General features: G+C 44.0%; 3 protein-coding genes and 1 long non-coding RNA gene across 14 annotated transcripts; 2 read left to right on the top strand and 2 right to left on the bottom strand.

The window, feature by feature from the left end:
* The first annotated feature begins 7,896 nt into the window (after positions 1-7,896).
* Positions 7,897-13,089, top strand: PRND (prion like protein doppel). Its single transcript, XM_010972733.3, has 2 exons — positions 7,897-7,975; positions 9,882-13,089. Exon 2 carries the CDS (start codon positions 9,893-9,895, stop codon positions 10,427-10,429), a length of 537 nt encoding a protein of 178 aa, XP_010971035.2. The 5' UTR covers positions 7,897-7,975; positions 9,882-9,892; the 3' UTR covers positions 10,430-13,089.
* A 10,698-nt stretch (positions 13,090-23,787) lies between these two features.
* On the bottom strand, positions 23,788-62,912 carry RASSF2 (Ras association domain family member 2). 3 transcript variants are annotated; one of them, XM_074346965.1, is made up of 11 exons: positions 62,717-62,912; positions 41,929-42,016; positions 39,837-39,912; positions 37,708-37,859; positions 34,724-34,812; positions 32,867-33,027; positions 31,937-32,038; positions 30,744-30,795; positions 30,136-30,257; positions 28,797-28,894; positions 23,788-27,750 (listed from the first exon to the last, which is right to left on the bottom strand). In XM_074346965.1, the coding sequence occupies exons 2-11, from the start codon at positions 41,985-41,987 to the stop codon at positions 27,681-27,683; spliced, it is 981 nt and encodes a 326-aa protein (XP_074203066.1). In that variant the 5' UTR covers positions 41,988-42,016; positions 62,717-62,912; the 3' UTR covers positions 23,788-27,680. The 3 variants fall into 3 exon arrangements, with proteins under 3 accessions (XP_074203066.1, XP_010971034.1, XP_045364484.1); XM_010972732.3 differs by lacking the exon at positions 62,717-62,912 and adding an exon at positions 54,927-55,144; XM_045508528.2 differs by lacking the exon at positions 62,717-62,912 and adding an exon at positions 49,745-49,881.
* LOC141574024 (uncharacterized) lies at positions 57,405-66,261 on the top strand. The gene is made up of 3 exons (XR_012500547.1): positions 57,405-61,901; positions 63,913-64,018; positions 64,819-66,261. It is a non-coding gene; the product is annotated as an uncharacterized LOC141574024 (long non-coding RNA).
* Positions 66,262-72,508: 6,247 nt separating this feature from the next.
* SLC23A2 (solute carrier family 23 member 2) lies at positions 72,509-184,520 on the bottom strand. 9 transcript variants are annotated; one of them, XM_074346959.1, is made up of 18 exons: positions 184,368-184,518; positions 165,886-166,013; positions 148,442-148,507; positions 139,098-139,359; positions 123,825-123,923; positions 116,631-116,747; positions 114,574-114,731; positions 100,327-100,415; positions 99,227-99,297; positions 98,077-98,258; positions 93,145-93,265; positions 92,473-92,629; positions 89,035-89,182; positions 87,772-87,877; positions 82,228-82,357; positions 81,432-81,569; positions 78,790-78,885; positions 72,509-77,175 (listed from the first exon to the last, which is right to left on the bottom strand). In XM_074346959.1, the coding sequence occupies exons 4-18, from the start codon at positions 139,203-139,205 to the stop codon at positions 76,943-76,945; spliced, it is 1,953 nt and encodes a 650-aa protein (XP_074203060.1). In that variant the 5' UTR covers positions 139,206-139,359; positions 148,442-148,507; positions 165,886-166,013; positions 184,368-184,518; the 3' UTR covers positions 72,509-76,942. The 9 variants fall into 9 exon arrangements, with proteins under 9 accessions (XP_074203060.1, XP_074203062.1, XP_074203057.1 ...); XM_074346961.1 differs by having other exon boundaries at positions 165,886-166,009; XM_074346956.1 differs by lacking the exon at positions 148,442-148,507.
* Between the last annotated feature and the right edge of the window lie 34,466 nt (positions 184,521-218,986).

Below are 218,986 nucleotides of genomic sequence, written 5' to 3'. Positions count from 1 at the left end.
TCCCTGTCTTACTCACCTTGACCTGCTTACCCTTTTCAGGGGCCTTGCTGTATTGTTGAAGAACCAGATGTCCCACCTGAATAACTCATGTGATGTTTTGGCTTTCCTTCCATTGGCTCTCCTTCTGTTTAATTTTCCCTCCCAAGTTTATACCTGGTCCTCCTTCCCTGTGTGTCATCTCACACCTACATGCACTTCCACTTGAGGTCGGGAGATCAGAGAAGACGGAAGAGGGGCACTGGTTCATGTCCAGTTGGAAAATTCTACTAAATATGGCAGCTAAAGTGAAGGGGCAAGAGGACCCGGTCAACCCTTGAAATCAAGGGTGGATGTGGACTGTGATCTGCTAGTAGAGACATATCTGTGCTGGATGGATTCTTCCCCTGGCAGCGACCATCATCCAGGCTTAGAAAGGAGAATGCATTGTTCCGTGTTAGCCCTTCCTCTGGACCACAAAGCTGAGTTAGATGGAAAAATCTGCAGGGCAGAAAAAGTTGTAAGAGAAATCCATCAGGACACCAAAGATGTCAACTGTCCCCCTCGACATCTTCCTCCCGACAGCCCTCTCTCTGGCAATCCTGTCCTCCACTGGGGCACCCGAAATAGAACACTACCCCCTGCCCATCCTCACTTCCCTCCAAAAATTAGTCTCGTCATCTTCCTTCCAGGCAGTTATCTGCAGGCTTCCACCACGATGATCACCACTTCCTCTACACTCTGTAACCCTTGCCTGGTACCAACCATCACACACACTGAGCCAAGCGGCTGTTTCATGGATTGCAAATGTTAACAACCATAGCTTACTACCTTCTTTTCCCCAAGCCTAATTTAAAACGGTATATCAAACACATCTCTTATTGCCCCCAACAGACACTCCTACGATGCCTCTGTTCCATTTCTCATGCTGTTCCCTCCACCTGGAATGTCTCCTTTGCCCCCTCTCCACCTGGCCAAGTCCCTATGTATATATATATAATACATCAAAACCCAGCTGAAATATCCATCCCTGCCAGACTTCTTGGCGCATTTGATGAAGCCTCATGGACCCTACTCAGAATAATGATTTTAAATGCATAAAACGCAGAGGTCACACAGGAAACCAATTATGCTGAAATAGTGATCAAAACATGTTTATACTGATTAAATGTCAATATCTAAACACTCACTAAATGAGACCTACTGGTGGGCCTAATGACTTCGCAGCTATGAGTGTAAGGGATGTTTTGACATCTGCTACACGTGGATTTAGGGTGATTGTCTTGCCCCGGTTTGCCCCATAGTTCCTGTTTTGGCCCTGAAAATTCCATGTCCTGGGAGCCCGCTCAACCCCTGGCAAACTGGGACAGTTGGTCACCTTACCTGTCATGTGACCCGAAAACATCAGTGATTCTGGTGGGTCATGGTCACTGGTACGGCTAAGGCTACTGCGTCTGCTGCCTGCGTTCTTCATGGAGGAAAGGCTGCATTTCAGGCATAGATTAGTAGAAACAAAACTGTGATGGTTTTTCCTATCCAACTTCATGTATCTCCCAAATTCTATCTGTGGACAGCCCCCTTCCTGGTTAAAGACCTCTGCAACCAGCAGGACAAAGTTAGGCCTAATCTCCCCTAGTCTTTATACTTTGCTTTCAGCTCTACTATAACTTACCAAACTATGGTCACTGTTTATTTAAACAACACAACGAAACTTCTCCATTGAGCACCTTTCCTTCTCAATGGTGGGGAGAATTAAAAGAAGTCTCCTGTACGGCGGGGCCGTCTTGCAGCAGGTGCACAGAGGCCTCTTACACAGATGCAGCTAAGTTGGTTGAACAGCTTTGGCAAACTGCTTGGCACCTTCTACGAAAGCTGAACAGACACCTATCCGATGACCCAGCCTCTTCAACCCTGAGCATTTGCCCAACAGGAATGAGAGCTCTGTTCACCAAGCGATGTAGATAAGAATTTTCAAAGCAACTGCATGCATGATAGCTCCAAGTGAGGGTCAACCCAAATATTCATCAAGAGGTGAAGCAGTAAATAAATGTGGTCTACTTACACAACAATACATCACTCAAGAATGAGAATTGAAAAATAACACCTCTGGGCAACAACATTGATGAATCTCACAAACATACTGATGAGCAAAAAAGCCAGCTCCCCAAGAGCACATATTGCATGATTCCGTTTGTATAAAATACAAAAGCAGGTGAGACTAAAGCTTGGGCATTAGAAGCCAGGATAGTGGGTACCCTTTGGGTGGGTGGGTGGGTGGGGGTGGGCTTAAGGGTTCGGAATATCCTGCTGGTTACATAAGGTTGTTCAGTTTGTGAAAGTTTATTGAATCGTGCACTTACGGAAGGTACACTTTTCTGTACGTATGTTATACTTCAATAAAAGCATTTCTTGAGAACGCTTTGGGTCCCCCATTCTCATCTGCTGGCGGGCGGATCTTGTCCCTACAGTCATCAATACCAGGAAGTGACCTCTCCCTGCATTTTTCCAGTTTGATTGGCTCTGCAGCTTGACCATTACTTTTCCCACCGCGTTGACCTGTCCTGATGGAGCTCCACTCTTTCTCCGGGCCGAAGCCCATCACCGAGCCTGCCTCTGGCACCTCCCTCTTCTGCCTTTGCTAATTGTCTTCATGGCAGTAAGAGCTTCCTTAGCATTTCTGGCAGGCCAGTAATTAACATGCTAACACATGCCTGTCTGCTCGAAGCAGCGTTTAGACCTTAGCTTACTTTCCTTTAAAATATTTTGGGTGAAAGATTGGTATTCAATTCTGTGATTCCAACAGTGCCAAGTAAAGTTTTTTTAATAGATTTTTTGGGATAGTTTATCTATTTATATGATTCTTTTTCTTTTCTTTTTTGGTTGGAGGGAGGTAATTAATTATGTATTTATTTTTAATGGAGGTACTGGGGATTGAACCCAGGACCTTGTGCATGCTAAGCATGTGCCCTACTCCTGAGCTATAAACCCTAGGGAGGCGGGGAGGGGGCGATACCTCCTGCACAGATGTGAAAACTGATTCTCAGTGTGACCTTTTATGGTCCCAGTGATGCCATTTGTTTTCTGAGACAAAGGGCTGCTTACATGACAGAGAAGGCTGAGCTCTCCCCTAACACATAATAACTGAAGTCACTCAAGGCAGCAAACGGCAGGGTGGGAATGAGAACCCAGGCCTCGGGGTCACACTGTCTCCCTTTACAGCATCCCCAGGGCCTCCCCTGAGAATGAAGGCCACTGGGGATAATGAAGGGGTCACTGCCTTGACGCAATACACGATTCCTCTCACCTGTTCCAGGTAACCTCAGCCTGAGGAAGGTCTTTCTCCTTTAGGTCATTTGCCTGCATATTATGGAGTGAAGACAAACCACAGATCAAACTATCAGGTTAATTATGATTTTTTAAAAAATCAGAGACACAAGAAAAGTGACGGGAGGCTGAATGAGGAATTTCAACATGGTGTCCGCGGCTGGCATCCTCCACACTTCTTAGGTCGAAGGTGCGGCACTCTCCCAGTCCAGTCCTTATGGGATCAACTTTAAAACACAGCCTTCCTGCTGCTACCCCTGCTCCAAATGTTCAGTGGTTCTCTATTTTCTCACTTCTGAACATCCTGTTCTACCAGCATCTGGTGATGCCCAAGATAAGCAACTGCCTTCAGTGGTCCCTGCTGTGCCGTGACGGAATCCCTCATCTCTCAAACCTCGCTCACTTCCCTCCCACTCCCCACCCACTGCTCCCACCTCCCTGCCCCGAATCAACCCTCCACAGCCCAGCTCCAAATACCAGCTTCGGCCTGAGCAGGGAAGGGCAGACTGCAGAGGAAATGACTATCTGATTAGTGCAGACTTTGCTCTCCAAGTCTCTTGCCCCATGGGCTCACGCTGCATTTCTAGACAACAGAGTTTTAACTGCTACCATGACAGGCCTTCAGGCTGCCCTTGATTTTCTTTTTTTTAAAACTAATTGTAAGACAGTTGCATTTCACCTTGTAAAATTTCCTCTTGCTGCCTTTATATATCCTGACCTGCTGTGATTTGGAGTGTTGAGCCCACCCTCTGGCACACAGCCCACATTGGCAGGTTTTTTTTGGGGGGGGGTGAGTGGGGAGGAAGAGGTAATTTAGGTTTATTTATTTATTTTAATGGCGGTACTGGGGACTGAACCCAGGACCTTGTGCGTGCTAGGCACTCACTCTACCACTGAGCTATACCCTCCCCATCTTGGCAGCATTGATCCACGTGCCACTCTGACAGCAGTGTCCTCAACCAGGTCACTGATAACGAAGGGATAGAGGCAATCTAGACGCATCTAGATTCCAGCCACTGTGCTAGCTGTGGGGCAGAGAGGTGTAGATGAAACATAGTCCTTCACCTTCCGTGAGCTCCACTGAACATGTGAACAACACTGGGAAGCCCCCAGCTGACTGCTTGGCTATGTACCAAGTGTAATGAGAACCCACATGAAGACTCCCGACTGTGGTTGGGAAGAGTGAGCGAGCTATAGAGGAAGGTGGTGGTTAAGATTCACACGAAGCAATAATCAAAATTCTAAGAATATAAAAGCTTACTGTAGGCATATTCTATGACCCAGCAAGTCTACCCATCAGAGCGTACATCCCAAAGAAGTGATCACGCGTCCACCAAAAGGGCATGTGCCAGGATGTTCATAGCAGCTCTTCATGCTGGAAACCACCCAAATGCCCACCAACAGGGGAATGGAGAACTCTCACCATGAATGAACAACCTACAACTGCACGCCTTGTGGGTGAATCTCACAGATGTAATCTGAGCAAAACAGATGCAAAAGATTGTGTTTTATATAATTCTATTTGTACAAAGTACAAATACAAGCAAAATTAATCTATGATGTCAGGAGCCAGGACAGTGGTCAGTATAGGGGAGGAGCAGGGACCCAATGGGGAGACAGGAGGCTTTGGGCTTTGTCATGTTCAACTTCTCATCTGAGTGCAGGTTACATGGGTGCTTTCAGCTTGTAAAAATACATAATGCTGTACGCTTAGGATATGTTCCGTTTTCTGTATGTATAGTAAACTTCAATAAAAAGACACAATTGAGTCTGGCTGTTTAGACAACTACACAGCTATCTAATCAGGATTATTTGCCAAAACACACTTCAATTCTTTCACTGCCTTTAGTCCAGGAGCTGCTTTAGCTGCCTTATCCGTCTCCACGCTCTCCCTTCCTTGGCACAACATAATCCAAGCATGTAACAGACACGATAAATCTTCAAGAGGCCAAGATGTGGTGGATGACCTTCCTAAACACACGAACCTTTCTGGACACAGTTATTTTGCATGTCATCTTCTATCTTATCACTTCATTTATTTCCAGATGTTTTCCAAAATGTCCAAGGTCTAATCAAATGAGGAATTGATATAATAATGATCCACTTGTGCATGCTAAAACTCAGTCTTTCCCTGCTGCTTTTTTTTTCAATCCACATAATTTTCTATTATTCATGTTGAAGAGAAATCTGTCATAGTCCTTTGCATCATGGGACACCCAGCCCTGTGCAATGTCTCACTCTGCCAGTTTTCTCAAAGATGATCTACAATAAATTATTTTCCTAATATAATTGGCAATGTCAGGAGGCACAGTCCCCTCAGCCCTGGTCTCTCAGCTCATTGGAAGAAATGAATGCTCTCTTACTAATTCCTTGGCTATTTGTTCATCTTTATAGTTTGGGGCCGGGTGTCAGGTAGATGCAGAGTAGTTCTGCACTCTGTGCATCCAGCTAACAGTTTTCTTGCATCATTTGCAGTTCCCAGATCTCCTCCCATCTACTCGAACAATTTCACAGCCTTCCACACTCCTCTGTGCCTCTGAGAACAGCCCTTTGTTCGCTGACAAGAGGAATCTGCAACCTCATCAGCTCTAAACCAACCTCCCACCACCCTCTGGGCAAAGAAAAGGAGGATGGAGAGGGCCTGGATGAGCCTGGAGGTGACTGTACCAGATTAGTGAAGACAGTACACAGAGTTCAGAACAGGGCAGCCTCCTGGCTGGGTGACCTTGGGCCGATCTGGGTCCCATGACCTTACAGTGTGAAGGAGCCGGACTAAAGAATTCTGAGTCCTTTCCAGCTCTAAATATCTCAAACCCTGATTATTACCCTAAGCATCTACTATGTTGAACAAAATGGTACTAACGTGTCTCTGGGTAGCAAAATGTTGAGTCTTTTTCTTCCTCTCTTCTGCATTTTGCAAATATAGTTTATACTAAGTTTAAAATACAGTTTGTAATACTTATATATAAGTAGAAAATAGTTTATACTAAGTTTGCACTACTAATAGTGTGTGTGTTCACAAAACAAAAATGTCTATGATTCTAGGAAGAAAAAGTTTTTTTAAGAGAGGAAAATTGAGTAAATTTAAAAAGTAAAGGCAGAAGAGAAAGAAAGACCCCACGTGAGGGTCGAAAATCCGCCTAGAGCAGAGAAAGCCCTGCAGGGACAGAGTTCTCAATTTGGGGTTTCCCACCACAAGGGTGAAAAGTCTTTGTAAACTCTTCTGGCGCCATCTGCTGGTCATCCCAGCAGCAACTTCTCAATGTGATTCAGAAAAGGGCTTTAAAGCCAATCTGGAGAACACTGATAGGGTCATGTTCAAGGTAAAGGTTACATTCTATTTACAGGTAAATCTCGCTCCAGTGTCACCTCCAGAATTCACTAGGGATTTGGCGTTGCAGTAATGATTGTAACAGGGACACCTGAGAAATTTCCTTCTGTACGTTCACCCGATAACTGCACGCAAGTCCCTTGTGCCAAGAGGAACAGACCCTCCAGGACTCCACCTCCCCAGGCCTGGGTACCCAGAGAACTCTGAGGAAACCCACTCTCATCCCCCACAGGGGTTGGTTTGATCTTCATCTGTCTCTGTCCCCTGGGTTTCCATGAATCTTCAACTCACTGGCCTTTAAAACAATCCAATGGTTCAAGCTTTCCCACATGTCCCAGCAACCCAAAGTGCTTTCAAGTCTTCTTATTTGTCTTCCACCCAACATTAGCCCTGCTTTCCCATGGAAGCTGCCCCATGGAAACACAATCTTTCACTCCTTGTGGGTCTGGACTGTGGGTCACGTGGTTCCGCTGATTTCACAACCCTTCCCACCGAGGATGCCCGGCAAAGGTCCCTTTGCTTCTGAAACTGGTCTTTAGGTGCAGGACAGTATGCATATCCCGCAAGACTTGTTTGAAGCACGCTCTTCTAGATATTGAAGGAAAAGCATTTTCCTCCTAACACTTCTCATTTCACTCTAAAAGGCACCTCTCCAGATATCAGTCTTAAAAATAGCCTTAACCAGACTCCTTGGAAGATGCAGCCACTTGTCTGTACAGCTGTGATGCTGTGATAGAATAAGAAATATATATTTGAACTTCATCCCCTGTTCCTGGCACAGAGCTGCTAAAACCTTATAACTTCCTGAGTGACAGGCATGAGGGGGGCATCTTTTGTGGTACTATTTGGTTTGTCCCCAGTTCCTGGCATGGGATTCAAAGAGCTTCCAGGTTGGTGAATTCATCCACATTCAGGGAAAGTGGGGCACCTCAAACTCCATGGGAATTCTTGTACTTAGAATCCTTCTCGATGCACCCTATGCACCTCTTCATCTGGCTGTTCATTTGTATCCTTTAAATTATCCATCATCATAAACCACAAATAGTAAGTCTAAAATATTTTTGATAAGGAAGCAAAATAAATAAAAGTTACCCCTCCAGTCTTTCTGGACACGGTGTTTATTAGCAAAGAATAATATGAGGGTCCATCCTTCTCAAGGCAAAGAAGCCCTCGGGAGCCCCTGATTGGTCCTGCCAGGGAGGGAAGGGCTCCCATATTTGGAAAGCAGCAGGAATGCACCTCCCCCCGCAGCTCCTACATAGCTGGGCGGGCCCAGGAGTGTGTGCAGGAGGACAGTGCGCCCGTGGCTCTAGAGGCAAACGGCACTCCCAGAGCAATCCCAAGGTACGTTGTGGGGCAGAGTGTGCTTGTGGATTCTTTGGCCAGAATTTCTCATTTCTAATCAGACTGCAAACCAGGCAGTGATTTCTTTACTCCTACCTCCTGAGATGGGTCCCAAGTCAGGGGACACTTGTGAGAATGCTCAAACATCACTAGTGTTGCTGTCTGTGTTTTGGTGCTACAATAAAATGCTATTTTCGAGTTGGCTGGTTGGGATTTTCTTTTGCTTTTAAGCTCTTGCCTGTGAAGACTAATTTCTTTCTCCAGATCTCTATGCTTTTATTTTTTCAATTTGATACACCTGTAATTTATACTATTGCTTTTATTTAAGATTTCTCCTACCAAGGAGTATGGGCTGGTGACATGGGGTGTGGTCTGTGTTTAGAAGATTAAGGGATGTTTGCTTCCCGCTTGGATCTCTTTGGAGAAACTTGTCTGAGCTCACTGTGACAGACGGGCAGTGAGGGCTGTGATGCTGGAAGCCTGGATACTCAGGCTGCTGCCTGGTATGCTCATGTCCACCCTGGGACAGTGACTAGGTAGTGCCAGCAAGTAAGGAGAGGTCAGCAAAGGCCTCTTTGCAGGAGCCCAGAGGAGCCTGGATGTGCACTTAGGTTGCACGTTGCCTTTTTTTTTCTATGTAAGAACCAGTGTCACGCTAGAGTTGAACATTTTAACATTAACATTTTAACACAGTGATTTTACTGATCACTTTCAGGAAGACTGCAGGGAGGATGTGTTAGGATCCAAGTAAGCTAACTTTCTGTTTTGTTTTAGTCATTTTTTCCCTCTCCTTTTTTTGGGGGGTGGGTGTCATTAGATTTATTTACTTATTCTAATTTATTTAGTCATTTGTCAATGGAGGTACTGGGGATTGAACTCAGGACCTCATGCATGCTAAGCACACACTGTACCACTGAGCTATACCCTTCCCCTTAAGCAAATTAAGTTTTCAAACTCCTTCAGCTCTGCACTGGTGGACTCCGTAAATCTTCATCCAGGAGACAGCCTAAGCAAGCCATAGTGACCCTTCCTGTGCCCCTGATCTGCATGGACAAAGGTCCAGGTGCCGGAGGGCCCTGAACAGCAGACCTTGGGAGGTGGATTTCCACAATAGCTATTGTCGTTCCAGGAACCAGATGTGACAAACTACTCGGGAGGACTGGGGAGGGGAGATTTCCTGGGGTCAGCAGCAGCCTTTCAGATGCCCTGGAATCGCCTTGGGTGCTTCCCCATGCCCTCCTGTCCTCCCTGCCACCTCATTTCCTCTAAAATTCCTCCCAAGCCCTGCTATTCACTCAGCGTAGGGGTCCTCGGGGCCACCCACCATGCCCTATGAGTCAGAGGACGCTCTCCAGCAGCCCAGAAGGGTGGTGGGCACACGGGAACAGCATTCAGACAGACCTGGGTTTGAATCTGCCACCCAGTGCTGTGTGGCCCAGGGCAAAATACTTAACGTCTCTGAATCCCAGTACAACTTTTATAAGATGAGGATAATAATGCACCTACCCCACGTGAGGATTAAGTTAGGCTATGTCAGCAGCTGGGACGTGGGAAATGGGATAAGAAGCCAGCTGGGGGCGGGTTACACTGTCCCAGGGGTGAGACTAGAGAGGTGATAGCCATAAGCATTCAAATTGCCTGTCCCAGCTTCTTCTCTGTCTGAGAGAAAACTTAAGATCACCATCCCGAATGGATATAATTCCAGGCAGAAGCAAGAAACTTGGTATTGACTTAACTCTGTGCAGCCTAAGCCTGGGGAAACAATTCTGCTTCAGGAAAACGTGAACTGCGCGAGGATGCGACTCCTCACTTCCAATGTCCCCCTCGGGGGAAGGGGCGGGGGAGACTGGGACCACCCCACCTCCCATCCCCGGTGACTTAACCGCCCCGGCCTTCGCTGTTGCAGATTCTGACACGATGAGGAAGCATCTGGGTGGATGCTGGTTGGCCCTCGCCTGCGTCCTGCTCCTCAGCCTGCTCTCCGCCGTCAAGGCGCGAGGCATCAAGCACAGGATCAGGTGGAACCGGAGGCCCCTGCCAAGCGCCTCGCAGGCCACCGAGGCCTACACGGCGGAGCTGCGCCCCGGCGCCTTCATCAAGCAGGGCCGGAAGCTGGATATCGACTTCGGAGCAGAGGGCAACAGGTACTATGAGGCCAATTACTGGCAGTTCCCCGATGGGGTGCATTACGATGGCTGCTCGGGGGCCAACGTCACCAGGGAGAAGTTTGTCGCCAGCTGCATCAACGCCACCCAGGCGGCCAACCAGGAGGAGCTGTCCCGCGAGAAACAGGACAACAGGCTTTACCAGCGGGTCCTGTGGCGGCTGATCAGGGAGCTCTGCTCCATCAAGCGCTGCGATTTGGGGTCGGAAAGGGGAGCAGGACTTCGGGTCACTGTGGACCAGCCCATGATGCTCTGCCTGCTGGTTTTCACTTGGTTTGTTGTGAAGTAAGCTGGCAAGCAGGCTGACACGCCACCAGCGAGTTACCCTGGTTCCTGTCCCCCAGCCCCAAAACCCCACGTGTTCTGAAGGTACCAAAGAGCAGTGATTCTTCAGCGCTTCAAACAGCACTCACCAGCATTCACTCACTTGGGTACTTGGTTGTCCTGGATAAATATGCAGGCATCAAGTTCCCCTCCAGGCTCTGCCTGAGGGTGGCTTGTTCATCACCCCCATTCTCGGCTCCTGGTGGAGTGCCTGGCACCGTATTATGCAATAAATGTTTGGTAAGGAGATAAAAGAATGTACCAGGGACCTGCCAAGCACTTCACGACACTTCCCAACAACTCTTAGAGGTAGGTGTTACTCCCATTGTATAGATGAAGAAACTGAGGCTCCAAGAGGTAAAGTAGGAAAGCAGGTAGAAAGTGACAGAGCCGTAGTTCGACCCTGGCTTGCCTAACCCCAGACTTCCTGCTCTAGACAGTCCTCCTCTGGGGAGTATGAAGACTGATGCTGATGGCCATGTATTTGATAGCTTGTTACATGGAAGTTAAGTATTTAATTCATTTAACTAAACTAAGATATAATAAAGGAATTAAGCTAAACCAGAAATAAAAGCTAGACATAGTCCCCTAATTCCTTGTAAGGAAGTACTGCCAAGCAGATGACCCAGGGGACAAGATCTGTAGTGGGGTGTGCCTATGGCACAAAGATTGCTTTTCACAAGAAGTATAAATATTTGCTGTTCCCATCCCTGAAACAGTCCATGTATTTAAGAAACTATTTCTAAATGCCATGTTGGCTTTCTAATGTTCCCCCAACCCTGTGCTCATATTTTTAGATACACGCATATGAGCATCTTTAAATAGACTCCCTTACACAGGTACTCCACACGACCTCTAACCGTTCCCTCACTGCCACTTTGGCAGGGGGTCATCATTTCTGTGAGTCCCTTATCGCTTCAAAAAAATAATTCCCCAAAAGAAAGATTAAAAGGAAACTATGACTTTAGGGAGATCGGAGAGGTCCTGCATGCCGCAATCAAGTGCAGATACACCTCTTACTATTTATTATTTGTTAAACTATATATGTTACAAAATATGAATACAGTTTAAACAAAAAATAATGAAGCTAATGCTCTAAGATGCCTGCACAGGCCCTCTGAGGGTACGCTCAGAGACCCCACCAAGAATTGTGGAACCATATTTGGAGATGAAAGCTGCTGAATATCAATAGTCTGTAAGAGGGGGAAAAATGTACGTTGTCAGACGATTTATCAGAAGCATTTTAAAACGTGAGCTTTGATAATGGTACCTCTTGTTCTGAGTCTCCGCTACTCTCAGTGTTCTTCTCAAGGATACATTTGAAAGGTTTGAACACAGAAAGCGGGTGGAGGACGCGGGGGTGGGTGGAGCCGGGGGGAGCCGCCTTCTCTGCCCGGACTCAGCACAGGAGGAACACCTCACCCCTGTGGTTTCGCACTGTTCTCTTCCACAGTCCTGGTAAATTCTAGATCAGAGACCAGGACTAAAGTGCAGAACACATACAGCTCATTTCTTCCAAGTCAAGCTTTTTAAACATGATAGCAAAATCAATAAAGACAGAAAAGAACACGTACTTATAGGCTGATGTCGACGTTTCAAGTCCCAGCTCTCCTGAGCTTCCTTACAAGGGCGCACACAGCCACACAAGCAAAACGACTTCATTTCTTATGTGAAAACACTCAGGCCATGATGCAGTACGTTTTCTATCATTGCTGTCTTTTCTCATTTCATTAATAGTTTCAGAAATTAGATTCAATTGGGCGTGTTAGTGAATGGGGACATAGTGATTCAAATGCAAAAGTGATTTAGGAAGCTTTTAATTGAATCTGTATGTGCCTGAACATTCTTGCTTATGTTTGTGAATTACGAGATCAAGTCACGGTGTCACGAGTCTGGTTTTTCAATGTAGCCGAGGGTTGTCAAGTGCCTACTATGTTCAAGACCTTGTGAGAGGTTTCTGAATTATTCTTGACAGAGTCGTTTTAAATGGGAATAATCTCATCAACCATTGATTTCTTGTCCCTTCTGAGCACTCAGTTTTTTAAATGGAAGTTTATTGTAAAAGTGACATTAAAATTACAACAGACAGCTGAAGCAAAACATTGCCCACAATCCCAGCATCTGATTAAGTCGGTGTTCTATAACCTCCTGTTCCTTACCATTTCCATATATAAATGTACATATTTGCAGTGATAATGTAAATGAGCTTTTATAATCTAAATTTTGGCTCAACTTCTCTGCTCTTTTCATTTTACTATGATTTGGGGTTCTTACCTCCCCTTCTGCTTTCCCCAACCACCCTCCTCCCTGCCTGAGACATAGCCACACTTTCATTGTGCTCAGATAGATAAGGGAGAGCTTTTAGTTTGATTACTCCTTTAAAAAATACCATAACCATATACCTCACTTTTATTCCTCTGCAATTTGCCTCTCTAACTTAACACGGCATCGTGACCCTCTCCCCAGTGCAACCACTAGCTAGTTAGCTAACTTGTCCTTTTCGAATGCTGCATAATACGCCATATCATGAAATAGACCTTGACTGATGTAATCATTTGTTGATGGACCTTCAGGTTGTCTCCAGCTTTTTGCCACTGCAAACAATAAACATCCTTGTACATACAACCTTGCAATCCGTTACTATTATTGCCGTGGAGCAGATTTAAACGTGCAGAATTTCTGGAACAAAGTTGTATGCAACTTAAAATTTTTCTACGCGTGACTAGAGTATGTCCCTACATAGCTGGAGCAATTCGCTTTCCCACCCGCAGCATGCAGCGCTGACTTGTAGGACTTTCTGTGTCATTCAGGTAAGAGTGACTGCCTTTTCTACAAAAGGTGCTTAAACACCTTCTCTACTTTACAGATGACACTCCAAAAGCTTCCCCCAAATTTCTGACCATAAGGACCATTTGAAAATCCTAAAACTGTTAGCAATTTCCCTCCTGGACCTGATACTTGGCCCAAAACATCCGGATGAGAAGCCTGGAAAGCAGGCGGGGTGTGTGCAGGCTTCCAGCTCAGAGGATGGGTTTGCACAACTCCACACTCCGCAACAGTCAGGGCAGGCGTGGCGTGATGTTTGGTCTTGGCCTTTTTATTAATTTTTAGAAAAATAAGAAATGCAAGTATGTGCTTTCCAGCAACCGTGCTCTCTAGGTCATACAAGTCCAGAGGAGCAGGAATCGAGCACACGGTTTACGTAGCCCACACTGTTCCTCCCCTCTGAGCTGTCTGGACAGACAATCAGCGTCTCCCTGAAGCCCCTCCCACCCAAGCTGGCTTAGGATGTGACTGGCAAAATTCGGATACCCAACCCTCTGGTCTTAACGAGGTGTGTCCCAGGTAGTGGCCATGGGTTTGTCTTGAGCTGCCCACTCTCTGTGCCTCAAGACTTCTGATAACAGGTAACTGACTTTACTTTGCACCTTTGGTTTGGCCGCATCTTCTGTCTTTACCTTTTCTTCATGTCCTGTATGTGGCTGGCGAGGGATGCCCAAGATGCCCACGTGTTGCTGTGTGGCAGATTCTGGAGTCTGCCAGAGTCTCAGCTTAAATGCTGACAGTGGGGCCATGTGCCCACATGCAGGCAGTGACAAGTGAGCAGACCTGGCAGGCGAGTAATCAAGAAGACATCGGATGTGGCATCATGACAAGTTTCAGTCTCCCCAATGGAAAGCCCAGACCCTGCTCGGGGAGGTGCAGACGTCTGAGAAGCCCAGCTCAGGCCAGCCGCTGCGTGTCCCCTCTTTCTGCCCGAGCGCCATGCGTTCAGACCCAGCACAGGGCTCATTCTTCTCTCATCGTCGCTGCTGGTAGGAGACCCAGCTTCATTTGGGCATGCAGCTTCCCTGGTGGAAAAGAACGGAGCCAAACTCCCTTTCTACTGGGAACAACAGACCCCTGCAAAATGGGAATAAAGTGCTATGTCTGTGAGACGTGGCTAAACCCATTCCGGACCTTGGAAAGTCTGCTCCAGAAAAACACTCAGCTGTCTCTCTTGGCAAACGGGAGCCTTTACCTGGGCCCATGGAAGTCCTCAGACTGAAATAGGTCCCATGAACTTCCAAAAGGACCCCCCTGGCAGCTGCACCCAGCCCAGAGCTGACCCCTTAGAAAAGTTTATCTTCCAACACCTAAGTGTCACTGCTTCTCCAAGATGGTTCCCTCTAGCTGGTCTGAATTTCTTATCTCCATTCATCCACCCTGCCACCAGTCTTCCCTTGGAATTCCCAAATACTTGTGGGAAAACATTGCCTTTTAAACAATACGGATTGTTTTAACTCCAATAGGCTTGGCTTTACATTGAAGAAGGAAATTGACAAAAGGCCAGAAAGGAACTCAAGGAAGCTGGAAACAGGTCAGGGCCAGAGGACCCAACACAGCTGGTCTCCCTGCATAGAGGGAGGTGGGCGAGGGTGGGAGGTTCAAGGATGGGGGGGGGGGGGCAGTGGCTGGGAGCAGATCATTGCCAACTAAAAATTGTCACTTGCCATCTGCCTCTATGAGGATGAAGTCACTTGCCACTGCAGCCACTGAGCTTCAAGACACCCTGAGAGGAGTTCAGGATGGAGAGCAGGAATGAGGAACCCTGTGCTCTGGGGGGAAATGACAGAACAGGCCTTCAGACAATATAGTTAGATATTTTCAGGAGAAGATTTTATGAGCCCAAATCCTTGTATCTTCTCTTATCTAGAAAAGTACTAAAATCATGAATGGAGATGTCTGCTCCTCGTGACTAGCGGCAACCTTCTGCCAAAATGTGTGCTTGACTGCACGTACCCCCTTCACCAAAATCACATATATACTGACTTCCCCCAACATCTGTGGAGCAGTTCCTCAGCTACATGAGACACTGTCTCCCAGGCTGTAGTCCCCATTTCACCTCAAATAAAACTTAACTCGCAGCTCTCACTTTGTTGGATACCACCTAATTTGAATCGACTTTTTGTTTTGGTTTTTGGGGGGGGGGGGTAATTAGGTCCATTTATTTAATTATTATTATTATTATTATTTTAATGGAAGTACTAAGGATTGAACCCAGGTCTTCATGCATGCTGAGCATGCACCCTACCATTTGAGCTATACCCTCCCCCTCAAATCAATTTTTGCTCAAATAAACTAAAAATGTTTAACATGCCTCAGTTTATCTTTTAACAATTGTCAACTGAAAAAGATGCACAATCTAGCAGATGGAAAGGAGCTGCAAAGATCTGTGCAAAATGGAAGACTTATAGACAGAAAGGAGTGATCAAAGAAAGTTACCAGCAAAAAGTGGATTGCTTGTGGCAAGGTCACCTTCCTTTAGGGGGTGTCTGTCAGGCAGATATCTCACTAGTGCTGACCAGATAACTCCAGATGGACTGGTTTAAGATTCCACACCTAGGAGAGGTTGAAACTGTAAGTTAGGTATTAAGTCTTAATTTGGTGACACAGGCTTAGCACAAGTGACTCCATTTTGGGCCTGTTGCCTCTTTTGTATCAATATATTTGGTCATTCAGACGACCAGAATGTATTTCTCATATATATTTGGTCTTCATCCATGGTTCCTGGTTCACAGCTCCCCAAACCGTTGGAATTTCTTACTCAATAAGAAAAGTAGGAGCATCTTTTGTTACAATATTTAGTCTCTTGTCCTCACTTTCTGAAATCACCTTAGAGCCATAGCAGTGAAAGGAGAGTCTCGTTATTCATAACAAGTCCCTTTCAGCTACTACTGGGTTTATCTTAATGAGGTAACTTAGAAAGCACCTAAGGATGGAGGCTGGTTGCCAGGGGAACCAACCTTGAATTGAGGGTTGGAACTTTCACTCCCACCCCTTGATTTCTTGGGAGGGGAGAGAGGCTGGAGGTTGAATCAATTACCAATGGCCAATGACTCAGCCAATCTTCTCTATGCAATGAATCCTCCATAAAATCCCCAAAGGATGGGTTTGGAGCTTCCCAGTTGGTGAACATGTGGAGATTTAGGGAGAGTGATGCACTCAGAGAGGGCATGGAAGCTCCATACCCTTTCCTATCCCTTGCCTTCTCTTCCATCTGGCTGTTCTCGAGTCATATCCTTTTGTAGTAAACTGGTAATCTCGTAAGTAATATGTATCTCTGAGTTCTGTGGGCTACTTAGGTAAATTAATCAAGTCCAAGCAGCGGGTTGTTGGAACCTCAGATCTATTGCTGGTCAGTCAGAAGCACAGGTGACACCCTGGACTTGAGATTGGTTTCTGAAGTGGGAGTGGGGAGCAGGCAGTCTTGTAAGACTGAGCCCTATGAGATGGGTCTTATGTTATCCCCATTAAACAGATGGAGAAGTGGAGGTGGGGCAGAGAGTAATCCAGGGCTCATAATAGCAGGATGAGGATTTGAACAAGCGCAGTCTGGCTCAGAAAGCATCAAAACACACGAGGGATGTGGCAAAAGCTTTGTGTCTCAAACACTGAGGCCAGGGAATTCGTGACCAGAAGCCTCTCCAGTGTGTGAGCTTCTCATAAGCCCCCAAGGTGCCCCTTCCCCTTTATGCCGCGTGATGCGGGGCTGACACACTAACCAAGTACGGGCACAAAGGTCACAGTGTCACTGTTTAAAAAAATTTTTTTAATTAAAATTTTCAATTAAAGTGGGGGTTTGTAGTCTAGTCTTTTCCTGACCCTACTTTGGAAAACCGTTGCTCGCGAGAGGTGGGGGAGTGGGCGTAGGACAGCGTCGGGACCACCAGAGGGCGCCAGACGTGAACGACCCTGAACTAGAACTTCCGCAGAGTTCGCTTTTCGCATTATCATTAGCCATCATATTCACCCAGTTTGAGAAACTGGCTCGTCTTTTTTAGCCCCAAATCCTTCTCAGAGCTGGAGTCTGGGATGAGGAGCCAGGGTGGTCAGCTAATACCCGGATGGGGCAATGACCGTGAAATCTTCATGGAGTCACAGAGCCAGTAGGTACCACCAGGGGGCGTCGCCCTCCTCCTCTGCCTCCACCTTTACCACCTCCTGGAGATAGGGGTAGGGTTTTTGTTTGTTTGTTTGTTTGTTTTGCCAGGGGCGGGGGGTGGGTAATTAGGTTTATTTATTTAGTTTAGTTTGGAGGTACGAAGGATTGAACCCAGGACCTTGTGCATGCTATGCACTCTAACCACTGAGCTATATCCTCCCCCGGAGATAGGTTTTTAAAGACCTTCTTTAATGATTTGGGGGAAAGTATCTGTCAGGACATTCTGCCTGAACAAACTCTAGTTCCCACACTCATGCATCATCCGAACTTCTGAGGTTAACAAGAATGACTTGGCTTTTGAACTACTTTTGATCACCCTAACCTTGACTCTCCTAGGTGGCCTCTCAGGCTGGGCCGGTGGGGTTTGTGGAAGTGACCAGGCAGAGCATGAAGCAGAGGAAGCATGAAGCAGAGGAAAGAGCTGTGACAAGTTCATTCCCACAGAGGCCCAGAGACTGAGAGTGTTACTTACCCAAGCTCTACCTGCATATTGACTCCCTTTCCACTAAGGAGAGGGCGATGCCAAAGCCCATAGGCTCCCTTGGGTGAGTCTGCAGTATTAGACATCAGGGCTATGTACTCAGACAAATAGAAAAGAGCATTCGTTAATTCAGCGCAACAGAGAAGGATGCCTTGAACATGAGGAATACAGCAGTGAAGGAGACGGAGGAGATCTGTTTTTCTGGGAGCTTCATTTTAGAGGGGGGAGACAGACAGCCAACCAATCAGCAAGACACTGTCCTACAGAGCTGAGTGGAGTTGCTGAGACAAGGCAGTATGATAACAGGGTTAGAAGGAAGGGCTGTATCTTAATTGAGGCATCGCTGCATGTATATTTACATTTGTCATAACTCCTGAAGCTGTGCATTTGAGATAGGTGCATTTCACAGACATGTAGATTTTACCTTGATAAAAAACTTCTGGAGGAACCCAAACCCAGACACTACTGTATATCATCTAGTGATGACATTAAAAACATGTGTTTAAGGCCCTTCATATACTTCAACCTGAGCCAAATGGCCCTACTGGTCCTGACAGAAGCTCCAAATGGGTAGGAGGTAGAGCTTAGCTCTGGACAGGTCAAGATCTAGACCTGAACCCGGACAGGTCAGAGCTGACCCAAGCCATTGGTTTGAAGGTGCTAGAATGTGTAGCCAGTCTGGAAAGAGTAACTGGTATGAAAAGGACCAGATGGGCCTCTGGGCAGCCACGTAGCCAGATGCCTACAAGACCTTCCTTGCAGAGAAGAGGCACTCCCCTGATCAGACCTCAGGAGAGAATGTTCTGCTGCCACCCCAGCTTCCAGGGCCCTGAGGCATCCAGGTGCCTAGCTGAGGGGGAAGGATTGTACCCTACTGGATAAGGGCCTGCACTTCACCCCCCACTGCTGAAATGGTGGGGATGTGGGTGCAACGATGGTGGCAATGGAATGAATTGTAACTTTACCCAGCGAAGAGGTGAGTCCTCTTCTGCCCTGGGGTAATCAGTAAGGTGTCTGCTCCATTGCCTGTTAGGGTTTAGGACTGCTGAGTCTGAGTCATTAATGTCAAGTTCATTAAAGTTGTTAGCATTAATGTCATTGAGACAGAGAAAGTAGGGCACATTAGATCTAGGCTTCACTGAAACTATTTAAGGTTAATTTAGGTTGGGGATAATTTTGGACCAGTTAGAATTGTTTAGGGAATCTGGAATTTAAGTGTATTTAGGATTTCTTGGATCTTTTATGGCCGTTTGGGCTAAAGGAGTTTAGAGTCATTTAAAGCAAATTTGAATTTTTGAGATGCTTTAGAAAGGTGTAAATTTTAAGATCTCAGAGTCAATGGTGGCCCTTGGGGTCCTTTAGAGGTGTTTGAGTTAATTTAGGGTCACCTGGGATAACTTGGGGATTTTTAAGCATCATTTAAGAAAGCTGAGAATATTCAGTGTTGTTTAGGATTTAGGGTTTAGTTTTGTTTAAGATCTTTGAAGGCATTTTAAAATATAGAGTAGTTTTAGTTCTCTTAGGATCCTTTGGGGCCATGGAGGCTTCTGTGGCTGCTAGCCAGCCTTGCTGTTCAAAGTGTGATGTGTGGATCAGTACCATCGAGAGTTTGATGGTGACGCAGGGTCTCAAGCCCCATCCCAGATCTACAGAATCAACATCTTAACAAGACTCCCCCAAGAATCTCTTTGCTAGGATGGTGCAGGGCTATTTCAGACCATTTCCAGTCCTTAGAGCTTTAGGATTGTTAGACACATTAGCCATTAAAATAATTGGATTTTTTAAAGACCTTAGAATTAGGATCATTTTCTTCATTTAGGATATTTTATGTATTGAGTTAGGATCATTTAGGAGTCAAAATATTGAAGATGTGTTAGAGATTTCCATGGTTTAGCTTCTACTTAGATTACTTAGTGGTTTTTAAGGATGTTTCGTATCGTTTGGCATTATTTAAAGTCACTGAAGATCATTTAGGGCTTAAAGTCGTTTTAATTAATTTATGCCTCTTCAGGGTCTTTAAATTGTTTGAAGTCTTAGGCCATTTCAGGGAGTTCAGGATCACAAAGGGTTTACAGTCATTTGCAGTAGTTTATGGCCCATTTGCTGTGATTTGTGGCCATTCAATAGTTTGGGATGATCTAAAGTCATTTTAGGGGGGTTATAGGGATTACAATTGTTAAAAGAATTTGGGTCAAGACCTTGAGGTTGTTAGCCTTGGTGGTCTTGGTGTTTTGAGGTCTTTGTGTTTAGGGTACACCTGGATATTCATTTATTCATTGCACAAGCTCTTGCTGCCTTTAAAATCTTCTCTTTATCTTCAATTTTTGCCATTTTAATTATGTCTTGATGTAGGTCTGGTTGGATTCATCTCGTTTGGAACCCTCTGTGCTTCCTGTACCTTGATATCTGTTTCCTTCTTTAGGTTTGGGAAGTTTTCAGTCACAATTTTTTCAAATAAGTTTTCAATCACTGTTTCTCTTTCTTCTTCTGGGACCCCTATTGTGCATAGATTGGCAAGCTTTGTATTATCCCATAGGTCCCTTACATTGCTTTTATTTACTGATTTTTTTCATTTGGTTTTCTGTCTGATGTTCTGATTGGGTGATTTCCATTATTCTATCTTCTAAATCACTTATTTGTTCTTCTGCATTGTTTAGTCTGCTATTTATTGCCTTTAGCTTGTCTTTCAACTCAGCAATTGAATTTTCTGATTTTAATTGGCTCCACTTTATAGTTTCTAGTTCCTTTCTACATGATCTGCATTTCTATCAACAGTATCTCTTAATTCCTTCTGTGCTCTTATCATCTCCTTTTAGAACTCTGGTAGACCCTGGAGGTCTATTTTATTGTTTGTTCTTTCAGGGGATTTCTCTTGTTCTTTTCATTGGGAGTGGTTCCTCTGCTTCTCCATTTTACTTATTCTCTAGCTCTATGAATTTAGGAGTAACAGTTATCTAATGTGGTCTTGAGGGGCTGGTTTTATTTGGGAGCATCCCTGTCTAATATTTTTGTTTCAAGGGCTGTTTTTAATAATTCAAAAGTCCACAAACAGTAAAACCTGGAGAGGGTGTGGAGAAAAGGAACCCTCCTACACTGTTGGTGGGGATGTAATTTGGTGTAACCATTATGGAAAACAGTATTGAAATTCCTTAAAAAATGAAATATAAGCTTATGATCCAGAAATCCCACTCCTGGCCATATACCTGGCTGAAACCTAACTTAAAAAGATACATGCACCCCAGTGTTCACAGCAGCACTATTTACAATAGCCAAGACACGGAAGCAACCTAAATGTCCATAGGTAGATGACTGGATAGAGAAGTTGTGGAATATACATAAAATGGAAAACTACTCAGCCATAAAAAAGAATAAAATAATGCCATTTGCAGCAACATGGATGGACATGGAGACTGTCATTCTATGTGAGGTAAGCCAGAAAGAGAAAGAAAAATACCAAATGAAAGCATTTATGTGTAGAATCTAAAAAAGTGAGACAAATAAACTTATTTACAAAACAGAAACAGACTCACAGACATAGAAAACAAACTTATGGTTACCAGGGGGAAAAGGGAAGGTGGAGGGATAAGCTGGGAGTTTGGTATTTTCAGATACTAACTACTATATAGAAAATAGATAAACGAGGACCTACTGTATAGCATAAGGAACTATTTTCAATACCTTGTAACTGCCTGTAGTAAAAAAAATATGAAAAGGAAATATATATTTTATATATATACAACTGAATCACTATGTTGTATAGCAAAAATTAATGCAACATTATAAATCTATTATACTTCTATAAAAAAAAAAAGTAAATGTGAAAGAAAAGATCTGCCAGAGTTCAGTAGGTAGTCTGTGAGAATTGTTCCACATGTAGATGTATTTTTCATGTATTTGTAGGAGGAAGTGAATTTAGCATCCTTCTATTCTGCCATCTGCAAGCCCCTCCCAACTTACAGCTTTTCTTAAAAATTTCACATATTGAAATTGTGATAAGCTGCTTTTTGGCCAATACATAGAGTGACCATATTTATCACCCACACTGGGAATTTTTAGAGCAAAAGGGTGGTATTGATAATTACACTAGAGCAACAGACATAATAAATTAGAATTGTCCTGAGCAAGCCAAGACATACAGCACCTACCAATGAGCCCATAGTTTTAAAACATCTAAAGTTAACTTAGGTATTTATACAGCATATATTTATAGCTTATTATTTATATGAAGTTAATTTACATACTTACATAATTATATGCTTAACAAATAATTTTTATTTTGCTTGGTTTTAAAATGAAAAGAGCAATGTCAGTTTTATCCTAGTTCAGTTTTCAGGAGATTTGTTTGCATCTAAACATTCCAACAAAAACTTACTTCAATGAATCAAAACTTCACAGTATAGTATTGTGCTCACAGCAAACTCCACTCAGTAATAGCTCCATTACCTAAAACAGATACCACCAAATTATTTCAGAAAATCTGTTTTCATAAAGTAAACAAAAACTTCCAACTCCTTTGGCAGAAGGCTATTAGTATTTGCTGGGTGACTTTAAGGCACTCTCAACTTACATAAAGCTTACTGCCTGATTTGGGGTCTTGGTAGGACCCCAAACAGACCATTTATCTTTTGTTTTTTGTTGCCTAATGCACATATTGTACAGTACAAAAACCCACTGTCTTCGAGTGTTCACTGTCTGCTCATCTGTTCCACTCAGTTAATTTAGCAGCTAAAGAGCTACTACTTAGAGTGAAATCTAAATGTAGGAAATCAAAACCATGCTTGAAGGGAACAGTGATTTATCCAAATTTTTTCTCCCTCTTTAAATATATGTGAGCACTGTTTGGCAGCATTGCTGAAAAAAAAACCTCGTCTTGGTTGCTACATTTATCTAGAAACCAAATTATGTTGGTCACTCTTTAAACTCCAGGGACAGATGTCCTAGAAAGACAACAGTCAATCACATATTTAAATGCTATGAACCAACTATATAACTTCCCTGTGTTAGAGTTCTCCAGAAGAACAGAACCAATCAGATGGATATATATAGAGAGAAAGTGATTTACTTTAAGGAATTGGCTCACGCAATTGTGGGAGCTGGCAAGTCCAAAATCTGCAGGCTAGGCTGGCAATCTGGAGACCCAGAGAAGAGCCAGTGTTATAACTGAAGTCCAAAGGCAGACTGGCAGCAGAATTCCCTCTCCCTCAGGGGAGTCAGTGTTTTTCTGTTAAGGCCTTCAACTGATTGGACGAGGCCCACCCACATTATGGAGGATAATCTGCTTTACTGAAAGTCTATTGATTTAAATGTTAATCTCATCTAAAAGCACCATCGCAGTAACACCTATACTAGTGTTTGACCAAATATCTGGGTACCATGACCTAGCCAATATAAAATTAATAATCATACTTTCCATGCACCATAGGGTGGAACTTAGGCCCTAGTCTGAAGGTTTTAGGCTTGGCATCCCCTGGGGGCTGTCTCCAATAGAGGCAACCCCAGGTCCCCAAACCCTGACAGAGGCTTGGCCTTTTTACAGATGAGAAAACCAAATCCTAGAAGAAGGAGGTCATTGAATTGGGCCCAACAAGCCAAGGATAGTCAGGACAAAAATCCAGCCTCACTGAACAGCTGCCCCCAGCTGTTAATATAATTCTTGGCTCCACCAGGGCCTGAATGCAAGATTTATAGGGGATGTTCTCATTTCACTCCCTGTCTGGAACATTAGAACCAAGTCTGAGCCCATTCAAACCATAAACTCTGAGGGAAGAAAATCAACATGTCTCCTTCACATTTCCACCCTTAACCCTCCCATAACACAGCACACACACACACACACACAGACCCATCCACGGGGGACTTCTCTTTGAAAAGTGCTTTATTCAACAAGATCTAAGTCAGGTGCTTTAAAACATATCAAAATGTTACAGAAATTCACAGCTCCCTATTGAGGACTTGTCAAGTTACATTAAGATACCTAAACACATCAGCTTACAAATTCAGAACCAAACATGGAACCAGGTCATGTACCATTGCTTGAAAGGCAAGTGATGAGTAAGAAAAAAGAGAAAAAAAACTTCACAGAGCTAAAACAAGGCGGGAAACGCTTAAGAAACACTAGCAGTAAACCACCAGAAACCATCAGCCTGGGAAACAGGTGTGCGATCTGCCAGGAAATTCCACAGGTAAACTGAGGCTTTCCCTTCACAGTCTGTCCATGTCTGGTGCTTGGGTAAAACACAGAAAGCGCTGTAACCTCCAGGGACAGGGTAAATATTGTCAATTGTGTCTGAAGGAAGGGGTGCCACATTTGGTTCTATTTTTATCTCTCTAGGAGATCATCTCTCATCTCATCTGCCTCCAACAGGAAGACTTCGTGTGAGACAATTTAAGTAGAGACTTGACAGTGTGCACTGCCTCAGGGTGCTCAAGATTTCCTCTCTCTCCTCCTTCAGTCCTCACATCAGGATGTGGTCACTATGAGACACTGGAATTCCTTTGTTCATATAGAAATTTCTCTCTTGGGTATTTATCTGTGGTACCATGTTCTCCATGCTACAGAGCTTTGAAATAGTTTGGTTTTTTGTTTATTTGTTTGAAAGAGAGCTTCTCTTTTCTTACGGGAGCTTCCTGCCCTTCTGTGGTCCATTTCTCCTTCCATCCTCCTCACACCAAAACAGTAACAGCCCAACACTGAAGAAAAGAATTCTTGCCAAGACATTTTTGTGCTGCGGGAGAACGGGTTTTTGTTTTGTCATTACTGCCCAAAGTCTTATCTGCAAAGAATATAAACGTCTTTATCTGGAGATCTCTGGAGAGAGTATTGTTTTTGTTCTGGTAGAGGAGACAAGCATGAAAACATTTCTCCTTGAAGTCTCAGAACAAAACCTCAACCTCAGGGCTCAGCCACTGTCACCGGGATGGGTGGCTAATCTGAGATCCTCTTGCTTCAACCTCAACTCAAAGTCCACAAGACTGGAGACCAGTGTGCACATTCCTCACCAGTTTGCAAAGGCAAGCCTATTGTTTGTGCTTTTCAGTTGCTCCCCAAGGTAACCACTCCCCCCCTCAACAATTTAACTCATCACCTTCCCACTAATGCAATGACCAAGAATGTGACCTTGTGCTTAATTTCATCACCTGGGGGACCAGACACCCTTCCCAACCAGATGAACTTAGGTTTTTCCTTCATTTGATCAGCTTGTAACATAAGCCCCTGGAAAAAGAAAGCCAGATGTGGCCATGCTGCTTTTCACAAGTGAGGAAGAAACCTACAAACTGGCCTTTTGTTCATCGCACGATTTCAGGTTCATTGCACGCAATTACATAAACCCATACAAAATCAGTCCAGGAGTTCAAAGCTGCAAGGCCATGTGATACCAGTGAGAAAATCTGGCTCCACATCACAGCGGAGTGTCTCTATTTCAGCTGCTGCTCTTTCAAAGCACCTTTCCAAAATCCCTGATTGGGTTATTTGTATGTGAGAAAAGATCTCTAGACAGGGCGAGCCAAAATGGAAAAGCGCGGCCTGCATTAGGTGGAATGTATTGTGTAAGATATGATTTCCCCTCAGTCCCAGTCCCCCATCTTTAAAGAGCCAAGTCTACCTCAATATCACTTTCTCAGGAAGCCATCAGGCAGGCCCGACGTTCTGCAGCGTTTCGTATTGAACACTCTCACAGTGCTAGTGCAAATTAAAGAGAACTTTGATAACCCAAAACAGCTGTCCAATAAGTTAGTCATTAGTAACTTGCTTTGTGGAAACTTTTCTCCCTAGCCACCCAAGGAGGATTATTGGGGCCAAAAAAGGGCTTTGAACATTCAAAATTAAAATAACCAGAAGAAACGTTTTCCGAGCCATTTCGCAAATGCAAAACTCAGGAAGTATGTTTGCATTCACAAAACTGCTCTTTCCTATCTCTAACAAAGAAAGCCTCTCCCCGGGCCCCCGGTTTTTTTGGGGGTTTTTTTCTGTGCTTTTTGCAGAAGCCCACTGAAGTGTATGATTGAGACCAGGGCCCTGCAGATTCCTGGCCATGCCCACAGGTTGGTAGAGCTCCCCACAGTGGAAGTAAGCTTGCTAAGGGACCCCTGGCAAAATGCCAGGCACAGCTGGGAGCCATGTAGAGGCCATGGAAGCCACAGGGGCAGGTAGGGGGCAAGGGTGCCTCAGGCGGCACCAGCTCTGCTGCAGAGGCCCGCCTTCCCCGCAGGCCCAGATCAGTGACTCTTCTTTCCTCAGCCACCCAGCATTCCAAACCTTCTTTGGAGAGGAAGTGGAGAAGACAGGGGGAGCTCCCCTGTCCCAGCAAGGCTCAGACACCTGCTGTTAGGAGCTCCTGGTCCTGCTGGGTTGACCTCCACAGCCAGGCACGCTGCTCAAGCATCTGTCCATCCTTCTTCAAATGGCATCAGCTTCCCTGGAGCTGGGCCACTGGCAATCTTCCAGTGGGGGCCACCAGGGAGTGCCTTTTCCTGCCCTTCCCCCTCCACTGGGGTCTGCTCTAAAGATCACCCAGGCGGCTGCTCAGAGGAGCTGAGAGAGAAGCTCCATCCGCACTACATGCTTTCACAGGGCAGCCCAGAGGGCACCCCTGAGCCCCACACTTGGCCAGCAGCAGGATGAGCCTTCACTCTTGGAGTCCATCTCCATACACACGTGAGGGCGACATGCAAGAATCCAGTGGTTGCAAAGTATAAAGCCTCGACTTCAAACACAAGGCCTCAACTCCAAGCGCATGAAGACCCCTTGATGATGTGAAAATGGGCTGGGCTTACAGGCACCTGTTGTTTCTGCAAGGAGCCTCCACATTTCACTACGTAGGGAGACCCCTCAGCCACACACGGCCAGGCCCTGGCCTCGCTAGCCTGTCAGCGCCACCTTCAAACCAGTGAGGCCTGTTTCATAAGACACTTCTTTCAACTCAAGGAGGTGCCAAAGAGTGGGGGTCAGCAGCTTGCTGAGAGAAACGTCAGGCTGCCCTCCTGTCCCTAGAGGTGGCCCAGGAGGCAAGAACGGAGATAAAATCCGTTCTTTCCTGGCACCTACATAGATCATCACATAGGTCTTTGTTATTTAAAACAATCAAAGTTTCCAGTGTAAAAACTTGCGGGCTTATTGCATCTACCCCACTGATGGTTTATCTTCTTCTTTCTACCAGACCTGCCCCGAGGGTCTGGTGCGTTAGTTGGTTAATTTGCAGATCCTTCAAGGCATACAGGGAGAATCTATGAATGTATAAATACCCTAAATGGTGAGATTGCTAAACCCCCTGCCCCTTCTAACATAGGCAGACTTGTGTGGCTGCTCCCTGGTACTTGAGGGGAGAAATCTTTTCTTCAACCTAAAACCTCTCCGATCGGTGACTCCTCTGATTTTCCTGCCCACGGGCGCCACGTCTGCCAGCCCCACACACAGCACTTGTGCTGGTTGCTTGGAATTTAATTGCATGTGAATATATCAGATAGGCATGCGAATGTGCGTGTACACACACGTGTACACACACACACACACACACACACAGACACACACATTTCGGGTTCTCCTTGTAACAAAAATCGGAAGTCCTTTTGAGTGAGGAATCAGGATGGGGAGTTGTTTGCCGGCTTCTCCTTCCTCCTCCAGGCAGCAGATGGCGAGTTGGGAGCCGGAAAGCTTTGCATGTAAACGTTTCCATGGAAGGCACGCAGCTTCCTGTGGGTCTTCTCAGGTCAACGGCCCCAACAGTGCCTGGCTCCCCTCCTTCCTGTGGCTCAGATTGTGGCTGGGGTCTCGGCTATCTCCTCCAGCCTCTGCCGAATCATTAGCCGGAGCACGGTGTACCTGGGGACAGAACGGCTGCAGCGGAGAGCGGAAAGCAACACATCCCTCCTCGTGACTCTCCCTGTCACTTACCGAGGGGGCTCACTCCAAACTAGATTATTTTACTATGATTAGAAAGTCTGGCAAAGAAGAATGAGAAGGTGAAGTGACAGCAGTAGTAAGGATTCCTCTAGTCGACTGCTTACCATGCTCAAGGCACCTCACGTGCAGCGTCATGTCATCCTCCCCTAGGCTCAATCATACGAAATTGCCACGGTTTTTACCATTTTGGGGGAAGCCTACAAACATGGCAGTTTCACATGGCTCAACTTAATATCAGCCCCTGCATTTTGCCTAAGAGGCCATCACAGCTACCAGGCGTGGAAGCCCATGGCTTGTTGGTGAGTGTGGCTTTCCCACCCCTTCCCTGAATTAATGGCAATTCGGATACTGGAGCAGGGCGCTGTTATGCAGGGCTAGAGTGCATCTGAACTGCACAGCAAGAGCTATTTCTAAAGTTCGGCACATTGTAAGTGTTCAGTAAGTGACAACTGTGGTCATCCTTGTTATTAGCATCAGCACAGCAGATGTAGCCTCGGCTTTATTCTCTAGCAGCAAAAATCAATCAATTGTTCTGCCACATCTGTGAAACGCCATCTACTTTATGACTAAACATGGCCAAAAAAAAAGAATCATAAAATCCTCCCCAGAGATATATTTTACTACTGGACTTTTCAACTCAAATGCAATTTCCAGAAGAGAAATGTCCCAAAGGGAGGAAGGATGCGAGCAAGGGGGGTTAGAGGCAGGCTGCTCTGATGACAACCTTCCTGAAATCCCTGAAATATTTTTATGTTCCACATCGAAATGAGAAGTTGAATGAGAAGCAGAAAGGCCAAAACACTGACGTTTCATGTCCCCACCTGAGATCTGCAGTTGTGAATGGGATGCCGCCTTGAGCCAGGTCCGTGACACCCAGGCCCAGGCAGCAGCAAGGCACAGCCCCTGAGACGCTCCTCGCACTGAGGCCTCCAGAGAAACCCAACCAGCCCAGGGGCTCTGCTCACTTGCGCATCAGCTTCTTTACTTCCCGATCTTCTTCTTCTTGGAGCTTCTGGATGAAGCTTTTAAGGACAGGCATCTCAAACTTTATATACTGAGCCACCTGAGGAGGAAAAAATAAGTCTGGGGTGTGTGACCCCTCCCAGCCTTATTCCGGTTTCTTGTGGCATCTCTCTCGTGTAAAGTACAAAGCCTGGGGACATCTACTTCTGCACTAACCCAGGATTTCCTTAAAGGTAGGATCCAAGCCTCATTCTTCTCACGGCTGGTACAGAGTCTGTGATGAAGATCGCCTCATTTACACAATACATATCCCATAACATCTCATATTTCATCTTGTGTATCCAATCCATGAGAGATGATGTCAAACACAGAAAAGCATTTTCTCTTGATTCGGGCTTGCAGAGAAGACCTGAACCCACAATATTCAATAAACCTCTCTGTTTTTTCCTATGAAAATTTAAAGAACTGGAATGATGATTTGTGCCTCAAGTCTCAAACAGGCATCCAAATGTGAACTTCCTCCCGCAAGGCTCTAAGTGGGGGAGTGGCTCCCAGATGAGATGACATTAAACTCTCACTCTTCCTCCCTCACCAGAACCCTCACCCTGTTCTATCAACTCTCCTTCATGGGAGAAGCACATTTCTCTATCCTGTTAATTCTGGGTGAGGCTATATGGCTTGCTTTGGCTAATGAAATGTGTGTGTGGATGTGTGGTTATACATCAAATCCAAGTGAAGGTTTCAAATGAGCTTACCTGGTTTCTTGCATCCAGCCATCTGCCCTGAGAAGCATACCCCAGGCAGCCACTGCCCCTTAACCCTAGGTCTCTGAATAAGACATGCAGTGTAGGCCTGAACTCAACCCACAACCTAGAGCAGAACCACTGCTACCAGCCTGCAGAATTCTGAGCAAGAAAGTAAATGTTTGCCATTGTAAGTAACTAAAACTTGGGAATGTTTGTTACTGTAGCAAAAGCTGACTAATACATACAATAAGGTAAAAATCACTACTAACTTCTTAAAGTTGCTTAGAAAAGGTTTGCAGAAACTTCTCAGCTCTCTTACCCCAGAAAGACTCAAGAAATGTATTCTTTCTATGGAGATCATTTTGTGCCTGAGCATTCTTCCAATAACTGCCACAAGGCACACCCTCAACCTAGCCTCTGCATTTGTTCTCCTGTCCCCACAGTCATTACCACTTCAAGAAAACCTGGTATTGAAGAATGGCAACAAAATGGGGCCTGGTCCTTGGCCAAAAAGCCAGGCTATACCTCAGTTGCAGGTAACCCAACCAAATCCCCACCCTCCTGGGACAGACCACCTGACTGAAAGGGGACTCACGTCATAGGTGACCTCCTCCACCTGGTCCTTCTCCATTAGGAACACTTTGGAGACCTGCTCACATGGGCCCTGGAGGATTCGGGCGATCAAGGGGTAATCCGTGTTCTTCAGCTTCTGTTTCTCTGGAACCACACACAACCAGGAGCAGCCCTGAGTTTGGCCTGAGGCCCTTCTCACCATAAGTAGTTATCAGCTCAGGGGCCCAAATGGACCAGGCACCTTAGGAGATGCGGTCAAACAAGTCAGGAGGCTGATTTGTAAATAAACAATTTAACAGGTATTGTTCAAAGCAACTGCTACCGCTCCCCTACCCCTGAGCAGTATTTCCATGTCTCAAACCCACTGGAAGTCCCTGCATAGGAGGAACTGGTTTCCTCTGTCCCTTGACAAAATCCAGTACTTTCTTTAATAGGCAGTTAGGTTTTAGGGTTTCTTTCCTGACCACATATGGCATTCCCCAGTGGACTCATTCAGCAAGCCCACCAGTCTCAAAAGCAAACAACAAGTTTCCAAAACCCAAACAGCAAGCAAATGAAGCAGAGATTTTTTTTAACTTACTATTTTGAGTTAATTAAACGTTTTAAGTACACTGTGTTCTTTAGACTTACCACCGCTGGTATGGACCACGTACAAAGCAAACTCCTCCGCCGAGTTCTCAATCTGAATCAGGAAAGAGCAAAAGACACTTGCTGAAAGTGTGTATTTACACATCCTAACTTTGCGCCATTTCTTTTTCTTTAACTCTGCAAAGCTAAATAAATGATAGGCTCTTTTGAGGGGAGGGCTATTTATTTACAGCTCTTAGAAGTGATGAGAAGATGGGGCAGGCAGGTAACTTCATCAGTAATGACAGGTGCTAAGAGCTAACATTGAGTGCAACGTGCCAGGCACGGTTCTACACACTCTACGTTTTGACTCATCAAATACTCAGGACAACCCAGGACCAGGGTCCCGTCCACCTCGTTTAGAGCTGAGGAAGCAGAAGCATAGGAAGCTTAAGTCACTTGCCCAACTCACCCAACCAACAGGTAATGGGTGGAGATTCGAACCCAGCGCCGATGCCCTACCACTGAAACACTGGCTTCTATTAAAAATAAGAATATCTGTTTCCAAAAGACTTAGAAGGGGGTTGTGGAAAACATACAGAGTAACAGGACTTTAAAAACACTCACGCACTGGGGGAGGATATAGCTAAGTGGTAGTGCACATGCTTAGTTAGCATGCACGAGGTCCTGGGTTTGATTCCCAGTACATCCATTAAAAAAAAAATTAATAAAAATAAACCTAACTGCCCCCTCACCAAATGCAAAAGAAAAAAAAAAAAAAAAAAGAAGAAGACACTCATGCAATATAATTTTCATGTCTATTGAAGGCTCATTTTTTAAGTAGGTTCCCCAACTGTGTCCCCAAAGTCAGTCTGTACGTGGAGCCCAGAACCAGTCATCAAGCCCTGGGTCCTTCTCTAGTGGCCCAGGAAGCACCTGAGGGCTGGTGCGTCTCCGACTTCAGTGGCACCAGAATCCCTGTAAGCCGTGTTGAGCGAGTGCCCTGGCCTCGCCTCCAAGTTTCTGCTTCAGCAGGTCTGATTTCGGGGAGGTGGGGGCGCGTGGAGAGGCGCTGAGAACCTGCTTCTCTAACAAGCTCCCAGGCGATGTTGACGTCATGAGGTCTAAAGACCTAAACCCTCTCGCCACGTGCTCCCCTCACCACACACTCTCCGTAGCTCCCCCCACCTCTGCACCTCTGGGGGCTCCAAGGTGCACATGCCACTGTCTGAGGCCAACCAGCAGGGGAAACTTGCCTTGAATTTGTTGAGCAGCAACTTCAGGACCTGAGGCGTGGTCATGGTGCTGTTGATGCGGACATTGGTGACGGAGCCATAGGCTGGCGTGAACACCGACGTCTGTCAACAGAGGGGCCGAGCTCAGAGTGGGTGTGGGATGAGGACGGGGCACTAAAACCCTGGTTCCTGGCCCTGCTACCTTGGGTAAAGGAACAGGGACAGCGGCGCTCAACCTGTGCCCCCTGAGAGTCCCCTGCCCCTGACAACCTAGAAGCACTGGGCTTTGATGTCAACAAAGCCGTGCTTGGCCTCATACAGAAGCTTGCGCCTGCCGCCTGGACGAAGCTGGTGGGGTCTGAGCTGCCAAGTGGCAGGGCTGGGAGGCGAAGAAGACCAGAGAAGGGAGGCCCCTCTCCAAATAAAACATGCCCAAAGCCGCTTCCACCACGACTTCCACACCAGGAGATCTGTGACCACTCTTCCACGATGCACTTGTTTCTGCGGCCAGATGCAAACCCAGCAGCAGGAGAGAAGGAGGGTGAGCTAACTCGGAGCAGGGAGGGTGGTGCACTGACACCCCTGATCTGAGTCCTACAGCTCAGTCTCAGGGCAGCCCTTGACTCACAGAGAAGTCGAGCCACACAGCAGCTGGGAGGTGCACGGTGCAGAAAGAGAGTAACGTGGGTTTGCAGGGAGGGGTGTGGGGGTGCAGTGGGGCAGGGTCTGACTAGGGCTGTGTGTGGGGTCATCTCACTCACCATCTAGGACCTGGGGTCCCTCATCCCTCACAGAGCCAGCAGAGCCTGCAGCAAACCCCTGCCCCCCGGCCCACGATCCAAAGACTGAAAGGCTTCCCATGCATCTGTAGCCTTAAGGCAGCACCCGCCTAGGAAGGGTCCTTGTCCCCTCTGGGGCTGCCCCTCACCCCCGCCACACTGTCCCCTCTACCTTGTGGTTGTAGTAATGGCCGTTGATGGAAAAGCGGTGGCGTCTGATTCGCCGCTGGTCGCTGGGTGTCCTCACATTGCCACGACGACGTACCCCAACATCACTGCGTGTGCGCATCAACTGTGGGGTGTCCTCCTGCAGGGGCTTCAGGCCCCTGGAGTCTGAGGAAGGGGAGGGGAATGAGCTCTGTCTGCTCTGACCTGGGGTGTGTCAGTCTGCACACAGTGCTCTCTTCCTCATCAACGCTACAGCACCTACAGTTTCCCCCAAAATATATTTTATAAAAACAGTATTTCCTGCTGGGGGAAAAACATGATGCATAAATAACAGAGGAGCAATACAGTGACAAAGTTCAGAGCCAGAATCCCAGGTTCAAATCCCAGCTCCACCACTGCCATTGTAGGGGAGCAAAACTTGCCATGCCCAAATACCTCAGGCATGCTGAAAACAATCAAGTCCCAAAAGGTTCAGGGAGACAATTTGATTTTTTCTCCCAACTGCCTGAAGAATTTAGATAGAGGCCTATTATAGAAGAATTTAGATACAGCTGTCACCAGAGACATCTGCAAAAAAATATGGGCTGACTGTGGTGGGGAAATTTTGAGAGATCAGAGTCCACTCTGTGTCCCACTGTCCCTGTGTGGCCCAGCAAACATTTGTTTACCAAAATTTACTTCTCCAATTCCATGTAAATTGCCTTCTTCCCCTTTGAAGTCCCAAACCACTACCCTCAACATCCTCTTCGTCTTTAGCTGAAGATGGTATTTAAGGTGAGAGTTTCAGCTATTTTGGTCAGTTACTCAGTTCTCCTGAGCCTCCCACATACACACGTTATGAAACTTTCGTTTGGTTTTCTCCTATTAATCTGCCTCATGTCGATTTAATTCTTAGATCTGTAGAAGAATCTAGAAGGTAGAGGAAAATGTCTTCCTTCCTGACACCATATATCACTAATCTCTCTGAGCCTCAGTTTCCTCATCTATAAAGTGGGAATAATAATAGCACCCACTTCCCGGGATTGTTGTGAGGATTTAAATAAGTTAATGCATTTAAAGCACTTAGAACCGTGTCGGGCACACGGATAAGCATGATATAAAGGCTTGAGAGATACTTCGAACTGACAGTATCTATCAAAATCACAAATGCACATAGCCTCAGATCCAGAAATTCCATTTGAAAGAATCCTACAGACACTGACAAATGTGTGAAATGGCCCGTGTATGAGGACATTGTCTACATTCTGGTCTAAAGACTAGAAATGACTTGAAATATTTATCAATAGGGAGTGATTAAATTATCATTTTCTTCATACAATGGAATACTGTAGAGCTGTATTCTTTACAGGGCTCTCCAGAAGTTCTTTATGGAGCAATCGTCAAGACAAACTAATAGAAATGGGGCTGTGCAAAGTGCTACCACTCACAAAAAAAGGGGAAGAAAGGAAATGACAGCCAACCATAAAGGGTTGTTGGTGTGTATCTGCTTGTGTTTGCAAAGAATATCAAAGAATGCCTTCAGATTGCTTACAGGGAAAGAAACTCAGGGGGTGGATGAGATGGGAAAACTTTAAATTTTTCTTTTTTTTTTTTTTTAATTTTTTAGTTGGGGAGGTAGTTAGGTTTACTCATTTTATTTATTTTTAGAGGAGGTACTGGGGTTGAACCCAGGACCTTGTGTATGCTAAGTATGAAGTTTACCACTTGAGCTATACCCTCCCCCTCCTTAATTTTTTCTTTTTACTATGTTTTGAATCTTAAACCATATGAATTTTATGTTTTCAAGAAACAAGTGACAGTGTCCAACATCCATCACATCAGTCTTCACACAGACTGGAGGGCCCTCCCACTGTGCCTGTACCTGTGGGGCTGGAGGTCTGCTCGTTCTCGGGCAGGGCATCCACCTCTGAGATCTGAATGTTGGGCATGGTGAGGGGCTTCAGGACAGTGCTGGGGGCAGAAAACAAAAAGTTCAGCCCCTGCAGGGGAATCCCCCTAGTCCTACCCCACCCTACTCTTGCGAGGGGAGCACTTGGCCTGTGCAAGGTTGGGGACCAGCACGCGTCAAGTGAGGAAGGATGTGGGTGGGTTACGCTGAGTGTCTCATGAGGCTGGTTCAGCTCCTGGGCTGAGCACTGGGCAGGGAAGGGGGGTTCTGGAGGGAGAAAATGCTTGTTCCCGGCATCTGTAGCAACACAAGCACTCAATTCATCAAGCCCAGGATGAAGAACAACAAAGAATACCTGTGTGGTGCCTGCCCTGAGTTTCTAAGCACGTACAAGTTCTACAGCTTATATGGAAAACCCTAATATTGACCACTGATTTCTAGAAACAACATTCTAGTTCAGATCTACTTCTGTTGGAAGAATAACTCAGAAATTGCTTCTGGCATCTAAAAGGAATAGAAAGTAATAGCGAGTCAGGGCAGCTTTGGAAGCGGTGCTGATGGCAGTGTTCTCAGGGTTGTTGGAGAAAAGGCCACAAGCAGGCAATCTGAGCTGAGACCTGCTACTGCCCTGATAACTTGAAAACAACTCCTCAAAGCCAAAAAGGACAGCGGAAGCAGCTCAGAGAAACACACCCAAAATCAACAGAGGATCTGGCAAGAAAGGAGAATCATATTTAACCAATCAGAACCATCCCACGGGGAGAAGAATGCAGGCGCCCTGGTGAAACCAAGCAAGGTCCTGTAGGGGCTTCCTGGGGACAGACCCCATCTCCCCCTCTTGTTTGTAAAAAAGCTTTAGCCTCCTAGGCCTTCCCTGAGTTCCAAGAACAGATTTAATCAGAGAAATGAGAAAATGCAGAAACAAAGGAAAGCCGTCAAGCAAGACAAAATAATTAATAGTTTAGCCATAAAACAAAGTGAAGGACCTTTAGTTCCTCCTCAAAGGCTACAGATCATTTCCTGAGCCATATCTTTGAGTTGTTTTGCAGATACTGAAGATGTTACCTGCATGCTGACCATAAGCATATAAACCTTAGACTGGTTGGAACCAGAAGGTTGATGATATTGACTCTTGAAATACCGCCCGATTACCTCACCACCAACTAATCAGAAGAGAGACCCTCTCCCATCATCGGAGAGTTCAGGTCTTTGGAGCGTTAGTTTCCCACGCTCCTTGGTTGGCCTTGCAATAAACGTGGCACTTTCCTTCACCACAACCCAGCGTCAGTAGATTGGCCATACTGTGTGCAGGCGAGTGGATCCAAATTTGGTTTGATAACACTGGGACTCAGTAGAGATGGGACTTACAGTCCAGGGCTGATCGTTTTAAGGGAAGACAATTTAAAATTGAAAATATGGCAGGGAGGATATAGCTCAGTCGTAGGGTGTGTGCTTAGCATGCACGAGGTCCTGGGTTCAATTCCCAGTACCTCCGTTAAAAAATAATCACAATAAACAGAAACCTAATTATCTTACCCTTAAAAAATAAATTAATTAAATTGAAAATCTGAAAGAAGTTATTGTATTATAACTTGTGGGCTTCCAAGCCCCAAGTGGAACTGATCAGAGCCCCTCAGGAATGGTGAACACCGGGCACCCGTGGCGGCTACTGCCCACTCCCTCGTCCGAAGCCCTCTTTATTGCCAAAGCAGGAACTAGTCTCAGCACCCTTCCTAACACGGTGGTCCAGGCATTCACTTTACAGCAGGCATCTGGGATAACATTATGTTCCATTCCTGAAAACTCTCTCAAAGTATTCGCAGGTTTCAAGAACCAACCAGGACCAGCTTGATGCCATAAGGAAGGGAAAAGAAACAGGTGTACAGAGTGAAAGACGCCTTAGTAGGCCAGCCAAAGGCCACATGGTCCAGTGGACTTTTAACAATCATCTCACTTAGGGAGTGGAATGGAGCACCCCAGGGGCTGGGGTGTGGCTATGGGAAAGGCCCCCAGAAATCAAATACAGTGAAAGTGCCAAAAGCAGAGTAGAACAGGAAACCATCAAAGTTAGATGAAACCGGAGAACCTGACTGGCCGTCCCAGCGGCTGATGGGACAGGCAAAGACTCTCCTCCTCAAACGCCCTTGGAAAGAAACCAGAGTCCGCTGCAGCCTTGGGCCACATTATAGGTTTCTCTCAACTTTAGCGAAGAATAGGTTTGGCTGTGGCCTTTAACAAAATGTTCAGTGTGGCCAGCAGAGAGGGCTTGGTTCTCATTTCAAACAGAAAAAACATCCCTGTGGTTTTGGCTGAGAGGTCAGCACCCTCCGCCCACGCTCTGGCCCCAGGGCAGTTAGCATCAGCAAGTTTCGGGATGGAGCAAAGGATCATCACTTAATCCTAAAAACGGAACTCCCAGAAAGACAAAACAGAGCGTGCGCCTTACTGGATGCTTTCAGCTACTCACTTGGCCACGGGGAGGAACAGGCTTAGTCGTCACAGACCTTCCAGTGGGGACCCAGAAGAGGGGACCTCGCAGACCATCCCAACACCACCCAACTCTGGGCGTGGCCTGAGGGAAGCAGACCCCTGGGTGACCTCGCCTGGCTGGCTTGGACAGGGCCTGACATTCCTTTTCCTCTTCCAGGTTCCCCCAAGACACGGAGAGCTACGGACAGAAGGTTTGCGCCCTAAATGTCTTTGGGGTGGGGTCTGACTCCGCATTTCCCCTCCTCACTCTGACTCTCACTCAGTGACTGTGGTGACAGGCATGGAACCCCAACCACACCAGCATAAGCTCCTTTCTCCTCAACCCAAGCCTGGAGCAGAGGGGCCTTGGGCATGGGAGCCAGGGCCAAGGCTTGCTGAAAGAAGGTGGTGCTTATCTGCTTGAGGACACATGGAAGGAACCCCCAGATACTCCTGGTCACTCCCCAGTCCCATCTCCCTTCACACACCCCTGAGCCCCCAAGTTACAGCCGGAGTGCCAAGAGGAGGAGGATGGAGGGGGGCGAATGCGTTCGTTGTCATCCTGCATCTGCAGACGAATGGGCCGGCGCAACCCCCAGGAGATGTTCAGCAGCCCCTCCACGATGAACTCATCTTCTTCCTGCCGCAAAGCAATTGGCAGAGTGAGCCCTGAAAAGCCCCAGAGCAGCCAGCACCACATTGTTGGGGGTAACCGGCAACATCCTTGATGTGCCCAGCTGGGTGCACCCAAGTGACAGTCACACCCAGCTCCGAGAAGCTTTCCACTTGTAAACTTACCCCTGAGGCCCTGAAGCTGATCTCAGAGGTCAACACAAAGTTGCCTCAATATTCATAGACATGTGCAAATTATAACAATGGTTTTTTGTTGTGTTTATACTAATGACTTTTAAAAAGATAAACACATTTCTTAAAGTAAGTGAGACTAGCCTTGCTTGAATTAGCTACTTCCCCCTCCCCTAGTATGCAAAGTGATGTCTTTAGCTATAACATAGGGTTAGCAATCTAACCTGCTAGTTGAAGTGGATTTAAAGTAACACTTTCCCAGGTTTATTCACATTATTCATAATACCAGCTCCTCTAGTAGATCAACTGTTAAAAAGTGTCAAGTCTTAGGGTGAATTGGTAGATGATGTGTTAATCAGATTTCTTAACAGCAGAACTTTCCAGAGCCAATAATTAGCTAATGTGATACATAATGATTCTCAAAGAGGTGAATAAATCCTGCAAGAATTCCAAATTTATACTCAAGGATTGTTGACTGATAAGAATTAAATATGAAACACTTCTAAGGAAATTTGCTTGTTTTATCCCAAAGAAATGAATCTCACTTATGACCATGAAACCCTTTAATCGTCTATAGGACACACCTCAGAACAGCTGTTTAAGGATGAAAATCTTCTGAATGGTCCAGCCACTAATTAGTAGAGGGTTTGAAGACAATACCTAAAAGGGTCAGACCTTCTTTCCAGAGTCTCAGAAAAACCTTTCTGAACCCACATTTTTATGAGCAGAACTTAAGACCTCAAACCTGGGCCATGGCCACATCTTCAGGACAAGTCCCATGAATGAAGATGACACGTGTCCAGTGAACAACTAACCAAGCCAGGACCATCCTTAGGGAGGAGGGGGGAATAAAAGAAGGCAGAAGAGTGGAGCAACCTTAGGGCTTTTAGGGGGTCATAGGGAGAAAGGCTTTATTTAAGCACGGGTTACATATATGGCCTTCTAGCTGGTCAAGGCTGGCATCATTACTTTACATCACACAATTGTAGGACAGAATTACCCCAAAGTAGGACTTTGCCTAAGTGGAGTGGTTTATGCAACATACAAAAAGCCACTACGTACTATCCCCAACCAGCCAGCCTTTGTAGCTGAAATTCTACCAACTGATATCTGTTTCCATGGATTAAATCACCATGGTTTGATAACCTGAAAATGTGTTTAGAAGGGTAATACACATACCCTCTTATCAGTCAAGAACACTTGAGTATAAATTACTCTACCAGACTCCTATATAATTCACCATCCAACTGAAACAGGTTTTGCAGAAATGGATACAGGGTGAGTAAGCTTAGATTCAGGATGGGGGCTGGGGAAAGACAGATGGATGACAAAAAGCATTCCAAGAAGGCACTCTAGGAAGGCTGCTGCAGTTGTGGGGACAGGCCAAGAGTTACTGCCCAGGGCTCATGTAACTTGTCCAGGTTGCTGCAGCAGCAGTAGCAGGACATGGGCCCAGATGTGCAAACATAGATGACGAGGTAAGGGTCCTAGATTGCCCAAGAGAGCCATCTGAAGGAGTCATTTTATGAAAGCATCCCTTTGGAGGGTCCTCCCTCTGAGGCTGGTGCCAGCCCAATCACACAGCTGCAGGAATGTCTCTGGAACAGAAAAAAGCTCAACCTTTTTAGAACAAAACTGGGCCTGGAGCCTCCTTCCAAAGAACTCCAGGGACTCCCAATAGCATCACTAACACTGAAAGTCCACTCACTATGGCAGGAGAGGCAGGGACCTTCAGACCCAGGAGACATGGAGAGAAAGACCGGGCTGGCCACCAGGGGACAGGCCTCCCAGATCCTCCCTGGAGAATCCTTACCTCACGGTGTCGGAGCTGCAAATTCTGGCCTTCATAATACAAGTTGTAAGTCTTCAGATGCAGGAGAAGTTCATTCCTTAAGGGAAAAACACAAGAGGTGGTCCCAGTCTCAGCTGAAGCCACTTATAATGCAGTTGTTCCCTCTTTTTCTCACCTCTAACCTGGCCTTCAGTCACCTCAGTCTGGGTGTTTGTCTATCTGTGTACACACACACACACACACCCCCAGAGTTCTGCCCCCACTTTCCATCGCAAACTTCCCCCAGGATCAAGGTCAAGAGTAGACACTACCTAGAACAGACTGGATACAAGGAGCAACTCCAGAAAACCAAGGCAGGTCTGGGGCTGACACAGGCTAGCATCTCTCAGAACACTCCCCAAACCCACACTAAATATGCAGGCCCTGATAAGTCACAGATTCATAGAGGCAAACACACACACAGCCCATAGTCAGGGTTTCTGCAGTGTGTCTCTAAAGCCTTTCCTCCCTCACGCACACTGTGAGTTAGGAGGGGACAATCATTACAGACCTTCACGAGACTCAGAAACTTCTAGGCTTTCAAAAAGTTACAAAGGGACAGGTCTGGGCCCCGCTGACTTATGCTTCATAGACATGACCTTATCATGTGTTTTAAAACTTACCAACTCCCATCAACATAGAACACATGAATAAAGGCAGCTATGGTCACACAATGGAATATTATACAGTCGTGATAACATGAATGAACTAAACATAATGTGGATGAATCTCACAGATATTACACTGAGTGAAAGAAGACAGACACAAAAAAGAACATATCGTATCATTCCATATATATGATGTTCCAAGTGGGTGTTAGCATTCAGGATTGTGGTTCACTTTTGGAAGTAATGAGGGGGCTTCTGGGTCCTGGCAATATAACATTTTGGTGCTTTTAGCTTTTTATTTTATTCTAGGTGTGTTTAGTTTATAAATTTTTTTTTAAAAAAACCTTACAAGGCCTCTAAATACTGGTTTCCAAATGGCCCCCCTGGGAGCACAGCTCTACTGAACATGAAAAAGAGAGGATTGCACACCCTTTGTGATCAGAGGGAGAGTTGTCAAACCTGAAAATTAATAAATCAAGTTTCATCTGTTCACTTTGAACAAGGTAAGCGGTGGGAGAGGCGAGAGGCTTGAGGAGACCCTATTCTCAGACAAGAGGCAAGGGAGCTCAGTCTCTCTAAATCCAGCCATTCAATGGAGAGATTTGGGGCCACACAGGAGGTCAAAACTGGCTGGAAATTTCAAGAAATTCCAAACAAGTTAAACCTAGATAATTGGGCGTGATTCTATGTAAGCCAAAGTGAGTTGGTGAAAAATGTTAGACTCCAAATAACCTAAAACAAAAGCTGCTTGATACTTTGGAACACACAGATCTGAAACCAGGACTTAAAATTACTGGTCAGTAGAAGGTCCTGGGGAAATCCTTCAGTGAAGAGGTAAGAATGATCTGTATCTCACACAACTGTGTGTCTGTGGACGGCCAAGGGCGTCTAACGAGAGTAAAACAATTTGGTCTCAAATAAACGTTTAGTTAAGATAAAGAACACAAATATGGACAAATTCCTGCACTGAATATAAAAATATATCTGTGAACTTATCATTTGAAAAAGTCCATTTTGGCTCAGGCCCTGTCATATTAGCAAAAATCTGAATTTAAGAGATTTCAGTGCCTATAAAGTGATGAAATTGTCTCCTTCTGTTCAGGGGGCACCTGTGCCCATTTTAGCCAGAACCCCAGCAGCACAGGGGTACAGCCCAGCCAGGACTTCCCCAGGGAATACCACGGACAGGACAGTGAGCAGCCGCCACCAGTTCCTCCTCCTGCAAGCCCTCCAAGATGCTGTATCTTTCAAGCCCCTGAAAGTGCTATGTCTTGAAGACCCTCTTAACTTCACTCTGTATGGCCAGGCTCTGGGGCCATATTTTCATCTGTAGAGCAACTCAGTTGCTCTGCTCCTTCTCACACACAAGAGCCTTAACTCATGAACAGAGGAGATTTTTCTGACGGTGGCTTCCATCCATATGAGACTGGCTGCCAGGGACACAATACTATAGCAAAAAGTCTTACTTGGAAATGTATTTATCTTGTCCACATGGGACTAGAGAAGTTTGGTGACTGTAGTCCATTCTTCCTTTCTCTTCTCATCAGGAGAGATCTATATTTGAAAGGAGAAGACAGAGGTTAAGGTCAGGTTGTGTCCTTGGGAACTCGGCAGAACACAGGCCAGGGGACAGGGAGCACGTGGCTCTCTGCCCCAAATCCACAGCTTGAGCAGCCAGACGCTGACCCAGGGCCAGTGAGATGTCACACTGCTGGCTGCTGCCTCCACTTACCACAGCCTCTGAGAAGAAGCACCCGAAGGAAAGATGACAATCCTTGCCCAGCCTCAAAACAAATGCCCCAGCCACAAAGTATGCTAACGCCTAAGCTGGTTCAAAGGATGACCAGTGAGTCTTCCCTGAAGAGACCTTCACTACACAGACTAGAGACTCATCTGGGAAGGCTCAGATTCTACTGAGGTAGGTATACTAAGGACTAGTAAACCACCTAAAAAAGCCCACATGTAAATGGGCGCAATAAATTACAGCATACACATCTATGAGCACCATTAAAATATGACAATATGAAAGGCAATTTTATTGCCTGGGAAAATGACAACACATTATGAAAACACAGGTTATGAAACTATGGGTTCAGTTTTGTTTAAAATATATGTAAACATGAGATATGAAAATACATGCATTTATCTGAATGGATATATATACGCATATATGATACAGATTTAGGATATTCAGATATATATGTCCAGGTTTCTCAGCCTCAGCACTGTTGACATTTGGGGCTAGGTCATACTTTGTGGTGGCAGCTGTCCTGTGCGCTGGAGGATGTTTAGCAGGATCCCTGGCCTTTACCCACTAGACACCAGCAGCATGAATCCCAGTCCTGACAATCAAAATTGTTTCTGGACATTACCAAGTGTCCCCTGGGGTCTAAACTGCCCCCAGTTGAGAGCTCCTCGCATATGCATATAAAGATGTAAGTGAACGAAAGGCCAACTCTCTCTGGTAATGGCATTACCAAAATTTTTTTTTAAACATTTTATTCTGAAATTTTTCAAAAGTAAGGCTGAAGAAATGAGACAATGAATAGCAATACAGCTATGACTGTTCTATCCTTAACACTTACTACCCCTACTTTATCACACGTCTGTCCATCTATACGTTCCTTTCTTTATCCATTCAGTAATCCATCTTATTTGTCATGCATTTCAAAGTCAATTTAGACACAAAACAAGTCTTAACAATTTAAGAAGTTGAAATCATACCAAGTATCTTTTCCAACCACAATGGTATGAAATTTGAAATCAATAGCAGGGGGAAAACTGGAAAATTCACAAATATGTGAAATTTAAACAACACATTCTTGAACAACTAGTGAGTCAAGAAGAAACAAAAAAGGAAATTAAAAAAATCTTGAAACAAACAAAAATGGAAACACAACATACCAAAAGTTATGAGATACAGCAAAAGCAGTTCTAAGAGGGAAATTTACAGCAATAAACATCTACATCAAGAAAGAAGAAAGATCCCAAATGAAAAACCTCATCTTATACCACAAGGAACTAGAGAAAGAACAAATTAAGCCCAAGACTAGCAGAAGGAAGAAAACAGCAAAGATCAGAGCAGAAATAAATAAAATGTAGACCAAAAAAAAAAAAGAAAAGAAAAGAAATAGAAAAAGATCAATGAAACTGGGTTTTTTTGAAAAGATAAACAAGAAATGCATAAATTGAATCAGTAATCACATTTATTGATTTGCATATGTTGAACCATCCTTGCATCCCAAGGATAAATCTCATTTGATCATTTTAATGCACTGTTGAATTCAGCTTGCTAGTATTTTGTTAAGAATTTTCACACTTACACCAAAAGAAAACCTGTAGTTTTCTTTTATTGTAGTGTCCTTATCTGGCTTTGGTATCAGGGAAATGCTAGCCTTGTAAAAAGAGTTTGAAAGTGTTCCATCCTCTTCAATTTTTGTACAAGTTTGAGGAGGATCAGTATTAATCCTTCTTTAAACAAGTTTGGTAGAATTCACCAGTGAAACCATCTGGTCTTGAGTTTTTCTCCGTTGGGAGGTTTTTGATTGCTGTTTGTTGCTCAATATCACTAATCATCAGGGAAATGCAAATCAAACCACAATGAGATATCATCTCACATCTGTTAGAATGGCTATTATTAAAAAGACATGCAACAACTAATGTTGGTAAGGATGCAGAGAAATTGAAACCTTTGTGCACTACTGGCGGGAAGTAAAATGGTGCAGCCATTATGGAAAATAGTATGGCGGTTCCTCAAAAAATTAAAAACAGAACTGCCATATGACCCAGCAATTTCACTTCTGGGTAAATACCCAAAAGAATTGAAAGCAGGACCTTAAAGAGATATTGGCACACCCATATTCTTCACAGCATTCATCATAAGAGCCAAAAGGGGGAAGCCACTCAAGTCTCCATCAATGGATGAATGGATTAACAATGGGGGGTATATATACAATGGAATATTATTCAGCCTTTTTAAAAAGGAAGGAAATCCTGTTACATGTTACAACATGAGAACATTCTGAACCATGAGAACATTATGCCAAGTGAAGAAACCCAGTCACAAAAGGACAAATACTGTAGGATTCCACTTACATGAGGTACCTAGAGTAGTCAAATCCATAGAGACAGAAAGTAGTATGCCAGGGGCTGGGGAAGAGGGGATGGTAAGTGATTATTTGATGGGTGAGAAAGTTTCAGTTCTGCAAGAAGGAAAGAGCTCTGTGGATGGGTGACAGTGACGGCCCCACGACCCCATGAGTGTACTTCAGGCCACTGAACTGTACACTTTTAAATGGTTATGACGGTAAATGTAATGTGTGTTCTGCCATGAATTTTTTTTAATGGAAAAAGCAGGCAGAAAATCAGTGTTACAGTGACACAATGTGAAAAGGATTCAAGCCACTGTTGCTGGCTCCGGAGCCAGAGGAAGGGAAGACACGAGCCAGGTTTTGTGGGTGGCCTCTCGAAGCTGGAAGGGACAAGGGAATGGATTCTCCAACAGATCCTCTAGAAGAGAACCCAGGCCCTGCTGACACCTTGATCTTAGCCCAGGGAGACCCATGTTAGATCTCTGACCTACAGAACCAGAGGATAATACATTTATGCTGTTTTAAGCTACTAAGTTTTGGTAATTTGTTAAGAGAACCACAGGAAACTAACACAAAGCCCCCCTCAGGAAGGGGTATACGTGGGAGGAGGGAAGTGGAGGGCCGAGTTCCATCCAGAAAGTTCACACACCACCTGTGTACCCAAAAGTGGTACCCTAAGAACACAGCTGTTCTCTCTAAATTTTACTAATTTATACTCATTCACTCATTTCTAACGAGGCTGGTTTTATTTCCTCTTTGACCCAAAAGAATTCAGAAGAGTATTTCTCCCCATGGTTAGTTTGGTTAATTTGTTGTGCAACGCTTTAATTGTTCATTTCTGGATTTACTGTTTTTAGTCAAAGGGTATGACCTGTGCTTGTCTGGCATCATTTGCCCTCATGCTAGTTGGTTTCCTTCCAGGTGTTTACACACAACAATGTGCCTCTGTAACCCTAATTATGAAACGAACCATATGTTTACTTTTGGTAACAACTCCAGCCAACCAGTGGGTAACAAACAGATTTATCTATCTAAAAAAATTTTTTTAACTTTTAACTTTTCAAAAAAGGAAAAAAGTCATAAAAATCAGAGTACTTATTTACTACAAAAAATGGAAAAAAGAAAGTCAGACTACTGAAAATGTTTTTCTTTTTTTCTTAAATGACAATTACCCATAACGAGTGAGTATCCATTTTTTTTAAACCACCTCTTCCCTGAATGTGTACACTTACACATTCATTTACTGTCTGCTTAAGATATGCCAAAGCTCTGTGTTTACTGATGGAAATTCAACAGCAAGCGACATGGCACAGCCCTGCCTTTGGGGGTACATGGTCTGGTAGGAGGCGGATATGAGGGGAAAGAATTCTATCAAGGAGGTGCCATGGTGGCACAAAGGAAGGGCATCTAATCTGGACTTGGGTGGGGTCCCAGGAGTTTTCTGGAGGAACTGAACTCTCAACTAAGACCTCAGTGATGGGACGGAGCTGGCAAAGGTGAGTGGCAGAGGGGTCGAGGTAAAAGGAACACACACCGAGTTGGAAGTGTGCTGGACCTTGACCACATCGAGGAGTTTGAACTTTGAGGTGCAACAGGGGGGTGTGGTCAGCTGATTCATGGCCCCCAAAGAGATCCAAGTCCTAATCCTTGGAACCTGTCAATGTTACCTTATATGGTGACAGAGACTTTGCAGATGTGACTAAATTAAGGATCTTGAAATGGGAAGACTATCCTAGATTACCTGGGGGAAACTTAAATGTAACAAGTGAGAGGCAGAGGGGGATCCTGCCCCAGACAACTTCAGAGAAAGATACTTGAAGATGCTACGCTATGGATGAAAGATGGAGAAAGGGACCATGAGCCAAGGAACACAGCTCCATGGGTCAGAAAAGGCAAGCAAATGAAATTCTCCCCGCAGCCTCTGGAGGGAGCGCAGCCTTGCTAACACCTCGGTTTTGGTCGACCAGTGTCAGGCTTCTGGACTCCAGCATGTAAGAGTAAATTGTGTTGTTTTAAATCACCAAGTCTGTATTTTTTTACAGGGGCAATAGGAAAACAAGGGAAGTTTTGAGGGAAGGGTGTGATCTAACTTGACCTTGGGAATGATTACCCCACTCTATTCTCTACTTTGAGAAAGGAGTGGGTAAAGAAAACAGAGTCAGGGGGCCAATGGAGAGGCCTGATCCAGGGAAGCAGGTGAGGAGGATGGGGCAACAGAGTCTAAAGAATTTAAAGAGCCAGAGAAAGAAGTCATCACCCATCAATGAAAAGATTTGGAAAGGGCCAGATTCGACACGAGACTAAAGGCAGAGTCCAGCATGACGCCGGGCTGCCAGCGAGGACGGTGATGTCGATGGCGGTGCCACATTCACAAGCACTGACTGTGTGGGAAAACGGGCTGAACTTGAGGCAGGCCCATGGAAACCTGCGATGCAGATGACCAGAAGCCTAGCCAGGTCTGCGGCTCAGGAGAGTGACAGTGTAGAGCTCCCGGGGTTGGGAATCCTGGCGCAGCTGAAGGCAGGGAGGTCAGGAGAGTGCCGGGGTCACCAGGGAGAGAGCAGGGGGTGCTGAAGGGGCGGGGCCAAGGGCAGGGCTCCAACAGACCCAGTAGGTCAGGGATGCGCAGTGGAAAAAGTGTCCCTAGAAGAGGAGGGAAAACAGAAGACAGTGTCCTGGAAGCCAACATGATACCCTGGAAGCCAAGAGAAGAGGGTGCCTTGAGTAGGAGGCCATGGTCAGCAGAGCCAGGAGCTGGTGGTGGAAGCCAAGGAAGGGAAACCCAGAGCGGCCTCTGATTTACCACCCAGAGTTATGGGGGACCTCAGCCAGAGCCAATTCCAAAGCCTGGATGGAGCAAAAATCGGGTTAGTGGTGCCTGGCCATCAACACATCTCATCCTAAATATTCGGGTTTTTCTCTGGCCAGAGAAATGTTATTCTATTCTTTCTTTGATTACCACTTCTCCTCCTTCCATTCCATTCTTCTACGATGTCTCTATCCCCTCCTTCCAACATTACACACATAACTATACGCACACACATACTTACATACATCCCTGCAGGCATCCTCCAAGTCTCATAGAATTTTTTACTCACAATCTCCACCTCCTTATTTTCCTCGGAATTCTCCAGCTAATCTTCTAACTCACTGCCTGGATCTTCTGCAGGACTCTCTCTTTCATTCACTGCCTCCATCATAAGCTATAATTTGGTAATTTTGTTCTGGATCTGAAAGCAATCTGTCCTGCTCCTAAGACAATTTAATTCCCTTGTGATAGCATGTCCTCCTAAATCTACTGAAAACATCAATTAGAGAATTTAAGTCTTCTCTACAGTTGTTAAAACTATTTGTTACTTGAGGAAAACAGGCAAATCAATGAAATGATACTGCTTACGGAAACAGACCCACATGTATTTGGGAAAATAGAATGTGGGCTGCCTTTCTAAATAACAGGGAAAAGACAGATTAATCAAACAAAATGTTGCTGGAAAACTGACTGGCATTTGGAAAGAAGGGAATGGGGAAGGAAATCCCTCCTCTATTCCTTCCACCAAAAGAAATCATAAATAAATTTTTAAAATTAAACATTAAAAAATAAAATGCTAGAAGGAAATGTAGGATATATATAAATTTGAACTAGGAAAAACTTTCTTTTGCTAGACCCAAAATCCAGAAGGTATGATTTAAAAAAAACAGATATCAATCAGTAAAAATTTTAAGCTTCTGTTTAGAAAAAAAAAATTATCCTAAGTCAAAAAAGGCAAACAACAAATTCGGGGGAAATATTTACAATACATATGATGAAAGGCTAGTGTCCTTAATATATAAAAGTCTTTAATAATTCAATAAGAAACAAACTCTACACTCAATAGAAAATTGGGCAAAGCACAAGAACAGATGGTTCACAGAAAAACAAATACAAATAGTTAATAAACCTATGAAAAGATGTTCAGCCTCCCTCACTATTTTTTACTTACCAAACTGATAAAAATTATCAAGTAGTCTGATGGCCCAAATGTGGGAATTCTCCAAAGCTCTCTACCTATTGGGTGATTTCACCAAGGTCATTGCTATAAATCTGATCAATAAACTCATGTGGCCCAGAGTCTTTGTCTCCAGCCTGACTTCTCCCCATGTTTTTTCTTACTTCTACGTTTCTTGGGTTAGAAATGTTAGGAAAGTACTTACATAGCCTACCATATTGTTGAACTGAAATTACAGGTAACTGATTTTAGGACCCAACCCCTCCTTCATCTGTCTCAAGGACGACATCTGCATCTGTCCAACCATTAGCACAAATCACTGGCTACCTCCAGCCAGCTGGAGAGAGGGGGAAAAAAGCCAGTTAAATTTATATACACTTGAAAGCAAAAACAGTAGCAGAGCAAACAAAAGGCCGGAAATTCAGAGTTCAGTCTAATATTCCTTAAACAGAGTATTGTTCCTCACAAAAGGAAGGGTCAGAGGAAGACGGCTGATGGGGCTGGAATGTGGATTCAACTGGACACTTCCTCCAAGGGTGCCTGCCAATAGCCACAGTCTTGAAGAGAGGGATTTCCTCAGCTAGCTAGTTGCAATTCTTCTCCCTTCTCTGTTCCTATAGAGAATTTATGAAGCTCTCCTGGACTCCAGAATGCCTGGTGAGAACCATTACAAGCAGCACTTCCACACTGCTTTGAGAATACAGAACTGATCTTCACCTTCTCTTTGAAAAGGGGAAAGCAAGTTAGGGAGGAAGGAGGGGCTTCCCACATCAGCCAGCATCTCAGCCATGGAACTGAGACAGCTCAGGGAACGGAGGAGAGAGAGAGATGCAGACGGGAATGAATGGAGGAGAGAGAAAGATGGGGACGGGAATGAATGGAGGAGAGAGAGAGATGGGGACGGGAATGAACGGAGGAGGGAGAAAGATGGGGACAGGAAAGAAAGGGCAGCTTTGACACAAATAATTTTTGACGTGAAGCTGCTCTTTAGAAGTCTGAAACATATTTAAATCTGCTGAACCCCTCTGTGAACATGGCCATTTACTCCTCAATAATTCTAAATCAGTACAATTTCTCCTCAGAAAAACTTTAAAAGATAAAACGTATACTGAAGGTTTACTAACTACCAAAGTACGTGTGCTGAAATGTCTGGAGATGTGAGTACCATTGGGCTTGCCGAGTCAGGATGTGAGCCTCCCACTCACCTAGTTACACTGCAGACCTGATGAGGCCACCAGCCGGTCAGTCCTCTCCTGTGGCACCAACCTCATGCCCTGGCAGAATGTTCCAAGTTCTCCTCAGCTCTATTAAACACCTGGGCGAAGCCAGTGGAAGTGGAAGCAGCTTACCAGTGGAACTTAGTAGATCCCATGTGAAAACCCATCCATCACTTCCTGCTTCCTCCAGAGATAACTTGAGGGTACGACCTTCCCTAAGATCCAAGAGAATGTCTTGGGAAGGTTCCTAAGCCATGGGGCGATGATGACGTCGCTGTTACAAAGGATTTTCTGGAACCGCTTTTCCTGCTCTCTGGGTGTGTCCATGCTCCTTCTCAGACCCAAGCAAACTCACATGTTCCTAGACCCTGATCCAAAGCTTAGCTCTACCTCTGTCCCAGCACAGGGTTGGGGGACAGGCGCCCACAACTCAGCCTATCCTCCATCACAGCACTTATCACCCACCACACCGAAAACATCCATTTGGTGCTTTGTGCCCCTCCTGGACCTGGAGCTGCCCCTCTCTGGCCCCCCAGCTCCCAGACTGGGCCTCTCTCCTGCATATGTTCCCAGTCTCAAGGGAGGCAGCGGATTCAACAGTCAGCCCAAGGAAAGCTAATCTCCTGTCTCAGTTCAGGGAATTCCTAGAGGCAGAGGTCAAAACAAGGATTCTTGTGCGCACAAGTCCCTGAGGAAGTGTTTTCAGGAGAAACTGGAAGTGAGTAAGGGAAGCAGGACTGGGCCGGGGAAGGAGGCAGTAACACAGGTTCGGCTGCAGCCCGTGACAGGCTGATCCCATGGGAGCTCTAGGGTGTGCATAACCCCGCAGAATTGTCCCCGCCTGACACAGGCAGGCCAGGCCCTTGTGCCCTGTGCTAGTCAGTCACTGGCTGAGAGCCACCCCTGGGAGGAGGCAGTGAGTGCAGCTAGGACCTGTCGGCAGTCCACGCCCAGAACATGCAATAGATAGAGGGGCTCTGGGTGAGTAACCACAGCGTCCACCTCACCTGCCCACGTTAGGGCTTGAAGCAGCTCCTGGCTCTGTCACCTCCTCCCACCCGCCCGCAAGCTGGGGGAGACAGCTGCCGCAGAGGACCGCCAGGTGCAGGGCAAGGCTGAGCTGCGCGAATGGGGACAGACCTGCCCCAGCTCTGGACCAGCCGAAACCCGGAGTTGTAGCACAAAGGATCCTTTCCTTTTCTTTTTCGCAGACCCCCCATTCACAGGTGTTTCCAGCCTCCCCGAGGATAAATGAGGGGCCATCCTGGCCCTTGAAATGAACCGGCTCGGCTTCCTGTGAGGAGGGCAGGCATTTACATCCTCAGGAAGCTTGAGGAGGTGGGAAAGGCAGCCACAGCTCTCTTCAAAGAGAGTAGGATCTCCTCTGTTCTTAGCTTTTGGTTCCTCCAGACCCCTGTGCCCTCACACTCCCTTGGTGAAAATGGAGCCGGGAAAACACGACACAGTTACTCTGGTCTCCGAGCATCCCCAGGAGGCCGGCTGATCCCTTCGCAGTTTCGGTTCCAGCCTAGAGACTAAGTGTCTCTCACCTTACTGATCAACTGGAAAGTCCCCAGCAGGCAAATACAGAATAGAAAGGGGGACAGCCCCTGGCAGGAAAGTCCAAAGTGAGAAGAAATGCCCTCTTTTGTGTGTTTTATGGTTTTTGTTTCCTAAAATGCCCCCCTGGTTGCATCCCAGGAGCCAGGCCCCACCCCATTCCCACCTTCGCTCCCAGGGTAGGGTGGAGGTGGGGGCGCAAGAGCCGGTTATAGGACCCGGGCAGTCCCAGGTCTAAGAAAGTGTAACTCAGAGAGAGCCCCGGGCTGGGAGCAGGGGGGGCTTATTCCATGCCACGGCGCCGCTCCTTGACCAGCGAGAGGGACGTGCACCTGGCCAGGCCTCAGCTGAAACCAAGGTGGGGAGGAGGATCAGCTGACCTCGGCGCGCAAGACACCTCAGAGGTTGGAATGCTGGGTGCTCATCAGACTCTTCTGGAGCGGGGCAGGGTTGGGGGTTGATTTAAAATTCCTGAGGTCCAGGCTGCAGCTCCGGACCAATTTCATCAGACCCTCTGGGAGGAGATCCGGGCATGCGCATTTTTAAAGCCTCCCCAGGTCATGTCAGTGTACAACCAGGGCTGAGGACCACGATGGAATCTGGCAGGGATAGATCTGTGTAAACTGAGGACACCCACTAATGCATCTCAAAGCAGCCTTTCAAGAATGGAAGGAGCAGAATTTTCCAAAAGCAAACTGAGTTGAGTCTTTAGTTCCCCACCCCCCACATTACTACTATTTCAAAGGGAAAAGGAGACAGTGTAGAGCATCCCAGAGGGTTAGTGAATGCAGGCACAGAGCTGAGGCAAGGGCCCCCATCCAGCGAACCGAGGCACCGCACCACAGAAGCCAGGAAGCCCGCTACGGGCCCCAGATACAAAGGAAATGCTAGCTGCAGGCCTGCAGCTTCCCCTTTTGAGGCCTCTCCCCACCTCTTCTCTGAACCCTGCCCTACCCTCTGGGGACAGTCTGGAGCCCCTGGGCTGGAGAAGAAAGTTATCTGACAAAGTGTTTCATACTATAGTGTTGAAGACTGCCTCATCTGGTCTCCTGAGGGACTCTGCTTTGTAACCAAGCAGTGACAGAGAAGACAGTGTTCACCCCTCTGCACCTCAGCCCCCTGGTACGGGGGCAGGAAGAAGTGTCGATGGCAAACAGGAAACCCCAGCCCTATTGTGCCACACAAGGAAGGAGACTTGAGCTTCGGCCTGGGGCCCTGCCAAGATCTAGAGATTACAAGAGATTCCACCTGAGCCTGTCCTGGACACGGGCAAAACGCAGGCCGCCTAGGAAGGGAACAGCACACTCTATCTACCATCTACACTCTTTATTCAATAAAAGACCCACTACTGGCCAAGCCCATGTACCTCCTCCCTCCCCTGTTCCGCCCCAGGTGTCCAGGCCCCCAGTGACCCACCCACACAGCTCTCGCAGTCACTTTGCTCAGGAAAAGGGCTGACATCCAACAGCACCAGAGGGAGAAATAAGGTCAAGTGTGCTGGGTATACATATTCCACTTCCTCAGCTGTACTGGGACTGTGAACACAAAGCTCCGCCCCTCCCCACCCCTGAAGGATGCTAGACATGAGGGAATAGGGAGGCGAAGGCATCTGGGAAGAGGATGGCTTGTCCTGCCTGAGGCGGGATGGCGCTTACAGTGAATTAGCAGAAGACGAGTCGAAGGAGGCCTTGGTCACCTGTTTCCTCCACAAACAGAGACCAGAACAATCACCGTATTATTATTATGCTAATAATAAAACAACAGATGTGAAGAATAGACAGCTAACAGAAATGTGAGCTTACTGTCAGCTGTTTAATCCCCACAACAACCCCATGAAGAAAGAAACTCGAATATTCCCATTTTGTAGATGAAGCAACTGAGGCACAAAGAAGTGAAGTAACTTGTCCAAAGACACCCAGCCAGGGAGAGGCAGAGCTGGAGTTCAACCCAGGGCTGTCTGCTGCAAAGCAGAACCCTTATTTACTCCAGCATCTTCAGAGGTGAAGGGAGAGAGTTTTCAGCTAAAAGTCACCTGATCTGGCCATATTGCAGGGAAGTGGACATCAGAATCCCCCAGAGGGCTCACTGAATATGGAAACCCCCCAGTTTCTGACTCAGTACTTCTCGAGCAGCTCTGCTGGTGCTGCTGGTAACAAGACTCCTGAAGCTTTATCTCATTTCTTAGAAGAACCTATGGGGAAGGCTTTATTTTTACCGTTTTGAAGATGAAAAAACAGAAGGTCCCAGAGATGAGGCATCTTGTCTCAGATCACAGAGCTGACATGAAGCCAGTGCCCTAAGTGCTGGACATGAGGAGCCCCGAGCAGGACAGGCAGCTGCAGGCTGGCTTCAGCTGCGGCCGCAGCACACCCCAGTCGTGGGGACGACAGGTGAGCCAGTGACTGGCCTGGCAGACAAGCTGTAGGAAAAGCAGGCCCTGCAGGGGCCGGGGGTGGAGATCCTGTCCAGGGACCCAGCTGCTTGCAAGGCCACAGAACCACGAACCCCCAGACACATCTTACCCTGTGTCTAAAGAACAAGCTACCTTTCACACTCATGGGCCCCACAAACCACCTGTCTCCCTCCTCCTGGAAAAAGCCTGGGGGTCTGACTTACAACAGTTACCCGGCCCCTGCTGATAGGCAGCCCCACTCCCTTCCCAGGAGGCAAACCCCTGTAGGGCTCACCTGTCAGATAAGGACCTGAGATTCAGCAGATGGCCAAGCTGGGCTCCCTCCTGCCAGCAGCATGGTCTGCAAAAGCCCCCGCTCCTTCCACCGCCAACTGGGGCCTTGGCCCTTCCTGCTCAGGCCTTCTGCACACAGGTCTGAACTCCCCAGTGTGGCTGGGGAAGATCTCAGGAAATGGTTCCAGGATTCCTGACGGGAAGACCTGCCTCCCACTCCCATGCTAGCGGGCAGGTGGCCGGGTGAGTGACCTGGAGAGTCACAACAAACACTCACTCACCCAAACAATCACCTTGCAGGCCCAGATGAGCAACTAAGTGTTTACAGGGACGTCCCACCAACATTCACAAGCCCTTGACCTTCTGGATAGATATTTAGAAGCAAACCCAAAGGCTCTTAGCCTCATATCAGATAAACAGGGAGTCGGAGTGGGACAAAAAAAGGCATAAAGGAGGCAAAAACTCCAGCAGAAAAAGCTGTATGTGTGTGACTGTGTAGGTATGAGTGTGTACATGTGAGTAAATGTACGGGTATAGCTGTGTAAGGGAGAGTGTGTGTGTGTAAGGAAGGGTGTGTGTGTGCAGGAGTGTGTGGAGAGAGAGGGAGTGTGTGTGTAGAACTTAGACTGAAGCTCAGAGAAACCAAAGACCTAAAAAGCTAACCCGCCAATGACTGCAGAGAAGGGCCCGCTCACATCTGCCCCCCTAAAGCAGCACCTCCATCACCGTGGACCAGAGGGGCCCTGCCAAGATGTACCCCTTCACAGGATACAATTCAACAAAATGCAAAATTCCGTGTGACCGACTTGGCCGGAGGAAAGAGTGGGAAGTTGATGGAGGCAAATAAGATAAACAAGACCAAGCATTCCTTGACCTGCATTTCTCAAAAGTGAGGGCTGTTTTATAGGATATTTAAAGTCCTACCTCCAGAAGGGCAAATTAAGCTTTCCTCCAGCCCAATGATTATGAGATTTAAGTGGAGCCCCGTCCCACAGGAAGGGCCCAAGGTCTGTATCACTCCTTGTGCGCTGAGTCCCCACTTGCCACCAGCTCCGCGGGGACCGCTGACTTATCCGGGCAGGTGAGACAGGAGCCTGCAGTCCCGCATCTCCCACAAGCACAGTTTCTTTCTGGCCACACTTCCTGTTTACTGAGTGTTTCTCTGAGACTCATCTCTGACCTCACATCCCCTTCCTAAGGGAACCCCAGCGGCTCTTCCCTTTTTTGGTGCTATAGGCTGAGCATCTGAGCTTTGTGTGCAGAGATCTTGAGGTTTCCTCTCTGGGCCACCTGGGGCCAGGACTGGAAAGCCAAAAGCGCTGGCCTCCTCCACCCGCACAGACGGGCAGGTTCCTTGCCCTTGGAAGCGGCGAGGAAGGATCCAGCGTGTGCTGAGCCCTCTCCTGGGGCAGCCACTGGGGAGTACCTTACACCCATCCCTCTCTAACCTCGTTAACCCGCTACCACGTGTGTGGGGAAATTCAGCCTCACACAGCAGATCTCAGAGCCAAGAGAGATGGCTCGTCCGGGGGTTTCCAGAACATTTCCAGGAGGCTGAGGGGGAAGTTTTCCACAAAACCACACTCACACTCTCCTCTGCCTGTCCTGCAACCAGCTAACCCTAAAAAAAAAAAAAAAAAAAATCACCATGAAAAGCAGAACTTCTCGAAATGGCCTCCAAAGCCATTTCTGTAAAAGCTTTACACTCCCTCCACGGTCTGGGATTAAAAGAGAAGCCTTCTGCTGGGCAGACAGAAAACAGACAGGGTCAGGGAACATAGCTTCCGAAGAGCACAGTGGGCACTTGTGTCCCTCCCAGACCTGCTCTCGTCCACCAGCTCACTTGGAGAGCCGGACAGGCCCTTCTGGGAGCTTGCTAAATGAAAAACTTTAAGCATTTCCACAGAACAAGTTGTCTCACAGCAAAGCCACTTGCCCCACTCCCATGACCCCAGAATAGAGCCATGCAACCTGGCTTCTGGGTCCTGAAGCTTCCCGACCTCAGACCAGACTGCCGCACACACATGTGCCACCTCTGCGGCCCCCACCCCACCACGTCCTCCGTTATCCCGTCACATACACGACCTCTGGCACATGCAAGAGAGCAACCCTTGCCCCAGACGCCTGTATAATCAACTGTAAGGTCCTAATGGAGCTTTAGGAAGAGGGCTCTGATTATCTGAGATTGCCACCAACCTCCCCAGAGTACTTAGGGTCTCATGGACCCCAGCTCGAGTTCCCCCTCCACCTCCATCGGGCTGACCTGCCTGGGGATGCAGCATTCAGCAGCCACACCCGCAGCTGCCACGGTGGGTGTTTAGCCGGTTGAACTGAGCCACAGGGTCTGGAACACACAAAAGACGCTTAAAATAGAAAGCTTGAGGCTCTCATTCTCAATCTTTAAGGAAGATGGTCTCAACCACCCTGAGTTTTAACCTCGCTGACTGCAGGACAGCTGTTAGGTTTGAGGCACCGTGAACACCAGGCACAGCCTCTCAACCCCCGCGTCACACACAGAAACCCCGGGTAAGATGATTCCACAGGAGGGGCCAGCTGCCAGGGCCCAGGAAGCCCCACCTGTGATCAGCTCCGAGGCCCACTGGCTGTCCACCTTTGTCTTGCCAGGCTGAGATGGAGGTCAGACCCTGCCCCCGCCCCAGGTGACGGCAGAAGGGGTGGCAAGGGTGGCCAAGACCTTGTGACCCAGCCTGAAATGAAAACCCCAGAGACCTTCTACCTAATAAAACTGGAAAAGGAAAAGAAAAAAAAAAAGAACAGAGGAAATGTCTCACTTTCAATTCAAGATTTTTAACATAAATTTGTATTATAATTGTTGTTAAAAAGAAAAGAAAACCCCAGAGACCAAATGCCACAATTCTCTCCCAGAGCTTTCTCATTCCTTTCGTTTTTATTATACAAGTAAAGCAGACTTTTTCATTACAAAAATATAGATAAACAAAAAGATTAAGATCCACAAAAGGACAATTATTGTACAATTCCACTTCTCTGCGGAACCTAGAATAGGCGAGTTCATGAGGACAGTAAGTACAGGAGAGGCTCCCAGGAGCTGGGGTCGGGGGACGGGATGGGGAGTTAGTGTTAGTAATGGGTATAGAGTCTGTGTCTGGGATGATGGAAAAGTTCTGGACATGAATAGCGGTGATGGTCACACAATATTGTGAACACTTAATGCCACCGCTATGGTCTGAATGTTTGTGTCCCCCCACCAAATTCACATGTTGAAATCCCACAATGGAATTAGGAGGTGGGAACTTTGGGAGGTGATTATGTCATGAGCGGGGAGCCATGAACGGGATTAAGAGACTTCACAGTGTTTCCAGGCCCCTTCTGCCACATGAGGATACGAATGAGAAGTCTGCGATCTGGAAGAGAACCCTGACCTGACCAGGCTGACACCCTGATCCCAGACTTCCAGCCTCCAGAACTGTGAGAAATAGGTTTCTGTTGTTTATAAGTAACTCAAGTCTGTGGTATTTGTAATGAGATAGCTCAGACTAAGACAGCCACCGAAACATACACTTAAAAATCGTTAAAAGGGTCAATTTTATATTGACTATATTTTACCATAATAAGAAATTGAAAATCTTTAATGTAAAAAAATTTAAGATCAAAACCTTCCAAAATTCTATATCACTCAGAAAAATCACTATTAACATTTTGCCATACATCCTTCCAGAGGCAAATATAAATGGATAATATGATGTATTTTACAAAAACAGCACATTTTTGGTAAGCTATTTTTTTAGAAATATATCATATTTTCCCACATTAACAGGTACACATTTATAAACTACTTTTTTGTAGGCATATGGTATTTCAATGTATGGATATACTATGATTAACAAGTTGAGTATCGTTGGACACTTAGTCTCCATTTTTGGTTGTTATTTTTATAAATAATGCTGCATGGGACATCCCCCATGCACATATTTTTCTGCACATGTCCAATTACATACTTAGGATAAAAATTCCTATGGGTCGAATTGCTCAGTCAGGGACTCCCTCAGAAGGATTGTCAACAGAGCGGTCTGAGTAAACCAAACCAGGAATGTTGAATTCTGTCATAACGACATCTCTTTCTCCACATGGATTTTTCTTGGATTCCACTTGGGTGTCTACCACATTGCATAGTGGTTCAGAAAAGTAGGGAGTAGCCTTTCCATGCAAAACCAGATCCTCCTTCCCCACTCCCCAGGCCTCCTCTAGGGACACAACAGGCCTATGTCATTAAGTGAAACTGTGTACACAAGGAAGGCAGGATTTTACTGGGATAATTCTACTGAAAATCCTTGTGCCTGCAGCAAAGACTCCAGTAAAACTAGGATGGTCCAGTGCTGGGTGCCTCGTGGTGGGCAACCTAAGCATAGACACGTGTAAGGTTTGGTTTAGTTAAAGAATTTCTTGTATGGACAGAAGGAGAACGCAATGGACTCTTCCTAAAGAGACCAAGGGCTAGAAGGGACCCGTGGAATCACCTAGTCTCTTGCCTTGGAGATGGGGAAACCAAGGCCCACAAAAACTCATATCATAAACATCTTAATGACCTTTAAATGGACCCCAGAAGTGTCTCATACGCAGTGATTCAGTCAGTTCAGAGCAGAGTTGAACACACTCCAAATTTTGGCAGCTAGTGCAATCCTTGCCCTCCTCATCCTGTGTACAAAATTAGAAATTAAGACCACTAGTCACATCCCAGCTCAGTCACAGCCACGTGTGTGCTGGAGCTGGCTCCCACTGGCTCTCAAGGGCCGATGGTGCATACTTCTTCCCAACTCAGTGTTCAGTGACATCATGTTAGTCGCTTGAAATCAGCCATGGTGGGAACATATACACTACAGAAATCAGCCATCACCACAAAAGCAAGGGTTCTCCCTGGACAGCCAGTTGTTAAATACTCATCAGCACAACACTGGTCACAACCTAGATGTGAAAACCATGAACAAGTGATCTCAGTTTCCTCACCTAACCTAAAGACAACCTCATTCCAAAGCATGGTAATTCTCCATAGTCCACCACAGTACCCACCCCCGGTCCATCATCGCCCCACCTGTGCTCATCAGTGAGCTAGCAAATGTTCGCCTGAATGGTTGCTGTGTGCCAGCCCCTGTCGGAGCACATATCACAGTAAGATAGTAATCATTTCCATTGTGCAGTTGGGGAAACTAAGATTCAGAGATTTTTAACTGACTTTTTAATCCACAGACTAAAGAATTAGGTTGGTTTCCCCCAGAAACTGTAAGACAAGAAGTCAAGTGCAAGTGGAAGGGGAGTGGGAAAGGAAGGTGGCCAATGAAGGGAGCCAGTAACCACTGTGAGCAACTGAGATTTGGTCCTACTAGGTAACTCTGAAAAACAACACAGAACATGCCCCAGAGTTACTCCACCGGAGAGGTGAGAGTGCTGGAGTATTTGTACACTTTCTCCCATCATTCATTGGTTGAGGTCAATGGAACATGGGAAGGATGCTGTTGGCACCTATTACATTGCCCAATATCATGCAGCTAGAAAATGATAGAATGACATTCAAACTCCAAATCCAACACTTTTTTCATCACTCTTATATAAAGGAGCAGTTAATCAAACAAACACTATGGGTAAAGTGCTAGGCAGGCAAGAGGAAACCTACTTCGCCAAATCATTTTGGGTTGACCATGTCCAAGGAAAATATAAGGTATCTTTTTGCTAATTTTTAATCAATTGAAGGAATTAGGAAAAGCCATTCTAAGTCACTTTGCTCATCCCACAGGAATTAACCAAATGCCCTTCCCTGTCCCCTTCTTCCGTGAGAGGCTGCCTTCTCCAGCTTGGTCACAGCTGCCTTGGGCAAGAGTTCCGCAGCCCCAAGCTGTCATCCCCAAGCAGTGCATCAACCTGTGATTACCGGCTCCAGAGTCTACCATCCCAGGCGTGATCAAAGATGACCCCCTGGCCACCCAGCCAACCAGATCTGGAGGATGTTCCTGTTTACTGTGTCCTGCTTCCCCTCCTGCCCCTGTCCCATCCCTTCCCCCACCACGTCCCCCATGGGAACCCACAAGCAGCCAAGTAAATAAAACCAGCAATCACGGGCCTGTGGTAGCCTTAAGGGCTTATTTAAAATTCTTCTGGAGAGGCAGGGAGGTGTTTAAATAGGACAGTGTGTCATTGGGGTAAATAAGTGGACCGTATTGTGAAGAGTGCGCCTCCTCACCCCTCCCAGCACTCTTCACAGCCTCTCGGAGGGATTCTCTGACTTTCTAGCTCCACCTCCACACCCCACCTCCCACTGAGGACACTTCCTGCCAAAGTATCCTAGAGAGGACTGAAGGAAGGAATTAGCCCAAGGTCCTTTTGTGCTTTGGTGACAGGACCCCTTTCTAGCAAGCCCTTGGCACTCCAGCATTGGTGCCAGAATACGTGGTCCTGGGCACCTCTCCAACCAACTCTCTTGGCCATTCTTAAGCAGCTCACATACAGAGGGCAGATACGAAGCTTGGCTCCAGGGCACCAGGGAATAGACCCAAAAGTCAAAGCAAAACCCGGCGATTGAGCGGTCCCAGGTAGGCCAGCACATCCAAGAGCGAGGAGGAAAATGGAGGGAAAGAAAGCAAGGTGTGTAGGGATGTCTACCGCCCTGGATCGACTCCTAAGAGAACACAAACTGGAGAGAGGATCTGAACCCTCCAAACAGAAGCCAAGCAGACGTGCACAGCAGTGAGCTCTGGAGCCCTAGGAGCAGAGTGAGGCCAACCTCAGGAAGGGAGGGACGCTGCTCCACTGGAGAGGCTGCAGGACAGATACTGCACACGCCCTGCCCCACTCAGCTGGGGGCAGAGGGCATATCCCCTAACTTCCTCTGGAGGAGGGTGTGACTAGGGGCCCCAGATCCCCTGGCCTCCTCTCAGCCAGGCTCTGCAAAGTTGCCCGTCATCACTCTAACCAGGTTTCACAGGCATAAAAATGAGAGCGGAGGAACATGGGATATACCTGGGCTACACCTCAAAGATTATCCTGTCTCCTCAGGACTCTACCTCTGCTTTCCCATCTTCTGAAGAAGGAGGAGGACACATCTTCTAGCCTTCCCAGCACAGGGAATCCTGAACTGAACCAGCCCAGACTTCCAGGTGCCCGGGCAGGTTGCATGCTATACCTCCATCCTTTTCTCCCAGGACAAGAACTACCGTCTTTCCAAAGCGACCCCACTGCTCTGAGCTCAGTCATCATTTGAAGCCCTCTTCTATCCCCCTGAGGCCCAGTGGACTGTGGCAGCTGCCAGGCATCAGAGGAGACCTGTTCAGAGGAGAAAGCACAGCTGGTAGCCACACTCATGGCCCCACTCCAGGGTCTCTGATCCCAAATGGGCACCTCCCCAGGCTAACTCCATACTTAGGTCTTTCAGACACTGCACTTGGACACAAGTTTAAAAAGAAAAAGACCTCTCCTCAAACAACCCAATATACCTTAGCCATGAGAAGTTTCTTTAATTTTTCAGACGACCTGCAGAAAAAGGTGCCAGTGAGTAACTGTGGATTGGTAAGTAAAATAAATCCAACCCCAGATTCCTCCACCAGATGCTCTGGAAAGAAGGCTCCTGGCTCTGCCTTACAGCTGTTTAAAAGAATCATTGTTTCTAATTCTTTCCTCCCATTGTACCAGATCAACTGTGACAGGAACTGTTGTCACTGGTTTATACATTCACTCATCACATGTAAAGTGATGTATACTATACTATAAACCTGGCCAGCTCTAGACATGGCCTCTGTTCTCTAGAAGAACAAGTTCTGGGGACCCAGACTGCACACCTGGGAATAAAGTGCATAGCAGCGTTCAGAAGCCTCCTGTCACTGAGGAGCTGAGGAAGGAGCTGTGGACAATCCAGGACCCACAAAGCGCCCCAGGGTAAGATGGAATCCTCTGTCTCCCTGTCTGGCCACTAAGCCTCTCTGCTGTCCCCAGGGCTCTCCCAGGTTAGGAGCTGAGTGCAATGCAGGCGTTCGAAATGCAGAAGTGGCCGCCGTTGGCTCCAGGCAGTTGCCCCTCTGTTGAAAGCAGACGCAGTTCGCAACGACCTCCGGCACCAGCAGCGGAGGCGGGCAGGGAGACAGCAAAGGGGAAGTGCCACCAGGACCAAGGGCCCTCGCGCATCCAGCACCCCTGTGATGGCAGAGGGAGGCTCGGGCGCGCCGCCGGCCCGCCCGGGAGGCTGGAACCGGCCTCCTGAGAACCGTCAGTTGGGCAAGGAAGAAGGGGACCGGACTGGGGTCGGACACTCCCCAGGGCTGTCGGGGCCTGCCATCCTGGCACCTGCCGCCCAACGCCTTCTTGCCAGGAAGTCCCGGGGATGGGATGGAGGCACCTTCCCGCCGTTGCTCGTGGCGCAGAGATTAGGAAGGACCCCCAGGGGTCGGAGAGGGAGGACGAGCCTGGAGCCACAACTTTCTCCGGCGGAAGGCAGGAGGGCTGGGGCTCCGTGCCTACTCGGCCTCTGGGGAGTCCGCACGCGCGGGGACCCCCGGCATCTGGGGAAGGAGGGAGGAGAACAGGGGCAGACGAGGACTGGGGGGCTGACCTGGACGGGGCAGGGCACTCTGCGGGAAAACTTTCGGCGAGGCGAGAAGGGGACAGGGGAGAGAGGACCGCCCAGTGCACCACACCTCGCGCCCCGCAACTCGCGCCCTGAGCCTCGCTCCCCGCGCCCCGCGCCCGAGCCTTGCCTGCGTCCCGAGCCGGCTGCATTTCGAGCGCGCTGCGGGGACTGTGGAGTTGGAAAGTGGGGGTGCTGCGGCCAGGGGTGCTCCAGTCCGCGCCTCAGTCAGCGGTCGGCGGGCCCGGCTCAATTCCAGCAGGGCTGGGCGGGCGGCAGCCGCGCCACTGAGGGTCGGGCGCCCCGCCCCCTCCCGCCCCCCCCCTCCCCCTCCCGCCCCCCGCTCCCCCTCCCGCCCCCCGCTCCCCCTCCGCCCCTCCCGCCCTCTTTCCCGCCGCTCTGCCTTTATCTGCCCCTATCCGGTCTGACCGTCTGCCCTCCCCCTCTTTCTCTAGCTCTCCATCTCTCCCCCACACCTCTCTTAGCCTTTCTTCTTACCCCCTCCTCTCCCGCCCTCCCTCCGGAGTGGGCGGGGCTTCTCCCCTCCCTCCCAGACAAAGCTGTGGCTGCGCGTCCCCTCCTTCCCCGCCTGCGACTCGGGGCTCAGACTGCCAGCGCCTCTTCCGGCCTGGGGTGGGTGGGTAGAAGGGGGTGGGGTGGGGTGGGGTGGGGAGGATGAGCTGGCTCCCCTCACCCCATTCTCCGCGGCTGCCTCCAAAAAGGATGGAGTCTTGGCCCGGGCCCCTCGGCTCGCTCCGTGCTGTGACAGCCACTCCCAAGAGAACAGTCACGCTGTCCCGCGGAGCCCACTTCAAGCGCCTTGGATTCCCCAGGCGGAGGATGTGGGATTTTTTTTCCCCCTAACACCTGCTGCTTACTCCAAAAAGGGTTTGAGCTGATCAAGGCCCCTTGGACTTATGCGGCTGGTAGACGACAGCAATGTGAAGGAGGCCAAGTTTCTTTGTCCACTTCTCACCTCCCTCCTTAGCCATCCCTGGATCTCCAGGGGCTCTCAGAGCACAGGAAGCCCTGGAGCACCCCAGATTCAGGGCACCTTATCTGTTGCCTCTCTCTTACCAGAATTCTTACCCTACCCGCCCCGCTGCCCCCAACCAACACACACACACATACTCCAGCCCTGCAGACTCAGTCCCCACACCTTTTGGCTGGAAGGGAGACTAATGGTTAATGGGTAGACAAACCTCTGGGTACAGCTGGGTCAGCTCATCCCTCCTGAAAGCCAAACAGTCTTTATAAATTCATTGTTTGGATCTTGGAATGTGTCTCCCTTAGAAACAATGTTACAAATGGTGATCTGCTTCCCAGGCTGGCCACCAAACTCTTTGGAAACCAAAACGCAGCTGAAGAGTGGTGCTGAAAACCGTGTCTTCTACCCTGGAACAAGGAGACCTCTGATCAGCTTTTTCTATAGGTATAGGGGGGAAAAAAGAATATATATATATGTATATCTTCTGGTTCTTTCCCCTCTAGCTATAAACACAAAGCTCAATCTTTAATTCCCCCTCTCCCACTCTAAACTTTGGAGTTACTACTCTGTACTAGTTAAGCTTCTTCACTTTGCAGGTAATAAGAACACTCTCAGGGGAATGTATTATGAGGACATGGGGATTTCCCTATAACCTCAGGGTCAGAACTACAGGGAGAGTTCTGTAAGAGGCAAATCCAGAAACTGGAGGGCTTGTATTAACCCAGAAAGTCTCTGAGGAGCCAGCTCTTCTCTTTTATCAGAGACTGTCCTCTGCCCCCTAAACACATGACAAAGGGTAGCCATCGCTTCCATCACTGGGGCTTAGAACTCCCTGCTGAAGAAAGCAGCCGTGTCCAACTAGAATCCCTTAGTCTCTTCTCTAGTCTCCCATGAGAGCAGCTCATTGGCCCAGCTTGGGTCAGGTGACCATCCTATGACCAATCAGCTGGAGCCAGAGGTAAGCTTACATTGTCCAAATTGCCAGGAACCTTGACTTCTTTAAAATAATCCATTCCTCTCCACTTACATTCTCTGTCTTGGTGAATACGTTGATTGATTAGTTCAAGACACCAGAAAACATCTTTCTTTTCATCAATTTCCCTGTACAGAAAGCACAAGAGAGAAAGGAATAGGCCTTTATCCTTCAAGGCAATGTAGGGACAAGACTTCTGTAAAAGGGCTAATATTTTGCAAATAGTAAACTGATATATTAAAGCCCACCCTTAAGCCATGTTTTCTTGCAGACTTCCATCCCCAGGGACTGGACCAGGAGGCCAGGAGGGACGTGGCCCCAAGGGAGCAGCAGAAAAGTATTTCTAAAATCATCCTCCGGTAGAAATACAATGCATGTCACAGGTGCAATTTAAAACTTTCTAGCTCCATTAAAATAGTAAAAAGAAATAAGTGAAACTAGTTTTAATAATATATTGCATTTAACCCAGTATAACCAAAATATTACCATTTCAATGTGTAAACAATATAAAGAAATTATTCATGAGATATTTTACATTCTAGTTTTGTGCTAAGGCTGAAATCAGGGATGCATGTACACTTCAGCACATCTCAATGTGGACATTCAATTTTCATCAAAAATACTTGATCTGTATTTAGGCTTTATAAAATTTTCACTTGAAAAAGTATACTCACTTACCTACATTATTCCAACATGCTTAAAAGTTTCCCAATAACTGAACTCAGTATCAATTTTTAATTTAAGGTTTAATTAATTAAGGTTACATAAACTCAATATTCAGTTCCAGTAGTCACATTTCAAGTGCATAATAACAACATGGAGGTAGTAGCTATCATATGGGACAGCACAAGTTTAAAGAGCAAGGAGGTCACTGATGAGCTTGGAGTCTCAAAGCAAAACAATGACAGAAATGTCAAGCACGGTCAGAGAAAATGATTTTCCGGATTCTTTTATGTCCCCCTATAACATCTCAAGAGTCATCAAGAGTAGATCCGAGTCCTACTTTATGCCTGAGGAGAAGCAGGAGACGCAGGAGACACAGAGTAGCTGGGAGGCTAGATGCCCACTCCTCAGCCCCCAGTGGATTCTGGGAGAAGAGAGGAAGCAGTAGGGGTTCTTCTTACAAGGTTACATCCCATCAAATCTCCCCTTTCATTTCTGGATGAATTGGATACCAATTACTTGGTGTGAAAATGTTACCCTGCCATAAGACAAACTGAGACATTTTCAAAATTGTATCGATAGATGTTTACTAGACATCTGTGGTCTCCAGGGGGCCATGCTAAGCATGGTGAGAGATTAAGAAAAATAAGAATTATGAAGCCAAAACCCTAAAAAGCTAGGCAGCATCTAGTTTAATCTTGTCATTTGGTCGGCTCAGAAATTGAGAGAGAGAAATCAACTTGCCACACCATTTGGTTGCAAGAAACAGAAGCCATATGAGCCAGCTTAGGTAAAGAGAGATTGATTTTAAAGAACCAAGAGTTTCTTGATGAACTCATGGGAAGGAAATGAGCCAGGTCCAAGATGAACTAGGTTGCAACCTACAGGCTTCATTCTCTCTCTCTCTCTCTCTTTCCTCACTCCCTCCATCCCTCCTTGTTTCATATATTGCCACCTTTCTACATATATGCTCTAACCTCTGCCCAGATGGCAGCCTTTATTCCAAAGTCCACACACCCTTAGATCCTGCACCCACTGTCAACACACTCAATCTCTGGGTGCCATCAGCTGTAGTCAGGATGGGGGTGGGGGTTGAGGGGGTGGCGGCTGGATGTGAGATGAGTCAATGTTCTCAGAAAGGGGAGGAGTGGGCAAAAGGGGAAAGTGTTTAGAGTCTTTACTGAGTGGTCATATCATCTGTTCATCTCCCACCTGTTGGCCCTTGCACCTCTGGCAGCCCAGATTCATGGCCAGGCTCCATGAGGGGCCCCCTCAGCCCATCACTTCCTCAGTGCTCTCACTGTTTCAAAATGCATCTAAAATGAGCACTTCTTCAGGCCAACCAGCCCAAGAACCGAGATGGTGTCTTATTACCGGTTCATCTTTTCCATTTGCCACACTGTGAGCACTCAACACTATCTGATGAGTGAAAACAATGAATCTGATTACATTATTTGCCAGATCACAAGCATTAACTCACTTACTTATCATATAACCCTTGGGGGGAGGTGCTATGTTTCTCTTCATTTTAATAGGTGAGGAAACTGAGCACAGAATGCCTGTGTAACTTTTGTAGCCAGCAGGTACCAGAGCTGGGATGTGCACCTAGGAAATCTCACAGGGGGAGCCAGAGTAGGAGGATGCTGTACCCAGAACCAGCAGGACACCCAGTTAAGCCCAGATGTCTCTTCACAAGCCCCCGTTGCCAGGGTGTTCCATAAACCCACCATCTTTACCACCAGCAAAATTGAGATGAGACTTTAGGGAGTAGGTGCGGATGGGGCAGGCAGAAAGGAAATTTTCAGAATTAGCTGAAGTTAACCTGAAATAACCAAGTTTATCAGAAATTAACCAACATGTTTTCTGTTACTAACCAAATAGGGGTTCAAAGTAGAGATTAAGTTGTACTAAAAAAAAAGTTTCATTTATCTTACATCAGAGCATTTGACTAAAAATCCAGGTGAGAGAATGAGATAAATGCTTTCAATTTTTGCTGCTCCAAGTGTGGTCCATAGTTCAGCAACGCAGACATCACCTAGGATTTGGCTATAAATACAGAACCAGGCCTCAGGCAATGTTCAGATTTAACAATATGGCAGGTGCTCTGTGTGCTAATGGTGGAGACCCTCTGCTTCAACAGTCTCTTGGCACCTAGGAAGGCAGGACTAGGTATGAGGGGAGATCTCAGGAGGGAAGTGACATGTGTGTCAAGTCTTAAAGGGGAAGTAGAACAGGAGATCCTTAGGTCAAGAAGGACATCCCAGGCAGAACCACAGAAAGTTCAAAGCCATGAAAAACCTGGGCGGGTCAGAGGAACGGTGGGTGGCCCAGGGTGGCTGGAACAGAAGGTGAGGGGTGAGAGATATTTTATGTTCCACTAGTGCAGCCAAGAAACAAAATCTGAGATGAGTCGACGGCCCTGGTTCCTGTGGTGTTTCTGGAATACAGCTCCCTTTACCTACACGCAGGGCCAGGGGGTGAGCCAACGCCATCTCTCTCACGGAGATGCAGACTGACTAAAAGGAGCCTGTTAGGGGAGGTTTCTTGGAGGACAGACAGAGTGCCTGGGCCAAGATACCTCTGGAAAGAGCCAAGGAGGGGAGGGGAGGACAGCCCAGCCATTGGCCTGTGTGAGATGCTGTCCCTCTGCCCAGAGCTGGCCAGATCTCTGCAGTCGAAAGCCAGCCTTCAGGGCTTTCCCCACTTTGAGGCCTGGACTGCCCCTCCTTCCTGGCCCCGGCCCACCCCACCCTCCTCCACACACAGGGACACAGAGACGAAAGTTCAGCACGTCCTCTGCCGTGCTCTACCTAATTGCTTTGCTAGGAGACTTCCTGACCCAGCAAGCAACCCCATGCCTTCCTGCTGCGGCCCTGATGGAGAATAGGCCTGGGCTTCCAACAACCTTAACCTCTTCCTCCCCAGACCCCAGCCATCAGGGATGGGGTGGGCGGAGGGTCTTGAAGGAGCTAAATGACTGGACAGAGAATGTTATTTCCAACATCCAGCCAGTTGGCTCTCCTTCTGAGTGAATGGTGAAAATAGTGCCCTGGGCAAGCAGGGCGGAAGGTGCAGGGAGATGGGCACCATCCCCAAGATGAGGCGGGAGAGGCCAGGTCATGCGTTCTTACATTGTAGGCCACAGTGAAGAGTTTGGGGTTTCATTTGTATTGCAGTGAGATGCTCTTAAATAATGGATTATTTTAGAGATTAGACCTTACATCCTTATGGGAGAAGCTGGTAAGGTACCATCTGTAAGAAGACCATTGGGAGATCAGAAAAAAGTGCAAACCAGGAACCACAAAGCAGAGGAAATGAAGAAATCGACAAAAGGCTGTGTCTCCATGCTCAGTGGTAAACCTGGGTCAGCCCATGCAGGCTGAAAGGCTGGACACAACTTGGGGGCAGGAAGGACCAATGAGAGCCCAAAACGATAGACCGGAACCTGTGAGGACAAACCGGAAGCTGTATTTGTCTTTCACAATCTGTGGGTGACCTGCAGAAGCTGGTGCGCTAGTCGCAGCATTGCACTTACCACTTGTGGAGCAGTTGCGACAGCGCTGCTTCACGCGGCGGGACTGACACTATGTTCTATATTCTCTCATCTTCCAGAGACCCGTGGGGTAACGAGGGAGAGCAAGCCTCACTACACAAGTGCATTTCAAGTCTTTGAAAGTTCAGCATTCCACTAGCCAGAGTAAGTCACATGGCCAAGTCCAAAGCCAAGGCATGGGAAGTCCACTCCATCTCTGGTAGGAGGAACCAGAGCTGCATATCAAAGTGTGCAGACTCCGGGTGGGTGAATAATTGAGAAAAGTGATACAACTGCTTTTCAATGTTACACTAATCTGTGTGACCAGAGGTAACCGTGGATGTGCAGAGAAGGGGATGGATTCAGGAGACAGTTGCAAGGCAGGACCCATGGGGTTTGATGAGAGATCGCATACAGGAGATGACAGATTAGGAGGAATCACGAGGGAGTGCAGTACAGCTGGAGGAGAAGGAAGGTGCTGTCTCCAGTTTGAGAGGCATCCCATGGTGGGGTCAAGTAAGCAGTTGGCTTTAGGGACTTGAACGTAGAGACAAGGTCTGGAGAAAGGTTTAGAACAGACAGTCATCAGCTTATCAAAGCCTGCCAGAGGGCTTTGTGACGTATTTGCTTGTGGCCATAACCTGCGACCTTGTGGGTGGTCTATTCTCCCTTCTCCAACCACACACCCTGATATGGACCCTTGAAGACATCAGCTCTCACAAGTTCAAGGTGCTCCATGCCGCCACCTAAGAGGACAGTTGTGTCTCAGGTTTAGAGAGCTGAAAGGAGGAGATAAACTCTGCATTTGGCCTCGCTTAGTTTTTGTCTGCCTGACTTACCAAAAGGGAAGGGTTGGAATCTCCCACTGCCAGGTGGACTTACCAATTTCTTCCTGTAGTTCTCTCATTTATACTGCATGAGTTTTGAGGCTATCTGATTTGGTACGTGCTTAAAATTGACTCTTCTTTGTAAGTTGAACCTCCCTATCCTTTACAATCTTTTTTTTTTTTTTTGCCATAGGATTCTAGAATTAAAGACATGCAAAATACAAGCCAGATACTTAGTATTTTAGATTCAACTAAAACGACTGTCAAAGTGCTTAGAAACTTTCATACAACTTCTAAGATGCTATCAACTTCTGAACATCAGGTGTTGTAGCCTTCAACAATCACAGCCACACTTTTGAACCTGGTACTGCTCCTTCCCCTATCACCAAGTTAAGATGGCTTGGAATTATGACTTGACCTCATTAGGGATATTTTTCCTTTCCTTTGGCCTTCACTACTTTTTTTAAAAATTGAAGTATAGTCAGTTACAATGTGTCAATTTCTGGTGTACAGCACAATGGCCCAGTCATGCATATACGTACATACATTCATTTCATATTCTTTTTCATTAAAGGCTATTGTATGATATTGAATATAGTTCTCTGTGTCATACAGAAGACATTTTTTAAAATCTATTTTTATAAATAGTGGCCAACATTTGCAAATCTCAAACGCCCAAATGTATCCATCCCTTCCCACCCCCTTCCTCCTGGTAACCATAATATTGTTTACTATGAGTCTGTTTCTACTTTGTAGATGAGCTCATCAGTGTCCTCTTTTTTTTCTTTCTTTAGATTCCACATATGAGTGATATTATATGGTATTTTTCTTTCTCTTTCTGGCTAACGTCACTTAGAGTGACGATCTCCAGATCCATCCATGTTGCTGCAAATTGGCCTTTGCTACTTTTTAATAACCAGGTGCTACGGACTATTTGTGCCCTCTCCCTGCAAATTCACACATTGAAGCCTACTCCCTAGTGTGTTGGTATTAAGAGGTAGAGCCTTTGGGAGGTGATTCAGTCATGAGGTTGATGCTCTGGTGAACTGGATTCGTGCCCTCAGAGGCCTCAAAGGGCTCGACCTTTTGCCCCTTCCCCCATGTGGAGACACAGCAAGATGGCTGTCTCTGAACCAGGAAGCAGGGCCTCGCCAGATACCAAATCTACTCCGCCTTGATTTCCAGCCTCCGAAACTGTGAGGAATGTTTGTTGTTCCTAAGCCACTCAGTCTGCGGTTTTCTCTGAGAGCAACCAGGACAGACCAAGACACCAAGTTTACCCAGATACTTATTGCTCCACTTTCTCTCCGTAACCTCCTACAGCGCTTTCTTGCTTTGTTTTTCCTCATGTTTAAACACTTCATCCAAAGTATTTGAGTGGCGGCTTTTGAGTGGCTAGACCTAAAATTCTAACTTCAAAGTTCTTTTCCTTTGGTTCTTAAGAATGTAACTTCACCAACAAGGGTTGTTGCTGGGGAATCTGGAGTCTGTGGGAATCTCAGCTCGAAAGGGCTTTGCTTTTGCTCATTCTCTCCGGAAGCTTTCAGAGTGATCTTTGTCTTGTTACTCTTAAAATTTTATTAGCTAGCAGCGAAGATGAATGAACTACATTACAGTTACGAACCCACGTGAAAGAATCTCTCAATAACTTTTTGTGTGGGGGGGATGGGGGTGTAATTAGGTTTGTTTATTTTTAGAGGAGGTACTGGGGATTGAACCCAGGACCTCATGCGTGCTAAGCATGTGCTTTACCACTTCAGCTATACTCTCCTCCAGAATCTCACAATAGCAAGTGAAATGTGACAATACATGTACCGTGTCATTCCTTTTACATAATGTCCAAAAACATGCAAAACTAAAGCTCAATAGTAAATTGTTCAGGGATGCACATATATGGCAAAATTGTGAAGAAAAGCAAGGGAAGGCTAAACCCCGAACGCAGGTCGTGGTTCTCTCTTGGTAAAGGACGGGGATGTACCAGGAGGCAGGCCCATGCGGTAGGGGCGGGAGGTCTTCAGTACTGAAACGTGCTGCTGTCCTGGCTGCCGGTAAGAACATGGGTATTAATTTTTAAATACCTCACACATATTTGCTGCATGTATGTATTGTCAGGTAAACCATTCCACCTGTGACCGGCTGCCCAGCAGTGGCTCACAGGTCAGGACACTGGGAACAGGAGATAGCAGGGTGCATGCCCTATGGGAGTGAGAAGTGGTTACTCCGGCCCAAGCGGCCAGGGACAAACTGGGGCTAGAGATGGGGATGAAGGAGCCCTAAGTCGGCTCTAAAGTAAGAAATACAGCAAAGCACCTCTGGACGCACCTTTAACCTCCACTGGAGCAAGAGCTGTCACTAGCTGTTCTCAGGCGTGGCTCTGAGCCTTTCCTGGCACCCACACCTCAGCATTTCCTGTCCCCATCTAAATGGTCGGCCTGAAGGGCCTGAGGCTGCTCTTGGAGACTTTGAGTCCACTGCGTGGCCACAACAGCCTTTCCGGTCATCAGTCCCTAAAAGGTCTCCAGCCTCCAGATGTCACTGACTTAATAAGAGACTCATAACTTCACCTCAAAGTCTAGCAGGAGTCCACTCCCTAACCAAGGTCCCCCTTCGGCTCCCTCCCACCGTGGTCTAGGTGTGGGGGGCCGAGGATACTCCAGCTACCGCTTTCCTCCATTGATTAATTAATTCGCAGGGGGAGGTAATTAGGTTTATTTATTTATTTTTAGAGGAGGTGCCAAGGATTGAACCCAGGACCTTGTGCATGCTAAGCATGCGCTCTGCCGCTTGAGCTACACCCTCCACGCCTCCAGCGAGTCTTTAATGTACCTGGCAATGCTGAACTCGTTGGAAATTTTTACTTTCCCTCTCCTAGGTGATGGCTTTTAATCAACGGCAGGTTTCTTGAAGACCAGCCAAAGAAGGCACGTGAACAGCAGAACTCCATCCAGGAGAGCTTTTATTTGTACGGAACAGTTTTAAAAATACAGAATAAAATAGCTTTATCTCTACTATTATTCACAACATCTGGTCCGAACATTACATATTTTTAAAATACTTAAACGTTTAATGAAGCCATGTTAGAAAAACAATATGAAAATTCTTCTTAAAAACTCCATAAAAGAATTACACATCTCCAAAAACAACCCCACCCCAAATACCCTCAGTATGCAAAATAAAAATTAAAAACAAACAGAATCCCAGAAAGGTATATAGCCAAAGTCAGTCACGAAAACTTAAGGAAAATATAGGCATCCTCACTGTTTTAAGAACAGTCAGAAATGTGTTAACATGTCAAACAAAGGTTGTTACGAATGAATGAAAAGGGTATTAACTTGACTGTCAGTGAGACGGCCCCAAGGGGTCCTAAGTGCTGGGAAACACACAGAGCAATTCTAAAGAGGCTGGATGTCACCCGGGTGGAGTGATGATGAGGTACAGTGGACAACAACCTAAAAGGACAGGAATGTGTGAGGTTGCGGAAAAGGGATCCTCAGCGCTCCCGTGCTTCGTGGGTCCACGGGCGGAGGCTGAACGCTGGCAAAAACAGGCAGTCTTCTTACACACTTACACACTTCCAGTTGTGACTGCAGGAGGGGTGGAGGGTGGAAACCGTCCCAGTCTCTGTATCAAAATCATGAGGGGACACAACACAACACGCACAGCATGTGAGGCCCCAGGCACTTCCCGAAAGCCCAGGGGTGGCTCCCTGGAGAAGCGGGCCCTGGGAGAGCTCAGGCCTGGGGAGGGGGACGGGCGGCTGGGGACATGGCTGGGTGAGCACACCGGGGGCCAGCGACAGCCACGCCAGGCCTGCTGCCTGCAGCTGAGTGCGCACGCCCAGCATAACCGCCTGCAGGGTGCTGCCTTTGCTCTCGCCAGACAGGTTCCGGAGTGAGGCTTCCGCCACAGCTCCTCATTCGTCTCTTATCTGGCCTGGCCACTCTGTGGCATCAATATCACGGACGATTACAATTGCCAACTTCAAGTCTAAGTTGCTAATACCAATACTTCAGCAAGGACATGAATTAAAGAAAGAACAACTTAGCTCATGGTCATAAAACATACACATGGGTAAATAAAGTATACACACATACCAGAGATTCATCAATGGAGAAATTCTATCATCACATGACATTGTCATGAATATTTTCATTCCCTCCCTGGAAAACTGTGACTATTATCCTGGGTAGAAATGTTATTTTACTATATGGAAATACTGTAATATTCATGCATAAACCAAGCTGTCATCATGAAAGTCAGTATTCTACAGTATGAAGTAAATCCTGTGTGAATTTGTTACCATGAAAACGGGAAACCATCAGGACCCATGATGCCTGGTGAAGCCACTTCCCTTGCCTTGATCAATCACAAGAAACTTACTATCATTTAACATTTGAAACCCTCTTAAGAAAGATTCTGTATTAGTGAATCTATGTTTAATTCCCTAGTGAGAATGAGAAAGCATATTGACTACAAAGACTGGAGCTATTTCCCATTATTCTGTGAACCATGTCAGATATTTTATAAAAAACCAGTGGTAGGTTCTCCCTTGTCCCCACAGTGACAGGGCAGCATCTACTGCCCTTATAGTTTTTACTTTTTACACCAGGATCACCAACGTAAATGTAAAGATGGTGGGTAAGCGTTCACTGTGGAAATTGGAGACTGAATGCCCTGCCCAAGGACATTTACATTCAAAATATTTTAAAACATTCTACTGGCCAAGGCATGGTGGATACATGGCCCCAGCAATGCAAGTGGGAGAAGCTCAGGCAGACCATGCACGGCCACCATGACCCCCAGAACCTCCCCTTTGGGTGTGGACTTAAACCAAGAAACAGTTGAATACATTTTTCTTTCAATTACAGATTGATTCTGTAAGCATATCTGCTAGTAAGAGGACCACTTCCTAAACCTTCTGTCCCCTTCCCCCATCTCGGTCACAGAATCTAAAGTTGGCCCCAGTGGAAGGAGAAGGGCGAAAACCTTCCTTCCAACAGGAGGTGTGGACAAAGGGCTTCTTTGCACATTTGAAGGCTTGCAGAAAACATCCCCCCCAAGACAGCAGATTTGAAATTTCCCAATAAAGCCCAGCCAAGGAGGGCTTTCAGAAGGGAATGAGTTTCCAGATGTTTGAAGCACTTACCCTGAATGTTACCCACTAGGAGGGAAAATGCCTGGGTCAAGTTAAGCTGATGGGGAACTTGTTCTTGAATTACTAATGGTTCAGAGGCTTCATTTGGATATCTGGTCCTTCTGCTCACCTAGAGCTAGAATATTGCAAATCTCTGAGATGTTTAACAGTTTTCCCCATTGTTCAGGGGAGAGAAATTGGGAGATGCCAGGCAAAATACAAACAGAAGGAACTAAGACCACCTAGGGTGACAACTAGGGCTGTCAGCCTTGCGGGCTTCCCAAGTGAAGTGGCATTAACCAGTGTGCTTCTAAAGTAACTATGCACCAAATACACGTCAAAAAACATACCATACACATTAAAATTTAGAATCTAAATCTTTTACTTAATCTGCAGTTAGGTCTTGGCAAAACAATGCAGTGGCTCTGAAATGTTCCTGCCAGAATACGCCTTAAAGCCCCAAACTTTCCAGGAGTCAAGGAGGCTGCAGAGACACAATAATGCTGCCAAAGACATCTCCGCGTGGTGAAGCAGAGCCAGCCGTGGGGGGCGGGGGGCAGGAAATTCACCCCGTGGACACAAGGCTGCCGAGAACCAGGCCTGCTGCTGGAGACAGGAATGCCTTCTGCCATCCAAGGTTCAGCCAGAAAACAAACACTTAAGAAGCACAACCTCATGAAATGAGGTCACTCAGGCTTTTCCTTTGGTTGAAAAATTTCAAACCAAACTCCATAAAAGTCATTTTTGTCAGAAAGAATTTAATATTATTAATTAGAACTCAATAGAGGGGGCCTTTCAGTTGCTTTTCTCACCACCTTCAGCAATAACTTAAATAACAAAGGCAGCATTTGGCCAGGGGATCTAATCTTCTCTGCAAAATCAAGATCCAGTGGACATTCAACATGCAACACACGGAAAAGCCTTAAGCCTTAAGCCTTAAGCCTTAAGCCTTAACTGCCAGACATGACTGGTGGCAGAACTGCAGGGGTGGATCTACCAGGACGCGGGACCACTCAGTGTGGCGGCTCTGCTTGTTACCTGCCCCGGCTTCCCTTCTTCACAAAACAAATTCACGGATAACTTAACCCATGGTTTCTGGGCTCTGGTCCAGTAGTCAGTTTTGATAAATAGATTAAGCATTACAGTATTTACACTTTCATGGTACCGAGCAATACAAAACACAACCACAATAATGGTTACTGGCCTTCGAGAGCCATGACAACAAGCTTCCCTGATGGTGTCCACAGCTTTACAAATGCTGGTTCTTTCCTTAATAGGGAATAGGAGGTGAGGGACAAGTAATAGGGATGTAAGGTAAGAGGGATGCATGGAAAAAAACACTGATGTCAAAAATCTGCTTTAGTCAATAACATTAAATAGGAATAAAATCTTGTAATTATAGACACACACAACAATAACTGACATCCACATGACAGCAGAGCCAAGACTTCCATAAACATCTACTTGGTGCCCTTGTGGCATGTATACCCACCACACCAGCCAGGAGTGATAAATGCCAGATAGAGTGTCTCAGCTACTAGCGAAAAAGAGGCCAGCATGAGATGTGCTGGCCTGCCTTGGGCCAGGGTGGCACCAAGAAAAGTGTAGCTGAGAATCAGATACTGGTTTCAAGGTACCTCCCCTTCCCCTCCCATCCCAGTTTTCATTCTAATACCTGTACAGACCTTACCCATGCACAGATTTGGGCATAGGGTACCAATGTTACCATTTTCAATCGGCCAGTAGCCCCCTCCTACAGGAGCATCAGGGAACACAGAATCACATTTGACCAGTCAGTTGTGACAATGCAAGGCAACTGCCCCTCGACCAGAGCAGGTCTCTGCAGGTGCAGGACCTAGTGCTTCCAGGGACAGAAAGCTCCTGGACCCTGGAGGGGGCTTGTAAGAAAGCCAGAATAGGGTGTCAGAAGGGGACTGAAAACAAGGAATCGCTGTGGATTTCAAACAGCCATTCCCACAAGAGGAAAGGAACTCCAAATTCAGTGACCATAGCCAGCAATGGGTGCTCTCAAGGGCAAAGGGCCTAAGTAAGGAGACAGATGAGACACTGTATTAGACATGATCACAACCCACAACAAAAAAAGCTATTTGTAATCTGTCTTAGCTCTGGGGTGGAGAATGTAAATGCAGATATACAAACATATATGTTACTGCTTGTTACTTAGCAAGGAACTACAGATTCATGCCTCACTGTGGCCAGGCCACAGGGCGAGCTACGGCTATACTGTGGCCTGCGAGTCTTCATCTGAACTCCGACTGCTGGCGCTCTTGCCGAAGCTTTTCCACGTGTAGCCTGCAAAGGTTGGGCTGATGGGTAAGTAGCTGAAGCATCTGTACTTTTTAATAACGTTCATGCCAAATGGCAAATCATAGGATTCCATGCCATCGAGAGACTTGCTCCCTTTGCCCACACCCTTCTTCCATTTCCTGATGCCTCTTTCCTCTGGAGTGCCTGCAGAACACACAACGAAACGAAAACAAAGCAATGGAATGTTTAGCTGAGCGGTTCTACCAAGAATCGAGATTCCCCACTACCGCTGTCCCAGAGACTGAACCGGCTGGGACGAGAGCAGGGAGCGCCCAGGCAGCAGCTGATGCCCAAACCAGAGATCTAAGAATCACTCATGTCTCAAAACAACCACTTCTCCTTCAAACGCAAATCTGATCTTACAAAATGGGGCCCAGAGTCCTTATCACACCTTACAATGATTTCAGCACTTTGTCGTTGCACACCCACACCCGCCCCGCATCCAGACATAGCACATTTTATACCGCGTTGCTCCATTTCTCGTGTGTGTGTGTGTGTGTGTGTGTGTGTTGGGGGGGGCATTTGTCATGTTTTCCCCACTGGCTGTGCTCCTGTGAGGATGAACTTCCACTGGCACAACAATCCAGGCGATTCTGTACCCTGACAGCTGAGTCAGGGAGAGAGGTCTGGACCCAGAGTTCGGCAACTCCTGGACTCCTTTTCACAAATCTTCCCAGTGCAGCCAGAAGCACTGGCGCCTGCTTTCAGCTGCCTGGGAGCCCTGGCAATACGTTTCTCTGCCTGAGCCTGGGTGAGGAGCGCGAGCCCGTGGTGCAGTGCTTAGGAACCTCACTATTTTCCTGCATGTAAGCTATGCCCTCCCATGGGCATTTCAGTAACAAAACCGACTGTAACTTCCCTCTGTCTGATTGCTTTGCCTCTCTCTCAGTCAGTGCTGACTTAGGAGAGACAGAAGATGGTACTGACCTCCCACAGATCTAACACCTCCCATCTATTCGTGCATGGGACTTCTTCTGCCAGATGTGTTCATCTCTCGTTTCCCCAGTAACCTCTTCTTGACTGAGGCTTTTTAAAGGTAGATTAAGGGGAAAAATCTCAATAAAGCCTTCAAGCTCAAGAATAAACACCCCCATGACAGCAGACAAATCTACCAGTGCGTCCACGGCAGCACTTTACAACAGTACAAAGCAGCCTCTTCTAGGAAGCTGGGAAAGCACAAGGCAGGGCCCACATCACATCCCAGCCCGTCACCCAGCACTTGGCATAGAATGCACCCAGCTGTGAAACAAGGGCTAGGGGTGCTGTAGGGCCAGCCGCATCTAGACATCTCTCAGACACCAGTCCCAGCAGCAGCCTGTCTTCGGAATGACTCGTTTAAAGGACAGGCTCCTCAAGGAGGAGAATGCTGCTGGCTGTTGGCAGCTGGCTCAGGAGTGTGTGAACAAGCCAACGCAGGCCAAGCTGCACGGCCCCGGACAAGGCTGTGCGGAAGGGGAGGCAGCCTGGAGCGTGCTCAAGGCATCCCACTGCCATTTCACCACATGCAAGGAATTTACTTGCTTTCTCTTAAAAGTAACTCAGGAAGAAGGAAAAAACCAAAAACCCAAAAAACTAATACATTTATTAGCAAAAGAGTGATTCATGAAAGGTGGCTAGGAGTGTCATCTTCATCACTTTAGGAAAGACAGTTTTAACCGGTGATGGCTTTGAACTGATTCACTCTTCCTTCTTCCCGTACTCATTTGGCAAAAAAGTGAGTCACAGGTGTAATAAGCAAGTTTGATGTATAGCACATACCTGGGATGGTATTATCCAAAATAAACGCCACACAGCCTCCAACAAACATAGCAGTTGTGAGAAGAACATTCAGTACTTGATCGATGCCTGTTATCCCTAAAAATAACACAGTAACAGGTCACTGCCAGTCCAGACAGACCCGCCCTTGACTTACAAAGGAGCACTGGGGTGGTCACTAATCACCAGACAATGCAGTGCACGAAACCATCAACTTCTGTTGTGCGTGTGGGCGTAAATTCTTCCTAGTAACATTTTAAACTACTACGAATACTTTCCACAATAATCAAAAGTTACCATAAAAGATCCTAACAATGTTCACAGAAGAGCAATCTAACAAAGTCAACCCTGTAATAAACAGTGACGTCTTTGGGGGTGTTGTTTGCAGATTAAAAAAAAATCACTATAAAAGATGACTGTTGTAAGGCTGAAAAATTTACAAAGAAAACAACAAAAATATCTGTGGGATGAGCAACCAAATAAAGGGCTTCAGAACCCTAGGTTACTAATCAGTGCTTAGCTGCTTTAATTAGGAACCAACTTGATTTATAAAGATGTTATCACACAAATGTGATATATTAAGAAGTAAAATGCAGGAAGAATTTTGTTATTAGATGTTCAGACACTTTCTGTATTTAAAAATAGAATGATTCCCCAACAGAAAAGAACAAGTGTTGGTGAGAATGTGAAGAACAGAAGTCCTTGTGCCCCACGGAGCTGGTGGGAATGTGAAATGGTTCACCTGCTACTGAAAACAGTTAGGTGGTTCCTCAAAATGTTAAACACAGAATTACCATGTGAGCCAGCAATTCTACTCCTAGGAAGATACCCAAGAGAAATGAAAATGGGCACTCAAACAAATATAGTCAGTCCTCATTATTGGCAGACTCTATTCTCTGTGAATTCGCCTACACACTAAAATTTACTTGCAAACCTAAAATGAGCACTTGTGGTGCTGCCACCGTCCTCCGTGGATGTGCGCAGAGCAGTGAAAACTTTCGGCCGCCTGGCGCACGCGCACATTCCCAGCTGAGGTCAAACAAGGTAATGCTCTGCCTTCCTGTTTCAGCTTTCAGACTGTAAGCAGTGTCCTTTTAGCACTCATGCAGTAGCACTTTTTTTTTTGAGTTTTTGTGCATTTTTGTCGGTGATCTCGCTGTTTAAAATGGCCTCATGTATCGTGCAGCTGTGCTGTCTAGTGTCCTAACTGCTAGACGGCCATGACGCGCCTAAATGGAGAAGGTGTGTGACAGATGAGCATCACTCAGGCGTGCGTTACAGCGCTGTTGGCTGTGTTTCCCCAGGAGCAATGGTTCAGGATCTGCTAAGTCCAAGTTCACGATGACTTCACGGAACACAACTACCACGAATGAGAACTGACTGTACTCAGACACCAATGTCCGTAACAGGACCATTCACAACAGTCAATAGGTGGGAACAACCTAAATGTCTATCAATGGAAAAATGGATAAACAGATTATTATATATACAATGGAATATTTTTCAGCCATAAAAAGGAGTGAAACACTTATATATGAGATAACATGGAATCTCAAAAACATTCTGCCAAATGAAAGAAGCCAGGCATGAAAGATCACATATTATAATTCCATTATATGAAATATCCTGAATAGGTAAATCTATAGACATAGAAAGCAGAGTGGTGGTTGCCAGGAGTTGGAAGAAGGTGGGTTATAGAGATGAACTGTTTAATAGGTATGAAATTTTATTTTGGGGTGATGAGAATGTTTTAGAAACTAGATAGAAGTGGTGGTTATACAACATTGTGAATGCACTAAAATGCCACAGAACTGTTCACTTCAAAATGGTTAATTTTATGTTATGTTAATTTTATCTCAACACACGCACATTATGGTCCCCAATTCTGTATATCATGTCAGCAGCAAAAGCTGTTCCCCCTTTGTTCGTTCTTCGTGACATTTGGGTTCTAAAATAAAAAGGAGTTAAAAAGGTTTCTCTTGCCAGGGGGACAGGGGGTAGAAAGGGACAGACTGGGATTTCAAAATGTAGAATAGATAAATAAGATTGTAATGTGTAGCACAGGGAAATAAATACAGGATCTTGTGGTGGCTCATAGCGAAATAGAATGTGACAATGAATGTATGTACGTTCATGTATAACTGAAAAACTGTGCTCTACACTGGAATTTGACACAACATTGTAAAATGACTATAAACTCAATAAAAAATGTTGAACTTTTAAAAAAAGGTTTCTCTTGAACTCAAAGTAGCTGTAATCCCAGCAGAAAAACATGTTTTGCAAAGTGTATGAAGTTGAATTTGAAGCAATGATACATTTTAATACAGTATTAGTGCAAAAAATCAAAAGGTTTTACATAGGTATTCTCCCAAAGGATAAGGTCCTGGTTTTAAAAAGAAAAAAGGAAGGAAGGAAGAAAGCCCTTAACATGCACATCAGTTACATGCACAGGCCAGCCCCTGTGGGAAGTACAAAGGGCTTCTTGATAAACTTCAGCAAAGTGGGATTTAAATGAAATACACAGATGGACAGTCACCAAACTATTCCTGAAGTTTCAAAGTCCTCTCCGACTGGTGAGGAGCTCTTTGCGAATTGGTGGCTGTGGTTCCAACTCCCTGGCAAGATTTGAGGCCTGTTTTCCCTACCTGTGACAAGAGGGTTCTGTCTGAGGTAACTTGGAAGGACGAGCCCAAAGAAGATTGAAAATCCAAGCACGAAGAGGTTCCGGGAAGAATTTAAATCGATGAACTGCAGGTTAGAGAGCCCAACGGCTGTGATCATTCCTGGAGAGGAAACATCAGACCACAAGTTCCATCAGCTCACCCACGGCATGGATGACAAAGAAATACTCAGGCTGTCGCAGGCAGGCTCCCTACAATGTCCCCTCTCTGTCCCATCAGAAACAAGTCGGGAGACACAGGACACAGGACCACCTGGGTCTCTGGTCCAAACGACCCTCGGCCCAGGCTTATTATTATAAACATCACACTCTGCTTTCTTTAGACCAGGCAGAAAACTTTGGACTTTGGTTCTCCCTTAAAAAACTGTATACAAACATTTCTATTACATTGGGGAACCCACCCAAATTTCAGTCCCTGATTACCATAGCTGAGTGGCACAGAGCTCAAATCAAGTCCCAATGTAAAAATGGTCAGTTTTTAATGGCATAGAGGGGAAGATACTTGAGTTAAATCCATCAGAAATACCAACTAGGGGGACTAACATTTAATCTGATTTTTCCTAGTTCAATTATTCTACCTTTAACATCAATTCAACTCAGAAAGTGATGCAGGTTTTTATGTTTTTAAGGTACATCCTGTTTGTATTTTAAGATAGAAATTTATTGTTACCTTCAATCTTACTGAAGGGATTCCTTAGCAAATGTGAAGAAAGAAAAGGAACCTGAGAAGGAAGCTGGCTATCAAGGAAATGGAATTTTACCAAAGAGAGTACAGAAGAGGGCACCAAGCACAGGATCGGGAAGGGAGGCGAACAGGGCGCTGAACTTCCCGATCATGCCCAGCGCGAGCATGAGGGCCGCGCCGTACTGGATCACCCGCCGACTGCCAACCTGTGGGGCACACCAGAGGGCAGAGAAGGGTGGTCACCTCGAGGTCCTCTGACAGCACAAACTTCCATTCAGCCCCGCTCCACCCCCGCCCCAGGCAAACGTGACAAAATCCGCAGACAAAATCTAGGTTACTCTTCAAACTTTTAGTTAAGAGGGGTCAGTTTCATTTCACAATGAGGACTGACTGCAATAAATAGTTACTGTTAGACATCCAGAATAAAAAGACTCCCATCACCTCTCCGTGTTCCCACCCCATCTGGTTCTCGCCGGAGGCTGGCTCCTCTGCTCCCCTTGACTACAGGGACCCTGGGGTTCAGCCTTCAGGTCTCTGAGCCCTGGGCAATGTCACCTCAGTGTGCACCTGCTCCTGGCTCAAGTCCGGGTTTCTAATGCCCACAGTCAATGGCCAGGATGACCTCCTACTGTCCCAAATGCAAAAGCTACACTTTACCTCCTCTTCTCTTCTAAGTTCTGGCACTTAAAACAGACAGAGCCCCCAGACATTTCTGGAACTTCCTCTCCTCCTGGTGTCTTACTCAGGAGAGGTGGCACAACCTGGAGGCCAAGGAGTGCCGATTCTAGAACCCACTTGCCTGGCTCCTGTCCCCACTGCAACTCTAACTGTGTGATGGGCTTAGCGCCTCTGGGTGGCAGGATCCTCAGCTCCGTAACAATGAGCAGTGTCCTTCTGCTTTGGGGATTAAATGAGGCCCCTGGCAAGTATTAGGGTACTTGGCAGCCCCCCATCCGAGCTGGCTGCCTCTGGCCTTTCCTCTGCGCACCTGTCCTCTCTATGACAGACTGACCTTTCTAACACTGTGATTTAGGAGGTCAGTTCCCTGCCTAAGTCTTCTGGCGCTCATACCCCTTGTGGCCAGTTCTCAGACACATCTTTCAAAGTACTACCCCAATGCTACCTCCTCTGCAAGCCTTCCTTGATTCCAAGGCTAGGCTCTCCCAACTCTGGACTTCTGTAGCACCAGGTAGAGGATTTTTCATGCGGTCTCAACTTTATTTGTTAAGCTTGATCTCTGCCTTCCTAGCGACTGTCACTCAGGCAAGGAGAGATGGGGCTGGCACTGGGTTCAAGAATTCTTCACTGTTGGCCCCTGCTCTGTGCTGTTTCCCCCAAGAAGACACCTCGAGGGCACAGACTGGATAAAAGAGGTTCCAGAAACAGCTGGGGTGGCGTCCACAGGGCCTTGCTCGACTTACGGTGAAGAAAAGATGGCTACTTAAACTTAAGTAGTTGAAATGAAACAAATTAAAAAATTCAGTCCCCCAGCTGCACTATCCACATTTTCAGTGCTCAGTAGCATGCGTGGCTAGGGGTTCGCACAGCAGACAGTGCAGGGGTGGAACATTTCCACTACTGTGCTATGTTCTCCTGGATGACGCTGGGCTGGAGCTTCCAACAGCTTCTCAGTGGGCCCAAGGGTCAAGTTAAGAATATGAGTCAAAGCTTTTACTGAGCTGTCTAGCTAGAATCCGTCACAGCTGACCCCGGAGGCCAGCCTCCACTGTCCTCATTTATAGCTCCTCCCACTACAGAAGCACCAAGTGCAGGGAAGCAGTGAAAAGGGTCAATGCAAACTGGCAAATGGAGCAAACTGTGGTATGCTTGGCTGTAGTATATGATAAGGAAGCCTTTCATTTACAGCTTGTTCTGCAGTAAACATTTTTAAGGACCTACCATGTGACCAGCATTTGTTAGACTAGGGGGGGCAGTGGTGAATACAAAGATGAGTAAGTCATAAGCTTATGAGTAAATAATTGTACTGTTGCAACTGTTATGTCCTGTGGGAGTCCAGTGGGAAGAGAAGTTCTGAAAAGTCGGGGAAGGTTCCCTGGAGATGGTCTTGAGGGCTGAGTAAAAGTTCACTGGAGGAAGAGCAACCAGAGGGAACCACCTGTGCAAAGACTACCTCCCACTAGGGCAGAGCCACGCTGGCCCCAGGAATGCCTGAAACAAAGGAGCTTTTATGAGAAGCATGGACGGAAGGCTGATTTGCCTTAGATGCTGTCCCCAAAAAGCAGCAACCAAGCCACATTCTTTGTTCAACAAACGTTAACCCAGTGCCTGTCACACACTTCTGCTCCAAACACCAGGGACATGCCCCAGAAACCTCTCCCTCCTGGTGAATACACAGAGCCTTCACATCTCCTTTCTTGCCACTCACTCCCTGGAATCACCTCCCTGCCTCCTTCTGACCTCCTTCCTGAACCGCAGGCTACTGAAAAAATCAACATTGCATTTCTGACTTTCCAAAGTGTTCAACAAGGTGGTCTGCGCGGAGGAGAAATGGCCTCCCTCTGGGTACCATCAAAGAGCTAGTACAGCCAGAGGAGATGGTGCTTACTCTGTTCCTAGAAATAAACTTAGGGCTAAGTATCATATGATAACAGTATCTCCAGTTTGCTGTGCATCTAACCACATACTGGGACTCTCTGCTAATATTAATTCCAACAACCTACAAGCTATCTTTATAGACAAGGGCTCGGAGAGGTGTTGTAACTTGCCCATGGTCACTTTGGGAGAAAGTGATGGAGCCAGGGCTAAATCCAAAGCAGCCATCTCCCCACCATGTCATGCTGGCCCTCTTTGTGGGACAGATGTTAGAACACTCTCAGCAGAGAGGTCTTGTACATGCAATCCAACCCATCCAACCCTTAGAACTTCAGAACATACAACGGGGTAGGCAGCCTCAACTCTGATCACGTAGTTAGAATGTCCATGTCTGTACATGGAATGCCATTAACTGGATAAAAGATAGCAAATAGTCGAGTTGCCAGGAAATAAGAGGCAGATTCTTTGGAAGAGCCACAGATCAGTTTCTGTATGCTCTGGAAGTCTGATGCAATGGTCTAGACCAGCGCTGTCTGAAAGAATTTCACAGGATGGGAATGTTCTGTATCTGTGCTTTCCTTTGGCAGCCACCAGCTACATGTGACTACGGAGCCCTTGAAATGTGGCTAGTGCAACTGAGAAACTGAATTTTTCATTTTAACGAATTAAAACTTAAATAGCCACATGTGGCTACTGACCATCATATTGGGTAACACACATCTGGATCTAAAATTGTCAGATTTCAGACCTGAGTTCTAATCAGAAAAGCGACTGTACCAAGTCCTTCAGCTGGATGAGAGACAGAACGTGGGCTAGAACTTATGCTTCCTTCTCCCTGGACAGTGATCTTCCATCAGCCACGTGGCTCAAGCCACAGAGAAATTCCTGCTGCAAGTCCTGCCTCCTCACCCCAAGACACCTGCATAGAGGGCACGATTATACCCCCTTGTGAGTCTGCGCAATGAAAACCAATCCCAGGGCTGACACTGCCCTTAAATGGACAAGGCCTTTGCCTGGGGGAAGTGGGTCCAAAGGGATTCAGGGAGAAGATCAATCAGCCCAATTAAAAAATGTTGGCAGGGTGCCTTTCCAGAATAAGACGGCCCCACCCAAGTTACAATAATTACTCCCCCAAACCATCCCAGGCATGTCTTAGGAGGGAACCTTAGTGAGCAGCACCACTTAATCCCTACAGTGATGCTGCTCCATCATGCGGTGATGTGTCTTAAAGGGACGCAGCAAGGGAGCTGGCGTGTTAAACTGTTTTCCCAAGAGCCCCTCTATCGACAGCACCTTTACTCCTGCGTTATTCTGGATTAGTTACATGTCTACATACAGGCTTGTGGCAGCAAACTGAGAGTGAACGGCTTATGCCCCCACTTGACCCCTCCCTTAGCTCTGTGCGCTCAGCATCTGCTTCTCACCACGGGCAGCAGCAGGACTCAGGCACCCTGGAGGAAGTGCCCATCAGGCAGCCCTCAAGTGCCATGTGCCAGGAGCAGCAGGCAGCCGGTGGGGCCACCAGCACACCTGGAGCTGAGCTCTGCGGTGGCCTGGCCAACTTACAGGAAAACCAACTAACACGTCAGGCTTGCACCCTGCGTGCCCTGCTCCCTCTCACCTGGATTTGCAGTCACAATTCACTAAACTAAGTATTAGGTTTCTTTTTTATCTGGTTATATAATCTTGCGGAGAGCTGGGGGAGGATTTCTAATTTTAAAGAGGTTAAACAGTTCTAGAAGGCTCCAGTTCACCCAAGTTCAAAGGATACAGGGCTCAGGTGAGGGAGACCTGTGACTCACGCAGGCAGTCCCAAACAGTGAACCAGTTCCAACAGTGTCTAGCTGTGCAGCATAAAATGGCCAGGGCCAAGCTGCCTTCCTCAACACCTTGAGCAAACAGCGTCCTTTGGCCCAAAGCAACTGGGATACAAAATTTATCTGCTAGTAAATTTGAAAGGCCAAGGAGCAGGCTCCTTTCTGCTGATGCTGGACTGTGGTGTCTGTGTTTGGAGTGGTGTGGGGAGGGGAAACAAGTGGGGAGGACTCCAGACCCAGGCCCTGCTTCATCCTAAGAGACTCGCTACGGCTTGTTTCATCCACTAACTCCACAACAGATTTCATCTGAAAGAGAAGAATGATGCTGCTATAGTTTGAAAATTGCATTAATTCTTTACTGTAGGATTGATTTATTTTTTCCATGACAAGTAGTATCATCTCTCATCTAGTACTTACAACATCTCCTAACTGGTCTCCTGTTTCTACCCTCTCCTCCACCCATCATGGTCTACGTTCATCATAGCGGCCATAATGATCCTTAAAAGAAAATCAGATGGAGTCACTCCCTGAGGGACCCCCTCCTCCGTTCAGCTGTGGCAGCATATCAGGCCTACATGACCTGGTCCTCAGTTACCTCAAGGACCTCGTCTGCTCTTAGTGGACCCAACTCTGCTCCTGCCCTGGGGGACTCCTTGCTAATCTGCAGCATCCCAACCTGATCCTGTGACAGGGCTTCGCACTGGCAATGCCACCTGCCTGAACGAGTGCCCTTTCCCCGGGTACCTGCACAGCTCCCTCCTGCAGCTCCGTCACGTCTCTGCCCAAGGTCATCTTCTCTGAGGCTTAGCCTGACCACCCACCACACCTAACACTCTCCTGATCCCCCCACCCTGCCGCATGTTTCTGCCATACTGATTATGCTTACTGTTTATTGCTTGTCTTCCTCTGCTAGAATGTGAACTCCACAATGATGGGGATATTTTTCTTTTTTTTATTCACTAATGTATCCCAAGTGCTTAAAACAGTAGCCTGGCACAGGGTAGGTGCTTAATAAAAACCTGTAGAATGCATGCAGGAATAGCACCTGAGTGTCTGCCTACCCAGACCAGCCAAGGGAAAAGAGACCTCTATCGGCATTCCAAAAACCCATCAACGAAAACAAAGGAGATGGGGGAGAAGATGATCTCAGAATCAGAGGCCTTCCTTTGGGAACTCACAGTGGCCAGACCAATCAATGAAATGGATCAACACTTAGAGGCCCAATCACTTAATTAGAAAAATATCTGTACCTTAGTAATTCCCAGAACTCCAATGTTGGGACTGGATGAAGTAGAGCCATTCCCAGTACCAAATATGCCATCGAGAACACAGGAGACACCCTCCACGAAAATCCCCCTAAAACATAAAGGAACGGGGAAAAGAGAAACAATCATTCAAGGGAGGAAGGAGTCTAAAATATGCTCTAAATGGTTGTAACCCAAAGGCAGGGCTCACAGACCTGTAGCCTCCACGCTCTCCAGGAGGGGTTAGCAATGCAGAATCTCAGGCCCAACCCCAGACCTGCTGAAGCCGAATCTACATTTTAATAGGATTCTCCATGCTCATTCAACTTTGAGAAGCATGTCTCTGAACCAAACATTAGATACAGGTGTTTAAAAATTATTTCAAAATTAAAAGATTTTAGCTAGAAAACAGTCACCTGTTGTGATCTAAGACAAACACGGGTCATCCATTGATTTGACTTCTCTATTATTAAGATATAATTTTATCAGAAAGGAAATGCTTTGTAATTTTATAAACATTGGGAATTCTAAAAGAATCAGTATATGAGTAACTTAATCATATGCAACAGCTCCATTAGAGAAAGACGAAAAATTCAGGACTGTAAACCCCAACAGAACCAATGCAAGAGATGCTCAGACACCAGCCCACTGGCTCTCATCACACACAGTCCCTTCCGGAAGGGTGGCAGCTGGCTGGGAGAGTGGGAATGATCTGGGCTATTTTCTCTTCTCCGTAGCCTCCATAGGGCCCAATTTTCCCCCAGCATCCAGAAACTAAAGACCAGGTCTTCTGAGAATATAAACTGTCACAACTCATCAACATCTAGATTCTACATACTTCATCTATTCCCACTCTTGTCTCTATGTATGAGTTGTAACTGTGAATAGAAGACTCACCATCTACTCCTAAGAACAGTTGGGAAAACAAGAAATCAAAGAGGACACACATCCACGACCCCAAATCAAGCAAAGAACAATGGCAGTGTCTGGCACTGGTTACAGTGAGTTTCAGGGCTGCAGTGGTCTCACAGACAATGGCTATGTGATTGTCACCATGAGGAAGAAGGGTGGGAATTCTGCTCCGTATCACAGATGAAGAAAATGAGAGCCAAACGGGGGCAGTGACTTATCCAAAACAGTCAATAAAGGGCCCTGGTGCTTGGCTGCTTCTTGCTGAAACTCCTGGTTTCTTCTCAAAGATTATCCAAACCGAAGAGCAAAGTAGGAGGGGCTGGACCTAACGAGATGCTCATTCTCCCAGGCACGCACCTGTTTATCGCATGGATGGGGGGCGGTGGGGCACAGGACAGTCTTGCGCAGGCGTAGTAGTCCCCGATAGACTCGATAATACTGGCCACGACCGCACTGAGCATGCCGATGACACCGGCCGCAGAGACGGTGGGCAGTCCCCACTGAACTAAGGAAGGAAAACAAGCATAAATTCCTCACGCACTTTCTCAGAGGGGCGGGCAAGTTGTCAGGACACTGAGACACTAAGTCATTTCAGTATGTCAAAGGACTCCACAAGATCCACTCAGACTTTTGAAGAAGCTCATGAAAACTTAATTTTTACAACTAAGCCCTCAGTACACGAGATGCCTAACTGTTCTGCTGAGCTGGATGAAGACATCCACAAGCAGAACTGGTCTGCTTTACATCTTTATTTAAAAGAAGAAGGTGTCTGGCTGGAAGAGGAGAGCGTTTCTCTTCCTGCTTCAAAGCCTCACCCAGTGGTTGCTAAATTACAATTTAACACAGCCTGCTGTGCTGGGATAGGAATTCGGACAACAAGGATTCTCAGCCCTGCTGTGCAAAGCATGGTACAAAATAACAGTGCTCCTGCCCATGGGGTGGCATCAAATGAAAAAGCAGAAAAAAGTCATCTGCTAAATTTAAATCCGAACAGTAAAGCATGGCACAAAGTACAGGCAACTCTTCTCTAGTATAATACCAGGACTTTTTTTCCTTTTAAGTAAACCATGTTATGGAAAATTAAAGCGTTTCCTTAAGAAAGCAAAGAGAAGTCCCCAGGTAGCTTCATTTTGAATTTTCAGATTTAGTTAATTTTTATTAGAGATTTTTTTTTCTTTAAAAGTATATCTGTTTGGACACTGAAAGTCATAGATCTTGTTTAATAAAAACAGCATGAGGAACTTTCACTGTTAGAGCAAATAGCCTTTGATGAAGTACCTAGACTTCCTTTCCTTGAACCACTAGTTACAACAGAGCCACTAAGTAGAAAGCACAGTGAAAAAAGGAAGGTGTATAAAATGGTCTCTCGTGCAGGAGCCAACAATCTGGTGAGGGACCAGGACACTGAAGGATCTAGGAACAGTGCAATGGTTAGAATTCAAATGAAGGCAACCCAAACCAGGTCACAATGAGCATCAGTTAGAGAGTCAGGAACTGACACAGTGCCTGTCCGAGAAGGGTCTGGAGAGCTGGAGATGCACGGGCAGGGTGTCCTGGGCGCATCAGTGGGTGGACAAAGTGGGGCAGGAATGGGCTAGTGCTCAGCAGACGGGGCGTGCGGCATAGGGCAGGCAGGTAAGCTGTCTAGAGGGGCGTGGCCTCTATCCCATAGGTACCAGCGGCAACTACAGGTATGGGAAGAGAAAGATGATGCTTCAACTAAGACATGCAGAATATGCCTGGAGTGCCCAGCCCGCCTGGAGCTACTTCACTCCGTGGGGGCAGACCACGGGGTGCAGAGGCAACCATGACTGGGAGTTTAAGGTGCAGGCCCACCAACAACTGGCCTGGTTAACGTCTCATCTCTGTGTTGGTTTGGAACGAAATTCTTCTCATGCAGATGATTCATCAAGCAACGTTTTTGTGTTTTCTAAATCACCTTTTCATATAGTTACCTTTACTGATGTAGCACTGTGGTCTCATTTTAGTGCCTTGATTTTGGGGAAGAGATTCTTATTTTATTTTGCCATTTACTATTTTTCAGAAATTGCCTTTTATTTTCTTGGTCTTTTCACTTTCACTGCTTTCTTACTTTTTCCCCTTTTGCCTGAAGCCCTTCATTTTATTTTAAAAATCTTTATTCCATTTACTTCAGCACATTAAATTTGTAATCTTAATTTTTGATCCCTTTTCCTTCACTAGAAAATTTTGTTACTTTATAATATAGCAGGGTTTTTCAACCTCAGCACTGTTGGCATTTTGAACTAGAAATCTGTATTTTCAACAACCAATTTGGGTTTTCTTAGCATATTAAAGACTAAGAACCACTGTTCTAGATATCTGAACACTTGTCTCTGGATTAAGCCAAACATCAGAGAGCACAGAAGACTACATTCTCTGGCTCCGGGAGCAGCTCTTTATCTAGGGGCTCTCTGGCAAGAGAGGAGCTGGCGGCAGTCACGGGCTGCTGCGAGGAGGAGCCAGACAGCGCCCTGTGCATCATGACATGAAGCACCGGCCCTCCTTGCACACGGGTCCCGCAGTCCTGGGGGAAATCTCTCTGGTCTCTCGACACACGCACAGCTGCTTCTCCTGGGAGTTGCAGGCACAGGCAGAGAGGACACACTGCATGGGCCACGGGGCCTTCCTCCCGCCTGCGCTCCCATGTCTGCTCCTTGTGACTCCCTCACCAACTAACTTATAATCTGAGATAAAATGAGATTAAATCTATGTTTATGAACCATGTATTTTTTTTTAAGGGGGGATAGGCACGCGCGCGCGCACACACACACACAGCTATACACTCGGACCATATGATCTGATGAGAATGTGATCTGAGAAAGCCTAAGCTTTTTAAAGCATTTGTAAATGTGTCAAGAAGAGAAGGAACAACTGCCAGCATCGCCATCATTTAACATGCTTGGAACAGTTATCTTTGACCCAATCTGAATACTGTTCGCTTTTCCTGCTTTTTCTCCTTGTCACAAAACATGGAAAATGTGATTGCTTAACGGGGGAGTAAACTGGCACAACCCGAATAAGCTTAAGATTCAATTCTAATAAAAACCCTAAATGCCGGGAACAGGGCCTTCACAGTAGAACAACGAGCATGTAGTAACCACTGGGTTCACACAAGTCACTTTTAGGATTGGGGGTCTAGAAAGCCCTACACATGAATCCAAGAGATACCTCAGCTGGGGATCAAATACCCCCGCCACCTTGACAAGAGTTACCCAACACTTAAATTGTAACTTAAGATCTATCTCCCACCCTTCGTGAGTATCAGTTTACCTCTGACAGCTGTGACCAAATTAAAGAAGATTATAGCTACCCATTAAAAGATTACACAAATCCCATCGTGCCTGAGCAATCAGCTGATCTTCAGGCCCCTCCCACTCAAGTCTGCTTATTTTGGTGACTTGACTGGTACCCTGCAGCTCTGCACTTGTCTTTCTAAGCAGCTGCCCTCAAATCCTGTCCACCAGACCTCAAACCTGGCAAGAGACCCCTTGTGTCTGCAATTTCATCCCAGTGGAACCAAAAGAACAACCAACTAGTTTATCTGAGAAGGGAGCTGGTTTTAGTCTTTGTGTATTAACTATGGCCCTCTGGGGACAGGGCCTCCAGCCTCCCTTTTCTGCTGTCTAATCCTCTAAGGGCCAGAATGGTAAGACCCTCAGGGAATGTTCTGGGACAAAGTAGGCCTTCTGTGTTGCAGAGCCTTCTGCCAACTTCCCACCTCTCTAGGTTGGGCCCTTGTGGGCTCCTGACCCCTCTGGCCACCAGAATACTTACATGGGTATGGGACCTTAAACCACGGGGCTACCAGAAGCACACCCTGCCTGGCATCAGTTCGAGCATAGAAACCATACTTCGTGCTGTCGGGAGGGAAGACGTCTGTTACCGTGAAGATGAAGCAGAGCAGCCAGGACACAAGGATGGCCAGGATGATCTGAAATGGTCAAAGGAAAAAGCTGTCAGGCCAACTGAGATCATGGTTGTTGGCAGAGCACACACCTTCCTACAGTCTGAAAGTCACATTCCAGAACCCACCACGGTCAGTACTTTGCAGAAAAAATACCACATAACTGGATCTGCTGAAACTCTATTTCTTGAATGGAATCACATTGAGAGAGAGTAGTTTTATGCAGATAAAGTTATTTAGCTCCAAGTCTGGCCAGTAAACTAAGAATAATGGTCAATGTGCCTAAAGAGGCCATGCGGAGTCAGATCTCCTTCAGTTCCAAGGACAATCAATGTCCTCTCACACACTGCTAAAAGGCCCAGAATTGGAATCTTCTACTGCTTTTTAAACTTTTAAACTTTAGGTCCACAGTGATTTGGGTGATGTCACCACACAGACATGGTCCCCCAGGAGGACCTGCTTAAAACTCCTCTTTTCACATAAACATGTTACATATGAACCAAAGGCAATGTTGTCAGAAAAAAAAATAGGTGACTACTCACAGGGAACATTTTGAAAAGCTGTAACTTGTACGCAGTCCATCCTTTCTTGGATTTGTAAATTGGGAGAGGAAATTTAACATTTCTGGCATATTGAGAAAACAGTAATACTAGGAAAATTGTCCTGAGGAGAGAAAGAAAATGAACCAGGTTAAAGGCTGTATGTCTGTGTTAAAAATAATACTCAAAGTTTCAATGGCAAAACTGACCACTGTGCTCAATTCATTTCTCTAAGCTGCTAGTCCCCTATTATTTGGGAAATCACATCTTTTGGAAATGCCATTTTTGGAAAGACATTAGAACTCTTTTTCTTGGCATTTCTTGATGAAATCACCATGTAATGCTTTGGCTAAATATTCCTTAATAAAGTAAGAAAACCAAAGAATGTACACATTGATAGAAAAAGCTCACACTGTGTAAGGAAAAAAGAGAAGATGCCAGATACTGTACAGTATAATCACAACTAGCATACAAGAGGGCGTGTACACACGTACACACACACACACACACACACACACACACGCATGCGTACAAACAGGCAAAAAGGGCAGGATCCAAAATGCTCACAGGGATTGGCTTCAGATGGCAATATGATTTGTAACCTTTTTTCTGTATTTTCTGATTTACTTATAAAGAACATAAACTACTTTTAAAAGGTAAATGGTAAAGCTTCAAAATTTAAGAAAGCTATAAACAACAGAACTCAGCATCAGTAATAACACTCCTGAGAGGGCTCCGTGTGTCAGACATTACACAGGGGTCTTCCCACCCATCATCCCAGCCTTCCGCCACAGCTTTTATAACCATCTGCCTCACAGAGAGACAGAGCCCACAGCCTGAGATCACGCAGCTGGTATTTGCAGGGCAGGCAGGCCAGGGTCCAGCTCTGGAGCCTGGGCTCTGAACTACGCTGCCACACTGCTTGTGAGGGCGGGGATGCATGGGCTGCCTCAGAAGTCCCTCCACCCCAAGTCCCACACTCCTGACCCAGGTACAGTGAATGCTGCAGGAGGCAGCGTCGGCCAGTGACCTGCCTGCAGCAGGACCCAACACATCCTCATCCGTCTGGTGCACTGTGTGTGGCAGGTGTGAGACGGCTTCCCATCAGTGAAACAATGAAGTCGGACAACAGTGTGTCTTATCACCCACAGGAACTCACTCTCTCCTTTATATCCCAAGACAGAGTTGGCAGGAAGAGTGGGTTCTCAGTCAAAGCTAAGCTTAATTGTTCCTGGGCACAGTTCCAATTGCTAAGATGGAATTATCAGCTCCACTGACAGCCGGCCAAGTGCAGCTTCACGGTCACATTCCCAAAGAGGAGTGGACTGCAGCCAGCTGGAGGGAACACTGTGCAGCTCCGCCTTCTCCCCACCTACACGGGTGCTACACTGACCTGGCATCAGGGTCTCTGCCCTGCCACGAAGTCACCAGGCCAGTACCAGCTCAAGGATGAAAACACACCTGGTGCCCAAGTTATTTCAACTCCCCCAGGGTGGTGCAGTTTAACAAAAAACAATTTGGCAGCGAGGGACACTAAACCAGGTGTATTTGAAACAGACCAACATAAAATTTTCCTGTTTTAGAAAAATGTTACTGATTTATTTTCAAGGATAGACTAAGGTCCAAAAAAGCCCTGTATCTGCTATTACTGTTAATCATTACTGCAGGCAGCGCCCCGCCCGACAGTTACACCTGCACTGTGGTGTCACTTTTCAAAGCGTGTTTAAAAAGGGAAGGGGGACGACCCCTAACAGAGTCTAAGGAAGGACACCCAGATTTCAGGCCCAAATCTAGCAACTGAAACTGAGGAAGTGGACTGAGAGGATGAACACTACTCTTCTTCTATTTTCATCCTCAAACACACCTGTGGGGCAGCAGGGCAGGCGGCCCCACCGCAGAGAGGCAGAAGCAAAGGCTCAGGTGAGCCTGAGATCACAAGCCTTGGGCCAGCAGAGAAGGGACAGGATCTGAGCCCTGATCCTCCGGCCAGCGTCCTGTTTACCACATCAGGGGCTTTTCAACTCATGTGACATTTCACTTATTTGTCTGCCTCTGTTTTAACCTTACAGATATTATAGAAGCAACGTATACTAAGATTTAGAAAAATTATAGAAGTCAGGTAAGTAAAAAGAAAGCCAGAATCTTGAAGCCTGCTCATCGTCCTGCCACTGGGGGACAACCACGCAGCACTCTGTGGTCTATTGATTCCAAAGGGCTTCCCTTCCGGGGTTTTTTAGGGCAGGTAGCTGGGTCCCAGGCCCTGGGGTTAGAGAGGGAGAAGGGACTGTCTGATGTCATCCTTGCCCCTGGAGCACAAATAGCTCATCATCTGGCCCAAACTGGAGTCATAATGGACATGCTCCTTCCCAACTAAGCTTGTAGCCCCTGTTGATGCCGTGACCTCAACAAATGGTGACCTGCATCAGCACCTGAGTGGCTGCTTAGCATCCCATTCCATGTGGTGGGCGGACCACATCCTGCTTAACAAGTCCCCTACGGCATGACACTGGGAGCAACAGAGACAACTGCAGTGAATCACCTCTCCCTGGCACCTGTCTGAATAGCTCCTTACGACAAGTTCCTAGGACTAGAATGAATCTGTCAAACAGTGAACATCTTATTAAAAAGCGCTTGATACATACTGCTAAATACCTAAAGAAAGGCTGGATGAATTTACAATCACACCCAGAGACCAACAACGTCTATTTGCTACTCACTGCAACACAGGGTCTTAAACTTTTAAATCCCTACCAATTTCATCAATTTAAAACCCTGTACTGTCATGCATTTTAACATTCATTCTTCACACATGAGAATAGGTATTTCAGCATCGTTTGCAACAGCAAGTATTTTAAACAATGTGCATGAGTACCAGCTGGGGAACGGTTTAATAAATTCAGGCTATTTCACACTACTTGACACTGGGCACTTTCACAAAGAATTAAATAGATCTAAACACACAGTCTTGGAAAGGTGACCTTGACAAATTCTGGAGTGAAAATCAAATTACAAAATAATTTAATGGTAAAGCTGTATATGTGCACATGTTTGTATCTACACGTCTACAGTATGAAACATGGGAGGATAAATACTACATTTTTACTAATTATTTATTCATGAGAAGATTTTTTTGAGGAATAGAGGTGTGGGCAAGGGATTACTATTTCACTTTAGATTTCTCTGTTTAATTACTATTAATTCAAATGCCTAGAATTTCAATGTATTTGGAGGTATAGATAAAATGAGACTTCTCTTAAGTGTCCGGTGACGGCACGTGGTGATTTACTACACTGTTCCATTTTTGAATAGGTTCAAAGGTATACATGAGAAAGTTTTCTGCACACCTGCATCTCAGAGATTGCAAGGAGCCTTACAGTAGAGACAGATGCTGAGCGTAAGCCAGTGCTACCCAAGCGCATCAGGGTTTCACATAACCCCAGGAAGGAAAACTTAGTTCAGTATCTCCCTTGTGGATTAGCTCGGTCAAGATTTGTCGTTAAGATAAAACTGCGAAGTTTCCATTCTTTCTCAAAACTCCAGAACCAGTTTAAACAATGCGGGAATTCTCTCTTCCTTGAAGACGTCTTACACTCACTGCCTAACCAACGCAGCACACCCTTTAGGAATGGAACTCCTTTGACGACATTCTTAACTTTTCTTCCCATCGTCATTGGTATTGCTCACACCTCCATTCCTCCCCTCGCTCATTCACAGCGTGCTCACTGAACACCTGCTCTGATGGCTGCTGAGCCAGGTGCTGGGGGTACCACGGTGGCCAGCACAGAGCTGAGGCCCTGTCCTCACGGAGCTGACATCCCAAGCACAAAAGAGGAACTCTGGAAGCTAAAAACCAGGAGAGCAGAAATGGTTTCAGACATCACGATGACAAGAAGACCTAAAAGCTTCCAGAATTCTAGCACGTGTCTTACTGAAGTTTCAAAGAGAGGACACAGAAGAGAAGGCCTTGAAGAGACAATGGCCAGGCATTTTACAGGACTGAGAACGGACTGGAAGGGACAAAAAAGGAGCTGGAGACCAGTTTGGAAGTGATGGCAGTGAAGACTCAGGGCAGAATCGGGGGCTTTTTCTGGAGGTGGGACAGAATGGTGAGCTGTACATGCACAGTGAGGAAAAGTGAAGGATGAAGGATGACTGTAGGGTTAGTTACAGATACACATCACTATACATACTTATTACTACATATAAAATAGATAAACAACAAGGACCTACTGTATAGCACAGGGAACTATAAGCAATTTCTTGTAAGAATCTGAAAATGTGTGTGTGTGTGTATGTTTAACTGAGTCGCTTTGCTGCACACCTGAAATGAACATTGTAAATCAACTACACACCAATAAAAAATAAAACAAACAAAAAAAAGGAGTAAGGGATATCTTCAATGAACTTGAAGTACTGTGCTAAAGGACTGGCACTGACTAGCAGGATTCTGGCAGGAATCATGGCCCCCTGACAGGTGTGCAGGGCTGTTAGATGTGGGAAGCCACGTCCCCTTCGATCCCAACACACCAACTGCAGCATTTCTGTCTCCTGCCAGTCTGGAAGTATTTCTGAGTCTCATCTAAAGGATTCAGCTTCTCAGTATTTCAATTCATGTGTATGAGACTTAGCATGACCTCAAAAGTCAAGAGCTAATGGCGTCACCATCTTAATTCTTTCCCAAAGTTTAAAACCTTACAAAAACCTCCCTCCACACATCGCTGCCAGATCTGTCCTTGGAATACCCTGACTGCCTGTCACTTCAACAATTCCCTGGCATAAAGCAAATAAGGTTTAAACTACCAGACTAATATGAACATTAAAAATCCCCTGAAGTTTGTGTAAATGTTCAAAATATTCCAAGAGGCTGTCCCTCTTTGTGTTGGTAAAGAGGAGAGGCTTTTACTGTCCACTCCTGGGTGGTCTCGGGACACTTACAGCATGGCGATGCCCCAGTGCTTCCCAGCTCTCTCTCCTGCTGCCTGGAAACCAGAGAGGCCAATGAGGGCCACTGTGGGTGTGATGGTCAGAGGCCCAATGTATTTCAGCAGAGCCCCAGGCAGGCCTAGGAGACCGATGACCACTTCTATCAGTGAGGACATGATGATGGCTCCTTGGATCTGGAACAAGAGAGGACACAGACTTAAGAGCAAGCTGCTTATTCATCACAGACTCCAAATGTCACCTGCAACCACAACTGACAGTTCTGTAAGGCACCAAGTTATTACACATCAGGCATGACACAGCTGGAAAATTTCTGGGGAACCCCCAAAGAAACAAGTGGGGCTGTTTGGAATCTAGCCAATCTAAGTATGACCCAAGAGTATTGCAGAAGTGGACACTAGACACAAAGTCAGCTTGCCTTCTCCACGAATTAAGGCAGACATGATTTATAACTCTCACTTAAGGGACACTACATACAAAACCAACCTCAGAGGAACAATGCAATACAAGGATTCTTAATTTTAAAAGCGAGCCTCTGCAGGACATTTAAAAGATAGTGTTACTGACAATAATTCTAAAGGAATGTATCTATTGTGCCGAGTGGCCATATCCATGTTAATTCTGAACTAATGGTGAATGAACCTACAGGTTTTGGATGACTTGGATAAACTGTCAACCATTCTTCATATCTAAGGACGCCCATGCCCTATTCTATTCAGGTGCACTGTAGCAGACAAGCATTTTTAATTCTTTCCAGCAATACTGGCAAACACTGAGGCTGGAGTGAATAGTTTTGCAAACTGTCAACAAGTCTCTGTGGCTCTTTTCAAAGGGAGCTATGCCCCTGGCCTGGTTGCACTGGAGAGTGTAAGTGGACAGGTGTGTGAGTGCACGGGAGCAGAGGAGAGAGGAAGACGGGAAGGAGGGCAATACACAACAGTGTCTGACTGCACAAAGCATTTCTACATGCTGTATTTTATAGTGATGCCATCTAAATTTAGTCTAACAACAGAAAGGAACGTGTCAGTGGCTGAAAAAGAAAAGGAGAGCTTAGTGCAAGCAACTGTAATTTCTTGGGCACAAACAACACTGAAGCCGAGAAGAAACGCAAAGAAGCCACAAGCAGACAATTTTCATCTTTTACCTCGCGTATTCGGGGATACCAGATGTTCTCTGTGTGTAACAGCTCCGTTGTTCCATTAGCAACCGAAACATCTTGAAAACAAAAACAAAGACAAAATTTTTCTTGGAGTGACACTGATGCTTCACCAGACATATTCATTTTACTCTTTTTAAGAAGAAGTTCCTCCCTGTTCTAAGTATATTTGTATAATATACTTTCCCATCCCTAAAATTCAAGTTACGACAGTATGGCATTATCATACTGAAAGGTGGATTCCCCATCACTAACTTAACCAAGTTTTTACTCAACGACTAAGAGCTCCCAGCTTCTCAAAGCTGACTGAACTGGTGATGCACACTGTTAGTCCCAGCCTCATACAAAGACCAACCTTTGCAAGTAGCTCATTGAAATGCCCAATAGCAAGGTTGCCTGACTGTGGTTTTAAAAAAGTAGATAAAACAGAGGGCGTTTTCTAGTTCCTAAATTAAATCAGTGGTCACAAATTAACTCCTAGGAGCAAGGAAGGAACTGAGGGCTGGAAAACTTTGCTCCTAGAACCTAAAAATTTAACAGTATTTTGAGAGAACAACAGGTCCATCTGCTTTGCTCGAATACCCTATCTGGTCTTTTCCTGACACTGGGTTATTTAAGGATCTTTGCAGTCACTATGAGGGGGATGAGAGTGGGGGATGAAAGTCATCTGCAGAAAAACCAAAGCAGCCAGCTCCTTAAAAAGCAGAGATGTTTCAGAGAAGGGATGCTGATGCAGCAAAGAGAGTGATTACTCGTGGTTCATAAAATCCACTGAAAGAAAGAGGCAGAAAAATAGCACAAACGTTTTTCTCTTCTGTTCCCATATTTATCAGTTTCATTAGCACAGAGAAATGAGGTCCTTTTCTGGTCCTTACTTGCTTTGGGGTTAGGGAGGAACAAGTGGATAGAGAGAGAGAGACAGAAACACGATCCACAGGTTGGAGCGTTCTAAACTGTTTGTTGGTTTGTGTGTCCTCTGCCTGATTCCAGAAAGGATTTAATGCTGCTACAGGCAGCATGTCTGGGCCTCCCTTCTATTACCTGCGTTAAAGGACCCCAATGACATATGTGGAAATAACTGCAATTACCTGTGGTGTTACATTTCCATTTATCTAAAGACAGGATGGCTCGAGCAGGGGCCAGAAATGCAAAAGCACTGGCCTGAAACAGGGGTAACCTAAAAGAAACGAGACCAAAACCATGATCACGGCATCAGGAACTACCGAGGTAGTTCACTATTTGACAGCTTAACAGTCGTTTCCATAGACAAACAGCACATGAGTAAATGCAGGCACACCTGAAGAACGAGCCCCGGTCTGCAAAGATCTCCTCTGCTGTGCAGCCAGGGCCACTGGCTTCCCTGTCCTCCCCTCCTGCTGCGCTCCCCTCCCTAGGGGAGCCCTGTGGGCAGGGCCAGCACCCCAACACCAGCCTCTGCCATCACCACCTCTCCCCTTGGGGGTGGGGGATGCGGGCATCTGGGTGTCTCTGCCCTGCTCAGCTTGTGAGCTCCTTATCAAGCATCAGTGTATGTCATCTGTCTTACCACCCTCCTCCTTTTCTGCCTCCTCCCTTTCAACTTCTTACTGGTTATCATACCAAAATTATCTATCTGCCCCTTGTTATTTCATTTTGTAAGTCAAAAGCTGCCCTAAACCACTGAGGATAAGCATTAAAATCATGCCAGCGATCTAGATCTACTAAGGAAAAGTTATAAATCAACACATATAATATTCTGCTTAATCATAAAAAATACTCAAAAGTGCTCAAACCCTTATTTTTAAAGGACCCAGAAAGCCTGCAGACTGTTAAATTTCCTGCCTACACTGTCAAACTAAATGCCACCATTCAATTACATTTTAGGTACTTCATAATGACTTCATGAGCACTGATGCCACTCAAATTCAAAAGGTTTTGTCATTTATTATCAGAGATGTACAATGCAGCATGTCTGCTGGCGTTACGTTAAGGTGGCTCTGTGGGCTAACACGAGAATCTATCTTTAACAATACTTTGGGGGTAAAATATGAAACTGGCTCATTCTGTTTGCAGGGTTAGGAACTCCCAGATGTCCGGATCATTCTTAAATACTCCCAAGCAGCTCTGTATCAGGGTCCTGGCCAGCAGGACGGGAACCCAGCATGCTCTCCTTTGAGCTGACAACATATCCTGTCCTGAGTGACACAGTGACCGGACTGAGAAACAGTGGCTCTGGCTGAAGGACACGTAGCAGCTTTACAAGTCCAGAGCTGGCACACATCATCCTGAGCCAGACGAGGGTCATGAGTCTTTTGTTGCTCCTCGTCATTTTAACCCTGCGATAGAATCAACTGAGAGTAGGCAGGATGCTGGCTTTACGACACAGAGGCAGGCTGCACAGTACAAACCAGATGCAGTGCTGGTGGCCACTCACATGGACACGCCCTCCACAACCATCCATTAATAATTACCTCCTGGAGGGGCCTGGCGCACAGCACCATCAAAAGTGGAAGTGAAGGTCACCTGAAGTGGGAATGTATATCAAAGGGAAAACACTGCTTGATTTACAAAAATTCTTTAAGCACGATTTTTCAGAACTGTACTGAAAGGGCAAAGGGAAGTCAGCACCTACTCAGTAATAGGTACCATTTCAAATGGTACAACTGGCGTCTGTTTTACTATCATTTCAGATTTCAAGCAATGCATCCCAGGGCAATGTAACATGAACTGCATTTAGAGGTCTTGCCTTAGGACCACTGCGATCAACCCTGCATCTGTGAGTCACTGGATGTGGGAAAGTGAAGACTGGCTTTGGGTTACACTCCTGGTGACATGAGCCTCAGTTTGAACCTGATCATTGCCTGGGCTCCTTTCAGGACAAGCGTTTTTTGGCTTCACCATGATCAAAGGCCCTAAGAGCACTGCCGTAAAGAAGCTCACTCACTTGCACACAACCAGGACCCTGGGCTCCTTTGAAAGTGGGTGTTAATAGAAGATTTCCATAGGTGCTGCCGCAGGCAAAGTCTCTCAAAATGACCCGGAGAAAGATTGCACATGCCGGCTTACGTGTTCACTGTGCAGCCACGCACGCTGCCTGCCGCACGCAGTCCTGAAGGACAGGTAGACGCTTTACAGTGAGAAAGTAACCCGGCCACGACGTGTGGCCTCCATAACTCACAGCGTAAATCAGTGGCTTGACTGAAATATTCTTACGGAAATTTGCAGCAGTAACATATTACTTCATTAAACAAGAGCTTCCCTGAATCAAAAATCAACAGAGCCAATTTTCCAAGAAAGAGACTGAGGATGACAAAGCACCTGATACTCCGATCTGATAAAGTGGCTTTTCAGGCACTTCCCCAGCATGAAGCTGGTCAACCGTGGGCTCTTCACTCACATGATCATCTAAACTTCAGATCCCCAGGCTCCCCAAGCAGACAGGACAGTCTACTCTTAGATTCTGTACTAAAGACTGGAAAGGAAACAAATTAAACTGTGCTTTTTTTTTAAATTGCCTTACTTCTGTTTACTTACATTTTTATTGAAGTACAGTCAGTTTACAATGATGTGTCAGTTTCCGGTGTACAGCACAATGCTTCAGTCATATAGGAACATACATATATTCGTTTTCATATTCTTTTTTACAAGTTACTACAAGATACTGAATATAGCTCCCTGTGCTATACAGTATAAACTTGTTTAAATTGTGCTTTGAATTGTGCTTTTCTTTACACCAGAGGTTGGCAAACTGAACCATGAGCCAAATCTGGCAAACGACCTGTTTCTGTGACTCAAGTTGCCCTGGGACACAGCTCCCTCATTCATTCACGAGTTGTCTACACCTGCTTTTGCACTGCAATGGTAGAGCTGAAGAGTCATAACAGAAAACACAGAACCTAAAATATTTACTACCGTCTCTCTGCGGAAAAAGTTAGCCAATCTTGACTACAGGGAAAGTATATCTTAAATAAGTGAAGATTCTCCCAAAACAGATTTTTGCAAGATTAAAGTTTTTAAAGTTAATGTCACTAGATGTCATTAAGAAAAAAACCTAAGCAGACAGGCACATTTGTAGTGACACCTTCCCATGTCATACTCTAGCTCCAAGACAGCGAAAGAACCTCACCAGACCCAGACAAGTCTTTACTTTGTTCAAAACCCTGCTGGAGGTGCCTCACTCCTCCCCGGCATCCAGGTCAAGCTGTGTCTCTCACCAGCCACTTCACACACCTGCACTCTAGGCAAGCCAGGACTGGGTAAGGTCTTCATTTTTAACCAGTACTCCCAGGGAATCATGAAGTGATTTCCTGGGGACTTGGTGGGTGACTTGTAGAAATCATGGCCAGGAAGTCCTCAGCTGTAGGAGAACACATTAAAAATCCTAAGGAGAGCCAGGACTATGTCCTGGAGGAGGTGCTATCTTCTCTGTTCCTTAAATGATGAATGAAAACTAAACATTAGGAATGAGCTGATGACAGAAGAGCTGAGCAAAGGCTCAGAGGCAAGGCCTGGGTACTATTTTAAATACTCACTTCTGGGTGAGGCTGTGGTACCAGGCACCAAAGACTGACAACCCCTATGCCAGATGAAGGGATTTCTCATTTTGATCACTTGATTCCTTGGGAGTCTGCTTGACACAGGCATCTGCCCAGAACTAAACCATTTAATGAAAATGAATAAAATAGACTGATAATTCTCAGTGCAGAGAGTACACTCTGTGCCCGGCTTCCCCCATCTACCAAGAAAGCAGTCAAGCTGGTATAAAACCTTTCAACGCCAAATAAACATTTATTTGAGTCTTAAACTGCACAATTTTAAAATGTAAAGCAAGTTTGGCCTTAAGGAGCTATAGTTTCAATACAGAATCTGCCATCAGGAGTGTGTGCCTAAGTGCCTTTTAAGAAAAGCAAAACACAATGCAGCAAAGGAAACTCCTAATGGGTAACATTTCCCTACTGTTTACTGTGGTCTGTACGTATCAGCTGGACTGTTGGAAAGTAGCTTGCACACAAGGTGTCGTTTACCCAAACACTTTGGCAGGCACCTCTTAAGAATAAACATATCCGTCCACATCATGGCCTCCTCCTTATCACACTCAAAGTAAGTGAAGTTAATTTTATTAATGTAATCTAATATTCAGGCCATATTTAAGTTTCTCTAATTGTTTATAAAAGTGCTTATATCTGCCCCCACTCTCAGAATCCAATCAAATAGTTCTTATATTGCATTTGGTTGTCATGTGCCATGCTAAAGCCAGGCTAAACATCTTTGGCAAGGAGACTGCTCAGGTGCCACACACTTCCTATGGCATCACATCAGGAGGCCTGTCACGTCAGGCTGTCCCGTGAGGCCGGAGAGCTTGATGAGGGAAGGGACTGCTGGAACTCTCCGTTTGAAAAGTACCTTTTCCCTTTTGTAATCAATAAGTATCTATGGGGTGATTCTTAGATTATGCAAACACTATATTCCAACTAGCTTATTAACATTCTTACACAGTAGGCTTAAAAATCATGATTTTTCAATTTTATCATTCCACCATATTTTAATATTAGCGTCCTTTTTAAATAAGAACTTTTCTTTTTGTCCAACTTTTATCTCCCTTTTTGAACATCACAGTAGACACGTGGATTTGGTTTTTGTTCCATTTTTTAAATATACTTCCATGACTCTTCCTTTTAGTAAATTATCCCAAACTTGCCCACAGCAGCCTGTTCAAGCAGGCTGCCATTCTCATTGACATACCTAGCCTCATTCTTTGAGCAATTCCTTGTTTTCTGGCACAAGATGCTCCAGGCTCAACTTTGTACTTTTCTCAACCCTAGCCTTGGAGTTAACCACTTCTCCAAGGAGACCTAATTCACTTCAGTGGAGAATGGTATTTAGAAACCAAGATCTGTGCACTGGGTGAGCTCACTGTTACTGGGATGGCATTTAGTCAGTGAATACAGATACAGCAATTTCTGTGTCACTGGGTCATAATGATATGTCCAGTCTAATCCAATGCTATTGAATTGCCTTCTTTCTTTCCATATTTGTATCTCTCCTTCTCCTACACTGAGAATCACAATCTCCAACATCATATCAATGTATTCATTCATTTGTTCAATCTATAACATCATATAGCACAGTTCCAGAATTACACCAATGTTACTAGTAACAAGACTACCAAGTTTAAGATTTCTCTCAATTTTTCTTTTTTGTCCTTAGAATATATCCCATTCTGGGTGTGCAAAGTACTATGTTCTTAAGTCTGTGAATCAATTCTTTTCTCCTTCCGGCCAGCAATCTGACATATAGTTAGGTTCACTTGTTTCTGTTTATATTCAGTTTTAGGGTTTGCTTTTCTTCATCCTTTTAGATTTTATGTTTTTAATATGCTGAACATTTGTACAGTTTAAAAATCAAACCATACAAAGTGAGATGAGGAAAGTCTCACTCCCACTTCTTCACCTCACCCACTTACCCACCATATTAATTTTATTAATTTTGAACATATCTTTATTTCTTCAAACACACACAAACACACATACAGCACTTCTTTGCAACTTGCTTTTTCAATATATCCTGGAACCTACTCTACACCAGTTCATAGAGATCTTTCTCATTCTTTCTCAGGATTTCATAGTGATTCACTGTGTGATGTATGACAGAACCCAGTCTCCTGTATAGATGGGCATGTAAGTTGTGTTATAAAAACCTTCTGTATTTATTCTGCATTTGTATATCTTCAGGGTAAATTTCTAGAAGTAGGGCTGCTGGATCAAATGGTAAATGCATACGTACTTAGATACCGCAACCCTCTTCTTCGCAGTGGTCGAACTGTTTTCACTCCTGACAGCAATGTGTAACAATGTCTGTTCTCCCACAGCTTTGCCATCAGAGTTGCCTGTTGAAATTTTTATTTTTTGTCAATCTGACAAAGGAGAGAAATGGTATCTCAGGGTAGTTTTAGTTTGCATTTCTCTTGTTATAAGTCGATGATCCTTTCAAATGGTGAATTATATAACTTTTTGTCTATTAATGTCTCTTGCATTTTTTTCTACACAATTTTTGGTATTTTTTTAACTTGCTTTTTAAGAGTCTCATATTAGAGATTTTAGACTCCATCTATGATACGTGACAAATATTTTCTCCAGCTTGTCACTTTTGTTTATTTACGGTGTATTTTTACAGTGCAAAGCTTCTAAAATATTTAATGACATCAAACTTATCCTTTTATTGTTTCTGGAGCTTGAGCCCTAGTTTAAAAGTCTTTTCCTACTTCTAGTTATAAAGGAATTCACCCTTGTTTTACTCTAATGCTTATATAATTTCATGTTTATTACATTTGGATCTTTAATCCGTTTTGAGTTGATTCAAAGAAAACTCTTAACTAAAGCCAAGTATAACTTTTATCTTCAAGTCCATGATATTCGTGTGTTGCAGGTAAATACCGAAGTTCCATGAACTATCTCAGTCAGCACTTCCAGTGAGACACATTCCTGGGGAACCTCAGTAGGAGGCAGCCAACCGGCTCCTCTCCCAGCAGAAGGCTTCATTCAGACAGAGCACAGGATTTAGGAGAGTCGTCTGGGTAGAATTTTGATAATCTCTTTTTCAAGCATGACAGTATCAACTATTTCAGGTCAAGCGTTTGTTTTCTTACTTAAAGATCTAGCCAGCCACACAGAGGCATGAGGGAGTTTCTTGGGGAGTGGCAATGCTCTGTCTGCTGCTTGTGGTGGTGACTAGTGACTGTACATATGGGTAAAAATTCATATAACTCTACATGCAAAAAAAGACAGACTTTACTGTGTATCAGTTATCCCTCAGATATGACTTTAAAAAATTAACTGTAAAGTATTTTTCTGGGAGGGGGAGTAGGGGGAGTATTCCTTAAAATACTAGAGTTACGGCAAATAGTTATAAAAAATACCAAGTTAAAAATAAACAAGGCAGCGTTTCCCCCCTGGTATCTGACGAGGCTGCGTCCTCTACTCGGTATAGTGCTGCGCCATCCCTGTGCGACTTCTGCCAGCCAGTCGCCTGGCTCGCAAGGATGAAAGGGAGCCAGTGGGCCATGAAGACGACGATGAGAATTTTAGAACGTGAGAACATGCGGGGCAAGTGGGACGTGACAAAGAAAACAGACTTTGGGGAACTGAATTCATTAACCCCGCACATGCTAAAAAGACTCAGTCTCCTGGAGCATCAGAAATATTAGCAAACAGAGAAAGAGCATGTGAAGTGAAGGGGGGGGACCACCTGGAAAAGCGGGGGCGGAAGGAGCTCACCTGCGGCAGTGCTGCCGCCGCGGAGCACACCCAACCCCTGCCGCGTCGTCAAGGACAGGCTGCTCCATCAGGCGCCCCGGCCCTGCTCAGTGCACCCTCCTCTGCCTCACTCGCACCTACCTATCTCCTTCCCTTCCGGAGGGTCCACCAAAATAATGAGCACCAACAGGCGAATGTGGGCAGGTGCCAGGCATTATCTTATTTGATTCTCACTAACAACTCTATTATTACTACTACTTTATATACAAGGGGAGGGGACTTTGAGACCAGGCAGCTTGCCTGAAGTAACACAGCCAGTCAACAGTAGAACAGGAGTGACGCCACCCCTGAGGCCACAGCTCCTCCATACAGCTGGTGAGGGGAGCAAGACAGCACTCCCTCCTCCCGGGTCATCACCTCCAGGTTCTCACTGGCCCCCAGGTTTTTAATGTACTACCTAAAATTCTTTGAGTTAAATGAATGTTTGATTTTTTTTTAATGAAAGGGAGAAAAACCTACAACTTGCTATTAAGGGCCTGCTTAATGTGACAGGCTATCATCCACATAGCAATTTTGGCAAAAATGTTCAACCACACCTTTGGCCCCATCTCCCAGTTTACAACAAATAGGGGGGCTATGGAACAAATCAAATATCACTACAAGGACACAATCAGACAAATTCAGACCATGGGATGCGCAACGAGACAACTGGCCTGGACTCTTTCAAAAGAGGATGACGTCGGAGAAAATGGTAGGGACTGTTTATTATTAGACCAATGAAACACAGCAAACAAATGTACCACATGAACTTGACTGGATCCTTGTTCAGAGAGGTGGAGGAACAGCCATGAAAGATATTTTAAGACTGCGTCTTAGGTGATACGACTGAACTTTCTCAGGTGTGGGAAATGGCTGTACAGGAGACCCTCATTCCTAGGAGAGTACTTAGGGGTGAGCCATCATCATGCTGCCTGCAGCTCTCACATAATTCAAAACAACTGCACATACACCCCACACTAATACATATACAGAAAACGCGTGTGGGGGAAAACCTCAGTCTCCAATCTAAGCACTGCTTCCCTCCACCCTGCTAAGTTTTCTCAGTGGTTAACAGTTCTAAGTCCTGGACTTGAGACCGTGAAGCATCCTGGAGCTGCCCCCCTACACTGAGAGAGCACACAACACGTCCAGGCCCCAAGAACTCAAGGAGAAGGATGACAGGGGCGTGCTCTCCTCAGCGCAGACAACTCTGTTAGAGACCAGAGTGCTGCCTTGGCTGTAATGACTCTCTTGGCTGAAACCCTACTTCTCTGCAATGGAAGGTTCTGAGTGACCACAGCAGGCCTCTGACAGCCAGAAGAGGCTCCCAAGGAAGGGGCCACTCCACCTCCAGTTTTTTCTTTTGCTGGGGAGCTGAGAGTTAAGCCTCCGAGAGGCACCTGGAACAAAAGGCTGGATGTCGTCCTCCAAACACAGTGCCTGCACACTTCAGGGGAGGTCAGGGGAGGTCAGAGAAGGGGAGCGTGGTGAGCAAGGGGCAGGGTCCTGGAAAGCCCTCCTTCACCCCCCTATCTCTGCACTAATGCCTGGGGTCAAGGGTGGGGACTCTGGGAAGCTCAGAGCTGCTACCAAGAGTTGGTATCTGATGGAAAAGACAATGGCAGCCAAGATGATGCATTAACTGAGTCCTCCTCCAAGCCAGGGAGGTGTGGCTGCTGTGGGCCGGCTAACACCCGGATTAGGCGGACTCTGAACAACACTGCCTGGCTCTTGGGGTTTTAAAGGCTTTGTATCAATTCCTGGAAAGAGCCCAAGGGTGGCCAGGACTGACATCACAAATCAACCGGAACAAGGAGAACTGTTGAGACCTCACTGAAAGCAAAGTGCAGGGGATCAAAGTCCAAGGGAAGAAGGAAGAAGGAAAAGGTCAAGTGGGAGGAGAGGGATGGAAGAAGCAGCTGTCACAGAAGCAGCCCACCCTCCGCAGGCAGAGGCTCTGAGAAGCACTGGTCACAGAAGTCATACAACACGACCTCCATTTCAACACAATCCATGATCTCTGGAGGAAAGGAAGCCACTTTCACCCCCGGTTGTGCAGCGAAGGAAGGAGGGCTGCAGCATGTGCTGCATCAGACACCCCTGTGTGGCCTCAGCCAGGCCAGCCCGTGGAACACATGCCCCGGTGGAGTGTTTATGACACAGCATCTTATGCTGGCATTCTGAGCTCACGCTCAGGTTTGCAAAGGCACATGTCCGTTTCACCCTCACTGTTTCCCTATCAATTCTGGTTATTTTTATGACGTGGAAACAGGTTTCCAGGAACAGCACACCACTCTTCACCAGAGCACCCATGTCAAATGAGGAGCAGAGATGATCTGGCCACAGCCCGCAGGTGGGTGATGTGTACACTTTCTCCCTTCCTCTGCTCTAGACCTGCAGTCATCATCTCAGCTTCTTCACAGTGCAGGGCCCACCCCTCACAGGCATGGACCACAGCCAGCCTCTAGGCCCCACGTACCCGCTACACATTTAATGCAAGGGAGTACTGGGTACAAGGCAGGTGTTAAGCAAACACACAGAGAAACATCCAGAACTCAAGACACACATGGCAAACCACTCAGAGTTGGAAAAGTCTGAAAATCTGTCTTAGAAATCATGAAAGCTGAAAATGAAAACCACTTCCTTCTGCAGCTCTGCCTAAGGAAGTGAGTGTGAACCACAAACACACACCAACAAACACGCACAGGCCACCTGCAGTCCTCACGGCGGAGACACTGGGAGTAAAGCCCACTCTCAGCCACGTGAGCCTCTCCCTCCCACACTGTCCCAGCCTCACATGCCCGCTGCCCCCAGCTGCTTTATCTGTTTGTTTGATCCTGTTGTGATCAGGAAGTAGATCAGAAGTCTGTTAAGGCGACAATTCACAGTATGATGAGGGCCTGTGTCAGCGAGCAGCAGAACTGAAAGGTTTCTCATGTTACTCATGCTCCCTAACTTCCCAAACATATTTTTAGGAAGAAGCTTATAATAATCTACAAAAACCCAATGATGGCAAACACCATCTCATTTTCACAAAAGGAAACTGAGAGCTGAAGAGGCCATGTGTGCAGAATCGTAACACTGCCTCTACCTTATCGTGATCGCTAGTTTCACTCCCCCATGGGCAGAGGGAGAAGAAACTATTATTTGCCACATAGTGAAAGCTAACACTTTGCACTGGGAACAGTAGATTCTGACCGCCTGTGGGAATTACAGTTTATCATTACAATATTCAACAGCTTGATTTTATCTAGCACTGGCAATGCTGCTGCTCTGACTCTGATGAGTCCCCTGGAAAAGACGCCGACTCCGTCCTGGGTACTGGGTACTGAGTACCAGCGGTGGGTCCCCACTCTACTGAGGTCTGAGTGCCAACCTTGCTCTGCTGGAAATGCTAGTGGAGTAGGATAACTGGCCACTCTTGAGATCTCTGCTCTTCTCTTTGGAAACCTGGGGGCAAGGGTGTGAGAGGTGGTTTAGCTGGAAGGGGGAGCCCTGCCTCTTTGGGTGCAGTGGCAGGAGGGGAAGCTGTGGAAAGAGGAGTCAGAGCTTTAACAGAAACGGGTGAAGGACAGGGAGATGCAGAGGACAGGGGAGATGGGACACATGAATACAAAGGGACAGCAAACAAACCCGACAGGTGGTGACCAACCAGGCAGAGAGGGGAATGCCCCTCACCCACCTCACCATCTAGGTTCACCTTTGTCCAGTGGGCCCTCAAATATACGCTGAACAAAACTGAAAAGAACATACCAACAACAGCTTGAGGCTTTGTGGAGTTGGAAACCACGCCACAGAGTGCCTTCTCATCGTCTCCCTACCAGATAGAAGCTGGAAGCAAGGTCCCAGGCAAGAAAAAAGTGCTGTTAGCACAAAGAGCAGAAGTTCACCACATGCAAGGAAGGGCCAGAAGCACGAGGGGAGAGGGGATAACATCGCTGGGTGGGGGTGGGGGTGCTCCCGCACCCTCCACAGTACAGAAGGCAGCTGCTCAAATTCACTCACTCACAGGGATTCCTTAATCAAGACAAACAAGGCACACTCCGGGCTGTTCTTTCCATCTAGGGATCGAAAGCAGGAACTGACCCCTGGAGTGTGGGCTGGAGCTAACTCCATCACTCAGACACACCCCAACACGCTCCTTGGCTACCTCGCCCCACACGGTGGAGTTCCCTGAATTCGGCTTCTGTGCCTCTCCTCTACCATGTACCTTTCTGTCCCCCCCATCCCCAATCCTTGCCTGGGCCCCTGTCACCTTTCTCTTGGATTTCCCTAATCCCCTGAATCTGGCCCTTCACCTCCCTATACAGAGCACCAAGTAACGCGTTTCAAGGCACGGCCCCTGTAAGGCGAGTCCCCTGCCAATAAAGGCCTTGACGTTCTCCGCGCCCTGCTGATAATGCCCCAGCCTTGCCGGCTGGTCCACAGTCTGGCCTATGCGCTCTGTTCAGGGGAATCACTCACCAGGCCATGACTTTCTGCCGACTTTGTTCCCATCCTTCCCAGGATGGAAAAGGCTCCTTCAACCCTCGTGAGCTGAGAGCGAACCAAGTCTTCAAGACACATCTCACAAGCGGCCACCTCCTTGTGACTCTGCCCCTTCAAGGCCCCAGCAGGACATTACTGCAAACCCCTGACGGCACAGGCTCCCCTTTGTACCACAGGGCGTGCACTCAATCAGCACCACGACAGGGCCCTGTCCCCTGGCATCCTTCACACAGATGGTTCACTAAGTATCTGCGGGACTCAGTCACTGAGTACCTCTCTCTCTCTCTTTTCCCAGACACAACCCTACACCACAATGTTCATAGAAAACCCATGTCCAAAGACAAAAGCACACCAAAGCCCTGGCAGGACGTATTCACTGATGTGGTTATTAGACATGACGCCTGCCTCCTGATTTACAACTAAGAAAATGGCCACACCACACTAAGGATGGGACTCACTGATTCTCACACCACCCAGCAGTATGGGTGAGGCCTTCCTTGACATCTCCCACAAAACAGAGGAAGGAAAGCTGGTCTCTCTGAGCCTCCTGGGCCCAGAGCACACACACAAGAACTTGCATGTGCACACACGAATGTGTACGTACACACACACACACCCACACACACACACTGCAGCGCTGCATGTCGGGCCTCTGAGCCATCCCAACAGGTGTGTCAAATCCCCCTCCTATCCTTTCTCAGCTCCTTCAGGGGAAGGACGGGGGTGGGAAGGGGAGGGGCAGGGTCTGCAGCACTGACCTAAGCTGCGGTTCAGGTCTCCTGTGCCCTCCCATAACTGAAAGCGCTCACAGAAGCTCCCCCAGACTCTCCCTCCTATGTCACCACTGTAGCTACCACGGCCAGGCTCACCTGTCAGCGAGGACCGGCCTCCCTGATGGGAAACCAGGGTCGAGCCGCACCTGGCACCTGCTGTACCACAGTGAACATGTCTCTCATTCCTGCTTCAAGTCAACCAACAATTCTCAACTACAAGCACTGCCTAAGTTTATAAATGGTTTCTGCTACAAGTTCTCTGATGAGTTATCTGTTTAGGAAAAGAACATTTCCCCCAGAGAACCTGTATACAAGGTAAGGCCCCTGAGTCAGCCCACAAAGGTTTTTAATCCATTCTGGCTTTGAAATACAGAACCCTGAATGCTGTATCAAAAGAATGAAAGATGCTGCCAGCCAAATTTAACTACCTGGTCCCTAAGAGAATGAATCGAGTCCTCCCTGGAGTACCTGAACATATCTCCCTCCCTAGTGAGTCCATGACACTCTGCCCTCCCCTCAGGGCTCACCTAAGAGACTTTCCTTTGTGAGGTAAGGGGTCTGCTCAGCATCGTAACTACAGGCAATCCGGCAGGGGGCCTGCGAGGGAGCTGCCGTACCCCTCTGAGGACGTTGTCTATGCCACCAACCAGAAAGATCTGACACTGTTCTCCCCGTGTTCTCTGGTCTCCCCAAGTAAAGGTCACCCTGAGGATTCTGACTCACTGGAACACAGTCCTTGATTCCCAAGCTGCCTTCTCTGCCCTCTGCCTTTGCTCCCGCTTCCCTAGCAGGGAAGGCAAAGACAGTCTGTAATGGAGTGAGAGACAGAACTTGCATGTTTACTATGCTGCCCTCCCCCCAGGAAGGTCCTGTCCCCACAGGCTCCACCCCTGGAGCAGTGCCCTAGGGTAAAGGCAAAGGCTGCACAGGGAAGAGGGGGGAGGAGGGGACAGGAGAGGACAAAGCAAGCCTACAGGAAGAGGCAGGAAAGGACAGTTCTCTTCCCTCCCATGCCAGCTCCACACCCACTGAAGCTGGGGCCTGGGATGCAAAGCGGAGTCCTAGCACCATGGAGGGGAGCACGGAAAAGGGAAAAAGATACAAACAAAAAAGGACGAAGTGGAATAAGAGCCACATTAGAAGAACGTACACAAGATGCATGCGTGGGAACTCAGAGGAGAGAACAACGGAGGCTTTGGCGGATCAGGGATGCTTCAGAGAGGGAAGGGGCAAGCCAGACGGGGGTGGGGGGGCTGCCAGGAGCACAAGCACAGGCTAGTGAGACAGCAGGTGGGGGCTGAGGGGGCACTCAGCCCCAAGTAAGTGCAGGGAAGAGGACTGCAGGGCTCAGGGGTGTAGCTGGAAAGGCTGAGGGACAGAGAATCAGGAAGAAGCCTACAGGATGGGCATACCCCGGTTTTTAAACAGGGAGTACTGTACCCTGGTGGCACTCAGCAAGACGTGAGCAGTGAAAAGACAGCACATCGGGTGGGGCAGAGGAGAGCAGCCCTAGAGGCAGGGAAACCAACTGGGAACTGAGCAGAACAGTCCAGGTCAAAACTCCAGGAATGGGGGCAGAGAAGGGGCTCTGGAGAGAAAACCTGCCCTGCCAGCTGGTGGGCTGGAAGGAGATGAAAGTCAGCCTGAGTTTCGAGCCTGCACAACTGGGTGGGAAGCGGTCCCACTCACCAAGAGAGGAAACACAGTGGGGCTGGGGGAGACGCAGGGCAAAGGCCACTAGGACACACCTCCCCACACTCCGGCCAGTCCTTCCAAGCAGTCCCAATTTAGTGCCCAATCTCACCTGCATCCAAAAGTCGTCTGCAGCAAAGTTGTGATTCCCACGCAGAAGAAAATGGTCCCGATGAGCTGGCTGGTGGCCCACTGGTCATACCCCACACACATGGCGTCGGCCAGCAGAAAGGGCACCGCGATTGTGCCGCTGAAGCACGTCAGGTAGTGCTGCGGGCAGCAGGGAGACAGAGGCGGAAGAGTAACCCTTCTTTGTATTGTTCTGTTTTCTAACTCCTGCTGTTTTTAAAAAGAATCCCATATGAAGAATTTGTTCTTGTAGATACACACTCTCACTATATGCCAAATCATATCTCTTGTTCAGCATTTCTCCTTCCATTACATTTTCTTGTCTTATTACTTACTTGTATTGTTACTTATGACTCATATGAATCCAGGCCAGCATGAAGGAAGTACTCAGTACAAGCACTGGCGATGTTTCACTTATGTAATTGTTACTGGGGATGTTTGGTTTTTTTTAAATGATTTTTAGCATCAACTGCTATAACCGTAGGTCCTTCTCCTCTAATCTGTTAACATGAATTGTGTTGCACTGAACCATTCTTGAAACAAACCCAAGTCATTGACGCTGTATTTTTCTTCTGGGATTTGATTTGCCAATATTTTATGTAGAATTTTACATCCGTGGTCTTGAGATAGCCTTTTTCTTTTTTTAATTCTTTCAGGTCTGGGGATTAAAGTTACACTAGCTTCACTGCACAAGGCGTTTTCCATCTTTTTCAGTGGTCTGGCATTGTTTGACAGCCATCAGGGAAGAGCTAAGGACACACAGCAGTCGTGGGGCTGCTCCAGAAAGAGCCCCTCCCACTCTTCCTCTGGGGCCCCTCCCCCACTCCCTGTGCCCCTGGCAGGACAATTCTCAGCCCTCACTGCTCACTCCCTTCCTCCTAGGTCTTCTTGTTCAGTTCCTACTTCTATTCTCCAAACTTCCTACTTTTCTTCCCAGTAGTTCCCCATCGCTGCTCACATGTGCCAAAATGTGTTGCTTTCCGCCCATAAAGCCCAACACTAACAGGCATTTGGTGAGGGGAAGAGAACGTTTCTGGCCAGGACCCCCTCAAGCTGCTCACAAGTTTAGATGCTGTGCACTGTCAAGAAGGGCATGATGCACACGGGCTTCCCAACCCTGGCCTGGGGGAAATTATCTGCCAAGGCCTCTCAGCCCCTTTGGTTGTGTCCTCTATACTAGACACCTTTCTGTCCACGTTACCAAGTGCTTTGATACCTAAGGTGGGGGAAGGGACCTGGAAACTATATCAAAGCATCAGCTGTCAGCAGGTACAGTCCACCTCCAAGTGAACAAACCTGTCTGAGCAATGAGACTGATTTTCTCAGCATGAACAGATCATTCAAACTTGAAAAAGAATGGAAAGCGAGACCTTAAACCAAAGCAAACACAGGCCAGGAGTATTCATCTGGGCAAAGAGCTTTCCCCTTCCTCTTAAAGCCCTGCTTAATCCGAAAGTGGGAAAAGGGAGTGGGGTCGGGGAAGAGCACCAAAGATGTGGGAGCCCTGCATCCTCTCGTGTCAACGCCTGTCCCATCCACCCCTCCCCTGGCTGCCTCCCTGCTCTGCTCCCACGGGCAGCTGCAGCAGACAAAGCAGCCACTACCAAAGTCCGCCCTCCTTTAAAAATAAGGCTGAAGCCTCCCCATTTATGTCCTGGCCAACATGGCAGAGTTGATGGTGACTGTGGGTTGGTTAACAAGGAATGGGAGATGAACGCTAACCCTACTTTTCTCTATGCTTCTGTCTTTCTCCTCCCTCTAGTCTCCCCTTTCCAGAGCCACATGGTCTTTTCCGCTTCCTTCCATGTCACTTCTCTTGCTTATTCCCTGAACACTTTCCTTCTTTCACTCCATGGTTATTCCTCCTGTTCTCTTACTTTCACTGATATGAAACTGATGTTAACAATTGCCATTCGTCATTCTTAAAAGAGTAATTTATAATAAAGTCATCAATAAATAAGAATAAAATTGAATTTTAAAAAATCCAGACAGACAATTCAAGTATCTGCTGGTGGTTACATCCCAAAGGAACCATCTTACCTGCAACCCCAGAAATATGCACAGGTACCAGGGAGGAACATCTTCTATCGTGTAAATCATGTCTGATCTCTGGGGGTCTAGACTGCCAGTGCTATCCAAGGTTTCGGCAAGAGAGCTCTGAGAGTGAGAGGGAAAAAAGGAGTTGCTTAATGAAAGCAAGAACGTACGTTAACTCAGCATAAGCCACTCTTAACTTAAAAACAACTTGATAAAGTGGCTGTCACTCTCCCATAAAATTAAGCCTTGGCTACCTTTGACGCAATGACAAGCACACTCAGTTGGTGGGACAGTCTGTTCTCGGAGTTTGGGGGTTCGGTATCCCTTACCATTAGCTCATGCCCAAGAGCAACCAGCTTGCTCAGAGCTTCTCCCCAGGTCTGGGCACCTCCTGCATTGAGACCACAAAGTAATACCTCGGCATGAGCGGTCTTGGGGGCCCTGAATGAAACGTTACAAAATGCTAACCACTTTCAAACAGAGAGCCCTCATCTGTCCCTCCCACCCCATTCCATATATGCAAGGAAAAAGATGTTTGTACCTACATCCTCTTCTGTTGAAACACTGCAGCTAAGACACAATGGTGAGTGAAGAGAGCAAAAGTACACAGATATGAAGATTCAAATTTTGTTTTGAAAAGCAGGCTAAAAATGCATTATAGTTTAGGGGACAATTTTTTTTTCTTTTCTCCCCCCATCATACTAAATATTTAAAAAAATTAGTGTTAAACACTGCATGCTTTTTAAGTCGGAATCTTTACAAAACCAGGTACTTTGGGTTACAGCCTGGACGCTTCCAGTCAGCTTCAGCTTCAGCATCACTTCTGAACACACCTAGTACCTGAGCCGAAGAGAAAACTCAAGGTAACCTCAGGGGTTCCCCCATGCACCCTCAATATTGCTCTGGTTTCTAAACTCTGCAATTTCCTGGAATCCAAGATGTGCGCTTCTTTTTTTTCTTAAAAAAATGTTTTTATTTATAACACAAAGTGTCCAACAGGAAATAAAATGTAAAGATGTGACACAAAAAAATATAGATGATGACATTCTGATCCTTGACCATGGCTAGTCCAAGTTGTGCCCTCTTGTCCAATGGATTTGGTCCACAGAAAGATGCTCACTCCATACATTTGTCATTCAATTCTTCACACACAGGGGGACGGATTTGGGGGCCAAATACTCTTGAACAAAAGAAGTGACAAAATTCAGCCTCACCTTCTAAAGCCTAAAGGTAAATGTCTGATGTAAGTTGATACTTGATCTAATCCATATGTGAACTGAATCTGACCTTCGAGAGAGAAATCTTTTTCTTTCCATTCAAACAATGGAGAGTGGCAGATTTGTATTACTAAATGGGTTTAAATAGATCATGTGTGTCTTCTAAACTTTGTTAGTAAAGGTGGTGAGTTGTTTGATATGCACTGATGCACAGTAAGTGATTAACTTAGCAGGTCTGGGCTGTCCAAACCCTGCACGCTTCAAAGACAGGTTTGGTCCCTGTCTGCCACTTGGGAGATAACCTCTATGCTCTTGTAATATCTTGCTCCTCAAGAGCGTACTTGTTTACCTGAAGCCTTGGACTTCCCCTCATAGTTTACATTAACAATGCAACTGAGGGTGGGGGCCCTGGGCCACATGGTATGAGTTTGACTCCAGAGGGGCTGGAGACAAAGGGCAGCCATATGGGTGGTTGGCCGCACCTACATGACTGATCCCAATAAAAAAAAACCCTGGACACCAAGTGGGTGAGCTTCCCTGGTTGGCAATACTTCTTGAGTGTCAGTACACACTGCTTTCAGGAAAATGAAGCACTGCCCATACAACTCCACTGGAAGAAGACAACTGAAAGCTTGTGCTGGTGTCTCCTAGACCCTGCCCTACATGCTTTATTCCACTGATTTTAGTCTGTACCCTTTTTCTCTGAAATAATCTGTAATCAGGGATATAACAGCTTTTCTGACTCACGTTGAGTCCTCCTACCAAATCACTAAACCTGATTTGTGACCCCAAATCAGCCTCAGAAATCCCTGAACATAGTTGTTTGTTTTGCTGACATGATTCAACTATGGATAATGAACTCAATATACAAAGGACAATGCGACACTATCATATTATATGGTCTCACAGGTAAGGAGTGTTACTGCTCACAAAGTAAACAAAAAGAAATGTCTGAAAATAGTACAGAAACACTACAAGTTACAGATCAGTACAATCTGGAAAAAAAAATAGAAAAAAAATCAATAAAACCAAGAGCTGTTTTTTTGAAAGAGTAAACAAAATCAACAAACCTCTGGCCAGGCTCACCAAGAAGAAAAGAGACGGGGCACAAATAAACAAAATAAAAAATGAAAGAGGAGAAATTACAACCAACATCACAGAAATGCAAAACACCGTTAAGAGAATACTATAAACCACCATATGGCAACAAACTGGACAACACAGAACAAACAGACAACTTTCTAGAAACATACAGTGCACCAAAACTGCATCAAAAAGAAATAGTTACTTTGAACAGATTGATCTCTAGAAGTGAAAGAGAACCTGTAATAAAAAAAGAACTCCCTGCAAACAAAAAGTCCAGGACCAGATGGCTTCACTGGGGAATTCTACCAAACACACAAAGGAACTCATACCAGTCCTTCTCAAACTCTTTCTAAAGACTGAAGAGGAGGGAACACTCCCAAATTCATTCTATAAAGCCACCATCACCCTGATATCAAAACCAGACAAAGACATACTACAAAGTAAACAGGCCCACACTATTCAGAAATGTCAAGATAACAAAAGATAACCAACACTGAGGAACTGCCTCAGATTAAAGGAGACTAAAGATACACAAAACAATTAAACGCAAGAAGTGATACTAATTTGGATCCTGGAACTAAACTTTATTTACCTATTTATTCTTTAGCTATGAGGAACATTATTGGGACAACTGAGGAACTTCAAATAAATATTTTAAGGTTTATTTTAAAAATCAAAATTAATGAAATCAATCAAGTATCAATAATAATTGTATAAAGGTGACTATCCAGATTTGGGGAATTGTACTGGGGTTATATACAAGAATGTCTTTGTTTCTGGGAAATACACATCGAAGTATTTGGGGATAAAGGAGCATTATGTCTGTAACTTACTTTCACACAGTTCAGAAATAATCTGTATAGAGACAAAATGATTAAGCAAATGTAGTAAAATGTTAACATCTGGGGAATCTGGATGGTGGATACACAGGAACTCTTCATATTATTTTTGGAACTTTTCTGTAAGTCTGAAACTATTTCACAGTAAAAAGTTTAAAACAGCACTTAAGAAACTATATCCTGATGATACTTTTTACTTATATTGGCAAAAATTCTTAAGTTTAATAAATTCTCTGCAAGGTTGTGGACAAGCTAGCTCTCTCATAAATCCAGCTGGAGAATAAACTGGTATAACCACACAGAGGACAATTTGGTAATAATCTATGTAAATCACAAATCCACATATGCCTTCCTCCAGCAATTCCATCTTTAGGAATTTGTTCTAGACTTATGTGTATGGCAAGGGACGTGTGTACAAGGTTATTCACCGTAGCATTGATAACTGCAAAAAGACTCAAATCCCCACTCCCCACCCCCTATTCCCCCTAAAAGGAATGCCCATCAACAGGAGACTAGTTAAATTACAGTGAGTCACTAAGCAGCTTAAAAATCACAATAAAAGGCAAAAGGGATCTCTTTATAAAGTGATGAGAGAAGATCTCAGGATATATTGATAAGCAAAAAAAAAAACAAAGATGCAGTGTATATATAGTATTTATGGGGGGAAGGAGAATAGAAAAAAGAACACAGATTCAAACTTGCTTGTATGTGCATAAATAGTGTCCGGAAAGAAACCCAATAAACTTATAATAGTGATTACTTCCTTTTAACAGAGAAGTGTGAGGCTAGATGGATAGGAAACATGGTGGAAGGGAAACTTAGCTATGTACCTCTGGATACATTTTCATTTTTTAAACCATGAGATTATGTAGTCAAGATATTAAAAGTAATTTTTAAAAATAAAAAAAAATTCCATATACATTTACTAACCTGGTAAGATATACATTATGAAGGCGGGATGGGGACTAATAGCAGCTCACTCTCTGGTATAACACTCTCGGGTGTGTGTGTGTGTGTGTGTGTGTGTGTGTGTGTGTGTGTGTAAAAGTGGAAAAGAACGTGGAATACGCACACCACACTGCCAGCGTAGACCAAGAACGGAGGCAGCACATTTTAAGCTGTTCTAATACAATTCTGGACTCTTTAGGTTTGGGCTTATTTAAGCATGTTCAAGAGAACTTCATTTTTCAAGAACAGCTCATATCTGAATAAAAGGTAACTTAAAGAGTATCTGCAGAGATTGTGAGTCAAAAAAGTTAAAAACCTTTTAACTTAAAAAAAAAAATCTCAAAATTATGAAAATAAGTTAATTTTATCCTACGTTTAAAAGACATTGTGATAATTGCAACTTTATAGTTGAAACAATGGACAGCAAAGACCTCAAGCAGTAAGCAAGGCAGGACAGTCAAGTGGAGACTCTTTATAACTAGTTTAATTGCAACTACTTCCACATTTTGGCAACCTCTGTTTCCTAGAAGTCCCATGCTCTTTTATACACTCTGTCATTTACTTCTCACAATGGCCCTGGAAAGTTCTGTTGTTATGTCACCATTTTACAGGTGAGTTGGAGGCTCTACAAAGGTGAGTGACTTGCCCAGGAGCTGAACAGACAGGCTGTCACCAAAGGCCACATCTGCCACCATGCCACACAGCCCCCCGCAAAGAAACAGAGTTTCTTTTTAGTGATTATCAGAAACAACTGATTTTCTGAAATTGTGATTAATAATGATTTGCTGTACCACTGCAACCATTTCATATACTTCTGTAAGCAAATTTTGTGAAGATTTACTTCTTTAAAACAACAAAATACTGGTATTTCAATGTGAATATCTAAGCTTTACTTTTAGTTCATTTTTGTTCCAAATACCCTCATTATGAAGTTCAGTTTCCCTCAACACCCTTAATTTAGGAATCCCAATGATACTGAGGTCCATACTTAGATAAAGTACTAGGTATGGATCCTGACACCATCATACAGACTCACGATTGATGGATGATTCAAGGCATTATCCTTCTGGTCCTTTCAGGAAAAAAAAAATCCCTTTGAGCAAATTCCAAGATGAGAATCTTGGATCTAACAACATATTAATCAGCATTTGCCATAACGAGTTCAAGAGTTTTAACAGACACCAGAAAAGCCAAGTTTCTAATAAAATTAGAATTTTATTCTATATACAACTAAGAAGCCCTATGGATATGGAGAACACGTAGGACAGCCTCTCTTGCCCCCAGTTCTCATCTCACCTTGAATGGCTCACTCTTATTTCATAGTCAGGTGTTCAGAGAGCCTTACGCTACCATCTGAAAAGCAAGATCCCAATGGGCAGCATCCTCTAGTGTGAAGTTTTCCTTATAAACTTAAGAGAGCAGAGGACCTAAATATTTCATGCTCTTCATCTTCAAAACAGGGACAGTGACAGCACCTCTCTGACAGGGCTGCTATGAGGACTAAACGTGACAGGCTGCTTAAAGGGTTCAGCCAAGGGTCTGGAACCTTCACACTACTCAATACATGGTAACTCTATCTCACTATCCTTGTCATTTCCTAAGACAAGAAAAAATGATCAGTAGAATAGGAAGATAGTCTATTTCACTAGTATTCAAGGAAATATACACCTATCAAAGCTTAGGTGATGAAAAAAATGTTCACCCAGACAACAAATGTCTAGCATAAGTGTGTTAACATAAATGTACTAAACACTTTTTCTACGAAGAGATCAGTAAAAGGTATAGTTATAGATGTTTAAAAACATACGTAGTGTCTTAAGTATTAATGCTCCCTACTATTCATTCCAAAAGACAGCCATCAATACCTGGATAACAAGCATCCAAAATCATAGCAGCCTACAGCCTGGGAATGCTGGTGACTCTCTGATTAAGGACCAAGTACCTGAGGACTGGATACAGTCCAACACATCTGTAAAGACAGAAGCACTTGCTACAAGATGTGCCTCCTGGATGTCGAGACCCAAGCTGGACAGGCGGTGGCTCCCACCCAAATGCTGCCCATGGGGTGAGTCTCCACTGCAGACCACAGGCACCAATCTACACGCCACCCATGGCTGCTCCCATCTCTGGTTCTGAGGAGCAGCTCGGAATCCAACACTGCAGGAATTTCAACATCTCGGCATCAATCTAGCCTCCACAAAACTTATAATAGCGTGACCAAATAATAGCAATGTTGGTCAAGATGGCCAAAAATGACATTCCCATCTCCCAAACTAGAAAAGAAAGAAAAATTTAAAAAATAAATAAATAAAAAAGAGAAAAAAAAGAAAAGAAAAGAAAACACACAGACACAAACATATGATTATTCAAGAATTTTGACATAATTTCTTTTGTTCTTTATCATTTTGGTGATTACACTCTAAACTTACTGCACTAATACCCAAGCTGGGCACTTGATTTCTATGTATCAACTTCTTAGCGGTCTGTTACTTGAATATACGGCATACACTGTCTACAGCACAATACAGTGCTTCTAGACTATAATGCCTTATTATGTAAGTTAACCAGTAAATCTTCATAGTGAAAATAAAACCTGTTTAAAAGTCTTGTCAAGCAAAACTCAAATGAAATTGAGAAGTCTTAGTCTGGAAATGCCTTATTATCAAACTTCTCATATGTGTTAGGCACAGTGGCGGATACAAAGAGAACCTCACAACAACTTTAAGTCAGATGCTGATATTTTTATACCCATTTTAGAGATGAGGCAATCAATGCCAGAGAGTTTAATCCCCTCAGGGCCTGAGTCATATTAGCACCTGGACCTCACTCCAGACCTCAGACTCTTAATCACTTCCCTCTGGCATCCTGGCTGAGGTTTTTTAAAAATATCTAGATAAGGAACTTCTCACTTTAACTGCCATTAAAACAATTAAAAATTAGTAACGTCTATTCCCCATCACTCTTTCTATTTCCATTATAAAGAGAACACCCCCACCCCCACCACACACACACTCAAGAGGGATAGACAAAACCCCAGATGGACACCCACTTCCTGTACAGGATCTGGGGACAGCAGCGGTGGCGAGTGGGTGGGCATAAGGGGGTACCTTTTCTGCGATGCCATTTTCTGTGGTGTATATTGCCATGAGCTCAGTGTCTTCATTGTCCTGTTCGCCACTGGACGTGGCACCTCCATTGATCACCACCTGAAGGGAAACACTCCATTTAGAGGCTTTTTTCACCTTATACCACCACTCTGTTGTATGAACACATTTTCCCCAAAAGAAAAAAAAAAGCAATTTTCACCTATCAGACGAGCCAAGTTTTTAGTTTTCTTAAATGGAACTTCTGACAAGTGCGTGCTGCATCAGTGACTACGCGTGTGCTTTGGATGGAGAAACATACCGTGTGTCCTACAGAGTGAGGCTACGTGAACAGGGGGCCAGCTAAAGGGGACCAGAAATGGAACATCCAAAGAAACTACAAGGAGTAGGACCCCCCCGGCACCCTCCAGGACAAGGGAGCCTTGGCTGAGAGCACAAGCTGCAGTTTCTGAGTAGGGGAGGGGCATCCTGAGCTGCCCTGGTTAAGAGCCCTTCCCAGGTAAGGCCTGGTGACAACTGCTAGTCCCTACAGGGAGGGTATGTGCTAGTCAGAGCGATTCATGCACTGCTGCTACCCTAACTTACTAACTTATATTTTTCACTGCGATTAAATAAAATAGTTCACTGGTACGTGCATCTCCTCGGGGCACCAGGGAGGTGGGGGTGGCCAGGGGCTGTCTATGCCAACAAAATCAAGTTTCTGAGCCCTTATGGTGCAAAGACTAGAAGTTATCCTGAGACTCGTAAGAAAAGCCCTCAGCATCCTAACCTCCCTTCGTCCACCCTCGGTGAGATGCAACATAGTCACCTTATTAGGTCTTGGCTGCATGTAGTGAGAACCTTAAAATACTTTTAGTCTTTGGCCAAATGATTCCATTTTTAAGAATCTATCATGAAAAGATAATACTGAAAATAATTATATGTATGAAAAACAGCACAACTACATTTTTTAAAAATAGAGGGAAAAAAAGAAAAAGTATATAAAAAGTTTAAATTCTGGTGTTGTAAAATACACTGAAGAGAAGTAAAAGACGAGTAATAGTCTAAGAGAAAATGCAAGACAACACATAAGTCTGTGATCCAAAAAAATGAAAAACAATATCAAAAAAACACAAAAAGCTGTTCAACCTCACTTAAAATTATAGAAATGACGATACAATTTCATTTTTAACATACATTAGGGGGAAATTTTAAAAGATGAATATTGACAAGGGTGTGGGGAGAAAGCAACTCTATGTTATTAGATTACGCTCTTGGTGGAATGGCCTGTGTGGAGGATGACTTAACACCGCGATTTGAAAAAGGCATTTCCTTGAAGCTAGCAATTACACTCACAGAAACTTTTCCTCCAGAAATATCTATGCAATAGCTATGTTCAAGGCTGATGACTGCAGCATTATTTAAAATGCTGAATACTTGGAAAAAACATAAATGTTCATCAAAAAGAGAGACATTGTTAAATTATTGCATATCCATTTCAAGAATATTCAGCCATTTAAAAAAATAAAACTGATGTACTGACAAGGAAAGAAGTCCAAGAAATAGTGTAAAAAAAAAAAAACCCACAAAACAGTAAGCCTAGAATTAACCAAATTATGCTTAAAAAATGAAATAAAATTTTAATACCTTCCCTACCTATCCAAATGTTTGGTAAAAGATCCAGAAAAGACACAAACCAGTATGAAGGTTTCCCTGGGGGCAAGGAGTAATGGTGGGCACCTTTCATTTTTCCTCCCAATCCTTCTTTAGCATTTGAAACCCTTATGATCAGTATGTATTCATGTGTTGTTTGTATATTGCTTTTCTAAAACGACACAAATGTGAACTTACTTACAAAAGAGAAACAAGCTCACAGTCATAGACAACAAACTTAAGGGGAAAGGGGGAGGGAGGGATAAATCAGAAATTTGGAATTAGCAGATACAAACTACTATATACAGAATAAACAGTAAGGTCCTACTGTATAGCACAGGGAACTATATTCAACAGCTTCAGTAGCTTGTAATAACCAATAATGAAAAAGAATATGAAAAATACATATGTGTATATTGTTTTTTTAAACATATAATAAAAAAGGCATACACCAAAACAGTAATGGTCGTTGTCTTTAAATCAGTGGGGCCATTTTTATCCTCTTTTTCCCTTTATACACTTGGTGATTTTCTATAATGAGGACAATTTATTTTTACATCAGAGAAAAAATTAAAAAGACTAAAGAGCCAAGAAGCATAGCTTAGACTGACGTGGTCCAGAGAGATTTCAATCCACTTATTTTTGTAGTTGAGGAAATCAGGCCAGAGAAAATTTTAATTTCTTATTCCAGGTCATGTAGATTATATAACCCATGTCTGAGGCTAGTTTTAAAGGATTCTCAATTAACTGTATGTAATTCTTATAGGTAAAATTCTTATTTCAAATAAAGAGTTGCTTTTAAAACTATCTTTAAGTCATCCTGTAGTTTTTTACACAAGCCGACTGGGTTTGTGGCACTTGCTTGCCTGTAAAACTAGCTGCCAGCAGGATACACATTCTCAGCCAAGTTCAAGTCCACAATACGAAACTATCACTATTAGAACCGTGCTCCAAGTCATGTCACGGCAGCACTCAACCCACTGAAAAGCCAAGAGGTACAAACACTCAGGATGAACTGTCTTAAAACAACAACGTTTAATTACTAAGTCGTCAGAAAAACCCAGGTCTGATTTAAAGTCCTACGGTCGCTAAAACATCTGTATTCATCACCGATTGCCGCAGGGAGCAACTGCTTCTTGGGTATAGGGTTTCCTTTTGGGATGATGAAAATATTTTGGAACTAGACAGAGGTGATGGTTGTACAACACTGTGATCGTGTTAAATGTCACTGAATTGTTATTAATTTTGTGAATTTCATCTCAATCATTTTTAAAATCTGTATATCTGGCACCAAAGAGTAGATTTTGGCAGGAGTTGGCAACTCCCACCCCTCCCCTGGCTTATTCCATTCTCACACACACACACACACACACACACACACACACACAATTAAATAACTAGGTACTACAAAATGCAGATGTTCCCCTGCATAGGGAAAGGCTCACACAGTCATTCAACAAACCATGTTTGAGCACTTACTACTGTGCCCAGGCATGAGGGTGTAATCCTGTCACCCTTCAGGAGGTCTACCAAGAGTAGGTGTCAGATTAAGCAACTGTGACTGAACACAGAACACAGCAGGGAGTCATGAAGTGGTGCCCAGGACAGCTGTGCCATGATTCGGTACAGGCTTTGGATGACCACTCTGACTGCAGTGGGTGCAGTGGGAGAAGTAAAGGGGATGATGACAGGAACAGAGGCAAGCAGACCCTTTATGAGGCTACTGTCAGACAAGAAGAAACGGTGGTGTGGGCCAAGGTTTTAACAGGGCTCTGGGAAAGGCATTCTTGTTCAAGAGAGAGTGAGGATGTGGCCTTAATGCTTCTTGGGGACTGCCCCAGCACTGAAGCCACAGCACTGCAGGTGTGTGAGGTGAGCGCAGGGGAGACACCACTAAGGCATGACGGGCAACACCCCAGCCCTGGACTGGATTTTGGGGGCAGAGGGGTAAAGTGTCCTGGCCGCTGTTCAGCTCACTCACCTGGGTGGCGGGTGAATGGAGGTGCTGGTCTCAAAGAGATTTGTGTAAGGAGAGGCAGAGTGACAAATTGGTACAAAAGAAATTTGTAAGCCAGTCAAAATACAGTTGATCCATAGAAACCATCCGATAAAGGAAGCTTACTTTCCTAGGCCAGTGTGGGAAGTTTATTGAACTCTCTCCAATGCCAGCCTCTTTCCCAAAGGGCTGGGTGTGGTGTATGTACCATCACTGACCCACACTGGAAATCCTGTTTGTGCTCCTGCTCCCACACATATCCCACAACCAGCGTGATAGTGAAAGCTAATGTTGCTGGGTACAGATGCATGCTGAGAACTGGCATCAGATATCTTCCCTTCAAGGTGATGTTTGTGAGAGCTTAACTAGGTATGTCCCTTGGACTCTCTATCCTCAAGCTGACTCCAGTACAAATCCCAAGGGCACCCAGCAGGTTAAGGCACACCATCCAAAAAGGGGCCATTGTCATCTACCTCCCAAAGGGGGCCACTGTCGCCCATTCTTCCCAGATGCAAACACTTCATAGATAACAAGCTCGATTCTCTGATATGCAAAGAATATGTAAGAGATGTAAATCAACAAGAAAAAGGTGAACCTTCCAATAGGAAAAAAAGGAAATATAAATGGCTCCTGAACATTTGAAAAGATGCTCAACTTCACTCATTAAACGCAAGTAAAAACTGTAACAGAAACCTTTTCCATCTATTAAACTGGCCAAAGGCCCAGTCTGACCCACGACCCACTGGCAAGCATGCAGGAAAACAGGCACTCACGCTGCAACTGGAGATGAAATGACCTCAACAGAGGTCACTTAGTTGTGACCTCAAATTACCAAGACACACACCCTCTGCCCCAACAATCCCACTCTTGAAAATTTATCTTTCTGTTCCATCTGAGTGAAATATCTTATGCGCAAGGTTACTCAGTGCAGTGCAAATTGTAACAGCAAAATATTAAAAACAACCTAGATGTCTGTCAACAGGAAATAGTTAAATAAATCATGATACATCCATACCATAGAATGCTCTGCAGTTATAAAAATAAGGGTGCTCTTTATGTTCTGACATAGGTACGTACATCACCCACAGTATGTGAGTAAGTGAAAAAAGCAAGAGCACAGCTATAGACATAGATACTTAGATGCACACATGTGTGTAAAAGGGGACAGAGAATGCATCTGCTTACATATTTGCAAACTATTTCTCAAAAGGCAGCACGCAGGGAGAACTGGTGCGTGCCAGACCGGGCAAGGGACTTCTAACTCTATACCCTCTGAACTCTTACATTTTCTATCAGATAAATATATTACCTAATGTTTAGAAAAATAAACAGAAATTTAAAACTAGAATTTCCTTTAAGGACCACTTAAAATTATGATACATCTACTAAGTTAAGTACCATGTTGCTGCTAAGGAGGATAAGGCAAATCCATTTGAACTTTCTGGGAACGAGGTCCAGGACGTCACGTTAAGCACAGGGAGCAGGTTACACTCAGTCTGTAGAACTACCAGCCTGTTTACACATACGCACGCAATGACAGGAGAAGCACACTCCACAACCACGTACTAATGCGGAACCCTCACCACCGTTTCCAACATGACAGCGGACTCCTTCCATCTGGACCTCTTGCTTTCCCAGATTCTATGAATATGGCCACAAGAATGATCCTCCAAGGAGATGCAATGGGGCAAAAAAAGATTCTCCTCCATCTCAGAGCTACTTCCAATGTTTTGGTCACAAAGCTTCACCAAAGTATTTTCACATTTTAGCTAAACTAACCACTAGTTGCTCCTTATTCTTTGATTGCACACTACATGCGTGCCAGGTACCATGTTAAGAAGTTTACATATATTTTCTCATTTTTATTCCTGTAACAACCCTGAGACAGATGCTATTCTTATTCCCATTTTACAGATTAGGAAACTGATGCCTTGAGAGTTTAAATAATTCCCCAGGGTCTGAGTCACATTTGCAATAGACCTTACTCCAGACCTCAAGCTCCTCCCTTCAGGATCTTGGCTAAGACTTTAAAAAAATATCTAGATAACCACTCCCCAGATGCCCACTCTCCCTCGGCCCACTTACTTGTGTAGGCCTTTGAAGAAGCCTACCAGACAAGGATTGTTTCCCAAAGCCAGTTAACATTTGTAAAATAGTCAATGGCATTAGTCCTCTTTCGGATCCCCCACCTGCCCATGTGCATCACTGTTCTCTGGGTTTAGGGGCACAGCCCAGGTGGAGGAGGGGAGTGGAACAAACATTTATTAATCACACACTGCGTATATGATCTGATGTTGCTGTATATGATCTCGTTTACTTCTCAGACAACCCAGATACAGACAAGGAGGCTCAAGTACTTTATTAAATCCCTAACAAGAAATCAGCTTTTTCTCCAACAGATTTTTGGGCTTAGATTATAGTAAAGAAAACAATCTGAAAAATCTTACCTCTAATCATTCAGCTTAGGAGACTGCCTACCTAGCTTGGATGAATACAGGTAAGGAGGGAATGGAGAATTTAGAGGTAGGAGATTCAGCAGGTGTGAACACCTAGAACAGGAAATGCAAAAGACACAGGCAGGAATGACAATGACAGGTGGAGCAGGAACACAGCTGGGAGGCAGGGAGACGACAGAGAGGCTGTCCTGGTGATCCAGGCGAGAAATGAAGAGGACGGAAAGAAAGCAGTGGTGGCAGGGATGGTGGGCCTCACAGGGTGGGAAGGCAGGAAGCTTGCGCCACTAATTCTGTTGACTTCTCATCACAAGTGATATAGCTTGGAGCACAAAGCAAGCACTGAATAAGAGCAGAAAGGACAAGATGTCCTTGAAGGCCCAGATTCTATGGATCTGGCCTCATACAACATAAGTAAAAGATAATCAGCCAAAATGCTGATCAACTTTGTAAAACTGCTCTACAAGGTGACTGCAACAACTCTTATTATATGATAACTGCTGACTGCGAAAAAAAAAAAAGGCACAACCTAAAAGTTGAGAATTATGTTTTATTTGGCGGACATTCTGAGGACTTCAAGCCCAATTCTCAGTTTCTTGACCTCAGCAGGACTGCCAAGTCCTTTCCCAAATGCCCTTTCATCATCTTCCCCCCAGAGCCCCGCGTCGGTCTCACGCCCCTCTGCACCCCACCTAGCGACCACGGAGCCTCACTACGACCCCTCCTGCAGAGCCTCGACTCCACAGTGTCTCCGTGAGCACCTCACTAAACCCGGCAGCCCACGCTGACTCCTCATTCAGCTCACTCTCACAATGCCTTCCTCGCTGGCTGCTTACACAAGCAAGGAGGACGCCACCCTCCTGCTCAAACAATGACCTCTCTTGAGGTCTCCCTCCCACTTCAGCCACCACTCCTTACCTGTGCCTCTTGCTGGCCCTTCTCAGCCTCCATTTCTCCAACACTGCATCTCCTCAGCACAGGGCCCTCAGACCCCCTTTCTCCTGAAGGGCCATCAACCCCGAGGGGTGATGCCATCCAATCCCCTGGCTTTAACTACCATCTTCACACTGCTAACCCCAGTGAACACCACCAGCCCACACCTACACTGTGTCCCACAGCAGCTTTCTACCCAGTGTCTGCACAGCCAACACCAAACTCATGACTCACCCTGCCTTGTTCCATCTCAGTTCTTGGCCTGTTCATCTCCAGGTGCTCTGGGGAAATTGGAAACCATCCCTGCCTCCTCTCCCTTTAGGCCCTCACTGGCATCCAGGTGAGCTCTCCTCCAGTGCCCAACCACTTGTCACCACCCCCACACTGCAGGCACGCTGCTGGAGCCCTGTGAGCTCACCTGCTCTGAGGCAGTTGCACTGGCCACTCTCCTGCTCCCCTCTTCCTTTGGTTTCCACTCAGCAGCCAGAGGGACCCTTTTAAAACTACACAGAGCACGTCATGCCTCTGCTCAAAGCCCACCGACAGCTTTTCATCTAACTCAACACCAGACATCTTTCAGGACTCAGATGTCACCTCTGCAGGAATCTTCCCCTGACCAGCCAGGCACTTCCCTACAAGCGGCTGGACAGGGGTCCCCCGTGGGCACCTCGCAGCACCCATTGCCGAATTCAAATCCTAACCCTTATGGTTTGTCTGCTGATTTGCCTTATCTCCTGCTGTATTAGAAAAACTCGGCTTGGTCTACCTCCTGCATCTTTCTTTCCTGTGTGTCTTCTTTACTACTCACACAGAACACTTCACTTCTGACACTTCTGCCACCAAATATATGGGGATTTTTCCCCACAACAAGCAATTCTCTGCGACATCAGCTGGGTGGTCTACAATTTAACTCAATCCTGACACTGTCTACCTGAAGAGAGTGTCAGATCCCACAGGTTAAGGGCTCAGTCCCACATGACTGCTCCCAGACCATTTCTGATGCCAATCACAAGTACTAAAAGTCCCCAGCCTTACCCACAACTTCTGTCCAATTTGGCTACAAACTGGAGGTTGCTACGACCCCCTCCTCAGTTCTGATTAATTTGAAAGAGATCACAGAACTCAGGGAAACACTTATGTTTACCAGCTTATTAAAGGACATGACTGGGGGAGGGTATAGCTCAAGCGGTAGGGCACATGCTTAGCATGCATCAGGTCCTGGGTTCAATCCCCAGTGCCTCCTCTAAAAACAAATAAATGAATAAACCTAATTACTCCCCCCCTCAAAAACAAACAAAAAATAGTAATAAAGGACATGAGAAAGGATGCAGATAGACAGTCAGATGTAGAGATATACAGGGTGAGGTCTGGAGGGTCCTGAGCACATGAGCTTCTGTCCCCGCGGAGGTGGGGTGTGTCACCCTTCCTATGTGGATGTTTTCACCAACCTGGAAGCTCTCTGAACCCCCTACCATTGGGATTTTATGGAGGCCTGCTCACATAGGCATGATCAATTATTAACTCCATTCCTAGCCCCTCTCCCCTCTCTGGAGGATGGTGGAAGGGGCTGAAAATTACAACTGGCTTTTTAATTATGGCTTGGTCTTTCTAGAGACTAGGCCCCATCCAAGAGTCACCCAGGAGCCCACCCAGAGTCACCTCATTAGAACAAAGATGCTCCTAGTGCTCTTATCATTTAGGAATTTACAAGGGGTTCAGGAGCTCTGTGCCAGGAACCAGGGGCAAAGACCTATCTGCCCATCTATCTATTTATCTACCTACCCATCTATCTACCTACCCACCCGTCTACCCATCTATCCTATTATCTCACACCCCTACTGCGTTGTAAGCAGCTTGTCACCAGGTTTGTGTGGTGCTCACCATGTTGGGGGCACTATGGGCTCTTAACATTGTACGGCTCTGAAGAAAATGCATTAAGGGCATCTGAAACAAACAATGGATCTGTATGAACACTGATGAGTATTTCTCCCATTCTTTTATGAAACTGAACCTCATAAAGCTACTCCTCAGCCCATCCCCTCAATATCTCCAGACTGAAGGGAGATGTCCAGATCTACTCCTGGTACCCAAGAGAGGAGACTCAAATATTCTCACAGACGCTGTTAGAAAAAAGGAGAAAAAAGCAAAAACTTAAGGCACCCTACACACTTTGCCCTGCCCAGAACTGGGCGATGGGATGATGATGTCCTGGAACATCAGACTGCATTTCAGACGGACCTTTGCCAACGGTCAGGCCAGGCCATCTGCTTGGTTTCCTCCGGATGCCCTTCCAGGTTCAGATGATGCAGGAGCTACCCACACAGGAGAACCGCTGAGCAAACACAGAACCTTTTCCCAGCCATATCCTTAGGGTACAACCGTTCTCCAAGACTTTCTTTTTTTTTCTTTGTTCTATGGTTCTGTCTTCCTGCTGGGAGGCATTCACCCCTTACACATTTCCTAGCTGCCTTCAGAAGCAAACTCGCCTAACAAAAATTCCCACAGGGTAAGAAGATCTTTTTCTATCTTTCTTCTACTTAATATCAACTCTGATTATATGATCTAATATCTATGGTCCTTGGAGATTTGCATTGTCTCTTGTTCTTAATACGATCTATTCATTCTTCTTCCTCTACATATGGACTTATTCTTTTTCTCTCTAAATTATTGTCATGGGTCTTCGTTTTACTTTGTTTAAAGAAACTGATTTCCTTCCACAAGTTTTTTAAAAATCAGCACTTGTAACATTTGAGGAAGGAGTTATCTGACACAAGATGGCCAAGAAAATCGCTAACGATGAGACCCTGAACACCCACACCCCCAGCAAACCCCTCCAGAGACCCTCCCCAAACTTGATTCTGAGGAACAGCCAGCTTTGGTTTCCACTGTCCCACCTCCCTGCACTCCAGCACACCGTCTCCAGACATCTTAACAGCCAACAGCCTGAGACCAGCTTCTGACTCCAAAGCAAGCCTGTGCCCGAGAGCCTAGGAAGCCTGGCCAGAAGCAGGAGGGGGAGTTGACTAGTACAAATGAGGAACTAAATTTGAATTTTAGGTTTTATTTAATTTTAATTACTTTACATTTAAATAGCCATATGTGGCTATCAGCTGCATGCTGGCAGCACAAGAGTGAAAGAATCTAGCGGCAGCATAGATCTACAGAAAAAGACAAACACAGGGCTGCCCAAATGGTTACCCTTCCATGTTTATATTTTGAAAAGCCGGGATGAAATTGGTATCCTGGTTCCAATGCTGAGTCACCCACACGAGGGCATCTCCATCAGTGACGTCCTCAACTCTCCCTTCCCCCATGCCAGTTCCTCTCCCTGGCAGCCATATCCTCCTCTACGGATTCAGTCGCCACCCACCTGAGCCCCAAGTCTTTTAAAAATTATTATTATTATTATTATTATTATTATTATTATTATTATTATTATTATTACTATTACTACTACTACTACTACTACTACTACTACTACTACTACTACTACTACTACTATTACACTCCTGCTCTCTCTGTGCTCCAGGTCCCACACCCCCAACACCTGCTAGATCTAGGATTTCCACCAGCATTTCAAATCCACAATTTCTCAAATGAAACCCATCATCTTCCACCTTCCCCATCCTCCAAACCTATGATTTTCCCTGGACTCCATATTTTCCACAAAGGTATCAGCACCCAACCAGGTTCCTTTATGTAAATCTTAACATCATCCTTAATTTCCCTCTTTCTCTCAGCCCTCAAAATCTCCTCAGCATCTCTTCTGTCAGTCTCACCGCCATTCCAGCAGCACTCACCCATACTCACGTCTTTGGTACTTTCCAGGTCTCCCTGACTCTCCCTATCCTAACCTGTCCTCACCCCAATCAGTCATTCCAGAAAGAGCCCAGGGGCCTTCCAGGGGGCCCTGCTGCCTGCTCTAGGATCCCTATTGCAGTGCTCAGTCTACTGCGCTGGAACTGCCTACTCACTGCCCTGGCTCTCTTACTCCTCAAAGGCAAAGAGTAAGTTCTAAGGTTTTACACGTAGATATAAGCCACTTGTCATGAGATGAAACCAAAGTATTTGCTAAATGATTATCGCAACAGATACCTGTTATGGACTGAATGTTTTGTCACCCCCAAATTCATATGTTAAGGCCTTAACCCAACATGATTAGGAGGTAGGGCCTTGGAAGGTTTAGATGAGGTCATAAAGGCAGCACCCCATGAGAGAATCAGCATCCTTATAAGAGGAAGAAGAGACACCAGAGCTGCTTCTCTCGGCCACATCAGGATCCAGTGAGAATGCGGCCATCTACAAGCCAGGAAGAGAGCCCTCACCATGAAGCTAACCTGCTTGGTCTTCCTAGACTCCAGAACTTTCAGAAACAAATGTTTGTGACTTAAATCCCCCAGCCTATGGTAAATTGTTAGAACAGCCAGAGGTCACTAAAATACTTTTCCTTCTTCTTCTAATTGGGCTCTACTTCAGTTTGTTCTAAAGCACAACCTACTGGGTTATTTCCCTGGTCAAAACTCTTGGAGAGCTTTTTATTGATAGATCAGAAATTTCTGAACTTCTTAACCAATCATTCAGGAACCACCCAGAATCTAGGCTCCAGACCCACTGTTCTAACATCAGTTCTCTGCACTTTGCTCTTCTGCCCCTGACTTGGCTCAAGCTAACCCCTTCCTTTTCACTGACCTTTCCACTGTATTCCAACATGTTCCAACACTGCCTCCTTTCACATCAAGGTCCATTTCAGCTGCCAATGCCTCCAGGGCCCAGGAGAGTTAGGGGTTCTCTCCCCACCTCAATACCTCCTGCTACTACCCACACCTCTCTTTCTCTAATGGAATTATATTTTCCACGGGAGACACATTTTTTAAAGTCGGCAAAAAAAAAAATCACCTATATTTAAAACTACCCTAGAGAATCTCTAAGGAGTACTAACTGTACAATCTAAAATGCTATTACTCAAATCCACTGAGGGTCTACATTATAGGGAAAACAAAAACACAACCAGAACCACTAAATCAGCCAGATGCTCACACTCACAAGTAGCTGGAACAAACAAGAGACCAAGCCTCATTTTTCACCACAGCTCCTACTGGAGCACCAGCTATGGCAGGTAGAGCACGACCACTCCCAGCTCTTTGAGACCATCCCCAAGAACTTCCGTGACACCTGGAAGATCTATGCACTCCACCTGCCATTAGTGCTACTTCCATGCAGCTCCTGTCCTGCTCACCTGGCTGTGGACTCCTGAGGACAAGAGCCTGTCTGATCCAACTGATACAAACTTTACTTAATTAACTCATCATGTGAGCTAGAGGCTTTGGGCAAAGCCCAGCACTTCACCTTCCTACAAAACCAGCAGAAGAACCAGCAGAAGAGTTCTAAAGACACTTTCACCTCTAAAGAGATCAGATTCTATGAAATTAAGTGTGTAGACCTTGTGGTCCCTGCATGAGGAACAGGAAGAGACAGATGCATGTCCTAAGAGCACAGAGGCAGTGACCAAAATAATCCTACCAATTGGGCAGTGGAAAGAGACCAGCTTTAACCTAGGCCCCTACCTCTGTCCTATCAGAAAGCAAATTATTCAAAATGATCCATCTTTTTTTTTTTTTAAGTTTTCTTAGGCTAGCAATTTCACTGGTGATCAAATGTGGGCAGTATACTGCTTCCATTTTTATTATATTAAAAATATTTTCTAACAAAACTTTCCACAACCCCACATTCCATCATGTGAACTATTTCTTTATAAACATTCTTTGATAGGCTTTTGTTTTCCTCTTTTCCCCTCCTTTTATTTCACCTCCTCGTTTCTTGTAAGCTCTGAGGGAGTTCATGGTAATACACTTCTTGGCATCCCTGTTCTAAGTCATCCTGATGGTTCACGTGCTGACCTTTACAGCCTCGGACCTTGGTATTTTTCTTTCCCCCTAGTGGCTCAATCCCATGATTCCAACTCTACTATTCCTCTTTTCCTTCTCCCTTTTTAATGCTTACTGTTATAGCCCAAGACTAGGGTAAAAATTCTATAACATCCCTAGTGAAACTGCTCTAGTGTTAAATTCACCTTTTATTCACATTATATTTATGTCTAACTACATATAATGTCCACATTCCCAGCTCCCATGTACTTGCAGGGACTCCTGGTGAAGATGGAGCTGGAAATGAATGCTTTGAGGTACACTCCTTCCCAGCCCTACACCTAACTAACACTGGAGCTGGGAAAGCCCCCAAATAGGCAAGGCTAAAAACAGAGAAGTGATTCAGAATACAAGCAATGTAAAGCAATGACTGGGCTGACACTGGGACCCCCAAGGCTCTGAGCCTGGGAGACCTCAGTTAGGAAGCGCTTGGCTCCAGCAGGGAAACAGGGACACAGGGCCCCCTACACAAGGCAGGGACCAGAACCAGGTTCAGTGCTCAGGGGCCAGCAGGTCTCCTCACTCCTTTGTGTCATGGTCTGCACCACTAGGGGAGGAGAGACCTCTACTGTAAGATCAGCTTCTGGGCTGGACCCAGGAAAGGAAAATGCAAAAACTACAGAGAGAAGTGGAGGGTGGCAGGGAGAGAGAAGAAAATCAAAAGAGAAACAAGAGGTTTTCACACCAGATGAAAATAGAACAACTGGAAAATACTTTAAAATAAGTACATTAGGGTCCTCAATAATTTAAATGAACCAAATAAGTTAAGAACCAAAAATAGAAATTTTAGAAATGAGAATTATAATCATTGCAATAAAAATTCAACATAAACACATGACTGCACACAAAGAATATGTAAACCGGAAAATAACACTGGGGAATCCATTCAGAGGGTAGCATTAGAAAAAGATACACGAATCATGAGAAAGCAGTTAGAGAAATGGAAACAAGCTGGGAGGCTCTCGTCTGTAATGAACCGAAAGTTCACTCAAGAGTTGAGAGCAAAGTACAGTTATTTTCAGATGTGCAAAGACAAAGGCAGTGAACATTCACAGACCCTTGTTATAGTTAAAAAAAAAAAAAAAAAGGGAACAAAGAGGGAAGGAAAGGGATGCAAGAAATAACAGTGGATACGAAAACTGGAAACATAGGCTGGTGAATGTAACAGCTACCTGTACAGTATCACAATCTGAAGGCTAAAATAAGCCTAAAACTCTAGACCACAAAGACAAGGCAGGCAGGCAGCCAAGGAGCAGTCAAGCTTTTGTCTCTCCGGTGGAGGAGGGTGAGGGTGAATGGGCAAATGCTGCTGGGCAAATGCCACAGGAGAGACTGGTGCGTACCCAGGTGTGAAACCTTCCTTTCCACTTTTCAAAGATGATCTAATTGCAACTTGAAAAACAGACTTGGCCCCTCCTCTAGAAAAATCTGTGCCTTCAATCTTAAGCCTTCAATATGACAGAAAATTCAGTTTCAAACTTTGACTTTACAGAAAGAAAGAAAATAGTAATGCCAGTTGTAAAATCACTGGGACATTCTCTCTGAATTCACAGAGTAAAAACCAAAATGTGAATGCGAATCAGGTCAACCAGTGTACTTAAAGATGCTGTGCTCCACATCTTTCTTACTGCGTGATGCTGCAGGGAGGCAAAATCCAGGACCATGTTTTAAGGAATCCTAGAATGGCATTCTGGACAGTAACCTCATTTTCAATATTAAGGGAAAAACACCTTGAGGTAAGCCCTCACTAAAGAGCTTTTCTCTCTTTTTTTTTTTTAACCAACACTCTAGGTAACTTTATACACATCAAGTCATAATCCTACATCTGGAAAAATATTATTGACTATAATGAATGTGTTTAATCAGCCTTATCTGACTGATACCGCTTGTCCAGGAAAAATACCTCTACTTTAGATGCTGCTGCCATAAGACAAGGCATGGACATTTGGGTTCCAAACAATGTCATTCATTCATCCTCCCACCTTGAAATACAAGTATGAAGTCGGGTCACAGTTTACGTCATAAGAACACATTTTTTGGAGATAAAATTAAGCCTTCAACATCCTCCAGGATACAGCAAGCACCTGGCCAGTTTTGCCATGTTCGAGTAAAGCCTGCTTCCTTCTCAGCGCTAATCCTGTCAGGTGACTCTGGGCACAGAGCGCACCAAAACCACTGCCAGCCAGGAGGGTTCCCAAAGACTATCTCATGTGGAAAGCATGTGGTTTTCGGATGCCTTAACCTCCACAGAAAACAGGAGTATTGAAGCCAATCCTACTCAATACAGAAACTACTTGAGAGTGACTAAAGAAGAAAGGAAGACAAGAAACGCTGTTACCGGAAGAGTAAAGAAAGTGGGGTGCTTCGCTTCATCTTCATATTTGCCTTCAGTTGAACTTCCAGCCTCCATGGATTTGGACGTAGTGTTCTTACCAATACCCATCATTAAGACAAAATGAGCAGTTTGGCCGATGGACTGGAGTGGCTGAAAGTTAAGGCTTGTTCGAGCGAGGAGCCCAGGATCAGAGTTGGCTCTTCCAGGGCCTGGAGCGCCCGATTCTCAGGCAGAGATGAGCCCCACAAGCGCCATCTCTTAGCACCTAGAAAAAGAGAAAGCAGCAATCGTGTCAAACACACAAACAGCACAAGACAAACACACACCGTGCTTCCTGCACAGAGAAGTCAGTGTGCAAGTTATACCCAAACACCAAAAAACTCATTACTTCATTATACTTTTAAAGTCTCTTTCCACCTTCATTTACAGTCACTCAGATCCTGAATCTGGAGAGAGGGACCACTAAGCTGGGCCACCAAAAATATCAGCATCCCAGGAAGAAGAAAACACAGCATAGGGATTTCTTTGACATGCATCAGCCCGGCATGATCGAAACAGAATTTTCTGCGATGATGGAAATTTCCTATGTCTGCCTTGTCCATTACAGTCATCACTAGTCGCAGGCTACTGAGCACTTGACATGTGACTAGTGCAACAGAGAAACTGAATCTTTAATTGTATCAAAGTTAAATGTAAATAGCCACTTGTGCTTAGTGGCGCTCATACTAGACAGAAAAGCTGTAGCCAATTTACTATGGCTGTATGGATATTAAAATAATTCTGAATTCCCTACAGGTACCCAATTAAAGGCCAGAAAGACACCCCAAGCATAAAAAAGAGAAGATAAAACCAACCTAGGATTAAACAGCCACACAGAATTCTAGGAAGGTGGCAAGGTGAGCTTCACATGGGCTAGAATGCCAAACACGAAAAGAGCCAAAGCACTCAGTATCAAATCAAATGACAACATAAACCTAAAGAAGAAATTTACTTCCCCTAAAATGGGGGTGAGGGGGAAGTAAAATGGCAAGGGATAAGAAAGGGGCAGGAGGATCAAAACTATTAGACCCAAGATAGACCTGACATGCTTGGAGATTCTCAGAGACTCTGTACAATTCTCTAAACTAAGAGAAAATCCAAGTAAAACTCAAAAGCAAGAAGCCACTGAAACAGTCCCATGAGGCTAAGTTTCAGTGAAGCAGAAGAAATTTAAAAACTCAATTTCAAACAACAGAAACCGGACTTGAACAATAAAAGTGATCCACCCGAAGATGAGCAAGCAATTGGAGAATGTGACTTGAAAAATGAGAGGGCACCAAGGATCCAGACCAGGATGGGCACAATAAAACGTGCCTAGGTGTGCCTGCATTTTTATGATAAAGAAAAAATACCACAAGCAGGTAGGAGTGAGAAGGGACAGAGAACACTCACTGGCACTCAGATGAGAATGATGTCAGATCTTAGTACCAATTAATTTCCCACAGAGAATGAATAACCCGGACAAGCTGTCCTGCAAGTGTGAAGGCAGACCTTCAAGAAGTTTGGAAAGACAAGCAGGAAAACTTCGAGGAGGCCTCTTAGGGATACTTTTCATTCAGCAAATATTTAGATGAGCCAGGGAAAAAAAGTGAAATATAAACAAATATGAAAAGGAAGAATTACACAAAATTTGAGAGTTCAATAGTTAGAGAGCAAAAAGAAACAATACGAGAAAGAGCTGCCAGAACATCATGCTGCCTCAGTGGGCTCAAGCTAGGTACACATGTCAGTTTTTTGAGGTGGCTCTTTTGGTCTAAACATTCGTGCACGTTCTGCATTCTTATTCATATTACATCCACATCTCTGTAAAGCCGTGGCTCACAACCAGGAGTGGACTTTTCTCCCGGGGACAGCTGGCAATATCTGGAAGGCATTTTTTTGGTCATCACAACTGGGGAAGAGCTCCAAGTATCTAATAGGTGAGGCCAGGAGCCCTGCTCAGCATCCTACAATGCACAGGACAGATAGTCATTCTTTGTTATATTTGATGTAAATATCTCGACTTTTTGTTTGCTCATGAATTTTGTGAATGATCTTTTAGAATTGTTTTCATTTTTATGTAATCAAATCCATCAATCATCTACACTGTGATTTAGCCACTACCATCCATCAGCTGCCCAAGATCTGGGGGGAAAAATATATATGTATATACACACACACACACACACACATACACACACACACACAGTGTGACAACAAACATCCCTAAATATAAAATCTGTCTGAAGTAGCCCTGACAGACTTTTACGCTGCCCAGGAGCATGTGTTTTCCAGAAGATAGGACAGGCAAAGAGGACGGTGAAATACTGTTAGATTTTTTTTACAAGACCATTTGCCATACAGTCACATTCAGAGGGACCAAAAAGCTCTCTGTCCCTCATCCAGCCCCATCGCCATCAGCACGCCAACAGAGCTTCCAAACCCACACTTACCTATGTTAACATGAGGGAACACGGTTAGGACTTTAATGTAGAAACATTTATTCTCCTAGATTAACTTTATTTTTGTGTTTCAGACATGGCAGCAGCCAATCCTCCCTGCTGCCCCCCTAGCCAGGAACAAAGGTGGACAAATCCCATCCTGACAAGATCACTTTTCATCGAGTACTCTGTACTCATTTCCCTACCGGTGGTGGTGGGGCTTAACTGACCCTCACAAGCTGTACTGAGGAGGACCCTCTGCCTGTCTCTTACAGAACAGCTGGAACGTCCTTAAGACATAGACCCAAGTAAGCACAAAGGCTTTTGAGGCCAAAGAAAGGGCAGGGCAGGAAGCTCTGAGAAAGGCTTTGGGAGAGAGGGTTACAAAGCCTAAGAAGGGTGGACAAATGGGAAAAGAAGAGAAGGAGGGGAGAGGACAGTGAACACTGAAGACCGAAATGTATCCTTGAAAGTGCCAGAACGGCAGAGCGAGTACTCAGGAGCGATGAAGACAGCCTCAAGGCCAGAAACCACGCACCAGTCTGAAATCTGAGCGTTTCGCCCATACAGCTGAGCTTCTGTACAGGGAAGTGCCAAGGCCAAGAGGCAAACGCAGGAAAAGATAAAAGCAGGGTGGGGAGGTAGAGTTTAGGGTCTGTGACAGGATTTGTGTTAAAATAAAAGGCAAAATCTCCCAGGGAAACTGAACCAGGGAAAGCTCGCCCACCCACAGTACCCAATGACCCCCTCTTCCTACTCCTTTTGAAAGAAAGAGAATAAACAAGGCCACTGTTATCTTGCCCCTGGCCACAGGACAAGGGGAAAGGAGGGGCTGAGGGACAAAAGATCAGTTTCACTAATAACAAGGAACAACAGTAATGACAGCGGTTTTCCAGCTAAGTGTCTATGTGTGCCAGACACATCTCTTACCCCTCCCTGTATAAATGGCAATGATTTCTCTCTAGCAGGCACAGCACTATTCGATTTGCACACTAACTACACACAAGTGGAAACTGAGCTTCAGAGAAGTTAAGGAACTTACCAAAGGACCCACAGTTATAAGCAGTGGAGCAGAATTCACACTTTAATCACTATTCCTGACCTAACAGTGTTTATACAAACAAAACATAAAACTGCCCTCAGTTTACAGCCAAACCCCCCCACCCAAGCGACCCTGTGTCAGGTCAGGGGCCTTAAGCACCGTCTCCACCTGACCTGCTGTGCTTTCGGCCCTCCTTGCGATTTTCGAGGCCCAAAAAGCCTGCCCTCCTCAGACCAGGAACTCCCAAATCTGGGTACTTCTGGCCTCTCCACAGCACAAGCCGTCATCTTTTCAGCAGCACAACGACCTCTTGTCTCATTTTTCATATTCCATCTTGATGGCCCTATGGCAGCCGGCACGGCCACTCTGCAGAAACTACCGGGCCCTTTGATGGCATCCTAATTCACCGGAGAAAGACATCCAAATTCTTTAAGAAAGGGCTATGGGCTACAGGCCCACCGTGACGTCTAATGTGAAACTTGGCCCTACTGTGCTATAGTGTCCACCTTTCAGTGCCTGGAAGGTGATGGGTCCCCCTCCAAATGCTGTTCCTCCAAAATAGGCACCCTTTACCTCACCCGTTTCCCTTGGGGTAGCTCACAATCAGTGCTGCCTTTTATCACCACTTCATCATGGCATCTGGAAACCATAAAGATGGTTATGATACAGCAAGATACTGTCTTCCTCATCAGCCAGAGAGGTGCAGAACAAGAGGCAGTCTCCTCACTGCTGAACTTGGCACCTGTATTAAAGGTTCCCCAAAATTTGTGGAATGAATAAATGGTACTTAAAAAAAAAATAAAGGTACCTCATACAATATAGTAGTCGTGCTTGCTTAATACTCTGACCTAATCTTGGAAAAGGAAATTAACAGCCAACATCAAACACATCTGTGATACAATAAACACATTAATGTCAAGGACAAGCCCGGCTGGCGTCATCACTGCTATCGTCCAACTGACAGAGAGAGATGAGGGGAAGCGTTTGAAAGGAAAATACCAAACTATGACCATATTAAGAGATGATAAAATTGGAGAGAATCTATGTGTAGATGGCTGGGCACAAACACATGAGCAGAGCTCCTTCTCTGCTGACTCAAACACTTCCCAGATGCCAGCAACGAGCAGCTCGATCAGAAGCTGGCAAGTCCCTGCCTGGCCTGGTTTGGTATGGTCCCCAGCCATGAATCGTTCTCACATTTTTAAAGGGTTGTAAATAATACTGAGGAAGAATAATATCTGACAGAGGCCATCTGACCCACAAAACTAAGATATCACAGAAAAGTCTGCTCACCCTAAAGATAAGAGGATGAAAGAATTCTATTTAGAAGGGCATTAACAGCATTAAGTATTTAATAAGTTTAACAGAAAAAGTACATGATCTTTAAGAGTAAAACTATAAAACTATTACTGAGGGCCATAAGAGAGATTTGAATAACTAGAGAAAAACAAACTATATTCTTGGATAAGAGAGCTACTGTAAAGATATTCATTTTCCTATAAATATGATATAAATAAATTTAATAAAAATCAATTAATACCTTAAGAGGGGAAAAAAGGGGCTTGCTAAAATTCCTGTGGAAGAATAAGCAAAAATACCCACAAACATTTAAAAAAACAATAGTCAAGACATGGAAGCAACCTAAATGTCCAACAGCAGATGAATGGATGAAGATGTTGTAAATATATACATAATGGGATACTACTCAGCCATAAGAAAGAATGAAATAATGCCATTTGCAGCAACACAAATAAATCCAGAGATTATACTACGTGAGGTTAAGTCAGAATGATACAGACAAATATCATATGATATCACTTCTATGTGGAATCCAAAATACAACACAAATGAACTTACTCACAAAACAGAAACAGATTCAGACATACAAAACAATCTTATGGTTACTAAGGGGGAAAGGGAGTCAGGGAGGGATAAATTAGGAGTTTGGGATAAGCAGAAACAAGCTACTATATATAAAATAGATAAACAACAAGGTCCTCATGTGTACCACAGGGAACTATATTCAGTATCTTGTAATAAACTATAAGGCAAAAGAATATGCATAACGGAATCCCTTTGCTGTACACCAGGAACTAACACAGCATTCTGAATCAACTATACTTCAATGTAAGTAAGTAAATGAATAAATAATTAAAAAAATACTATTGCCTGGGTCCCCAACCCAGACAGTCTCTTGAATAGGACTGTCCAGCCAGAGCATCATAAAGCTCCCCTGCAGCCAGAGTTAAAAAATCACTACCTTAGAGAAAGCAAGAAATCATAACAGACTCAAAAAAAAAAAAAAAAAAAAAAATCAACCGCACTAAATGTAAGCCTGACACAGTGGGAGAACAGCGATTTGGGGAACTCTGCTATGAGTAAATAGAAAAGAAAAACATTCAGATCTTCAACAAAATTTTCAATAGCCCTCCAGCCACCAATAATCATGCAGAATAATGGCTTTTAATTAGTACTTATTTCATCAGCTGTTCAGTCAGTGACCACTTCTTTGGCACTTAATTTTTTTATCTGACCATTTCTCTCCTGTCCAGGAATCAGTGTCAAATCTTTCAACTGTGGCTTACCATGCCCCAAGTATGATGGTACTATCTAAACAGAGGATTTAAGGGCTGAACTGCTCCTGGAGCGGAATACCAGGACTTTTTGTGTCTCTTGGAAGCGCAACCAGATCCTAAGAAAACATGTCCTCCCATCATCAGCACCTCGCAGTCCCTGGCACACAACATACAAAGCACTTCATCGGCTGAGTGAATTCATCACTAAGAGTCCTCTAAAGGATAGTATCCCCCTGTGGACATTTCATCTTAATACTCTAGTTCTTAGCACAGAACTCAAAAAATGTTTATGAGATACTCATTTACCCCAAATAGATGGCGTTGAATGAATACTACATTAAAAACTTAACTGCCTGGCAAATCCATCTTTTGATCTAGACACAAAAACCAACAGTTCTCTAAAGTGATAGAGAATAAGAAAAAAAAGAATAGAGAGAATGAGATTTGGTGGTTTACGTGCCTAAGACTCAACTGGGAATCTTATTCAATATGCAGATTTCTTTCACACAAATACTTGTAGAAAAATGCTCCAAGCTGTTTTTATTATTATAATAGCCCCAAACTCATCAACAGGCAAATGGATAAACAAACCACGGGGGGCCCATACAAAGGAATACTCAGCAATTAAAAGGAAGAAACTGCTGTACCTAACAACATGCAGAAATCGCACAGACGCTTACGTAGAGTGAAAGAAGCCAGACACAAGATGCTACCTGATTCCTCACAAGGAAAACTAACCTATGGTGGCAGGAAGCAGCCAGTGGTGACCTACAGCAGCAAATACGGGAAGGAGGGCATCCAAAGGTGGAGGAAGGAACCTGTGGAGTGACAGAACTGTTCCATACCTTGGCTATGGTTCTGGTGGCTCCATTTGTATGTATATCCACTTATTGTATGTGAATTATACCTCAGTAAAACTGATTTTAGAAACAAAACAAAACAAATTTTAACTCCCATGATCCCACCAACTTAAAAAAATGTCCCCTCTCCCAAATTCTGATTCCATAGACCTGTACTGGAACCTGGGAATCTGCATTTTTAACAAATGCGCAGATGTTCTGATACTAGTAGTCCTCAGATAAACACCTTTGGATGGGCAACCTGGGTGGGATAAAGCTATTTTCTCCACTGGCAGAAACCTATCTCGACAGGTAAGAGTATATGACCAGAAGGAAAACTGTGGCATAAGGAAACCCCAGCTTGCCAACTGGTTGTTTCGTCCTTCCCACGATACACACAAGAACTTTCAGAGCCTGCCAGGTTCAATGATAAAGCATATTTTAAAAGCCAATCTGTGGCTCTCCGCTTAAATCCCATTATTAGAGGATTATAGTTGAACTGTGGCAGCTCCATTAAATTCTGTTAAATGCTAACATTTGACCTAAACGCTTTTATTTCAAGTCAAAAGAAAGATTATTGGAACAGATATCCTCAACTTGTATGTGATCAACCTCCTTTAAATAAAATGATTGAAATGGCTGCCTAAAACATAGTCTTGCTTTAGGGAATTTACAATTCTAACGCTGATCCTAGCTAGTTAGGATCCTTCCACTTAAGCAGTAATGAAGTGAACCTGTAAGAAGTGATTATTTGATCTTGTGATTACAGTTATGCTCACAGGGTGTAACTAAAAAAAACCCAATCATCCTACAGCCTTTTTCAAAACACTCTAAGAACCTTTGCTCTTCATTTTTAAACTGCACGTCACTACTGTGGGGCCGGCTGGCGCTCTCTGGGAATGTGGAGCCAGCTTGCGCTCTGTGAAGTTCATAAAACACCCCATCCTGGGCTCTCCGTGTGCCTGGTGCTGACTGGCATCCTTAACCCCCACTCCCCATTTCAGGACCCTCTGCATACCTGCATTTCTGCAAGATAAAAGCATCTTCCCTTGACTTGTGTTTACCCTAACAAAACTAACCGCCCCCAGGAAATGGCTAATCTCACAATACCCAGGGGGACAGGCCTCATTGCCTCATAAATCCCATTATTCAAAGTAGCCCCTAGTAAGTCTCACCTCACTTACAACCAATCAAGTACCTGCGTATGAACTGATCGTGCAGCCCTCGTGTGACCCTTCCCCCCAATAAAAGACCCCACACATTCACCCCAATGCTCACACAGGCAGCTCTGGTCTGTGCAGCCAGCTGTTGCCTATAGCAGGTATCAAACTTTTCTTTCTTCCTTAAACTTTCCTTTGTCTCTGGTAAATTCTTTTACCACCCACGCAGTGGCCCACCATGTTCCCTAACAACTACCCACTAGTGGGCCATGATATTGACTTAGGATGTCAGCTAGAATGTGTAAAACAATGAAATTTAACAGAATAAAAAAATTTGGAGCACATCTCACAATATAAGTGTAATTCAGAGTTTCAAGGTAAAATACTCTGTACTGTGGGTCAGTCAAAAAGAGCCTAAAGGTCGCTAATGTAACCTAAAGCTCTGCCCAGTGACATAAAAGGCATATTTCTTCTTTTTTTTTCCTTTTTTTTTTTTTTGGTGAGGGGGAGGTAATTAGGTTTTTTATCTATTATTATTTTTTAATGGAGGTACTGGGGATTGAACCCAGGACCTCGTGCATGGTAAGCACAACCAATGAGCTACCACTGAGCTATACCCTCCCCCGCAAAAGGCATATTTCAAGTGCCCAATTTAAATCAGGTTTTATTTACTGAGCTTAAACTAACATATCCATGCCAAAGTACGAGATGATGACACTGATAATAACCTATCACAACGATGGAGAGAGTACCCAGAATCGTGGCCTCAGAATGACCTTTCTTTAAAATCTATCAGAGCCCAAAACCAAACCACCTGGGTGACTGCGATCAAGAAAATCTCTGTTGCACTCCGAAGAGCTGTGTCAGCTTCTGCCACTGTCTTTGGTGTGAATGGAAAATGTTGCCTGCCACATCGGTAAACAAAGGATGTCGCAGCCATCAAGCCACTACAGTGAGCCCTGAGGGAACTCAGGTGGACACAAACCAGCTGCCCTCTGCCAAGCCCTCAGCCACTGTAGCCGTCCCCAAATGTGCACTCACAGGGGTCTCAGGAAGGGAAAGAACAGGATACAGGGCCCCAGAAAGCAAAGGTGCATATCAAAGTAATGATTTCAATGAGCCCAGACTCTTGCAACTTTTCATACACAGAAAAGCACTAAATTCCTTAACTTGAGATGTCTGGCTTTTTTTTAAATTAACAGTAATCTTTTGATGTTCCAACTACCAGGTCTTCGTTGCAAAACTCCTACATATTTCGGTTCCTCCCTTACCTCTTCAGAGCAGTCCCTTAGAGCAATCTGAGAGGCTGTCTCCTGGGCTTGAAGTCCTTAGAAAATCTGCCAAATAAAACATAATGCTCAACTTTTAGGTTGTGCACTTTTTTCAGTTGACATCGGGTTGCCCACTTGTTCTCTTAAGAAGAGAAGTTTTAAAAAGTCAGATAAAACCTGGATTTCTAAAGCAGAGCCAGAAATTGCCAGGTTCCATCTCAGAAACCACCTGCTGAGACACTCAGGAGGCAAAGTGTGAGTAGCCACAGCCCCAAGGCATATGAGGTGCCCATGGCAACCCCCCTGCTCAGAAGAGGGAAGAAAAGGGCCCTTAAGCAAATGCTGCTGGTCTACTTAGAAATCATCTAAAAATGGAGTTGGAGTCCTCAATAGTGGGCCAGAGAGGACTCAAAGCCACTGGATTAAATGTAGCAAATATTCTGGGAACATCCATGGAGTGAGGTGGGTGGGGAAGATCATTCCTAATTGAACACAAATATTTTTGGAACATAAAGTGAAATGCGTAAACTGATAAAATGAAATGGAAGATGTTAAAAACACGCTCTGCCTGCAGAAGACCCTTTCAGTCTCTTTCAGAGACTTGATCTGAGAAGGCACTGCACGTGTGCTGGGAGGACCATTTCAATGCCTCAAGCTCAAATGGACTCATCAGCTCTCTCCCTGAATTGATCTTCAGACCACACCATTCCTCTTTGGAATGTTCTCATCCTTCCTCTGCCCCAAATGCCAAAACCAACTTTTTTCTCTAGCCTGCAGAAAGAGGTTGAGCTCCACCCGTCCCTACTTTCCTAACTACCTGTGATACCTGCTCAGTTTTACTGGATTTTGGCAGTTTCTTAGTTCTCTCAACCACCTGCTCTTTTCCTATAGTCTGGAAGAATCCCATTTGCAAATCTCCTCTGCAATCTCTTCTTTTTTCTCCCCACCCCACCTCTGCTGCCCCCTAGTCCAGCTTACCAAGAGTTCTGTCTCCTTCTCCCCACAGACATTCCCAAGATAAAAAAGGGGGTTCTAAAATCTCTCCCATCCTGATGGATTACCTAGTGCCTGAAAAGTGGGTTTGCTGACATTGCACAGAAATTATCTGGGGCTGGGACACTGTAATTCTTCTCCAGGTTAACACCAAGTACACAGTGACCAAAATAGCTTTTCCATGACCTTCAATAAATGGGAGCCTTTTCCCTGACCTTTAATAAACATCCTATACCTGTGAGTATGTTATATATATATTTTTTTTCCCCCTGCAAAGGAGCATGTTCCTCCTAATCCATAAAAAGAAAAACACGTTTATTCAATACAGAGACTACAATTACTTAGAATACTATGGTAAAGATGTACTGCCTTTTTCAGTGTCTGAACCTGACATTTTTACATCCCCAAAACCTTAAAAGGATTAAAAATAGATACATTCAGCTATAAAAGAGACTCCAGCTTTCCATGAAGTTTGTCTAATCTATATTCCTTGTTGTTCATGTACTTACTTTTCCTTGAACCCCTAAAATTCTGTATAAAAGAAAACATAAACAAGGGCCTTGGAAGTCCCAGGACTGGACCTTACCCAAAGAATAAGGTAAATGGACACCTAAAAAACATTGAATCTGGATCAGGTTTTTATTGTCACTTTCATATATTTAATAAAAGGCACTACCTTCTAAGAGTCGCATAAATGTTAATGTTCTGTTATCAATACTTAAATATGTCTGACATCGCTGAGAGAGACTGGAGATTTTCTGATAACCCAGGTGAGTAAAGTTGAGCCATACGCTCTTCACCCACAGATGTACACACAGCCACATATTTGAAAAAAAAAAAAGAAACAAAACAAAAAAACAAGACAACAACAACAAAAAAACAGACACATGGTAACAGACAGGAGCCTACACAGTCAGAGATGCATGCACATGGAGACAGACACCCACAAACCTAGGTGCACACAGACACAGAGATACTAATTACCCACAGCAAAGCATATGTACCAAGAAACCGTCTTTACCTGCAGACTGAAATCTTACCCTATCCCCCCAAATACTCCATCATCAGTGCCCCACCTACCAGTTCTGTGCTGGGATCCCTGTGAGGCTGGGATCGTCCTGATGCTCAGCATGAGACACTTTAGGTGCAGAAGGAATTTCAGCTTTTATAATCCACACAGGCTCATGAAAATTGTATAACCACATGACCTAGTCAGAAAAGCTATTTATTTTGTATTATACAACAGCCACCGCCTGGTTACAAACGGTTACTGCATGCCTCTAGAATGGGCTGTTTACCACCAATCTGTAGCAGCTTTATATTTGGCAGGCTGGATATTCTATTGTGGAAACCAAGCAGCTCCTGGGATTACATTTCTCAAACCCACATAAATAAGGAAAATTAAAACCTATCTTCCCAAACCCTTCCGTTCAGAGGAACAAGTCCACCCACACCGCTTTCACTCAGTGAAAAGGGAGATTAATTTTACTCCCTGGTAATTTTTCATTTCCCCAATCAGGGGCCCAAAGACAACTGTTTTCAAAGCTCAAAGACCTAGAGAGACTAGAAACAGATCTGAAGGTATGATTTCTTCATTAAATGACAGGCAAAGCCAACAATAACTGTGACATTGAGAGCTAATTACTGGAACCCAACTGGACGAGGCACCTGGGGCGTAGACCCAGCTGAAGAGGCCCCCATGGGCAGTGGAAGTGCCCGTGAATACACAAAAAAAGGCAAACACACTCTGACAATCTAGTAACAGTAAGAGGGAAGAAGCTGCACCTACAGTCAGACTTTGTGCTTTCCAGCCCTGAATGCCCCTTAGGTATGTGTTGTGAGAGGGCAAATGCCTGCCTCTATCTCCTCCAACACCAGCCTGCACCTTCCAAGTCCAGACAGGAACCACGAGACTTGGATGAGAAAACAGCCAGGCAGAAGGGGCTTCTAAGCACATCCTGGAAGATGGAAGCCCTGAGATAAATGCAAAAGGAGAACCAGGACAACTCCTGGAAGAAAGCAGCTTAAGTATTACTTATTCACGAACAATCTTAAGGAAATCAGTAGTGAACGTAATAGGAAGATGCCACTTGATTAGGGGAGAAGCCATAGCAGAAGCTGGGGAGAAGGCTGGAAGCCAAGCACTTTCACTGTTCAGGGGCAAGACTGACAACCATGGGTGCCCAGAACACAGGTCACACGTGACACACCCGACCCACCAGATCAACTTGATCAGATAGTCCCTTGCTTCAACCTGAGCTAAGACAAAAAACCCAGTGTGTGGTCTATGGAAAAAATATTTCAGTTCCTGTATCCTGAATACAAGAACTGTTCTCGGGATGTTCTGAGAAGATCCAAACGTCAAAAAGATTCTACTGCAGGAACCAAAAAAAGCTTCAATTTGGAACAACAGAGAAAAGAATGAAAAACAAAAAGAGACAGTTGCATATCAAAAAAGGAAACAGAATCAGAGACCTGAAGAAAATGGACTGAAACCAAGAGACAACAAGCTGGGGTGGGGAAGAATCATGAGGAAACAAAGAGTACAAAATTAGCTTAGAAGCAATAAAGAGAAGTGAAACTGCAGAAAACAGAAAACTGAAAGACTTGAGAAACTGCTAGAGACAAGAAAAGTCCAGAAAGGCAATCACAGTTCAGAGATAACCATGGTAGAAAAAAAAAGCAAGGAACAAAGTCAGGACAGGAATAATCCAGTGCTTCTTAACTGGACTTAAAAACAAAAAAACAAAGAAGCCAGTCATGCTGTAGGATTCCATTTATATCAAATGTCCAGAATAGGCAAATCTATAGAAACAGAAAGTAGATTAGTGGTTGCCTGGGGGTGGGGCAGAAACAGGGGATGCGAACAGGGAGAGACAATTAATGGGTTTGAGATTTCTTTGTGGGATGAAGAAAATTTCTAAAACTTGATTGTGGTGATGGTTGCAAAAGTCTGATGATTCACTAGAAAGAAGCCATTGAACTGTATATTTTAAAGGGAGAACTTTAAGGTATGTGATTTTTAGCTCAATAAAACCTTTTTTTAAAAACATTTTTTATTGAGTTATAGTCATTTTATCAATAAAACCTTTTTTAAAAGAACAATGAAACAGACTCAAATATACAAAAGATATAGAATAAGAAACAACTAATTCCGAGAGTAAGAAAAATCTGAGTATAGAGATGGGCACATGATTCACACAAAATCAGAAGAAACTAAACCTGCACATATCCTGGCAAAATAATTTAACCACAGGATGAAAAAAGGTCATAGGAACATCCAGAGAGAAGGGGGAAATGTTTGGTTTACTTAAATAGTAGCAATAATTAAGATTAGCCCCAGGATTTTATAAGGCAACATTAAACGCCAGAAGTCCATAGAAAATGCAGATCTATAGAGAACTGAAAGGTTTTCCCAAAGAATTTTATAACCAAACAAGTTGCCCTTTGTGTAAAAAAGCCAAAACCTGTCATTTCATATACGCACGGGCTGAGAAAGAAAAAAAGCAAAGCCTGAGGCTATATTCCAACCACACAGAGGCAAAATTCAGAGAAGCCACTAATAAACAGGACTGCTAATAATGTATGCCAAAACCATCAAGATCAGGACATAAACCCAGTTATAAAACTGAGTGCATACATCAAATTATTCTCTAAGCATATGCTATGCAATGTTAACAATGTAATTAAAAACAACAAAGCAGAGTAAACAAGAGCATGTTAATAAAGATCGAACACAGGAAACGAGAAGATGCTAAAGCCCTTCTCCCAGACAGGAATGGATTAAATCTTAGCTATGACAACTGGCGAAAGGTGTTTTGTGTATTTTTTAAATTTTTTTACTTACAGGAAACTACTATTAGAATATGAAACAGACTGCAGACTAAAACTGAATCTGTAAATTAAATCCATTCAATTAAAAATATTCTCAGGTGTCATCAAAAAAAATGCCTACGACGGACTTTAAACAGTGAAACCAAAATAAAGCAACATTAATGCTGCTTTATTATTTTTAAATGTCAGATGCAATGGAATTCATGCCAGAAAGTATTAAAAGGGGAAAAGAGGGTCATTTTACATCACTAAATTACAAAATTCACAATAGAAATATTATGCCAATTTTTATGTTCTGAACATTTTCAATGAAATAAGGCCCGTAATGGTTAGCAACATAGAAAATGACCAACACTTTACAAACATACCTATCTATCTCCAAGAAGACAGGTAGCAAAAGTGTACAGGGGTAATGAGCAAAAGCTAGATCTCCACGTTAATTTTATTTTGCATTGATTAGAGAATCCGACCAACATAGTGAATAAGGCTAACATAGTAAGTATCAAACTTTGCACCCCATAGAAAATAGAGCTCTATTTTTCAATGGCTAAAGAGTATTAGTGAAAATCGAGCACCATGTGAAATGAAAATATCAGCTCCCACAAGAAAAGGAACATTTCTCACTGCTGGATCATAACGTCAAAAAGAGATTAAAAAAGTAATTATCAACCAATAAAGTTTAACAACTTCAAAAATTTCAGCCTTTCTCCCAACTACCTGTTATATCAAAGGTGAAATTGAGAGTGTTAAAAATACCCTTGCAATTAAGAAAGAATAAGCAACAAAATGCTCTAAAGAAAATTTTTTAAAAAGAGGGAGAGGGAAAAATAGCTACGAAATAAGCAACAAAATTGATAAATTTGATAAATACATCCAAGAGGGCTCTTAAACAAGCCTCTTAAGACCAAGGCAGATAAGACACCTTGCATTCAAAAATGCACAGGGCCCAGGAGGCTTGCCAGGCAAACGTCTCCAAGCACTAAGGACGAGTTCATTCCTATGCTGATCAGACAGCTCCCAGAGCACTGCGAGAGGATGGAAAGCTTGTCAGTGATTTTAGAAATCTAGCATAACGCTGATTCCAAACTTGATAAAGCACAAGAGAAGGAAAAAAGTTAGTATTACAACTCACATCAACAGGTAGAAGGAAGAAAAACCCTAAGATCCAAATGGAAAACCAGAAACCAAAAAGGCATCTGATAAAGCTCAGCATCCATTTTCAAATGAAACCCCTTGCACATTCCGACACAAAAGAAAAATGTCCTCCAAAAGTATCCCTATCTCATCCCAAAAGCCAAAAAGATATTTAAACTCTGAAAAACCCGGAAAGAGCACATTAAAGCCAAAAAACAGAAGAAAGTGATATGGCCTCCATAACAGAAGACCATTCTGGAAGTTCTAATGCACACAGCAAGAAAAAGATTTTAAAGTTCAAATAATGGAAAAGGGAAGACAAAAGAATTATTCACAGGTAATGGATGTGCCTACCTATTGTATACACACACGTGCAAGAGTGCTAAGAAAGCAAAGGACGATGCACCAAGCAGTTTACAGTGCTTATCTCTGCAAGGTGGGATTCAAATTTTCACTCTGTTCACCTGATTTAAGATTTAGTTTTGCCCTTTCCAATGTACTAGGAGGCAAAATTAGTAGTAGCTCAATTGTTGGCATCGATACAAGGTTAGTAAATACAGGACAAAAAATTAGGCAAAACAACCAAGAGGCTAAACTCGGCCAAATACTTTTTTTTTTTAACATATATCTACTTGACCAAATACTGAAAAAAATGTTTAATTCTTCAGAAATAATTATGTTTTTGAAAATATCTAATTTGATTGATGTAATCTCTGATTTATATTTTCTCTTTAAGGACAAGATCTAAACTTTTTTTTTTAAACTTATCAACTTCTGCCTTTCCAAAGAAATGTTACATACCTACATTTCAGTGCCCCTACTGTTGTATAACTGAGTAAAACAACAAAGGATAAACAAGTTCATACTTGTATGGCACAGGGAACTATATTCATTATCTTGTAACTTATGGTGAAAAAGAACATGAAAACAAATACATGTATGTTCATGTATGACTGAAGCATTATGTTGTACACCAGAAATTGATACAACATTGTAAACTGACTATACTTCAATAAAAATATATGTACCAAAAAAAGAAAAAGGAAAAAAGAAAAAACAACAACAACAACAACAAAGGAGATTAAGAATCATCAACCAGACAAAAACTACTCCGATCCTGTAATAAGGCCTGGGGGCTGGAGATAGGGGGGAATGTCTCTAAACACTGAAAGCAAATGTTTTGACTAACAGCACCCTCTAGTTTACAACATTTAAATGGCAATTGGTTAACATAAATTATAAAATGTAAGATTTTTTAAAATATTTTGGAAAATTTAGTAGACAACTAAAATCCAACTTATTTCTGACTATGTATTGTTTTGATTCATATGGCAACTTGTCTATTTCATTAGAAGTGTCAGAGACCACCAGGTGTGAGTCCTCTGTCAATTAATAAGTAAACTTTTTTTAAAAAGGCCTTGAATATATAAAATAGATAAACAGCAAGGTCCCACTGTATAGCACAGGGAACTATATTCAATACCTTGTAATAGCCTATAATGAAAAAGAATATGAAAGGGAATATATATATATATATATATATATATATATATAACTGAATCACTATGCTGTACACCAGAAATTAACACACAATGTAAACTAACTATACTTCAATTTAAAAAATTAAAAAGTAATAAATTTTAAAAATAAAATAAAATAGAGACAATAGCTGTGGGGGAAAAAAATTCTGATTTTAAGCTGAGCACACAACCAGCTAAATTCAGGCAACATTTCCCAGCCTCCCTTGCAGCTAAATGTAGCCATGTGACAATGTTTTGGTAAATGGGATAAGAGTGGGAGTAAACATGCCCTCTCTCTTTCTTCTTCCCACTGGCTGCAGGAACCATCTTTGAGCATGTGAATGAATCAATACTCTAGGGACAGTCAAACTGTAAGAAAAAAAGAGCCGGATTATCTAAAAAAGAAGCTATTTCATATTTGGGTATTTTAGAACAGCCAAAATCATACCGTAAAAACACACATACACACACAAAAACACACACATGTAGAGAGAAAATGTGGCAAGACAACACATCTGGAATAACCTCAGTTACTAAATTTTCAAAAAGAAATCAGTTACCTATCAGTACATATTTCAAACCTGGCTGAGTATTATTTTCCTTCAGAGAAACTATATGGAAGGATCACAATAAAGAGTAAACATGTTGTGAGATGAATAAATTCACTGTTAACCTTGACTATTGACTAACCTATTATGTTGGCTTCTCTGGCAGACACTTAAAGGCTGGCCTTTTCATTTATAATCTCAAAGCAAAACCTGGAATGTGTGTTGACAACACAAACCAGAATTATTTGGCAAAAAAAGTCAAAAACAAGCTTTTTCAAATCTCAAATTAATTCCATTGTGTCTTAAGATGTGGCATCCTTCATGCTCAAGATTCACATTACGGTGTTTCCTGGTCAGCACCTTGAAGTAGAACATAAGGGGCAGTGGGAAAACGGCACCAACTGAGGATCCGAAGCCCACACAGGAGACCATGCATGCGTGTAAGTGCAGGGAAGTCGTTATCCTGTGAGCCCAGATGTCTTGCTCTGTAAAACAAAAGTGTTGGCCTACATCTGTGGTTTTTCTACTTTTGACTTTAGTAATGGAACAAGCATCCTCAAGTTGAATCTTATTCAAAGACAGGGGTTGGGGGGAGGTTTTACACAAGTAGGTGGATGATGTCATTAAAATGGGAACTCAATGCCCTTGACTGTAAAGTTTTAATACGTATTTTCCAGAAATAAAACCAAAAAAAACACCAATCAGTAAATTAAAGATTCTAACCATATGAACTTTGCTGACAGTAGCAAGAAAGATACATTTACCAAACTTTCTAGCAGTAGCCTGCAAATGTTATGCAGCACTATACCATTTCTTTATCATTACTTGGTTACCCTAACATAATGCTCTGATTCTAAATTAAAGAGGAAAAAAAGATCATGCAAGACCAAAGAAGGCAAAAATCAATTACTTTAAATCATTTAAAAATATAATCTGTTTTTAAATTTAATTCTTTGGGTTAAAAAAAAGTAACATTCATATTTTTTAAAAAAAACTGCTAGGATAGTAAGTGCCAATAAGGACACAAAACAACTGGAACTTTCATACACTCCTGGTGGGTTGGTAAAACGGCACAACCACTTTCGAAAAAAAATTGGCCACTTCTTATACAGTTAAAACACTTACCCTAAGACCCAGCAATATTCTCCTGGCTATCTACCCAGAGAAATGACAACTTTTATTCCAAAAAACCTATACATTAATATTTATAGTGGCTTTATTTACAATAGCCCAAACCTTTAGTCAATAGATAAACCATGGCATATGCGATTTTAGAGATATCATTTCACACCTATCTGACAATGCAGGAATAGAAGAGTTTAATACCAAGTGTTGATAAGACTGCAGATAAACAGGAAAGTTTCCACTGTTGCTGGGAATGTAAATTGGTTCAAATACTTGGGAGAACAATTTGGTGACAGGGTGAAGATGTGTGTGCACTACGATTCAGCAATGCCACTTCTCAGCACACTCCACCCTGTTTAAACAGTACACAACCAACACATCAATAGGAGAATATAAAAATAAGTACCGGTATGTTTAAACAGTGGAGTAAAACAGAGCAGTTAAAACAAATGAACTCTAGCCATTTGGGTCAACATGACTTGAAAACATACTTGAATGAGCAAATAGGCTGCAGAACACATCTACCTGAGATCTTTTATTTAAGGTTTTAAATCATGCAGTCAATACTGTATGTGGGCTTACAGATACAGAAATATGTAATACAAAAGTAAAAATGTGGACTGCAAAGTTACCTCCAGGAGTGAGAGGGAGGAAGATAAAATTAGCAAAGGATACAAAGAGTATTTTAAATGTTTTCTTATTAAAAAAAAAAAAAACCTAAAGCAAAGACAACATGTTTAGACTTATTACACCTGGGTATCTGACATATGAGGATTCATTTTTTTCACTTCTTTGTATTTGAAATTTCCCAATTAAAAGCAAAATTTTTACAAAGATGACCTCTTGACGTATACACAAAATAAACATAAAAACTGGTAAAAGCGGTTGCCTCCATAGGGGGAACTGGAATCCAGTAAGAGAGACTTACTTTCCACATCTGTCTTCATGGACCTTTTGAATTTTGTGCCATGTATACCCATTATTTCCTTTGTTCAATTACAAAGAAATCTGATGTCCTCTTCACCTCCAATCCCATCCCCACCCTCCCACCAAGGGAGAAAAGAATCTGAAGTATTTTTACTTTGGATAAAGAAAGGCCACTGGTGGAGATTCCAGCCCAGCCTGTGCCATGAATGAGCTCTGCCACCTTGGGAGGTGATTCTGATCCACCCCTCTCCAAGGGCTGTGCCACTTCTAAAATCCTGTCTTCTGTAAAACACAAACATCTCCCAATAAACCAGAGATCAGAAGTTCTGAGTCCACCAAAAGGGAGCAACAAGCAGTTTTCCTGCAACCCTGGGTGGAAAACTTTTAGAATCTGTTACAACAGGCCCACATGAACCATCTGTGGTGATTGCCTCATCTCCTCTGTGGAATAAAGTGGCTAGAGATGTATACAGATAGTCACTATTACTCAACACTCTGTGAGGCAGGAAGTTGAGGGAGCACTTATCTGATGACTTATTTTCCTAATGAACTAAGACATGGAGGTCAAGGTGGAGAGATTTGGGAACAGGAGGAACAAAATGACTGACATAAAGGAGGAGGGGGTGTGTCAAGGATCTAGCTGAGCCCAAAACTTATGTATGTAAAGATATGTAAAAGGAAATGTCACCTTGTTATCTGATTTCTCTCCAGCAGAGTGCAACTAACAAAAAAACACAGAAAAATTAAGTAAGACTGTGCCAGGAAAGCTGACAAGTTACGGGACCAGTTCAGAGAGTGAGAAAATCAAGATGTTGGTGAGATGACAGTCCCGAGACTCCCTGGAGTCCACAGCAGGTGAGAAGGGTGAGGGAGGCAAGAGGAAGCCAGAGAACAAACATTGGAGTGCCCAAGGAAGAGGGACCACTGGAGGACAAACGAGAGCGAGGAGGACAGAATGTGTGCCAAGGAGAGGCTCTCCAGGATCAAGGTTCCAAAGTGGCATCTGGGAGATGACGAGGCCCAGGAGAGCTGAAGTGAACTGGAAGTAAAACTCCCTAAAGAAAGACAACGTGGAGGGAGAGCGAGGTTCAGAGGCGGGGTGAGCCAACAACTTGGAGATGATGTTTGAAGACACAGTGGAAAGAAACATAGCAAGCCAGCAGCCAACATCTAAGGCACATAATGGCCAAGAAGTTGGTAGATGATGGCAAAAAAGTGAACGGAGGGTGGCATCACAGACCGGTGTGAACTCCAAAACTGACAGGCATTGCTGGATGAAGGCCGGAGAGCAGAGCCAGCTATTCTCATCGCCTGGAAGCAGTAACATCTGGGGGAGTCCTATTCATACTTCAGATCTCTGTTTAACTGATCAATTCCTCAGCAAATCCTTTCCAAACCCAACAAAATCCAAATCAAGCCGCTCACCTCCCTTTACTGTTGTTCCCTCCAAAGCAATGACCACAACCCATACCTTCAAAGCAATGACCACAATTTATACCAAGTATCCTTCTTTATCCAACTTTATGCTAACCTTGAGTTCATGCAGTGAGGAATCCATATTTTTCAGAATCTTTTTGGTTCCTAAGTTTGTACTAGCAAAACACAAGATTTCAGAGTATGAAGGGTATACCCAAAATTTTATCCAGAGTCACCGGGTCAGAGAGGCAGGATCTGTGGCATACTGGCTTTAGGACACCTTAGCCACACACACTTAAAAGTAGTCCACTTGGCTGTAAGAATTCCTAACATTGTCAGGATTCCTTTTTTATTTTAATGTGAATTTCACTGTACTGCTGGTAGGAATATAATCATGTGTAAGCTTTCTTGTGAAAAATGTGAGAAATCCAAAAGAGCATAAATAAAATATATTATTTATAATTCATTTAACAAGTCACAAAATTACTAAATAATTTTTTAATGTCCCTTTAGAGGGCAAGCGCTTTGGATATACTGCTAGTGGGAGTAATCGCTGGCTTTCACATTTTTTAATTGAACTAGTTGATTTGCAATGTTGTGTTAGTTTCTGGTGTACAGTATAGTGATTCAGCTATCAGATTCTTTTCCATTATAGGTTATTACAAGATACTGAATCTAGTTCCTTGTGCTATACAGTAAATCCTTGTTGTTGATCTATTTTATATACAGTGGTATGTATCTGTTAATCTGGCTTTTAACATTTCTAGATAGCCATCAAACAACAGCAATCAAAAGCTCTGAAAATACACACAGCCTTTGACTCAACAACTCCTCTTAAAGAACTTATCCTATAATTGAAAAGAATATGAAAACAATTATATGTATGTATATGTATGACTGAAATACTATACTGTATACCCGAAACTGACACATTGGAACTGATTATACTTCAATAAAAGGAAAAAAAAGAATTTATCATAACAAAATAATTAAAATCGGCTTAAAATTTTCATTATGAGAATGTTCACTCATAAAATAGAGCTCAGAATAATCCAAAACTAGAGGGGAAAATATTAATGTCTAAAAATAGAAAACTGGTTGGTTACATCATGGGTATACTCTTTAAATAGAATATTGTGGGAATTAAAAAATTGGTAATAGAAGTACTCACTGACATGGAAATGTGTTAAGTGTATCACTGAGAGAGAAAAAATCAGGGTACAAAATATACATGACAATCGCATTAAAGTTCTATCCACACACAAGCATACACATGAGAAAAAAACAGAGTTCTGCAGATGATAGGATTTAAAGGGATTTTTTGCTCTTATTTTTCTGGAATGTGTATGTATCACTTTCATAATTTTTAAACCTTAAGTCACTGTATAAGGTCAATACTAAAATAAATATGAAGGCAACACAAATTAGAAAAAGTTAAGGTGCTCAAAATCGGTGCTAAAAAAACACACCCTGCTGATGTGCTTCCCAAACAGCACCAGGCAGGGCGGGTCTCCCTTAACTAGATGCCTAAGTTCCTCATTTCTGCAGACTTGCTGATAGCACCTGAGTAACCAAGGGAACCAAAGGTGTGGTCAGAAGGTAGGTACTCCCAATGTGCTGCAAACCCACTGGGTTCAGGAATTCCTGATTTTGTTGTTATTTCCTCATATCCTTTTATTCTGATTTCAACTTTTCCAAAGGCCATTTTTATCTAACAATTATACTGTACCGCTTACTTATAAAAATATATATATATATACATTTTAAATACTATGTTAAGAATTTGTTTTTTCTTCTCAAGCCAGGGAATTAATGAATTAACATTAGAAACACTCCCTATCTATCAATCTACTTGTGGAATTGGTTCAGAAACATTTTCCAGGCAATGGGAAACCTCTTCATTTGACAAGAAAAAAATGAGAAAGGGGAAGTTGATGCAAACATCAGGCCTCAACTATGAGTATATTTTATTTCACAGTTCTTGAATGGAAGTGGCTTACATTATGAAATACCCAAACATCCAAAAGCCTACAACTTAACATATCACACAGTAGTAGATAAAGCAATGTGGTCTTGAGCTGTGCCACCCAATGCTGGAGCCACTAGCCCCATGTGACTGAGATGTGCCATATGTGTAAAATACACACTGGACTTCAGAGTTACCATGAAAAAAAAAACAGTAAAAATCTCAATAATTTTATATTGATTACATGAAGTAATAATGTTTTTATACATTAGGTTATAAAATGTTACTAAAATTATGTTTACCTTTTTTTTTTTACTTTATTCATGTTAACTACTAGAAAATTACATACGTGATTCCCATTATAATTGTATTGGACACCACCACTGTAAAGAAACTGGGTATCAGGAAAAAAGTAAATGCTATTTCAGAGTACCCAACCATGGTAATCATGCTCCATTCAGGTGTGTGTTCTGACACTCTTGATTTTTACAAATACACACATACAGGCATTGCCATGTATCTTTATCCAAACATCAAGCAAACCCTGTATCGAATCCTACACTGAAAGTTTTCTGGTCATTGTTGTTGTTTTTTAATGGAGGCACTGGGGATTGAACCCAGGACCTCGTGCATGCTAAGCATGTGTTCTACCACTGAGCTACACACCCTCCCCTTTATCATATCCTACATAACCAACTTTGCAGCCTGCACTGTGATGGAGAAGCAAGTGCTATAATGTGATTTCTCACACTCAACAGCACCAGGAGGAGGGAGGGAGCTGGATGCGAAAAGGGCCAAAGCAGAAATCCCACATGGTAACAAGTACAAGCTGAAAGGCCAAAAGGGGAGCCAGGGGCTCTTCCTGAGAAGCTCAGAACCAGCACAAGAAATCTAAATAAAACACAGGGTCCATCCAAGGGTAAACACTACTCAAATCCAAAGGGGCTTTACAATTACGAAATTGCAGGTTCTGGTTTTGTATGGCAAAACTAAAACAAAATACACATATTTATTAGGAATTATCATCAGAGGGAACAGGACAAATTTATCGATGAAATTTTTCCAAGCCAAACAGAAAGTCGGCAAACAACTTAGACAATTTATAAACAGTTGGTCTTAATCCAACACTAACATGCTAATTTTAAAATACATCCAACTGAAAAGACCAGAGTGGTCCTAACATCTACTTGGGATCTCTTTCATACAGTCATTACACAACTCGTCCATCTTCCCTCCTCACCTTCTTATGCAAGTTCTGCAATCATCATCAGTGTTTACATAGGTTTCTGAAACTACCCAATTCCTCCAGCAAATATTTAATTCTCTCGTAGCTACCGATCAAACTATAAACAAGACAGCATTTTTATATAACGTGTTTAGTAATGAGAAAGTAGAATGCTGACGTCAACAGCATGCAGAATCTGTAAACCAAAAACACCAGACACGGTGAGGCCTCTCAGAAATCAACCCCCAATAAAATAGAAATTTTTTTCTCACTGCTCACTTTTTGATCCAGTTTATATCCAAGTCCCTCCACACATGTGGTAGTTCAATCAACTTCTAAAACGTGCCTGAATCAGTCTGCAGGTTCCCAGGACTAGACAGAGCTGGTGGTCTCAGCTATGACTACCCAGGCCGTGAGCTGTCACCTGTACACTCTTGATAACAATGATGAAAAGTACTTGCAAAGGGAACTATATTCAATACCTTGTAATAACCTTTAATGAAAAAGAATATGAAAACAAACATATGTATGTCTATGCATGACTGGGACACTGTGCTGTACAACAGAAATTGACAAATTATAACTGACTGTACTTCAATTAAAAAATAAATAAATAAAATTTTTTTTAATGATGAAAAGTACTAACTATCAAGCCTTCTCTTTTTCTCAGTTTAGTAAGAGCTTAATATTTTAGCTTCTGTACCGATAGTCTCAAAGAAAATGGAATAAGCCAACCATTTGTCTAGCTTTCTGAACTGCCACAATGGTCCAAGCACTGAGATGGAAATGGGAGCACGTGTGAAGCAATCTACCATCTAACTGGACAGACTGGGACAACTAGTGAATTACAGAAACACAGAATAATTATCAAACACTGTATGAGCGCTCAGAGAAATAGAAACTCAATAGGGCTTGAAACGGTCAAAAATGACTTTTGGGAGGTGGGATTAGGGGTCAGCCTTGAAGGATAGAGAGTCCTGAGCAGGGGGCCACCACAGAGTCCAGAGGTAGGCATAAAAACAACCTAACCCGGGCACTGTGGGTTCAGAGGAAGACCCTTCACAAGGTCATCGAAGTCTCTGAAGTCCAGCAACTGCAACATGGCTTTGTGACACAGGAGCTTCTGGGCAGGTGATGAAAACAGGAAGAGTCCACCCCTGGATAATCTCAAGACAGGAGATCAAGAAACTAATGTGCTAATCCAAGTATAAGGATCTTGGCAAGTGGGATGATGGAAACAACAAGGAGAAAAGGGGTTGGATAGAGGGAGAAATTTCAAAGGAAAAAAAAAAGAGTCTAAGACTTGGTGTCAAAAATGACCTCTGGGAAAACATGAATGTTCCCCCTTCAAAAATAAGTAAGGAAATGGACTTGACAAGGCAAGTAATGAACAAGGTTTGGACATGCTGAATTTGAGATGGTGTTGGCATGCACATTCGACAAGCACACCAAAAACTGAGAGCAGCTCTGTGAAAGAACAGAGCAGAGAAAGATCTGTGTATTGAACTACAGAAACGGTAACTGAAACTCTGGGAGCTGGGAGACCGTTTACTTTGCAGGTATCCCTAGACAGAACTGTCTTCCCCTCACCTCCCTCATCATTAGTAAATATTACTTTTAAGAATGAAAGACATACACTTTAATGATGATGGCTTAAGGGAAAAAAAAACTGCATACAGAAAATAAAAAGAATGAAAGAAAAACACAAAAATGTTCACAGTGTGTCATTAGGTAGAGGATCAAGAATACTTTCTTCCAAATTTTTATAATTTCCCAAGTTTCACTTATTTAATCTTTAAATAGTAACATACTTATTCTATTAGAAAATAAAAACTACTTTTAAAAAGGAATAATTCCCTCTAAGCTTTTTTAAAAGTTCTTATAACTTACAGTACACCAAGTGAATTTATTTCACTGTGTATAAATTAAAAGTAAATAAATAAAAATATCATTGACAAAACATTTTACATCCACCATACTGAATACATTTAGTTTCAACAAGGCAAAGTGAGAGAATGTTTACCAGTAGGAGTACAAATTCTTGCAGCTTTTCAATTTGCCAATATCTATCAAAATTTAAAAAATGGACAATCTTATGCACTGTGCCCCACAATTTTACTGCTAGAAACTTACTTATGGGTATTCTCTCAAAGGTGTATACAAAAAATTTCACTGCAGTATTATTTATAATAGCAAACAAAATTTTTTTATAATAGCAAAAAATTTTAACCAAAATGCCCATCAAGCTTTGGGATGTGGTAGATGGTAGGAGGAAAGGAGAGAAAAAAAAAAGGAATGCTTACTATTTGTGCTTAGTCTTACTACTTAAATTGCTGAATACTTGAGAAAGAGTGAAGGAACAGGTCTTCAATTTCTTTACCCCTAGGCTTTACACCTGTGACCCTGACCAAGAACTCCAACAGCAGTAGGCACTCAAATGTTCGCAGATAAAAGTCAAAAGTACGTAAAGGAAAATGAAAATATTTACCCCATACCTTGTAATTAGTATAATTAGTATAAGTGGCAAGACCGTGCCTGCTTATTTTCTAGTTTAATCTACTTATGTGGAATTTGGCCTTAAAGTCCATTACCTTATCATTAGCATTAACCTAACAATTATTCCCAGGATGGCATTTAGACAGTTGCTGACATGTACAAAGGGCAAAGGCAAGCACAAATGAGTTCTACCACTAAAGGACTGTCAGCACAACTCTGTCACAAAACGCAGAACAAGAGAGATCATGTTCCAGACGCACCTAACTGCTGGGACGCAGACCTGTCCATACGCTTTCCGTTACAAGCCGCCGAGCTACATTTCCTGGTGCTGCCGAAGTCCAAGCTCAAAACCACATGTGGAGTCCCGGGTAGCGGAGTCAAGACCTAGCTAGAGAAAAACAAACGGTAAATCAAAATAAAAAGTAACAATAAACCTAGAAAGAGGCACTTGGAATGAAAGCAGTCTACTCCTCACAGGGCCAAGCCCAGTCCTGAACTCCCTCTCTTCTTTCCTCTGAAGGAGCATCTCCAAGGCCCCAGTCTATCCCTGGGCAGGATCACCAACTGCACTGCCAGACCCTTAAAAATTAACTCTCCGTTTGCACAAAATATTCTGAAAGACAGAATTTTAGAAAACTGGGAAAAAGCAATTCTGCACGCAGTTGGGCTTTCTTGAAAGTTTTTTAAATTCCATGTTCCCTAGCACAGGGCCTCAATTTTTAAAAGCTTTTTAAGGATTTTAGTTCACACTCTGTGCCCAGGCATTGTACTACACGTTGTACGAGCAACATTTCATCTTCCCAACAACCCTTGAGAACTCCTGGGCCATTTTACTAAGAAAACCCAGGATGGGTGAGGCCTCCTGGTCAAGGTCCTGGGGCATATAAGAGATGTGGCAGGACAGGGGGCAGAGCCCATCAGGATGGTGACAAGAACTCTCACCTTTCATTATCACTCTACACTGCCTTCAATGCTGCTGGTAGAATTAACTGAAGGTACCGTATTTGTGGGGAAAACAGAAAAGAAGACTTAATTACTCAAAAATCACCTTCTTTTAAAGCCTCTCAAAAAATGTATTAATACATTGGGAGGGTGAGTCCATAAAAGCTGGACTGCATTCTATTTTTTAAGCTTGGTTTTCAGTAGGTACACAGATGTCCATCTTATTGTTTATTAAATGAATATGTCTTATACACTCTTGTACCTAGGTATGCATTTCACAATAAAAACCCAAAGCCTGATTCAGACAATGTCTCTGGACGCACCAGTTACGAGCCTGGCCCTCTATTATAAAGAAAACACATGAGATGACTACAGTTTAGCCAGATACCAACGAGTTCTTCATCGGGGAAATTTAGGCTGTGAATCTTTCAATTCCACCGTTTGTTCTAGGACAAGCTGCATCACCATTCACAGACTGCTCTGAGGTAAATAAGCACACAAATGCCATTAGAGTTGTATCAGTCCAGCCCTCAATGAGCCTCCAGTGATCTTGCAGTTTAAATAAACACTTGTCTTCAGCTGTTTGAGACAAAAAAATTTACTTACTTTAAATAATTAGACTATGAAGAGAGAAATTATGTTTTTCTCTTTCTAAAGTATATTTTGTATGCAAAGCAAAAAAAGGGGGTAATTTATTTCCCCAAATAAAATCTTCATAACCATAAATCCATTTTAAGCTATGTTTATTAAAAATTTACAAAGTCAAAAAGGAGGCACAAAGGTGACATCCATCAATGAAGATTAGTCAGGAAAAGGAATAATGGAAAAAACATGTAAAACAGTAACAAGAAAAGCTTTAAAAGAATGTCTCATTTTTGGTGAAACTGAAATTATATATTTTATACTTTGAGAAATACAAGTTGCACAATATGTATGGTATAATCCCACTTCTATTAAGTGTATTTTTACAGAACATATTTGTGGATACTTTGAAAAGGGTTAGAAAGGATAAACATCAAACTGCCTTGAAGTGTAGGGGGTATAAGAGGTTGTATGACTTTCAAAGTGTGCTTTATCCAAGTCTGACAAGTTAGAATTATCTTCCAGTATACATATGCTTCTTTTATAAATACTTTAAAATAAAAAAAATTTTTAAAGGTTCCAGGAGGGCAAAGTTGCAAATTAACAAAATATCATTTTAGACTAATCACAGAAAAAGTCTGAAAGTAAACGTTCTATGACTCTATGAATATTTATTTTTGCAAAGTATTTTTTTAAGTGGATTGGTAAGATGAGTGTTTGGAAGGACTCACTTTCTACTCCAATGAACTATCAGTGACCAAAACACAGAACTGGGTCAGAAGTTCTAATATGGGGAAATGCAAGTATACTTATTTTAAGAAAGGAATCTTTGAGAAAGGAATTAAGCAGGAAGATTCACTTAACAAAAACAAGACTAAGTTATCAAGTGAGCATCCTTGAACTTCTGTCACAGCACCAGTGGCACACCACACCACACCCCTCCCCTCTCCAGGTTCCATGTACTCTAGAAACAAAAAAACCTGCCCTTTGCACACAAGGCTACACGGCTGAGATCAAAGCTCAGGCCTGTGGGAGCACTTCCGAGGAAACGTCATTTGGAGCACAATGACGCGCCACCTGACTTTCCCCGGATAAAGGCCACTCCAAACTCACAAGAAACTGTTCACAGTGCTTCTCTTATTTCTTAATTGGGCAAAAGTACTACATGCTGTGGTTTCCAGACTTTGATTTCCTAGAGAAAAAACATTCACCAAAAAATGTAGGGAGAAATAATACAGAATTGTCCTTTTTGTATTTTACCATTTCCTTAAAAAGGGATGTTAACATTTTAGAAGCAGGAAAACTATAACCCCAGGGCCAATACCCTTCACAGGTCAGAAACTCTGAGCAGCCCAATCATATCAATTCAGCAGATGCCAGAAAGGCTGATAAAACACCTACTCACGATTTACAAAAGAAAAACTAAGCCTCATCAATTAAAATTAAAATGATAACTTGCTGAATATGACAAAGAATATCTTCTGAAAATAAGGGCAAACACAAAATACCATATACTCTTTATGCTTTTGCATTTAGTTTGTATTTTTTTTAAAGGACTTACAAAAGAAGCACATTGTATGTACCTGAAAATCTAAATGAAATGAGCAATTTTTTAGGAAAATTATTTTTTGAGATCCTGAACAAGTAACAATAAATGAATAGGGAAAAGTAGAAAAAGCAAAGAATTATGCTTGAGAATGGTGCCAGACTCAGACAAACTCATGGGCCAGGTATTTCCTAACCTTCCTGGAAAGAAATGGGAAATGGTTAATCTTCCAGTTTCTTCTGGAAAAACTGACAAGCTAACACAGCACAAGAGAAGAAAACTGTATGTGAAGCATACTTGCCATTCCCAGATTTTTTTTTAATTTTTGTAAATGGGACATGCAAAGAATGACACCTGGTTTCAATCTTTTTCTTTGATCCATGCGTCTATGTTCTCGTTGTGAACACTGAAGTGCCTTTTTTTCAGTAGGTTTGGTTTTTTTAACCAAATTAAGGACCTTAACCCTTTGCCAGGTTGTAACATTAGCCCCAGAAAAAGTAAAAGACTACTTTTTCCATTTTGTTTATACTAGTTGAAATAAAGGACTTTTTTTTTATCTCTCTGAAGTCAAATCTAGTATGCTTCTTTAATTTTTCCTTACTTTCATGCTTAGAAAGTCCCTCCACATTCCAAGATCAGAGAAATACCATCATTTTCAGCTGTATGTTTTTAGTTAAAATCATTCTAATATATTTAACAGCCAACTCTTTAGAAATGCGTATCAAATAAAATCACTGTTCTAGAAAATAACTGGACAAGTATAATTATACTAATTTTAGTTGTAGAACAAGTTCAATATTTAAAGACTAGTTAAGTAAATTATGGCAGTAAAACACTTTATGATATAATACTATAAAGCCATTTTATAGCATACTATTTGATGACATGGGAAAATAGTCATGATCTGTTACTGCGTGGGGGGAAATAAAGGGCAGAACATCTCCATTTTTATATAAAAACAACACTTATTTGGTAAGCCGGGAAGTCTAGACACTTACCTAACTATTAAGAGAGAGCCTCCCTGAGTGTCAGGCTGCAGGTGATGTCTTATTTCTTTATGCTTTTTTGTTTTACAAATTACTAACGAACATGTGTTGCATTTGTGATTAAAAAAGACTTAAAATTCATAAATACATACGCAAAACAAATCACTAAAAACTTTTGCCCACATGCTTACGTTGCAACTGTCTTTCAAAAAAACCAAGATGCCTTTCCTTCACTTATTTAAACCCATATTACAAATGGAATAATAAATACTTAATTCAAGAAAAATGGGGCTTTTACCAGTCTACCTAATTGCCTGAGGATCTGAGGAGTAATGCCTGATTTATACTCCTGGCAAAATGACCAAATTACAGCCATGATCACTGGTAACAGTAACTCAAACTCAGCTAACACAATGGCTCCATTTTCCCTAACAGACGGTGCTTCAGTGTGTGAATCAGCACTTTGCGCTCAACCAAGCCTGTTGCATGTACACTAACCTAAAGGTCCTAAAACCTTTCCAAAAGGTCTAGGAGTGATCACAGTTAGATAATGATCAGATTAAAATTCAAGGGGTAAAAATTTTGAACTCAAAACGAGAGAAGGCCTGGAGATGACCATGCCCGAGTCCCAGAGAGGCTGCCTCTCCCCAGCTGTGCTCCCGTGTCTGGCCCAGCGCCCTGCTCCAGCACCCTGCCCCAAGATGGTGCCCAACCAAGATGCGTGGGAGAACAAACACAAAGTGTTTAGAAATCCCACAGAAATCCCAATCCTCCGAGGAGGGGAAGCAGAGACTCACACCCAGCGGGAGGCAGCAAGAGAACCAGAACCCAGACCAGACTCACTTCTCCTTAGAAACTAAGGAGAGGAAGAAAACGCCAGGATTGCACAGAGGGCGCTTAGTGCCTCCTCCATACAGAGTGCTGCCCTCATTAAGTCCCCTCCCACAACCTTAAGGAGTTAACATGACTAATGAGCCCATTTTAAAGTCTAGTTAGGACAAGTGTTTCTAGAGACCTGGAATACAAAGGGAAGCCCATTTTTCTGGAAAAAGCCTAAAGGATATAATTAGAGCCACAAAAGGCTATTATTATAGAAGTATAATGCAAAAGTCTAAAATTTTATATTTTAATAATACTCAAGCAAACGTAAGGAATTACAGCACAAGAGCTCCAGCAACCCAAAAGAGACATTATATACGCCTAAAGAGGCAAGCACTAAACACCAAAAGTACCCAAATTTAAAACTTGAGAGGAAAGCCTGAAAATGACACCCAGCCTCCCTTTCTGGATGCTTATAGTAAGAGCACCCAACTTCTGGACATACCACTTAGAGCTCCCATTTGCTGGGACCACAATGTTGAAAAATCTTCAAGTTCAAATTTTACTTTTTAATTCAGCGGATTATCCCAAGAGCACTTAAACAGAAAAGGAGATCTGAAACCTAAAAAATATTTTTAAAAAATCATGTTCTGATAGATTATTCATCTTTAAGAAAAACATTTCCTTTGAAAAATGGAATTTTTACTTTGAAAACTAAACCCCAAGAAAAATGATCTACAAATAAAAAACTTACATCTTGAATACATCATAAAATAAAATTACAAGATAAAATGGGCAAAATATTTGTACCATTTATTAAAGTGCTAATATCCTGAATATAAAAAGAACTGTGATAAATCACCAGGGAAAAGATGAACACAAGACTAGCAAATTGGTAAAGGAAATGAATAAGCTAAAGAAAATATAAATGACAAAAAAAAACCCGTCATTAAAAGGTGCTTAAACTCATCTGTTATCAAAGAAAAGCAAAATAAACACGATTCTATTCTTCACCCAAATTGGTTTAAAAAAATAAGAAAAAAAAGTTTAAATATAACAATAATTCCCTAACCTGGATGGAAGCATCTGGCACGTATGTTACATAAGGGTCAAAGCCTTAAAAACCCAAGTGCTATCGCTTCCAAAAATGTAGTCTGAAGGGAAAAAAAAATCAGAAAAATGCATATAGATTTCTGTACAAGGCTGTTCACCATTGTATTACGTTCTTCAGAGCAAAACAAAAAAAATAAGGCTCATAAGCTAAGTGCCGAACAATAGAAGGATTTGTCACATAAAACTTGATGCATTCAGCACAAATGAGCTCTTAAAAAGCATGGGTTAAGGGACTATTTAATGATTTAGTCATAAGCCTAACACACATTGCTAAGTGAAAAAACAGGTTTAAAACGCCTCTGTATGATCTCTATTTTGAAACACATACAAATATACATATATGTGTACACATTTTACTTTCAAACAAACCAGAAAAAAAGAATAGTCATTGAGTAAAATAAGCTATTTTGACTGAGTTTTCACCACAACCCAAAGATTCCTTAATATCTATAAGACACACCACCAGCCCCATTTCTAGATCTTTTCCCACTAATTATCTTAATTCTAACCAATTGCTTCATATACTTCAATAACAATTCTAACTTCCAGCTTCAGTGTTCTCTACATCATAATCCCTAAAATTGCTGTAAATTTCCTGCACAGTCTCAAATCACCCTTTTTCCTATAGCAAAAAGGCAAAAGACACAAAAATCCTGGAGAAATAAGACACTCCTCAAGGACCCTGTTCTACCCGTACACTCTGTACAGACCAGAAACAACTAAACACACCCAGGAGGAAGTCAAAAGCAAACATCATTTCTTGGGAGAATGATATCAGTGAACACATTAAATTAGGAAAAAGTGCACAAACAGACCTCTCTAATGCATTCTTCACCAAAGTGACTTAATGCTTCACACGTGAGGGTCTCACAGCACACTGAGTTAACTATACAGTCTTCAAAAGCGGTAAATATCTACATTTTAGGTCATTTATAGCAATGGTTCTCAACCCTGGCTGCACACTGGCATCACCTGGGGGATTCTTTAAAACCCCTAAGTTTAGGCTGCACTCTGACCAACTGCCCCTCAGCCTGTGGGATGAGACCAGGCAGCAGTTTAAGCACCCCAGGTGATTCAAAATTGCTGTCAAGGTTGAGGACCACTGACTTGAAGCACGGTTTTTTCAAACATCAGATAATGACCCACCAAAGTGAGCAGAAAAATCAATTTAGTGGGCTGGGGCCAACAATTTTTTTTAAAATAAATAAATAAATAAAAGAATGGAACGGATCAGACTAGAGCGGGATGGAAGAAAACACTAGAATGCACTGTTTGATCCTAGTGAGACCAGAAGGAAGGGGGCAGGGCACAACCATTCAAAGAATGACACAGCAGTTGAAGGGTCAAACCCAGTAGACCTTGAGCTTCACCATACGCTCACTGTAATTTATCAGCACGGAAGACAGCACTCCCACAGGTGCCATGAATGACAGTCTGAGGTTGACCATAAAAGGTCGAAAAGTGGGTGGTGGCCCAATTCCTGGGAATCCCAGCCCCTTCCCCAAAGTAGTGGGAATAATCTTCCCACTTGTTGGCATAAGAAATTACCAAGCCTTTTAAAGCTAGCAACCCCGCACCTCATGGTTGCTCTTTCTTGCCTTAGGAGACAGCCCACACTCCGTCTGTGAAGCGTGTATTCACTTTTTCTTTAACCACTCCCACAGCTCGTGGACCATCGCACTTTCCCAGACGACCCCACGCTCCTAGGCCGCGGCCTCTCGCCTCTCAAGATGGCCCACATGCTGCCTATGGAGGGCATATCTCCTAGGCTTCTCGTGCTTTCTCTGGCCTTTGGAGACAGTCTGCACTCTGCTTATGGAGTGTGCATCTCTCTGAATAAATCTACATTTACTCAATTATGACTTGCTCTTGAATTCTTTCCTGTGCAAAGCTAAGGACCCTCACTTGTCGGGGTGTGTCCAGGGTCTAACCTGAGACCTGGGACATGACCATCCTCTCATGCCCCATTTTTCCTGTATCACTACTGCAGATAAACAGTCTTATGAAAATTTTCAGTTAAAAATATGTAACTCTTGGCAATACTACCCAGATTGATCTACAGATTCAATGTAATCACTATCAAAATCCCATCTGCCTTTTTGGCAAAAATTGACAAACTGATCCTAAAATTCAAATGGAAATGCAAAAGACCTAAAAGAGCCAAAACAATCTTGAAAAAGAATAAAACTGGAGGACTCACATTTTACAATCTCAAAACTTAATACAATGCTGTGGTAATTAAGTACTGGTATATGGACAGACATACAAATCAACAGAATAAAATTGAGAATCCAGAAGTAAACTTTAACATTTGTCAGGTGATTTCTGATAAGGTGCCAGAACAATTCAATGGGAGAAAGAACAGCCTTTTTAAAAAATAGTGCTGAAATCCCACTCCTGGGCATATAACCGGCGGAAACTCGTAATTTGAAAAGATAGATGCACCCCAATGTTCACAGCAGCACTATTTACAATAGCCAAGACACGGAAACAACCTAAATGTCACGGATAGATGACTGGATAAAGAATTTGTGTGCGTGTGTGTGTGTGTGTGTGCATGCATACACACACACACACACACACACACACACACACACACACACACACACAGGAATACTACTCAGCCATAAAAAAAGAATAAAATAATGCCATTTGGTGCAACATGGAGGAAACTGGAGATCATCATTCTAAGTGAAACAAGCCAGAAAGAGAAAGAAAAATACCATATGATATCACTTATATGTGGAATCTAAAAAAATACACAAATGAACTTATTTACAAAACAGAAACAGACTCACATACATAGAAAACAAACTTATGGTTATGGTGGGGGAAGGGGTAAATTGGGAGTCTGCAGATACTAAGTACTGCATATAAAATAGACAAACAAGTTTATACTGTACAGCACAGGGAACTATGTTCATTATCTTGTAGTCACCTATAATGAAAAAGAATACGAAAACGAATATATGTATGTATATGTATGACTGAAACATGCTGTATACCAGAAATTGACATTGTAAACTGACTATACTTCAATTAAAAAAAAAATAGTGCTGAGACAACTGGAAATTCACATGTAAATGAATGAAGTTGGACACCGACCTCACACCATATACAAAAAGAAGCTCAAAATGGATCAAAGACCCCAATCTATGAGATAAGCTACAAAACACTTAGAAGAAAACACAGAAGTAAATATTTGTGACCTTAGATTAGGCAAAGGTTTCTTAGATATAACAACAAAAGTACAAGCAACAAAAGAAAAAAGCTATATAGGGCTTGATTAAAAATAAAAACTTCTGAGTTTCAGAGGACACCAGCAAGAAAATGAAAAGACAATGCATAAAATGAGAAACATTATTTGCAAATTATAGATCAGAAAAGGAACTCATATACAGAATATATTAGGAAATCTTACAACTCAACAATGAAAAGACAACCCAATTTTAAAATGGGCAAAGGATTTGAATAGACAGACATTTCAACAAGCACATGAAAAGATGCTCCACAGAGTTAGGAAAATGCAAATAAAAGCCACAATGAGATACCACTTCATACCCACTGGGATGGCTATACTCAAAGACAGACAATAACACATGTGGAAAAATTGAAACCATCGCACATTTTGATGCCAAAAGTTTGGCAGTTCCTCAAAATAGGAAACACAAAATCACCATATGACCCAGTAATTCCACTCCTTGATATTTACTCAAGAAAATTAAATACATGATCACACAAAAATGTATACATGAGTATTCTCAGCAGCATTTTTCGTAATAGTTAAATCTAAAAACAACTCAAATGTCCATGAAATGATTAGTGGATAAACAAAACGTGGCACTGATGCTTGCAGCAATGTGGATGAATCATAAAAACATGCTAAGTAAAAAGCACATCACAAAAGACCACATATTGTGATTCCATTTCTATGAAATGTCCAGATAAGGCAAACCCACAGAAATAGAGTGCAGATTAGTGGTTGCCAAGGCCTTGGGGGGAGGGAAGAATGTGGAATAACTGCTAACAGGCACGGGGGTTCTTTTCTGGATGATAAAAATGTCCTGAAATTAGACATGAAGATGAAGATGAACAATGAAGATGGCTGCACAACTCTAAAAACAACTAAAGCATACCTTTAAAGGGTAGACTTTATGGTGTGTGCATTATATCTCAATAAAGCTTTTTTTGTAAGGTTATTCTGTCAAGAGCCTCTTTCCTGTTATCCCCAGAGAACGTCATGTGGTTCCCTTCCCATATGATACTATGAATAAATAACTTTCCTAACTCGAAGGTCTTACTTTGGAGCAATGTATTTCATGACCAGATCACAAAATCACTTTGGGTGTCACAACTGATTTTTTTCAAGCAATAGAAATAGAATACACAGCATATAATGTCTTTGTGAAACTTTTTTTTTTTTGAGATACATACATACATACAGAGATGTATATATGTCAATGAAAAGTGAGTTAGTCAAAACAAAGTCTGGAAAATTATTTTAGGAGTTGACTGATACCTATTTAAAGAAACAAAACAGTAAGCACAAGATCTCAGATTTGAAAACAGAAATTTTAACAAAGTTGAAGCCACTTTGGAGCATGCATCCCCCTGGGCACTGAACACCAGAAAAAGTGAACTGGACCCCATGTCTGGTTTTGGTGGTCAAGTGAAGCAATAAAAGACGTCCCAACTCAATTACTTTCCAGGGCTTCCGAGAGGGTTCGGAGGAGCCTCCTGCTCCCAGGACGTTCAGGATCCCTGCTGGATGCAGGGCCCCAACTCACACTGGGTGTCAAGAAGCAGGCAGGAAAAGGAGAACTCAACAGAGAGGGCAAAATCGATACTGCTAATATATTCGGTGTATCTTCACGGGGATGAAGGAATAAAGGAAGAGAACAAGAACCCACAAAACTCTGACGGAGAGAACATTTTCAAAGACAGCAGGTCTGAATCCCTGACACAAAAGTTGCTAACAGCACACAGTACAACAACATGGCTGGAAAACAGAGGCCCTGAGGATGAACCTGAAGGAAAGATGTAACTTGTATAATTCCTTCCAGCAAGAAAGTTGAGGCCATCCTTAAATCAGCAGGGAAACCGAATTTGGAGAAATACCACAAAAACAGAGATAGATGCTACCAAGAATTTTCTTGTGGTACACAAAATTCCACAATGTCAAGGTAACAAACTTTGTTCATTCAAAACATTATGTATGATACTGTAATTTAGTTTTTAAAAAAAGACATTGAAAATAGGATACTACTTTAGTATCATTAAAGATTATACACAAGAACACATTCTAATAAATATTGAAAATAAGAAGGACCACTATCACATTTAAACCTATTCTGTAAGTACTCTGCAATTTATTAAGAAAAAGTATTTAAGAAGAAAAATAATTATCATTTGCAGCTATTATGACTGCCTGTGTAAGAAACTCAAAAGAGAATCAACTGAAAAATAAGAAGAGTTTGGCTAGGCACTATACCAAACACAGGGCTATTTTATTTTCCCTGTGGACACACAAAATGACCCTGTCTCCCAGCCCCTCTGCATCTAGGATAAGGCCAACAGACTGGGGGAAGAAATACTACTACTTCCAAGCTTGGCCCATAAAAAAATCCTCCACACACAAAATTCCATGGCAAACTCAGAGGCCAGATTTTTAAGTCAGTTCTGCTGTAAGATGGTAGGAGCCTAGATCCTGGACTCACCAGTTAGAGGAGAACCACCAGAAAAATGTGAGCAAGAAACAACTTTGGTTAGTACACAGACTTCAGCTAGCATTAACTAAGCTGAATAATATAGGTGGTCAGTTATAAGATACACAGACTAAATGCAATATACTTTCTTTATACTTGCTTTATACCAATTAGGAAATAGTATATTTGGAAGAAGGGAGGAGGAGGGAAATCACCTCACTCTAAATAGCAAATATTTTTAAATAAAGAGCAATAAGTAAGTACTCTGTAGACCATATTAAAGAGAATCTAGAAAAATGAGAGCTATTAAACATCTACATGAACCAAAAGATCTGTTTACGAAAAGAACAATTCAATACTATAAAGATGAATAGTCTCCCCAAATTAACATATATTTAATGAAACTGCCCATTAAGTTATTTTGAAACCCTAAGGTAAAAAATACTGTGAAAAAAATTATGTAGGCAATATTACACAGTAAAGCCTACTATAAAGTGATTATTAGGATGAAAATAGCAAGGTCATGGCTAAAGAATACAGATAAATGTCCCATGACAGATCTAAGGATTCAGCATATGATCATGGTGTCATTTTAAGTTAATAAGGATGAATTAATGAGTAAATGATGCTGGAATTAATGTAGAAGGAAAAAAACCCTCACTTCATACCATACTCTAATCTATATATTAATTATACCTGAATGTAAAAAAAGAACTAAGAAAACATAGGTGAGTATTTATAAAATCTTGGGGCAGAGAAGGCATGGGAAAGATTGACAGATTTGAATTCAAAGCATAGAAAAAAAAACATTTGCAATCTACGACCAAAAAAATACAAAAACTGTATTTTTTTTACTATGCTAAGTCATTTTATTTTTATTTTATTAACACCTTTATTGTGGTAAAAAAAAATTGCAAATCTTAAAGATAGCATATTTCTCAAGCAGAGTGAAAGCAGGATCAAACACATGTCTAGCAGCATCAACTTTACTCAAAGGAAGAAAGGAGGAAAAATGTTTCATGTTAAACCAAGCACTGATATTTCTGGAATAGTATATAAACTTCACATTACTTTCAGGTAAAACTTAAAAGTGTCGTGCTTATTATACTCCTTAACACTTCAAAATATGCATATATTCCTCCATACCATACTTTTGTGAAATAATTTGTGAAGGAATGTCTTCATATAGAAAGAGCCCTTGATAATAAAGTGTGAACTCAAAATCATTTCAGCACTGATCACATAATTACTATTCAGGAGGGATAAGCAAACTTTTTCTGTAACGAGCCAGACAGCAAATATCTTAGGCTTGTGGGTCTTATGGTCTCTTGAATGGACATGGCTATGTTTTAAGAAAATTGATATACAAAAACAGTGCTGGCAGTTCCCCAACCAGCAGCATCCCCATCACCTGGGAACTAGCTCAGAAATGCAGATTACCACGCCCCATCCCAGACCTTAGGAATGAGAAACCCTCAAGTTTAAGATCTATCATGTTAGATGAGGAAGAGGTTGTACCCTCAACCATGTGACGTGCCTTCGGAGACAGCAAAGGATTTTAGCCAACACTGCAAAACGGACAAGAAAGCCAAACCAAATTGGAGACTGAAATTCCAACTAGAGCCGAATGTATGAGAAACAGTGTTTCCAGCAGCGCTTTTTATCAGAAAGAGCAGGAGAAGACCATCCACTTGGTCAGTAATACCAAGACCTCTGTGATGAAGTCTTGGTCCAGAACTAAAATGTTAATGCAGGTTTAATTAAAGGACGCTGGGGCAGGTATGTATTCCGTTGAACAAAGGGAAACCATCTCCAAGGAAGACTGTGTTTAAGAAAAGATGCATGTGTGAGGGTGGGGGGTTGTGGAAGGTCCTTGAAGGAACAAACGGGGGAACAACTAACAGGAGGAACAAAGAACCCAAGCTGGGGTGCAGAGAGGAAAACACTGAGCCTGGAATGAACAGGCCAGGTAAGAGGAGACAGGACAAAGTGAGGAGGGTCTGCCCTCCTTAAGCCTCAGCACATACCCTCCCTGCTGCTCCAGAATTTCCTACAATGCACATCTCTACAAGGTCACTCCCCTTCTGGGAATTTCTTGGTGGTCCTCTAGACAAAATTCAAGACCCACAATACAGTGTTAAAAGGACCTTTAACCTCTGTACACCCTTTCCACCTATCATATCCTCAGCCTCCCTCCAACCACCCTGATACACTCACCCCCTCTCACAAGCCTCTCCACCTCTGCTGATGCCGTTCCCACCTCCCCCAACCCCACTTGGAGCCTGACAATCAGGCCAGCCAGGGGCCAAATTCTGACTCGGGTATTTGGTAGCACTATGATCTTGGGCAAGGAGTTAACCACCACCAACTTCAGCATCCTCAGTAATAAAATGGGAATAATAGTAATACCTATTTCCACAGGGCTGCTGTGATTAAACAACGTGAGTGAACACAGAAGGTGCTAGGCAAGCACCTGGCACCCAACAAATGCTAGTTTCTCTGGCCCCTTCTATGCCAACAGAAGCTAAGAGACACTTTGCTGCAGGCAAGACTTGGGAACAGCATTCTATCATTGAGGGCCTCAAGGTTTACTGGAGCATTAAGAGCAGAATTCAAGGCCCACGGGTTACCTTAGAAAAGTTAACCAAGCCCCAGTTCCTTCATGATAAAATGTACACTAGAGCCACCTTGGCTGCCAGCTGTTGGGACTCGCAATAAGGACCTCAAGCTCTCAGCACAGAACAGCTGCCCATTGGCCCATCATTACTGCAAAGGTTCTATCACATGGGGCTCACTGGCTAGTCTTTCCTGGGTGTCCTCTAGTGCTTGGAGAGGCTCCTGGAGAGAAGCACATCTTTCAAACTGCTCTCATGTCCAACCTAGAAGATGCAAAGATTCAACTCTGATTTACATGCATATAAATGAGAGAGGTGGCCACCCATCTGGGTGAGTCTCCACCAGGTACTTACTGAGACAACCCAGGGCAACTGACACAAGGAGACTGAAGAATCACCTGCTCTGGAAAAATATGCAGAAAGAACCCATGAATGAAGGCTTTCTGGACCGCAGACCAGAAAAGGTCACAGTTTGGGGCAACCAGGCAAGCCGAGCTCCAGTGCAACCCTGACTTCACTGAAGGAGGAAATTGAAGAATTCGTCAAGGCTGCAGAGAAACAGTGATGAAGGAAGAACTGGAGTCAAGACCATAGCCAACAGGAAGAGTCTGCAAGCTGCACTGTGAAGTTGCTGAAAAGTTCACGGGCAGTGAGAATACTTGATTTAAGTTCCAAGTATGATCCTTTGTGAGAGTATACACTGCCCACTACTGCATCCATTACACTTGAACAGATAATTCTGTATGGAGTGTGTATGCAAACCATGTCTACCACACTTACTGGGATTTAGGGACTTTTCAAGGGTCATTTTTGATGAATCCAGGTTTTTGCTTTTTGTGCTGCCTTTAGATTCTAGTCCTGCATATCACAAAAAATGATGTAAAGCAAGAGATGGTTACAAAAAAATAAGCAGGTGGAATTCTCCTTCATGGGATAAATTTTCAAGGAGGGCCTTAGAGGCCACCTAGATCTTAGGCAGAGGCCTTCTTGCCTCAGGTCAGAGGAGAGAATTAAGACAAAGGACAACGAGATGTTCCCAAGAAGATTTACACTGTCATGGAGGAAGATCTCCTCAAAACATCCACCCCTTTCTTTATCACTGCATTTAGTTGCATCAGGTTGGTTTGGCAACTTAACACGCTCTAAACTGCAACCTGGGCAGCCACTGTTGTTCTAGGTACGCAGGTGAGAAACCCTGACACTGCCCTCAACCCTCTTTCTCACCCTCCACATCTGGTCCATCAGCAATCTCCTCAGCCCCACCTCACATCCGATCACCTCTCACTACAACCCCAACTCCGCTCCATCACCCTGGTCAGACCCGCCCTTTTCATCCCTGCACTAGCTGGCTGCCCTGCAGGCCTACCCTGCTCTCCCTGCCTTCACTCTATTCTCACACAGCAACAACCAGCATGTCCCTATCCCTCTATTTAAAACCCTCCAATGGCTCCCACCCCTTCCCCTGACAAAGTAAAATCTACAGGCCTTACTGGGTGCCACACCATGATTTAATTACCATTGTCTTTCTGACCTGAAAACCACTCTCTCTTCCCCCTGCCTCAGGGCCTTTGCATCTGCAGTTTCCTCCACTGGGAATGCTCTCCCCGCAGATATTCAAATGACTCACTTCACATCTTCACTCAAAGATGACTCAGAGCTTCCTGTTCCACCTTTCCTAATATTTCAGTTCCTACCCCAATACTTAATATCCCCAATCCTTCCAGATTCTTCTTCAGAGCACAAAGGCTCACTGTCTGCCTCCACACTAGAGTGTGAGCTTTGTGTGGGCAGGAAAAATCCATGCAGCATCTGAAGCACCAAGAACACTGCCAGGCACACAGTCAGCAGATAAATGTATTAAATGTGGAGAGGTCTGTGAAAAGCATAAGCTGCAAGGAGACATCAATTATTGGAGAGTTGGAGAGCTAACAATCTACAACTGGTGACAAAATAATAGGCTAGAAATAGCAAAGCCCGCGAGAATTTTCTCTTTTGAAGAGAATGCCAAAAAGGGCACAAAGGACCAGTTTAAACTCCTCGTAGTAACTCACAGCTTAACCTGGTGCAGGACTGCTCCCCAGCAAAAGAATGAAAGAAAGCCCAGACTCGAGGCCCTCTGAGGAGAAAATAACTGGAAGAACAGCAGGGAGTGAAAATGAATTAATGAGGTGACCTGACACTGGGTAGACACTAGTGCGCTGGGAATTTTTAGGCAAGGCCTGGACACAGGTCAGAGAAGGACGGCAAAATGTTTAAATTAAAAAAGCCTAAGAGGATTAAATAAAACTACGTTCTTAAAAAGCTTTCATTTACAAGTACAAAGCACTATATAATTGCAAATTATGACTCTGACTTTTAATTCCCTTTAATGGGAAAATTCTTTAAGCCACCAGTGGTGCCAGAAGTGAGTCCCCAAATGGATCCCAGGTTTGTCTCTGTAGACACTCAAGAGGCTGGCAATAGCCAATTTAAGATTTCCAAAATTCAATCAACCAGACCGTAGGCTACTTGAGGGCCAAAGACAGGGCTTTATTCAACAGCGATGTGATCAACAGCATCGGTGGGCAAATTAGCGGATGTACTGATGGAAGACTACACAAGTCTGTTTCTGGTACATCTAACTCTTTTCTGCAACGCTAAGTCCACTAACTTCTGCTACACAAACGAGGTAGGCAGCGTGGCATGAAACCTAGCAAAACCCTCTCCAATATTCCAGCCAGGTACTTTCATAAGCAGTTTTGAAACATATTAACAGACATTAAAACTCAACTGACTGTGCTATAGTCAGAAAACACAACTGCCACCCAACCATCTGCAGGGTGGGGTGGAGGGGGTGGGTACTAATATGAAAAGTTCTTGTAATACCTAGCTTCTTTAAATAAATAAATAAACAAATCACTCCCTACTCCAAGCAAAAAAACCAAAAGAGAAACACCCTGGTATTCAAAGAAAGAAGCAGGTCACCGTTTAGGCAAAGGAAAGAGTCTAGAAAGCAGATAACTCACGTTCAGGCTGTCCGGTGAAGCAGTCATTGGGGCACACCCACTCGCCTCTTTCTAACTAGCAGGTGTGCCATGAGGGCTTACACTGTGCACACCCACTGCTGCTTTTAAAAGGCGGCTGCCCAAAAGCTATTAAATTTTGGATGAGTGAAAAGAGATCTGTAGTGACAGGTTCACAAGTGACCCTGATAGAGACAACCATAACCCAGGAGCGAATTCAGAATTTCTGAGCTGAAAGGCCCTCACCAGGCTCAAACACCTTTTAGGAGCCAGGTGGGCAAAGCCACATGCAAAGGTGAAAAGGCCGGTACAGACAACTGGAAGGGCGAGGCCTCAGCCCAACAGCATTCAAGCGCAAAAACATAAAAATTAAAATGTTCCCACCCCTGATTCTAGCCTCTGGCTTTAGAGAGGAAGAAACCAGGTGAGGGAAGTCACATGCCAATTTATGACAGCTCAAGCCAGACAACCAGACTGCCGGCCATGTCCTCACCACATCTCTAGCCTCCTCTGCACATAGAGGTCCAAATATCAGCCGGGACAGCACCTTCCCCTCCCGTCTCTTGGCCCTGCAAGACTAAAAGTAGCAACCATTGCTAAAACCTCAGACCCAGAAATCCCACAAGGGTGACTTTCTTCCACCTGCAGTTGCCCTCATTCATCCTCTGCACTGACAATCAAGAATTTCCCAGCAGTCATGCTTGAACCCCCCCAGCCTATACGCCAATGCCTGTCAGCTACCCATCCAAAGGGACATCGAGAGTCAAAGGAGAAAATTCTGCGCCCATAAACTAGTCACACTCGTAAATGTCAATTTCTCTTTCCAGCAAGGTGGCAACAAGGGGGACCTGCGACCCCCTGGGGACAGGCCAGAGAGAAAAGCCCTGGGGTCGGAGCAGCAGCTCCTAAAATGACTTGGCGCAGCCACTGAACGCGAGAAGAAAACAAAACTGTAAAGGAACCCCCTCCGCCGCCCCTTTCGATGGCCCTGAATTCCGGGGGAAACGCGGATGCCCGCGCGTATCTCCTGCGGAAGGCCGACCGGACAGCGACCCCAGGCCGCGTGGGCGGAGGGCCCGGGAGGAGGCGGCGGCGGCCAGGTCCCGGGGGACCCCCACTTACCTCCCCGCCGCGCGGCCTGAGGGCCCGGGCGCGCTGCGGCTCCAGCGGCCGGCAGAGGTGGGGGCCCAAGGGAACGGCGGGAGCTGGGGGTCGCAGGGCATCCACGGGCCCCGCAGCCACGGTGGCCCGCGGGTGCGGGGACCCGGGAGACCGGCCGGGGTGTGGGGGGCGCAGGCCGCGCCGCGGGGCCGGTGACAGCGCTTGGGGGCCGTGCCTGGCCGGCCTCGTGGGCACCGCGGGCCCCTCGCGGCCTGGCCAGGCAGGTGCGACCCGCGGGGCCGGGCGGCGAGCACGGCAGCCCGGCTCTCACCTGGCTGCAGGGCGCCCGGCTCCGGTCCTGCCGCTGCGCCTCGGCTCCGCAGTGCCCGCCGCCGCCTCCGGTGCCCGAGACAGCCGCCTGCAAAATGGCGCCGCGGAGGGGCGGGCCGGGGGCGGGGAGCCGAGGAGACGCCCGCCCCAGCGCCGGCCCGGGACCCACCTCCCTCTCGGCGCTCGACCCCCGCCCTCGGGCCTCCCCCACGGGAGGCCCCCCCCCCCCGCCCCACGCAGCGGCCGGCGAGCCGCTCGGCCCCCAGGCGCTCCCCCCACCCCGTCGTGCTCCGCGCCCCGCCACGCTCCTGCTATTCCCCGCCCCCTGCGTAGAAATCGCCCCTCTGCTCGTGCCTTCCAGTCACACCTGCTCCCGGGGACCCACCTGGAACGCAGAGCGCTCGCCCGACATCTCCCCCTCCCGGTACCCGCTTTCTGCCCTATTTACCCAGCCTGACACTAAGCCCTGGCGTCTCTCGGTTGAGATACGCGGCATCTTGGGCTCACTGGGGTGGATGTCTTAAGGCACTATCACCGTTTCTTCAGTCAGTCATGCTGTCAGGTTTTGGTTTTGTTGTTGTTGTTTGTTTGTTTTTTTAACTTACTGGAGAAGAGGTCCTCATTACATTATGCAGACACGGTGATTTAGAGCGAGGCTTCTTACATTTCCCTGGTGACCGTGTTTAAGCGCAGGCTCTGATTCAGCGGGTCGGGGTGCAGCCCGGGATTCTGCATTTTATAAAAAGCTCCCAGGTGCTGCTGCTGCTGGATAGGAGCGACTGAAGGAAAGGCTTCAGGTAAATCTGTGACCCTCCGTCCGTAGCGCTTCGCAGCCTCACCTTAACCACTTCAAGATCGACCTGGCTGAGCGCCCCCCCTCCCCGGGCTGCTGAGGCCGGAGGTATGGAGTGAGGCTCCAGATCATGCATTTTTGACAAGTTCCCAGGTGCTGCTGCTGTTATCTGGAGTTCAAACTTAGCAAGCCGCTGCTGAAGACTATCTGAACACATGGCCAAACAAACAAAAACCTAATAATTAGCACTCTCATAGCACTTGACATCTTGAAACCACCGTCCTGGTTGCTGTTACAACCGAGTAACTGACTAGTTCCCGAAGCAACTATTGAGAGAGCTAAAGAACTGTGGACGGTGTCTGACTCTACATGAGGAGGAGGAGATTTTGTCAGAGTTTTCTGCCTATTTCACACAATTTGGGGGACTCCATTTATAGATATCACAAATACCAACGAGAGGGAAAGGGTGTGAACAGTAGCTGTGGGAATTTTATCAGAGGTCTGGTGTGAGTCTCTGAGAATCAATAATATGTCATCCTATTTCCTTCCCTAATAACTTGTATTTTTAAAATACAACAGTTGGCTCCTAAAATCCAGTACACCCTGAAAGAGGTGTGTTTTGATCCTCATTGAAGATGGAGAAAATAAGGGATGAAGATTCTGTGACCAGCATCTAGAGGAAAATTCACAGTGCCCCATCCATCTAACATCCCCATTATCCAACTACACTAGTGAAAGCGTTTTCCAGCCAACCTTTTTTGGGGGGGGGGGTGCATAGGGAGGAGGGGAGCAGGAGGTACTCAGTGTTTTGCTCAGCCAGGGATGAGAATCTCAGATAGAAGGGTGGCTAACTGTTGCAGCCTCAGTGTCTCCCTCTCCCTCCCTAGACATTTACAGACTTTCTCTGTCCTAAAAAAAGCTTCCTCCTCCACCTTCCTGCCTTTCTTCCTTCCTTCCCCTCCCCATCACTCCTCAGGTTCTTGTCACTCTCTGCTTTCTCAGATGTCACTGGTGACCTTCTAATTGCCAAATCCAATTGCCTGTTTACTCCTTCTCTTCTTTGATGGCTCTGTAACATTCCATTGACTTCTCCCGCCTTCCTGAAACTCTTTTCTAGCATAATACCACTGGGTCTTGTGTCTCCTACACTTCCCTGCCTCCCCTCTCAGTGATATAAGTGTTACCCATGCTCACCCCTAGAGAGTTAGTTTTTCTTAACATCTCCTTTCTCTCCATCTTTTCCCCTGCCCTCTGCTCCGAAGGTCAGCCATGTCCTCATGGTTCCCAAACGTTTCCCTCTGACCACACAGACGTCTTTGTGAACTTCTAGGTGCACGGTTCCAATTGTCCCCTAGATAACCTCCCCTGGATATTATCCAGGAATTTTAAATATGGCATCTCCACTCCTAAACTCATTATTCTCCTCCCATAAACTTGTTTCTTATCTGGGTTCTCTTACCTTACCACCAGAAACTTTGAAATCCACTTTGATTGTTCCTCAGCCCCCATGTCCAGTCTGTCACCTATGATCACCTAGAACAAAGTAGTGTGTCTGGAATTCTCTTCTCCGCAACCGCCATCCCAGACATTCACTTGTTCTTCCTTGGACTGTTGAAAAAGCTTTTATCTGGCCTCTTGTTCTCAAAAGTTATCTCCCAAAGCCATCCTTTTAATCCTTCTGAAACACAGAACCGACCCTCCTGGTCTACAGAATAACCTGGTAAAAAGAAACAGAATACCGACTCTTACCCCAGGACAGCATTCAAGACCCACCACTGTCTCTAGCTGCTTTTTTTTTTTTTCTGGACAAAGTAGTACTTTTTTACTGCTGGCAGACTGGAGTTAGTGTCATAGGCTAACCCTAACTTCCGCCTTGCCACAGTTTTTGTGAGGATTAAATGAGATTATTTATATAAAGTGCTTATTCATTACTTGAATACATCCTTATTTTTGTATACTCATTTTTCTCATCACCGTCAATTCAAAAAATATATGAATACTTTCCTATTCATTTCCTTTTCCTTTTCTATTACAGTTGATACAAATAAGACTTTTTCCTCTTTCACCTCCCTCAGTGTCTCTAAATCAGCAGAACTTATCAAGAACACTTGGCAACCTGGATAATTTGATTGAAATTTCTGTCATTTCCAGGCTGTGCTGTTTTTGAGAGGCAATTGTAGCTCAGGGCTATTCCATCGTCATACAGTGCTTTTCTTTATAATTATTTCCCATAGCTCTTTGGAGTCTGGAACTGAGGTCAACAAACTTTCTGTAAAGTGCCTAAATGTTTTAGGCTTTGTGGGCCAAGAAATAAAATTGAGAATGTTATATAAGTACTCATATAATAAAACAAATTTCCGTAGAAGTTTTGTTGATGAAATTCAAAACCTAATAATAATAATTGAATGTAATATTTTTGTAATACAGGGCTTCTAATGAGAAAAACAGAATTGAGGGAGGAAAGATTTTGCTCAATTGGAGTTCAAAGTTAGTGTCTCCCGTCATCAAATTAATTGCAAATGTTCATATGCACAAACCATTCTCAGCTGGTAGCAGAACAGTCCATGGTCTGCAGTTTGTAGACCCCTGAGAAAGTGCTTGGAGAAGCGGGCCAGAGCTTCGTCTGTCCACCACATCATGCTGTTATGGGAACTGACACTTTCTAAATCAGTCTCCTACTGAGACATGCCCAGGTATGGGCAGCAGGGGAGGGCCCAAGACCTATCTGAAATGATATCTTTTTTTCTTTTTTGTATGTTCAATGAAGTACATGGCACCATTGTTTCTCATAGAAAAAAAGAAAAGAAAAAGGAAAACAAACACAATGGCCGTCAATTGGAGGATGGCTGAATGAACCGTGATACAAGCATCACATGGAATGCCATGTAGACCTCTCCCCCACCCCCCCATGCTTTCTTTTTTTTAATTGAGATGTAATTCATATACCATGATATCCACCAGTTTAAAGTGTACAATTCAGTAGTTTTAGTGTATTCACAAACTGTACAACCATCACCGCTATCAAATTTCAGAACCATTTTCATCGCCGCAAAAGACATCTGATACCAGTTAGACATCATTCTCATGTTCCCCCTTCCCTCCAGACCCTGGCACCACTAGTCCACTCTCTGTTTACACACAAGGATGCTCCAGGGAACGCGGTGTCCTGCTCTTTCAGCCTCCTCCATGCCCCGCCCTTTCTCAGCAGCCCCTCCTGGCCTCATGTCCCTCCCTCCTCAGCCCTTATACTTCACACCCACCCAATCCGACTGAAGCCCAGTCCGGGGCAGCCACGATGACCTGCACCATAACAAAAGAGGGGTCTCCCACCTGGGCAGCCCTCCACCCTTTATTTCTCCTTCACAAGTGACCTCTCTTACCCACTCCACTCCGTCCACATCAAATTCTCCATCAGTCCATATCCTCTACTTGCTTCCTATTTCCAGAAGATCAATCTTGAGAGGTGCGTTTCCTCAGCCTCCCCTCTTCTAACCACAATCCCATCTGCCCTTGAGGGACCCCTCCTCCCAGCCTCTGAACTGAAGACCCTCTGATACTTCCCTCCCTCAAGCGCCCTCCTCCTCTGCATCTCAGTGCTGACCACTCCTTTCTAAAACCTGCATCCTCCCCAGTTCTTGCACCTCTCTCCCCTCTGAGCCCAGCTTCTGGAAGGAGCCCCTCCAGTCCCTGTCCCCTCATCCTGACTGCTGTCCTGTCTTCACTTCCTGGAAGTCTGGCTTCTGTCCCTATTTCCCTCTGAAAATGCCCTTACGTAAATTAGCCTTTTCCTCCAAATTACACAATCCAACGGACCTTTTCTGTGTGCATCTTACTAGAACCTCCTGGAGGCATTTGGCCCAGCAGGTGCTATGTTCCCTCAGGAACAGCTCTCCTCCCTTGGCTTTGTGGCTGCATTTCCTACTGGTTCTTCTATGTCTCCAACCATGTTTTTCCATCTCCTTCTCAGACTCCTGTTCCTCTTGTCCCCTTCAAACCCTGGGGTGTGGCTGTTTCCATTTCCGTTTTCCCCTCAAAAGCCCTTCAGGGGCTTTGCTGTTCCTTCTGCTTAGATCACCTTCCTCTTTCCTCTGGATCATCCTTGCTCACCCTTTAAGTCTCACCTTTGCCTCTGCTAGAAACCTCTCCTGGGCCCCTCGGGTGATGTAAGTGTACCCCAGGGTACTTCTTAGTATTTAGAATGAGGTTACAGTGAAATTATTTGTTTTTTTTTGTCTCTCTCCCCTGCCTCACTAACTGTCAGCTCCTCCAGGACAGAGATCTTGATCTCTGTAACTCAGCAGACCAGCTCACCAAGTGCCTGCCACACAGTAAATGCTCAGTTAGTACTTAATGACTTCAGCTGTTGGATTGAAGCAACAGGGCTTGACCACTGATGGAAGGTGAGATGTGAAGGGAGAGAAGGACTCAGGATTAACTGCCAGGTTTCTGGAGAATTGGAAGCTAAGAAGGGAATGGAAATTAGAGGCAAAACACAAAGGCTTCAAATGCCAGGGTTGAAAAAAACCAGTAAACTTTATTCAGTAAAGGAGTCATTTGAACCTAGACCCTCGTGGACACACTTAGTCTTTGGGGAAAGAAAAATAGAAAAAGAATAAAAATCCGTCAGTGATTATATAAAATAGAAAAAGGCAAAATGAGTCCAAGCTGTTGGAATTCAGGATGCTGTAACCCTGTAACCCTGTGGGGGGGATAGTGATTAAGGAGAAGCCCCTGGGGTCTTCTGAGAAATTAATCATGTTCTTTGCCTTAATCTGGGTGCTAAGCACGTGGACACAGTCACTTTGTGAGATTTCATTAAGCTGCACACTTAGGATCCTTGCATTTTTCTGTATGTATACTACAAAAAGTATTTTTTTTTCTTCTTTTTGGCAGGGAGGGGTTGGTAATTAGGTTTATTTATTTATTTTTAGTGGAAGTACTGGGGTTTGAACCCAGAACATACTTAATTAAGTAAATGTAACAAATAGACTTAGGGGGAAAAATCCAGTAAACAGGTTTGTATCGAATAAATTGGGTGTTCCCCATTTTAAATAACATGGTCCATCTCCAGAAGAAAGCATCAGAGAAGCCCCAGTCTAGAGTGGGCCCTGGAGCAGGTCAGGCCCAAGGAGGCAAACTGGTCCTGGTCTCCAGGAATGTGCACTTCAGGAAACAAGGATATGTGTATATACTGCAGGATGTGAGGATTTAATCCTGAATATTCCTTTAGTCCTAGGACAAATGAGACATAAAACTCATACAGCTTTAGAGACAAGGCACAGGGTCCCTGCCCCATCTCTGCCTTGCTGGGTGACCTTAGGACAATCATTTAATCAAGCTACATGTAGGTCTCCTATTATGCAAACTCAAGATAATTCTGTCTGTTCCATCTACCACCAAGGTGTGTATAAAGATTAAATGATATAATTATTGTGAATATGTTTTCTGCAAATTTTTTTATAGCCCTTTACAAATACAAAGTACAGATTAGTATAAGAGGCCTAATCTAGGTGTAGAACTGAGCCCATAATTGCTTTCGAGCAAGATAGCATATATTCATTATTTCCCTAGACTATGTTTGCACTTCATCTACACTGAATTTCATTCTCTTTGTTTTTGATAAGGTCCCCAGTTATGTAAGGTCACTTGGAATTCAGGTCCTTTGTGCCCAAATTTTTGGCTGCACCACTCATTTGTCTTTTTTTTTTTTTTCTCACTCATCTGATATAAGTTGGTACAGCTACTCTTCACTGGTCACATGCTACCAGGCAGGCAGTGAGCTGGCATCACTGAAAAAATGATGGCTAAGAAACTCACCTCATTTGCCCCCAGTGAGCCTGCATAAGGGTAAACATGGGAGGACAGAAGAGAAGCAATTATATACCCAGTGTCTGGCTGGGCTCCTGATACCCAGTGGACTTGTGTTCTAAGACATGAGATGGCACTCAGCAAGTAAATAAAATGATGTCTGTGATAAGTGCTAAAAAGGAATAATAAAAGATGTTGACGGTAATCCAGGTTGGGGTGCCATGTTAGGTAAGGTGGCAAAAAAGGACTAAAGAGGGTACATTATTGCCAAGACTCAAAGAAGCTGGTTACGCAGAGCTGGGAAAAGACCATTCCAGAAAGAGGAATGGCAGGTCCAAATGTTCTGAGGAAGGAAAGAACATGTTGTGTTTGAGAAATCGAAAAGCAGTGATGTAATTGGGACGTGGACTGTAGGAGGAAAAATGTGATGAGATGAGATTGAAGAAGAAGTCATGAGGGAGCCAGATGGGGCAGGGTTTCTAAGTATGATAGGAAGTCATTAGAGGGTTCGAGCGCAGGAGTGATATGATCTCATTTCTGTTTTAAGATGATCACTCTGTTGCCATGTGGATAATGGATTGGAGGGGCCAAGGAGTTACAGTACTTCGATGGAAGATGGTGGCTTGGCCTGGGATGAGAGCAGTGGAAATGGGGATAAGGAGGCAGATTCAGAATATCTTTGGAAAAATTAAACAAACAACAAGATAAAAAAAAAAAAACCAGACCTTGCTAACGGGCTATATATGGAGCATAAAGGGAAGGGAGGAATCAACAAGGACTTTTGGGTTTGGAGCTTGGACAGCCAGGTAAGTGAGGGGCTGCTTTACAGACAGGGGCTGGATGTAGGAGGGTTGGGGTGGAAGATAGTAGGGCAGACTTCTGTCCATGACATCTCCAGAGGAAACAGTTGGACAGCTGCTTCCAGATTCATTTACATGTGCTCACGGAGGAAGACTGCCTGGAGTTACACACGTGGAATTCATCAGCGGTAGGTGATATTTAAATTCAGTGGATTCAGTAGAACCATCCAGGAGGAGAGAGTACAGATGGAGAGGAGTCGAGCCCCAGGAATAAGTCCAAGGGGGCCCCTCCAGCACAGGAAACTGTGTAATACCCAGTGTTGGTGATGATGTGGGGAAATGAAAACTCTCCCACATTCTTGCTGGGAGAGTTACATTGGTACAATCTTTCTAGAAACCCTAGTCATCTATATTATAAAACTTTAGAGTCTTTATCTTTTAATCTTACGATTCTACCCATAGAAGTTTATCCTATGGAAATAATTATGAATGTGTGCAAAGATTTATGAACATGGATGTCTATCATAGCATGATTTGTAATAATAAAAAATGAGAAATCTCCTAAACGTCTAACAAGAGGGATTATTAAATACATTTCAGCACAACTGTTACACAACCATTTTATCTGATAATATAGAAAAAAAATCAAATGATAGGAAAAAGTGTTCATGAAATCTAAGTCAAAAGCAGTTTGAAATTCATATAAATTTAGATAACTTTAGCTGAAATAGCAAAGAACACTGAGTCCTATTTATGTGTAAGGAATAAAGAATATAAGGAAGTAAGGAAAATCTGTTCTCTCCGCTAACAAGAAGCCCAGAGGTAAAGATGGATTTAGGTTTGATTAATAGCTTAATGACATCTTCAAGGACCAAAATTTATCCCATCCCATCTTATCAACATATCAGCCTAACTCCCCTCATGTTTGCAAGATGGTTCCAGGTATAACATGCATTCACAGTTATTCCCACCTGAAGGAAAGAGACTGTTTTTCCTATGCATCTTTTTAAGAGCAAAGAACTCTTTTCCAATGGCCATCATTAGAACCTCATGTCTTGGTTCAACTGATCAGAAAGGCGTCTAGGTGCCCACCCTGAACCAGTCACTAATAAGATGTGCTTGTGCTGTGAGTGGTTTACAGGTAGGTCAAGATATTGGTCCCCAAAGCCCCTAGGTAGGTTGAATGGACCTGAAATCTGTGACCTCCTCAGCAGCAACATTTGTTTATCTATATGGGGCAGGGTGTGAAAAAGATTAGGGAACTGTGGCGTAGACCAGTGATTCTTGACTCTCAAAAGGTAATAATTAAGCCATTAACATCAACTGGGAATTTTCTAAAAACATAAAATCTAGGATTCCATCCAGTAAACTCTGGAGGTGGGGCCCAGGAATCTATCCTTTAACAAACCCTCCAGATAATTGTAATGTCTGAAAACCATTGACTTAGACTATTCAGGATTTACCCTTGAATTGGGAATACCCGAAACTGTGATTTTGGCCCATGACTAGGGAGAGGCTTATAGACAGTCATGGTTGCTATTGGATTGGTTTTCTAGCCTGTTTTCCTGGACTGAGAAGGCTGGAAGCTTACACTCTCATCCATCAAGACCTCCACCCATCAGAATGCTCAGGTGAACTTATGGATGAAAGCCGATTCATATGGAAGAGAAGCAAGACTCAGAGAAGACCAGCTTGCTGGTGTGAACACGGCACAGTGGGTAGGGTTCTGAAGTGGCAGCTGTGGCAGCAGCTTCTTCATTTGCAACATCCTGACCGAGGCGTGGGGCAACCTGGCCATTGGTGTTCCAGTTCGCAGTGTGGTTTGGGGACTCATTCTGTGACTTCTTTATTATTGTGGTTAAGAAAAAAAAAACCCACATACCATTAAATGTACCATCTTAACCATTTTTAAATGAACAATTGAATAGTGTTGAGTATATTCCCATTGTTGTACAACGGATCTTTAGAACTTTTTCATCTTGCAAAACTGAAAGGTTACCCATTAAACACCAATTCCCCCCCAAACTCCCAGCCCTTGGCAACCAACTTTTTACATGGTTTCTGTGATTTTTACTACTTCATATCAATAATAGCCCCAGTTTGTTAACAGCTACTATTTATTGATGCCATAAATATCTCTAGGTCTTACTGCAGATGGGACACTGCGCTGTTATCACAGCACACAGGGTAGATATTTGCTCTTTTGGAGGTTATAATTAAAACTAAGTCAAGGACAAGTCCACAAATAAAATACAAGGGAGAGATGATTCTAAATCACAATCTATGACTCAGATGAAGCAGGATGAGAGAGAATAGGGGAGGATGCCACACTAATACAGCATCCAGGACAGGCTGTTTGAGGCCGCATGTTGGCCCTGGAACCAAAAAGAGGCAGGTGTGCAAAGACTACAGAAAGTAGCAGAAGGAAGCAAGATCAAAAGTACCAGGTTCCCAGCCCAGTGCCAGGTGCTTCACACACAACTGTTCCTTTTTGTTTTAACAAGTCCCTTCCTTTCTGGGTCAAAACTCCCTTTAAATCTTGACACGTTTTTTCCTCCTGGTAGCATACTGCTGAACAGCTATGTGGAGCCGCCCCCAGCTCCACCCCCCAGGCCAGAGCCAGCCCTAACTCTGCTCAAAAAGCTGGATACCCATCTTCTTTTAGTGTTCCTATGATTAAAGGTACAGCACAGGAACCTAAAGATGATACAGAAAAAATGTGGGGAGTGAGAGGATGGCCTTGTCCCAGGTCCCAGGTGAGTCCCTGGGATGCGCCCTAGCACGTGAGGGTCCTTGGCTTTCCGCAGGGAAGAATTCAAGAGCGAGCCACAGTTAAACAAAGGTAGATTTATTCAGAGATACACATTCCACAGACAGAATGCGGGCCATCTTACTCAGAAGGGAGAGCAGCGGCCTCAGAGCATGGCGTCAGCTAGGAAAACTAAGATCTGCCACATGATGTGGGAGTTGTTAGTTTTTATGGGCTCGGTAGCTTCATATGCTAACAAATGGGAGGATTATTCCAACTACTTTGGGGAAGGGGCTGGGATTCCCAGGAAATGGGCCATCACCCTCCCCCCCTTTTTTTTAACAACATCATTATAATTACCAAGATATGGAAACATCCTAAGTGTACATCTATAGATGAGTGGATAAAGAAGATGAAACACAAATGGGACCTAATGAAACTTACAAGCTTCTGCACAGCAAAGGAAACCAGAAATAAAACAAGAAGAAAACCTACAGAATGGGAGAAAATTTTTGCAAGTGAAACCGACAAAGGCTTGATCGCCAGAATATATAAGCAGCTCATACGACTCAATAAGAAAAAAATAAACAACCCAATCCAAAAATGGGCAGAAGACCTAAACAAGCAATTCTCCAAGGAAGACATACAAATGATCAAAAAGCACATGAAAAAATGCTCAATAACACTAATTATCAGAGAAATGCAAATCAAAACTACAATGAGGTAACACCTCACACCAGTCAGAATGGCCGTCATTCAAAAATCCACAAATGACAAATGCTGGAGAGGCTGTGGAGAAAGGGGAACCCTCCTACACTGCTGGTGGGAATGCAGTTTGGTGCAGCCACTATGGAAAACAGTGTGGAGATTCCTCAAAAGACTAGGAATAGACTTACCATATAACCCAGGAATCCCACTCCTGGGCTTGTATCCAGAAGGAAATCTACTTCAGGATGACACCTGCACCCCAATGTTCATAGCAGCACTATTTACAATAGCCAAAACATGGAAACAGCCTAAATGTCCATCAACAGGTGACTGGATAAAGAAGATGTGGTATATTTATACAATGGAATTCTACTCAGCCATAAAAACCGACAACATAATGCCATTTGCAGCAACATGGATGCTCCTGGAGAATGTCATTCTAAGTGAAGTAAGCCAGAAAGAGAAAGAAAAATACCATATGAGATCGCTCATATGTGGAATCTAAAAAACAAAAATAAAAACAAAAACAAACAAACAAACAAAAACAAAGCGTAAATAAAGGATAGAAATAGACTCACAGACAGAGAATACAGACTTGTGGTTACCAGGGGGGTGGAGGGTGGGAAGGGATAGACTGGGATTTCAAAATTGTAGAATAGACTACACTGTATAGCACAGGGAAATATACACAAAATGTTATGATAACTCACAGAGAAAAAAATGTGACAATGAGTGTGTATATGTCCATGAATAACTGAAAAATTGTGCTGAACACTAGAATTTGACACAACATTGTAAAATGATTATAAATCAATAAAAAATGTTAAAAAAAAAAGAAGATGAAACATATTTATGTAATGGAATACAATTCACCCATTAAAAAGAAGGTTGTTTTGCCATTTGTGGCCCTTCATTCACTTTTTTTTTTCACTTCAAAAACAAGAATTTTATAACTGGCATAAACATTTCCATTGCATCAAAAACAATAGAATACCTAGAAATAAATTTAACCAAGGAGGTTACCTATACTCTAAAAACTGTAAAACACTAATGAAGGAAATTGAAGACAATGCAAAGAAATGGAAAGCTATCTTGTACTCTTGGACTGGAAGAATCAACATTATCAAAACAACTGTGCTACCCAAAGCAATCTACAGATCCAATGCAACCCCTATCAAAAGACTCACATTTTCCACAGAAGTAGAGCAAACAATTCCAAAATTTATATGAAACCATAAAGCCATCACCCACTTTTTGACCTTTTATGGGCAGCCTTAAAGGGCACCTGTGGGAGTGCCATTTAGCACACTATTGTTGTAATTTTAATGGGCGTATATTGAAGTTCAAGGTCTAGTGGGAGTTGAATCTTCCACCATCTTGGTGCTAATCGCTGTATCATTCTTTTAATGGTTGTGCCCTGCCCCCTTCCCTCCTGTCTCAAACCCAACAAGAAGAAGTTGCCGATGGGTCAAAGTTAAGGAAAAACCTTTAATGTTTTTTAGCTGAGGTGTAATTTACATAGAGTAAAATATACAGATCTTAGGTAGACATCTAGATGAATACCTACCCTTGTATACATTCATGTAACCACCTCCCACTTCAAGATTCAGAGTGTCTCCATCACCCTGGAAACTCTCCCCATGCTTCTTCCCAGTTAGTAGCCTTCTAAGAGGTAACCATTTTCTGACTTTTTTCATCATCAATTAGTTTTACCACAGCAATGAAATCACACAGTGTATAAACTTTGTTGTGTGTCTGGCTTCTTTCACTCAGAACAATGTTCCTGAGGTTTATCCTTATTGTTGCATGCAGTAATTGTTCATTCCTTCTCATTGCTGAGAGGTATTCCATTCCACTGCATAAATATGCTACAGGTGGTTCATTCTTGAGTTAATAGATATTTGGAATTGTTTTCAATTTTTGGCTCTTATAACTAAGACTACTATGAACACTCATGTACAAATCTTTCTACAGATAAATATTTTCCATTCTTGTGGATAAATACCAAGGAGTGGAATTGCTGGTTATGGGGTGGATGTATCTTTCACTCTATTAGAAACTGCCAATCAGATTTCCAAAGTGGTTGCACTGTTTCATACTCCCACCAGCAGCATATGAGGGTTCCAGCTGCTGCACGCATCCCCTAATACTAGGGGTTGTCAATCTTTTACATTTTAACTATTCTGGTATATGTAAAAAGATATCTCGAGGCAATTTTAACTTATATTTTCTTGATGACAGTAATGATCCGTATATTGTCATGTGCTTATTGGTCACGGTAATGTATCCTTTTGTGAAGTGTTCATGACTTTTGCCAACTAAAAACATTGATTTGTCTGTTGTTACTAATTTATGAGTTCTTCCACAATATCGATGAACCTTGCAAACTTTATGCTAAATGAAAGAAGCAAGTCAACAAAGACCACATATTGTATGATTCCATTCATACAAAATGTCCAAAATAGGCAAATCCATAAAGATAGAAAGTAGATTAGTAGTTGCTTGGGGCTGGGAGAGTTGGAGGGAAATGGAGAATGGCTGCTAATGGGAGTGATGAAAATGATCAAAAACTCATTGTGGTGATGAATGCACAAACTCTGTAAAATACTAAAACCCATTAAACTGTACACTCAATAAAGCTAATTTTTAAAATATAAAATGACCAACAGGAAATGTAAGATATGGGAATTTGTGCTGTGTGCCCATAGACAATTAGTAAGTGGTTTTAAATGATAATAAACAGCATTTCATCATGGTCAAAAAAAAAGAATTCTTCATACACTCTGGACGCTCTGGATATGGAGACTTTCTTAGATACATGGACATGTATTGCAAGAGTTGGCCTCAGGCAAAATGTGAACCAGAAGTTCAAGTAAACATTTACGGAAGTTTACCAGGTGTCAGGTGCTCCTTGCACCATGTGTTTTTCACCCTTACCCTGCAGAGAGGTATTATTTCTCCATTTTTACTCCGATATACCAGAGGTCAGCAGAGGTGCTGTAACTTGCTCAATGCTGCACAGAGTTTAAAGGGAAGAACCGGGATTCAAAGAAATCTCTTTGAATTCTGTCCCTTGAAGAAAGTACACTTAAATTAATGCCTCTTACTTCTCTTTCTCTTCATTTTTAACACCCTCGTCTCTCCTAACCCTCAGTTAGTTTGTCTGACTCCCCAGTTTACCAGTTACTTCCCCCTGGGGAGCCTTTTCCAGCTGCCCAACTCATTAGTCCAGGTTAAGGGGCCTTTATAAATCACTTTTCAAACGATTGCCTTATGGGTCTCAAGACTGGATTCCGGGCTCTGTGAGGCAGAAAGATCACATCGTCTTGTCCATTTTTATATCCCAGGAGTAATGGTTTAATACTGGTTTAATGAATTAATCAGTTTATTGGGAGAGAAAAGCCACGTCTCTCTTGAAGTGCTGACTGGTGCCTGCCAACCCATTCCTGGGCTTGCAGGTGTCCGCCTGCCATCCCTCAGAAAAACAAAGTACACCCTTTTCTGACATGTGTTTGCCCTGGCAGAATTAATAGCCCTGGGAAATGGCTAGCCTCACAATGACTTGTCATAGCTCAGAATGACTTGTCTCAGCCTGACTTGTCTCAGCCCACGTTTCCTCCTTATCAGAGTCATAAATCCCGCCACCTCACTCCCATATACCAAAGCCCCTTACCTCACTTATAGCCTATCAGAAATCTGTTCCCCTACCTCTTTGTATTCATAGCGCCATTTCCATTAAAACACTCAACAACCAACCCTCGGTGCTCACACAGACTCTAGTCTGTGTGGCCTGCTGCTGCCTATAGCAGTGTAACTATTAAACATTTCCCTTGTTTCTTAAACTTTTCCTTGTCTTTGGTGAATTCTTTTACCTGCAACACCAGCATGCTGTGTCCCCCAGCATCTCTTCCGGTAGCCTGTCATGCACTGTGATAGAAGTGGCAGAGATGTTTTTGAGCAGGGGAGCCTGGCCAAGCATCAAGACTGGAAATCATACACTTGTACTTCTTTCCTTGCCTCTACATCCTTGCTCACAGCCCCTGGGGAACAGCCTATCACAGTGCCCCATCTTTGGCTTCTGGCTCACACCCTACTGGCTCCACCGCAGCACCAAATAAACCTGACCTTTCTGCTCACCTCTGCCCCCATCTGGAAAACCCAGATGTGAGGTGCCTGTTATCCTTGAGGCCACAGCTGGGCTTTTACAACCCCACAATAGCTTGCACCTTAGGGCACAGTACCTTTTTAACCCCCAATTTTGTTTTTATTTTGTTTGTAATCCCTCAATCTTTATTTTGAAAGTTTCAAACCTCAGGAAAAGTTGTGAGAAATATACAAAAAAAAAAATTCACAAATCCTTCACCCCAATTCTCCAGTTGCACCTCCTCTCTCTCGTTCTCCCTCTTTCCCCCCAGCTGAGCCATTTAGGAGTTACTGCAGACACTCTGACATTTCACCTCTAAACACTTCACCATAAACCTCCTAAAAATAAAAACATCCTACAGAACCACAATATCACCCTCAGAAAATTTAACATTGTGTTTGTACTGACCTCTAATACTCAGTCTATATCCAAATTTCTCCAATTGTCCCAATAATGTCTTTGTATATTTATTTTCTTTTTAATCCTGAATCCAATTAAGGATCACATGTTGCATTTAGATGTCATGCCTCTTTAATCTTTTAATCTGCAGGAGTTTCTTTGCCATTTTTTTGTCCTCCATGACGTACATGTATTTGAAGAGTTCAGGTCACTTATTTTGCAGAATGACCCTCAATTTGCGTTTACTGATGTTCCCTTGTGATTAGATTTGGATTAAATGCCTTTGACAAAAATCACAAATGTGATGTTGTAACCCTCTCAGTGCACTATATCTAGAGGCATTTTTGCTGTTTTGTCCCATTATCAAATGATACAGGGTAATCACCTCTTTTAAACTATGATAAAATGTATCATTTTGTTTATTCATTTGTCTATCAATGGACACCTTGGGTTGCTTCTACTTTTTGGCTATTGTGAATAACATTATGAATTGCTATAAACAGCAATTTCATAAAAATTTTCCCCATGTTTTCTTCTAAGTGTTCATAGTTTAAGCTCTGTGTTGAGTCTTGACTCCATCTTGAGTAAATTTTTTGTATTTGGTGTAAGGTAAGCGTCCAACTTCATTCTTTGGCAAGTGGATGTCCAATGATCTCAACCCCACGTGTTGAAAAGACTGTTCTTTTTCCATTAAATGGTCTTGGCGTCCTCATCGAAAATCAATTGACCATAGACTCACAGGTTTACGTCTGGGCTCTCTATTCTATTGTGTTGGTCTGTATATCTATCCTTATGCTGCATCACGCTGTTTTGATTATTGTAGCTTTGTAGTACGTTTTGAAACCAGGAAGTGTAAGTCCTTCAAATCTGTTCTTTCTCATGATTGTTTTGGCTACTCAAGGAGGGCAGTTACTTTTTAAACAGGACTCCTGAAGACTCCTCTTGAATGTTTTCATCACAGTCAGTGCTTACGTACTTCAGGAAGAATGTTGGCACCTGTGTTTGGCTGCCCTCAAATCCCGTCTTGTGAGTTTGATGACCCTAATGTCTATACCAAGAAATAAAATGTGTGGCCTGGTAAACATAAAAGCATTAAGTCCCATTTAGTTATATGCTATACAATATTTAATATGTTAAAATGTATAAAATAGCATGGCATCAGAAATCTGAGCTGCCTCCGTACACACCCATCGCTTCGGCCCATCCAAACACCTGCCTTTCCTCTGAAGTGTTCTCTACCTCTCCTCACCCACCACCTACCTCCTTTCTCCTGCATTCAATGCCACATGCAAGGCATTTTGGAATCTATTTTTATCCTTTTCCCTTCCTGCAGGCCACTTTTTTAAACTCTATGCTTTCACTGTACAGGTAAAAAGTAAGTAGTACATTCACCAGGTTCAAAATTCAAAAGGTGAAAAGGTCCATGATGAAAGTCTCCCTGGGATCCCGGCCCTCTCCTCCCCAGCTCTATGAAGGAAAAGCCGGGCTGGGCGAACAAGATAACTCACAAATCTAAGTGTAACAAGTGTCGGATTACTGATCTGAGCTCTGCTGGGCTCACTCGTAAATCTAAGTTAATAAGTGTCAGTTTGCTGATTACCTTTCATGTTTTTTGCTAGCCAGCTGGATTTTCAAAGAGACATATCTGGCCTTGAAATGTTGGTTTGCTGCCTTCCTGCCTCTACTTTTGGATAATGATGGCTGCTAAAGCTGTTCCATGCCTATTGGCCGAATACCCCAAGCTTGTAATTAACCCTGTAAAACCTCACGCGCACGTCTTGGAGGTGCTCAGAGCTTCGGAGCAGAAGCCCCTCTGAGCCCGCCGGCGTAACAAATCTGAGTACTCCAACCCTTTGAGTGGTGCTTGTTTCTTGCTGGCCTGTCATTTCCGTAACAGTTCTTCTCCCTAGTAGCAACCATTCGTATTGTTTTCTGGTATTTTCATATCTATACACATTTAGGGCACAGGTAAGTAAAAAGAACTTCCTAACACATGCAGCTGCACGGCAGTTGCTGTCAGCCCTCGGCTGCATCCCTGGGACTTTATCTTTTCAGTGTGCTCCTCCAGACTCACCTGCCAGGAGTGGGGTTCTGTGCCAGAGAACTTGATGGAAGCCGGGAAGACTGTTTGAAGCACTAACAGCAGGTTGTGTGGAGGGGGAATTACCCACACCCAGGAACAGCTCCATCCAAGACTCCCAGGAAGTAGTATCTTAACAACTCAACTCTCCACCCATCCCTCTGGTGCGATAACTCAGGGATGTGAATTCTTCACTGGTTCCCAGAGCGCCTCAGCAGAATTAGGCCCCAGTTGCCCACAGCACTAATTTGTTGGATAAGCCACTCATCATTATAGGCTGCTTTCCCTTCCCTGTCTCACTTCTTCACTCCCCTCCTAATGCTTCTCAAGCTCACTTCCAAAATGAACTCCTTGTACTCAAATCCTGGTCTACCTTGGGGGAAACCCAAACCAAGACACACAGGATACCGTATATACTGTTTCATACCCTGCTTGGTTTGCTTAACATAACCTGGTATCATGACACTAAGCCTTCCTCATTCTTTTTGAGAGCAAGGACGTGAGGAAGAACCAGGCTCAGGAGCCAGACAGCCTGCAAGTCATTCATTACGCCAGAAACAGGACCAGCCGTCTTTCCCCGAGGCTGGCCTGCTCCCCTCCACCCTTTCCTACTCGCAGGAATCTGGGAGGCAGCCCTCGCTCTGCTTCCTTCCATCCTTTCCATCTTCCTTCCCCTAACCCCACCACCCTGGGTTAGAAGAAAACTGATTTGTTTTATTATTCCCCTTTCAGGTTTTTATTTTTAATTTTTCAAACTTAGGAACAATTTTAAAAATTGGTTGTTAAGACTTAAAAGTCAGGAGATTCAACTTTGGAATTAAGAGTTCATCTCTTGAAAAATCAGAAGTCCTGGTAATGTCTCTGTTCTGGCATGAGCACCATCTTTGGGATTGGATCTGGGGGTCCTCCCCCAGTGGGGGAGGGGGTGTGAGCTCTCTACCATTTGCCAGCCCCACACAGTGGGCTCCTCATTCATTTATTGGACCTCCCTGGTCCTGGCAGATCACTGAATCGGAAACCCCTGGTTTGAGCCCTCATTAACACAGGCTTAAAGCATTTCTAAATCATCTAAAGTTAAAATCTAAATTATGACTCAGTAGGTCTGAGTCAAGGCTCAAAATTTACCTTTCTTACAAGCTTCCGGGTGATGCTGACGTTCCGGGTCTATAGACCATTCCTTGAGAACCAGAGTTCTAGTGTCTCCTCTCTCTAATCTATTTTGCATATCATTGTGCATTTATTTTTCTAGAGTGCTATGTTTCACTGTTTAAAAAAAATCCTGATGGTTGTTGAACATCCATGATGGTTCCTTTTTACTATTTTACTTTTTTAAGCCACAGAATCTTTTGGCTTCCCAAGCACAATGCTATTGCTTGGATCCCTGGTGTACAAATAGGATAGAATAGGAGAGCTACTGAGGTTGAAGACGGGGGCTTTGGGAAATATGGCCTTGAAGTTTCCCCTCACCCCACTGATCCCCAGATCCCTGTGGCCAAGCCACAGGAATTTAAAATTGCATGAAACTCAGTTGAAAATCGGAGACCTTATTCTGGTATCCCAAGGCTTTAGAGTTAAGTAACTCGCCCGAGGTCACACAGCTGCAAAACACTGGATTTCCCAAATCCCTGGTTCCTTCTTGTCCCAAGGCTACACTCACACTCTTTCCTCCCAACACCCAGGCTAAATCCCCCCACTGGATTGCAGGCTTTTCCCATCCTAGTCACAGCTAAGTCTCAGATGTTCTGGGGGCACAGCCTCTCCTGTATCTTTCTTTATCTTCATTTCTCTTTCATCCTCAAGCTATTTTAAAATAGGGCTTAAAAGTAGTAAGAAAAGGTCTGTGTCTTTTATCCCCTCTCTGGACCTGCAATTCTCTCCAAAATGGTTCATTTGGCCAAAGATGGGAGGCTAGATAACTGTGGGATAAAGTTATACCTATTTCCCTTGGCCTCTAGGTGGCCATCATGTGGTCACAGCCTCTGTGCCAAGTCAGCATCTTTCCTTACCGTTGTGCCAGGAAAACCTCCTCTCTGCCCAGTTGGTACTCACCTTCACCTGAGGCCACCTTTGGTGCTAGCATCTAGCTTGGGGGCCCTTGTTACCCCTGTCCCATATGTGGAGCTGGCTGGTTAGAAACCCCCACCCCAGGGCTCTCTGTGTGCCTGGAGATACCTCAACCCCTCCCTCCCCACTGCAGGACCCGCCTCAAACCTGCACTTCTGCAAGATAAAAACATCTTCTCCTGAGCAAAACTAACTGCCCCAGAAATAGCCCTTGGCTGAGGGCCCTCACGTCCTGCCCTTATCAGAGTCCGTAAATCATATTATTCAGAGAAGTCGACAGATCTGACAACCAATCAGGTACCTGCACCAACTGACCATGCAGCCCCTCCTCCTTGCGTGCACAGCTTCTCCCCCCAATAAAGACCCTGCGCGGCCACCCTTGGCGCTCGAGCGGGCACCTCTTGTCTGTTGCCTGTAACAGAGTACCTATTCAACTTTTTTTTTTCCCCTATTCAACTTTTCTAAACTTTCCTTGTAGCATTTGGTAAATTCTTTTACTACCCCCGTCACTGGTCCGTTTATGCCCCAAAACACCCTAAATATTTAGAACGTGTTGTTTACTGATTTTTTTTAAAAAAATTACAATGAAAAGATTTTAATGAATATACCTGGGAGTATTTGAGAAATTAACAGCTCCTTCCCCATGTCTTTTTGAGGCTCATCCAGAGATGAATAAAATCATCTTTTTTCTGTGCCACCTTTCTTGTCTGCCCAATCCTGCAAGGGAGGAGAGATGAGATGCTCTCTTTTTAAAACTCTGAGCTCTGTATGTTAAACCATACACTTGAAAAAGGAGATGAAGTGGGCAATGACCTGGAAAAATATCAATTACCAAAAATTGTTCAAGAAATAGAAAACCTAAATAGACTTATACATTAAAGAAATTGAATTCAGGTACAAAAAATACTTCACCGAGCCCAGATGTCCTCACAGGCACTTTTATCGCCTTCAGAGAACAGAAAGCCTCTATCTTACCCAAACTCAAAAACAAGATCCAACAATCCGTGTGAGGCTAGTCACAATCCACTGCTGACCCTGACACCAAACCAGAAAGGACAGGGAAGGAAGGAAACTGATAGCTCAGTTTCACTTATACAGATGTAACTATTATGAATAAACCACTAGCATTTGGTTAAAATGCAGCAATGTAGAAAACAAACATTACCAAGGAGTGCTTATTCCAGGAAGAAAAGGATGTCATTTGGCCATTAGAAAAGAGCAATATAATTTACCCATTTACAGATCAAAAAAGCAAAAAACTTATGGTCATCTCAATAGATTCAGAAAGAAAAAAAAAAAAGATAAATTCAGCAGTCATTTTATGAAAACAGTCTTCTTTTGGGTTCCCCCAGAAGCAGACCCTCACAATTATCCCCTCAGAGCGGGGAGGGAGCTAGGGGTTTACACTGTACTTCCTAAATGAAAAGTCATTGCTTGAGTGCTGATCTTGGAGCTGTTATTCCCTCACATCCAGCCTTCCTAGTTTGGGGCAGGATCAGGGGAGGCCTCAGGCCCAGAAAGTCTGATTGGCATTTTAATGTGGGCCCAGGCACCCTGAATCTCTAAGATATGGGTGGGGCACACTCATCTTGCTAGAAACGTTAGAGAGTTACTTAATTATTTTAACCTATTTTTTTGTTGTTAAGAATTTTACCAAAAAGAAACCTCAAACCAAATCAAAACAAAACCAAGCCACTTCATTCTTAGTGATGAAAAGTTAGAAATGTTCCATTTAAAGATAGAATCAGAAACAAGGGTGGCCCCTGTGAGTACTTTTGTTCATCATAAAGATTTAAAGAGAAAAAGAAGAAAAGTGAAAGGATTGAAAAGAAAACAAAAAAAGAAACAAACAAAAAATGCCTGTCATTATCTGTAGATAATATGCTTGTCTTTAGGGAAAATCCTGAAGAATTTCACATATATGGAATTGGTATGTGTATTAGTTAGGTAATGCTGTGTAACAAAGCTATCTCACACTTTAGCAGCCTGTATTTAGCAGCTTGTATGGACTGTGTATCTACCTTTACTTTAATCACCTGCCCTCTCTCCCCCCTTGCCCCTGGTGTACATCTCCCTAAATAAGTCTACATTTACTCAACTATGGCTCACTCTTGAATTCTTTCATGCATGAAGCCAAGGATCCTCATTGGGTGTGTCCTGGGGACTCATCCAAGACCTGGGACACAGCCATCCTCTCATGCCCTCCCCTTTCTCCTGTATCATCTTTTGGTGACAGGGATGGGGAAAAAAAACAGCTTCAAAGGGCATAATTTCAATCCACCTATTGGGCTACTGCTCCCTTCCCTTTAGAGGGTGGCAGGGGGTTTCTCCTATGCTGTGCAGATTCAAGTGGCCCCTTAGATGGCAGCTGACACTGCCTGCAGGATCTGGCAGAGACCAGTTCTCTAGCCATGAAGGATCCCACCAAGCCCAAGGTTTTTCTCCTCTCCGTCTTTTCTCATTCTTCTCTATCGCTCTATCTCTTTGGATTCGAAGATCCAAGGAAGCGACAACCCAGACATCCAAATTAAGACCACGTGGCAAGTAAATGACAGCCTCATTGGGTGAGTTTCCCCTGTGGCTCCTCAAGCCCAATGCTTCCTCTCTACTCGGTCTTAGTCTCAGTCTGGTTCTGGGATGCTGGAACTGTGTAAGGGGGCCCAGATTGGGGAAACTCTGGGGTTCCCCCTTTAAAAATTTGTGGCAAAGCCCTCCACAATTGTTCTTGGGGCTTATGGCCTCATTGCACCCCCGAGCGGGAGTTGTTGGCCAGCAGTCCCTGCAGTGAGCCTACTGATCTCTACTCTGGGAAGCATCATGGCTGTACACCTTCCCTCCTTGCCTTACGTTTCTCTGATATCCTCCTCTGACCTGATTTATCAGACTATCTTTTGATCCTTGCACCTCTTTGCCTGCATTGCCAGCAGGTTAGTTGTTGCCTCTTTTACTTCTGTGAACAGGTGCCCCTGCTCAGCATCACAAGGACCATATCCTGAGGGGAGGTTTCGCCTTACCCTGTGGCCCTCCAGCCCCACCTACCCTTCAGCTAGATTTGTTTCTTTTTTCTTTTAGAGATAAAGGTAATCCAATTTAGTTGACTCAAGGCCTAAATCTTCTTCCTCCCTCTTTAAAGAATTTAGGCCCTGGGGCTCTGGTCACCATTTCTCTGCCTCCCTCACCCCCTCAGCTCCTGCTCCTCTCCTTGCCTAATCCAAAGGAGCCATCTCAGGCTCACAGATGGGCACGAAATCTTAACCAAAATGGGAAGCCATCAACAAAACAAAAAACAGCTTCCCGAATGGGAGAAAATATTTGCAAATTATATGACCGATAAGGAGTTAATATCAGAAATACACGAACAGCTCATACAACTCAACATCAAAAACAACAACAACAAACAAACAACCCAAATTAAAAAATGGACAGAAGACCTGAGTCAACATTTATCCAAAGAAGACATACAGATAGGCAACAGGCGCACGAAAAGATGCTCAGTATCACTAATCATCAGAGAAATGCAAATTAAAACCACAATGAGATATCACCTTGCACCTGTCAGAATGGCCATCATCGAAAAGACCACAAATAACAAAAATTGACAACGTTGTAAAGAAAAGGAACCCTTGTACACTGTTGGTGGGAATGTAAATTGGTGCAGCTAATTATGGAAGACATTATGGAAAACCAGAAATAGAACTACCATATGACTTAGCAATTCCACTCCAGAGTATTTATTCAAAAGAAACCACCCCGTCCAAAAAATAAAAACAAAACACAAAACTGGAAAACACTAATTTGAAAAGATATGTGCATCTCAATGTTCATAGTAGCATTATTTACAATTGCCAGGGTATGGAAGCAACCTAAGTGTCCATCAACAGATGAATGTACAAAGAAGATTTGGTGTATATATATAATAGAATACTACTCAGCCATAAAAAGAGTGAAATTTTGCCATTTGTAATGACACAGATGCACTTGAAGGGTATTATGCTTAGTGAAATAAGTCAGACAGAGAAAGACAAGTCCTGTATGATATCACATATGTGGAATCTAAAAAAATAAAACAAACAAGGGAATGTCACAAAAAAGAAACAAACTCACAGATATAGAGAACAAATTAGTGGTTACCAGTGAGGAGAGGGGTAGGGGGAGGGCACAACAGGGGTAGGGAATTAAGAGGTACCAACTACTATATATAAAATAAATAAGGAGGGTAGGGTATAGCTCAGTGGTAGAACACATGCTTAGCATGCATGAGGTCCTGGGTTCAATCCCCAGTACCTCCATTAAACAAGCAAACAAACAAAAATAAACCTAATTGCTCCCCCCCCCAAATAAAATAAACAAGCCACGAAGATATACAGTACAACACAGGGAATATATCTACTATTTTATAATAACTATAAATGGAATATAACCCTTAAAAATGGACTCACTATGTTGTACACATCAACTACACCTCAATAAAAAAATAAAAATAAAAATAAAGAACTTACGTTTCCTTTAATCTATGATTCTCTGTCAGAGTTAGGAGTGACACTATTTTATCTTAAATAAAATTTATAATGTAATCCAACTTTTTGATCAATATTATTATTACTAAATTATTATATTTTATGTTGTATGTATTCTTTCAAAATTGTTTGGCATTGGCATTTAGTATTGAAATCAGCTCTACAATAATTATGAGGATGTTTGACTGGACTGTGCGTGCCAACCCACTCTGAACAGTGACTTCTCCATTCCTGAAACTTTGTTTTCCTTCTGTCTTTTACCCAGCTGGTGTATATCTTTAAAATATTTTTTGCAAGCAGATGTTAAATATACAATTTGAATATATATATAAACATGTGAACTGTATACTATTTTGGAGCTCAGAATATACTTTTAAATTTAACTTTTCAATGGGTAATACTTCTCCATCTTCAACAACTAACAGCTAACTAACTCACGGCCAGTTTTGCTTCATATGTACTTTTCCCTCACTGGATTACTGTAAAGCAAATGCCAGCTACAATGTCATTTTCCTCCACAAATAGGGAATTTCCTTTTAAAATTTCTGCCTTGTCTTGGTTTGGTTTACATGGTTGCACTTAATATACTCAAGTTTATTCTATTGAAAAATTCTGGAGGGCCTCATTTGGCATGAATGAATGAAGCCAGATGCCCAAGAAAGATGCCTTTTCTTGTTTAAGCTGTTCAAGTTTGCAACCAGAGAACCATGTGTAACGGAAAAGCAGTTTCTTCCATGCAGTGTGCTCATTTTCAGTTAAGCTCTTTCTGAGTCTCCTCAAAGTCAATTCCTTTTCCCAATTTTCTTTTTCTTAGGCCCAGTGATCTTTCCTATTTACCACTCTTTGAATGCCAGATTCAGAGTACATTTCAAGAATCTGTATTTTTAATAATCATCCAGGCAATCTTGTTGTTAGTGGATGGAGGGATCCCTAAATTAGGGAGCCCACCAGAGTGTGGGTCTTTGTCCCCTGCTGTGAAAGAATTCGTGCAGCAGAGGCAGAGGGACGAAGTGAACAGAAGGGAAAATTGAAGGAAAGTGCTTGAGCAAGGAAAAGGAAGAAAAACCACGCACGTGAGGAAGAGGCCCTTGAGCAGGGAGCAGTCGGCCAAGACGGCCAGTAGAGGCAGCTCCTGCCTGAGTCAGGCCACGTGGACTTTTACGGGAGACTCCTGCCATCATGCCCTCCTTCCGGGTGTAATGGGGCCGAGTGTAATGGACTTTTCCAGGTAATGTCATGGAAATCATCAACAGTCATGGTGCTGGTGGATGTGTCATTTAGCAGGCTAATACATTACAGTGAGTGTATAATGAAGCTAAAGAAACCAACATGATCACTCATGGAGGTACTGGGGCTTGAACCCAGGACCTCATGTGTGCTAGGCATGCACTCTGTCACTGAGCTGTAAATTTACCAACACCCAGGTGAAGGAATAGAAATGAGAATTTCCCTTCCCGAAGCTCCCTGTAATTCCTCTCCCTGATCATGACTGTTTTATCCTTTTAGGTGCCCATGATTCTAACTTTTGTGATAGTTACTTCCTTGCCTTGAAAAAAAATAAAAAAGCATTAGCACCTTCATATGTATCCCTAAGTGACATAATTAAGTTTTTCCTGGTTTTGAAATTTACAGACTGGAAAAATATTACGCATTATCTTTTGTGTCTTATTTCTTTCCATCAACATTTTGTTTGTGATTTTCATCTGTATATAGCTATAGTTTTGTCATTTTTATTACTGTGTGGTGTTTCATTAGGAATTTAATCGTATTTTTCCCACTATCCTCTTGAGATACATTTGAGTTCTCTTCGTCTGGGGCTGTTAAGTGCAATGCTTCTGAGAACATTCTTGTCCGTGGGTCTTGGTGCACAGGCACATGACTTTCTCTCCTGTGTGTACCCCAAAGGGGGATTACTGGGCTATCGAATACAAATGCCTTCAATTTAAATAATAATGCCAGACAGTTTTCCAAAGTGGTTATACTTGTTTACATTCTCAACAGCAGCAGTGTGAGAATTTTCTATAGCTTCATCCACTCTTTGTATTGTCAGAGTATATGATTATTGATTATTTTACACAAATGGGAGAGTATAGTTCATTCTTCAAACTTGCCTTTTAAAAAATATTAATATATATCTTGTAAGGTATACCATCTAGGATATATAGACATCCATTTTCATCCTTGCATAACATTCTTAGTTGTGAATAACGTTTTTTCTCTACTACCTTGAGTAATGCATCATTTTCAACACAGAGAGCCGTAGGGCAAAGATGGCTTGTATTCACAGCTCACCCCTCTGTCCATGGCAAACGTTACTAATTGAGTGTGACACTCTTTCCCACTGAGCACAAAAGTAGTCTCAGTTTCCTTCTCAACACAGTGCTCTTGCCTTGTACTCAAAATGTAGTCCCAGGGCTGGCAGCATCAGCATCACTTGGAAGCTTGTTGGAAATGCAGAATCTCAAACCTTGCTCCAAACTTACTGAGTCAGATCCTGCATTTAAGCAATATTTCCAGGTGACTCATTTGAGCCAGGAAGTCTGAGAAGTGCTGAGAAGTGCTCAGGCAGCGTCTACCAAATACCAACGAAATATGTGTGTCCTCCCCACCCCAGAGGCACCCTGCGAGGCTCTGTCCTTGGTCCTGTCTTTTCCAAATGCTTCTCTGTACATCACACGAGAACATAGAGGGCAGGCTGATCGAATGTGCCCACAGGAAGGATCCCAGAAAAGTAGCAGAAACACTGGATTGTAGAATCAAGACACAAGCACATTGAGAGGGTGGAGTGAAGGACTGGCTCTAACCATTGGACTAAATCAAATTGGACCAAGACAAACAGAAGACTTCATAGGAATAGATTTGAAAATAGCAGTGGTATGCAGTGTCTGTTACGGAACATTAACCTCGTGTCCCACAGAAGGGTTGCATTCCAGATTAGTTTCAGACACACAACCATGCTCTCCTCCCCTCTTATAAAATCAGTCAATGCACTAGGAAATACAGAGGTGCCCATAGTAGTGAGTTCTCTTTGTTTAATTCAGCCATCTCCAAACACAACCCTTTCTTATCTCCTATTAATACCTACAGGACTGATGCTCCTTGGAGCACAGTGTGGGAGACACTGGCTTGGGGCTTTAGGTTACGGTCTGGGCTATGAAAAAAACAGAGCTACCTTTGAAACACATTCATAGAAGTACAGTTTTCAGGGCAAAAAGAGGAGGCGCCTGCTCCCTGCAGTCTGACGAGTGCTGTGTTGATCTCGGTTAAGGAGGGACATCAGAAGATTCAAACATCTCCAGGAACTAACTCCAGGACGGTGATGCCAAGCCACATCTGTCCTACTGTGAACGTCTAAATGAGAGCAGATTTTCCTTTCCTGTCTCAGCACACAGTGACAGTGATGGGATGGGGGACAGAAGGGTGGGGCATTTGAGCATCTTAAGATGCAGGAGGCTCCAGGGGAGAACGGTGTCCTCCCTGTCCACAGGGACTGCTAAGTAACTGATGACACATGTTTACTGGTGCGTCCTGTGAAAGAGGAACTAAAATTTCTTTGAGGGGAAGCAGACAACAGACTTGAGACAGTTGGATGAGAGTTACAGAAAAGTGAAAAGTGGGCCATATCTCTAGCCACCAGGCAATAAAAATTTTAAAAAATAATAAAAATTTAGCCAAAATTACTAGCTTGGAAATTTTTGGAAAAGCTTTCTAAGTGATTCTTGGTTCCAAATGGAAATTTAAAAAACAAATTATAAGCTACTCAGAAATAAACCATAATTAGAGAACTCCATGTCAGCATCTTGGAGTGTGGTCAAAGCAGTAGCCAGGAAAACACATCCCCACAGGTGCACTGATAACAAAACAAGAAAGACTGGCATTAGATGAATTAAGTTTTCAGCCTAAGAAGTTAGCAAGTGAATAGCAAAATAAATTCAAAGGAAGTATCAGCAGAAAACACTAAAGATAAAAGCAGAAATAAATAAAATTAAAACAAAACCCCCAAATAAAGCCAAATGTTGATTAATTGAGGGAAAAACAATAAAATAGACATGTTTAAGAAGTGTTATTAAAGGAAAAGCAAAGATAACATTTGAACAATATTAGTAAGAACAAATGATCGACATTTGAATAGATGAAAAATACTAGGCACAATTTATTTATAGCAATACATTTAAAAATTTAAACAAAAAGTCTGATATTTTGTGAATGAAATACAGATATACAATAAACATGAAATGATGAAAAATATAGGAAAGCAGGTTTGGCCGTCTCAGGCTCAGATGAGACTGAGAGGTGGACCAGTTGTCAGGAGCAATGAGGCTGGTGTTTTTAGGGAAACTGGAGCAGATAATTCTGTTTCTGGGATCCACCTTCCTTAGCTGTGTGTTGTTTTTACCAGTGACCTTATTGTTATGGGCAGCAAATTTGCCCTGATGATTGCCTACAGACTAGCAGGCAGGGGAGAGGCAGCTGGTACGGCCTGTTTGCCTGGGTCTGGAGGAGGCCAGGTGGCCAGAACAGAGGTCCTCACTACCACCAGCTTCTCAGGCTCCCTGGACTCATGTGGGGATACTTCTGGAATAATTGAGTTAAAGCCAGAGCCTGTCTAATGACTGGGCTCTGGGGCAGGGCTCGGACATGAAGGGCAGGAAGCCGTCACCCACAGACTGGACCACATGTGCTGTGACTCATTGGTTGTGTGGGGTGTGGGTCACGCCCCTGCCGTGTCAGATGCCACAAGCGTAGGTAGGCTTGGAGTTGCAATGGAGATGAGCAATACTGTGATGGCGAGTGTGTTGCATTGGAAACCCCATCCCTGTGAGGACTAGAGACGCAGGAGCCAAACTGAGCAGGGGTGGAGAGGGGCTGCCGTGTGGTAGAAGCAGCCCACAGAATTTCCCAGCTTTGGCATTCTGCTCAGGCCTCTGCCCTCAGCCCCTGCTCTATTCTGCCCACACACCCACACTGGCCCAGACTGGAAAACTTCACAGACTTGCTAAGTCATGGTCAGGCCAGTTATGGCCAGGAAACCAAGTAGATGACACATCATTGTCAACCTGGCAAGCCTGTTTATGGATGGGGCTGGAACTGGCTTTGGGCCATTGTGCTGGCCTGGCAGGGTGGAGTCATTCTTCCTTGCAGGAGGCTGCCTTCCCTGATGGAGGTTGAGAAATGCTTCTCTGTCTTCCTAGAGTTCTGGAGCATCCCAGAAAAGGCAAGACTGGGAAGCAGAGAAAAGAACATGGCTTTAAAAACAAATATATCAAAACTGCAAACATACCCAAAGAACCTCCTTCCCGCTTTACACACACCTGTGATTCATGCAATTTACACCTTGTGTTTTTCTGAGCTCAGACAGAATATCACTGACTTGGGTCAGCTTTCATCACCCCTCTTGGACGTGAGTGTCTTCATCTCCTGACTGACTTCTTTGTTTCCAGTCTTCTGCCCACAACTTTGGGGTCCCCAGCTGCCAACTCACACACATCTGAGCCCCTGTTTAAAGCTTCTAGGTGCTTCCAATGACCTCCAGCTGGTCTTAGTTTGAGTTCCTACAAAAGTAGTTTCTGGGTACGGGTAGTTTGTCTGGAGGTAATTCCAGGAAGAAGCGGGGAAGTGATACAGGGAAAGAAGGAAATCTAAGGACGGGAACCCTGAAGAAGTTGTCTTGATCACCCAGGAGAACATCACCGGTGAGAAAGCACAGTCCAGCACCTGCTCTGCCTCTCCCGTTCCAGGTGCACTGGTGCGAGGGGCTGCGGCAGGTGACAGGTGGCACTCTTCCGCCACAGTGGTTCCACTCATCCAGGTGTAAGTGGAAAGCAGTATTTAATTACTGAGTGGGAGAAGACTTAACAGGTATTCGCATAAAAGGATTTTTGTTCCTCTTGGGCAAATAACCCGGCAGGTTTTGTTTGTTTGGTGTTACTGTTGTCAGTGGTTGCTCTGGAGCAAGTGTGGGAGAGAAAAGAAATAGCCTCCTCAGAAGATGGACGGGATTTTTTGTTTGTTTTTTGTTTTTATTTATATGTTAGGGGCTGACAGTGCCCCACTTCCAGATGAATAACAATGGAGTGGTTGTCAGGACATACTCAAAAACAGGATGATCATATTCTCAGATACCCAGTAAAACTTGGATGGTGAAACTTGGAAATGGGAATATATTTGACTCCAGTCATCGGTGAATGTCTCAGCTCAGGAAGTAGGCATCACTAAACTAAGTGTGGCTTAATGCAGGGCGGGAGCAAGTCAAGAACACACACAGCGAGATGCAGGAACAGGTGCGGATATGTGGCGATGTGGAGCTGGCGAAAGACAGACATGAATATACATATAAGGATGTATAGCTTTATAATTATAATGACTTCTAACAAGATGAATATAGACACCAATATGAGCATTTAGAGAGGGATAGACAGAAACATATAAAGAGTGGTATATATGTGAGTTTATTTACCTATGTATGCTGAGATGTTTTTCCTTTTTGTTCATCTAATATATTCTGCTTTTTCTAAAATGAACTTGCATCATTTGTCCAAAAAGAAAGTTTTTTTAAAGAAAAGACTAAAAGACTAAATATATATATATATACTAAAGACTAATATATATATATAAAGACTAAATATATATATATTTAAATATAAAACAGTTTGTAGGACAGGTTACAGATTGGCAGACACACTCAGTTATCTCCCATCTAGTTAGGGTGTAGAGGCAAATAGAGGATTTCCAGCATCAGGAAAAGGGGGAAAATTTAAAGCTATGCCTGTGGTCCCAAGTGGCGAATAATGCACCTAGTTATGTTGTATTTCTGTGAAATAGTTTACTACAGAAAAATGACCATCTATGATAAATATCCAGTTTTCAACCAAGCTGTTTCAGAGTACAGTAGTGATTCTTCATGGGTATTCCTGATCTAAAAATGCTTTGTGTGTGTGTGTGTGTGTTTCCTTCTTTATTTTATTTTTTGATTCCACATACAAGTGATAACATATGGCATTTTTCTTTCTCTTTCCAACCCACTTCACTTAGAATGATGATCTTCAGGTCCATCCATGTTGCTGCAAATGGCATTATTTTATTCTTTTTTATGGCTGAGTAGTATTCGTATATATATATATATATATATATATATATATATATATATATATATATATATATACTGCAACTTCTTTACCCAGTCATCTGTTGATGGACATTTAGGTTGTTTCCATGTCTTGGCTATTGTAAATAGTGCTGCTATGAACATTGGGTGCGTGTGTCTTTCTGAGTTTTATTTTTCTCTGGGTATATGCCCAGGAGTGGGATTGCTAGATCACATGGTAAGTCTATTTTTAGTTTTTTAAGGAAACTCCATACTGTCCTCCACAGTGGCTGTACCAATCTACACTCCCACCAACAGTGCAAAAAGGCATTTTTACGTGCACATTGCTTTCAGAAACTGTGGCACATGCTTTAATTAATGATAACTTACACATAGGTCCATAATGATATGGATTCTTCTTATGGTAAACAACTTTCATCCTTTGAGGAAGGACTTGGAATACGAAGCAGTGAAAGTTGTTACCAACCATATGTGAGAAATAAGATAGTTTAGAAGAGGCATTGTATTAGTTGGCTGTTGCTGTGTAAAAATTACCATAAATGTATCAACTTAAAACAACCCCTCTCTATTACCTTAAACTTCTGTAGGTCAGGCGTCTGGGCAGGTTTGGCTGGTTCTCCTGCTCAGGGTCTCATAAGGTTGAAATCAAAGTATGGGCAGGGCTACATTCCTCTCTGGAGGTTCTACTGGGGCAGAAGCCACTTCCAAGCTCCCTCGGGTGTCAGCAGAATTCAGTTCCTTGCTGTGATAGGACTGAGGGCTCCTTCCTCACTGGTGGTTGACTGGGGACCTCTCTCAGTTCCTCAATATCACTTACATTCCGTCTCATGTGGTCTCCACAGTCTTTAAACCACGAGTGACGTGTAGAGTCATTCTCCCATTCTCATGCTTTGAATCTCTTTTTTTTTTCCTTCAAGTTTCATTAGGATGTAATTGACATACAGTCTGTATAAGTTTGAGGTACAGCATAATGATTTGAAATTATTAGTACAGTAAGTTTAGTGAACATACATCATCTCATATAGACACAAAATAAAAAGAGAAAAATATTTCTTCATTGTGATGAGATTTACTCTTTTTTTCCAAAGCAACACAATCTACATTTTATTTTATTTTTTTAAATCAACTGTACTTCAATTAAAATGAATCTCTTTTTTTCTCCCACCTTCTTTAAATGCTTTTTAAAGGGCTCATGCGATTAGATCAGGTCTACCCAGACGACCTCTGTATTTTAATGGTTCTCTGGATTGGGAACTTTTATTATAATTGCCAAGTCACTTTCCAGCAGTACCTAGATTAGTGTTTGATTGACCAATCAGGGGATGAAAACCTGGGGTGAAAGGAATCTGTCCTTAGAATTCTGCCAGGTGTGAAATATTCAACTCCAGATGAACAAAATGCCCCACTTGAAAAAAATAACTCAAAGTGTTATTTTCAGCATACACGGAAATTGCTAAAATAGTGTTGTCATGTATTTGTTTGCTGTTAGTTCAGTAGATAGATTTGTTTAAAAAAAAAAAGAGCTTAAGAAAGAGTTGAGTATGGATAAACAAAATGTTAGATACATACGATGACTATTGTTCAGCCTTAACAAGAAAGGAAATTCTGGCACATGCTTCAATGGATGAACCTTGAGGTACATTATGCTAAGTGAAATAAGCCATTTACAAAAGGACAAATACTGTATGAGGCACCTGGAGTAGCCAAATTACAAGAGATAGAAAGTGAAATGGTGGTTGCCAGAGTTGGGAAGAGAGGGAGTGAGGAGTTAGTGGCCCATGGGTGCAGAGTTTCAGTTTTGCAAGATGGAAAGAGTTCTGGAGATGGATGGAGCTGATGACTGCACAACAATGTGAATGTGCTTAACACCACTAAAATGTATATTTTAAAATGGTTAAGATGAGGGGGGAGAGTATAGCTCAATTGGTAGAGCACATGCTTAGCATACACAAGGTCCTGGGTTCAATCCCCAGTACCTCCTCTAAAAATAAATAAACAAGTAAACCTAATTACCTCCCTTCTCCTGCCAAAAAAACCTAAATAAACACAAAAATTTTAAAAAATAAAAATGGTTAAGATGGCAAATTTTATGTTATGTGTACTTTACCACAATTTTAAAAAAAAAGAAAAAGTTGTATAAAAGGAATAGTGATGAGCAATGAAACTAATGAAACTTTGAACTAAGTCTAAGTAATTTTTTAAAAATTGAAGTATAGTTGATTTACAGCGTTTCAGGTGTCGACTGAAATAAAATGCACGAACTAAAAGTTGAGAGTTATGTTTTATTCAGCAGACGCTTCTGAGGATTTAAGCCCGGGATGACAGCCTCTTGGTTTGCTCTGAGGGACTGCTCCAAAGTGGCAGGGTGAAGCCAGGATTTATGAGGTTTCACAACAAAGACCGGGTAGTCAGAACAGCAAAAGATTACTGTTAATTAAAACAAAACTTTTAGTGGAAACAAATTGAAAAATGACCATATGTATAGTAGATATCTTTGCAAATGTTGGAGTTGTAATGGAAAAATGCCATTGAGAGAGCTGGACGGTGAAGATAATATTTTCCAACTAGTTTTCTGAAACCACTCCTCCTGGAGGTGTCAGTAAGTGTAAATGTAATCTGTGTCCTTCCAGGAATGTCATAGTGTCCATGTGTGCATCACATAAGTCATGTGATTTAAAAAAAAAAACAAAACTCTAGCATTTAGCCCAGCATTTTCCAAATGTATTCAATTATGGAAACTTGAGTTCCTCTCACACCTATTAGCATTCTTTAGAAGTGTTTTGTTGGATATGACTGGGAAACATTACTTTAATTTGGTCCCTTTTTATTGTGGGCTGCAGCCAATTTTTTTGAATCTCAGTAGTAATTTTCCCTAAATGCCCATAAACATAGCATTTGGTGAGAGTCTTGGAAGACTGGGTATCTCCCAATATTTCTTCTCCCCTCCTTCCAGAATAACAATTTTTTTAGTTGGGCACATGGCTGCCAAGAATAAAGTCAGCTCTGCCTAGCCTCCCTTGCAGCTAGATGTGGCCATGTGACTCAGTGCTGGCCAATGGGACATGAGAAAAGAGAAGGTTGTAGGTTCTGGGTTGTGGTCAAAAAGAAAAGTGGTACGTGTTCCCCCTCTTCCTTCCCCTTGCTCCACCACAGTGAGTGGATTACAGAGAGCTGGGGAGCCATATTGGATCATGCAGTCAAAAGCAACATAGCGCAGGAGGGAAGGGCAGAGCAAGAAGAGAGAAGGAACCAGGGCTTCTGGCAACGTGACAAAGCTGAGATGCTACACCACCTTGGACCTCTGTATGAGAGAGAGAACTATCTGTTTAAGGTGGTATTATGTTTGACCTCTGTCACTTGCAGCCAAACCTATATTCTCACAAGTGCAGTTGCCATTTGTAGTTTTGTCTGAGCAGAACAGGAAGTACCCCAACCATTTAGGAACTGCTTCCCC

Source organism: Camelus bactrianus, chromosome 19, assembly GCF_048773025.1.
Source record: "Camelus bactrianus isolate YW-2024 breed Bactrian camel chromosome 19, ASM4877302v1, whole genome shotgun sequence".
Classification (NCBI taxonomy): Eukaryota; Metazoa; Chordata; class Mammalia; order Artiodactyla; family Camelidae; genus Camelus; species Camelus bactrianus.
Note: the sequence above shows the minus strand (reverse complement) of the source record. Positions and strands in the feature narration are given on the sequence as shown.

Excerpts from the sequence above, each read along its gene's own strand:
- PRND (XM_010972733.3), top strand. The coding sequence starts at position 9,893 with ATGAGGAAGCATCTGGGTGGATGCTGGTTGGCCCTCGCCTGCGTCCTG.
- RASSF2 (XM_074346965.1), bottom strand. The coding sequence starts at position 41,987 with ATGGACTACAGTCACCAAACTTCTCTAGTCCCATGTGGACAAGATAAA. Across the intron at positions 37,860-39,836 it reads TGCAGCTCCGACACCGTGAG|GAAGAAGATGAGTTCATCGT; the intron begins GTAAGGATTCTC and ends GCTTTGCGGCAG. Across the intron at positions 30,258-30,743 it reads CGTGGTCCATACCAGCGGTG|AGAAACAGAAGCTGAAGAAC; the intron begins GTAAGTCTAAAG and ends GTGTGGTTCCAG.
- SLC23A2 (XM_074346958.1), bottom strand. The coding sequence starts at position 139,205 with ATGATGGGTATTGGTAAGAACACTACGTCCAAATCCATGGAGGCTGGA. Across the intron at positions 116,748-123,824 it reads AAAATGGCATCGCAGAAAAG|AGCTCTCTTGCCGAAACCTT; the intron begins GTACCCCCTTAT and ends TCTCACTCTCAG. Across the intron at positions 99,298-100,326 it reads ATGGAAATGTAACACCACAG|ATGTTTCGGTTGCTAATGGA; the intron begins GTAATTGCAGTT and ends TTTGTTTTCAAG.